Here is a 288,358-nt window from a genome sequence, read left to right as displayed (position 1 = left end):
AAAACTAAACTGTTCCTAGGCTAGAAATGGTTGTGTTATCTGATCTGGGCAGAGGAAGATAACACAGCGCCTGGTGCGCTGCGCGTGTTCTTGGCCTTATGGGCTTGACGTGTAATTAATTCGAATTATGTAATCATCATTAAAATGCAATAATGCAAGCATAATGACAATAGCTTCCTTTCAGATTATGACATTGTGTGTTGGAATTACAAGGCGACCATGAAGAGAAGCAATAACCCATTTTGTAGAGTGTGACAGTGTAACATTCTTGACGGGAGCGGTTCTGAAGGGAGATTCTACTGCTGCAGTCTTATCAGTCTGCTCACAATTATAATCACACTTACCCTCTGTGTTCGAGATGTTTTTCTTGCCATATTCTGAGGCAGCTTTGACAAGTTGAAAAAGAAGGGAAATAGCATAGCCAGTGTAGTTTTCTTATTATCTCTGGAACCTAAATCCCTACAGGTCAGAAGCAAAACTGCTGGATCTTCAGTTTTACAAGGACGTTCCAAATCAAGCTCAGTAGGTCAGTGGGGGTGTTCAGCATTGATTTAATATGCAAATCAGCAGGGGTACCTACAAACCCAACCAAAAATATTCACTTCCATTTTTGGGCAGCAGTTACGCAAGGTCACGTGGGCAGCCAGGTCTCCGAATGGCCCAGATTTAATTACTTTATGCAAAGGGAAGAACATAGCGCAAACAAATCTTCAAAGGAACAGCTTTCAAAGGACAGCCTGAATGGGCCTGCAGATGATTCAAGTGACATCAGAGAGCTTCTGTTAGGAAGGGCATGATATTCTTGAAACACCATATCTAAGCAGGTACACGCCGGCCTGTGTCACTGGCAGGGCACAACACCTGCCGGATTTAAACAGTTGGAACAGGTTGCCATGTCCAGCACAGGAACTGAGTTAGTGGAACTGTAATACAGATAAAACCCGCTATCAGATATTTCTATCAGATCCCCATTAGGACACTAATTTATCACAACACCCTTTCTAATGAAAAACTACTGATTGCAGAATGTGCACTAGAAGTGCTCTAAGCCCTCTAATTGCAGGCTTAAAATGCATCTTGTTGCTAAAAGGCTGAAGAGTCCATTAGTGAGTACTTTGCTAAAAGAAAACCAAGCAGAGCAGCACACGCAAACAACACATCAGATATGTTTCTGCTTGGTTCACTGTTAAACAGCCACAGTGAAGAGATAGCCCCTCTGCATAGTCTAATTAACCTTTTCTGCCCCTCTTGCAGAATAAAATCCACACCGACAAGCCGTTAACCAAATTAACAGTTTCAAGGCTAGAGACTGTTATCAGCTATATAGACATTAGGGGGAATTTTTTTTGTAACCGCTGTCAATACATCTGACCTGTCCGAGGCTGTTAATTGCTATCCGCAGTCTCCGGTCAGTGCAGCCTGCCCTAGGCAGTCAGGTAGAAATGAGGGCAATGCCAGAAGTGGAATGAAGCTAGGCCTGAGGGCCAGCTCCAGAGCATGTGTTATTAGGAATCGGAGCTTAAGGGCTTACTCGTATGTTCAGCTCACCTAACTCAGCCATGATGCAACAGGAGAGTCTCCATGACTACAACATACCTTTTTGTTTTGTTTTTTTTGTTTGTTTCTTTCTGTTTTTGTCCTCAAGCAATCATGATGGCACTTTTTGTGTCTCAATAGAGAATAATGATCCTCCTCCTGATTCAAGAACATATTCAGGACAGTAATCAAAACACCAGAAGGTCAAATATAGAGCTAAACACAAGTGAGGGGAAGCAGAAGCTTAGCGGTGGTCCACTTGGTGTGACATTCTATGCAGTCTGTATGTGGTGTCTGCTGAGCAGATATGGACAGTGAACAATGAAATAAATGTGTGTGATATGGAGCGTTCTACCAAATTAGTTCATACTGCTGTCTCAAGGAAAAAAAAAAAAAATAACATTTTTAAAAAGTGTTTAGACCTTAGATATTTATAAGGATTCTGTTATGATCTATTTATACCGATAGGATTAATTGAGATAGTAATAACATAAACATATACAAAATCATCATTTATAGGATACTTTCTATTGGAAGGTGGCTGTCCCAAAGCCTAACACCTCAATTTCAAAATAATGTTTACATTGAAAATAATATACACAATTTGTTTTGAGTATTTCTTAATGTTGTTTTTTGAAAAAAAAATCTTTTTAAGTGAAGTTTTATCATGAGTAATTTTTAGTCTTGATTTCTATGCTTGCTTTGGAGCCTTGTTTTAACGACTACAGGCCAGTCGCACTGACTCCAATTGTGAGAAAATTGCTTTAAAAGACTCATCTTGGCTTGTGTACAGAACATTATAGCAGACACTCTGGACCCCCTCCAGTTTGCATATCAACTAAACAGATCCACAGAAGACGCCATCTGCACTGCCTTCCACACAGCTCTAGAACACCTAGAGAGCTAAAACTGAGAATCCTGTTCACTGACTGCAGCTCAGCTTTCAACATAATTATCCCATCCAAGCTCACTGAAAAGCTCCACACCCCCTGGGTGACACATTTCCTGAGCCCATGTTTGGACATCAGAGTGAGGAGCCACAGGGCCAAAGTGCAGGAGTGGTAAGTTAGTGTACAAGTTGAATGAACTGGCTAAGTCTACAAATGGCCAGCTTAATGTTAATGTACTATCACACACTGACTAATTAACTAGCTAGCTAACCAGCATTCACTCCATTTCTCAGCAAAGCTACAGCATCTTTGATGTGTTTACACTCATGTATTTTGAAGAGATAAACTGTGTTTACTGTTGTTCCAAAATATGCGCTCACTGTATCTATGACAGCAGACTTTGTCTGGATGAGTGTGTGTGTGTGTTGGGGAGGGGTCATGGTGGGTGGAGGTCACTTGTGTTGTGGTTCTAGTGACAAACGATTGAAATAAATGCTCTTTTGACTGAATGGACACAAATTTCCACAGATTAACTCTAAAGTCTTGAAGAAAGCCTTCTCAGAAGAGTGGAGCCATTACAGCCACAAAGATGAGCCCAACTCCATATTAATGCCTATGGTTTTGAAATGGAATGTCCAACAAGCTCACATAGGTGTGGTAGTCAAGTGTACTTATACTTATATGGGGAATATACACCTCATAGTATACTTTGTAGTAGTTTCATTAACTGTTGCATTTTGTTTACAATGAGAGCTAGATACAGTTATAAATTGATGAGCATGTTCCAGCTGTGCCTGGTTTTACAAACTGGGGATACACAGTGATATTGCATTCATATCAGTAATGGCAGATTATTTAAATTTAAATTTGACCAATATTTCAAGCCGATATTTGATGATATATTTATTGTATTCCGCAAGAGCAGAATGTTTAGGTGACACTGGGCTATTGTGGCAAAATGTTGCATTTATTTATTTTTATTGCATTTGTAACCCTACAAAAAAATTAAATTCAGTAGGGTTGCATTCAATCACTTCTTAGGTGTCATAGTGCTTCTGGTGGGATAACTAAAGACAAAGCTGTAAAATCTAAGAGTTGTGTAATGAAAACTTCCTGGTTCAAAGTCAGAGTTAAAAACACATTTCAGACTTTTATCTGACTTGGAACTTAGACTAAAATCCATTTGCTTTGAGTGACATCACTATGTCTATTTTATTAAATAATTTAACATTACCATTTTGTAACTATTAAAACAATAACAATGCCTTTACCAACTGTGTCAGCAGTTTCAGTAGTGATAATTTTAGCTAATTTTGAGCTTAACTCAAAAACACTAGCTGGTACATGACTAGTTAACATAGCTTTGAACAGTTGTACACATAAAACCATATCATTTTTTTAAACACCAAACAGTTTACTTAACTGCAGAAAAAAAGTGTTTCAGTTTTGACAATTCATAATGTTACACACTGATTTTCAGACTTTGAGATTTACCTTCTCATCACGTGGCCATGAGGGACAGGGATACAGCCTCACTTTCTGCCCTAAAATGCAGGGGTGTGGCTAAAAAAGGCTCCACCTATGGATTAAAAATTTTACTGTGTTTTAGTAGTGACATGAAAAAAAAGGTAAGAATTATTTTCACAAGAAATTTAGAGGTTATGGTTTGAGACAGCCACCACCAGAATTGTACCCTATAAAAGATGTTTAAATTTAAAATTAAAGTTTTTTTACTGAATTTTATGGATGCTTAATCTGTGTACTAGCAGAGGAATTTATTAAACTCTCCCAAAGTCCCTGCACCACATGACCACCGCTAGGCCAGCTACAGACTACCTGGGGGACATTCATCCAAACTGCCTACATGGTTAATAATCACATACTGAATTATGGATTTAGTGCACAATTGTCCTTCAAGCTCAGTCCTGTGTGAAAAAAGCTCATGGTAGTGGATCTCTGTCGACTTATTTTGGTCCAAAACAAGGCTTCTGTGTCCAGCAATCCAGTCTATTATTACAATTTAACATCCTTAGTCCAAAGCTTGCTTTAATCTGTTTTCACACTGTGATTCTTTCATGGGGAGCTTTTTTCCAAGTGTAATGATTTTGCTCCCAGAAAGCAGTTTTATATTACCGCACAAAGGACTCAGATAATGTTTCTTTGATTTGCACTGTTATGTCTCATAAACAAGAACCCTTTTAATGTGCTTGCAAACCCAGCCTCTATTACAGAGCAGTCATTCATTATTTGTTAATATTCTTCTTTTAAATTATTATTGTCTCTATTTATTGTCTCTCATTCTTTTTGCACAACAGATTTGTTTGGATTACCAACATACTGCCATATAATAAAGTTTAGTATGAAGTGTATTTCTGTAAAACCATATGTTGTCCAAGATTGATGATAACCACAAAGATCAAATTACAAAACAAACATTTTAGAAAACAAAATTCAGCATCTGCTGCAGGCTGCATTTAAAGCTACAGGTTTAACACATAACCAAGAGGTCTGGAGAGTAATGAGGAAAGATAGTGCTAAACAGTTTCAGAGCAAGAGCTGCTTTGCAGCTGAACTCATGCAGTATTTATTAGAAGCTTGAAAGAGCATGCAGGAAGAATCTAGTTAACAGAAGGTCTATACTCTGTGGAATTTTCTGTCAAGGCTCCTGAATGAATATAAAGTTTATACATGCTTAGAAACATGGGACCAATACCCTCACAACTGACCTTTCACTTGGCCATTTTACACTCAGACCAAGGAGGAGTGAGACAGAACAGATTGTGACTGAATAACCTTATAAAACATAAAATATTCATGAATGCATTCCATGTCACATTATTAAAGCAATACGGGATGAGAGGCTGCGAGTGATTTTATCATTGGTAAGGGTAATTAGGCACAACACAAAACAGGGTAAAACCTCCTTACCAATTTACCATCACGACTACAATGCTAATTTCTTTTAGCACCTTTATGTGATTTCCAGTCCTATATTAGCACCAAGCTAACAGTGTTGTAGGTCTTTTTCTCACATTGGATTTGAATCTCACATGGCTCCTTACTCCCTATACAGTGCTCTACACAGGAATTACAATACTGGCATTTCGAAGTATCTTAAGAGCATGTTTTGCCTATATCTTGATTTGACAGTTTTCTTTTCCAAACAATAAAAATGTTAATTGTTGAATTTCTCACTTAAATAAAATAAGCAATAATAAATAAAATAAATATTGTCTTATCACTAGTAATACTTCATTTCTAAACTAGTCATTATTTTGAGGCCAAAAATCCTGAAGTTTTTTTTTTTTCGACAGAAATGAGCTTTCATACAAAAAGCACATGAGTAAAAGAAGAGTTTATATTGTGATGCACATTTGCATGGACATTCTTAGTCAGTGGCACAAAATAGGGTAAGAATGACGTAGATATTCGCCAACATGAATTTTGTGGTTGGGTAGACATATGGCTGCACTTAGAAAGTTGTTGTTCACCATCTGTTGTTTTAATGATACCATCGCTGGCCCCCCAGCAGCCCTGCCAGTGAGTTACATATGCATAATATGCTTCCATCTGATTTATTACATTAGGTACTAGGGCTGTCAACAAATAATCTATATTTGATTATATAATGTAAAAAACAAACAGACATTCGGATTGCACTCAGAGAAATCTTAAAAGCCCTGTTTGGAAACACATACAGCAGTACTCAAAGGTCAGTAGATGGCAAAATTGTGGAACCTCAAGATAAAGTTGCATATGAGCCATGTAAGCTACAGTTTCCCTACCATTCTAATACAAGCAACCTGAGGGTACATCTCGAAAACATGCACCAAAAATGATCTGATTCATTTCCTCCTCAAATTCACTTCCCTGCTGATAAATCATGGGCACGCGCATTCACACAGCACTGAAACAATGGAGATCCAAATGGGTGAAAAGGTTTTATTCCTCAATTTAATAATACCACCTGTGGCAAAACAAAGATTCATACATTTCTTGAACCTTTTCTACTTCCTGTAGTTGCAGTGTTGTGTGGTGCTGATTTCTGCTCAGTGACTGCACGTTCCTGGGGACCTGATTTGTGAAGGGGATCGTGAATTTGAGGGGGCTCTGAATCCGATGCAACACTCTTGTTGTATTGGTTTATATTGGTTTATGGACATAATGCACAAAATAGATATTTGAATGGTTTTAGAAGGAAACATCATTTTTGCCCAATTTTGACAGCCCTATTGCACATCAGATAATTAGTAACATTAGCTGTAAAATAAGAAACCAAAGTATATCAGTATGCAATTCCTTAACTCTCATATTGACATAGTTTTTAGCTAGTTTATATATTACAACAGCATAATGGAATTCCTGAAATGTAGTTATGGCTTTTGGCTTTTTCAGTGGCCCCATCTGGTCACCCTATGAACATTTTCTGGGGGTGCCACTCCTGCATAGCATGGACAACATGAGTCTGACTGGCTGATGTTTTCACATGCATTTAATGCAACTAATTTGTAGGAAGTTGTAAAAATACGTCCAGAATGATGAACAGTATGACTGAGAAAGCTGTAAAACATTGAGAATGATATTTATAATATATTTAACATTCCAAATCATTCACATTTGAAAAGTGGTGATCAAATTATGAGGCAAATAACTTATCAAGAAATTAGATAATTACAGTATACTTTGGTAAGAATAGTTGGAACGTTTGCGGTATCAGCACACACAAAAATGAATCTTACTAAATTAAAAGCAGATATCTGTTTAATACAAGAGACTCATCTTTCCAAATTCATCCATCCCAAAATAAAGTCACTACAGTTCAGTTACATGTTCTCTTCATTCCACAACACCACAGAGGCATGTCTATTCTGCTAAATAAAAATCTCATTTACACACAACACCACTATAATGGATCCAGAAGGACAACTTATCATAACACATTTTAACATTAACATCAACAACACTCCTATAACCATTGCAAATATTTACACACCTCTCCAGCCTTTCTGACTCAACAACCATTATATAGCAACAAAACGTCACCCATAATGCACCACTATACCATCATGAATACTGGCTTTTGAACTGTGCACGGATAATAAGCTGAGTTGTATTTAGCTCAGAGGACACAGTGTCCATTATTTCCAAAAACAATTTCAAATGTTGATTTGTCAGACCACAGGACACTATTCCACTTCACATCAGTCTATTTTAAATGAGCTCGGGTCCAGAGAAGGTGGCAGCGTTTCTGGATCCTGTTTATATGTGGTTTCTTCTTTGCGTTTTAGAGTTTTAACTTAGTTAAAACTTAGTGGTTTTCAGAAGTGTTCCTGAGCCCATGCAGTGATTTCCTCTACAGAATCATGTCTCTTTTTAATGCAGTGCTGCCTGAGGGCCCAAAGATCATGGCCAGCAAATACTGGTTTTTGGCCTTGTCCCTTGCATAAAGAGATTTCTCTAAATCTTTTAATGATATCATGTACTGCAGACGATGAAAAGAAAAAGTTCTTTGCTGTTTTATGTTGAGAAATGTTACTCTTGAATTATTGCACTTTACTTCTGAAAGACTCAGCCTCTCTGGGATGCTTTTTTATACCCAGTCATGTTACTGACCTGTTGCTAATCAACTACCAGGTGTTTTTTTAGCATTGCACAACTTTACCAGCCTTTTATTGCCCCGTCCAAACCTTTTTGGATTGTGTTTTCGGCATCAAATTCAAAATGGGCATATATTTTTCAAACAACAATAAAATTTCTCAATTTTAACATTTGATATCTTGTCTTTGTACTATTTTAAATATAGGGTTTCAATGATTTACACATCATTGCATTTTGTTTTTATTTATATTTTGCACAGCGTCCCAACTTTTTTTGGAAATGGGGTTGTAAAACAAAATATGTAATTATCCACTGAAATGAATACTGCGACTATTTCACTCCATCCAATTCCAGATTAAGGACTCTACCTTCCAGTTATTGACCATTATCACTCATCCGCACATAAAAAGCTTCAGCAATACATGAGCCATTAGATAAGAATCCTTTATTCCATGACTAACATACCCTGATCAAACCGGTTTCATCAAAGAAAGACATCCAACCACTAACATGCATAGACCACTTAAACTGATACAAAACACTTCACTTTATAAGCAGAGAAGGCCTTCGACAAAGTACTCTGAAAGTTTCTATTCACCAAATTGGGTTTGGTTGAGTTTGGTTTTTTGAGAATCATTTATAAAACGGATTAAAATCCTATATACCACGGTCAAGGCCACGGTCAGTATTAATGAAATAATATCACAAAATTTCACACTGCACAGAGGTACTCACTCTCTCTTGTTCTCAATTTTTATGGAACTGTTAGCTGCCACTATCCACCAAAATGCTAAAATCAAAGGTATTTGGACACCAAATCTAGAACACAAAATCTGTCTATATGCAGATGATATTTTACTCTTTCTTCAAAACCCCACCACTTTAGTTCATGAAACTATCCTAACATCTATTTGGAGCATCGAGAAATACTTCTCAATTATTCTCAATTAACTGGGCCAAATTAACCATACTATCAGTCAATATACAGATATCAAACACAGCAGGTCAGACTTTACCTATCTAAAATCTGTAAGTTCTCAGCATATAACATATTTAATCATTAAAGTTTCCACCCAGCTGTCAGAGCTGCATAAATGTAATTTTAAGCCACTACTTAAAATTATAACTGATGTCCTTCAATATTGGATGAACCTATCATTATCCCTTATCTGCAGAATTTCCACTATCAAAATGACTATATTAAAAAAAATAAATTACCTATTTTCAATGATTCCCATTCAACCCCCCGCCTTAGCCTGGTTTAAATCTTTAGACTCCATTTTCTCCTAATTTTACTGGTAAAACAAACCACCAAGACTCAACATTACATATACCATTAAAGATCTTTCAATTACTCTCAAAGCTGACTTCTGGTCACATATCCTTAAAAACATATTTAACATGACTAATAGTACTAGTTTAGACCTCATTGAGTATAACATTATTCACAACACACTACACTGGACAAAAATGATTTAAAATGATATTCATAGACTCAGTGTGAGCAGACGAAATCTGCTCACACTGCTCACTAAACACCCCCGATAACTACACTCATGTCTTATAGTACAGCATACCCATTAAACACTTTTGACAACAAATTATTGTTCAATTAACCACACTATAGAATCAGCCCCTCCCACTATCCCCATCACTCTGTCTATTAGGAGACATATTAAGATAGATTAACAAAATAAAACAGTAGGATTCTTCTCATAGTGCTAAATATTGCCAAAAAAAACAATCCTGCTGAATCGGAAATCAAGGAGGACTACCAACATCGCTCACTGGAAAAACTTACTCATAGATTATATATCAATGGAACATCTTTCAAACTCGACCAAAAACAAATCCACTGAATTCAGCTAGACCTGGTCAACATTCATTAACTTCATACAACAGTGACCTCCCAAACCCAATTATTTCAACTTGTCCCATTCAAGAACAATAAACCCCCCCAACAGGTACTGATACTCAATAATAATCCAACCACTCTTAGTTATTCAAACATACGAAACCACTCCACATAATTGCTAGACCGCCCACGAACGTCCCCCAACACACGTGCACACACAGACCTACACACATATCAAAGAATGGCATTGTAAATGGTTATCTTCTATAAAATTTTTTTATTTAGTATTGTTTTATGTATGAATGTTAAATGTTGAATATGTATACACACCTTTTTTAATGTTTGTGCATTTGTTGGGTCTCAATTTTTTTATTCTATTTTCGTAGCTGTTGTTGTCATTGTTGTTGTTGCTATTATTGTTATTTTTTTTTCTATGTCCTCCTTCTTGTAAGAAAACCTCATAGATTCATAAAATATATATTATTTATAACAAAGTACTATAAGTCCTCCAAAGATGGGTGGTGGGTTTTAAAAAATTGACAGGGTATAAACATCTGCAAATACCTTCTAGTGTTTAGTTTACTATATTTCGAACTACACTGTAAAAATTGTAATTAAGCCTTTAAAAGAAAGCAGACTTTCGTTCTGAGATGGAGTCCAGCACGACGCTACTCGAATAGCAGTGGCAGTGTCTCACCTCATAATATAAAACTAATTAAGCCCTTCCTTAACCAAGACAATCTAAGCAGTGCTGAAATGTGCGGAGGGGCAGGTAATGGTAATGTCTGCTGATGTTCCCATGGGATTCTAGTACTATGTTAGCTAATGGTAATTCACAAACATTTTCTGGCCCTTTTAGATGTAACATGAACATTTAAAGCTTGCAAGAGACATCCCATGTTTTATTTGAAGACTGTAAAATACATATTATCATGTATTTTAGGTTTTATTACTCAAAAATAGCCAAGGGACATTGATTTTGTGTTGGATGAGTAACTGAGGCTGCCACTTCAGATGAGCTAATGAGCTAATACAGTTAACTAATGTCACACAGAATGCTGATGAGGATGTTTTCTACACGAGTCATTTTCTCCTCAGTGGAGGACGTGCCAACATGTTCTTTGTATACTTTTCCACTGCAGGGCAGCACGGTTCTGAGCACAGAGGCTAACGTTCCAGCGGCATTTCCACAAAGATACAGTTCGACACGGAATGCTTAAAAAACCAGGTTTAACCTGTTTTTTTCGTCACAGTTAGCTAACAGGGCTCAGGGCCACAGAACCGTTTTGTGAAATGATGTAACGACATGGCTATTCGCTGATTGGTTCTATGTTTATATTGGTATTGTGCCACAGCATCCTGCCGTGCTATTTCAATCCCGGAGTTTGAAACCCGAAGTTTCAAGTTCAGTTTGCTCAAATAAATGAAAACAGTGCACAATTTTAAATCCACCATTCAATTAACATCAAAGCTTCGACCTAACACCAATTTCTAAGTGTTAAACAGCACTGAAAACCAGAACAGATGTTTATATATATATATGTGTGTGTTTTATTTGAAGACTGTAAAAACCATGATGCATTATGATAATATTAAATAACAATGAACTACAAGCAACAGATATGTATGTTTTTATTTCACTGAAATAAAAACATACTGAGCAACCCCCCACATAGGAACACTGGTGACTTCTTAAGTACTTTTAAGTACATAAGGACTTTTAAGAAATTGAAAGTTACACCACAAATGCAAAGGACAATTTCATAAAGATTATGGTCTGTGTGAGTTTACAGCTTTACATTTGACAAAAGCCGCAAATGAGATTTGTGTCAGAGACTATTGAAAGAAACGGCTGACTTGTATATTTGTAAAAGCTATAGCCGAGGAAAGCTTTGCAACAGCATATTCATAGAAATGCATTTAACAGACTTGACAAAAGGCACTGTCTTATGATGGAGGAGATAAGAGGCTTTTTTTGAACTTTTCTGCAAACCTATTATATTTCACTGAGCTAAGAGACTAAAGCAGGCTGCTATTTCCTTGTGAGGAATGGCTGTGAAAGATTACAGTAAGGGCAGGCTAATGTGAACATTAGTATTAAGGATTTCTTTGTCGTTGGGCAAGAGAGCAGATGAAAAGAAAACCAAGTGTAACAATATAGTTTCATTGAAGCTTGAGTGGACAGTCAATAAAAATGAGCAATTTGTCCCATTCAGTCAAAACACTTTCTATTGATGCCTCAACCCCTGACATTCTACACATAATCAGTGAAGCCCGATTCATGACAGGTTGAAACCTTTGGGATAAACCATAGTTTTCCTATCTGTGGATGCTTGTGCTACATATCAATATTGACAAATAATCAGATGGTATCAGAGGAATCAGAGGAATGGGCTGAACAGGATCACTCTCTCTGTACAGCCGTGAGAGTGCATTATGAATTCAGCCAGGTCCAGCGCCTGTCCATGAACCCACTGTTTCTGTTGTTAGCAGCTGAGCTTATATTATGCATGCCTGCCTCCTGTCCTGTGCTATTTTGACTCCAGCGTTTTGCCTCCAGAATACAAGCCGTATAATTTTGAGATAGCTAGGGCTGCACACATCATGCTGAGTTGCGGTTCACTGAGACGATAACCAGTAATGATGAGCAAAACTTTACCTTGAAAGTCTGTCCAATTCAGAAGGAACCTGGAGAGCTATATTTGAATTTAGGCTGGTTCATAGAGGACCACCAGCAGTTCCAAACAGCCCTCAGCCTCTTAGTATAGCAGGGCAATTTTTGAAGTGTAATTAAATAATTAATTAATAATTAAAAATTATGGGTTTTTTTTATCTGCTATTTTTTTCATTTAAATGTGAAAGTAAACAACAGAATGTTTTCAAATCCTGGAAAAAATAAAATAAGGAAAAGTTATTACAATGAAAAAGAAGAAAAAGTACTCACTGCACTATTGCTAGTCCACTGTTCAAATAGGTAAATTTATGAAATTGACCATGTTAAGGCCTTTGAGTCTTATCCCTTCCACTGAAATGTGTTGAGACGACTCTCAGGAGCATTTGATTTACTGATTAGAATCTTTTTCATAAACCTATGTTCGAGTCCATGCAAGTTGGAGTGCACACTGTCATTAAAGCAAAAGCGGGGCATACCAAACAGAAATTCAGAAATTCATGTTAAAAATCAAAGATTCTACTGTTTATTCCCCTGCTTTGGTGATAATCTTATTTATAATAGAAAATATTGCATTAAATTGGAAAGGAATGCAAAATAGAAGCATTTTCACCAGTGGTTTCAGATTTTTGACCCTACTGTATGTGCAGCAGGTAGACAAACCAGTCAACTGATCCTTCACTAAGTCCTGTTACCAATTACTGTTGTTACATCTGAGTAGTTATTGAAGGCACCCTTTATTGTTCCCACAAATGCATGGAACCACTATTTATAGTGTACTCAACAGAAGAGTGCAGTCAGAAGGTTATTAGTATACTTAAGCAGTTTAGCTTTAAGGTAAAGAAAAAATAAATTATTCTGAGGTATTTACAACCCCATTTGCAAAAGGTTGGGATGCTCTGGGCCCTTAATCAGCACTGCATTTAAAATAGACACAATTCTGTTGTGGACACTGCATGGGCACAGGAACACTTCCAAAAAACAATTGTCTGTGAACACAGTTTGTAGCTGCATCCGCAATTGCAAATTAAAATGCTAGAATGCAAAGAAAAAAACCTTTATAAACAGGATTCAGAAATGCCTCCACCCTCTTTGGGCCTGAGCTCATTTAAGATGGACTGAGGTGAAGTGGAAAAGTGTGCTGTGGGCCAATTAATCTAAATTTTAAATTCTTTTTGGAAATCATGGACACTGCATCCCACAGGCTATAGAGGATTGGGACCATCCAGCTTGTTATTAGTGCACAGTTCAAAAGCCAGCATCCATGATGGTATAGGGGTGCATTTGTGCACATGGCATGGGTGACCTGCACATCTGCGAAGGCACCATTAATGCTGAACGATATGTACACAGGTTTTGGAGCAACACATGCTGCCATTTTTTTTTCAGGGAAGACCTTTCATTCTGCACATATTACTACATATAATGAAAGAGTCTGGAGTATTGAAACAAAAATACAACAAAGTTGAACAGCTGAAATCTTATATCAAACAAGAATGGGAAAACATTTCACTTTCAAAGCTACAGCAATTGGTCTCCTCAATTCCCAATCGTTTACAGAGTGTTGTTAAAAGCAGAGGTGATGCAACACAGTAGTAAACATGCCCTTGTCCCAACTTTTTTGAAACATGTTGCTAGCATCAAATTCAAAATGGGCATATATTTCTGAAAAAACAATAAATTTTCACATCATTGCATTCTGTTTTTATTTACAGTTTGCACAGTGCCTATTTTTTATGGAGACAGGGTTGCATGTTGGTACATTTATCATTTTAGCTCAGTATCAATCTTTCTTCCTTTGCCCCAAAGCTCAATGAGCATAAATACTGCTTCCAGGTGTGTTATATCGGTCAGGTGTACCTTCTTGCACCCACTGTACCTTGATAGAAGACCTGTGAATGTACATTAGACTTTGTTGCCTGCAACAATGCTACGTCAGCAAAAACACTTGTGGTGGTCTGAGTTATGAGTCCACAATTTTTATTTATTTGGAGAGTGCTTTTTTACAATAGACAATGGACCTTATTTATCATTATTTTCTAAATTTTTTCCTTAAATGTGTTCGTGAGAAAGGCTCAAGATAAAGTCTACGTCACATTCATGACGTGTTCTTAAACCGCAGAACTGTTTGCTCCTTTGTGCTCTGGAGTGTGTGTAGATTCTGTTCTTACCTAAGAACAAATCCCAAAAAGAAAACATTGGTGAATGTCAGAATCTTCATGAACACTGCCTAAGTGGGTTTTAAGAAGAAATTTCTACTCAAGAATGGTTGGTGAATGAGGCTGATTGTCACAAAGCAATTTTACAGAAATCTGGGTCTACGTAGAACCTAGAGTCGTGAGTTATCTGAAGGAAAAAAAGGAAGAAAAGCATGATAAAGAAATCTTGAGAGGAACCATGATTCAAAAGTGCAGCCCAACCTCAAGTGCAGCTAAAATCAACATCAGCCACAGTGCAGATATTATTCATAGGAAATGTATTGTGTCTTTCATGTGAAGCACCACTCTTCTATAGTAGACCCGAGGCTTTCTTAGTCATCTCCACAACCTACCAGTGCAACCTGTACTAGCATAAAACATGGAAAAAAATCCAGTAGCTTTTTTAATTTCCATGTGCTTTTTTAAAATCTGCCATATGTCTTTAAACAGCAGTATTTCATGTAGATTTTTCTTTCTACTCACATTTATGCTAATGCTAATATTTTTCTATGCTGTGTTAGCACCAAGCTAATGGTAATGTAACCACATTAGGTTCAATAATACTTACTACAGTTTTAATACTTATAGTTTGTAAGTTCTACATATAACATACACTTTACTTCATATGTTGCAGTTTAACATCATCTTAAAGCCTAAATCTGAATACTAGGGGGGAGCCTTTTAGCCTGTTAGATATCTGCTGATATTAGAGTTCTCCTTTACTGTATATGTAAAATATATGAATGTATGTATGTATGTATGTATGTATGTATGAATAACAATTCATGAGGAAAACACCTTCACAGCAAATGTTAATGGCCTCTTGCATACTTTCGATGCTGAAGAATTACACTCATATTATACTCCACAGTGGTCACTGTTGTGGCCGTATACATTCCTCCACAGTGCAATGCTAAGCTAGAACTCACAACATTAGCCACTACATTCAGCGTTTACCTTTCCAATTGATTTCAATCAGACAGATCTTAGAGCAGTCTACTCCAGACTCAACCAGCATGTGTTCTGTCTGACCAAAGAGAGAAACACACTAGATCATGTTTATATGAACATACAGAATGCTTACAGTGCCTCTCCACTCCCCTGCTTTGGAAAAAGTGACTATATCGCACTACTCTAGAAACCAATGTTGCACCAGCTCCTGAAATGGGTTAAACGTACAGTATGAACAGTGTGTGTGTGGCGAGAGGGAGCAGAATCAACACTGTAAGACTGCAATGAATGCACAGACTGGGACATGTTTGGAACATCAGCCACCACAGGCTCTCAGGTTGATGTGAATGAATATGCAACATTTGTCTCTGGATTCATCTGGAAATGTGTGGATGATGTAGTCCAACCAAAGAACATTCACACTCTCCAAAACAAAAACCCTGAATGAACAATGAAGTCTGCAATTTGCTTAAAGCACATACTGCACCCATCAGATCTGGTAATAAGAAAGATCTGAAAGTAGCCAGACACAATCTGAAGCTGGCGTCAGGGATGCCAAGAATATAGCATGCAAATTCAAGCTCACTTTGTCAACAGCTCAGAACCTTTCGCACATGGCAGGGAATTCACACAGTGGCTCACTTTAAGATCAAAGTCAGCAGCTCATTGGCCACAGATGCCTCCCTTCCGGTGGCATCTCTACATTAGGGGCTGGTGGGATGTCACTGTGGAGCAGTGCACGACATGATCAATAATTCAGTATAACAACTAATATATATATATATTTTTTCAACTAACATTGTTACACGTTTATTACATATGAAAATATCTTTCTTTACCTGATGTGTAAATGCCAGTAGACTACCTATTTCTCCTAGCAGTTTTCGTTTGATGACCGTGGGACCGACCCGCCAGCATTTTTCTAACCAAGTGAGCAGTTAAAAAACAATAACTAATAAATTATTAAACTAATAAATAGCAAATTTGCATATGTCCAGATGTTCAGTAAACGTTGTTTACAGTATGCGTATTGCTACTTGTCTGGATACTCTCAGCTAGCCATTGTTCCTCATCAGTTGTGGTAGCCACTCATAATAAAAGTTAAATTTGGTGCCCTGCCATTAGAGCAGAAATTAGAGATTAAACTTTTGGGATCACATCAGCCAGAGGACTTCAACATCATTCAGTCTTGAAAGGACAAAAACTGCTCCTTCAATCCAGAGAGGTTCAAGAGAAAAAAATGGCTAACTGTGAGAGTAGCTAAAAACACTCTTCTGCTTTCCTTGCCTGCCTTTGCTATGCTATCACTTGAATTCATTCATGTATTGGTGGATTTTGAGAGAAAAGTTTTTGACGAGTTTGCCCAGATGAAAGATCGTTGTTCATCTTTTCTTTTCGAGCAGTGAACATCACTGGTGAGTCATTTTGCATTATTAGAAGGCGTGTTATTGCTAATGCCTGGAAAGAAATCTGTTCCCTGCTCTGATATTTTGCTTTGGATATTGCAGACCTTAATCATCGTATAATGCTAGATAACTTTGGATGCAGAGAGAGCACACACATTAAGCCGCAGAGCCCAATGGCATCTTATTATGGATGTCAGGAATCAGTCATACAGTCTGCAGCTCGATTCTGGATTTCCTCAACAGCAGGCGTCAGTCTGTTAGGATGGGCGACCACACTCCGCCCCCTTTACTTTCAGCCCAGGCTGTCCACAAGGCTGTCTTATCACTCATGTTCTATACCCTGTACACTCTGAAATAACCAAAAAACCTTGAAGATACTAGTAGGATATAAAGCTGTCATAACACAAGAGCAAATTTTTACTCCTATAAGACTGCATAACAAATGCTTTCTTTTTTGAAAAAAAGCCAGCATGCCATCTAACAACAGCTACCCTGAGGATGCATCAACGCTTGAAAACATACTGTGCTGCTGTCAGTGGTGATTGGCATCTCTGACATCATTCGCTATTCAGCTGTCCTCACAGCATTTCCCTGCTGATATCATTAAAGGACACTCATGCGAATCCTGCCAGCACATTCAGTCCTACATTTAAAGACTGCCACTGTTATGTTATGCAGAACAGGCCGACTCGCAATTTTATTAATTAATGCTTCCTTTGTGGCTTGGACAAATGTTAATTGGTGCTGCATATAATTATTTTTCTTTCCTTTTTATTAGTTTCTCAGTTGCGCTGAAAATTAAATGAAAAACTACATAGGGGGGGACAAGTTTTAAAAACGGCCCCTAACAGGCCCCCCTGAAGCACAGCACTACATTAGTGATGCTCCTCACACAGTCACATCACCTACTCTCTCACACACATGCAAGCAAAGGTAGGTCCACACTGAAACATACACTCGCACACTTTTAATTAAGTTCCTCTTTGATGTAGGCTTAGTCCTCAACTTCTAGTTAAACCAAGAAATCCATTCGATGTGCTTGTGGATGCACCTGTAAGCATACACGCAGAAGAATAGTGCGGAGAGGATTAGAAATACCAGCTATGGCTGCTTGAGGCAGATTTTCACACTTGCACAAAAAAAAGATTAGCCTGAACGAAAACCTTCGGAACATAATCACTTCTTCATTATTCTTAAAAACTACACTGAACAAAAATATAAACACAACATGTTTTTAGCAGCAGAATTCCCAAATTAAGATCAGCATAACACATTTCTAGGAAAAGGTCTTTAGTTCTTACTTAAGCCCCATATACTGTAAATAAGTGGCAAGCCTTGATTTTAGAGCTAAGGCCTTCAGTTTGTTAATATATTTGGTCAAAAACAACTCTTCAATAATACTAGCATGCCTATGTGATTCTAGTAGGATGTTAGCCCTGAGCTAAAACTGATTCACAGGAACATTTATGGCTGTTCTACATTAAACATGGACATTTGAAGCTTGTAAAAAACATTCAAGATTTTATTTAAAGCTTGTGACAGACATCAACATATATTTTACTTTGTATCAGCTTTATATTGACTTTCAAAAAAAGAACACTGGCATAAAGCCTGTGCTATTTTCCTTTTCTAACAACTGACTAGGGTTGCCAACTTCCTGATAAGGATATAAGGAATGCCAGGGGGTTGTTATAATGGGTCTTACACCTGCACCATCCTTCAGTAGTAGACTTACTGTATCTAAACATATAAATATATGACACAAAAAGCCCACACACACGGTTGTGCAAAGTCCTTTCCTTACCATACATTATCACATCAAGGAAACTGCAGTGGCTTCAACTACCTACCAGACATTTATCTATGGGCCCATGTATTAAGACATGCAAACACACAAACTTGAATTTGATCAGTTTTGTATTTTGCATGATAGGAATATGTGTGTAACAGATTATCATTTAAATATTTTATTTGGGTTCTGCAAAACAAAAGTTTAACATATATTATTTTCTCATTCTTTAGAATAAACCAGAAATGTATTTTAAGAAATACAATAGATATAAAAACATCATGTAACAATTTTGTCAGTAGTGCACCTCCACAAAATCAGCCTCCTCCTCAACTCCAGCAGTGTGCCCTTTCAACCTCAGCAGCGCTTGCATGTGGACAGTCATCACCAACGCTGATAAAATATGACTTCAGAGAAGCCCAGTTCTGCAACAGGCAGGTGATTGCAGGGTTGAGTGACAGCCATCTGGTCACCACGTGGTGCAGGATTTCATGGAACTCAATATCACAGTAGGCACAAAAATCCTTTAGGGACTCTCTTCTTTTGGCAGAGCTGGAAAAGAAACTGTAGCCCTGAATTACAATATTTTCCACATCAACTGAGAGCTGATCCAGGGCATGTTTAATTGTGTTATGGACAATATGTGCAAGGCAGTTGCCTTAGAGGAGGTCACTGTTGGACTATTATCAATTTTGTAAAGACTGACTTGTGTACGCCATAATTGACAACTGTATTGTCTGCACTGATTGCAGACACATCATCTACAGTCAGGCTCAGGTTTTCAAGAGAGCTCAGGATGGTATTGTCTATTCCTTGAGCTGACTCCTTTGGATTTTCAACCAAATCAATCAACTTCTTGATAACTCCACTCTCTGGAGTGAAAAACTGTATGGCCAAGGGAAACATCTTACGACTGACCATGCTTGAGCTGTCTGTTTGTATAGAGAATGGGAGCAGAATCTCAGTTCTTTTTCATTTGTTGATCACCTCCTCCACTGCCTTTGGAGCAAGGACATCTGTGACCACTGCCTCAGCTTTTGTCCTCCCACAGGACATCATCTTGGCAAAGCTGGAGTCACTCAGTGTTCAGTGAGTCAGCTTAAGCGCAGTCAGAACCGTTGCAGCTCAAGTTGTGGATCACAGTATGACAGTTATGTGCTATGTCAGCAGCATTTACCTGTAAAGACAAAAGGATGCAATTCACTGTATATACAGTATGTATAGTTGTATAATATATGAACTACCTGTATAGTACATGTATATGAGCTGTTTGGAATTGTAAGATGTGTATAAAAGGTTATATATGTATGTATATAGTATATTTTTATTATTGTTATTAATACATATTAGATATTATTTAACTACTCAGTTGTTAGTATTTATATTATATGAACCCTAAATATGATGCACTTTCACTTTTATAAAAAATAATCAGTGTATCTATTAGCGCAGGGAAACTACATGTACTAGTAGTTTAATTACATTTTGCAGTAGCTTGCTGGTAGTTCAACTACTTTCATATTTGCATAGTGATTCAAGTAGTTAAACCTTTTTTGTGTAGTTAATTACTGAAACTACAAAGCAGGTAATTGAAAGCTGACTTTCCATGCACTTTCTTATGAATAGTGGGATATTTTATTTTTTTGGTTTATGTATGACCTGTGAACAAGTGGGCACTTGAAATAAACTCAATTGTGTGTCATTCTTTGCTGGCATGTGACTTTTTGTATTATATTTTGTTATGATTTCATATCACATGTACACTGTCAATTTGATATTTTTTCACAAAGTAGTTTGAACTACTTTAGCATTAAGTAGCTTTAGATACCAAACTAGATTTCTCCCTAGCGTAGCTTTGCTGTAGTGTCACTTCTTTGAGTGTGAAGAAACATTAATTGGTAGTTTGCAAAGTAGTTTCCCCAACACTGGTATCTAACAACCAGATTTGGGTTTTAAAAATCAATATGATTATTATACATACCTTACCAGCCTCTGGAGACGCGTGGCGGACAGGGAACTTTGAAAGTACTCCCTCTCCATGTGTTCTCCGCAGCCTCTTGCTCCTCCGATGATTTTCTCCCGATGCGTCCTGTTTGATGTCACAAATTTGCTGTGACTAATAGAAAAAACCTGGTGGCAGTCGGTGCAGTTGGCCTTCTACACATTCTCTCTCACGCATTCCAGCCATTCATACTCATTTTTCCATTCCCTCCTGTACCTTTAACATCTTTTCTTTTTTTTTTGCTGGTGTACTATGCTCAGAGTTTGCTTTTTTAAAATCTTGCGTAGCTACGCTGACAGCGCTTCTCATTGGTATTGATGTTTAGGTCATGTAAGTTAACATGACAGACAGACTGAGAGAGCAGCAGGGTTTCCTTCTATTTTATACAAATTACCCTGTCTTAATAATCTAACCTGTAATATTTCTCTCCCATAGATTTGCACTGAATTGAATTGAGTCTCAAAAATACAGAACAAAGCGGGTCCTATATCATTTCAATATGGAACACATCTTTTAGTTTTCAAATATAGAATGATTCCTCATTTTACGGGACAGTTGGCAACCCTACAGCTAACTGAAACGCACTGATAAGGCTACCACACGTACTTGCATTTAGTGACGTATCTAGGACTTCCTGAAGGTCAAGCTTGATGATTTATCTCACAAAATTGTTCCCATCTTTTGGAAATCAAAATAGGATTTGTTCAATTCTGCTATCTGTTCCTAAATATGTTAGTGGTTAATCTGACAGGTGAGGCCTTCAGTTCAGCTCCTGTTCAAGTCCTAACCAATGAGGGTGCTGTCTTGATTGTATCTACTAAATTACAGACATGATTTCACAGAAATCATTAGATCATCCCTGAAGACCTACAAGGCCCTAAGGGTTCTCCACTGCTGTAGTCCATTTTGTATACAGTGAGAAAGTGAACAGACAGGGGCAGTAATCAGTTACACTTTGTTCCTGTTAGAAGAAAACATTGTATCTCCCTTTTTGGATTTTTTTTAAGAGTTGCCAGCTGCCCTTGACAATGTGTTAAAGTTGGTGAATAGACAAGTAGAAATTGTCTAAAACTACTTGGAAAAAAATCTTGTTCCACTAATGTCTATTCAAAGTTAAGAATGTTTTGTCCTTCTCCTGTAAAGTTACCATTTTGGAGATACAGGATAGAGGTCTGCACTCATATCCTGCCACAATATCTTGCATCGCAGGACTAGTTTTCAGTGTTGTGCACACAAGCGGACCTAAATCATATATGTAAACCATATAAAATGATAACAATAAAACAATTAAAGTGAATGAAGTCATTCTAAAGAGTTGCGAAGCAATTGATCCCCTGAACAACATGCAAATTCTCATTGCTTACAGTGACGGCAGAGCCTTTAGTCCAACGGCCACAGCTGTCAAGCCCAGCAAAACACCAGAAATAACTGATCTGCAGTTTAATTGCTGCTGGAGAGCCTGATGGCCATGACTGACATGTTATTTCAGCAGAGGACAATGTTTTTGTAAAAAGACTATGTCAGATATTGAATGTCAGTTCAACTTGACAAAACTGTGTGAGCAGGGGTGGGACAAAACATTTCTGTTGCGGGCGGGCGCGGGACAAATGATTCCGATTTTCTGCAGAAGCTGGATGAAATCTTGCAGGAGTGGGGCTGAAAAAACAGTCCGGCACAGACCTCTAATATGAGGTTTTGGTCACACCTCTGAACACTTATCTTTTTATTTCAGCTAAAAAGGATTCCAAAAAGAGAAGAATACCAGCTAGCACACTTCAGTTTCTATGCTGATAGATACTGGATGTTTTAAGATGCTCCACTGCAGTTCTACTCAGTTTTCAGATTTGCTATGTTTCACTTCTACTAAGGCTAAAAAAAGTACTCCTTACATCTTCATTTAGACCTTCAAACTACAAAGACCAGGAGATTTTCCTCTTCTCATACTTGGCTCTTACCAATTAGTCATGCATGTGCATTTATGTTTTATGTTTAAAAAATATGATCAAATTCATATTCATGCCCAACAAAACTGCCCAACACTTATGTTAATTCATCTTGGTGCCATGGATTAGTTACTGCAAACACTTGCTAGCAGAATATCAACTATCTGGTCAGGAGTGCAAAATCGTATTGCAGTATGGAGAAGAGAGGCATAGTGCTGTTTATTTCAATGGGTGTAACAAGTACACTGTGAATACATATAAAGTTTATGTAAGTAATATTAAGGATACTCATGCAGACCTTTTAGAGTTTGTTTAAAATGGTTAAGATGAGGCAGATTCACTAATCTGGGTGACATAGAGCATGATTAGCTCATGCCCAGCATTACAAAAAAACAGCATCAGGATTAATTTTGCCTGTTTAAACATTTCATTTTCACTTTTATAATTTTATACAGTGCTGTGAAAAAGTATTTGCCCAGATTTTCTCATTTCCTGCATATCTGTCACAGTGGCTGCTTTTAGAGATTTATACAAAATGTCATATTAGACAAAGACAAATACAAAACAAATTTTTGTTTGAAATTAATATTTCATTTATTTAAGGAGCAAAAATATCCAACCCATGAATCACCTATGTGAAAAAGAAATTACCCCCTCAAAATGAATAACTTGTTTGATGACCTTTAGTAGTAATAACTGCACAACATTTCTTTGCAGAACTGCTTTAATTCAGATATATTGGTAGGTTTTTAAGCACAAACTGCTCGTTTAAAGCCCTGCCACAGCATCTCTATTAGGTTCAAGTCATGACTTTGACAAGGTCAATCCAAAACATTCATTTTGTCTGTTTTCAGCCATTCAGATGTTAAATTTGCTTTTCTGTTGTGGATCACCATCTTGATGCATAACCTGATTATGGTTGGGCTTCAGCTAATGGACAGATGGATGGAATAAGAATCCTCTGCCATAGAATTCACTGGTCCTTCAGTGATAGCAAGTTGTCCAGGTCCCAAGAGTCCAAAAAGTTACACTCTGACTGCTCTGTCCATGAAATTTTATCCCAAAATGTTTAAGGATTGCCCAGGTGCTTTTTTACAAATGTGAAACGAGCATTGATGTTTCTTTTGGTTAGCAGTGATTTCTGCCTTGCTGCTTTTCCATGAATGCCATTCTAGCCCAGTTCCTTTCTTACCATGGAGTCATGGACACTGACCGTAGCTGAGGCTAGAGAAACCTGCAGTTTCTTGCATGTTCCAGGAAAACCTTCGGTGACTTTCTGGATGGTTTGCCTGTTTGACTGTGCTTTTACTTTCCACTGACACAGTACCTATACATTTTCACTTAACCAGAATTTTTTTGTACTTTTTCTGCCTGTGCTCATGAGTCTCTATGAAGAAAAAGTGGCTTTTGCCACACTGGTTCACCACGACTGCATGACTAAGAGTTATGTTTAAAAATGTTAAGTGGTTTGCAGTGAAAACGTTGTAATCCTCAGGTGCTGTCAAGATAAGCAGAATAAACATCATGAAAGAACACCACAAGAGACTGTCTGAGAAAGAATTGAGCAAAAATTATCCCACTTCCACAGGAGCAAACCCTTCAACTGTCTTTGTGACAGGATCTACTTTTGTCTGCAGTTTTTTTACACAAGGGGGATTAATATGAAGAAAAGAGGGTACTTGGATACGTCGTGGAATTTTGCATGGCTGCTCTCTTCATACGAATGAAACGCCAAGACATCCCGCTGTGCCCTACATGCTGCAACAATTAGCCAACTTCACACAATAAGAACATTCTTTACAGAAGGAATATTCAGTTCATGAGGCCTACTTTTAAGTATTTTTGCCTTTGTGAGTTTTATATTAATGGCTGGATTTGGATCTTCACTTTGGTATTGAGGAAAGCCAGATTTATGGGCTTTAGGTCAGGGCTAGCTCTAGCCTTTTCGGGCTTAAAGTTACGATTAAAATGACAGATTGGATTAACAGAGTAAGTTGTTAACTGCCATTGTAAAACAAGTTACCCATGGCTGTATTTGTTAGGTTTTGTAAAGCTGAAACTCAGAAAGCCTGTCTAAATTGAACCTGCTTCATTGGCATAAAGTTAAAGCTCTAAGCTTTTTCTCCTCAACATCTTTTCCTTTTTTGTTTTTTTGCCTCCAGAACACGTTTCTTTTTGAGACATGATTAACCAGTTGTTTTTTCCCCTCACTCAAGCATCTTAGACAACATAATAGTACAGTAATAACACAGAAGATGTTAGGGAGCCTCTTGTGGATGTGGGTCCCTAATCCCAAATCAGCTGCTTATGTCACTTAGTAGGTGGAGCAGGTACTGCTTTAAAAGTTGCAGATTAGGGTTCTGGCTACCAGGGGGCTCTGTGAACATGATTGTGAATGGGAAAAATAGTAAAAGCAACTGGAAAATTTGCTTACATTGATAGAGATTTTTTTTTTAGATATTTCCTTTTAGATTATCTGTAGTTTTGTCTACAGCTTTTCATTTACCACCATCACCTTTAAGACTTGTGTACAATTACAGCCATAACTAGCTACCTTAAACTTTAGCATTTACTTTTTTCTTAGCCTAACCTTCCCTCTGGGTGATGTCAAATACAGAATCAGGTTTCATGAAACTTAAGTTCACAAAGCAAACAAGCACAGAACTTGTTAAAAATAAAGCTGGCCAGCATTTACGCTGAACATGTTGGTGTTGACAGAGGTGTGGAAGTTGCACAAGAGAAAAATAACTAGGTTGTATTTGAACAAAATACAAAATGCAGCACTTTTTGCTGAAAAGATTGTTAGGAAAAAATACTTGAAGTTCTAATCAAACTACTGGAAAATGGGAGCAAAACTAAAAGTCCTCAAATGTGAAAGCCAGTTCCATAGTGATTTTCTTACCCATTACATAGAAGTCACATATGAGAACAATCAGTTGCATAAATTGCTCAAGTTAATTAGTTAATTAGTGGGTCTGGATTTGAATTCTATATACACATAAGATGTATCTGAGTACCATGTGCAGTAGAAACATTTTCAGCTGAAGCTCAGAATCAATAATACATACACTCTTTTAGCCAACAAGATCAAAGGAATTATTCTGAAAATAGGACGTTACATCTTTTCATTTCTCTGCTACATGATACTAACCTGAGTGGCCATAATGAGCCCACACCAATATGCATGAGGCATTTACCTTTGCCCAACCCCACTGTTCCTATGTGCTTATTCAAGAGACATATGTTTTTGAAGTTCACCTTAATAAACTCTTCCACTCCATGCATGTTTCATATTATCTTGGCTTTTTTTGATGTACTGTTTCCAGGGCTTTACTCCACTGGTGCTAAGGTTTACCTGCAGGTCAAGACAAGACACGCAAGATTAAAGAAGCAACAGAGTGCCTTTGTATCAGCTACAGTGCTTTTGAACTGGGCCCAGGTCTGTGTTGGTTAATGCATAAAAAATAACATATACTCGTGTTTGTTTTATCTCTCTCTCTCTCTCTCTCTCTCTCTCTCTCTCTCTCACACACACACACACACACACACACACACACACAAACACACACAAAAGTGTGTGGATGCCCCCTCCTAATTACTGAGTTCAGGTGTTTTAGCCACACCCATTGCTAACAGTTGTACAAATGTTGGCAGTCGCGCTGAAGAGCTCAGTGACTTTTAAAATGGCTCTGTCATAGGATGTCACCTCTGCCACAAGTCAGTTCATGCAATTTCTGCCTTGCTAGATCTGCCCCTGTCAGCTGTAAGTGCTATTATTGTGAAATGGAAGCATTTAGGAGCAAGAACAGCTTAGCCAAGAAGAAGTAGACCATAAATCTGCCCCTGGAAACAACATCAGCATAATAACTGAGGTGGGAGCTTTATGAAATGGATTTCCATGGCCAAGCAGCTGCCCATAAGCCGCACGTAAGATCACTAGGTGCAATGTTGGCTGGAGTGGCGTAAAGCACGTCGCCACTGGACCCTGTTCTAAAGAGCGATGAATCAAGCTTTACTATCTGGCAGTCTGATGGATGCATCTGGGTTTAGCTGATGCCAAGAGAATGCTACCTAACAGAATGCATGTTGTCAACGGTAAAGCTTGGTGGAGGAGGGATAATGGTCTGGGGCTGTTTCAGGGTTTAGATTGGCTAACTCCAGGGGTGGCCAACTTCATATAAAGAAGAGAAAAGTCTACCAACCAAAGAGCATGACCAACACAAAGTGTGCAGCAACACATGAGCTATTATCTCTGACTTCACAGCTACTTTTGAGGCACTCATACCAGCGCGCCACACTAACACACCACCACATCATTGTCACTGCTGTGCTGAGAATGATCCACTATATGTGAAAATTTTAGGGTTAAAAGTGAAACTGCATCCCTGTCCCTCATGGCCACATGGTGAGCAGGTAGATTCCATTGATTTGAAGTAAATGTGCACTGAAATTTTAAAATCAGTGTTTAATATTAAAAATGTTTTCTGAAATTTATTACGTTTTTTATGGTTTGACTAAATCTTATGGTTTTATGTGTGTACAGCTGTTCAAAGTTGTGTTTGCTAGTCATGTACAGTCTAGTGTTTTTGAGCTCAAAATGAGCTAATTTTGTACTACTGAAACAGTCACTGCAAAAATATAAAAATATCTGTTAAAGTTTCAGTAGCGTCATGATTGTTTTCTGACAAAATGGAATGTTAAATCATTTAAAAAAATAAGGCAACATGTTCTGAATTCTTATTGTCAAAGAATACATTTTTGGTTTATTTAAAGTATCAATTATACACTTAATCCATACCCAAAAACCTGTTACCAAAACATATTTATTCTGTGAGGAATTTACTTTTCTCTTGGCCATTCTGGTAGAAAAGGGTCTTAATGAGTATGAAGGATACAATGATAAAGAGGTCAAAGTGCGCTGTTAACTTTATATTACAGCGCTAGGCACCAAACTATGGCTGTCTGCCTTGGTGAGCTGGTTATGAAATAAAAACCTGTTCTTACATACAGCATGTTTACTTTTACTTACTTTACTTACTGGAACTTGTGATGGAAAATGTACAGGCATTAGTCTGTAATTCATTCTGAGCACTTAAATATGCAGTGCAGGGCTAAACAGACACTTTCTCAGAACTGTGGTTGTGGTTACAAACAGCTAGCTCTTATAGCATGACAATAACAGCACATGGCATGTTCACATTTAATTGATCATTATATTTTAGCTGCTTTTGTGAAATTGAAGGCTATGCTCAAGATGTATTTGGAAGCTTGAAATGGATTTGAACAAAAGCAGTCATCCACAAACCCACTGTATTCCTTAGATATTGAACAAAAACTTAAAATATTCACTACTTTTACAAAAACATAAACATCAAATCTCCATCAGTCATTTTGTGGTTAATGAATGTGATTAAAGGCCTTCTTCAAAGTGTGGTTTAAGACTGCCTGCAAAGGTCACTTGTCACATCACGCCTGAAAATAATGCATGAGGAGCAGCAAGTTATTACTAAAGCTTTGACTCTCTGTGACAAAATGCATGAAAATGTAAATGTCATGCTATGAGGCAGAGTGGACTATGGTGTGGAACCCCACCATCACTCTGATGACTCTACCAAGAACAATGAGTGTATAAATAGGTTAATAACAGAAGAGAATTTGATCACATGAATAATGTATCGATCAGATCCTAAGATACAAGGAAATCAGTTAGAAAGTATTTCCACGAAATCTACATGCAGTTAGCAGAAGACAAAGGTAATTAAACAGTGGGTCAGCAATGGGGTTCACAGTGGCAACACTGCATTATGTAAGCTATATGATTTTACATTTGTTTAATACAAGATGTTTACAGTTGCACTCAAAATTATTCAACCCCTCAAAGTGCAATGCAGTTTGGTAATATAAATAAAATTTGATGAGAATCTATCAACCAAGGCTTTAGTACCAGTCAAAGAAGGTTTATTACTACGCGATGAAGTGATTTTAAGAACATGAATTTGAGTTTACTGTGAACAGTTCAAATGAAAAATCATTCTCTCCACAAATGTCCATGTGCAATATTATTTAACCCTAAAGTCACTATTTTGTGGCGCATGATTTACACTTTGTTAACTCCAATAAACACTTCTGGTAGGTGCTTACAAGCTTCTGACATCTCTCTATTGGAATCTTTGCCCATTCCACATACGCAATACCTTCCAGCTCATGAATGTTCCTTGGTTTCCACGCAAACACAGCTTTCTTTATATCCCACCAAAGATTTTCAATGGGATTTAAATCCAGGGACTGAGATGGCCACTCAAGGACATCCCAAGACTGATCCTGAACCAAGCTTTGGTTGACTTGGATGTATGCTTGGGATCATTTTCTTGCTGGAAAGTCCAATGGTCACCTTCGATTTACGCACTGAAGACAACATATTCTTCTCCACAATGGCCTGGTATTTCAACCAATTCATGATGTGAGTCAAACAGGCAAGATGGTCAGTTCCTGTAGCAGCTTGACCATGGAGATGGTGTTCTTTTAGTCATATGCTTTGCTTTTCTTATACCAGATACGCCACTGATCCATGGGTCTATACAGTTTTAATTTAGTTGTATCACTCCATAATGCCACAGGCCTGTCCAAATTCCTTCTTGCATATTCAAGTCGACTTTTATGTGCTTTCTGGTCAAGAGTGTTGTGCGGCGAGGTGTCCAGGCATGAATTCCTTGCTTGTGTAGTGTTCTTCTTATCCTATTCACAATACTTTTGTTCCTATCTTCATCAGGTCATATTGCTAGGCTTTGGCAGAGTTTTTCTTAGATGTTTTGTTCAAATGTCCGATTCCTTTTGATGAAATTTTTCTCTTTCTTCCACGTCCAGGTAGGTTTTACTGCTGTACCATGAGTTTTAAACTTGCGTATGATACCTCCAACTGTGTCTTTTGGAATTTTAAGTGTCTGGCATATTTTCCTGTAGCTGTTGCCTTTTTGGTGCAATGAAATAATTTCTTCTCTTAGCTTTTATGAGCGCTCCTTTTCCTTTGCCATGTTTGCTGCTGAGCTTGAACACATGCATGGGTGGGATTTATATATGTATCATAGCTGAAGTTCCCAAAGGTTTAATTGTGTTGTAGCACAATTTTGTAGCTCATAGACTAGCAGTGATTTTAAAACCAGCAATATTAAATTCTAAATTAGTTCTTCACCACCAAGAACTGAAAAATTAAAGTACATTTTACTGAATACTTCTCAATTACACATAAAAGAATCATTAATGGAATCTTGTGCCCAAAGGTTCAATTGGGATTTCAGAGGTGGTAGAGCCATATTTGTGGGAACAAATTTGTTCAATTTCTGTGGCATATATGCAGTTATAACACTGATATCATTCTGTGTTAATGGCTTCATTTCTGACAAAAATGAAAGCCTTTAAACTAGCAGCATGAACTGATCTAGACAATGATCTAACATCAAGAACCCTTCCTGTCCTTTTTATCTGTTTGCTCAGAGCAGCTCTTTCTGTTCTTAAGATAGAGAACTAATTTTAAGACATAGTTATTTACCCTCTTGATTACCCATAAAGCTTCTTCATTTTCACCAGCAGGCTTTTAGCTTGGAAGCTGTTCTACACGCATGGAATAATGAAGACATTCTTATCAAAGAAAATTCATTATTTCTGTCACACTGGCATGACAAGGGTCATATAATGGATTTGTTTAATAATGATGACAGCTTATTCTTCTGTGAACAATTTATTGAACAAATATAGTTTTCCCATCATTTTAAGGATATTAACTCTGTCTGCAAAGCAATCCCAATCGGCTTGTTAATATTGATGAAAAGTGATCTTTGCTTTGCAGACAAGTGTATAAAAGACACTGTCTTGTTCTTTAATAGACTCTCCAGCTTTGACAAAAAGTGTAATAATACATGTATTTGGATCAGTCTAGACATAAAATTAACCAAAGCGGGAAATTCCCCTGGAATTGATCAGACAAGATCTTGGCTACTTACTTACAAGTTTTGTATTCCCAACATAACCAGAGAGATACATTTCAAAATTCTCCATAAATTATATCCCTGTAAATCTCTCTTTTTAACATTTACAGACACAGATGACTTGTGTGCTTTGTAAGGAGGAAAGTCAATCAGTGGTTTACTTGTTTACTCATGATTGTATCTTTATGTGTCTTTTCTGCCCTCATTTAAGTATGTTTCTCTTTTCTCCTGTAAATCAGAGTAACAGCTTTACTATGAAATATATCTTTTGGTACCACATAAATTCTAATACTGCTCTTGGATATGTTGTTATTCCTTTTACCTGCAAAACATTTTATTCAGAAAAAATGTCCAATTCAATTCCAAAAATGTCAGTGTTTAAAACAGAAATGGAGCACTGCATCCTTTAAATGATAAGAAGTGCAATGTTTTCCACAAAAATCTGGAGCTGTGCTTTTCAGTGTTAAATCACCATGTGACACGCCATATATCAACAATCTGCTTAGTTGCTGTTCAGTTTATCTGCATAAAGTTCATCCAGAATGAGAGCAAAGAGAGGATGTGCATCAGCGGTCTGATGTGTCAGTTATATGTGTATAATGTCGTCTCTCACCTCATGTAATCACATACGCAATTTATCATTTGCCCCAGAAGCAGTCGATCAGCCAAGACATGTATGATATCTGCTGTGTACTTCTTCAGATCACAGTGGGAGATGCTAGGCTAACACTGCTAACAAATACAGGACCTAGACTGTGACCAATCTTCTCTCTGTAAATACATGCCCAAGAACATCTCAACCTGCTCAAAACATGCAGATCTTCATTTGATTAGTGCAGACACAACACATCAATGTGGTTTAGAACATAGTATGACCTACTTTAGTCTAAAAAATAAAAAGAAACCTCTCCGCATTGGAGAACAGTGGGGCAGCCATTGTAACTAGAACCACTTTTACCTCAGCAGTATGTGGTATCATTCCCCACAAGATGACTAAAGGTAAATTCCTAACAAACAGATGGTGTTATCAAACACTACGGGATACCTGCATAGTGACGTTTTGATGTATTACACATTCTTTGCAGTCAGTTTAAAAGTGGAGTAGTACTACAAAAAGGAAAAGTTATGCGGATGATAATGTAGTTCCAGTTTCAGCGTAAATGTTTAAATGAGGTTTATTTATGCCATTTTACTAAATTGTCTTTTTCATGAATTAACATAGCTTTTCGATACAAATTCAAACAAATTCAGATTTTGGCATGTGTTTACCCAGATTAGAATAAGTGTTTGTAGGTAATGTTAGCCTAGCATCTCCCTGTGTAAACTAAAGAGGCACACGTCAGATATCAAATCTTGGCTGATATTAGTTATCAGCCTTGGCTGATCAACTGCATCTGGGGTAAGTGAAAAATAACTTTAGTTAAATATTTGTTGAACGAAATTTTATGTCGAATAATTTTACGACTGTACCTGTTTCCTAATATAAACATACATAAACAAAACTAACCCTAATCCTAACATTTAATGAATGGACTATCCTATGTTTTAATTTACCTTCTGTTACATCCATGCTATCTCATTAGCAGTTGCACTTATTCTTTCATCTGATCTGAAATACAAAAAGGCTCATGTGTGCTGTAACAAGTTCTCTCCTGCTGTTCTAGAGCAACAGAATCAAGTGGGGAAAGTCTTGCACACTGTGACTGTCGCTGTCTTCATCTCTGCATGTGGTAGCAATTGCGCTCTATGTTTTAGGAAACCATCCACGTCATGAGATATGAATATTTCATATTACCCATCATGTCAAGCTGTGCTGTACAAAGGCTGCCCCCCCGACATATGTTAAAAATTCTAATTATGTCATGCATCACTCAAGTATTTGCCAGCAGAGTGCATTTTTAAGAGAGCAGAAGTCGGGACAATACAGTTTATCGATAAAAATCTGTGAAATGGTTCACCTCTGAGCAACAGTTTACTACTGAGTGCTCAATACCATTCAGTAAGATTTGGAAACACGTATTTCAAACTACTGAAACCTACTGCTTTTGAACATTGGCCGACAAGACCCTATTCAAAGCCATAGATATACATAACTAGATGCCGCGTTGTGACCAGCCAGACACGTCAACAGCTCCACCATTTTGGGACGCTCAACATTGCTGCTGAACTGCATTCAGTACCATTACAGAGTGGCAGCTTAGGAATGATAAGGTCCAAAATTCTACTATTTCAAGAATATTGCTCTCAGAAAGTTGGATATGATTATGTAATGGAGGTAACGCAGCGATCCACGCTCATGTTTGTGTGATGCATATTGTTTGTGCAATGTTTATGGCCGTGTGGTTGGTGAGGCACACAGAACCTGTTGATGTGATTATTTTTCCTCTGGTTTTATGTTAAGCTTATTTAATGTAATAGTCTATCCAGGAGATCTTAACTTTATATAGTAGTTATTTATTTACAATGATGGTTAATGCCTTGTAGCTCGGTAAGTTACAGCATTCCTTAATCCATTTACATATTCATAATAGATTAACGTTAGCACCTTCTTACACAAACCTGAGACCAGCTTTTTATTTGCCAGCTTCTTGTTCGAATTTTCCCATTCCACTTTAAATGGTGCATCAGCCAACTTCCAACACATTGATGGATTTGCTGATTGTGAGATTATGTTTCTACCGGAGCTCGCACTAAACGTCAGGTGCAGACTGAATACTTTCCTGCTCGTCCAGATGGCTAATTAGCATGATCACTTATTAAAGAAATAAAGCTAGAGAGCAGTCCATGCAACCTAGGTTAATCTATGTCTGAGGATTATAACAAAACAAATTTGGTGAAAATCGGTTGAGTATTAAGGCAGTCGAGGTTGATTTATTCCTGAGACTCATCATTTCTCAATGCAAGTGAATTTGTTCACAAGCGGATCATGACCGTTCCAATGTTGGAGGACGCACAGACCTATTACCTCAGATAGGGAACAACAGACAACGCAGCATCTAGGTATGTATATCTATGGTACAAAGCAAACACTTTGCAAACTCATAAATACATATAAATACATATGTGCTACAAACACAGAAAAAACGTTCATCAAAATGACTACACCTGAACTATATTTCACAAATGCACTGCAAATAAAGAAAACACATGCAACTTCAGAAACGCTGCAAAGCCAGTCACAACAAAATGGAGATGTTTCTGGAAGACTCAAAGTGGATGGAATCTCTATAATGAAAAATCACTGAAAGAAGTAGATAAGACTGCGGACACTCGCATCTCAAGTTCATGGTTAACCTGGCCGGTTAGTTTGCTATCTGACATGTCATAGCTGTGCTGTGGTAGTTCTCTGGTATAACTAGTTAAACTTTTACAGTTACACTCTACAGCTAATGCCCATTACTATACAGTCAAATTAATGTTAAAGAATTTAAAAGTCTGAATGGCTCTGTCTTCTTTGAGTGTCCTCCGGAAACATCTCCGCTGTGTTGTGACTGGATTATCAGCGTTTCTGAAGTTGCATGTGTTTTCTGAGTTTACAGAGTATCTACAAATTTGCAGCGTGTTTGTAAAATGCAAATGATAAAAGTGTTTTCTGCTAAAGCAGCTTGTTTTTTATTTGCAGTTTGTTGGGTCTTCTCGGCTACCGTACTTTCCCGCTTAACGTTACTTAACAATTTAACTTGTGGTTGCTAATAACAGATGGTGCTGGTTAGCAACATTAATCCAGGGACACTATTTGCTATCTAGCTGGTTGCAAATATGTGTCTTTGAGTAAATTTAGCAACAGTCAGTTGGTAAACATTATGCTAAACATCATGCAAGCCTATTATATTTAGTAAAAACCCATTTACATGAAACTACTCGAAACCTAATCGCCTACACTTAGAGTAAGAAGAAAATAGTTCAATTCTGTTTTTTGCTTAACTATTGCTTTAAATAAAAGTTCTTCTACAACCCAAAAGGAGTTCTTGAGTGGCAATAATACGAAAAAACTGCTTAAAGCTGGACTATGTAATATTTTTTGTTATTGTAAGCAGCCCGACTGAGTATGGAGGAAAAAAAAGAACACACTAAAATATGGTGTGCATGTGCCGCAGCAAGTCACCCTGTAAATCCTGAAATCATCTTTTAAAAGTCAGAGGTACCAAGACGGATTTGGCGGGAGACGTAATACATCTTTACGTTTTAATTTCACACACACAGTCTGGAAAAGAAGGTCTGACTCGAAGTTTAGGTCTCAAATGCAAAATCAACATTGCACTGATGAAGATAGGATGACAATAGTAGATCATTCACAACATCCTCAGAAGACACATCCCTCACCAAGTTTTGACTGAGTTCTCCTCAAATACTCTTTCAACGCACTTGCAAAAGACAAATTCATCTGCTTGTGGGGGAATGTTGTATGTTGCGTGAAATTACATATTTCCACCAGAGAGGTCCTACATAGTGTTGCTTTAAATTCCATCATTTGATAAGGACAGTAATATAACCTGTCTGTTCCAACATCTCTAAAGATTCCTTTCACCAAGGATGAACACATGGATCAAGGAGTATCATTTATGAAAGAAAAGGTGGATTTCACATCTCATTATGAACTTCTCCTGTTTATGGGTCAGCAATCTGCTTCAAATCATGTCCATCATGTCATAATCATCACACAGATAAAAAGTACTCATAAAATGTAGTAGATCAACTGAAACTGTATAAAGTACAGCAAAAAGTTTTATTCACTTTTCTATTTTCAAATATTTGGCCTTTTTATATCCAGGTTTTCATTACTGCAGTGCACCCCCATATCTGTTTCTTATTACAATGTTTATCTTTTTTTTTGCTTTTTTGAACAAAAATATATATTATTTTTAACTTCTGAATCTCTTTATTTTTTTTCTAAAATGAAAGGGATAATATATATATATATATATATATATATATATATATATATATATATATATATAGATAGATAGATAGATAGATAGATATGCATGAATTTTTAATTATTAATATTAGTATTAGTCATGTTTGTGAGCTTTGCCAAATGACAGAGAAAGGTATCCTACTCATATTGAACTAGGAGTGGTTCAACATGACATTTTATCATTATTGTGATAAATTATGCTACAATATGCTTTTCTTAGCATTTTGTGGATTACATCAGTATTTAAAGAACACGAAACAACTGCTTACTTTTTTGGTTTCGACTTATCAAGCCTCAGAAAAAAGAAATCTTGTAATATGTGTCATGTATTGTATCATAAAAGTGTTTTCAAGTATCATAATATTATATTTTTGCCATATCGCCCACCCCTAACTTGAACCTACTTTAGTTGTGAGTAAAGTCAACTTATAAAGGAAAAAGGAGACAAAAAGTAGAAAGTACACATTTTAAAAAGCTGATATAACCAAAGCCTGTTTTGTGTGTTTTTACTGATAAAGTGATATCTATGATTTAACTCTTTGAGTAGAATAGGCCAGATTTGCTTTGGTTTTCATTCCCAGGATTTGTAGATGCTGTTTGTTGACTGCTCACATCTAACCCAAAATAAAAAAAGCACAAATCTAAGAAATGAATTATATCTGGATGTTTTGTTAAAATGCCATTCCTATTATTTTTAAATCACTATGCACATGCATAAAGCATATAATTATCATGCGTTTTAATGGATCCAAATCCCAAAGCGTCGGAAATCAGCCATGCCTGTGTTCTCAAAAAATGCATACTCCCATACTGTTTAAACAGGCACAGAAATGATTAACTTGGAATGACCCTGATCACGTACCTGATGGATGTAGGCAGTAAACACCTGTGACAGTCAATCTAACGTTCATTTTGTTAGTTCTCTCAAAGTAGATCATGAAGCGGGAGGCTGTTTTTAGACTGGGATGAGCAAAAGTATTTACCATTATAGCTAAAGTGCTGGATGCAGCATAAAACATAAGTATGTCCAAACCAAAAATTTTCTAAATCCTAAAGTTTGTTTCTACATTTATACATACTTTACATTGCACTGCCACTTTGTTTATACGTTCATAAATATTTCATATTGCACAACCATTAACATAGGTTATCTTTTACAGTACGCAGTCACTCGGTACGTTCACTGGAGGGGACATGCACCACTACATTGGCAACTCTATTTTACTACTTATTTTTGTACTGTACATTATATTTTTTATCGTTGTTTTATATTTTATTATTTATCTTTACTTTTTCTATTTATGCATCTGTAAATAGCATAATGCAATACTTTTGCTCCTGTGCTCCTTTTGGGATTAATAAAGTGATCTATCTATCTATCCATCTATCTATCTATCTATCTAAGAAGATTAAAAGTAGGTGGCGTTTTGATTCACTCTGTAGGCACACACTGAATCTCAGGCACTGACTAGGTTCCTGGAACCAGGAACACTGAGACACTGATGATTCAATTACGTGCGACACAAATGCTGAGGCGGCATTCAAGGACATACAATGACCAACATCAACTGGACATCTATACAACTATAATGTTGGACTGAGCCATATCTCAAATTTGGGATGGAATATTACTGTCATTTCATGAACATCATCATTTTCTTTATACTAAGACCCACATACAGCTGTAAACCACACGTTTAATTACGTAATAACGTTAAATGCATTATTACATAAAATTACGTAATAATGTTTAACTGTCTGTTGACAGTCAATTAGATATTGTACTGAATGCATCATGTAGCCTTTTAAAATGTGTATTGCTATTGTTTTCGGATCTAAAATTCACACTTACGTATTTCAGCACCTCAGCAAATTTATACAAAATTTATACAAAAATGTACAAATACAAAGCAATGTGTAGATAAAAATAAATATCCAACAGAAATAGAAAAACAAACAGATGAATATACTATCTAACTCATATGCATTTCTAATAATATAATTCATAGTGAGGTTAACAGAGGATAGACACATATGTCTCAATTTTTTATGTAAAGAGTATGTAGAATATCTCTCCATACCATGGTAAGGACTGCCCTCTTCAGATTCTAAAGTGTAACTGCATGGTGAAGAATCAGGATGAATGCACAGTCTGTTCCAAACACAAATGAATAAGTGACCGTAAAAATCACAGATTATGTAAACTTAAACCTTTTCGCCAAGTGACCCTGACCACACATGCTTTTCATCCAGCTTTAATCTAATCCGTACCGAACACGGCCACTCAAGGCTCCAATCAAAGAGACTTTATCATCAAGCCTTAATGTCTTGGTAGGGCTCATTTGAAGTATTCTCTTTAAAGCAGCGTTAGAGATCAAACTAATCTGTTGCCTAATAGAGACATTTGGCCAGAAACTGGAAAATATTCATAAACCAGGCCTACAGAGAAACCATAGTAATATAGCCTCAATAATATTATTTTATACCCATCATCTGCCCTTCTCTGACCAGCACACCAATTTTCATCTACTTTGGGAAAAATCTGCTTTAGTAATACAGTAGGTAATATAGCTTCTGTGATGCCATTATAATGCAATGTGATGTCATGTAAAATTTCACCTCTAGTATTTTCTTTGGACTAGCAGATCATAGAACTGTGTATATATCTGCTATGTTTTACATATAAAAAATGCAAACCACAGATAAAATGTCAGGTCTTCTTTCCTAAGGAACAGTCTCAAACTCCAGCAAACCGACTCCAGTCATTTCTATGTTTAAGAATTAGGCTCTGGCAGGTCATGTCAGGAAAATATTCAACATTCAATATTCAAGCAAAAACTTTTATTTAATTCATGCAAGCATGTAAACTTTTAAAGCTGCGCTACACAATTAATGGTGAAATATCTGCCCAAGCAGTTTCAACATCACCTCTTAAATGCTTAGGTGCTGTAATGTGAATTATTGTCATGTACTGTAACAGACTGCAGATTAATCAAGAAGTGCTGACATTAATAACACGCTCATAGAATGCAATTCAGACAATCACCCTAGACTCTAGATTTTGAAACAAGCATGCATATCTGCTCACAGATGCTGACAGGACTAACTATTTAAGTATTGAATAAGGGCAGTGGATCCCTCATTGGTGATTTTTAACATGAGGTATTTGGGCAATATACACAATATAAAGAAACTGCAAAACCACGAGGATTATGTAAAGCTACACCTTTTCGCCAAGTGACCCTGACCTGACACACATGCTTTCCTCCAGCTTTAATCTAACCAGTACTGAACACGGCCACTCAAGGCTCCAATCAAAGAGACTTCATCATCAAACCTTGACATCTTGGTAGGGCTCATTTAGAATATTCTCTTTAAAGCAGGGTTAGTGATTAAACTAACCTGTTGGTTGAGAGAGACATTTGAGCAGAAGCTGGAAAATATCCATGAGCCAGACTTACAGAGAAGCAATAGTAATATAGCCTTCCCAAATTATTTTCAAATTCTAACACAGGAAGTCCTTTTATAGGGATAATATTCAAATAAGTATCCTGTTTTGCTTACTATCAGAATAAATTAGCTGAGCCATAAGAATCCAAACAATTCAGGAACCAAAGGCATCAACATGATCATCTGACATTTCCAGAATGAGTCTTAGACCCTTGTTCTCATCATACTGACAGGTACCGTGCTTCCTTGGCTTCACTGCCTCAAGCCGACTTCACTTAAATTCAGTTTCTGCTGCTGGAGTCACTGACGTTTTCAAAACCTAGGCCTAAAATGTGTGTGTTTTCAGAGTATCAGACAACTTGTCACAAAGTCTTCAAGGTCTTGCTTTCAGCAGGAATATAGGAAAATAATTTTAATGGTCAGCAATACAGGATAACTGCAGTGTGCATGTGCAGTCAAAATATTACAAAGATGCATTTACTTGTAGACCGTTAAAGATTTTTTTCTCCTCTGGAACAACTTTAGGTTACATCTAAAGCTAACTTATGTGTACAACAAGGCCAATTATGTCAGTTACGGATTTGAGACATATCTGTCATATTACAGAATTAGCAAAATAACAAACAGATGTCATATTAAATTATGTACAGAAACAGGTTGGACGATTGCAACCCGTGTTTGCGTCACATACGTTTTAAAACATCGTAAAGTCTGGTCTAATCTTTGGAGGACTGAAGTACTGTATGGTGCGAAAGCCCGTTAGCTCGCAGTTAGCCGTAGGGCTAGCGAGTTCTACTTCAGCGACAGTTGCCATAGCAGCAGCTTACAGGAAGTAAACTAGCTAGATCCTGGCCGTCAGCTTAAAACATCCGTACTGAAACCGAAAACGGCACGCAGGGATCTTTGATTAAAACTGTGAGAAGTTTATTGATTTATTTTTTTTAATACAAAACACTTGTTAACGAAAAGCATACTTTTATTTTACATAATTACATGTGCCAATCCAAATACGCATTCAGAGAAGACGAGAGGACGGCTATAAATTTAACCTATAAGTTACTTTTGTGATTTAGAACTTCGATAGTGGTAGTTGTGGGGAAGGTTGTGCGGAAAGCCGTACATGACCTTGGCCGAGCAACAGTTAACTGGTCAACGTTACTGGTTTATCTTTGTGGGGCATCTTTTACTTATCTTTATGGTTGTGAAAAAAAGTGGCGTGGCACAACAGGCGACCTGGAACCTGTGATGTTTGTTCATGTGTTTCTCGGCGTGGTGCATGAACTTTCACCAGATTTCACCAGAGCCGCGGCGGTGAAACTCACTGGCGAGAGGAGGACTGTTTTACTTTTATCATGTAGGCGAACTTCTCACCCAGCGTGCTTTATTAGTTCACATATCCGTGGAAGCAGAACTGAACCGATAGCATGACTCGCCTTAGGTTACTTAACGTTAGTTTGACTTAAGTCAGTCGCGCTGGCACGATTAGTTAGCAGAGCTTTCACTTACACTGTTAACCAAGCGGACTCTCATAACCTCAGCTAGCCTGACAGTTTTGCTAAAATGGAATCCTTCATCAAATTCTCCAACCAGAGCCAAGGAAGGGACCGTATTTTCAGGTGAGTTACCGAGGTGCCCGAACCACTTTTCATATTTTTTTCCAGTGTTTTGAAAGAGCACACGTTACTACTGTAAACCTACCAGATCAAACACGCGAGCTTTTTATACTTTACTATTTACCTAATGTTATGTTTACCTATTACACTATTCAGTTGAACTAACTGGGCTTGGTGTTTAGGGCAACACAGTATGCATGCGCTTTGGCAAAGTATCTGCTTCGCAATGATCCGGCAAGAAAAGCGCTGCTGGTGAAGCTGCGGAGTTTGGAGTCGAACATGAGCTCTGGACGGAAGCGTAAGTGCACTGCGCCTCCTACTGGCTGGTATGAAGTTTCAGTAGACTCATTAGTCCAGTCACAAATGGCGTTTGAACCCTGCGCTCCACTTCCAACAGGCCCCCAGCTTTTGCCTTCCAAAGCGTGTCCCCGGAAGTGAGCTGCTTGGGATCGAGCAGGGATCGAGCATTTATGAGAAACTCTTCATTAACTTCCGTTCATTTCGGGCGGAAAAAAAGGCACACCTGAGCCGTTTTAGATCACCTCATGCCCCTGTCCACTTCTAGATAGGCTGGACTGCCTGTCATTTGATATACAGGCCTGTCAATCAATTTATAGCTGCAAACTAAAAGTTTATCCGCGACAGGACAAAAAATGACTGAAATCACAGAGCAGGTTTAGTGCATAATAATAATAACAGTAATAACTATTATTGTTATTATTCATTTAATTATTTATTTTTATAATGATCAGTACTGTAATACGTGTCTAGTTGAGGATGTTTTTGCTCGCTCACTCAGGAGGGTCATATTTTTCTTGTTCTCTTCTTTAATTCTAAAGTTTATTTTACACAAAGAACTAATGGTGGAGGAAGTAGTAAATTCAATATATGTTGAAAATGTATTGTTCTTCTGAATGGTTGTGGTGATTTATGTTCCCTTTGCACCACACGCTTTAGATTTGCATCATTAAGGCACCTGCTCGGTCTCACGCTTTCCAACTATCCACCAGACGAGAAGCCAATCTGGAAGTGATACAATTTGCCTCATCTAGTCCCCACTGAAATCAGCAGGATGACAGGGTCCAGTACATATATATGCTCTCAATGACTTCCAAGTCACAGTTTGGTAACATTAACAATGTGCAGAACTATGGTGCAAAAGACCTTGAGGGAGCTTTGTTTAAACTTGTGCATTTAGGACAGACTCGTGCGATGTGCAGGCTCGGTATTGGCGTATGGGTTTTTTTTTTTTATATATGAGCTAAACTGCTTAACTAGGGTGGCTTAATTCAGATAACACGCTGAATGCAGCCGAGTATTTTACTCTCTGCCATATTGGTCAGATAGCTGTAAACAAAACTATCCACTCTGACTGGTCTTGACCTGTATTTCATGGAATTTTGGGTAACAGCCCACTGCCGGGCCTGCATTATTGTGGTCGTCACTGAAGGCTGCAGTAAAGGCATAGAGAGGGTGCTTTGAACACCAAAACTGAGGACTGCAGGCCCGTGTGTACGCCATTTGGGACTGGGCATTAGCGTTTTGTTTCTGCAGTTGTCCAACTATAGCTCTCTGCAGGACAGAGTAGTGGGCATGCTGAAAAAGCAAGCAGGGTGATTAGGTACTTACAGAGCTGGTTTAAAGGGGAGCCTGCACTTCCCTTTTCTCCTATTATATGAAAAACATGACTGCAAAACTAAGATGCTAGCATTACTGCTACTGAGTGCTGATTGGTTGGTCATCTCATTGGCTGAGTGAAGCAGTTCGCTCATATTGACGTCATGAACGTACATGAAGTGCTAAAGGTTATAAAGTCCTACAACTGGAATTCAAAAGCACTAAAAAAAATAGTGCTAGTTAAAGGTGTTAGTGTTTTTATGCTGTTCTGCGTTCAGGAAATGAAAGCATTCTTCTGTCATCTACTAAGATGTGATGTTGCTTAAATGCTCTATAACAACTCGTTCAGCTTGGACTCGCTCAGAAGCGCCCTCTAGCATGTGACAAACCTGAAAGACATTCTTGAGTGGTTCTCTTCACACATTATCAGATACTGCTCCTCATGGTAGTATATAACAGTATGTGAAAACTGCCATACTACAGGGTCACATGACCACCAGATGATTGCGTTCACATCCTATATTTCGAAGATGGCTCTGGCTGTATAGTGGAATGTTTGGCTCGAGTAGAATGTCAAAGGTATCGTTGCCGCACTGGAAAGCAGTATGTAGTAAGCTATACTTCAGTGACCGTCTTAGCGCCGCCTCAGGCAGTTATTTCCAGTCATACCTACACTCTTAAAGATGATTCCTCAGGGGTTCTTTAGTAAAGAAGATGGTTCTATACAGATTCTATATAAACTATTCTAAATAAATGGTTCTAAACATTTTTTACATGGATTCTTTTTGAAAACGGTTCTATATAGCACCAAAAAGCATTCTATATTCTAACACGCTTGACCTCATAACGATAGAAGAATCCTTTTTGGTGCCATATAGAACACTTTTCAAAAAGGTTCTAGGTAGAACCATCTACAGCACATTCTCCATCAATCTGAAGAACCCTTTCATGATGCAAAGAACCCTTTAATTACGCAAAGGGTTCTAAAAAACCCTTAAAAAACATCTTTTTTTAAGAGTGTATATTAACCAAATAATGTAGTTTTACTTACAAAAGCTGGACTTTGCTGAAGGGTCTAAACTGCAACAGTCCAATCAGAATTGGAAGACAATTGCTTTAAAAAAGTAAACGGCATTGGACAGGTGTTTAGATGTGATCAGTATTTTAAACTGTTATTTTATGATTGTACTCCAGAAGAGAAGAACATGTAGGTGATGCTGGGGTATTGTGCTAAAACCTGTCCATTTTATTAATTTTAGCACATTTATAACCTTACAGAAATAAATGTTGCATTTCTTTGTAATGCTAATCCAGGTACATGTAGTCCCAGTTTCTACTATTTCTAAAATGTATATTAGAAAAAATGGATATTGGAATCAGCCATTTCCATATCCCCACATATAAGAATCTTTGTGCTGAAAATGGTGGGTAATTCAGTTAAAATAATTTGTAAATGTGAAATGGAATTTTGCAGAGATTAGTTCATTAGACCTTCAGGTAGTATTTCACAGTCTTAGAAGACACCAGTCCAGCCCTTGCAAGTGCCCAGGGTGATTTTTTTTCATGGAGGATAACCAATGGCTCATGAGCCTGCTGAATGCTCTTTTTTTTCCCATTGGCTCACACATGCGTTAATTAGGGTCTTCTCCTAGAAGTTATACATATGTATATATAAATATGGGCGTCATTTGCAAATGATGGAAATAAGGGAGTAGTGCACAAGCGCACAATGTAGAAAGTGATTCATCATTTACACTGATCATCCTTTGTTTCAATAGGGAACAATTTCATGACTCAGATTTCATGACGCAGATAGTCAGCTTTGATTAATAGGGGAGTTTATCGCTTAGCGGCACATTAAATGCAAAAATATGAAGAAAGGTTTATTTGCAACTGTGATAATCCACATTAGGTGCTAGCAGTTAGCTAAGGTAGTTTTTCAGCATGCCCACTTAAGAGACCCATGTTGCATGCTGATCCACTTTTGTTGAGATATTCATTGTTTGAGCAGAAATAATTTTACTTCAATCAATTTACAGAGAATTTCCAAACCAAAATCTAACAGTGTTATTTCCTGTTGATAACTGAGAAAATAATTTTCTGCACATTCATGAAATTCCATCGGCCAAAAGTGAAAAAGCCAACTTTGTTTTTCTGTTCAGTTTTCAGGCTTGGCAATACTGTGAACTCCATCGATGCGGCCAAGAGAACTCTTTACCTGTCTGACCCTGTGCTGCGTCTTTGCCTCACTGTGGCCAACGTCAGCCGTGCCCTTTATTTCATTTGTGACAATGTTCTCTGGGCCAAAAATATTGGCCTCATCAAAGGTATTGATAAGGATCGTTGGAGCTTGAATGCAAGCAGATATTACTTTGTGTCCTTACTGATGAACCTTGCCAGAGATGCTTATGTGATGGCTCAGCTCATGGTGCAAAAATCTCGGGAAAGGCAATTTCAGCAGAAGGTCAACCAGCACCTAAATGACAGTCCAGATGTGGCTTGTGTCATTATTCCCCAGCTTGATGCCTTTCTGTTTCTATTCATCGAGAGTCTCAGAAGTCACCCAGCTGTCGCTCTCGACATGCTCAAGAATGCGTGTGATCTTTTCATTCCACTTGACAAGCTGGGAATTTATCAGACAAATGCAGGGATCGTGGGGATGTGTGGACTTGTCTCTTCCCTTATAGGGATACTGTCAGTCCTGAAGCCCAATCTGAAAATAAAGCCCTAAGGTGAGAAGGGGAAAAAAAGTTTTAAGCTCCAGTCAGGAACGTTTTTTTTTCTCAGATAAATTACATGTGAATTGGTTGTCAAGTTACTTCAGTTAATGCAAATAACGTGGATGGACCATGATAAATCTGGATATTATAATCACAAATAATATTGGGTGAATAATAAACGCTTGCTTGGTTCAGAGAGTCAAATAGCTAGAGGGTATGTCTAATACAGAAAATGATAAATGTGCTCCCTGGCTGTTTAGAATAAACACACAAAGATGATTTGGATTTCATAAGAAGATCCTCTATCAAAAACATAATCTCAGTTCAGAAGTTACCTTATTTCATTCACATTGTTGGAAACTTTTCTCCAAGTCAAACATGGCTGATGCTTCTTCTTCTGGCCCTCAGTTCCCCACCCGAGCTCAAGGGCAGGAAGCCAAGTAGTTAGTAGAGTAATAAATAAATAAATGAAAACACTTTGTGTTAAGATTCCTCTCAATTAGCCAGTATGGCAACAGCATAATAAAAGATCAGACTTTTCCTGACTGGGGCTTTTAAAAGGGTCTGAAATTTTCAGCCATTAGTCATACACTGAGAGAGACTTATAACTGATACTAAACAACAGAATACTGGGTTTCTGGACAGCCTAAGGTCCTAGATTAAAATAGTTTGAAAAGAGTTTTTTTGTTTTTAAGAATGAGAGGCTACATAGATATACACAAGCCTACTCTAAATCCTGAAATGTATGTGTGCTTGGGTTTAAAGTTGTACTAGGGACTTGAATTGAAATGTGAATTTAGTGCATTTTCACAGTGGAATTGTGGAGAGACAGTCAGCTTTGAACTATGAGGGAAGAAAATCACTTTGTAGCATCTAAAAATCAAGGTTAGCATCAGCTTCTGGTGTCATATAGCGAAACTGGATATTGTGAAAGGGAATGGAATCAGTCCAAGTGCATAAACAAACATTTCAGTATATCTGAGATATTGCTAGTTGACCAAGACACTGTATTGTTGATATTCTTTGTATCATTTTCTTTATCTATACTGCCTTTTAAAGAGCACCTTGGGAGAAAAATGCATATTTTAAATGGGATCTTTGTAATTAATCTTTGATACTGTTATGGTACTAATAGATTGCAAATTGTATCCAGTGATTTTGAGACCTGCAATAATAATTATTCCCTCTGATTTGATTCCAGGTAACAGGTGTTCACTCTTTGCTGAAATATTTGATTTGCACAGTCTGCTGACTTTATATGTATCTGATTATTTTAGTTACCTTTTATTGAGGAACATCAGTGGCACCATAATGTCCTACCTCTTCCTAATTCCTGAATCCTGTTTACCAGTTCTTTTTTACAGACGAAATGCTGTTAATACTAAGTCTGTGTTTTAAAGTATTTCTTTTTTCCTCAGATGAATTGAGTGAGATAACCATCTGCTGTGGCCATTTTTATTTCAATTTAATGCAGCTTCATTGGATACATTTCTGTGCAGATTATTCTGAACAGATGAGCCTTATATAGACTGTTATGATGCACAGTTGCAAATAAAGTTCCATATTTTTAATTTTAAAGTGTTTCTTTTTTCAGAATAAGTAATATGCAGATTATTACATGGAAGCTGTGTGATTGGTGGTAGTATGAGGTGGTACTATTTGTGTAATGTTAGTGTGGCTGGTTAACTTCTAGGCAATAGACAATAATTCAGCAATTCTCATTTGTGTTCTAATTGGTTGAAATTTGTCAACTTGAATTCAAAGTCTTAGGGCATAGAACCTGGTAAGGAATGTAAAGCTACAGCTGGCTTGCCTTTTTATAAATGAAGAAAATAAAATGAGTAGTCATGTTTTTCCATTTCCTCTCAGAAATGAGAATGGATGTAAAATGCAGGTTAAAAGTTCCTCTGAAAGAAAAATGGAATTCCCGCTATGGTTGGGAGGGTGCCTCAAAATGAGGGAAAGGCATTTAGTCAGCTTCCACACTTCCTTTGTATGATCTTCATAACTTCCTAAATTATCTGGCTTCAACTTTTTGAACTACCAGTTGAATACCTAAACATGCTCATAGGAGAGCACTGACTGGTATGATGCAACCACTCTACCATCTTGTGACACAGAAGAGCTTTTTTTTTCTCAATTACTGTGTAAGTAGTATTAAAGGCTTTTCAGTATAATTCACTTATATATTAGGTTGGATGCAAAAGTTGCCTTAAAAAGTCTTCTAAAATTTTAAGGTCATAAAATATCTGAAAATGTCTTATTTTGAAAGTAGTTTTTCTTTCTTTTTAATTCAACGATGACAAAAGAACAGGCCAAAAAGAGCAAATCTGTATATTGAACTAATTCAGAATAGATCACCAGCCAAAAATATCCAGCAGACAGAGTTGGTGTGGTCAAAAACTGACTGCTGATTAAGGGCTAGAGGATGCAGAACTGATGTCAAACACCGAGAAGACATACTGTATGTCTGTGCATGCAATAGAGTTCCTTTATAAGACTGTTGTGGATTTGTTGATTTATAGAGGAATAAAAATAATCTACTAAGTTCTTTTTATTCATGTCATTCAACAACTGAGAACTCATCCTAATACATCAACAATATTTCAGCAACCAGAAGACTAGTTACGCTAATCTAGTCACACAAACTAGCTAACAGGCGCGCTAAGTAGCTTTACTGGCCATGACATGTTTATACTGGGATGGACCCCAAAGGATTAAATAAAGCAGAGTTTAATTTGTGATTTCTGGGCCTTTTTTATCTGGGTTTAATTTTAGATCTAGTTGTACTGCACCACATAGTTTTAAAAGTAGGTTAACTTGTGATCTGACCTGTTATTAAGTGTGCCTGATGGATGTGCCAGTTTAAATAAAGAGCAGGTTACTTTTGAGACCAGTTTTTACAGATAGGTTGCTTTTCTTCTTCCGGTTTAAGTGAGAACTAGGCCTGTTCAAAGTCCTTTTTGCTGGCCTAGTTCAGGTCAAAATCTATATCTTGCGTAGCCAACGGATTAAAAAAGTAAAAGGTTGACCAGAATTTAACCAAATAAGCCAAAAATGCATGAGCATGTACAAATGTACAAAAAATACATAAATATATCAATTAACAGATAAACTTGAAAGCCAAAGTATCTATCGCCTCCTACCAAACGAAGGTAAATGTTTGCAAGAGATTTGCCTCATCCACCAGACATGTGCATTGTGCAAACATCAAAGTCACTGAATGCAAAGATAGACTGCTGCATGTGGGATAAAAGGACTATATATATATATATATATGATTAGTCATAATTAGGAACAAGTGACATTCCCGTAATGAAGATGTGTAATATTTATTGTTACAAGTAAAAATATATATGTTGATAATCTGTAATTACATTAAAGAGATCTGTAATTAAATTTTGACTAGTAAAAATATTTACCCTTTACCCTTTAAAATTAAATTATAGATATCTATAATTCTTGTTCTTACTAGTCAGAACAACTTGTATCACTGGTGTCATCTTAGGCTAAAACAGCTTGTCATATCAGACTCCTTACCTGAGTGGGTGGATCTGATGATTGCAAGCGCATTGAAAGGGTCTTCATGGAGAAGTCAGCAAAAACTTGGTGAAGGACACGTCTTCCAAAGATGTAAGTGAATGATCTACTACTATCATCACATCTTCATCAGTATAATGTCGATTCTGCATTTGAGACCTAAACATCGAGCCAGATCTTCTTTTTGAGCCTGTGTGTGTGACAATGGCTGCGGTCAACTTAATGTGGCGCTGACTTAACATGACACTTGCTGGACTGCAATGCACACTGGTGAGATTTTTTAAATTAGTTTTAAATTCAAATATACAAATATGATTTAGCTGACAATCTGGAGTAACACCACAATCAGCATTTCCATCAGATCCCTCTGTAGACTGAATGAGCTCTGTCACTTTATAAGTTGTTCTGTTGTAAGCAGTCACAGAACTCCAGTAACAGCTTGTCTGGAATAGATGGGTTTTACTTTAGAAACTGAATAATGAGGCAAGAACTACAACAAACATTAAGAAACCCATAATCAAAATTAAGCTATTTACAGGCTGAACTAATCTAAAGCACTACTTATAATGAACCCGAAATATCGCCTCAGTTTAACAACCACAACACCCGTTTATAAACTGTTTTCTAGTTCTAACTTTACTGACTTACACAGAAGGGTGATGTGTGTACAGATAAGAGGTCATGCTACTTCTGTCACAAGACAACGTGGGGGAGGTATTTTTTTTATGAGTACTAAGATTAGAAGTGATTCACACATGGATGGATCTGCTGATGTGTGTGAGATTGTATTTCTACGGAACCTCGCGCTAAACTCGGTTTTTAACGTCAGGTGCAGACTGAATACTTCTCTGCTGGTGTGGACGGCTAATTAGCGCGATCGGTTATTAAAAAAATAAAAAGCTACCGAGAGCAGTCCGTGCAACCTAGATTAATCTATGTCCGAGGATTATAATAAAACAAATTTGGTGAAAATCGGTTGAGCAATAAGAAAGTTGTGGCTGGTTTAAACCTGAGACTCATCGTCTCTCAATAAAAGTGAATTTGTTCACAAGCGGATCTTGACCGCTCCAACATGGCGGACGTGCAGACGTATCGCCTCAGATAGAGAACAACGGACAGCGCGACATATAGTTATGTATATCTATGGGCACAGCAGTTGAAAAGCACAGGCTATTCCTTTTAACTGCTCAGCGTAGTTAGCTAACGTTAGCTCGCTGTTAGCTAGCACTTTAGCTCGGGGATAACGCGCTAACTGCGAGCTAACGTTAGCTAACTAACCTGACCATTTAAAAGAATAAGCAAACATTAACCATGACGAATTAGCCATTAAGGGTAACGTAGCTAACTAGCTAAACCTTGAGCTGATAGTCATACATTAACCTAGTTATCCTGTGCTTTTCAAGTATAATGCCATATTGTTAGCTGTAATTAAGATTTTCTTGTTTTCCATAGTGGAACCATAATTTGAAATAGTTCATATCACCGAACTAAACTTACATCAAAAATCATGTTAGCTAATGTATGTAAATATGCTTTTTTTTTTTTAAAGTGGCTATATTACGTACCTTCTTAATACGTTCTTCCATTTGTCTTCTCTTCAAACTGCTGGCTTGCCCATTCAAAAGCAGTGAACTTGGGCGCAAATATTCGTTGAGGGTTTTAACCCTTAAACGGCTGTTTTCTGTAACTTCAATAATGAGTCACTTATGACATGTCAGACTTGGTCCAAAAGCACTCAGATGTAAATAAACCGAGCACAGACCTGCCGCAGCATAAACGTGTGGCCCTCTTCCTTCATCCACACTGTTGGGCCACAACTTTAAACTTTTCAAAATTAAAGAAAGGTCCTAGACCAACGGTTAGAAACTATTTTAACTGTTTGTTTTTAGCCGTTTAGCTCCTTTCACCCCATTCATTTAGGACTTGTTTGTGTTTCCTTTTTTTAATGATGCAGAAAAGCACTAGAGTGCTAAGAGCGCCCCTTGTGGAGAATCTGGATTATTGTGGAGAAAATACATTATCCGTACAATTCATAAATTGATCATTAAATTTCAAAGCTTTTACACACTGCTTCTGTTTTTTTTGTTTGTTTGTTTTTTCTGATGTAAAATAACAAATGATTCAACCTCGATTTAACAATGATTACTTTGTAGAACAGAGGGCTCAGTCCTGGATGAGCTCCAGCGCTAATCTAGCACATCTAATGAAGGGGCATCTGAATATTAGAGCCAGGTGTGTTGTATCTGAACTCAAGATGGTAGATCTCCAGGACCAGGATTGGGCACCGCTGTTCTAGAAGTATAGCTTTAATCTCTGTGCTACTGTATTTTTATTTGTGCTACTGCACTTGTGGAAGAGAGTTCACAACTGAGCTGGCATTTAACTCCTAAAAGTTAAACTTAATTTATATTCTTATTTTTTAATGTTGAATTTAAAATTGCATTTAACCAGTAAAACGTGTTAATGTTGAGCTTTTTAGCATAGAATTATCAAATACACAAAATGTGCAAATGATACGCAATTTTTTTTAAATGAGTAATTTACTTTTAGGTAACAGGGTGGTACTTTCAAAGTGAACTTATCTGTCAATATTACAGCACAAGAGGGTCTTTTTCCTACCATGAGGAAATTCGGATGGTACAAATTCCTGTTGAATAGGTTGAATATATTGTCTGTTAATTGCTGTAGGGAGGTTTTATTATGTTTAAAGTTATCTGAAACATGCTCAAAGGTTGTCGAGGAAGACACTTTACCTGTGCTTAAAATCTCTTTCACCTTTTATTTTTTATACATATTTTGTAAATGTAATATTAGTGAGACACAAATGGCACCCATATTGTGGAAACACCCTTGTAGCTTTTCTAGCACCAGTGCTACCTGCTCAAAAACCTACATACAGCCTTGCCTAAAGACATTTTGAGAAACGCGCGTTAACAAGCATTTTTGGGCTCTTCGTCTCTTCATGAAAAGAGAAAAGCTTCTGTGCTGCACTGCACTCTTCAAATAACAGTGACTGCTAAATGCCACAGACTGAAAATCAGTACATTCGCAATGCATGTCAAGTTAATGCGGTCCAGTTTATTTAAGGCATCTACATCAATACATGAAGTAGCACCTGAAGGAAGAAAACATCAAACTTTTACAATAAAAATAACAACAAACAAGCGAACGAAAATAAAAATCGAACCAAAAAAAAAAGAGAGAGACCTATGCTATTTTGGCAATTCTATCAGCTTCCACGCAGATATCAATTTTGGACTGAGAAGTAGAGAGAACTAACACTGCAGGGACATAAATAACAACTTAGCTGTCTCTGTAAGAGAAATGTCGAAGCACAAAAGTGACACAAAAATACTTCCAAAAATGCACGTGAGGCAACTGGGTAGAGTCAGCAGAACTCTGATCATGAGGACTCGTACAAAAGTGGACATACAGGAACAACCCACCAGTCCACAAGAATAGGACTATCATTTTGTTTGGTTTCAGTGCTGGTACATTATTAAAAGGAACCCAAATTAAGGGGCAAACACAACTTTTGATGGAAAGTTTCTAACAGGCGTCAGACTCTTGAGAATAAAACAAAGTGTTGGATATGAATTGCAACTTGATATCAGGTTTAGAGCAGTCATCTCCAAGCCTGCTCCCAGAGAGCTGCCCTTACTGCACAATTCAGTTCCAAAGGCAACTCAACACAGGTCACATATTTGACATAAGCAAAAATCTTAAGAAGCACCTAAATACTTTGAGGAACGTGTGCTACTTGTGACTGGAAGTAAATTCAGCAGGAGGGCAGTTCTTTAGGGGCAGGTTTGGGGATACTTATTTTGGAGATACCTGTTTTGGAAGATATGAAGCTTTATAACTGTCCGTGAAAGTGATGATCATAAACCCCATTTCTACAACCAACAGAACTGATAACACCATCAAAATAAAGATAGGCAGGATATACCTTTTTTTTTAAAAAACTCTTTTTTTTTTTTTAAATCGTGAAATATCCGGCCTTTAAGAGAATAGATGTGACTCATGAATCGCTACATTTTCACAAAAACTTAAATGGACATTGGCTCAATGAAACAGATGGCCAAAAAAAAAACTTCAGAAAATATAGACAAACAATAATCCAAAATATCAATAACGCCTGAAAATTAATGTGCTTTAAAAACATGATTGTGTATGCTGTGAAGGAGTTTAATAATAATAATAATAATAATAATAATAATATTTTAAGGACACAATGTGCTGTAGTGGTTTGAGACACTGGACCCTGGACACAGAATTCATGGTATTATTACCACTGTGGTACCCTTTTGTTGCAGTCTCCCCAACACAGATTGGGTCTAGTGTTTGGACCAAATAAAACTGAGAAACCTATTAAAATTATTCTCCATTACTTTTTTGGTCCAGTGCTAGGCTTAACCTGAGTCTGGGAATTCGGCCCTAAACATGAGATCGAAGGGCTTTATAATTGCTCCTTGATACTCCAGTTTTATCATACCTTTCTTCTAGTTACATCACATTACTTCTGTCTGAAACGTATGCCAGATCATAATAAGTAGTAGTGAGACCCAGATACAGCCTATAAAGAGCAGGAGACGGCTGAGATTTAAGGCCCTTCACTACATTTCCAATGAACATCGGGAATCAGTTTTCATTTACAAGAACGATCGTCCAAGAAAAAAGTGCACCCTGATGTTCTAAAGAGTTTGGCAGGGTTGCCCCAGATCTTCTAATATTTCACGTTTCCCTTATTCTATCCAGTGATTAAAACCCTCTATAATAGAAGTCATGATCTTACAAGTTTACAAATGTACATTCAGTAAAATAGCAAAATAGAATCTGTGCACAGGGACACAGCTGGCAGGGTAGGGATCATCCTCTCTTACTGTCCAGTATTATGATTGTACCATAGAATGAGCCCATAGCCCTACAAGAGAAGGGGTGAGCCAAGAGTTAATGCATGTTGCATTAAGGGGGGAGTGGGGGGGGGTTTGGTTTAAGTCACGTCTCACCATTTCCACCCTCAAAATCGCACCATTGCAACACTTTTCACACAGACTAACAAAAGAAAACAAAAGCATTAAAGGGTTTTATTCACGTCTTGGAGGTCTCAGCCTGTGTGAGAAGGTTTGGGCTTCGATCCCCAAACGCCAACTTCACCACCGTTTGTGCAGAGGAGGAAGTGGAAATGCTTGGTCAGGTTCTTCCAAAAGGAACCAGATTTACTCCTGCTTCATCTCCAGTGAGGAGTCTTTTGGTCTGCACAGCCAGCCAAGGAGGAAAGAAGAAAGAATACGGAGAGCCAGCACTAGGAGGGGGTGTGAGTGCGGTCATAGTCTAGAATTAAGCCTTTGATGTGGGACAGTTTCTGATGGAGATACTCGCAGCGCTTCTTCTCTTCCCGGTAGCCGGGGAACTTCTGCAGCAAGAAACAAAAAAAGGGGGTCCTCAGAAGAGAGAAACATTCAAGATAGAATTGACATTACATATGGAGTGATGAGTCATGTGTTTCTTGACTCTCAGTTCAAGTATTTATCTCCAAAATGAAAACTTTAAGGGCTGTTTTTGTCTGGATATGGATTTAGCCTATATTTTCTGAACATAATTGCAATGTCAATGGCAAATGAATATTGGAAATGAATTTTAGAAAAGGTTTAGGCTTAATCTGGTTGTGGGAAACTCTCAATCATCAGTTTCGACAAGAACAGTATAATGGCATGACTTCTTACCTTCTTATATTTCCTATACTTCTCTAGTATTTGATCCTCCATTACCTGAAAGGTTAACGAAAACTCTGGTTATTCATACTAGCCACAATCTGTTGCTTAATTCATGTTATATAACAACTATTTGTTAAGGAAGCACACAGAGCATAGATTCAATAATTTAAAGTCAACCCAACCAGTACCTTGTACTCTTGACTACCAGGTGACAGTGTCTTTATCTTGGACCCCAGCTGGACAAATATTTCAGTGACTTTCCCGATCCGCTCATGGAGGTCTCTGTACTCGTCATACTCAGCACAGAAATCCTCCTTGTACTGCTGCCGCTGTTCTGAGTCAGTTATAGTGCTGTATTTTCTGCAGAGACAGAGAGGTGAAAAGATTGAGACACAAACATAACCTGAGAAGGCACTTGTAAAGGCTTCATTCCATCATATCGCCAATAGGTGGCACTGTGTCCAAGGCAAATCTGGACCAGTTCCCAACAACCAAATGAGTTTCATACTGAGAGGATTTTCTGCTGTAGAGTTGGGCTTTTTGTTTATGAGTTCTGCAAGATCAGGTCTCGTGGTGAGGTATAAATAGAAAATTACAGCTTTGGAGTTTTGTGTCATTTTCCCTCCCTTTCACTTCCACAGCTGAATTCGATGGGTACTGAGACTGTAAAAGTGAAGCCTGACTCAGATTCTAAGGGGCTGAACCATCTTTTCCCATATGATTTTCAAACTAATTAAGGCAGTCATTGTCACCTAAGAGTGGGTACTCAGCTAGCACCTGCAAAAACCAAACCGCTCAAGTACACAGATGTTCCTGGAGAACCAAGAAAGCCCCTCTTAGCTGTTCGCTTTGCAACACTACACAATTAGGCTTTGATTCATTCACAAGGCACATCAACACAAGAAGGCAATCTCTGAACTCTCAAATGGTTCCAAGAACAGCATGCAATTAGTTTTGAACTTACAATAAATAGTCTGGCAGTTCCTCCGGTGAGGCACGGGTCACAGGTGTGTTGGGGCCCTCATGGTCTGCACATACACAAACAAAGGGGAAATTTTAAATCTAGCAGTTCAAATGTGATCAGACACGTATGCTGCCACCATGGCAGAGTCCCTTATCAGGGGCTTTTCTGATAAGAGAAGTGCTGCTGACGGACACCCAAGATTGGATGGCTGTACTTTGGCAGGTGGAGGAAGTCGTGCCCTGTTTGTTGGTTCTCTAGGCTGTGGGTCAGCCAGCTGTTACTGAGTCAATCATCAACCCAGCAGAGGCTGGCAGTCACTTTGCACGTACAAACACACTCAGGAATAATTCCATTGGCAGTACCCTAATCAGAGATATGCCCCAACTTGTTCTGTATTTGCCTTTGAATGCGTTCTTCAGAAGAAGAGAAGCTTTTGTCCTATGTGATCATTAATACATTGAGAGTACGCATATTCTCTTTAACTTATGAATGGCGTGGTCAACTAATGTGGGAAAAATTACAATCAAGTAATACATTAATACCAGTGAGACATCCACTGTCAGCTACAAATACAAATTGATTATCGATGTCAATATTATCAATGACGTAAAAGCACAAACATACACAAGTACACAAACATTGTATTTCATCTATTTTCTAAGAAGTAGTGGTGTCAAAGTTAACATGTTAATGTGTAAGTGTAATAATGGCACAATTTTTTTGGACTGGACTACAACAAACCAACCAACATTACAGTACATTACATTACATTACATTACATATAATATATATATATATATATATATATATATATATATATATAAAATGAAAATAGTATTGAATTGTTTAAAGTAATATATACATTCTGATGAAGTTCACATAGCTATAAAAAATGTTTTAAGGTTTTAAATGGCGGAAATCTATTTAGGGTTTAATCTGAGCAAATATGACAAATAAGATTGCGATTAACTACACAAAAAAAATGTGATTCATTGTGATTAATTATTTTAATTGTTTCACAACCCTACTAAGAACACAACCTATTTCTGCAACAAAAAATAAAAAAATGCTAGCACTGGTAATAATTAATGAAAGGCTAGAAAGGCCCAGATAGTATTATGCCAGAGGTGTCCAATCTTATTCACAAGGCAGTCCTGCTTTGTTGTAATTCAAACCTGTAGCCACACCGGGCCTTTGCGGATAAGACTGGACACCCCTGTATTACGCAAATGAATCCTACCAACTTGTCCTCACTAGCCTTTTTTCACTATTAGCCACAGTTTTGGTGACCTCTTCCACCAAGAAAGTGCATCATGTGACCACAAAAGAGACAGCAAACATACCCACAAGATTTTCCTGGTTATGCTTTAGGTCCGGACTAGTCTCCACCCATTCAGGTTTTAAGCGCTCTCGCTCCTTCTCTTTGTGCTTCTTGGACTTCTTCTTTTTGTGCTGGCTGTTGGCTAGCTGCTGGTCAGTGCAGATAGGGGGTTCAGTCCTTGCGGGTTTGGAGCTGGCCAACACTGGTGACTCAGGTTCCAACCGTTCCGATTTATGGATACCATTAGATTCACTAAGCTTGTGCCGCTGGTAGAGGCCATTGGGGCTCCCTTGAACACTGTTGTTGGTTTTCTCGAGCTCTGTTTTGTTCAACACACTGGAGCTTCCAGGGCCTGAAGAATTATGGCCTATGGAGGAGCTGAGATGTCCATTGGAAGGAGTTTGCAAGGGCAAGTTCTGGTCTAACAATTTCTGCTTCTTCGGAGTCTGACTTTCCAGGTGGTCGGAAGGCACTGGGCGTTTCTGGGAACAGGAGTGAACGAGAAAGAAATGATTTTACAAAACACCATGTGCAAACAGATATCAACAACATTTGAACTACAGTGCAAGTCAGAAGTCTACTTGGCTCCTGAGGAGCTAAAGTGCAAGCAACTCCACCAATAAAAAGCAGATGGCGCCACACATAACTCTTCCACAGGAAGAAAAAAAAAAAATCCCTTTTCATTCCTTATACAGATGATCAGAATTTCAGCTACTGAAGTTTTTATGTGTGAGGACTAATACTTTAAGCATTACAGGAAGAAGGATCACACACCTGCTGTGGGCAGCCTCTGCTAAATTACAGTAACACCACTGAGGCATTCTGATCGAAAACTATATGGAGAAAAACGCAGCAGTTATTTTAATGGGTGCATACTCACCACAGAGAGATTCTTGACTGGGCTAAGCTGGGACGGAGAATCCCCTGTGGCTTTGTGGAATGAATGGTTGGACTGGAAGGTCTTCAACTGGCTACTGCTGCTAAGAGGCTGAAGCTTTCTGCAGGATTAGAAAGACAAATGTGTAAGTTGTTATTCTACACAAACTAGCCAAACCCTGTGCATTAGAGGAAACCTCTGCCACTGATCCACCAATGCGTGAATGTAATAAGGAAGCTATAGCTAGCATTTCCAGAAAGTTACAAACAAGGCCAAGCTGTGCTTTCAGGGAACTGAAAAACTAAACAGGAAGACATCTGGGCTTTATAACTATGAGGGAGACCAATGTCAAAGAGGTACTAGCAAAGGGCTTAGGCCATGCCTTTCTCACACGTTCATGGCACACTCTTTCACACTCGCTCATGCCCACACCCTGGTCAGAATGTTGGGCTTGTTAGTTTGCTCCTTCCTTGCTACACTCAGTCCAGCTGCTACTCGCATGTTTCCGGGTAAATGATAAGATCTGCAGTGGAGCAGGCACTGGCTTCACTGATGTCCAGCAGAGAGAACAATAGTGCCAGACGCATTCCCTCTCCCCGAACGCTCTCCTCTGGCAATCTGCTTCCTACAGCTCTTTCCTCAGATAGAGCAGCCTATTATCTAACTGAGAGATCGCTCCTCCCCTGTGGCCTGTTCTGGAACCTCCTAACTGTGTCCTGAGAAACCCACTGACTCAACTGCACTGAGACCAGTGGATAAAGCAAGCAGGACAGCTGCTTTCAACAGCAAATGTTCAGGATGGCCAGTGTATTAGTGGATGAAAGTTCCTTCAAATCCAGCTACATTGGGTAAGCCTGGCTCCAGGGGTTTTAAAAATCCATGTATGTTGCGAGAGCAGTGGCAGGACCTTGTTGCCTCCCTCCTGGCCCTGCTCCTGAAAAATGGAAGATAGAGGTGAAATCGGAGGAGAAAGTCAAGTGCACGACTAGTCAAGAGAAGTGTGGCAAGCTTCCCGAACGGCGCCACTGCCAAAGTTTCTCTTGGCAGAATTGGGAATTTACAGCAGGCGATGCAGTTTCCCCTATTGTTTCTTGGCGGAACGCTGCTGTTTCAGAAGCCCTCAGCATAATTCCATTTGACAACACCATGTGTTGAACTGTGCGGCCGATTGCTCTGACAGGCCTATTAACCGGATCATCTGTGCTGGGTTAGGAATTTAACAGGGCCCCTCAACGTGTCAGCACAGTGGACTTCAGGGGCCAGGCTACAAGGGCCAGTGGTGCAAACGATGGGGCGGTCACAAGCCGTCAGCAGCCTTCAATACTCAACTGAAGCAATCATCCCATTACGGAAGCTTAGGAGGTCAAATCCAGATATGCCTTGAGGGCTCATAGATGTTTCCCTACAAAAGCAGCTGTTATATTTACTTAAGACAGAATTAAAGGACAAAGCTCTAATGCAAACTCAAAGTAAACGTTGTGCAGTAGGATTAGGAAAATAACAACTGCAGGGCTGATAACACTAAGGCTAAAGGGTTGCCCACCTGGCTAGAAGCCTGTGGATAAGCTGCTTCTCCTCCTCCATGTAGCCAGGCCAGTCCCTCTGAACTTGCCTGTAGAAATCGTCTCTCAGAGTGAAGCTGTGGTCTTTGGGGTTTAGTTTTGCCACCTGAAAGAGGACAAAAATGTTCCAGCTTTGATTTATTTGTGATGGCTGCTGGAGCATGTTAAAAATTACACTTGACCCGCTGAGATGTTTCAAGACTGTGTCTGGTTCAGTTAAGAGAGGAAAAGAATTGTGCCAAACAGGTCAAAACCTTCTCTGCACATCGTGACTCCTTCAAAAAACAACAAAAAAGTCTAAAACGTTTTCAATGTCAAACACATGGCACAGTTTTGCAACACAAACATCATAAGGATCTTACACTAGCATACACAGTGTATATGTAGTGATCTTTAGAATTACAGACTAGAAAGCCCAAAAGTGACCCAAAAACAGCAATTCGGTTCTCCCATGCACGTCCAGTGGAGCCACCCCAACCCTCCCCCATCCAAACACGATCCTCTCCTCCAAATATAATTAAAGCAGTGGTCTAATTGCTGCCGCCAGCACCACAGTCTGCCTCTGATGACTGAGCTGGAGCTCCCAAATTTAAACGCTCCAGGAAACGTGCAGCAAATAAACCTAGCAAGGAAATCAGCTGAGCTCCATTACATTCAGCTTGTAAAGACACCCGTTACTGTCGGGAGCAGAACAGAACAGCAGACTAGAGCCCATATCTATTGTCTCAGAGTTTGGGGTGCTAAACTAAGATTACTCCTGGCTATTTTGATATGACCCAAAGTCAGCAGTGGTGTGGGCAGTAAGACTACACGCAATTGTTACTGTGAAAAATCATGTTGTGGCACGCTTTTATGAGTGTATCCTAGGTATCATCTGTACTTTTATAAGCCTGAATAACTGCAATTATCATTGCAAAAAGACAGGTTTAGAGCAATTACAGAGAGCCTGTAAAAAAACTAGTGTACAGCAACTACATAAACTGCTGGTTCAGTTATTTGATAAGAAGGTAATGACTTATCAATGGGACCCAGTTTCTGGGTCTGGCACACAAAAAAAAGTTCCATTCAGCTCCTCACAAGAACAAAACAAGTCCACACATTTAATTTAATCATAATTTAATTTACCCTAACTACCTACCTAGCTGCCTTAAGTGAATGCAGTATGTCATTAGCATTCCAATTAGCATAAGTATTTACAACCAACAGTCAACATCGCTGCATAAAATCAAAATGTTCAGGTTCATACACTTGAAGTAGAACAGCTCGTATTGGCTGAGAATGAAGAGAATACAAGTAAATGCGTTTGAGTGCCTCCATAATTAAGAAAACCAGCAAAACCTGCTCTTCCACAAGATACAAAGGAATATTAACTGATAAGGTAATTTGGATGATATAATCTGGGGTTGTTTCTACCTTATGTTTTAGCCTTAACTGATGCGGATGCACGCAGTCCGTAAAAATGACTGACTAGGATGATGGCTGATTAGGATGTGACTGAAATAGCTGAGAAACGCCAGTAACCCATGAGTATTAGTAAAACTAATCCTGTCTGAACAGTACTTAACAGGAGAGGCACATTTTAGCCCAGACCCTCCAAGGGTGATAGCAACTATGTGTGATGGGGAAAAAAGAAGAAAGGAAGAAAGTGGGTGGGAGCTGCAACGAATAAAATTAGGGAAAATTCAGTAAAATTGGCTCAGTATTGCATCTTGGTCTACATGAGTGAATATAACTACTCTCACCCTTACCTTTCAGAAAGCTTGTATTGCATAAGCCAACAGATATCGCTACAAAATAGGGGCTATAGTTTTGTTTTATATTATATATGATTTTAACTTAATTTTAATGACCATTTAAAGATTTTTTGGGGTTGGAATTGTACGTCTGTGACGATGTACGTTTTGTTTTACCTCTTCCAGCACAGCGCTCAGTTCAGCTTTGTCCTTGGGACTGGCTCTCTCCCTCTCGAGCCACAGCAGCAGCTCTGGTTTCTTGTAGGGCTTTAGGGCCAGCAGGTGAATGACTCGTTCTCTTAAGGGTCTGTGGGCCACCACACTGGGCGCTGAGCTCCTCTTGTTGCTGGGAGAATGTCTGTTAGCGCCATCGAAGCTCCCTGGCAGCCCCTGCTTCCTCTTAATCTGAACACATTTTCCTAAGCACAAAAGGAAACACCACACAAAGAGGACATGAATGACCATTTCCCTTCTAATCTCTCCATCAGCTCATAAGCAAGGCCCAAACGATCAAATTATTCTCTGAAAGAAGTTTTGCCCATAGCAAGGGCATTTCTGAAGTCTTCTGAGGAAGTTTTCTAGTTTTCAGACAACAGAGAGTTAAACATGACACAAAAAGTGACGAGGAGGGATTATTGCTTGACCTAACTACTTCTTCAGGACTGAAAATAAACCGGGTGAACCTCAAATAGCCCGGCGCCTCTGGGAGCACACAAATCCCTCAACTCTCGTTATGCAAAACAAAGGAAAAAAAAAGAAAGAAAGGTTGCAAGGTGAAATTAGAGAAAGGGATCTAGGGAGGGACTGAGAGAGAACGACAAAGAGGGGAAGAGAGAGAGAGAAAGATGTTAGCACAAGGGCCACGACTTATGTCTGTCACACATACAGTACAGCAAACAGTGCATGTCGGCGTGCTTCAGGAAATATGACTTTTGAGTAAACAAAGCCTGGCAGAACTCGTACTCCGGAGGCGCCGTGCACTGAGCAGGCTGGGGAGCGTGAAAGAGCTTTAACTGTAAACGGAGCTTTCTCCTGTGCAAACAACACAGCTATGGAAACTGAAGGAGCTCAAATAGAGGCACCCCCCACCCAACTCACTCTCTCTCTCTCACTCTCTCTTCCCACCACTGCACTAATTCACCTGGAAGCTGGCCAGGAGGCCACGACAGCGCTGACAGATATCAAGCAAGTCTAATCTCATTAAGTAGTTTAAGCCGTGCTCTGAAGGTTGCCGTAAGAGTGGGAGAAGGACAGCCAGTTTGCCGCGTGTCCTGAGCCGGTGTACTTCTTTACGTAATGTTAATTAACATCTTTAAGCTGCAAAAGGGGCTTCTGCTCTGATTGTACTTTTAGCAAGTAGTTGCTTTGCATGTAGTACAACTGTCTAGGAGTTTAAAGAAACATTCTGGCACCTTGAGCATACAGTAGAACTCAAAAACTTTGAAAAAACCTATCATTTGCATGTTGTCTGCAAGATCTTAACAGGAAAATAAGTGTCTGGTAATGCATCAAATTCACCACAAGAATGGAAGCACTCCTACCTTGCTTTTTAAATTAGGGTTTTTATATATCTTTTTATTTCTTTTTTTATTTTATTTTTGGGGTAAAAGTTTCTTTAAATGACATCACCTCCCCCTTAAGCAGTATGAACTACAGACTTGCACAGTAGCCGCAACTCAACTGGTCCAGGACCAATTGCACGTTTGCTAAGAGACAACATAGCAAATGTACATATTATGCCTTTAAGTAGGAGTATTGTGATTTGAAAGCCTGAACTGTTGCTAAATTGTGGACCGTCAGTGCTAGGTGTTCCTGACTAGAGCTTTAAGTCTACACTGCAATACCACTGACTTGCTGAAAGAAAACAATGTCTCCATTTACTAGGAATATTTCTGCATTACAAAGTTCAAGATGTTGGCAAAGAAGCAGGAGAGAAATTCCTTCCGACGCTTAAACAGGTCATGCTAAGCAAAAAAAAAACAAAAAAAACATACTCAGTCCCTTTAAACTGGGGAGGGGGTGGGGGGGTGAAAAGAACACTGTCCAATCATGCTGCCAATATATAAACTAGATTAGTTGTACTGAAACAGCTTGGATGAAACACCATATCATGGAAAACTTAAATTTTACTCACTTTTTTCCCCCAAAAAGAACCGTCTGATGTATGTAAACACTGTTAAATATTTAAAATGAACCCTTCACTCCACAGTCCAAAAGGTTAATACAGAAACTAACCTGTAAAAACATACCATTTTGAATTGTTGTTTTGGTGATGTCATGAACAAACAACACATTTACATATAACCGCCTATTTAGCCTACAATGGGTAAGCTCCAGCCATTCACAATGAAATTATAAAGAGTGTTTCAACCTGCACTGTTTTTTGAATGAGGCAGAGAACAGGGCAGCCAATAAGAACAGAACATCATTTACTTATTTCAGTCTTAAAAGCACAGTAACAAAAACAGCCTGTTTAATTCTAAAGGATAAAGAAAAGTTTGAAAATGGTCATGTAAAAATGGATTACCAGTGATTTTGGTCCATAAAAGCATACAAATGCTATTGTAAATACAATACAAGAATAATGTTGGATAGGGATTCTTTAACTTCCAAGAACGTTTCTGAATTCATACAGGAGCATCTGGTCTCTTTTGACTAGGAAAAGGCAACTTGGTGCATCTTCCACATACATCTGCAAAGCTAGGCACAAACAACAAACAGACTGTAAAATATCTGATGATCTGCTGCGCACCTCCTGGCCTGCGAAGTGTGACTGTGCCGACCTTAAAGACAGCCCAGGCCTCTATAATCAAGTCTGCTCTGGAATACCTGCCATACATTTAGAATCGCCCTGTTTCAAGATCTATGACTGCAAAAGCTGCATTTAAAAACTCCTTGAAGATAAGCATGCCATTACTTCACCACAGAAATACAGCGTTCTGCCGCAAGAGGCTTCTTTGTTTGCGACCCTTTTATTTCTGTACGAGCAGGACTCTGCAAGGGGTTGGCCCCCTGTACACTGCTGGCACTTTCACAGTCAGCAAATCAAGCCTTGCTTTGATTACAAGACCTGCAACACCCATCAAGTAAAAGCCAGAACGTCTCATACTGAACATATTAAGTATTGTGAATTAAGAAATAATACAAAGAAGTAGAACTCATCTCGGGCCCCTCTCTCTCCAGACAGTATGTGTAAAGCCGTTCCAGACACATGAGGCCGGGGACAAATCTTGTCCCTTTCAACCTCCTCAGGGGAAATCGTGGACTTCGCTTCAGAGAGAGCCCCCATGTATAATTCAGCATTTCTGCAGATGAAAACCTAATTGATTCCAAGCCACAGTAATTAAAATCCCAGGCTCAGCTTCATCCGCCCAGCATGAGACTTGTTAGCACATACTTCCGGCAATCTCAATCACGTTAATGGAGCAGGTTCTCTGGCTCCACGCCTGTGTAGTGCGGGGAAGAGGGTCAAGGACAGAAGAGGGAGTGGAAGATCCCACCACAAACAAAGGTTTCTTGATCAGCGGCAAACTAACCTGTGTACTAACACAGGCCTAACAGCCACCATAAGGGTAAAAAGGTTTGGTTGGAGAAAATACACACAGTTCTACAATCTTTCTGGCTGAGCCATGTACGAAGCCTTTGTAAAATACAACACACATACCATATGGTGCAAAGTCACACATCACCTTTGATTCATTTAATTACCAGTCAAAACAGCCATTAAGAGCAAGTTAATCATTTCAAGCTCCAGATATAACAGAAACCACAGGTCTGTCCATCCTTCCATGGTGAGAAGACAACTCAACGCTATGGGACTGAAAGGAAACACTATGAGATGCTGTCAAGTAGCCGTTGAGACTGAGAAAAGGAAAAAGACAAAAAAGAAGAAAATCTGCCATTCAAACAAAGAAGCTGCTGGTGTTCTCAGAACAAAGGACAGACCACCCCAGAGTCAGGACCTCAACATTACGGAATATGTTTGGGATTACTTGTATTGTGAGAAGCAGAAAATGCAACCAACAACCAACGACTGAGCTTTGAAAAAACATCCCTGCAGAAACTGAAAGCAAGTCTGATGAAAAAAAAAGGAAAGCTGTAATGAGGGCAAAGGATAGACACACTGAATACTCAAAAAATACATTTAGTTATTGATCTGTATAATTATCTGTTAAATAAATGCTGCTTTTTCCTGATGCTGACAAATTAATAACTTGTACTTAATAGCTTAATAATAATAATAATAATAATAATAATACTTAATACTCAATTCAAAATACTCAGCATTCACTCTGCTTTGTGTCGTGCCCAACAACTCATTAACCATATTGAAATCACTGTAACCACAGCAAGGGTGTGGTGGTGCTTTGATGCCAGCAGCTGTAGAGAGGATTTCCCCCACCTCAACAGTGTATATGTGTGCAAGTGTGGAAGGGTAGGGCAGGGGTCTCTCCTTACTTGGATGCGTGGCCCCGGGTTTGATCTCGATAGCTGATCGACTCCAGATGTCTTTTTCCACCTGGGACACGCGCTCACGGGTCATCTGGTAGGAGTCATCCGTGGCACACACAGTGATCTTGTCCTGAATACTGCCCTGGCCCTCCAAGTGGTCCCTGCCATCCCTGAGGAGAACAGATATCATGGAAATAAGGAAGTTGTTCACTAAGGCTTGCTGTAGAATTTACAGTAAGGAACAACAAAGCATTTTTACTATCCTGGTCCTGGGGTAACCCTGCTCTGCATACTCTACACACCCATTTCAACACAGGCTTTATAATGAGCTGATTAGCTTATCAGTAATGATCAGGTATGAGAGCAGGAAACACCAAAATAGTTAGGTCCAGCGTTGGGAACCAGTTCATCACACTCTGATGTTAGCTATAACATTGTGAAAGAGTTATTAAAACTTTCAAATTCATTAAAATAGTACTGATTACAAAATGCTGTTTTCATATTCAAGGTAAACGTAGGCCTTTCTGCCAATGTTTCTCATTGCTCCTGAAGTTCAGGTGTTGCGCAATTTCAGCTAGATGCAAGTCAAAAGCATAATGTAATCAAAGTTGCATTTAAGTCTCAAATGTCGGTTGGAATACATCCTGGCTTCATTTTTCGCCATTCTGCTTGTGTTTTCTCATTTTCTCCAAGTGCATCTGTGGCACAGTTGGACCTATTGTGCACAGTTCAACCGGAAAGTCGGTGACTAATTTATGACTAATGCCTTCAACCAGCTTGCTGGAATTGCTTTGCATCCTCTTTTCCCACAAACCTATGTAAAGCTATTCTTTTTAAGACAAGCGAAGTATTGTGGCACCCACAAGCCTCTTTTGAGCTCCAGAACCAACAGATCAGTGCCACTCAGGCTAGGAGAGGAAAGGGAAGGAAAACACAGAACACTGTGATGCAACTCTGGTCCAAAGGTCAGTAAAATATTTGTTCTCACAAACTAAAGCCTCCACAACACAAATTTAGCATATACATGAATGAGCATTTGAGAGAAGGCTTTACTTTCAACATGCATATGATTATTTCAATCTGCCTTGGTAATTACATGCATATTACAGTTCAGTTGAAATTAGACTTAATTAACCGCCCATGAGTCAATGCTAAAAATATGGCAAAAGTAAGTAATCTATGACTAAAAACAACTTTGTATATTTCACAGAGTGACCCACTGCAACTAACCCAGGTCATGCAGGTCATTTTCATTTCAGAACAGTCTCATTTGTGTATATAGTGTGTTTTTAAAGTAATCCTTGTTCCAAAATGTGAATTAAATCAAGCTGAAAACTGAGATTTTATGATTGTTTTTATTTAAAATATAATTATTGTGAGGTCAGATATTTACAACCCTAATCATTAGCATTCAGAGCCTTCACTGATCACAAGTAGACCGAAAAATTTCACTCAGTTTTGAGTGAAATTCATTAGCACTGCTTACCCTGAGACATACTGGTGAATACAGTCGAAGCTGGCTTGAGGTTTGTCCTTGCTGTCACTGGACAGGTAAAAGGAAAAGACACGTAGGGCATCCGGGGAGTCCGCAGTGGGAGCAGGAATCTTGACATACTGTAAAGAGCAAGAATTGCAGTGTTATGTCACCATAAATCAAAAAAAGCTCTAAAATCAAAATGTCTTAAAACATCTCTCACAACATGTGCGCTGTGCTGTGCTGTTGCACACTTAGTTTGCTAAATGCTTGTTTCATACAAGCTTGATGGGGGGGAAATATATATATATAGTTGGTTTCTAATGAAACGTCAATCATCAATTTCATTAGAAAGCAACAGCTGCTCAACTGGAACTGAAATGCAACATTTTATTAGCAGCCCTGGCAGGCACACTTTAAATGTTGTCACGTTATGAGCTCGGCTATTTATCTCGAAAATCCCAAGCTCATAGTTCTCTCCATCATACTGATTCTGACAAATGTCTTCTTTGATATAATGTGAGCCGTAATGGAGGAACTGGGCCCCAACATTTCAGAACCACGTCTCCTCGTGACACAGTGGGCCTCAGTCTCCTGTCTGCAGCACAGAAGGCTATGTCCTCATACTGCAATTACAGCCATTACTCTATCTTAAATGAGAGGAACGTGCCGTTCCAAAAGCCATTTCACTGGAGGGCATTCTGTGCTTGCTATTTCTGACATAAAATGAGTTTAAAAAAAACGTACATAATATACAGTAGGATATTTGTGTGCGAGTGGGACCGTGTGTGTATTGTGGTTGGAGGGAGCACAGAGAGTTGAAGCAAGGATTATTTGCTCGGTATATCACCAGTCAAGCTCTACTGAGATTCAGAAAAATTTAAACAAGGTTTCTAACCTCTACATTTGTAAACAAACGTGTACACAGGCCCAACACACACAGGTTTGTATTAATACAGTGTCAGGATGTGAGGTTCATATTGGGCCCTGGCCAATTTTAAGGCTAAAGATCCTAATAACTGATAATACTGGTGAATGTAATTATATATTTGGATAGTAATTTCATACTTACTACAGTTTTAATAAAAAAAAAAAAACACTTTACTAACTGATATAATTGTCGGACATTGACTGAATTGTGAAACCTGGCTATTTGCTCTCAGTGCTCACATTTCTTAAACTTAGAAAAAAAAAAATAAAAATCACAAAACTCACTGTTCAATAATAGAAATACTGTAGCAGTGGGAGTAGAGCTACCCATGATTTTTGCAGTTTTGGTTCCTGTTAATTAACTCTTATTTTTCATCAGTTCTCTTTACACAATTGTGTTGTGTTATCCTTAGAATTCGATACCTTTTTTTATTTTAACCATGATAGTGTTTTGCATTCATATGCACCTGTTCAACTGTTTTATATATACACACACACACACAGAGTACTGTGCAAATTTAGAGACCACCCTTCATTTATTTAATTTCCAGTCAAAATGGCCATTAAGTAAGCTATTCATTTTTCACTGTCAAGAAAAAAAAAAAAGCAGAAATTTACACACAAGCTTCAACAAATAAATATAATGTCCCTCCCAAACACATTCAGCGGTGCAGAGGTCTGGACTCAGTTCATTGTTCTGAGAAGACCAGAAGCTTCTTTTTATGATTTGCTAATTTTGTTCTTTGTCCCTTTTACTTAGTAACAGCTTCTTTACATTTACACATGCTCTCAGACTTGTAGCATTGAAGGTGAAACACCTGTGGATTGTTTTCAGATCTGAAGCAAGAGTGGAGGTTTATTTTTCTGATCTCTCAATAATGAAAGATTTCAGTTTGTCTGATGATGATAGTTTTGATGGTATACCGGGTCTTTGCTTTTAATAATTTTCTGAATTCCAGTTTTGATTTTTTCCCCCACTTATTTTCCTTTGACTTTCCCCTTCCCTTTGCAAAAATGAATAACTTGTACTTAATGGATTTTTGACTGGAACAAATAAAAGGTGGTCTCTGACTTTTGCATAGTGTTGTATATGTAATGAGAATTTTAAAACTTAACCCTAAAAATATTCCTAACTTTAACATCATCAACCATAATGTTTTTGTCTTTTCAGTTTAAAAAAGAAAAAATTAAACATGCCCCTTTTACAAAGTCAGGACACTCACACATATGTGAGAGATGAAAAAAATCATAGTAAATCATGCTGAACTTTGTTTCAGCCAAGAGTTTTGGGTATAACAGAGCCTGACCAAAGCTCTGCTCCATCCTGGGGCAGCGCTGACATGTGATCACTTTCATTATTACCCAGTAGTGTGGGCTTGACCCTTATTTTGGACAAACTCCTGCTAAATATAAGCACTCAATCATGGTCCGTAATTTGTCACTGCCACGCCAGGCCAAAAGAAGCTGAAATTTCACTGAGCCAAGAAAGCCTTCCTCTTCACTCATTGGTGGAACAAGCACACACCTCTAATTAACTTCACCCTCATGTGGTTTGCCATTTAAAAAGACAAGACAGTATCAAAACAGGGAAGGAAAACTATACTGGTGAATGGGGAAATCTACAAACGTGAGCTCATCATACAGCCGCAGCACAAAGACAGCTTTGTTGTCTATTGTGTTCACTTCCACTATAAAGGCTTAAAAGGTTCAAAGGTAATATGGTATTCTAACTTAATAAAGTACAGCAGGTAATAACTCAGTAGAATGCATGGAGCAGCAGAAACTTAAACGTCTGCTTGTTTAGCCCAATCGGACAGCACACACCTCCTGAACCTGTCTGTCAGCCAATCACTTAGGCTTCATTTATCTTTGAGAAGTTACAGTATCTTCAGAGCTGCAGGGTAACAATGCACTTTTTTATTTCTCACATTCATGCAGCCCCCTAGCTCTCATCGTGAAGAGCAACAGTGAAAACACGGTCGGGCGGAGGCTGCTGACTTGTATGAACTTGAATAAGTTTGAGGTAAGCGCTTGCAGGCAGCAGGAAGGCTATGGCTTGTGGTGTGTTTATGTAACTCACTGTCGTCTTCAGGAGATCAATACAAATGGAACCCAGCAGAAAGCAAGTCCACAGGGAGGCCCTTAGAACCTCCACAAAGTTCTGTAGAGAGCGATCAATGAGACGTCTACCTAAACATGCTATAGAGAACACTCTGGACAACTCCCACTTGACTCCCACGGTACGAATTGTTATGAATCAGAGCATGGGTGTTGCGAGTGGGCACTGCTGGGCAGAAGCTAGGTATGCTGCAGTCCAATTCCAACGTTCAACCTAGAAAACTTTTATTAGTGTGTCGCCACTTTTATTGATGGGGTGGCAGGGCTTCAACAGGGGAAAGACACAAAGAAATATAAGTAGATATTGTCATTTAGCTTGTAACTGTCTCACTCCGTTTCCAAGACACTTGTAGTCAAACTAAGGACGACTTGCACAGGACCACTATTTTACTTGGTGGGGGAAACATCATTCGAATTGGTAGACACCTTTTTTAATACCTTTTTTAGAAGCTTTGCACCAAGCATTTGCATAACCAACCATGCAAATCCAGTTCTACGGGGGGATACAAAGGCACGCACCTTCAGTTTGAATATGTGCATTTTCAGTTGAGGTTTGGGGAAAATGCATTTACACAGCCTAACTCTGCATTTACGCCACTCCGACGGACGTGAACGCACCCCCCCCTTCAGTTGGCCACATGTAGGTAGGTACAAGGGAGTTTCCAGTGAAATCCAATTAAAATGTAGTCTTGCTAGTCAATATTTATGCAAGCAATGCTTCTATTATTTTTGAATAATCGGAAAGTCAACATAGTATGCATTATTAAACTAATTTTCCAAAATGTTAATAAGGTCAAACTTATTAAAATTATGATATGTAGGTCGTTAATTGCCAGTTGCAGTCAACATCAGTCATTTCTTTTTATTGACATCCAATCTATTTTCTCGCTCAGATTTTAAACTCTAGAGGTAAACAGTTGTGCTGAAATGTTTAATCTTTCAATGCTGGTCTTCCATGTCACACAGGAATGTCTGAAAAGCGGAAGAAATGTTTCATACCCGCAGACAAGAATCACGCGAACACCAGCTGCCTCCTAATTGGGCAGATGCATGGACCAGATTCATTTATATAAAAGACCAGCTCCGCTCATGGCCGGATCCAGCATGCACCACGTGGCAGCATCTGACAGAACTGACGCCCCCTATAGAAAATGAATGGAATACATTGTGGTGTGCTGACATGCCGGAACAGTGTAATGCAGCGTAACTCGTAGAGTGCAGATAAATTTTAAGTATATATAATGACTCTGATCGTGTACCATGAAGACTAATTAATCTATGTAGGGCTTATACTTCTGATAAAGAATGAAACGTTTGTTTGAACACTGCAAACAGTGTACTGTGCTGCAGTTATCCTCTGTTGTTAGCACAATGGGTGTTCACTAATGTCAGGAAAATAATCAAACATAGCCAGAAAGTAGGCTTACTATCACACACATGTGGCAATCTTATTAAACGTACAGTATTCAAGTGTTCCAAAGAGAAACACACAATTATAATGTGCTGTTCATATGAAGCGCCACTCTGAATGTTTTTTTGCTTACCACAAATTATCATTTAAAGCATGAGGCGTTCTTTACATTTTTGTATACTCCCTAAGATTTCTGATGCACCCTCAGTGATTTTGTTGTGGAACCAGGCCTGCAGCCATGTAAAAAAAACTAAATCCCAAGTTTAACAACATAACCCTCCTTAAACAAATAAGTAACAAATTTACATAAATAATTTACACAAAACATGACACAGCCTATACTTAAGACAACAACAAAAGCAACAATAAAAAGGTTAATCTTAAATCATAACCATATTTGTAACAAAATGTTCAAAACAATATTTTACTGGAACACTGCAACCTTCTACAGCTAAAAGAAAACGTCAGTTAAATCTAGCTCTTTTTCTTCTGCTTGAACACTCATGGTTGGGGATCCGGGGGAAAGTAATGCCCCTTAATCAGTGTTAAATATCATCCAACCCCATGTCTACCACTGCTGTCCTCTGCAGTCCCCACAGAGCTCCTGAACAATAACATTCTCTTTTAAAAGCCCACTTCCGCGATCAAAGAGCAATTATAGTCTTAAAGGGAAGTCCCAGAAACCTACTTTCACTAATAAGAAAAGAGAAAGTCAATTCCATATACAAACTCATTAGGCAACAGGTATTGGGGCGTTCTTAAAAACAGTGGTCCCTTCAAGCAGCCTCCAGCGGCAATTCAGTCAGGAAACTGACAGGGTGCCTTAGTCAAGGCACTGGCCTAGATTTAAAGAAAAAGATGGCAAGGACCAGGCTCTCTGATTTGTTTGGTGACGCAGCTGGCACTGTGCTGTCATATGTTCTGCGTTGCACCAGTAAAAGCAGGTGATCATAAACACAAAAGAAAAAAGTATGACCAGTCAATGCACCCCACACCTGGGTAAAATTCAGGTGTTCATGTTTCACTGTTACATAAACAAAATGTCAAGCGCTTCTGCAATTCTGCACATATTTCTCCTCATCTTTAAATCCTGCTGTCACTCTGTGCCTGCAAGGCTTTTACTCAGGCTCTGGATGTGGTTTTAAAAAACTGGTTTTACAGAACACAACTACGGTTCAATGAATCTCACTCCTAAGTTCACACTCTTACACAGGCACACACTGACTCACTGGAGTTGTAACTGGAAAAGCTTCACTACTGAAGAAAAGCATATTCCGCTGCTGAAATCACTGAACAGTCCTCAGTAAAAGAAAAAGTCTGCTCCCTGAGCGAATGAGTGGATTTCTAATCTAATGGCTACTGCTTGCTATTAAAGATCTTAGACTCGGTTTCATAGAGCCAGCAGCCTCATCCTGCACCTCGACAATTTTACAACTCTTACTGTAAGACTAAATGCAAAAATCAACTAGAGGTGGAAGATGAGTATCAGTTGATATTGGTATTAAGCTGATATTGGCAGTAAATGCTGGATCGTATATTGGAGGGAAAAAAAGAATTAATCAGACCCAATTCTGTAATACACTTATCTTCAACAGCGTAGTACTGAGTACTTTGAGCATTAGAGGCTGCTTTTAAATGCTCCTCTTAAGTGAAGTACTTCCATTAAAAAATAGCCATTTTAAAATTTCTAGCTTTTAAAGAAGAAGAATCTTGGTATCAGTATCAGCCAGCACTCCAGGTTTCAATAACACGCCATCACTAAAATGAACCTGGCAAATGTAGTGCAAATTTCAACGTTTCTAAAGGAATAACTTAAATCACTGAAACGTAAAAAAAGTCATTCGTTTAACATCAAGCTACTCTGAATGATTCTGTTTACATTTCAATTATCACTTAATTATGTAACTGAGTATGTACTCTATTAGCACTGATAGCTAAACAGTGATTACTTTTTGTCTGAAAATGATACGATAAAAACAAAGAACATTTCTAAAAAGGTTCCAAAAACATCAGACGTTGACCGGGCATCACACCCATGCACTCATAACTGCTGACATAAGAATATTTCAGTGTCCAAAACCTTACACTTATTTAAAAAAGTGATAAAAACTATTGCTCTTCTGCATACTGTATTTTGCTCTGACCACCCACAACTACATACACAAAAAAAAAAATGACAGAATGAAGACCAGCTTTAAAATCTTAAACATGTTGTGTATTTAAAGTGTTCAACACCTCCTTATATATTGACATGAATAAAGATTCGCCTGAACCACTGCAAAGTTCTCTAGCGAGCCATACAACTACCTAATCGTCTAAAGAAAAGACAGAGAATCAGAAGCCTTGCAGAAAAGCTCCAAGTAATATCTCCCTTTTATTATGAGGCAGTAAGAAACAGAGCAGTCAGTGGGCCTTGAAACAGCCTCTTTAGCTATCTACAGTGCAGCACTGATTCCAGGGATTGGCTTCCAGAGAGAGAGCGAGAGAGAGAGAGAGCGAGAGACATACAGAGAGACAGAGAGAAGCAGACGTGGATAGCAGAACCCAGGCCGTCACAAATGCCCAGTCATGCAGCACAGCCTTAAGCAGCCGAGAGGAGTCAATAACGGCACCTCTTCCAACAACTCCCCCACACGCTTACTCTCTTTCTCTCTCACATACACACAGCCCCACAGCTTGTGCACCCAACCCCCAATTCCCCACTAGCACAACACACACAGCCAAAACAGCAGCCAACCCCAGCTACGGCCACTCAAGGCAACTGAAGCGAATGTCTGTAATGACCTATTTCCGTTTGAGTCTCAGCGCGACGCAAAGTGGCACACTCAAACAGATGTGTACTTTGTCTTTTTTACGCTTATTAAGCACGATCATCCAAAAAAAAATGGGATGGCTGGAGCACAAGCAGGTGACTAACATCAGCCTTCCTTTGTGTTTAACACTTGAGTAAAAACTGAATAAAAACTGTATACTATATTTTGGTTTAACCACCCACAGCTAGTGCTTGGCGATATATTGTCTACCAGTATAGACAATACATCGTTATTTGGAAATGACAAATAACAATTATTATATCCATGATGATATTCTATTCCATGAATCAGTGATGTCTACACTGCCAAGCATTTGCATTTGCCACTTTCTGGGTGACTACTGAATAAACAGTAAGCTTTCTTTCCGTCTGATTAAATACTCTGCAATGAAAACAAGCTGTGTCAGTTTTGACATCCTTTAAGCACAAAGTAGCAGTACTTAGTAAGCATGGGCCCATTAACTATATTAAGGCAAACTTAAATATCTTCTGATACTGTGATATATTTGGAAAATACCACAATACTGAATTTATCAATATCAGACAGCACTACCCAGAAATACAGATGAAAAATACCAGGATGAAGTGTTAAAACCTAAAGTACTATTCTGTACAGAAGTCAGACACCATCTTCTTTTATTGAACTTCTGGTCAAGGCGGCTATTAAATACAACTTACTTACTTTTCAAGTAAAGTCAAGGAAAAACAACAGAAAACATATTTACATTACAAAATTACATGGAAGCCTCAACAACTAATTATCATTTTTTCTGTATTTAGTTTGTTCACCCTTTGCCTTAATTATAGCTTCCTTTCTGTACAGAAAGCAGCTTTTCAAGGAAACCTGCAGGGATAGTTTCCATACCTCCAAAGTTTAGTCTAAGAAGTTAGTCCACGTAATCCAAAACATTGAGTGATGTTGAGATCTGGACTCTGGGGTGGTCAGTCCATTGTTCTAAGAAGACCAGTAGCTTTGCTCGATTTGTTAATTTGTTTTCTTTTTTTGTTGTCCACTTCTTTTTCTCAGCAACAGCTTTGACAGCTACACATCCTTTCAGACACATGGTGTGGAATTTCTTAGATCTGAAGCAAGAGTACAGCTTCTTTTTCTCCTATCTCTCAAAGATGAAAGCTACTATTTATCTCAGTGACAGTTTTGATGGTCTACAAGGTCTTGCAAGGTTGTTAGGAGACCCATTTTCTCTAGAGCTTTGAATAATTTGTGAAGTCCAGTTTTTTTAAACAATGCTTTCCTTGCTGCTCAGGTATATGTTTGTCAGATCCACTGTAAAGATCTTTATTGAGCCATACAGCTACCCAAGTGTCTATATAAAAAGACACATGAGGACAAAACTGTCCAAAACAGTAGCTGGTTTCAGCCAAATTACAAGCAACAAGTCACTTAAATAGGAGAATGGGAGGGTCCGTATAAGTAGGTCAGCATGTCGCAGCATCACAACGGAGACTCATTTGAGTATGTAGTGAAATCCTGCCTTAGAGGAGGGCACAAGCATGGATTTATAGTCCTTACCAACCCCCCTGACCTGTCACCCACACTCCAACATCATACCCCCATTTACGCCATATTCTCCTAGAGACAACCTCCCTACCCCCTACACCCATCCCCAGTAAAGTGATGCATTCGTAAGTTAACACTGCCCCCCTCAAACCTCTACCATGCACACTTTGCATTCTAATTCTAATCAATGTCACTCAGGTCACTCCACCCCAGGAGTCGCTCACCCACCCTTTTTCTTTCCATCCGTAGCTTCCTTTGCTATTTTCATAACCATATGTCATTTAACCCATTGGTTCCCAGCTTGTCTCCAGGGAGAAAAAAAAATCTTCTGGATTGCTGGATCATGTGCCAGCTTTTTCGATTCCAAAAAGAATCAGAGATTTAGGGACCATAAAGCATCATGGTTGCTCCTTCCCAAAAATGTGGCCTTCCTGACACTGTGGGAAAAGGGCACATTGTAGTCGTCATATATTTTAGCTGGTCTCGACTCTTTGTTACCAGAATTGAGCCGATAATGAAAAGTAAAAAACTAAGCTCACAATTCAATCTGGGCATCGACTAATACACAAGGAGGAATTTAAGAGAAAATTTGCTGATCGAAACTGAGGTTTCCAATACAACACAAAAGATACACATGACCTAACGGTTGAGATGATCTTAATGCAACAATGCTTGTGGACAAGCGGGGCCAGACTGGCATTCATGGTGACACAGAACTTTACCTAGACAGTAGGTGAGGTTTGAGGAAACTTCAGAGCATGATGTCATGTGGAGAAGGTGCTGACTCACAGTAACTCAGAGGTGACCAATAGGGGCATGTCCCTCATTTAGCTGTATAATGTATGCCTGTATGTGTATAAAAGATAAGCTAGGCAGTGGCTAGAACTGTAGTCAGCCTTTCACAGAAAACATGCTACACGTGGATGTGTCATTCACACAAATATCCAAAGAGAATCAAGAGAGTAATAATAAGATACAGTAGGACTGCAACAAACATTCAATAAATGTGATAATTAAAATATGTGTAAATAGAAAAGCCATTTAAATAACTACCATGTTTGCCACTTTTGAACCCACACACTTTCATGGGAAAGCAAATGTGTATCAAGTCAAATACTAGCTTGTTACCAGTAGAATGCAGTTGCCTGTTCTGACTCACTGGAGACTGTGATTCAGCATAGTTTGCAAGTAGGGCTGCCACCTTTCCAGCATTTCCCTGGATTGTCCAGGTTTGTAGTTGCCAGTTTTGGGTTGAATTCCAAGCATTTGCATAAGTTAGCATTTATAATGAAGATTAAATTGCTTCTTTTTATTCAGCCATTTGTATACAAATGAAGGGTTTGGTTAGTTTAAATTACTCTTAATGTAGGGAGAACAGGTTGGAAAAGGTTGCACTGCTGGTGACATTTAGGCACTTCAAAACAATACCTGAGAAGATCAGGTTGTGTAGCTGAACTGACATCTATCTACCTCGAACTTTATCATGAACACAGCTACTAAATTTAGAAGAAGAAAAAAATAAAAAAAAAAATCAAGTCACTCATCGAGTGTCCAGGAATTTTACAAGGCTGAGCTGGCAACCTTCTTTGTGAGACTCACAATTTGAGACAACAAACAGTTTGAACTCCAGGTGCAGTCCAAATAAATTTCCTACTGTTCCGAACTGCTAGCTAACACATTGTCAGTTGCATTTATTTCCAAGAATGAATAAGAACGTACAGGCTAGCTAGCTGTCCAAAGCCGTAGGAAAATTACTCAGACCATTATTCGCCAAAAATTTTGATTAAAAATTCATCACAATTTTTTTCAAAATGATAATTAAAAAGACTTTCCCACTGCCTTTCAAACAGAGCCTTCAACCTGTGCAGGGGTAATGTAACTTGTTAGGAAAATACTTATTAATCAGTGATGCATTTTCATTACCTTGTAGTATTAAGCTTTATTGAAAAGCAAATGAAATAACCAGATATTTATACAACAGTGCAAATAATAATAAATAAAAAGATTTTGCAGTTCAGTTGTTAAACAAACATGTCTTGAGCTTTTTTTATTCTTACAGATCATTAAAATTTTGGCAGTGATTTTTGATAGAATATTCAAGAAATTAAACCATTAGAGCCCTAGAATACACCTATACATATAAGGTAGTATTCAAAAAGTGTGCAAGACTGTCAACATCTTTGACGCTGAACAAGTTTCACAAGTGGATGTATAGGTCACCTACACACTTGATTATAAAAATGTGCACATGGTGCAATGTGTATGTGGAGTGCCACTACTTTTCAATAACTACATTTGATTACAACAGAGTTAATCATCTTGCTGAATTAAATCACTGTAAACCTGCTACATACAGCAGAGGTGAACTGAAAAAGAGTTGTGCCACCGGGTCTCAACAAAGCCACACACACACACCCCCATGTCATTTCAGCCAAATGGAATCAGATTGACAGTCCTCAGCACCTCGTCAGGCTGACCAGCAGCGCGGTCAGGGAGCTGAGCGCAACACAAAGCCTCCCTCTGTGGTCCGGACCCAGCCACATCTGCCGCCGCTCGGCCCCGAGTGTTTGGAGATGTCAAATACTTTCGGCCTGTTGTAAGGCGTGAACTGGACTGGAACGGAACGACTTTGGCGGGGGGACTTTGGCCGTTGCACAGGAGACAAAGGGCAAGTTTGGCGGCCGCCTGAGAAACCTCGCGTTCCCTGGATTTCATGGCACGCTGAAAATCGCTTATGCAAGCTGCAGAACGTGCGGCACGTTGACTTCAATGCGATTATGCATGGCAGATGACACTTTTGCTCTGCTTATGGGAAGAATAAACTTTTAAAACTTTCTTTTCTCCCTCCTTTAAAAGCGCACATCTGTCTGGGGGAAAAAAAGGGCTGTCGTGTTTTCTCAGGTGCTGTTTTTCTGAACGGCTCCGAATGACCCGCTTATTTCGAGCCAGGGCACTGAAAATAACACGCATCTGCCAAATCCATCCTCATACGCAGGGCCCCAACCGTCTAACCATCTTGTCCAGTATCAAGACATCACATGCACGGACATTCGCTTTCAGTGCCCAAGTCGCTGTGACCAAAATTACATGAGCGAAGGGCAGCACTTTTATCTGGGGCCGTGCAATTACGACGGTGGCTATAATTCTTCGGCCCTGACCGGTCATCGAAATGGGCTCTCTTTACTTCGCTTCTCTCTGGCACGGGTGGAATTAGTTCCAGTGGTTTTGTTTTATGTGGACTAGGCCCGCTCTAGTAGGCCACGCACTATTGTTCTCCTCTAGCACTTCGTCATGGCTTCCCCAGAAGCTGGAGCCCGTCTTTTGTTGGAGGAGTCGAATGCATTGGCACGGAGAGACGCCTGGATTATTCATGACCCACAGGGACGTGTGCCCTGTTGGGGGGCTTGGAGGGGGAGGTAAGGGGGGGGCAGGGCATCACTACCCAGGACCAACAGAGACAGTAGATGATCCCCCTTCAAACCTAAAACCGACAGAAAACCACTCATCCAAAGAAAAGGGAGGACAGGGAGGTGGCAGGGTGTGTTAGAGAGTAAGAGAAAGAGCTGGGGGAGGGAGAGAAAAGGGGAAAAAAACAGGACTGTAGGGACTGTTTTGCCTCTGTTATGCATTCTCTTGCCACTGCTATGTACATTAAAGGAATACTTCATCCAAAAATGCTAACATGGCTAATTATAACAGTCAGCTGTTAGGATTTCAGGTCTGACACCAAACTCCATTTCTTGCCTCAGTCAAACCATCATCACTGGCAGCAGTAATAATAATTTCATTTCAGATCAACAGTAGGCAAAACACTAGGGGTGTGACGATCCACAAACTTCATAATTCAGTTCAATACGATACAATTCAATTTGTCTTTTCCGATACAGTAGCATGCCTGAAAATGTACCTTATGTTACTACTTTAATGTTTCTTTTTTCATTTTATTCAACAATGTAAAAGTATAATATTTTTATAATAAGGCACTAGCCACAAGCTAATGTTAGCCCTGAGCTAATATACACTAACAGAGTGCTTTTTCCTCCCTGCTCGTTTTAATTATTTTATATCAGCAATACAGTCAGTATTAAAATGAGTACTTTATTTGATCCATTGTGTTATATGTACTGTTTGATGCCCATGAATGTTTAATTGAGAGGCTTGTACTGAATGATGCAATGATACTTGTATTGTTGTGCTCCTACAACTTGCATAATACATAAAATAAATAAGAAAGAAACAAAATGAAATATGATGGTGTTAACAAGTGGCATTTAAGGCTGGGGGTGCTATTACACACAGAAGCAGACAGTGCATGCTAACACATGTGCACAACACACAGGGGGAAAATCTTGACACCCTAACACATTTTCACTCGGTGTTCCATTGTTCAGTATATGATCAATGGGGATGCCATGAGTCACGGCCGGTAAAGGCGGCGGTGCACAAGCTTGTCTCTCCTGGCATTAAATCACTCTGAGGCAGTCGCTATGTGCTCAGAGGGGCTCGGATGTCGGTTACATTTAAATGGATGACTGTCTGTTGAGCATGGGGGTTGGTTGGAGGTTGGAGGCAGGGGTTAGTGATGTGTTGGGGGATGGAGCAGGGAGGGGGTTTGTGGTGGTTGCCTGCCTCATCCCCTTAGCTACTGCTTGGGATGCCAAGCAAAATCTGCCTCTGCCTCCTCCACAGCACCTGAGGGCTAAGCTGTCAAGCTCAGTAAGCTCTGGGTGACCCAACTTGATAACCAACCCTCTGTGTGTGTGCGTTTCTGTCTCCATCATGGGGGTGGAGAGCGCCGTGTGTGCTGCTTTCGTATGCAGCCCATTCTGCGGCGCAGCCAGAAGCCAGCCTCCACTCTCCTATTAGTTACTATAGAGACAGTCATGAGGAAATTAAACAGAAGCAGGTCTAAGCATGAGGGAGAACACCTTGCAGCCTCCCACATCTACTACACCAATTCCCTTCTCTGGATTATCATTTCTGATTAAATATATAGTTTTGAAGAAAAAAAAAAAAACTAACATTCTGTAAAAACGTGAGGATACAAATACAGAAAAAAAAACTCTGTAGGTAATTGAACAAAAGAGTTGCAGACATTTTTTTTTCCTCCAATGGCATCAGTTATGGATCTGTCTGTGTGATGAGTAGCACTAAAAGAATTACAATGTCAGCTTGCTGAGTAAGGCCCTGCACCGAAACCCGTCTGTGGCATTGTAAGACTATTCAAAAAACATTTAGCAAGTTATGCTAGTATTGTATGATCTTTGTCTACAGTTTGAAAGAATACGAGTTACATCATGGCCTTAAATCCTGTTATAGACCATAGACCGTCAGAGTAAACACAAAGAGAAACCAGATTTAATCTGACCTCCAAGAAGGGGCATGCAAAAACAAACCATGATAAATTACAAAGGGGAAAATAAGTCCACAGAATAAGTCCAACATAGTAAATGACTCCACAAAAAACTCCCTCTCACACATAAACATATTCAGGCCTCAGCCTGCAGCACCACAGAATCTGTCCTAGGCTTGTGACCCAACAAACAGAGCTAATTGAGAAGCCTCTACCTCAGCGAGGCAGCATTTCCGAGGCAGTTTATTTACAACAGTGCAGCCCATTTCCTGGCCAGCTCCAATTCTCAGAAGCTCAAAGAAAAAAAAAGCAGTAAAACTTTGTAAACCTATGGTAATAACTATCAAACAAGCAAGTACAGGAATAACCCCTGGAAAAGGAGAATTTTTCATTCGGCTCCTTGTGACAGCTAATCCTCAATTTGCTGATTTGTCCACAGGAGATTGAAAAACCTCTGTGGCTAAGAGGTAACTCTAAAGAACAATGCGTCCTGCAGGGCCTAAACCATGACGCCCTGGAGGTGGCAAGGAATCAATGCCTTTATACGTGCGTTGAACATTAGCACCAACAGGCCAATCTTATAGGTCACACTAGGTTTTGCCTGCAAAATGCCAGCAAGATGCAAAGATAAACCATTAATAAAGGGGAGAATAATGACAGGATGTAAGGAAATAACAATGGTTTGAATACCAAGCATGTCACAATGAGGGAATTGTAGAAGCTTATACTTTTATAGGATCTTAAGTCAAGCCAATGGTACAGAAACTCTTTTCCACTACCATGAGTTGTACTATAGCCTATATATATACATTCTGACAGTGAAATTACATTTATTTAAGTGCAAATCCCCATAATCAAGAATTCATTCTGACTTCTTTCTTTGGACATTTGCTGAGTTTTCTCCTCAGTTTAGTCATTGCCAATTCCACCTATTAGTTAGGTCTCAACCTATCATGCAATTCAAGCAGAACCTTATTGAAAATAGTGTCATGGAATCATCCCAAAAAAGCACAATGCAAGGACAGTTGATTAACAATTAAATGTTCACTTCCAAGAAGAAGGAGATCTTTCCTGCTCTTAAAAGGAGACTAGCAAAGACAACTTGGGAAGACCCAACAGCGAAACGCAGTGCCAGTCAAAACACAAGGGCCCCTGACAAGAGGGGCACTGTGGGGCCCCAGTGGCAGGCACGTCACATCTGGATGAATAGTGCGACGTGTGCCCATTCATTCACACGTGGGCCTCCTCTGCTGCTCTGCTTCTGGGGACCACCGCTCTCTGCTACACATTCCTCTCATTGTGATTCTAATTAGTTTTCAGGAGGAAAAGAAAGACACACACACACACACACACAGATACACACACATTTGGACAGATACACTTAAATATACATCCTCAAACTTACACAAGCATGCACTCTCCCTTGCCTACTCAGTCTCACAAGAGAGTGTCATACATACACTTTAACAGATACACATTCATTTACACACACACACACACACACACACACACACACACACACACACACACACACACACACACACACACACACACACACACACACCACTGTGTCTGGGGTTGGGCTGCTGCATGTGAGAAGGAAGCCCTTGTGACTCCCAGGGAGGGATGGGGAGGCTGGGTGAGCTAAGACAATGACGACAAGAGAGATAGATAGGTGGGGGACTTACCATTCTCACTCATACACACACACACAAACCATGAGAACACTTCTATGAGGAATGCTCTCTACCCCACCTCCCACCAGCAGCCAATGACTAGAGCTGTAATCAGGCCTGAAATGTTGGTCCAAACCTAATCCCCTAGCCTGACCCAACTTTTTGAATCTGAATCCGACCCGAGCCCGGCAAAATTCTGGGCAAACCAAACCTGACCCAAACCACATTGTTTTGTTTTTGTCAAAAACTGGTCAGAGTCCAACAAATTTCTGGCCAAACCTGACCCAAACTGGGTCATCACCCCCCAGCGTGTCAAATACAATAACATACTTCTAATGATGGCAGCGGTTAAGTGATAGCGACAATAACAGCCATCATTAGATTAGATTAGAAGAAAAACAAATACACAATAATGTAATGTAATAAAATAATCAGCTGTCCAAAATTAAGTTTAAACTCTGCTTTAACAAATTTAGTCAGCAATGCTACTGAACAACATTCCAAACATTTTTAATCTGGATAAACTTTTCATAACATGCTGTTCTTACACTATGTGGTGCTGATTTAGCAGGGTGTTAGCCTTTATCTGTTTAACTAGAGCTGGGCAATATGATAATATTTAACATTATGATAAATTACATCACAATGTGTCGGCACTTAAAAATCCCTTCACAACTGCCCGTTTCATTAAACAGAGTTATTAGTCCTGTTTAATTGGATTTAGAGCACCACAGTGTGCTAGATCTTTTTAAACATTTTAACAATTAAGCTAATGAAAGGAGAAAAAATAAAGTAAAGGGAAAAGCTAAAGCAGGCTGAAATGCAGGGTAAATTTTGCTGAAAGTGAGTCATGGACTGTGAGAACCCAAACATGAAATTTGAACTCCAAACCCAAAACATATTTGTGAAATAATGTCCAAACCTGATGTGAGCAGTCAAGCCCCATCCATCAAATATAACTCTACTAATGACCAACAAAAATCCTCAACAATTCAGAACAAAACAGACCTAGTATTAAGGTTGCGCAATCAGTATTGGCCAAGACTGGAACCAGACAAAATTCGCTCCCAACTTGTAGCTGGCAATCAGTCAGTCCGTTTTGATTTTTGCTTATCTGGGATGCAATTTTATGATGAAATGTGACCCTGATAAGTACACATGTTTCATTTGAGCGCTGTTGCAATACCTTGCCAAAAATGTCAGCTGTTTTGAAATATTTCAAAACGTCTGAGGAGGACATCAAGCTGCAGTCTGCGCTTCTTCTAAAGGGTGCACATCGGTGCACGTGTTAGGGCAGCCTACGTGTTTCATTTCAGTATATTCAAAGTGTGAACTTCAGATAAAGAGCAACATTCAGCCCCACCAGGATCTAGCGACCTTATTTTATGATTGTTGTAGGCTAAAACGCTTGGTAGAACATCCAGAAGAACTGGGTGACTATGAACTAGGCCTGGGCCATATCTAAAATCAATTAGCATGATATTTTTTGTATTGGGATTATAGATTATATTTGTCCTCTCTAGTTTGCTATCAATTCTCCTACCCAACAAAGTAATTGCCGCCTTTCAACCTTCGGCATCAAATTACTCGTCAATCACCCCTGATATCCAATTACATCACCCACAGGTCTACTCCAACTCAACTAGTTTCTTAATCAACACAACAACAAACAGTGCATAAGTCCATAAAGATGCATAAAAAATTGAGTTAGGTTATGTTATGGGATAAGTGACAACTGCTGACTTTCGTTTGGTCCACACCAGTGATATATGATGTACAAAACAGTTCATAAATTTATTTGAGATGTCTTTAGCTAAAATATGCATTGCCAAATCTCTGCATTGTCCATGGCTTCCCAGCATTTAGTACAAAAGATGCACGCTTACAATTATTATAGCAAGCTCTTACAAATATTGTGGGGGTTGGTTGAATTTGCCTGAATTTGTTATCGCAAAATCATAGAGAAACTGAATATCTGTCTTTGGTGCAATAAAAAAAAAATCCAGAAAGAAATCAGAATTGGCCACGAAAGTTCATGACTGGCATACTTCTATGCTGTACCCAGAAAAAAAAATGCCAAGGCACACATTGTTACCTAGAGTTAACTGGCTCTCGCATTCCTTCTACGCGCCCTACTGCAGAAGCAGCACACCACATCATGCTTTTGATCATCTTCAAATGATTCTGGGCTCCAAAACTGGGAATCCAAACAGGAATCCCTTCAAACAGAGGAAAGTAGGAGGGTTGGCTAATGCTACAAGTCTAGTAACCAATGATATACTGTAAGCTGCCTTTATCAACTCTGTATTTGTTCAATGACACATTTGAATGAACAGCGACTCAAAAACAATGTTAATACATCCAATGTGAACTAACCAAAGCAAAGTAACACTGCAAAGCTGCCTTGTGCAGTGCTGGTCGTCCTTCTTCCATTCTGAAATCTCACCCTACTAGTGTATATTTTCTATACTGTCTGTAGGTCACATTTACACTAAATTCTAGACCATATTTAGGCCAGCAATTAGTGAAGAACTGTAGACTATACAAAGCAGATGTAGTGGAAAGAATTCCTTTCAATTATCTGCTAACTAGGCCTGAAAGGGGTGAAAAATGCTCTTATTAAGCAAGCGAAACAGAAGACTATATCAGAAGCCCTTGCAATGATTACACAGAGTAAGGCAGTGCTTCCTGTAAAAGAGACTGCTTTCCTGGGGCCAAAAGAAAACGGGCACCACTCTGTGAAATTCCAGTCTAGGAGCTCCCAGACCTAACCTGAGCGCATTCCCATAATCTCCCTCATGAGCCTTTCAAAGTCATTTAAATTCCATGAACTGCAGGACTGGGAACTGCTCTCATCAAAATGAAAAGAACTTTACATATCTCTACCACTCTTCTTCTTCAGTATTTTGTTTCTTGGCTGTTGCATCATCCCTTTTAGTGTCTACATGTAATTAAGAGTGCTGCAAATTACTCCAACTGATAGTGATCCACCATGGGCCATTTTTATCTCGCTAATTGATGCCATAAGCAAGCTATATCAAAATGGATCTGCTTCATGTAAGTATCATCAGTCTCCTCTTGGTGTCTGGCAATGGCCTGTGTCTTTTGCGACACATTGTGCAGACGTTATCGAGGAGACACTATGGTAGCGGCGTGACCCACAGAAAGCCACTTTCCGTTGAAGGGATTTCCACCCCACCCCTTCCCACAGTGCTTCTTGGAGGCCTGGAGGCAAGCCAGGACACTGTTTATGGGAATTCCCTGGCAAGCGAGCATAACCTGCAGCCAACCTAACAGACAACCTGAACCAAAAATGCAAGCGTTGCTAATAACAAAGGCCAGGTGGGTGGTAGAGGGCAGTTAGAATTGTGTGAGCAAGAGCCGCTAACTAATCTTTGCTAGCCTCTGTTACTTGTTAGCAACATTAGCACAGTTGCATTAGGATTGCAAGTTCTGCTTTAATCTGGCATTCATGATGTTCTATAGTAATGTTTACCATGCTACAGGTTTTTGAAGCCAAACAGATAACTTCCAAAACAATGTGACAGTCCCTCCATACTACAAACTTTGGAAAATATAAATGCAGAGGGATTTATAAACATGCACTGGGAAGGAGTGTGGTCAACTACTTTCAATGGAAAGTAACTAAAACCTGCTTGAAAAGTCACTAAATGTCACTAGATGACATCACACACGGTGATTAGCATATTTATGATGTCATCACGTTGTACCTGCATTCTGCCTAGTGTCATGTGGTGTCATCCCTTTACATCTGGTTGCTTCACTCCCACTCTCTGTGCTCATATATACTGTTGTTCAACAGCCTACAGCCAAATTCCCAATAAAGCTGTTCTCATTTACATATTTTTCTGTTTCTGTTTTCGGACAATGGGACGTGTATGGAAGAGTGATCGAAACACAGGTCACTAAGACATATTAACCAGCAGTCACGTCCAAGCCATTTCCAGGCTGCGGACTGAATGTACCGGTCTGCCTCTCTGCCGCTTACTAAACAGGGCAGACGCAGAGAGAAGTGTGCCTCGCGAGGCACTACTGGCGACTCTGTTCTACGGAAAGTAACTAATGTTTATCCAAAAAGTTACTAGATTTGTCGCTAGGTGCTTTTTTGAAAAAAAAAAGTCACTAAAGAGGTCTGAAAAGTGGCAAAATCTAGTGACAAAATCATTCAGTTGCCAACACTGCCAGGAAGTTTCTAACTTCCAAGTAGGAAAAATACTTTTGAATATCCTTCCAAGTCGTAATTCCCACACGGAAAGTCAGAGTTTCTCAAGAGCTCATACTTCTCCAAGCTGCAATTTAATTATGTTATTTCAGCACAGCAGCGTTCACAGAATAAGAATTAACAGCGTGTTTTAAGCTTTTTAAAACAGACTTTTGAGTTTTATTTGCATATCATATCTTCACTGTCAGAACAAAACCTTGTATTGCTGTTTTTGTCTTAGCAGTCAAACAAGCACTACCTCACTGTGAGCATCAATTTTTTACTGACTTCAACCAGCTGAAGTTGTATGAACACTTTAAGGTGGGAAGCAGGAGATCTAAGTTGGAAAATTCCAAGCTCCCATCTATCATGAAGGCAGTATATGATACAATATAAATATATAAGCTCAATTCACTAGGATATTACACAGCTTACTGTGTCAGATTTGTCACAAGATACCCAATTTACCCAACTCACCAGAGGGTATTTGATTCCAAATAGCTGTCTGATTCGTGCTTGCCTACTCAGCCATGAATTAAAAGGTCAAAGCAACGGCCCCTGTATTATACTCCCTGTGATCTATGTTCAAATTCCAAGACATCATATGTAAATTGGCGGCTGAGGCACAGCATTGCCTCTAGCAGTACTGCCTCTAGACTACCCTTAACAAGGTTATGGCTGATATTTTTGATACCTCTGACAGCAGCTCAGCTTGTCAAAGATGACCATTGCTTTGTAAAAACATTGAGGACTCTAATGTAATTGCCCCCCACAAGTAACAGCTTAATCCCCCCACCCCATCTCGCACGCACACAAATTCTCTAACGGCTCACATACCTCATTAATGCCCAGCAGTCCATTGTCAGAAGAGGAGGAGGGACCCTACACTCCAATTCGCCACAGCCAATTTGAATATGTAACGCTCCAAACACAGATATCATCGCTACATTTAATTTTGCAATTAAAACCCATTTTAATTGCAAACACTCGGATGTGACCATTTCTCTAAATTAATTCGCTGCATGTTTCAATGCAAATTGCACACATTAGATTCCACTTTAACATAAATGGCTGCTTGTCAGTGTGTTTAGCATATGAGAACTGTGTATTTAGGAGTTTTTCTGCACTGCTGCCTTTAGAAACGAGGCGGCCATAGGCCTCCCCCCCTTCTCGTCGGAGGCTTTCATGTCTGCACAGAGACAACAGGCACAGAGACACAGGGGGTTCTCTGGGGTTCAGCACCCCCCTCTTCTTTCCCCACAGCCACCGCCCCGCGCTCCCTAACAAAGCCCTCCCCAGTTTCCAGCCTGACCCAGTAACCTGGCGAGCAGCCCTGGGGGGTGTAGGATACCATCTCGTGGGGCTTCCCTGGCACCCCCGACGCACGCCACGGCTGCACAGTCCACCGTTTGTGCGCCGAGCTACTCACTTTCCTTCCCTGTGCAATCGGCTCTCGGCCGGCGGGATTAAGCAGGCTCCTTTTAGACAGGAGCGATTGTGCTTAAATGTATGTGAGGCTAGCAGGCAGCAACGGGGAGGTGCTGCAGCTGAATGTGCTAATCCACATCTTTCTTTATAGCCATTTCATTGGAATTCTCTCTCTCTCTGTAGGTCATGCAGGCTGACCACAGACTGCACAGCTTGGTATATCTGGCTATACCAGTGCAGACATGGAGCCACAGTCCATACAAAACTAGCAATTCAGAGAGAGCGCGAGAGAGAGAGTCTGCCCTAACTTCCGCAGTAACCCCTATTCATATCTACACTTACAAATACGTACAGCACTAAAATTCTATAAACGTTTTCAATCTAGTTGAGCAGGCCCTAGGGGTGGTAGCAGTCTCCCTCTCAACGTTGGGGGAGGCGGTGGTTGAAAAGCTCATGAAATATTGAGATAGTGAAGAGAGCTGCCGTGAGGGCTTTTTTCCTCCTTTTTCTTGCTACACGGCTCAACAATCAAGACTAATTAAAGCATTCTATTTCTGAGACGTTTGGGAGGGGTGAGCAAAAACACATTCATCTTACCCCCTGGTTCCCCTTGAAGCAAATTGCCGGCTGATTTGGTAAGGATCCCTGGGGACAGAGAAGAGAGGTAAAAGACATTGGTTAGCATTTAATATTATCGGCTAAAGTGGCACATGACAAAAGAGAACTTCATTGATCGGGATTCATCAGGCCTCGATTCCAGGGCAAGTCAGAATTCTCATAATAGAACACAGAACAAAAGTGCCATGTATTCCTTACAAAGGCAGCGTCATCATAACAACAACGCAGCCACAGACTAAAACCCCCTCTTAAACTCCTAGTCATCCTTCATAATGACAGCTTCAGGTTTGTTTTTGGCTCATGCGAGAGAGGAGATTTCCACGAGTAGGCTGGTATATATTTACATCGGCCATATAGTGAAATCACTGCCTACCTATTAGCCTGCCTGGGCAGCAATTACAGTTTCACGTTTCTGGCCTGGACCCCTTGACAGAGATGCAGGGCTGCAGAAGCACTAGTGCGCACGGGACCTGGAATAAAAGCTGCCTGTCACTGGCCTCTCAGTGTCATGGTTCTGCATGCGTAAGCCTAAAGATCAAGGCTAGGCTCAGCTAATCTGTACTGGAATGTGTTCCCATTAATAAATATGGACTTAACAGAGCATATATGAGTCCATCAAATGTTATTGTGAGAGTTGAAGCATGTGTGTGTGTGTGTGTGTGTGCATGGGGCTGGGGAAATGCCTCGTTGGAAGGGAGAAGATTTTGACTTCTGAATGTAATGTAATATAGGCTATTAGTGATGGGACAGTTACCGGTTAATGCTAATGCTAATTCTAGCATTTCTAAATGTAATTATCATGTTTTTAAACAGTCACAGTGGCAGTAAATAGCTTTCAGCAGTTTTGCCGTGACGCTACTATATTACTAAACACCACAATAATTTTCGTTAGAGACATCATGATAGGAAATTTTCATACTATTTCATCTCTATAACACACGTATATACATACATAAATGAACATACACACAATTTTTTTTTGTTTAGATGTTGTCCTAACACTATTTTTCCTTTCAGCTAAACTGTCATCATCAGTGCCTCATCGCTCTCTTCCAGCGAAGCTGATGTGACTCCACACCGACCTGCGCATAATCAATTCTGGGTCCAGTGAAAAGTGTCCTTCTAAATAGGTGTTTACATAACCATGCCCTAGAACGCACTGTGCCTAGCGTTTAACACTTCGCCACATTCAGAAACACTCATTAAAAGGAATGGGGGGGTTGACGATGGAGAAATCAGTGTCATAGTGTCATTCTCATTTCCAACATATATTATTAAGGGGGGGCTGATTCTGTCTGCTCTCAGCATAATTCAAAGCCATAATGCAGGGTCAGAGATAAGCCTCATTATCTTAAAGGTACAGCTGGAGCCGTGGTCAACAAGCATGTTTATCTGTTATGGATGTTAAGGGGAGAGGCTGTCCTGCTCCGCTCAGCGTCATTCGTCCAGTGTTGCCCAAGTTAGAGCTCATAGACCCAGCATTTGCAGGATTAGGTGATAAACACTATTAGGCTCACTTGAGCTTTGTTTCTATGCTTTTAAGGTGAAAGCCTTTAAGTCCACAGGGAGTGAGAGACACAAGCTGACCCCACTTGACCGCATTTAAGAAGACAGTTAGAGCAGACAGTGAAATAACATGAATACACAAAAAGAATCAAGAAAAACAGGACGCTATGTGAACTTTTCAGAAAAGTGAACACCTGATGATAAGTTTAATAACCGTAAATACTCTTTTACTGGGTTATGTTTGACAGCTAGTGACTTCTTTAAGTCAGGTCTCAAATGTGAAGTTAGCTCAGGCCGTATCAAAGCAGCGATATGTGACACCGCCTCTGAAATCTGGAGCGCGTCCAGTGTTTAAAGGGCAGAGGAGGCTATATAAATATAAAAAGAAAAAAGCACCAGAGAGAAAAACACACATCCAGCCTCAATCTGGCATTAAAGGGCCAATATTCTACATTTTTCATGTATTTTCTTTTTTTTCTCTCTTTCAACTTACCAAGTTTATTTCACAGTACAATTTTCCAGCTAAAAATGGTTCTAAAATGTCTGTTTGGAATTAAACAGGGTGCTTTTGTTACTGCCCCTTTAAGACATTTTACAAGATATGTAAATTAACTCCTTTCTGACTGGCTGGCTGGCATGTAATGGGCCTTCTTCAAAAAGCAGTCGAGGCTGAAGCATTTCCAAAAGCTTAGCGTGAAGAGGCGGATATATGTGTTGTTTCCGTGACATCACAAAAACTATTCATTACAAAAGTGCTGCTTTGTTCCCATATATCCTACGGACTGTATAGACTGAGGAGTGAACGATATGTCCTCAAACTTTAATAGTGTTTACATTCTTCATCAAAATACTTTATTTCAAAAACAGCGAGGAGCTTTGAGTTTTCCATGATATGGGCCCTTTAACAACTGACCAGACAGGACAGCAGTGGAATCTGCGTTACCCCCCTCAGACACACAGCCAGCAAGTGAATAAATGCTCAACGTTGTTAGTTTGGACTGAAATGTCGCTGACACGCCAAAGCTAAACGACATCGCTTAAAATACATTTATCGCTTTAGCTACACACACGCTTTGCTTATAACTGCCTCGTAAAAAGACGGCCATGGACTGGGCAGTTTAAAGTTGTTTATAAGCGAAGTTGTGGTTTCAGCCTGTCTACGAGAAGCGACTAGACTCTGCTGGGAAAACAGGAAAAAAAGACCTGGCGGTGACTCAAGGGGGCAGGGGGTCGCTCGGTAAAGGATTTAGCAGCTAATTCACAACAAGCGACAGGCGAAATAAACTGTGGAAAAAAACACTAAATAATCTTTTATTGACCGAGGAGAAAAACGAAGTCGTAGATGTCATTAAACGCGCCCAGTAAATGAGAAGAATGAGGAGTAGAGCCGAGGTTTAGCCGACTTCAGTCGCGATCAATTCTGGCTTGCCTTGAGCCCCTTTCAGACCATATGATCCCTATAAGCAGCTACATTTGAGAGAACTTCTGAGCAAACTGTTTCAGAACCTTATATTCGACTGAGAAACAGCGCAGTAGACTTCTACAGTTTTATTTAAAATTATCTACAGTTCACACACTAAGTGACCAACGAAGTGGTCAGCAGGGAGGTTTCGAGGGTTTGTTTTTTGTGAGACTATTACCAAATAAGCTTGTCTCGAGGGAAGCTAACAGGCTACTAGACATTTCTACAAACTATACATTAAACTTAACTGAAACAGTAGCCAACAGCCCAAAGCCAGAGCCAGCCGTCTACAGCGCCGATTACTCACGCGCTGGCAACTGTAGCCCTCCATGACAGGTTACGGTTACAAACCAATTAAAATATCACTTTAACAGCCAACGACTCTAGGATAAAACAGGACAAAACAGACACAACTGTGTCTCCGAGGTCAGTCTAACTTCTGCCAACTTACGTTTCAAGCTTAGTCCCTACTGACCGCGACTTAACACTGGAAACGAGCAGTCTGTGTAAAGGAGAATAAAGTCCTAACGGGTTACCTTCAGGTTCTGATAGGCTTCCAGTGTCCGAATGGCTGTGTCGGTCAGCTTGACGTGATAGATAGTTCTGTTGGGAGTGTTTTTGTGGGTCTTTGCACAGGAGAGTCCATACCGATGCTCCTGTTTCAGCGCTGCCATGTCTGGAACTGACTGAGAGGTGAACTGGCGACATTCTCTCTGAAACGTCACTCGAGTGGAGGAGGAGCCGGCGCGAGCGCTGGGAGCACGTCACACACACAAGCACGTACACAAACACACACGCAGGCACACAGGACACACGCAGGCGCGCGCACGCACGTACTGTCTCTCTCTCTCTCGCGCGCGCGCGCGCGCGCACACACACACACACACACACACACACACACACACACACACACACACACACACAGAGCTCACCGTTAACTTAATATCTCAACAAAACAGAGGGTAGCATTATAGATATGATGCAACAGAAACACAATTTTTAGAAGTGAAACTGTATTTATGGCCAAGAAACAAACAAGCCTAATGGTAATCCGTGACGGATCATGCTTTTGCGAAGCCCCCGGAGTGCAAGCATCTTTGGACGCCCCCCAAACTCTAACAATATCACATAAGTAATATATAAATACAGTACTGTGCAAAGGTCAGAGATCACGATTTAATTTATTTCATTGCCAATCAAAATACTACGTTTTAAGTAGGTTTTTCAGCATAATTTAAAAATACCTGTTCCTCTTCACATTGTGTTTTTCTTCCGACAGCAGCAATATAAGACAACAATTTATACATATACATACATACATATGTATGTATGTGTGTGTGTATATATAATATATATATATATATATATATATATATATATATATATATATATATATACACACACCATTTTTTTCTTTCTTTTCTTTTTCTCAGTAACAGCTTCTTGATAGCTAATCATTCTTTCACACCCACAGTGTTGTGTTGTCTTCTCACGGTGGAAGGATGGACAGAAACACCTGTGGATGTTTTCAGATCTGAAGCAAGAGTGGAGCTTGATTTTCTCTCAAAGATGAAAGCTTTAAGTGCTGTTTATCTGATGGTGACAGGTTTGCTGATTGCTGGTAGTCCCATCTTCTCAGTATCTTGTAATCATTTTTTGAACACCAGTTTTGGAAATTCCTGTTTTTATATATCATATCTAATCCCTCAGAAATATCTCCTGAGAAAGCCATTTTAACTGGAAATTAAACAAATGAATTTATGTTTATGTGCACTTTTTGCTTTGAAAACAAACTAAATCAGCCTTATCGATGTGCACTTCTACTGTGTCTACTGTAGAACATTTTGGGGTTTTTTTTCCCCTCTCTTTCAAGCTACAATGCAAAAAGAGAAGTCATCCTTCATGCACTGAAGTGTAAACGCTAACATCACTATCACACACTGAAAACATCCCACTGAACGGCTCATCTAAACCAATAATAATAATAATAATAATAATAATATACAACTTAAGAGTTAATAAAGTATATATATTAATAAAATATATATAATTCTTCATTTATTTCATTCATTCAGCCATTTACACATATTTAAGAGTTATTCATGCATCTAATGTTTATATATATATGTCCCAAGTATTTGAGCCCCTTGGGCTGAGTGGTCTGAGGCCCTCTAAGGCCCCAAGAACTGGCCTAACTGGCCAACAATCCTAGTAGTAATTTGATCATGCTGAAATGTTCCTGCTTAGTAGCCTATTTCTAATATTATTTGAAACAGAACATTTATAAAATGCCTTAAGGCTTTGGAAAGTGAGCACATACCCTGATCAAGCATGGGTCTTGCTTTGGTCTAAAAGACTAGCCCACATTAGTGAGAGTCAACCTCCAACTGATTTATATTCACAAAATTTCATAGTGGAATGATAAGGTAAACATAACATGTTGACTCACACAAAAAAACACTGCTGACCAGAATGTTTGGGCTAAATCAAATCCGAACATCCGCTTAAAGACAGACTCCTGAAAAACACACACCATTGGCAGGGTACAAAAATAAACAAATATGGTCATCTTAGAGTCAAATTCATTGCAGCAGCAACGACGCAATAAATTTTGAGATTACAAAAGCATTAAAGAAATCAGTCCTTTGTGTGGGGGGTGATGGGGGGTGATGGGTGATGGGGGGTGATGGGGGGGGGGTGATGGGGGGGGGTGATGGGGGGGGAGGGTGGGCAAATACTGTAAACTAGATTAAATCACACAGAGAAAAAATAATTCATTTAATCTGACCCAGCCAAACCTCTCCACCTTGTTAAGCTCACAAACCCATGAGGTGAAACAGACAGTGGTTTCGATTAAATAACCTAGGGAATTTGGGTTAATTAGAGACGCTTAATCCTGAGCAGAGAAGGTGCTTGGCTCGGGATTAAGGAACGTTCTTGTAGTATCTAATGGAGATTTTGTATGCCATATGGCTGTCTGAGATAAAGGAGTATTTCGATGCAACTTGACAAACAAGACACGTCACTCGATGTGGGTTGCACAGATATGTGTCATTCAGGCTCCAGTCTGTTTCTAATAGAAACATAAGTGATTTGTTCCAATATGTTTGTGCCTGGGTATTGCACTACGTCCAATTATGAAGACATTGAGTTGGATTAGACACACCCCAACACTGACTTGTTCTGAAGTGCTAAGCTTAAGCACCCAATGCATCAGGGCTTAGTTAATTCATATAAGAAGTTTTCTTTAATATAAAACAAGCAGCATTAATGGTGAAGTACATGTATGCTAACAAGTGTCTCTAATCTGATTACATAAGGAGGGATTTCTGTTTTCAGCCTTATCCACCACCTAGACTTTGTTGAACTGAAAGCTATTCACTGTTTAATCCACTCACCTGTTGAAAGGGGAATTCCACCGTTTTTTCCAAAATTTCAGAATAATTCAAATCAGTAAGACATAAATAAAGTCCAGAGTGTTTTATGTGAAATGGATAATTATAGAGAAACCTACCTTTGGGAAACAATATATATATATATATAAAATTGTGGTGGTAGGAATCAATTCTGACTCGATAAATGTCACTAGAATGCATCACTTCATGTCAAACCACTTGGAATGACTTTGTTTACATCTTAACCACTTAATTATCCAGACATTTTGAGAAATTAAGGAATTGCCCATTAAGTGCCATTTTGTTAAGGAAGCGCATCAGTGAAAATCTAGACCCAATGAGCTTAGTTCATATAAGAAAGCTACATTAATATAAATTGAGTGACCTCAAACGTAGTGTTTGTATAGCAGTTAGTAAGTTAGTAGGCACTGATAGTGAAGTACATGTATGTTAACTAGTGTCTTTAGTGTGACTTTCTAGCTCATATAGACTTTGTTTAAGTGAAAGCCATTCACTGTCTAATCCACTCACCCCTTTTCCACTGATCAGCATCTGCTACACTTGATTGCCAGGGTTCAATCCCCAGAAAAAAGTGCAAGGATCTGTGCTAACAACACCAGAAACACTGCCAGGGGCCTCTGGGGAGAAAAGAACGTACCCAAACGTCTTTTATGAATTTTGCTTATAGAGACAAGATGAATAACAACATTTCCATATTTGAACTTGAGTGAATTTGAGTCATGCTTTGACTAAGGAAATTTTTCACGCTGAAAATGAAACACAACAGTTAATTTAGTGAGTAAAAACTATGTCACGTAATTCATATTAAATAACACTGGCACTGCTGACAATACTGAACATGTTATGTCAGCCCAGGTGGTGCTATAATAGAGATAAACACTGAAAAAAAGATTTTAAAAGCTTTAAAGCTTTCAGAGTTGTATGTACAGTATAGCCAAATGCAGTGATTGACAGCTTATTGACCCAGTTATTACTGACTCTACATTTAGATTGTGTGTTTTTTGTGTGTGTGCTAAAGAGTCGCGCAGATACATGAGGCCTGTCTTGTCTTGAAATCCTCTGTTGCTCATTGACTCTTCTGCAGAAGGCATGTTGCAAACCTGGAAAAACCTGTTCACATTCAGAGTGTTACCCTAGGTCAAGTAAAGATCAAGTGAATAAGATACTTTGTGCCTTGTTTAACATCCCGATTACACTGTAGCTTCAGTACATTAAGTACATATAGACTCTCTGAAGCAGAATTATTCAAGATAAACAAGTCAAATGAAACCCAGCAAGGTTAGTATGCTGGCGTGCCACTTCCAAACATGTAGGCCTTCAATTGTCAGCTAAAATGAAATTAAGTCCTGCAAGAACAGTGCTGTTAGAAAAAGCTTGACAAAGCTGGAATAGGGAACGGTACTTCCTTAAATCTTATTGGTGGACATGTTCATGGAAACTGCATTGTGGGACAGCGTGATGAAGTCATTAAGGAGCTTACAGACGTTGGGGCAGATTAGATTTTGCTCTTCTAATCCAGCAGATTACCATCGCACAACCCTACTGACCGACAGGGCTTCGCTGTGCAGTATAGTTTCCACACGCTGATCATTTCTGATTTTCTTTACCAATCTGGCATATGTGGGCTTTAAAAGACAGTGAAATGACGGCATCCTGAGTCCGTTTTATCAACGAGGAGCTATCCGTCAGACCTTCAGTCTGGAAACGTCTGAGTGCCAGCAGGACGGTAATGAATTCTCAGTCTAATTCAATTAGAGTGTATGTGGACGTTGTGCTTTAGGAAATACTACAGGCTGTCACTCATGGATACAGGTGCTCCTTGGCCTTAGTCGAGCCACCGGACAGCAGCTACGCTTCTGTCCCAGGTCCCAAAGCTGCTCAGGCAAGGAGTGGCTGGGAAGGAAGCTGTTTGGTTTGGGAAAGCTCCATAGATGGTATCCCTTGCTCCCTGTGCAGAGATGGAAACAGAACCAGGAGAGGCAGAAAACAAAGCTTTGGATCCAGGAAAACCTGCAGTGATATGGACCAGTGCAGTCCCTGAGGGCAGCCAGGGTTTGCAAGCAAAAATATTTAGCCACCAGCACCAACAAGAAACCAGTGCGGATCTGGAGAAGCTGCAGGTGAACACAGTGATGGACGAGGAGAAAGACACAGCGGGAGAGAAGGAAGCCAAAGAGGGAATGGAGAAAGAAGACAAACTAGAAAAAGATGTAGCGGTGGACGAAGAGGAGGAGCAAGATACGGACAGTCACCATGTAGCAGGTGGCATGGGCGATGAGTATAATGAACCCCATAATGATGGTACCACTTCACAAACCCATATCTCCACATCCGAGAACCCTGAGTCAGGCCACAAGCGACGGCAAAATCTGACAAAGACACCCAGTTTTGGGAAAACAGTGCGGTTTTCAGAGACAGAGGACGTGGAGGAAAGAGACAGCTCAGAGGAAAGCCTTTTCCCAGACTATGAGCTTGAAGAGTGGACTGTTACTTGCTTTGAGGAGTTGTTCATGGCTGAGGACTGGATCGATATCACTGGTAAGCTGTCTGGCATAAGGGCTCTAAGTGATCCTCGTGTTCTGTGATGATAATTACAAGTAGGGCTGGAATATATGCCAAAAATACCATATTGCTATTGCAATGCACCTTACAATGACTTAAAAACATTAAAACATTTGCAAACTCTTGACATGACATGATTAAAGATTGGCCTGCATTATTCTGACCAAAGTTATTTGCATTTGTTGGATTACGTGTATGCTGTGCTTCAATAAACCAGCCCCAGAACAGTTATCTGGAACATCTGGGATTGTTTACAAAGCACAGAAACAGGATGCACACAGCGCAGAAAAACATTTGTGATTTGTTAGAATGCTCATTTGCATATGCTTCTGCGTTATCAGTATCAATTAATAAACAATATATTCTGCAGCTCTAATTATGACCACAATGATTCGATTTGTTCCCAATATTGTTTAATTTAGGGTCAGTTTCTGCTGTCCCTGTTATCCCTGTCCAGCGAACTGACCCTTAGTGTTTATGCAATATAAATTTTATATATATATATATATATATATACACACACACATAAAAAACAAATCCTTAACTTTCAACCTGAACGTCTTCCTTTCATTTAGCATAATTGATTTGGTAATTAACAAACACACACTTTGTTAAACACAAGGGAACTGTTTCACTTAACTGTCAATAACCCAAGACCTAGGCACTTGGCAGTTCTATAAAGTAAGTAAGGAATAAGGGAAGGCCGATAATTATTTTATCACATCTCAGTGCAGCATGTCAGCATGAAAAGGCCTTATCTAGAACATAACCCAGCCTTTTATTCAGGTTTTAATGTTCTTTTGTTGTTAGCAGCTGCAGCAGTGAATAGCAGAAGAACCTGTAATTCCACAATATACCCCTGCCCAAGTTTGCAACTGCTTGCTGAAACACTCAAAGGCAGGGTCATCCAATCTTATCCCCAAGGGGCTGGAGTGGCTCCGGGTTTTCATTCCAACAAAGCAGGAGCTCACTTGATCAATCATTTGAAGACTGAGACAAACTGATTAAACAAGTGCAATCAAGTGTGCACCTGCTTATTTGAAATGAAAACCCGCAGCTACGCCGACCCTCTGCAGATAAGATTGGACACCCTTGCTCAAAGGTCTGTTAAGCAACAAGTAGATTAACCCAGCTGCAATCTCCTCTCATCTCCCACACGGCCCTTGCTGCCTGCAGATGATCGTCTGCTCAGAAAGAAAGTTCTGGAACCAGGACCTGAGCAAGCCCCATGTCCTGTCTGGGGTCAAGAAGTCACGCTGAAAATGCAGGGCGTGCTGGAGGATAGGACCATGGTGGAAAAAGACTCCAAGCTGGTCTTTGTCATCGGGGAGGGAGATGTCAACCAGGTGAGAGGCTGAGAGACTGAACAAACACACCCACAGGTTCCTCCAGAGCACCTGCCAGCACGCAGGCTGTCACCTTGCACCTGCTGCAGGCAGAGTTCTCTGCTGGGAATAGCCCGTGTTTTCACGTCAGCTACTGTATATGTTTACTCTGCACTGGAAAGACGTTTCACTGCTTGCATATCTCAGATCTGGCTTTTTTTGTTTTCCTTTGGAGGAGAGAAACAATGCACATCAGGGTTTTTGCTGGAATTGTTTGAAATTGTTGCCTGTGCTTGTTTGAACAGAACCACGCAAGCTTGAATGAGTAAATCATGCCTTGGAAGAAAGCCATGTTGCGATCCGGGAACAATTTTAAGCAAGCAGAGTGAATGCAAGCAAAGATTGAGCAATCACAACTTCAGAACATTTCACATTCTAATATTTCATTGGACCTGTTCTCAAGTCTCATCATTTAAAACAAAAACATTCAGCATTCCTAAGCCAAAAAGCCTGAAACAAGTATAGAGGACAGAGTACATGTAATCCAAAACTTCTTAAAAAAAAAAACAAAAAAAAAAACAACTTAAATACTGTTTTTTTTGGGAGCAGACTGAGCAAATATCCCCAGGTGGTTTTGCAATTGTGTTATCTTTTTTTTTAAACAAAGTACTGTATTCATGTTTTCCAAAGAGAAAGGTCTATATAAGCAGCTTTGTTTTTCTCTGGGTTTACAAAGTTACCCATTTCTTAAGCGCTAGCTTTGAATGTAGATTAGTGCAAGAAACACGTCTGATTGTAATATTCATATATGTGATAAGTAAAAGATAACAGTACTTTTGCCAGCACAGACTTACATGGACTTGGTTATTCAACACCACACCCTGAGTACCCAAATTAAATATGTATTTGCAGTCTGCAAAAGGTCTATATTTAGTTTGCATTTGATGATTACAGATCTAACAGTGTAGAAACTAACAATGTTAGCCAACAAAGTGTAATGCTTAAGTAGATTTCCTTGGGCATGAACTGCATACGCTTAACAAGATTATACATTAGTTTGATGCTCTGTAAAGGAAGCAAAAAAACCTTCTACTTAAAGAGTTTGCCCATAACACTTTTTTTCCGCTAAGGTGTATGCAAAATTACACTAAAACTCTGCATCTGTCAACTGTGCTTATGTGCAGGCTTTAGAGGAGTGTGCCATCTCAATGAGGAAGGGAGAGATCGCGTTACTGTTGGCAGACTCACAGTACACCTATGGACTTTTGGGAAGGTAGGAGGGGAAAACAAGAAGCCATGTTATACCTTGCACAGCAGCACAGCTTTGCTCCAATGGGTTTTATCCAACTCAAATCCAAGACCAGTTAACATGTCATCGCTGTCAGAACAGAACCTTGTATAGGTTTTCATATTTTAACAAAATATGAAAAAACTAGCTGCTTTTGACATCATGTAAATATTTCATGATGAATGGACCAAAGAAATGATCCAAAATCACTTTTAATAAAATCTTGAACATGAACCCACATTAGAATTTAAAAACGTTTTGGTCTTCTCCTGTTAAGTTACCATTTTGGAGATGCATGGTTTTGTTCCGACAGCAACAATATGATTTTTGAGCATCTGTAAGATCTGCATTGTTTTGCTGGAACACAATTTGCCATCCTGCTACATATTCAAGATCTTTCTGATGACACTGGTTTGAGTAATGTGACATCTATCTTCACACAATGGGACAAAGTCCTTTTGTACCTGTTGCTGTCAGGGCGAATGGCCTATCCCCACTAGCTTGCTAAATGAACCGTGAATAGGAGCAGATGGCCTCCCACCCAACACCATTCAGGCACTGGCCAGAGGTTTCTGCCCCTCCCTCCCAAACCTGGGGGACCAGTGCTCCAATTTCAGCCAACGGCTGTTTTACCACTCTCAATTAAAAGAGCATCAAAAAATTCAATACATGTCAACAGAGTAGGTTTTTTTTGTATTTGAGTGGAACACTATTGAGATAAATGTACAAACTAGGTAGACTGATAGCACACACTAAACATGCTCATATGTAAAATAAGTGATGAACAAATTTGCTTCTTATCTACCAACATGCACACAAATACACAGCAGACGGTACATGAGCTTCAGCTGCATTGTGTTAGGGCTTGTGCAGTGGATACTTTCAGTGTGAGTGGTTTGGAGCCTGATGACTCTTCAAAAAGCAGATTTGTCTGTTTGTCTATGGTGACAGGATTGGCTACACCCTTAAACATAAAGTTTCTAAATGGTACATGGCTTTGGACATACAGTCGCACGCAAAAAGTTAAACACATCTGGTCAAAATCAATTTTCACATTTTTTTTAGGTGAAAACAAGTTAACATGTCCTCTGCAGGTAACTTAAATATGGCATTTTTCTGCTAATTTTACTGCACAATTTCTATTTATTTGCTAAGAAAAAATAAAACAAAGTGTGTCATAACTTTTGCACAGACCCCATTTTATGTTACATTTTTTTCCAGTATGTTAATTTCGGCAAACAATCAGTAATTGTGCATCAAAATGTGCAGAAGTATGTTCTCTGTAGAGATGTGTAACTTTTTTATTTAGAAAATCAACAAAAACATAAAGGTAATTGGACCAGGGCGCACAAACTTTTGCTAGGACTACATTTAATTGGTATAGCCCACCAATTATGAGTTTTTTAAACAGCGATAAAACTGTAACTGTTAATCTAGTTAGAGAAAACGGAATTGCAAATGTCACACAAATTTTACCACCTGAAGCTGCAGAGTCTGTAGCCGCTTAGCTTATCCTGATCTGCCAGCCGCAATGGCACACAGAAGCCATCCAATCCTCCTCCGAGCCTTCCTCTCAGCACATTCAGCCAGCGCAGCTCAACAGTCATGTTTTTATTACAATCTCATCTATATTAGGTACAATAAATGTGCTATTAATATCACTCCCATTTTTAAATAAAAGAGATTAATGTAGTATGTAAACATTGTTAAAGCTCTCTTTCACATTCCCGCATTCACTCCCCAGTCCTTTCAGTCCATTCAGTCCATATTTTGGAAATAAGCTTCAAAAACAGCCTGTTTTGAATCCAGTGTTTTTGGACTGTCACAAAAACCAACACATTTACATACATCCTTTCTGGGCTAGCTAAGTGACTCTATTTCATGGTCTGGGGAATTCCCCAGTCAGCTGTGGGAACTCTGTGTCTGTGTGTTTTTTATTTTTGATTATGTACTTTGTTACTTTAGTAAAGCATCTGATTGTTAAACGTCCTTGCGGAAAGGCTCCCAATAAATAAAAGTGATGATGATGATGATGATGATGATGACGATATCCACCTCTTCAGCCTACAACAATTTAGCTCCGCCCATTCACACTGACATTATAAAGTGTATTTCAGCCTAGACTGCTTTTTGAATGACACACAATACAGGGGAAACGATCACAGCATTTACATATCTTACAGACATCTTACAGGCACAGTAACAAAATCTGTTTGTTTAATTCTTATGGATAAAGAGCGGTTGGAAATTGCTCATGTAAAAAGAAATTACTTCTGTATTTGGTACATAAACCTAGACAAACATTATAAGTGGACCTCAGGGAGAAAGGCAGAAAGGTAGAAATAATGCAGGATATGGGCATTTTAGGAGTTTAACTGTGTTCACATGTTTCAGCACTACTGATGTGGGTTGCATTAAAGAAATCAATACATTTAACAACGGCGGTAAATTAGTTCATACTGTACCTGCTTTAAATGGAGCTGTTACCACAATAACTGTCATCAGGCATAGGCCTAACGCTAAGCCATTTCGTTTAAAAACGGTTCGTACCGAACTATCCATCGGAAGGTTCTTTGGGGGACGTCAAGGGAGCCCTAGCAGCTCTCTGATGGTTCATATTTTTGCTCTGCTCCTACGTGGGCCATCTATGAGTCCCTGAGGGCCAATTTGAGAACCACTGTTCTATGGGGTGGGAATCTCTAGGCACCTCACGATTCGATTCGATTACGATTCAGAGGGCTGCGATGCGATTATAAAACGATTCTCGAGGCATCTTTTTTTTTCTATACATCATTTCTATTTTCTCACTGTGTGAGGACTTGGTAGTTTTAAAGCAAAGTATTTGTAAAGATCCATAATGAATTTACTTCCAATATCTTTTATTAATAAATCAAATGGAAGTGATGAGGCAATTGAACTGGAAGGCTTATTCACTGCCTTTAAAGCACATGAGACGCTGCTGCGTTACAGCCGTCCTACCCATTTTTAGTAACTTTATAACTTCGGTTTTGGTCTCGTAGAAAAAGGGGTCGCTGTGTCAGTAAAATATCTTTGAGACGGGACGTGTGCAACATAGCGCGAAAGCCACGTCACATAGCAACGATGCGTTATTCGCATTTATAAGCAGCGCAGTTGGTTTCCTGGTACGTTAAATCTGCAACGAGAGACTGTCAAACAGTAAAAAGTCACAAAGATGAAGTCGCTTCTCTTCTGAATTTTCTCGTTCCACCTTAAATGGTGCCGTATTTACATTCGGTGCCTCAGTCAGAATTTAAGGTGGAACGGGAAAATTCGAACAAGAAGCTGGAGAATGAGAAGCGACTTCAGCCTCGTAAGACAGCCGAATGTTGAGAGACATTTTACAAGAAACTGCTCTAGTTTTGAGGAAAAGTTTTCTGGCGGAGATGGGAGGAAAGCGGCTATAGTTAAAGCTTAAAGCAGAGCAAAGTAAGTCTGCGCTCTCATTTATATTGTTTAGCCTATACTAGGACATTATCACACACTGAGACATACTGGACATTAAATGTTGCGGCTCCCAAGGTGATTTTTGTTGAAAGGACAAAATGGCTCTTCTTAACATTCGGGTTGTGACTCCTGATCTAACCTGGCTTTTAATGCAGAGGGTCCCGGTCGGATTTCTCACTCATCCAGTAGTGTTTTTGTTATGTGCCGCCACAGACTGTCCAGGCGTTGCACTTACCCACTTCCAAGTTCCGCCTTTTGCGTTCCGTCAACATTACGTTATAAATTGAATATTTAGAAAATTGATTTTTGACTTTTGTGAATTGATTCAGAATCGTTCATGTCCGCATCGAGATGCATCTAAGAATCGATTTTTTTCCCGCACCCCTAATGACAAGTGTGTCCAGTCCTGGTCCTAGAGATCTACCACCCTGCAGATTTTAGATCCAACACACCTAGCTCAAATTTTAAGATGCCCTAAGAAGACTTTATTACCTGGATCAGGTGTGTTAGATTAGGGTTGGAGTTAAACTCTGCAGGGTGGTAGATCTCCAGGACCAGGATTGGGCACCCCTGTTCTATGGCATAGCTCTAAAGAGGCCCATTTTGTCACCTTCAATTTAAAAAAACGTATGACCAGTCCATTTCTCTGCTGTAAAGCTTCTCTGCCAACAGACCAGAATCATTCTATTGGCATTACCTTTCATAGGAACAAAAAGCTCTTCCTGTTTTCTAGTTTTGCTTTCGTTCCGAATATAGTTACACCACTATCTCTGCGTTTGGCAACAAGAAACCTGATCTTCCAGCAGTGCTGCTGTTGAACAATTTATGAATACAAGCCCAGACCAAGCTGTTCCCTCATCGAGAACATACAGTGTGTGGTCTCGTGCCGCGGCAGGCCTTGTTTTCGTGTTGTGTGTGTGTGTGTGTGTGTGTGTGTGTGTGTGTGTGTGTGTGTTTGTGTGGCAGGGAATCAGAGAGGGCTCCAGAGTGATTGTTAGGCTTGGTTGAAGCAGAACAGAGCCAGGCACTGATGGGACATGTTCCCGTGCGGCTCTCTCTCTAGCCCTGTTATGAGCGGCCTCCTGAGGGAGCGGGCCAGTCGGGCAGAGGCAGCCAGATCCCAAGCTAATGGTTGTTTTTGATGCCTCTGATTAGGGCTCTATGCAGGAGAGTCAAATTTAGCCCAGCCTCTAAGGTAGACCTCACAGGCTTCTCACCAGCAGTTTAAAGGGTGAGAGCAAAGCCACTGTGACAACATCTCCTCCCATGGCACACAAGTGGGTACAATAAAAGAAAACATACACACTGCTCCGCTCGAAAAGCTCCCACACACTTTGTAGCAGTGCCCCCATACCAAGCCAGTTTCAGCTTGTTTTTGCCCGGGCACACACACACACAAATAAAGAACACATATCCGATCATCAACATGCAACAAATGTAGGAGATTCAGTGACAGCCCCTATCCGAGTGAGGAGGGGAAAAAAAAACACAGGGATACTGCAGAACATTCCATGGCTAGGCTTGATTAGGCCCGTTTGCGATGGAAAGTGGCACTCAAAGATAAATGTAATCACCAGTAACTTGTTTTCCTTGCTTGGCTGTGACACTTTTGTCAGAATGGCACTGTGGAAGCGGAAAGGTTTTTAGGGGAGCAGGGAGAGAAGACAGAGAGAGAGAGATATAGAGAAAGAGCGAGAGAGAGAAAATCTCATTTAGTCACACTCCAGGAGCGGTGGCACGCATTGATTGAGCCCTGTCGGTAGCCTGTTACAGACAGGCCTGTCTCCTCTGAGGGCACTTCACAGCTTTTAGCGTTCGCCGGCTGCAGACAAGCTGTACCAACCGACTAGGAGAGAAAAGGAGGCTCATAGAATAGGCAGCAGTTCTCTCCCTCTCTCTTTCTTACCCACCCCCGCCAAGACAGCCTCTTAAAAGGTGCTCCAGAGCAGTCGTATTAACCTACGGAAGGCAGAGGAAACTCTTTTGCCACTAACAATTTAGCCATCTGAATGTGACAGGCAGTGCGGCAGTAAAGGACACATGGTAAATTGAGTTTAAAAGAGCGCTAACCATGGGCCGCAAGCCATGGCGCAAACCAGCCAAAGATCAGTGCAATAAAAAGGTGATTCCACAACCTCGAAAATATCTCAGCAAAACAGCATCCAAGCATTTCCGAGAAGGCATCAGCCGCACCCCGGGCAGCCGCCAGGGTGGCAAACATAAATAAGTGATCAGTGGAGTCCACAGAGCTCTGCTCTGTCCCAAAACCAACAAAGGGAACACTGGGGACCAGGGCATGGGAAGGAGGTCCACACTGTGTCAACATTTATTCCTCAGGCCCAAGAGCGGCAATGACCTGTATTACACATGTCTATAACAGCATCAATATTCAGTAGAGTGTGACTATATTTTGGAAGAAATGAGTGATGCCATCTCTGAGAACCCGTGCTAATAATGCTATTTTGATTTGCCAATGAGTTGAAAGGAATAGTTAAATACTTTTCCACTTACCTCAAATGTAGTCAGTTAGCCAAGATATGTTAGATGTTTCGCACTGGAGATAAGACGCTACCCAGTCCCTGAATCTATGTTACAGTGGTACATAAAAGCGTCAACGTTAATTTGAATCAACAGTCTAATGAAATCAATTATCACTGGCACATGTTCATTTAGTAAAATTTGTCCCAGCCTTTATTTGTGTAGGAAATAATGGGGGAATGGGGGATACATTTCCAGCATAGCCCTGATACAAAATAACATACAAGGTGAAACTGGGAATAAAAAAAGACAACACAGCACTCAGATTATGTATTCGTGGAGGGGTTTTTAGACTTACATTGAGGCTCGCAAACATCATGATGCTATGGAAATCCCATGACGCTTTTAAAAAGGTACCTAAAGTGAATGACTCACTAATTTCCTGGGAAACGCGATAGTAGCCACTCAGCCACTCAGCCACCCAGCTACCCACTACACACACACACACACACACACTCTCTCTCTGGTCTTTATCCGTGTATGTGTAAAAGTCTCGAGTCACCCCCACATATATAAACAGCTGAGCATGGATGGCTAACAAATTTCGGCTTCAACTAACTACAAAGGAAATCTTTTTCTCTCAGACCAATGAGTGTGTGTTATGGCTAGAAAACGAGGCTGTCATTACCAGCATGGGCAGAGAGCACATCCTCCCTGTTATTCTTGGCAGAGGATGCAGTCAGCTCAATGAACCCTGCCGGGGAGGCGAATGTATATTTACTCGGACACAGACACATGTCATATAATGTCCTGAGCAAACCCCAGATGGCCTGAGAGGACTGAACTGGAGTGAACTTGCTCTATATCAATACACGCCGCTTAGGACGGAGCTGCCCCCGGGGGAACAGACCAAAAACAAAAACAAGGGGAACTGAAGTGAATGATCTAATACTTTGGCAGTGTAGTCTTCTGCAAACACAGCGAGCAGTTTGTGGGGTTTCGTGGCAGCGTTCAGTGTGGGCAACATATCACTAAAGTCCAGGCCTCTGCCCTAATAGTGACCCCTGGTCGTTACTCCAGTCAGGTGCTGAAAGCGTGACACACAAGAAAGCTTTGTGGAGGGCCGAGCAGAGGACCGAAACAAAGGTCAAAGTTCACAAGGGTATTACTGAAATTCTGTCTCTTGTTGGCCAGCACTGTTTTTCTTGTGAAAGCTGTTTCATCACAGCAGTTAGAAGCAGCTCAGGATGCAGAGTTTAGGGATAGATTTGGCATGTTAGGATTCCAACGAATCAGTATTTCGTTACTACATTTTGCTGTCACCTTTTAAACTTCAAACTCCTGTCGTCTGACCTGATAACCCAAACATTTGTCATATTAAAGCTAATGGATATGGAGTTAAATGTGTGCTTCTAAAGTAAGCCATATTTCTTATGATAAACCTGATAAGGAACAGAATGCACGTTTTCTAATTCACCTGGGACTATTTAACTGCTCTGCTGCTCATTTGAATGTTGGGAAAAGTGGCAATGGCATGGAAATTTCAACATCCTCCTTTTCAGATGGAAGAACACAAGTAACCAAAGCTAATAAAGCCAGAATACTAGCCATCGCACTAAAATGTAAATAATAATTTTATGACAATGACTATTTTTAATAGGCTGGCAACTACACTGTAAATAATAAAACTATGTTAATGGCCCTAAAGATTTGTGACTTGATCATTAACTAAAGTGAGATTTTAAAAAACTAATTCTAAACAATATTTCAAATGGAGTTAAAAGCTAGAAAAACTTAATTTCTCTGTGTGGGCATGGAAGACCAGACAGTTATTGGCAGTGGTGCAGCCATGGCAATGTTAACAACCCCATGGCAGCAGGCTTTTCTTGCTAAAAAAGTTTTGCTAAAGCTTTTATTTTCAGGCAGAGGTCAGACTTTAAATCTGTGTGACTAGGATAACTATAGTCTACTTGTGCAAGGAGAAATGTTGTCAGCCAAATACAGTGAGAATATGCTGTGGCTGTGGTCGCTATGGCAGGTTGCTATGATCATTCCAGCAGCAAATCAAAGAATGAGCAACATCACTAAGCCTGTAGAAAAAAAAAATGCAAATTGTATGCAAAAGTTTGGGCACCCCGTCAACAACAGTAACATGTTTTCTAAGTAAAAATGAGTTAACACATCCTCTGCAGAGAATATACTTTTGCACATTTTAATGCACTATTATTGTTTATTTGCTGATTTTAACATACTGGGAGGAAACAGACATAAAACATGGCCGGTGCAAAAGTTATGGAACACTTCATATATTTTTTTTATTTCAATTTTTATTTCCAACATGTTCAACTCATCAAACAAATAGAAACTGTGCACTAAAACACTCAGAAGTGTGTTCTCTGTTGGGGATGTGTTAACTTATTTTAGAAACTCAACAAAACATGCAATCTAACCAGGGCTGTTCAAACTTTTGCATACGACTATAGATTTGTCAGAAAAACACTGAATTTCCAAATGGCCCCTGCCATGTGTCTTTGGTGATTTATGCTAACTACTTCTGTGTACAGCACAAGTTACCAAAGTACCACAACCAAATAGCTCAGTTACTCCTTCAGTGCACAATGTGCTACCTGCCCAATTTTTCCAGAGCTAGCAACCACTAGTCAGTATATTCTTATGAGCCATTACACACCCCTTCATAGCAGGGAAAGGCTGCTTCAGTGCAGCAATAGAAACATTTCTAAAGAACTGTGATAAGTAATGCAAACAGATTGTGCCTTTGAGCAAACAGCAGTATGTGTGTGCGTGAGAGAGAGAGAGAATGAGAGAGAGAGCAAGAGACAGAGCGATAGAGAGACAGAGAGAGAGAATGAGAGAGAGAAGAGACAAAATCGTCTCTCATCTGAATGTCAAAGAGTGCGATGAGGGTGTTGGTGCCACTGATGACAATCTCTCATCTACAGTGACAAACGACACATCCACGCACAGCAAACACACAGAGAAAAGCTAGTGTGCTCTGTGACATCCACATCCACAAATACATACACACACACTCAGGCACACGCTGTTACGCAGCCAAGTGATGTGTCTGTTCACAGCAGACTTTTAAATCAACACACACTCAGAGTTCTGGTGACTCCTCTTCTTTGCCAAGTCTTGAGAAAGAGCAGATTGACACCAGAGAAAGAACTGGCAGTGGCCCCTGTTCATTTGTCTTAAGAAAAATGGCTCTGCACTCCCAAAGGTACACCAAAAATGCTGGTGTAATCATACAGCTTACTTTACACTACCGCATGCTTATGGATTGTAGTTATTTTAATTGAAGGCACTATTACTCTGATTTTTCATTATGAACCTTTGACAGATGGCAATATGACCATTCACTGGTCAGGTTCAGTGAGAATCTTTACAGCTATGAAATTTCAACATGATCTTTAGACTTAAACGCACAGGTCAAACTGAAATAACTACTTTCTAATGTCATTGCAAAGCACATAATGCTGCTCATTTAAGGCATAATAATAAATAATAATAAAAAATATAATAAAAAATAAAAATAATCTAATAATTCAAACAAAATGCAAAAATGCCACTTTACAGACGTAAAATCACACAAAGTACATATTACAAGCAGTCAAAAGTGACGTTTGCGGGTTGAACATTCATGCCATTAAAGTGTGATACAATCACAAAATCTAGCCGTTCACTGTACCAAATGTTCCAGGTTGTGTCTAATTATAGTTTAGACTAAGGACAAGAAACTCCAGTCCTGGCAGGCCACAGCACAGTACGGTGAAGTGTTTCCGTGCTCTAAGACACCTGACTCAACTCATCAGCTCATTATGAATTCTCTGATGAGCTGAAGGTGTGTTAGAGCAGACTGTTCAGTGTCATGGCTCTGAATTCAAGTGTGCAAATGCAGAGATATTTTCCAAAGAAATCTGCACTGAATTTTTCCACATCTCCAAAGTTCAGTTATAGAAGTTAGCATTTTCTGCTACGTACAATCCAAGTAATCTCCAACACATTCAGTGATGTTGAGGTCTGGGCTCTGGGGTGGCCAGTCCACTGTTCTAGAAAGTAATCTGACGCAAGAGTAGAGTTTGACTTTCTCTCAAAGATGAAAGCTTTAAGTGCTGTTTATCTAACGGTGAGAGTTAAGGTGGTCTATCAGGTCTTGCACAGCTGTTAGGAGTACCATTATCTTTATAACGTTTAATCATTTTTAACTCTAGTTTAGGTAACTTAGGTTAACTTAATGGTCATTTTAGCAGGAAATTAAATGAATGAAGGGTGGTCTCTGACTTTTGCACATTACTATATTTATCTACAGTGGAAAAGTAATGCATTGAATTTACTTAATTGTAATGTATACATCATTTCTGCACTGACCAAATACATTACTCAATTTCAGTTTACTTACTGGCGACAATGTTTTGATGTGATATATCTTATTTGCATGAATATTATATACACATAACTTTTTCAGTGATCTATCTATGGAAGTGTTACCATTAAGCGAAAGAAGCCAGTTCTAATGTGCGTTTGTGTGTGTGAATGTAATATTGGCTCAGTGCAGCTGATTTATGAGCATGTGCGACACAGTAAGCTGCAGAGTGGTGACGCACAGATGCGTCATTCTGTGCGCATGTTGCGTCTGTTGCGAGTGTAGTGAGACACAGATGTGTGTCTGGGTGTGTAAATGTATCTGTGGAGGCAAGGGATCTTAGAGGCATGTGTGACTCAGAGCAGATGACCAACGTCGGCCAACGTTTAACACCCTTTAGACTTAGTGTCTAGTCATTAAGGGCTGCGCAGATGCGCAGCTACATGTTTTAGCCCACACCTCTTGCACATGGACATCTGTGTAATGCCAAAGGCCTAATACACTAAAGCATGGGAAAAAACGTTGCGGATGTGTCCGGGCACGAGAGGTTTGCCAAGCATGGGCCACTCTGCCTGAGCCCTGATTGACTACCCTGCTGCAGATAAAGACAGAGAATTTCAGCAGAAATGTTGTTGCGCTGCTGCTGGATGCTTGAGGTTTCTGTTAAGAGCAGGGTAAGTCACGTGATTTTGGGAGCATGAGGTACCTGCAGACTGACGTTTTTTTGGGATTCCAGCTGAAAGTGAGACAGAAACGGTCCGAGTTGTCATGCAGCAGGTACACACACACACACACACATAATGTGTGTGTGTGTACATATATAGTGTTTGCCCCCTTCCTGATTTCTTATTCTTTTGCATGTTTGTCACACTTAAATGTTTCAGATCACCAAACAAATTTAAATATTAGACAAAGATAACACAAGTAAACACAAAATGCAGTTTATAAACAAAGATCTTTATTATTAAGGGAAAAAGAAATCCAAACCTACAGGGCCCTGTGTGAAAAAGTGATTGCCCCCTAAACGTAATAACTGGTTGGGCCACCCTTAGCAGCAACAACTGCAATCAAGCATTTGTGATAACTGGCAATGAGTCTTTTACAGCGCTGTGCAGGAATTTTGGCCCCCTCATCTTTGCAGAATTGTTGTAATTCAGCCACATTGGAGGGTTTCCGAGCCTGAACCGCCTTTTTAAGGTCGTGCCACAGCATCTTAATCAGATTCAGGTCAGGACTTTGACTAGGCCGCTCCAAAGTCTTCATTTTGTTTTTCTTAAGCCATTCAGAGGTGGACTTGCTGGTGTGTTTTGGGTCATTGTCCTGCTGCAGATCCCAAGTGCGTTTCAGCTTGAGGTCACGAACAGATGGCCGGACATTCTCCTTCAGGATTCTTTGGTAGACAGGTAGAATTCATGGTTCCATTTACCACAGCAAGTCTTCCAGGTCCTAAAGCAGCAAAACAGCCCCAGACCATCACACTACCACCACCATATTTTACTGTTGATATAATGTTCCTTTTCTGAAATGCTGTGATACCTCTACGCCATATGTAATGGGACATACACCTTCCAAAAAGTTCAACTTTTGTCTCGTCAGTCCACAGAGTATTCTCCCAAAAGTCTTGGGGATCTTCAAGATGTTTTCTGGCAAAACTGAGACGAGCCTTTATGTTCTTTTTGCTCAGCAGTGGTTTTCGTCTTGGAACTCTGCCATGCAGGCCATTTTTGCCCAGTCTCTTTCTTATGGTGGAGTCATGAACACTGACCTTAACTGAGGCAAGTGAGGCTTGCAGTTCTTTGGATGTTGTTGTGTGTTGTGGGGTCTTTTGTGACCTCTTGAATGAGTCGTCGCTGCGCTCTTGGGGTAATTTTGGTCGGCTGGCCACTCCTGGGAAGATTCACCACTGTTCCATGTTTTCACCATTTGTGGATAATGGCTCTCACTATGTGTCGCTGGAGTCCCAAAGCTTTAGAAATGGCTTTATAACCTTTTCCAGGCTGACAGATCTTAAACACTTTGTTTCTCATTTGTTCCTGAATTTCTCTGGATCGCAGCATGATGTCTAGCTTTTGAGGATCTTTTAGTCTACTTCACTCTGTCAGGCAGGTCCTATTTAAGTGATTTCATGATGGAGAAATCGTGGCAGTAATCAGGCCTGGGTGAAATTGAACTCAGCTTTCCAAAGATGTGATAAACCACAGTTAATTTATGTTTTAATGGAGGGGGCAATCACTTTTTCACACAGGACCCTGTAGGTTTGGATTTCTTTTTCCCTTAATAATAAAGACCTTCATTTATAAACTGCATTTTGTGTTTACTTGTGTTATCTTTGTCTAATATTTAAATTTGTTTGGTGATCTGAAATATTTAAGTGACAAACATGCAAAAGAATACAAAATCAGGAAGTGGGCAAGGGCAAACACTTTTTCACACCACTGTATGTATATACAGACACACACGTGCATGAAGGTATGCAGACAGATAACAATAGCTACTGACAAAGACGCATCGGGTGGAGTACAGTACTGTGTAAGTCTTAGCCCATATTTATAAAAAAAATTTTATCTGCACTGTAAAATCATTTTTGTTTGAAAAACACTATATAACATTTAAATAAATACAAATTAATATACAAACAGTAAACAGTTCAGTAAAGTTATTACTATGATGCAAGCTGGTGAGTTAGAGAAACATAAGTTCAGCTCCTCTTCTCCTTGATATAGCCACTGCATGGATTTGTGCAATTTCATCACCAGCATACCTGATTTAATTTATTCAAGTATTGGTTAGCTGAGGCAGGTACTGAATGGTAACTCCGTTCTGGGGTTCCTTGAAGAAAGGTTTGAAAATGCTTTAGCTATCACATTGCCAGACATAAAATCATCATTTGTTGAATCTGTATTTGCATTCATTCAAACTAGCAAGAAACTAGTAAGAAATGCTTACTGATATACAGATAAAAAGCTTTAAATATCATTTTCAGAGGTGGTCTAAGACTTTTGCACAGTAGTGTGCTCACACTCTCACCATCTTAAACCTATAACTCAAAACTTGTTTAACTTTGGCACAGCCATAACAGTGAATGTTCCCCATTAGGTTTGTTTCCATTGGCGTAAGACTAAATATTTTTGGTTTGACCTGCACATGTGGCTCTCCCATTCTACAATCACCTCTGATGTTTACTGCTTTCTTCTGCTCGTCACTGCCAAGCTTCTCGCTTATCTCTTGCATCGACACACATGCCACTGAACCATGACAGTTGTCCCATCTCCACTTCTGCTTTTTATTTTCAGAAACTCTCAAGAGTTCTATGACAAGCAGGAAAGATAATTCTCTAGTACTGTTGTGTCATTTTTCCATGTCAAAGAGCTGGTCTAAGGTCAATATGGCACAGAGGAGTGGTAGTGAGGAGCAAGCTTTAACGACTGATATGTGTTCACACAGTGCAACTCTGAACTCTGAAAACTCTGAAAATAACACTCAAAAGTTCAACTCAAGAGCAAGCTATTCAAGGCTTTTGTTCTAAGTTTGCTTAATGCTCCAGTCAGAAAATGTTCAAAGAATATCACAGCCACCACAGAACTCTAGTCTCAGCCTCAAATGCTCCAAAAAAGTACACAGATCTTCTGCTGTATATTGTACAGCTTGTACATGTGTAAAAACCTTCTGGCTCATGTTTCCGTTTACATTTCCCTTTTTGTTTTTTTTGTTTTTTGTTTTTTTAAGTACACCTAGGTGTTCAGGACCTCTTAAATGGTGATTCCTGCTTAACTGTGGTGTACATATAAGGTGGTGTAATATAAGGTGACACAGAGGCCAAATTAATTTATCAACATGCCTAAAAAGGCCCATATCCACTTTAAGGCCTATAAAAAAAGAAGTTTAAAACAACTGGAGTGGTAGTGTACCTGCCTGGAAAAGGATGCAAGTTTATTATGCCACCATGCACAGTGAGTAGCATGGTTAGAGAGGAAAAAAATTAATGGTTGGAGATTTGCAGAAAAATGTATTATTTTGGGGTCACCAATTCTAAAAAACTACAATTAGATGCTGATTATTTCTAAAGCCTTTTCTTAACTGCTAGGTGGTTATGGCAGCGCCTGAAGTTCGCTAGGCGCTACTGGAACGGGGTTTTATGGTTATATGAGGTCACATCAGCTTTCTGGCAACAAACACTCAAGGTGAGTTCACCAATAAAAAGAAGGATGGTCTTAAAGAACACCCTCATCCCCACTGTTAAGTATTGTGGAGGATCTGTGATGTTTTGGGACAGTTTTTTCTTTAAAGGGCTAAAGAAACTTGTTAGGATACATGACATCATGGACTCCATGAAGTACATGCATATATTAAATGAAAATTTTTCTGCTCGTGCCAGAATGCTAAAAGTCGCAGTTGGATCTTTCAGCAGGAGAATGATCCAAAACACATGTCCAAATCTACACAAAAATGATTCAGTGACCACAGAATCAAGCCACTGACAAGGCTTTCCCACTTCCCCTCACACAAACCCACTGTCCAAAAGACAGGACCTAGGACCCTGGAGGATCTGGAGATATTCTATATTGAAGAGTGATCTCAGATTCCTTGCTTTGTATGGGGGGAAAAGACTCATTACTGTTATGTTGGCAAAAGGGAGGTTGCACAAAATACTAAATGCAGGGGTGCCAAAAATTATGACATTGTTTTTTTAAAAATAAATATTTTGTTTTTTCTTAGACTAAACTTTTCTCATATTTTCAGTGGTGCTTGAGCTAATTAAACATTACGGCATTTTATGACCATTTTTAACCATCATTACAAAGGGTGCCACTAAGTATGGAGCTATAGGTACCAATACTTACTAGTAAACATTGTACACTAAGATGGGCACGTTTTGCTAGTTTCACTATGATTGCCTATCCACACATACGTGTCTATGTATATTATCAGTCTGAAGGGGTACAACCTTTTGTAAGCTGTAGTCTTCTTTGTACACAGTGACCATAATGAGCCTTTCGTAACAAGATATAAATGCTGGATGGAAAAATGCTTGTGATTTTCAAAGCATCTTGTCTTTACAAGTTATGCAAAAGGTTTCTTTGAAGCATTTAGTTGCAAGTAACTGAGATATCCTTGACTGTTTGGCAGTGGGTATTCCACTTTGTCTCACATGGGTCTGTTTTTTTTACTGCAGTTACCTACCTCTACATACACAGGAAAACAATGATCTGTTTGGTTGTTTTCAGCTGGTTGCGTGTCAATCAATTTCCCCTTCATATAAAAGTAGGCGGATCTTTGTCACATTGAGCAACAAAACACACCTGACAATTTATTGTATTTAATTACATCATTAGGAATGCCACCATTCTGGTAGGCAAGCTGCAACTTGGACATAGCTTGTGTCACCATTGCCACAGCTACAGGTGGATGCAGGTGGATGAAGACTAAGCAAAATAGCCAGAATGACTGCAAAAAAGATGAAAAGATACGTGGCCCTTTAGATGCAGTCTCCAGAACATGTTACGAGGAGAACATTGGCTTCATTAGTGAAGTGGATACATAAAGCCTGCATACCTTTCAAGTTCAGTAAATTGGTTAATACAACTCCCAAAGCTCTTCAGTAATAAACACATACATCTACATGAAGCTGAAGAGCAGCTCAAGCCTTCTTAACCACCAGCTTCTTAATCAAATTTTCTGTTCCACCTTAAATGATGCACCAGTTCCATTTTTTATTCACAAGAGGCTTGTGAAAAAGAAGCCAACATCAGCCACGTTACATACATGCACAGCTAAGAGATCTTTTGCAAATATCACAGAAAAATGATAAGCCTGAAAAATGTACATTATAACAGCATCTCTGCTCTAGCAGTGAGTGAGGGTATCTACAGCATGTAAACAAAGAAGAAACCCTAATAACATGGCAGAACGATCCCATAACGCAATGGGACATGACATCCATTCCCAAGCCCTATTGCTTAGGTGAACCACTGTTAGACTGGCACTAGCAATGCTAACAGAAATTAGCATTTATGCTAGAGATGTGAATTGCATGAAGGCTTAATTGCATTAAACATGTGACTGACGCATGAAAATACATGAAATGACTGGAATATTCCATCCTAAAACAGACAACATGGCTTAGCACAGCACAGTGGATGGGCTGCCCAGTTGATGCTGCTGGTACTTGCTTAGTCTCCGCATCTGTGTCACACATAATTGACTTGTGAATGTCCCAGTGTTCCCACCTCCAGGAACCTAGATTTACTACATATGGAACTGCTGAGTGAATCAAGACAAGCTATGAATAGCAGGCCTCAAGCCTGCAAGACCACCAGAACTCAGATATTTGTAAAAGGGCATTTTAATGTCGATGGTGTTTAGATGTGTCTCAGGCTGCAGTACTGAAACTCTCCTATGCAGTACTGCTTTCCTATGCGAATTGCTGGTTATGGTTTTAAGAACCGAAAGCAATAGTGAATATCATGTGTTTACAAGCAATCCCAACCTCCTCCATTTCATTTTAATACATTCATTTGGAGCCATTTACTTACTTTTGGCTTCCATTTCTTATGTCGACTAGGAAACTAGCGTGTAGTGCTATTTCATATGCACTGGCAACAGTACCAGCAACTGCATTTAACAACTTGTTTTTTAAAAACTGAAGCACTTCACTGACAGAGATATCATCCATGGTTAGTTGTTTTATTTATAACATTAGACACATACTATGTCCCATAAAAGATGATTAAAGACAGCTATGTTTCAAACATTAATGTAATCCATCTAGCCCCAGTAAATGTTACTGCTTTCAAATGTCAGACTTGGCAACCCACTGATGAGTCCAAGTGAACTGTTCTTGAGCATAATGTTTTGATAATAGTTATATTTATTGTTATTATGTAATATTTCTATAATGGTTGTAATAGCTGCTTAATTCTGTCATAAATGCAAATGCAGTACTACATGTAGTAAAGCATAGACCATCTACTTAAAGACAGAAATGAAGCAGAATTGCCTAATTACTTCCAACCACTGAGTTCACTGTCATAGTTGAAGTCTGAGTCACTGCCAGCAGATTTAATGTAAGAGCTCCCAGAGGCCCAGCGTATAACAGGAAGAAGGAAGAGACAGGCTCCGATAAAAGGAGTTGCCATTTCTCAGTAATCAACTGCTCTGGCGTGACACACTTTCACAGCTCTTCTTGCTCTTCTAAAGAGTCATGTATGTAAGCTATTGTACAGGCAGTCAGTGAAGATGTGGTTTTAGGAGCTGGAGCGGTTCCACCCAGAGTGTGAACAGGTGCCAAATTTCTTCACAGACTCACAACTTAGCACAGACTAACCTCCTCCAAATCAAGTTGAGACTTTTCACCAGTGCACGTGGGAAGAAGGTCAGATTTGTTTCTGATGTGTGAACGTGAATGAGGAGTCATGCTCTGTGTGTGAGATAGCACCTCCTTCTAAATCAAACATGCGAATGCGGCGCATGTGAGGAAGCGTCGCGTCCATATTTACTCGTACTTGACACTTTCTGTCTCTCTTTCTCTGTTTGGCTTTATCTTTTTGTTCACTTTGTGGTAAAGTTAATGCGCCACACGTAGTGCCTTTTTCACTGGAGTAAAAAGGCATAGTAAAGGTACACAGGATATATAGCTAAATGTGTCATCGTGTACAGTTTACACTCAGTTTAGACTTCTGTTAATGTATAGCTTGCCTCACAGAAACCTGTACGCTTGCAGCCTTTATCAAGTGTTTGCTCAGAGAGCATATCAACTTCCAGTGCCAAAGTCACATATACCATGTAGAACAAAAACACAAATATTTTTTCCACTAAACCTTCGAGAATGTGTCGTTATTTTGTATTTGACCAACCCTTGTTCTGGGCCTAGGCTGATCTTGTCTGTAAGAATGGATCAAAAAAGTAACTTTATGGTTAACTGACAACTTCCAAAGCCTATATGTGTGGTCATTTAAATAGTTCAATAGCTAAATTGCTGAAATAGAAATATTGCTATACATACGCTAAATGCAGGCGAAAGGCTACTATAAACATAAAATGCAATGCATTTGGACAAGATTTTTTGCATCAAAACTGTGAACACCGGATAAGATGTCTTTTTTTTCTGGAATATTGCAGTGTTGCTAGCACTGCAAAACAGGCAAAATATCTTCAAGTATAAAAAATGTTACATCCTGCTCTGCATTGCCCTTGTCTTTGTTTGTTTTCCCTTCTTGGCCATGTGCTCTTCTTTTTGTTTTTTGTTTTTCCTGCTTGCTCTTTCATCATGTCCCTCACCTGTCTCTTGTCTGTACCTGTTCTCAGGTGTTGCATGTTTATGTTTCCCTGTATATAATGTTTGTAGGTGCTGAAAGTTTATCTTGTTCTTTCCTTGTTTTGCATTTTACCTCTCTCCGTATTTAAATTCTTCAGCTTTGTTTTACCTGTTCTTTCCATCGTTGCCTGCATTTTCTTCTGTTATTTCAGTGGATAGCAATTAAGCCAACTCGCACAAACATCCTGCTTCCTCTCCTGCTTGTCCTACATGACAAAAAGAGCAAATGGTGACACTGGGTAGTCTACTTGGCATTTTCCGTTTCAGAAAAGCATGGAGCATAGACTCTTTAGCCGGATAACAGTGATTTAGTTAGTTAGTTAATACCAAATGGGCCAAAATTCATTAATGACGTACGAGTGGAGTGTAAAAATGAACTTAAGCTTGATGTTTAGCAGAGTTCTCATTGCGACACATTCTATGTGGTATAGCTGCACTTTGTACTGTATTAGCGATGCGATGGCCTTCTTATATGGGCACGTCGCCAACTACAAAATGACAACATCAAGGGCTATACTTGAACACTGCTATGTCCACTGGATACGATAACTTTAGCTGAACCTAATGTGCACATGTGCAAAATAGTTCAAACCGTACTTGAACTTCATTCTACAGCCACACTGCTTTGTAATTCTTTGATTTGTGAGTGTATTAAAGCGGCAGTCAAGACCACACGGAAGAAGCAGCCGCGGGCGCTCACGTCACTGCGTGTTTGGCCTCATGGACATGTCATTTCCGCCATTTTAATGTGGAGCGGAGGCAGCTACAGGAAAAAGCTCATGTGTTCACCCAGTCTGTGTGTTTTCATAGCTGGCCTTGATGCTGGCTGTGATTTTCCGTTCCCAAGACGTGTTTGATTAGGTCTCGCACTCAAACGGCCACCCGGCTCACACTACTTTGTATGCATAAGCACACAGCAGAAGCTTATAATGCACCGCACACACACCAGCTGTGTCCAGCACGCAACAAGGCTGTGGTGAAGGCTGCTGTGCGATTGGTCAGACAGCTCCACCTGCGTGTGTCTGAGTGTGTGTGTGTGCGCGTCACACACCCGTCTCTCTTTGAGAGCAGAGCAGCCTGGTGGAGCCAGTGAGCAAGTGAGAGTAAGTGTGTGCTGCGTTTGAAGCCACTGAGCTGACAGAGCAGACTCGTGGCAGGACAGAGACTGCCACGCAGAGCCAACACAGACACACACACACACACTCGCGCACAGAGGCTGAGAGTCAGAGATACAGTGACGTCAGATCTTCGTCACTGGCCCTCAGCATCAGCATGCGGCTCACTTCCTCATTCACACTCACTCTCTACTGAATTCTTGCAAGCTATTCATCTCCTGCCTGATCAAAAACTAAAACTAAATAGCCACTAGTGAAAATGCTTTGAACAACACACCCACTGCTGAAAAGGGTTTAGCTAATTAAAATTATGAGATGCAAAAAGAGACCCATGTTGAACTACATTCCAAACTGGCATCTTTCAATCCTGCAGTAACTGTAGTTTCTTATTTGTGTCAGGGCCAAAAAAACAGATTTTATTGTTTTTCTTATTTAATATACTTCCAGTGCATATATACACTTTAAATATTCATGCTGCAAATAAATAAATAAATATTTATAGAAATGGCCTCATGCAAATTGTACCCGGTGTCATTATAAAAGCAATCCTGGTGAAGGAGCTTCCTAAAGTTCTCAGGAACAACATTATTAAACCACAAAAAAGCTACAGCGCTATAGCAAAGACCGTAACCATACCTGTCAGTACAACAGTTTTGATAAGATACAATTGCAAAGTTCATGGAAGTTCAAGGACAGGTGTGCTATGCAAAATTTCGTTCAGACTAAAGATAATGTGGGTAAGAGAGAAGCCAGCAGTCACTCGAAAAGAGCTGTAGGACAACCTAATGGCAGGAATAACAGTTACAGGAAGAACATTAAGCAATGAACTGTACCGCAGTCATCTCCATTCTTGCACCACACGCAAAACTTCTCTGCTAAAAAGAAGCACAAGGATGCGCATCTGCAATTTGCACACAAGCATTAAGACGAATCAGAAGTCTTAAAACAATGTACTCTGATCAGATGAAACAAAAATAGAACAATTTGGCAGTATTTCAGCTCATCCTGTTTAGAGAAAGAAGGGTTCCACATATGAAGATAATCTGAGAATACATTAAATAACAAAAACCAGAGCGTCTGAATACTTGTTTGCCCTAACTGTATATGAAAGAGCTTGTTTACACGTTCCATCAATATGCAAGGATCAGATCACATTCAGATACCAGGTGTAAACACACCCAGGATGCACTGTGTTCAGATTGTGATCGGATCACTCAAACCACAATAGGCAGAGGTCAGAGATGGACTGCATTCAAATCAAGTGTAAATGTAACACATTTTCTATGCACTCCTGAAAAACATTTGCCACAAAGCGTTCTTTGGACGATGCCATCTTAGAAAACTAGAAAATTTGTGAGGGTGAAGAACCTTTTAAAAGTTTAAAGAACCTTCAAATGTAAAGGCTCTATAATAATTGAAGGATTCTTCCTAGAACCTTTGCATTATTTGGAAGTTCTTTAAACTTTACAAAAAACTCATTTACTAAAATGGTTATCTATAGAATAATCCACTGAAAGGTTCTTCACTGAACCAAAAGTGGTTCTTCTGTGGCAGTGGTGCGCAATATGGGTCCTGGAGATCTGGAGGCCTTCGTTACCTGGATCAGATGTGTTATATTATGATTGGAGATTAACACTATAGGATGGTAGATCTTCAGGAGCAGGACTGGCCACAAATGCTCTATGGCCTCATACAAATAACCCTCACTTGTCGATTCTCTACAAGTTTATGCAATTTGCTGCAATATCGCACAATATCTTTAAGAAAACGTATTATGACCTAAATGAACATGCCAAAATAATTTTTAAACAGTTAGAGATATATAACCAAAAAGGGAAAAACTGTCACTACAGTACTAAAAACTGGCACTTCACATACTCCTGATTATAAAACAACAACAAAAAAAGCAACAGATATTCCAGTGGACAGCCAGAAAATTTGTACATCATTGCTACCCATGTCAATGCAGAAAGAATGTAAAAGCACTAAATGATTCATGTAGGTGGCAATGCTGGGGAATCAACACTTGTATCTGGACAATTAAGCATCTGTAATGTAATCACAGTGAATACTTCCATCACTAAAATTGCCATTTCCAATCTCCAATTATGGCATCAAGGTAGTACTTCCACTCTCACCCCCTCCCCTTCCAAGGACTGTGGCATTTGGGCAAATCACTGTGACTGTTACTGAAGTCGACCATGACCCCAGCGGCCTGGGGCTGGTCAGGATCTGTCTATGCTGTCTGTGTAAGCTGTGAATGAATCAGATCTCCCAACAGCCAACCCTGTCGGCCCTTATCCATCCGGCAGTGATCTGAAGACAAGCAATGTGAAGGGTCAGGCTAATAGCAGCGCTATAATTAGCTTCCCAGATGTGGAGAGCTCTTCCACGACAACCCCAAATGTCTCTGTCTCATTAGCAGCAGACTGTGCAGGCCAGGGTTCGCAGCCTGCACTGAGACAGGGTCTCAAAGGTGTGAGAGAGAGAGCGAGTGAGCAAGCGAGCAAGTGGGGCAGGCCATTCAAATTGGCATAATCATTCTGTGTAGTTTTTTTATTGCTCAGATTTTTGTAGGGCGGCACAATCGCGCAGTGGCGCCGTCACCTCACCGCATGAAGGGCCTGGGTTTGATTCCCTGGCCGTGCGACAAGGGTCCTTACGGACAGGCCTGTGACAATTACATGATGACCTGATTGCAATTATTTAAGCTGATCACCTTTTTTTCCCCCACAGTTGTTAGCTTTACATAACAATAACAGAATTTGAACACAGTGCATTACAATCAGTCAGGCTGAGGCAAATGCATGTTAAATAAAAGAAAGCAAAAAACACATTTATTGAGACACATTATGAGTCTATGAAAACACCAAAAGTTCTAACTTCTGACTTGTGTTATAACGCCGTGAGTAATGCAGTGAGTAATGTTTGTTTATTTCAGCTAGAGCTGTTTCTGCCATCAGCTGGGAGCTAATAAGTATTGACCGCTAGAAAGCAAGACCGCTAAAGAGCCAATTCAGCCACTTTAGGCTTATACTCCCAAGTGTGATCATTTTTGCGAGCAACTTTTGAGAACTCATCATGACATGAGCTTTATTACTTTGTGTATAACTTTGAAGTGCATATTGATAGTTATGTAGCATAGGTGGTCACATGAATGTTAGTGTTTTATACGCACACGCGCACACGCGCACACACGCACACACGCACACAGGCACACAGGCACGCACACACACACACACACACACACACACACACACACACACACACTACACACAGCATGCAAAAGTATAAACATCCTCAGTCATATGATTTTTTCTAAGTGAAAATAAGTTAATCCATCCTTTACAGGAACTTTTCTTTTCTACAAATGTTAGTGCACATTTTCTGTTTTTTTTATTAGCTTAACATGCTGGAAAAAATTCATGAAATATAAAATGCCATTTTTTTCAATTCAGCAAATAAACAGTAATGCATTGAAATGTGCATAAGTGTGTTCTCTGTAGAGGATGTGTTAACTTCACTTAGAAAATCAACAAAATATGTAATTTGACCAGGGGTGCCCAAATCTTTTCATACGACTGTATACAATAAACTGACTGAACCACGCAGGCCATTCAGAACACATATATATTGTCAGCCCCCTTTTACCCTGTCTCTTCAGTGGTTTAGACCCCCACTGGACCACCACAGAGCAGGTATTATTTGAGAACTGAGAATGATCCACCACCCAAATTACCTACTCTGTGATGGTCCTGTGCTGGCCCTGACCATTGGAGAACAGAGTGAAAGGGGGCTAACAAAGTATGCAGAGAAACAGATGGACTAGTTCTTCCATCTTCAAGAGAACTGTGCTGTAATACAGGGGTACAAAGAGTATTGCAAAAATATACAAACCCTTTGAAATACTATGAGAAGCATCAGTTATCAGGAATGATTAGACATACCTTGAAAATCATAAAGCAAGTCTTGATGCAAATACAATGCAGTGCCTCTTTACATTTACCATAGTGATACTTCACATCTTACTATCCGCTCCTGATCTGACTCTCATAATGCATACCATTATGACTTTGAGAGATATAAGGTTTTATGACATTTATGCTCTTCTAACAGTGTAAGATGTTACCAGGCCAGATTAATTGGATAGAATATGCATTTCTGCCCTTAACTTTCCATGTTCTTTAACAGGAGGGAGAAAACGTCTCCTTTTTCCAGACAGATATAGAAATGAAATGGAAGTGTAATGTTACTTTGAAAAAGACAGTGTGTAACTGTGAAGAACGGATGATTCATTTTACTTAGGAGACGTAATATTCTTGTGATGATTTTCCACTCACCCCCCCCAAACCATCAAACCCTTACCTCTGTCGAATCCACACATTTCTGCAGGGCAGCTCGGAACAAAATTGAGTTCTGCTCGAGGAAGAAGATTACAGTTTATAAACTCAAAACTAGGCCAATGTCTCTTCCCAGAATTCACACGAAGGCCTGCGGACTTCAGAGAACTGCAAATTGTTTCGAAACCGAACCATCTGTATCAGCTAAACTGGCTGACCTCAAACATAAACAGCAGAGCAATGAAGAACACATGGTATTATGTATGAAATATTAATAAACCAAAAAGTTAATGTATATAATATATTGCATGAGTACCTCTAACTGTGAATTATCCTTTTCTAAGTACACTAAGTAATGTGCATAAGTAATTATTTTATTCTTAAATCACCTCCAGAATCCCTTGCCATCTAAAAAGACAACTTCTCAGAAAAAAAGTATTAATTTCTAGCAAATTGTTTAAAAGCATACAATTTCATGGTGTAATGCTTTCAGATTTTCTGCTAAAACGTTTTGGTGCAGGTCACAGTGTCTGGGAATGGTTTATTTCGATGGACAAATTCCTTTCATATATACACAAAAATATAACATGACTTGATAGGCTAGTCCATCATGTATTCTCCAGCAGTCTAAATATAAACTATTTGCTAGTGAAAACATATTTGTTGGCTTATGACTTGGTTACATTTTATTTCTTCTGTATCTTTATGGACGCTGCTGTCTTAAGTCAAGTTTTTCTTTGCAGGTTTACATGCATTCAAGGTTTCCTTCTCCTCTAGTTTTAAACCGGAGAGACGCGGCATGAACAGCAAACCTGAACTCCTTCCAAACAGTGTAGCAGAGGAAAAGAAGAGCATTTCAGGCCATATTTCTGTGTTTTCTCATTTTTGTAGATATCATATGAGTATAGTTATTAACTGTTTAGTTAATGGTGCACAAGTTAACTTTCCCAGGCTATTACTAAAGTCTTGCCTAGTTCTTGGCACATTTAAACCATGACTTTTTTTCACTTGAGAGTTTAGGGATCGTCTACAAATTACATCACAAACAAAAACTCCAAGCACAACACACCAATATGAAGTATAACTACCTAATATAGACCTTTTAGCAGTTAGAACACAAATGATGATCAGTTAAGAGGTTTTATAATGGTCTCTAGAATAGTCTTTATAAAATATTGTTGAGGAGGGGTCTCAAAAGAAGATGTCTACCAGACTGATCTTTTGGTTTGGTAAGCAACAGATTTTGAATCAATAAGTGCCAGGAGAGCAGTGTTTTTAACTAAATTGCTTTTGCATAGTAACTCAAAGAACTGGATAATTCTAGAGCTTTAGCTTCAGCGTACCAGCTGTTTTCATTTTCCTCAGCTTTTTATCAGCTTCTTATGTCCCCACCTTCTCTGTAGTTCTAGAATACCTGATTTTCAAATGGAAGTACAAATGTCAAACATAAAGAGAGGACAATAAATCACCTAAAGTCTATCATTTTGTTTCATAAAACAATATTGAAGAAATTACTTTCTTGATGGAAAAGTCTTGATTTTTTTTGTCTCTAGTTAATTATATCAAAGGAGAAGTAATCCAAAATAATGGAAAGTAATCAGATTACGTTACTTTACAATAGTAATCATTTGAATTAGGTTACACTTACATTTTTCATGAGATAATCAGTAACCTGTCATGGAATACATTTTTAAAGTAACTCTCCCAACCCTGTTTGTACTTTGATAAATATTTTTACTGGACATTTTGTCTGGTGAGATTTTAAATTGCCAGTCTTGAAGAGTTTTCCATTCAAGCATCAGTATTTGCCAGGTAACTGAAACTCTGGATGCTTCATAATTTTAGGAAATCTACCCATTAAAAAGAAGTAATTTGTTTTTTCGTAGAAATGATACGACTGCCCAGGGGTGATTATACAAAAATGTCATCCTTTCCCAAATTATTTAAAGTTATTCCAATATTATGATCTGTTTCTCGTAGCTGTTACTGCAGTGCTGCCGTAAACAACCAGCAAACAATACTTTGAGTTCTTCCCTTCATTCTGAGATTTAGTGGTCTGAACCATGCTGAAGATTCTGGCATGAAGTTTTCCTTCCTTATCCAGCATTAGCGGATAATGACAGGTCAGGTGCAGCGAGGCACTGCAGCCACTGCACATACAGATACACCGTGCACATTGTACATGATAGCATATTGTGCAAACACTGTGCAAAATGTAAATAAAAACAGAATGCAATGATGTGCAAATCATATAATCATCCTATACTTAATAAAAAATAGTGCAAAGACAACATATCAGGTGTTGAAATGGAGAAATGTCATCATTTCTGGAAAAACGTATGCCCATTTTAAAAGGCAATCAGTTTAAGATTTTAAAAGAAACAAGTCGTTTAGTTGTGCAAATCAGCTGTTACATCAGCTCAGACACTCCTACTAGTCAACAGCTGGACAGTACAGTCTCTAGCATTCCTATGCTAATTAACCCTTAACAGCCTTGAAATTTAGGGAAAATTGATTGGTGAATGATTAAAAAAAATCTCTTTGGTAAAATCCTAGAATCACTCCTGCAACAACCATATCAAATTAAATGACAAACATTTACCAAAAAACAGCAGAATGAAGGAACCTCAACAGGCAGCGTTTTATACAAACATTAGAGTCAGATGTGACTAGGTGCCTTCTTGCCTCAGAATACTGTCTGAGTACAAAACGATTATTTTGTTTCAGACACAGCCTAAACAGGCGAAGGTAGTAATGTTGGAGCCTTGCTTGTTGGTATAGCACAGGGATCGAACCCTGCAGTGACGAGGGCAGAGCTGTTACCCACTACACTATACCAACGATACCAATTATGCCAATATGAAATCTCAAAGAAACTTGTCAGGTTCAGCCAAACATCCTTGTCTCTCTGTGATCAGATAGTGAAGTAGGTAGCCCCTCAAAAGGTCCTCTTGAACAGGCAACATGTGCATGCATGTAGCCCTCACACCTTCAACACCTCATTATATATCCTCCAAACCCACTCCCAACCATACAAGAACACACATACAACAGCAGCAGCAGCAGCCCATAAAGCAGCTGGTGGAGCTGGCGCCAGTGGCCGCAGGGCTCAGTTCGGGTTGGTTTTAAAGGGCTGAGGAAGCCTGCTCCACATTATATGAGCCCTTCTGACGAGCTCTCCCAGAGGCGCTGCTCTCATCCCTGCCTTGATCCCTGCCGTTTTTTCCCCGCTGCCCGAGCATGGTGAGCAAATAAAGAACAGACAGTACTGCAAACGGCGACTAGTAAACGTGCCTTCTATGTGTAATTGGCAACGTAAAAGGTTAGGTCAGCCCGTAGAACGCTGTCTGTAACAGTCTGTCCCTCTTTGCAGTAAATGAGGGACGGTAAAAGGAAAAACAGCTGTGGCATTGCACTGAATTGGGGATTAAAGCTAAGCTTCCTTTTGTCTGGCTCTGATGAGGTGGTGCATCTTGACTGAAAGAAAAAGTCTATCCAAACAGAAATAAATGGGAGACCAGTTTGAACAGACTGCCACTTTCCAAAGGAAGCCTTGCTACTCTATTTCTGTTATTGAATTGTTTCATACAATTAGTTGTAGATTTTTCCCCCCCAATTCCAGTGTGTACAGTGGCAGGTTATTGCTATGGCAACTGACCTGAAGAACATACTAGGTATCTCCATCCTTTATGTGTTCATGAGATAAAACCAAGGTTATGACGTTAAAGATGTTATGTCCTTGTTCCTGCACTCCCCGTCCTCCGTTGCTGTCTCGCTCTGTTCGTCTGGACTGGCAAAGTGGACTGGATGACAGACAGAACAGCGAATCAGCAGGTGCTGTGGGCTGTCAACCCAGCAGGGAAAGTACTCTAAGACCATACTACTCCTGAGCCAAGTGAATGAAGTCACCGTTGCAAACAATCAGTCCCTACAGGGATGACACAGGGATTGATTTGTACTCTAACTGATCCCATAGCTATATCTGGCATCAATTACGTAATCACTTCAACAACAGCACAGGAAGACACGTTGTGTCTGGGAGCTCACAATTCTGCTCAGTTAACCATGAAAACACATTTGGCTTGGAACTGAGTCGTGGATTAAACAATAAGTATGACAAAGCTTGCAATATGAACACAAAGAAATGCCCTGATTGGTCCTCTGGCTTGATGAGCGTTCATTTGGAAATTAAATGCATTTCAGCTATGGCTGCATTACAACAGTTGATGGGAGGGGTCTGCTGATTAAGGTTGGCTTTAAGGCCATTAAACACATAACATGATGTGAATAAACACGAAGAAGACACAAAACATTCAGATGTTATTTGCATTAAAAAAAAACACACAACTGTTTTAGAATTATGGTGCTTTTTAGTGCACTGATAAAAAAAAACAAACAAACAAAAGAACAAAATGTCTTGAAGCGACAAAAATCCTTTGCTCCCCTCAAAAACAGGCAAACAGGGACTGTGCAAAAAGAAAACAGAGCTGTAATACTTCATCCAAGACCTTTATGAACGCTTTCATGGATACTGCAGACCTCCGTGGCCCAGTTTGAGCTGCTTTGGAAATGCTAGCTCCACATGAGAAAAGGCTAAACTAACTAAACTAAAAAAGTCTGGGTTGCTGGGACACAACCAGCTAGTCATCTTGGTTGCTGACATGCAAAAACCAAAGGTTGGTGATTGGCAGAGTAATTTCACATTGCCTGCAAAACTTAGCACAAAAAACAAACAAAGGGCAAATCAAATAATGTCACATTTTCAGCATCAGAAAAACACATCATATTTGGTGTGCAAGATAGCATCAGTTATACACATTATGGACGTCCGAATAATCACATTTTTTTGTGTGACAGCCGTTTTATGGCAAAACTTTTGTGCAACTTTAGTTCCTTGAAACTTCCATGAAACTAAATTTCACTTGAGCTGCATAACGTAAAGAATCCTACAACAGTTGCAACCATCTACACTTATTGAAACAAGTTTCATGAAGCAGCCAATCAAAACTCAGATAGCACATCATGTGATCAAGCTAAATGACATTCCAGATGGTTGATTTTATCCAATCAATGGACAAGAAAATAAAACAGATGGGGACAAAGAACTTGTAGTTCTCATGGGACAGAATTAACAAGATATAATCACAATGGCTACCTAAACCTACTTTCAAATAGATAGATAAAAAAAAAAATAAAGTGACAGGCAGAAAAAATGCCACAAACATGCAAAAGTAAAGAAGACATTACAGGTGACTTCATACAGCAAGAACAAAAAATAAAAATAACAAAACAAAAATATGAGCTGCAAATAGCAAATGGTAGTGGACTAATCAAGTGTGTGAAAATTTGATTGTTTCTGAATTGCTTGTCAAGTTGACTATCAATTCTGTTGCATGCAACTCATAACATGCAACCAGTTGCATGAAAGTTCCACTGTGTAAAGCCAGTCTAAGACCCATACTATTACCACACGTAATTAATGCTTGTTCAGCTCAGTTGTCTCATTTCAGAGAACTGAGGCATGACTGCATTTAAAAAGACACCCTATAACAGTTTTACTAGTTTTTAGAGTCTCTAACAGATGGTTACCTCAAAGGGATCTTAACTACAATGAATGACTCCTTAGCACACACTGTGGATTATATGTGTTGCCAACAGCTGGGACTAGGGCAAGGAATCCGTTTCTTGGACATGACCTGAATGCTGCTGCCCCTTTAGTGGCCTTCCTGAGGTGAGCGGACATCACCTGAAACTCTTCCCGTCTCTGACACAGCACACTGTCTCCCAGGCCTCTTGGCCAGAGCTTCAGCAGTTGCTATAGTGATGAGACAGAAAAGGCCTGTTCAAGCTCCTGGCAGACAGTGGAGACTGATTTACTGAAACACTCTGTACATATGCACAGTGGTTTCGCTGGAGCAGAAGAGCAAGAGAATGGACTACAGCGATTAATCATGTCACCTAAATGGTGCTTGAACATGCAGCAAAGTCTTGCCCATAGTGTCTGACCAAAGCTCAGTGAGACAGCTCCACAATGTCTCGTGCACCGGAAAGCCAGCCACCACTATTCCTCGCACACTGACCACAGTGGCTGTATTTAACCAGGCTGGCGTAGGCACTTCCAAAAGGAGGGACCAGTAAATGCTTCATATGGAATTAGAGTAGGCGTGTGCAGCCTCACTGGAGTCGTGTTCTCCACGATGACTAGTGAACTGTTGTGGCTCCAGCCCACAGTCAAAAACAGTCATCAGAACCCTTGTGACCGTTCAAGCACTGGCTGTTTTTGTCCATCATACTTGCATGCTCAAAGTGCACTGAGCCTCCTTTCTGTCAGTAGGACAAACTGCACTCAGAGAGCGCAAGTCCTGAACTTATGTAGCAGTTATGGCCACTGCTACAGCAACGTTAATATGCAAAGCTTGGGTAACTACTCAAGGACACAGGTCAAGCTGGTCCTGATCTTGTCACATAATCGCCAGACAGTCCAGCCTTTTGTAGATGAGGCCGAGTTTGAAAGGACTTTTCATTTTTCAGACGTCTCACAATGTAAGCACGTTTTAAAAGCTCGTACACAATATTTTTTTAACAATAAGGACTACACCCTTGGAAATAAAAGAGGCTCGAGGATGGACTGAGATGAACTTTAAACTGAAGAGCTCCACTCTGATGTTTCATTGGTCTTAGAAGTAACCGCATCAAAGCACAAGCTGAAACTAATATTAAAGAGGCAATCCAGTAAACATGCAAACAGGACTCCTACAGTGGCACCACAATAGTCTGAGTCTGAAATTTTCTGGTTTAAAAACTAGGAAAAGTCCTTTCAGATGATGCATCTTGAAGGTGTTAAGAACTTGTGGAAAGCTATAGATGGCTAAGGTTACTGTTGGAAGCCAAAGATCACATCTGTATTCATTAGCCTTTACATCAGTAGATTTCTTTACCACCAGGGGGTCGTATGATGTATTTTGCGCAATGCACAATGATGCATGATAACACAAAAACAATACAAAATCATAAATTCTGTCAAAGCACTGGGATGCAATGCTGCTCTACAGAATACTACATAACATGACATAACACAACAAATAGCACATTAAATACTACTTTTAGGTTAGAAAGCCTCTTTGAGGAATGTAAAATGGAGGCATGTATGGCACTGCACACTCACAAAGCTTTAATTCTGCAACATTAATGCATTAGCTCACTGTTTCTTCACCCAGTCCTTGGGGTCCACAAAACAATCCCCAATTTTTAAACCAAGCCATTAAGAACAGTGAATACATAGTCCAGGTGTACTGGGAGCCAAACTACTGCAAAAATGTGGACCATCTGTTGGGCCCTGAGGACAGGGTTAACTAACCTTCCTCAACTCTTTGATGAAAGTATTAACGGTGAGTTTTGGTGGCAGGGTTAAAGTTTCATTGGGGGCCTCTGGAACAGAAGAGTAACTGGAATTGTGGAGAACCCCTGGCCTACTGTGCATTGAGGCCCCTTTGGGCTTTAACCAGCCCCTGAAGAGCCATGAGGACTTGAGACTCATACACATAGCTGCTTTATTATGACTGCTCTTCCTTTACTATGTCTGCTAGCAACATTCCTCCTGTTTCGTGTCCCCAGGGCTTTTTAAAATACTCCAAATTCCAGTTAAATGCTGTTTAAGGCCAAGAAAAAAAACACTGTACTTAATCTTATACTCAGGTTGGACCACAAAGGGCTGCAGGTAGGCGTTTGTTTCAACTCCACATACCACCAGGGTTTTGCTCTTGGGCAAAACAACACATTAATGAGGAAGAAAACCTAATTTGTATGGGAGTGGCAGTAAATACTTGGTCTTTTGAGGAACCTAGACGAGGTGCTACTGACTGTGTTAGAATCGACAGCTTGAGCCTCCTTTAATGGTTGTTCTCACATACCTGTAAATATACAAACATCCTCCAGAGTACACCCTCAGACCTAAAGTACTGTCTCAACACAAAGTACATCATTTGTTTGAGGTTACTGGCAGTCTTTAAACCAAGGTAATGAGCTGAATAATGTCTAAAGTATGTGCATAACAGTGAGTTCAGACAGACACATCTCATTTTGTGTGTGAGTGTATGTGTGAGAGCAAACGTGTCGGCACACGTGACAGTAGCTCCCAATCTTTTATAAAAGCCACATCTATCTAAAGCAATGGCAGCAGGCAGCTGCCGCAACCTGCATTGATTAAAGAATGACTCATACCTCCAACAAAGAGGCTTGGTTAGTTACCTCTATGGGGGGGGGCAAATGACACATGGGCTAGTGGGGCCATCGCTCTGGCAAAGATGTTTCCTTGCCACTGATAGCAGGTCAGGCAATTACACTGTAGTACTGAATCACTCCAGGATGCCTCTAAAAACTGATAGAGAATCGGTCTGAGAATCAACAGGATATAGGTGACTTGAGGTGACTTGCTAGTTCTCTGCTGAGCTGGACTGCTGATAGCTCAGTGTTGTGGAATAAAAGACTTTTTAGATCTACATGTCCCTAGATGTGCCTGTACACACAATGTGGGAGCTCTTTTGGAGAAGATTACCCAGCGTGGCAGAAAGTAATCTCTTCTTGATCCTCAATGATACAGAAAGGTCTCAGCCTTAATGACAGCACTATATTTTTTGCCTGGGTATGAAGAGATACGAAAAACCAGACTCTAGCTTTGACACACCTGTTCACACCTAGCATTAACATGCAGCTTAGATGATCTGATCATAAGCGGACAGTGCTATGTATAAGTGTGAGTTCAATGCATTATGCAAGCCATCCCGAGGTGGTCAGGGATGCATATGACCAAATAACATTTGCAGTATGAACGCCTAAGTGTTCCAGTGCGTTTCCGGCAGCAAAGAAGAACCAATTAATCAAGTGAGTCATCCCAGCAGTGGCAGAGCAGCTGTGTCGTTTCTTTTTTTGCCTCCTCTCCCATAACAAGTTGCATCAGCAGACCATTTTAACATTTTTAACAGGGCATACATGTACATGACCAAGAACTCGCAACACCTTTTTTTCCCCAACACCAAATGCAGCAAGACTGACATAAATGTGTACAGTACCCTTTCTTCAGTTACAAAATCCAATCATAAGTGGTCATTTGAGATGCATTCAAGACATGATAATACCAGGTGTAATCGGCTGTATGTCTTGCAGTCCACTTAAGATCAGATCATTCAAGAAGGATAGGCGATACTGCTTATAAGAATGCCTAAAATTGTTTTGATTAACTGAGATACTAGAACAATGACAGATGTTCTAAACCATTCCTCCAGACTCACCTGACAGTGTGTCACCCAGTAGCCTATCCCTGTACCAGGCATTCGCTGTTAAAGGTGGCATCATCCATTTATTTTAAGTCAGAACACTTGGTGTGATAATTGTCTAAGTTCTACTCACATTCTGGCAGCAGTCAATCAAAATATATGCCCTATATGGAAATACATACCATCCCCAGGCACTGTAAATGGGAGAAAACAAATATAAGTAGACTGCCCAACATTCAGCCAATCAGGACAAAGGCATCTCTACTTGCCTGTCAATTATTTTGTGCATCCTTGCAGCCAGCAACCTTCCAGCAAAAGTTCTGATAACAAAAAAAAAAAAAACAATGCTGATTGACACCGAAAATGCCAATTCCACCACTGCCTATAATGGCTTACAGTACCACACAAACCAGAAACTGAAAGGAAATGACCGATTCAAGGCAAAACCAAGAGTGACCATCAGCGTGTCTTTTCAATGCTGGGTAGAGATAAGTTCAAAAGGCAGGAAGAGTGACACTCACCTTGCTCTATTTACTAATTTATATCTAATTATTTTGCATAGCACAATTGATGCAAAGTACAATCAATCAAACCAGTAATTTAGTGCAGGCTTTGGAAGGGAGGAGCTGTATTTGTTCAGCTGTTGAGCAGGCATGTGCACAAATAGAGCCAAGATGGTACAAGTGCTTTCTTGATCAGTGTGCAAGCCTATAATAATTGTACTTTATATGGCCATTCTTCAAGATCTGTTTCAGTGAGGCTCAGCTCAACCTCATCATGGGAACAGAGCCAGTAGGTTGGTTTGGATTCCCCAATCGCCCAAGTGCCCTCTCTGGTGCAGTACTGACCACCTTGGTAACTCTGACCTGTAGCATCACATAAAATATTGTGGTTATATCCAGCAACAACCGAACATAATGTGTTTTTTTTTCAACAACTAAACATAGTGATAGTTACACTGCTATAACCCACTAGCTTGTGTTACAATGATTTTGAGGGTGATTTTGTGGCCATGTTTGCAATCATAAAATCAGTCAAGGGTGATATTTGTTCCTGGGTTTTCTTTTAGATCTATGAAAAAGCACTTAACCTATTAGACCATTTTAAAGAAAAAAAAATCCTTGGTCAAGCCAGATGGACCCACATGAAGAATATCTTAGTCATAGCATAAGATTGGCAATTAAAAGGCCAGGAAAAACATTTTTCCTTCAAGAAAAAGCATTAAGTGTTTGACATCTGTTATGATAAATTTTAGTAAGTGGTCACAGCTTTGCCAGCTCTTCTTCCTGAATACACCAGAGGCTCATTTCAAAGTCACTTCTATGAAAAAGAATAAGAAAGAATCAGTAACTGGGCAACAGAAAAAAAGGATCTGATGCATCATGTCAAAACAGCCGAGTGTCATGCACAAGCTGGCCTTTTCACTGCATGGCTCGCATTTCTCATTGCATAATACGTATGGTGATAAAGCGATCAAACCAGATAAAGGCCTGTTTGCAAGCACAGAAGTATCAAGGTCAGAGGAACCAACAAGGCTATGTAAACAGGCCCCTATTCCTTCAAAACATGACCAGCTGAGAGGGACTGACTCAAATTAGGGCCACTGTAATAGACACTTTCCGGACCATAAGATGTTATCTGTCGCATTACCCTACTTTATGAATACCCAAAAGCATAATAATGTGTTTTGTCTAGTGATCATCCATTCTCCCTCCCTTTCTACTTTTCATGCTGTTTCTCCAATTCAGTGCCATGTTACATAACAGGTAGACTTTGGCTTCTTGTGAAATCCAGGCAGGAGATACAAGTAGAGGTAGCTCTGGCTGGTCCAGAAGTGCCAGAAGCTAAGGTCAGTGCAAAAATAAACATGTTGCTCTGCTCTAGTTAATCTCTGTTTACTAGCTGGAGTTGGGGATCTATTTACAGTGAATTGACTAAAGGCTGTAATACATTAGACAACCATGCTTCGGTTATGGAAGAGTGATTCAATAAAGACAGTGTTATTTCCTGGTTTGGCACTGTGGAGACAGAGTTCAAGTAAGTGGTATTTATAGCCTCCAGTGTTGAACCAGCTCAGAAAATTATCCACCACATACAGTACTGTGCAAAAGTCAGAGGTCCTTCATTAATAGTCAAATACACAAGTGTGGATGCCTCTGGTCAAATGACATATTAATGCACAATTACTGTTTATTTGCTGAATTTCACATATTGGGGGAAAATCACATACAATGCAACCTGTGCAAAAGTTATGGCACGTTTTATAATTTATGTTGTTTCATTTCATTCCAATATATTAAACACTATATTAAAAGCAAATAATCAGTAAGTGTGCAAGTTTGTTCCCTGTAGATGATACTTTCACTTATTTAGTAGTATTTAGTATTTAGAATTTAGTGTGTCCACCCTTTGCCTTCATTACAGCTTCTATTCTATTCAGGACACCTGCTTTCATCTTTTCAAAGAAATCTGCAGGGATATTTTGCCTCTTACAATCCAAGTAATCCCAAACACATTTAACCTTCTGTCAGTCTTTCTGGAGTAAAACATACAGTGTTTCCACCCTATCAATAAACATAAAAGCGCCTTGTGAACAAAACAAATCTGCACATCAGCCAGCAGCAGATTTATGATGCAAAGTTACGATGTTGTTCCTCTTTTCTTATCACATTTAACAAATCATGATGCTGGCAAACAACAATAAATCTAACCAAATAAGTCTTGTTCAGATTTGTCATGGGTCTTGATACTTTCAAGTCTCATGGTCTTTTTGCTGAGCTGAGCATGTCTGTGCTTGTGTGACTGTGTGTGTTGGTGTGTCGGAACTCTGTCCAGCTACCATCTGTTTACATGGTCACTTTGCCCCAATTCCACTGTGAGAGGATTAACTGTAACAAATCTTGTGAAAATAGGCTTTAACTACGGGGTTACAGGTGCCATGTTCTCCTCACTTACAATATGTTTGAAGACGGAGCTCAATACGACTGTGCCCGTCTCATTAAAAAAAAAACGTTTTCACATTAATTTGTAATCTCTATTAACAAACTGACAAATCACAACAATGAAAACAAGACAAAATTGTTAAAAAATTATTGTTATATTGGGTTTATTCCATTATGTGCAAGTAATGCTACATATGTAGGAGAAGACAAAGCTCACAGCAATGCATGAGCTGGTAAAATGTTATTTCCTATTCTAATGTTAGGACAAGTTCTGTGGTAGTCATGTGCAAAGCAGCAAGTCAGCAATACAGGGCTCACAAGAAGTGCATTAAAAGAAAGAGGATTAAAACCATTAGACCTAATTAGACGTATTGTTACTTCCAGAGGATGTACTTCAGTAATGGTATTCATCCAAAAATCACTCCAAACAGAAAAGGGATCATTCTGTAATACTCAAGTAAAAGAAGCTCTGCATTACATTGCTCTGGTTATTTTTGTCATTTTCTCAGTGGTCTAATTCTGACTTATTACAGGGGTAGTGTGGAGATGACCAATATGAAATGATCAGCAAGTGCAGGATTGATTTCACAGTGTGGGAATGAAATGTAATTGTGACAGGATTGTAATGAGAAGAGGTGGATAGTGGGTAGTACAATTTTATTTAAATTGCCAAGTGAAACCACTAAACTGTCAAGTGAAACTACTTTTTAAAAATGTAATAACTTGGATGTACAGCAAAGCAACTAAAACAGTTCTTCCTTACTTTATAAGCCGAAACGTAGTGTACCTTAAAGTAAAGAGGGTGAAAGGCCAGTCACTGAAAGTGCCCTAACTCTGTTAAGCTCATACAGTATAAATGGGTCATTTACAGTCCCAGCATGCATTATGCATGAGCTAACACAACAGGCTGATCACCTTCCGTGGAAACGAATAGGCCGCACAGTGGCAACGGAGGAACACCGAACGCATCATATTTCACAGTGCAGGGGAGGAAGCTGCTTCAGAAAATGGTGCTGAGTCCTTTTATTCTGCTTAAATATTGTACCAAAGTTTATAATAGACCAAGCTTACTTACAAAGCATGAAAAGGCACGACACAAAGCAGTGAAAGGTCTACATTCAAATCCTAACAAAAACGATAAAAATAAAAAATTCACGCTGTCTCTGCTGGTAACTCAGCCATTCTTCAATGTTTTCAATGTTTATTTTTTTCCCTCAAACTAAGTTGTAAGTTGTTCCTATGAGCATCACCAGATCTTTTCAAACTTCTGCAGACACAACTACAATCAACAGCTCAACATGCTTGGAGGAGAACGCTAATGCTGCATTTGTATGTTAATGGATGACAGCAAAGCAGATATTGTTTTTAATAAAGCCACGATGGAAAATTCTGCCACAACCAACAGCAACATACCCCTGACCACAGTGAAATTTCCCAACTTTCGTGGTTACCAAATAATAAACCTTAGGATGTGATAAGACCTGGTTTTAAGAGGTTAATCATCTTGCTTCCCAGCTATATCTACTAGATAGCTAAAACTGGTAGTACTGTCAAACTGATACGCCACACTGTTGCATATGCGCACACACTCTCACACAAATGTTTCAGTTAGACAGAATCATGTGAAGTCAAGCAGACCTTACATTTTATTCCTAGGAAGTTAACATACAAAAAAAAAAAACCCTCATTCTGCAAGTACGCATGGTGAAAACATTAAAATTTGCTACATAACTAGAAATAAACACTACTGCTCTCTAAATATGTTAGAGCACCAAGTCAGAAGCTGAAAATGGTCGTAGTTGAAGTCCAGGCGTATCCATTTATATACAAATATATACATTTATATATCAACTCCTGAACTTCAGCAAAAAGAAAATATTAGGAACATTTGTGTGTTGAAACATACCTGGAATAAAATAGTGGCTAACACCATTATCCCCCACATGGGCAGAAACACCAGTAATGCTAGCACTATGGCAACGTCTACATGGCTTCATGCCACTGTTGGCTGTGTACCGTTGTCAATTCCGCAGAACAATGATTTCTCAATGCCAACAAGCAAAGTCAGCATAACTGACAATTCTTCTCTGTCAGCTAACAGACATCTGCGCTAGCATCACGCTGAGTGCTCGAGAGTGAGAGTCAACCTACCCACCAAGAGAGATCAAGAACACCTGTGTGGTCTTCTGGCATCACCAGGGATCAAACTTTCAAAAAGTTTTCAGGAAAATGTCCTCCAATTAGCTTCCAAGAACATATAATGAATTAATAAAACTGCTTTTAAAAGCTCAAGTACAACAAGAATACTAGCTAGCATTGCTAACAAATGGATCACAATTTAATGGCAAAAAAAATTTCAGTAAATACATTAACATACAAGAGAAACAATAGGTCGCTGTTTTCGGAAGAAAACCTTGTATCTCCAAAATGATACTTTTACAGGAGAAGGAAAAAAACCTCCTTTACTTTTAATGTAAGTCAATGAAACCAGACTTTATTCTTCATGAAACCTACAAACAATGTAAAGGGCAACAGGCATTTTCAAATTATGTCAAAAATTATGTGAAAAATGACAAAAATGGAGATACGAGGTTTTCTTCTGACAGCAGCGAGATGTGAGGCTTGTACAAGACCTTTTTGAACCCCAAAATGAATGGTAGGTAATGATAGAGGTAATAATTACTTTTTATTTAGAAGTACACACAAAAACAAACCAAAAATAATTTTGAAATTATGACAAGTGAAAATAAATTATGAAATGTGACAATATATGAAAGACAACTGACTATGCTTTTAATATCATTATAAAGCCACAGATCACGAGAGGGAGTGTGTTCTCAGATATTAAAGCTGTGATTCAGTCGCAGGCACGAGCCAAAGGCGGGTACCATAAATCATCAAAGCAGCAATGTTATGTGCAATAACACAAAACCTAGAGTGTTCTATTGCTTTTGTACAATAATTCTGCAAAATAAAGACAAAGGTAAAGCAAAGAAGCCCTAAACATTGCATCAAAAGTGCTTTGTTATTGGCAATTCATTCTGTCAGCAAAACGGTATCTTCTGTGTTACAAGCTTTAAAACTATGCCAGGGTCAATTCAGCCTTTTCAATATCTGCCAGGATAACCTGAAGGTCTTTTTATTCCAGTGGGTCTGTAAAGCATTTCACAGTCCATCTTGCTTGCTTAATTTTGTTCTGTTTGTTTCTGGCTAATTCCAGTTTGATGTTCCGCAGTCACAGCTGCCAACTTACAGGCTTAGGGGCAATGTCACGTTATGAATTTGAGGTAGGCCTGCTGTTACACTGTTCTTCAGAATCTGACCAAGCGAGCTGCAGGTGAAATATTATAGAAATGATCAAATGTACCCAGTTTCTGTTTTTGTATAAGCTAAAGTAGAAAGTTAGTAACAGCTTGCCGCAGCATAAAGCAAGCTCAGCAACCAATGCTCAGCAAAATGATATTTATTGTTTAAAAAAATACAGTTTTTTGCATAACGCTTCTCAATCAGATTATGCAGCTGGAACTGTTGTGTAACAGTTAGTAAGCCAGAAATATAGGGCATACAATCATGTAATATGCACAAACATATGCTCTCTTTCTCTGTGTGCATCCTCAGCTGTCCAGATGTTAGAATGGCCAGAGTTCACCAAAACAGATGTCAGGTTCCAGCCATAGCAGGCCAGGATCATGTCAAATTCATCTGATATTTATCCAACTGCCCCCCTCTCCCTCTCTCTCTCTCTCTCTCTCTCTCACACACACACACACACACTCTAACTTGATCAAGTTAAGTGAGGGCTAAAAGGTGTCCTGGCAACCACACACACTCAGACACACGCACAGCTGCTGTCGGAGGGACACATTACCGATAACGATTCTATTATGCCTCATGGGTTCAAGGAGGTCAGCAGATCATGAACCAATGAACTGTCCTTTCAGATATCCCAATGCAGCCACTGCTAAAGCACAGCTGTACCATATCCAGTTTCATTTAGAACGGCTTGGGATAGCCCTCAGACCTCCCCAGCTGACTTTGATATTAAGACTCCGATTTACAGCAGCAGCACCACGGGCTGCACTAAGATGGGTGCAGCTGTACAAACAAGTGTGCTTGACCTCCATAGCAGAAACTCCAGAACAGACAGACTGAGTTTGATCTTGTATCAATGCACCCCAATTATTTCGATCACATACGCATCCCAAGTGGCCATATAACACTTGCAGCAATTAACATGGAGAGGTGGGTGGAGGAGTCAAAACCCATACTCAAGTAAAAGTATTGTTATTTCAGTGATTCAGATAGAAGTAAAAGTACCCAAACAGCTCGAGTATCATGTCAAAACAAACTACAGCCTATATGTTCCTTATAGAAGTGCAGCATAACTATGCAGCGTATCAAGTACCTATCAGGTTGGTAGGAGCTACTGTTCTCTTTGGTGTAAAGTGAAATATTTAAGCAACAGAAAAGTGGCCCGGTGCTGAAACTACAGGTCAGAATAAAATTAAACACAGTAAAAAGAAATTATCTCAATATGAATGATTTGTTGGAACTGAGTAAAAAGTGGAGCCCTTTCTTTAAATATACTCGAGTACAATGTGTTATCATTAGAAAACACTGATAAAATAGCATGATCAGAATTGGCCAAGATCAGATTTAGATTTTTGCTCCAAACATGCAATTGGCAAATGGATAATATAATTCTTGAAAATCTTTATTGCAGTTTATGACAAAGTGAGTCAAGTAAGAGCTGTATTTGAACGCTGCTGCTACTACACCTGTACCAAAATGTCGAAGCATATTTATACATGATTGTGCTAAACTACTAATTACCTCTTACTATTGATCACTTCATCTATTTATGTTATTTAAATAGGCAACAAATTTAACCTTTTAACTGCTGCTTCACTTTTGCCTCAAAAGGCATACCCAAAGTGTAAATTGTATAAATTACTGACACAGAGTAACAGAAGATAGAATGTACATCCCCCCAACTCATAGATCTCTAAACTGATCTCTGACTCTTGCTGTGTTATCAAGACCACATGTTGTGGATTATGTCTCTGTGGATAGCAGCAAGGCTCTGAAGATAAGGACCCACAGATTTGCTACTGTTTGCTTATTTGGTGCTTGTGTTGCAAATGAGATGATATTTATGCTGTGAATAACAGATCATAAATGATTTGCGAGAATCCTGAGATTTCAAACTTTGTAATGGTACACTGCATCACATATTGCTGGACAGCTGATACATAAAATTGAACACTTTGATGGAAGTGGTATGGTACCTGTACAGTGATCTAGATTTTTTTTTAATTAAAATGCCAGTTTTGCCAATTGAAAGGCAAATAAAGTTATTTATACTGCAGCTAAAAGAAAAGCACTGGAAATGTGCTAGCACAGTGGTCCCCAACCCTTCTCCAAAGTTTAATCATTGCCTTCAAGAATCTTTAATTTACTGAATAAGGTGTATTACAGTTGGAATGGAGGTAAAGGTACATCTCCAGCAGGAGGGTCTGTGAGCACTGTGCTAGTGGTCGCATTTAGCCCACATAGTGTTAGCTTATAGTTTAAAAAAGGGCTACTAAAAATCAGACAATTCGGCTATCAAGAAATCAGAATTGGCCATAGGAATTCACAATGAGTGCATCTCTAGTACAAATTCATCAATATTTTAAGCAGCTTGGATAATGTGTGGTGGAATCCACTCAGATCCCATAAAGCTGCTTTGTTTTGTTAATTATGCCTTGATGGGAGGTCATACGAGTTAGCACTGCCAGTGACAGGATCCAATTTTGTTGCAAAGTAAAGGTGGTATATGTGTCGGGAATCAATTGGAACTTTCCATTCAAAGTAATCTGGCCTGCTGTGTTTCCCACGCACTGTTTCAAAACCATCCCGGCAACTAGCCTTTCACAAAAGCACTTTATTCACACAAAAGCTTACGACAATGCCAGTCCAGGCCTCGCCGGTCTAACTCGAGCACCATTCCAGCAGTTACAAGCAGGGAACTAGATCAATGGTTGCTGTGCAGCCTCGTCGACGCCTGTAAGTGCTCTGGAAATGAGCTGTGCAGATCATCAGTCACAAAACACTGGGCTGGTCACAGAGAGAGCTGTTTTGTCTTCGTTGCTGTGGCTGAGTAATATTGGCAGATGTATTAATGCTCCAAGAGGTGTAAGAGAGGCCTGGAGAAATTATGTATTGAACAGACAATCAAAGTCTAAAGAATTAAAATCATAATACTGCACTGCTATTTGTAACATGCCTGCCTGTCAGTGGCGCTTTTGGAGCATTTTTACCTCTTGGACAGTAGGGAGCACAAAAAAAAACAAAAAAGATAAATGGCTTTTCAACCATTTCAAAAAACACCCTCTGCCTCAAAGAGCTCTAGGTATTTGCCTGCACATTTGTATTAGCTACCATGCTGTGGAACAGAGTTGGGCATGTAATTTTGAACCATTATCACCTCAAATACCCTGCCTCATTTTAAAGGTTTTCCTCCAGAAAAGCAGGCAAAGACATTACATTTCCTCTTCTCTCCACCTTCAAGGAAAACTCCAGCAGTCACGTGTCATACAGCTGATTAACACAATAATTTCAGTGCTTGGCCATCTACAGTACTGTGGACAAGTCAGAAACACAGTTTATTCATTTAAAATGGTTATTAAGTACAAGTTATTAGCCTCTTTTCCACTGCAGGACTGAACGGTTCTGAGCATGGAGGCTAACAGTTCCAGTGGCTTTTCCACACAGACACGGTTCGACGTGGAAAGCTTAAAAACCGGGCTTAGCATGTTTTTTTGGCACGGTTAGCTAACTACACTCTGGGCCACAGAACCATTCAGTGGGATGAAGGAATGACGAAGCTATTCACCAATGGTTCTATGTTCATGTCGCTATTCTGCCACAGCATCCTGCTGCGTTATTTCAAACCCAGAAACATTTAAATAATTTCAGTTCACTCACATGGACGCCGAAGCAGTGCACAATTTTAAATACACCACTCAATAAACATCAAAGCTTCAACCTCATATCAACTTCTAATTGTTAAACGATGTTGATAACCAGGAGAGAGTATGCTTAAGAGTAATGCTAGCTAGCATTAGCTTATTGTTCTGCTCACCACAGAACAGGTTCGATTCTGACTAACAGAAGATTTACTGGTGCAAGTTTAGATGATAGTGACTAAAATCTGAGGAAACAAAGTCAAGTGGCTGGTGTTTAGGGACAAAAAACTGAAATTAAACCTGTTCTGTGGTGTTTCAAGTTGTACTATCCTTGCTAAGCTAATGCTAGCCAGCTCTTCTCTCCTAGCTAACTTACCTTAGCTAAAGAGATCCCAACAGCCCAGTACTGGATCGATTCAACTAGCCGGTGCTCTGCTATCTCACGTATAGATGATAAAAGCTTATATCAGTGAGAGCAAAGCGGAGTGACATATGTATTGGAGTGACAGAAAACCAAAATCGAACCTGTTCTGTAATGCTTTAAGCTGCTAGACTAAGCTTGCCAGGCTAAGGTAATGCGGATATATGGTGCATTCCACCGCAGTACACACTCAGCCCCAGCAAACCGAAGCTTAAAAACACCCATTGAGGATAAAGACTCATATATGAGAGCACAAGTTCAAAGTGACAAATAGAAAAAAAAAATACTGTTCTGTGGTGCTTTGAGCTGCATGGCGATGCTAATGCTAGTGTAATTAGCCGGCTGCAGGTGAAACCCACCTCAATACAGGCTTACCGAGTGACAGGCGGAATCAAACATGTTTTGTGGTGGGTGGTGTGTGTGTGTGTGTGTGTGTGTGTGTGTGGCTATTAGCCTGTTAGCAGTTAGCCACTCGTTTATGTAGTTTCCTTCAGTATTTCCTAACTCTGATTTAGCGGCACAACAGATGGAAAGAAAATTATAACCAGACTTATGAGCACCAGCACGGAAAGGCCCAGTATGGCCCTGAGAACCATTTGGCTCGACAGTGGAAAAGTTGCCAGTCATTGTTCTGCATCAGAAAAAGCAGAAAACATACATTTAACTGAAAATTATTCAGAAGTGTCAACAACTAAATATAATATCAAATGTTTCATTATTTAGTGTGTTCACTCTTTATTACAGCTTTCATTCTTTTCAGGAGTCTTGCTTTCAGTTTTTCAATGAAATCTGCAGGGATATTTTTCCACACCTCCGAAGTTCAGTCTTAGAAGTTAGAAATTACTGCTTCTCATGATCCAAGTAAACTCAAACCCATTCAGTGATGTTGAGGTCTGTTGTGGCCAGTCCATCATTCTGAGAACACCAGCACTTTCTTTGTTTGCAATGTTTCTTCTTTTGGCTATTTCCTTTATCTTACTAATGGCTTATTGACAGCTGCACATCCTTTCAGACCCATAGCGTTGTGAAAGGATGGACAGAGACAGAAGGTTTTTTCCCCACTTATTTACCTTCAACATTCCTCTTCCTTATGCAGTGTTCCCCAAGGCAGTGGGTCTTTGATTCAGCTGACCGTATGCTAAAGATGCAGTAGATAGACATTAGGCTGGAAAACCTTGAAGTACTCCTTGAATTCTTTACCCAAAGCCAAACCATGGATAAACGGTGAACTAAAGCTACTGGAGACAAGTTAACATGATCAAAATGTTGAAGTTTATCTGTATGGTGCTAACTGCCACCCAGGCGTTTTAATTTAAATGAGCAGGATTAGCATTTTTGATAAAAGTGTTACTTTAATACCGGTGAGTCCTCAGCTCGCTGGGAGGGTCCTTTCTCTCCCAACACACAAGAAACATCCTGCCAGAGCAGATGGTGTTCTTATGAAGCCTAGGCCAACAACCAAGTTCAGAGCTGGGCGAAGTGAGGACAACATGCGCGCACGCACACACACGCACACACATGCAGTGCACGCAAGCTCATTCCCTCCAAACAAGCAACAGGCTGTCTGCCAGGGTTCACAGTGAGAGTTCAGCCACTGTATCACCGGCAGTGATGGAAAGCGGTGGATTACGTGTGCTTTATTGTACTTAAGTTGTTTTTTCTCGTCCAGATTTTGTACTTTGTGAGGATTTGGAAACGGCAATACTTTCACTTGAGAACACTCTGACCGTTCTGTCTAACTCTACTACTTTTCCTCAGACATACCTCTGTGCTCAAAAACAATCAGGCAAAGTCCATTGTGAAAATGAGCTACCTAAATACCAAAGGAATTTCTACAGGATTCTTACAAAAACCTTTCAGTACATTTGGACAAATACTACAGTTTACTAGAGGACACTACACAAGTATTTTAGATTGCAGCCATTTTTATTTTAGATTACACCTTTCATTTTCCTTGGGGCTACATTAAATCTTTCTGATGTGCAGGTCTGGAATTTAGGTCATGTGTGATGATTATGACCTAGGGGTGGGCAATATGACAATATTTATCGTTATCGTGACAAATTACAGTCGTACAGCCCTGTTCAAATGATATGTTTTGTTGATGTTGAGGTTTGTTTTTAAGTAAAAATAAGTACAGCCTCTACAGAGAACATGCTTCTGAACATTTTTATGCATGATTACTGTTTATTTGCTGAATTTAACACATTGGTGGGAAAAAAACATAAAATGTGGCCTGTGCAAAAATTATGGAACATTTTATATTTTAAGTTTCTTTTTTCCCCAAAATGTTAAAATTAGCAAATAAACAGAAATTATGCCCTAAAATTAGCAAAAAAAAAAAAGAGCCATATTTAGGTTTATTCTCTGCAGAGGATTTGTCGGCTTACTTTTATTAGAAAATCCACAACACATTTAATCTAAAGGGTGTTCAAACCTTTTTTATATGACCCTGCGCTGCATCTCAATGTGCTTATCTGAGGATACAGTGGACATCAGTACTGAACACTGAACATTTGCATGTTTCATTACAAAGACAGCATAATTAGTCCTCTTTAACTGGATGAAGTGCAGTGCGAAACATTGTGAAAGAAACAATAAATCACTATATTCATAGTTTTTAGTATTTTTTAAATGCGGCGCTACAGTTTGTGTCTGTTTTAACTTATCATACCTCAGAAAAACAAAATATCATGGTACTTCTCATGTATTGCAAAAATATCACAACAGTGTGCATGTATGTGGGTGTTTCACTGCACGGATGGGTTAAATGCGGAGGTCTAATTCTTCCGTGTGCAAACACAGTTGGCTAATGGTTCTGAATTCAATTCAAAGCATCTAAGGGGTGCTTAAACTTTTGCACACAACTGTACATATACATACATATATAACAGAATCCCTCTAAAAAAAAAAAAAAAGGGTACTTTTTTGAGTTATACCACTAACCACAACCACATGCACACATAACTTAGAAACTCCCCCTGAGAAATTTAAATACTGCAAAAAAGGAAAACACACATGCACAAACACTAATGGCTGAGTCCACTGCAACTCTCAAACCCATGCTAAAGTAACTACAGTACGGAATAAACACACCAAGAGATTAAAAGAGGGTTTACATTGGCGAATAACAAATAAAGCCCGTGTTGTTTGAAGCGGCACAGATATATTTACTGAGTCTCCAGGGCCGGCGAAGGAGCTAGCGGTGCAGAGACTACATCTGACAACATTTCCCATGAACAGCCAACAGAGACTGTAATGAGGAGATGCAGAGGAGAGATAGCTGTAGACTGAGGCCATGTAAATATCTCCAGTGAGGCTAATGTGTATGTGTGTTTGTGTGCCATCCTGCAGAGAGCCTGATATACCAGCCTGGACTCCTATCCTCTACCAGCAGCAGCTCACAGAAATCAGAGACAAAGCAGACCCCCTGTCTCTGCCCATTTCTGACCGGATCCGCATCGGCAACCAGAAACGAGAGCGAGGGAACTTCTACTTTCAGAGAGAGGACTACAGCATGGCGGCGCAGGCCTACTGCATGGCCCTGGATGTGCTGACCACACGCACACACGGTAACCTAGGAGTGGGCAGTATGGCACAGATACATTGGAACAGATACTGTGTACCAGTAGTACCACATTCAACCCCTAGGCTTACTATTCAGTTATTAAGACCTAGGCTACATTCACAAGACCAGGCTAAAGTGCCACAAATATCACACAATTCTGTTGTTCTGTTGAGCTGTGTGGACACAAATTTAATCTTTTCAAATCAGAACTGAACCACTTTGGCTACGTTCACATTCACACTGTAAGCCTGAGCACTCAATTCCTATTATTTACTCAGATCTGATCTTTCTAATATGATGGTTTGTATTTGTGTAGTTAAGTCTTTGTTCAGACAGGCAGCTCAAATACGATTTTTCAGCATATGAGCAGGACAGATTTTCTGCAGTCTGAACGGCAAAAATCTGTCTTTTTCCAATCGGATTGGAATATGTAGGTGGTTTCAAATCTGATTCAAATTCAGATTCAAATTTGGATTTCTGGATATATGACTCAGTTTGACTGGTCAGATCAGATTTCATGTGTTGTTTTCGTTCAGGCCGTGGCGTTGCATGATGTTAGAATTTGCGACAAGAAAGTCAATGGTGCATATTCACATATTACATCTTAAACCCCATGTGTCAATCACAAGACCCATGGGCCAGATCAGCCCTGCGGCACAATCCAAACCGGCCCTCGAAGTTATTTTGATTTTCTATTAATATTACCAAATTTCACAATCAGCAGCACTACGATCCCCAGCGAGCACTGCAAAGTAATTTGCACTGACGCCACTCCCAGCAACAATCTATGGGACAGCAGTTTTTTTTTTACCCAATTGCACGTCATATCACCAAAAACACCAGCTGTGTTTTAGCTGCAGTTCAACCAAACATAATCACTAAAAACACTCAGCAGCTCAGAAACTGATCCCAGGAATTAATGAACTATATATCAGGTGTCGAGACCCAGCACACAGGTAGGTTTAAAAGACCTACATCCTGAGGACATTTAAAGAGATTTGACAGTTATCTGTAGCTAATGTAGCCTAAATACATTGTGTTCACATGTAATTTTTGACATTTTAGTGTATTAAAATATGATTTGTTGAGATTTTTTAATATGGTTCTTTTAATGGTTGGGTTTGACACCCCTGCCTTAAACACAGACAGTGGAAGCTTTTAACAGACATTTAACAGTTTTTTTTTTTTTTACTTTGTATGTTGTGGTTTACAGTGATTGCTTCATTAAAAGGTCTACACTTACAGCCTGTCTCTGAATATTACTGGGAGCTGATAGTAGTCTGTTGACCAGATCAACCTACAATAATGTCATGTTCTGTTCATCCTGTTGTTAATAAAAAGTGAAATGCTGTTGTGAAATACAGCATGATCGTTCTATTAGCTAGTTATCATTATTAGGCTTGATAAATTTAGACCCTACCTGGTTAGCGTACGCATACATGCGTCACTACTACAGCAACCACTGTGGATCTCAGCAAATGCGACTACAGTCTAACCACACAAATTAGATTTGGTCACTTGTAACTTAAAATCAACAGTTAGTCTAAAAAGTCAAATACAAAAAACCATTTCGATTTGCTCTACAGCACAAATACAGCCTGAGTGACTAAAATCTGTCATCAATGTGAAATAACTTGTGATCTGAATGAATAACATCACGTATATGAACAACAAACTAACCTGCAGAACAAGCCTGAAAAGCTGTCCACTGTCCACTGTTACAGCAAAACTAGCTTCAAGTTAGACAGTGCTAGCACATTAACACTGAATGATGATGCACGCAAAGTGAAAAAATAAATTAATTCCAATGTGATCGTTCTCATTAACAAATCTGATATTTATATGATCTAAGACCACTTACAAAGGACCACATCTCAGGGAAAAATTCAAGCAACCAGCTTAGAAAGTCATCATTTTTTTTCAGTGCTCCTTCAGTAACTCTGCGTGAGGTCAACTCTAAATCCCTCCCACCTTTTTAGAACAACGCAGGCACAGGTCAGTGTGTGACTACAGTAGAATAAACTCTCTCTCTCTCTCACACACACACACACACACACAGAAAATCTCTCATCTGTTTTGCAATCTGGACCCTGGAACTTCTGTCACTGTTGTTTGTTTCCAAATAAACATTTCACCACGATAAAAAAAACAACCTTTTAGATACAGAAGACCTTATTTATTTCACACTCTACTGCTGTCCAAGCCAGGCAGTCTGCTAGGACGTCTGAACAATAATGGTGTCATTTGAGTGCTCCGTCACGTCCACAAGATGTGAGTAATGCTCTTATTAAAGCTTCGGCTAATCAAACGTAAGAAATCTACATGTTATTTCCACCTCCTTAATCATGGTAATTGCCAGGGAAGCTGCTTCGACCTCGAGAGGAACATTTGACAGTAATGAGAGAGTGAAGTGCAGGGCGCCATTTCACAGCAGACACTGAAAATGACCACACACGTGTACAAAAAAAAAGAAAAAAAAATCATCTTCTCTACTGGCCTCACAAGTATCATGAATTTGATATATATATATATATATATATATATATATATATATATATATATATATATATATTCAGATTGATGGAGAATGTGTTAGATATGGTTCTATATAGCACCAAAAAGGGTTCTTCTATTGTTACAAGCTTCACATCGTAACAATAGAAGAACGCTTTTCGGTGCTATATAGAAAACCCTTTTCAAAAAGGTTCTGTATAGGACCATATACAACACATTCTCAATCAGTCTAGGTTCTGTATCAAACTACCCAAGTACAAGCGGAAAGTATGGAACCAAACATATACTTGAGTGAAAGTAAAATCTAAACAAAAAAATTTGAACATACTTAAGCCTATAAATGTAAAAAGTACATGTTTAATTAGAGATGGCACGATTCCACTTTTTCTTTTCTGATATCAATACAGATATTGAAACATTGAGTATTGGCCAAAACTAACACTAATCCAATATTTCTTATTTAAAAACTGCTATTAAGCTTTAAAATGAGCTATTTTTAATTTAATTAATTTAATTAATATGAGCATCTAAAAGTAGGCTCTCATGCTGAAACTACTAAACACTACTACCCCACAGGAAGAAACACACAACTTTTTTTTTCCCCACACAGGTTTAAGCAGATTCATTATTTTTTCCCTTCTGATATCCGATCCAGCTTTTTTTGATGATACTGGAACTATACTATTGCACATCACAACTGATTTGCCCTACTCTAGTTTTAATAATAAATTAGTTTTCATAGTTTAATATTTGGTACTGTGCGATGTAGCGATGAATGGGCAGTACTAGTCCTTATACAAAGATGAATTAGCATAATTATTTTACACTGATATAAACTTGCTTGGAAGTTAAAAAAACTTGACAAGTTTTGAGGCAAGTGTGGTAATTTAGGAAACTGAAGGATAAAAGTTTCTTGTTAGCAACATTTCGTCTCCTATGCATAACTAAAGAAACAAATTTCAGACACTAAACACGTCTAGATAACTACGTTTGGGCTAATGGGAAAATTGTTTAAGTTTGATTTTTTGCAGAATTATTGCTTTGCGGTCCCAGGGAACATTGTGTAAAATGTTAAAAATGTTTGTATCATACTAAAATTTAAACAAAAAAACTAAAACAAAAAAACAAGTGAATCGGGCACTACGTATGCAGGGGGTGTTCGCTGGCTCACCAAAAACATCATCCATCTGTTAAGTGGCAATGTTCTAAAGAAAGTATGGCTCTTGTTCACTTCTATGCATTCAATGAATACACACAAAAATGCTGGCATTACTGGTTGAAAAAATGCACGGACAGATAATGGGCAGTGACAGATTTTGGTTATGCTTGCTAGGTTTACTTTCGCTTGATTGTTAGCATCTCTGCTCAGTAAGGTTCTCTGACCCCAACAGAGTGAGAGAGTAGGTAACGTATAGTTTTGTAAAAGCTGTATGTGCAATGCATGACTGGTGACTCGTGACGGTAATGCTAACAGAGGCTGCCCAGTTTACACCAACAAAGGAAGAAATATGGCAAAATATATCAGCCATATTGGTCATTGGAATGTTATTCAGAGGGCGTAATTTGTCCACATATATTGTTTGCCTAAAGGAGCAAGATTAAACTAATTGGAAAGAAAACACTGATTTAAGAAACTGTGCCTTAAGACGCTGCTGTCACAGCCACCATTCTGTAGTCATAGAACTCCTGATTGTAACTTTGAAAGCATATAAAATATCCAAAATACTACCTATAAGGAGGACCATGGTTACCTGTCCAGTCTTTGTAATGGACTGCAGGTTAATAGATTCAAGAATACCTCTGAAGTACTGGAGGACCTCACATAAAGCTTCTCCTAGCTCTAAGCTTGGGAATTTCACAGAGCTGCTAACGAGAATTTTTTTACTGCACTTTACTACACCAACAAGGCTGAGATCAGGTGAGAGCTACAAAGAAACTGCAAGTGACCCCAGAAAGGTGTCAAGTCCCAGATGTACTATAATGGTTTTACTGCAGGTTCGTATAATGCCACTTTTGTTGTGCATATGGTCAGTCTGGGAGGGTGTTGATTGGACCTGGTGCAGGGACGGCTGGCATCACGCATAACAATAGATGCGAGATGACTGTGTGTGTGTCCGCAGACAGTCAAGACTGCACGCCGGAGGAAGAGGAGGAGGTTAATGACTACCGAGTCAAGTGTCTGAACAACCTGGCGGCGGCGCAGCTAAAGCTGGAGCAGTACAGCGAGGCACTGCACACCAGCCAGGACGTGCTGTTCCTCGATCCCAACAACGTCAAAGCACTCTTCCGGAAAGGGAAGGTGAGGGGCACCGTTTTTTCTGAGGCCACGTTTGCTGAGTCAGTCAGAATAGGAGGGCTGTTTCTGGGTCAGTTTTGGCACATTTCACATTTCACAACAGTTTGAACAGCATCTAGTACATATTCAAGCATCTCAGAGAAAGAATACAGACTCAGATTCACAGTACTGTATTCAGGATATGTATAAAAGACATTAACCAATTCTTGTCAGTTTGTTATGTTGATTTTGGTTAATTTCTGTTGCAATTTTGTGACAGGAAATGTCATATGAATCCCCAAAAATTGCCACAATAATGTGAAGCTGTCAAAACACTTTACTCACAATTGACACACAATAACATATCGCTGCTGCTGGAAGAAAACCTTGTGTCTCTGTTTTTGTCGTTTTTCAGTTTTTGACATAATTTGAAAATGCCTGTTGCCCTTTACATTGTGTGTACATTTCATGGTGAATGGACTAAAAGAAATGACCCAAAAAGACTTGGAAAAATGTCTGGTTCTATTGACTTACATTAAAAGTAAAGTAGGTTTTTTCCTTCTCCTGTAAAGTTACCATTTTGGAGATACGAAGTTTTCTTCTGACAACAGCGATATCTATTTACAGTCATGATAAATTATCTACCTCCAGATTTGATCATAACTTTTCAAATACAAGGCATTCTAAATATTAATTTATTTTAATAATGGAATTTCCATAATTTTCATTATGGAATCATCTGTTGATTTTCCTGGACACATCTAAAATTTGCAGAGTACTAATGTCAATAGCTGTAGAATACCTGCATTGAATAACTTTGTATTCAATATGTAACTTCAACAACCTGGATTTATATGAAAACAGTGATTCCAAACTTTTGAATGGTAGTGTTTTTTCATGTTTTGTTTGTCACTTATCTGAGAAAGATGAACAGGGGGGCAGGGGATGAGGTCATGGGTTGCTAGCGTCCTGGGGTATGCAAAGGTTAATAAATGTGGTGACTCAGCGCAGTGTGGAGGAGGCCCAGGGATGGATGCATCATCCTCCTTGAGAGCCAAGCAAGAATTGGTTATCATCTTTTATACCTGCCCTGGACACAATACTGTGAATCTGAGCCTAAATTCTTACACCAAGATGCTTGATACCTAAGAGCACATTAAATCAAACCTCATCAAACTCATTTTACGAGCTTCTGCGATGCCATCTTATGTCAGTCAATAAAACTAATCTAGTAGTCTATTATTCTTAGTAACTTTTCATGCTGTCCTGGGTAGAGGACTGAAAGCAGGTTTCAGGCCAGTCCAATAAACATTAAAAGGACCAATTCTGAAATTATTCTACTGTATTTGCAGCTTCTATCAGACAAGGGTGATTACGAGGAAGCCATGGAGACCCTGAAGAAGGCTTTAAAACTGGAGCCGTCTACCAAGGTGAGAACTCATCTCCTGTCCTCGCCTTATGTAAACCACCCCATGAGCTGTTTCTCTGTCAGGCAAGGACTGATTGGTATACAAATACCTGGCCTAATGAGCAGGCCTCTAAGCTGCTGTCTAAACTCAATGTTAGATACGTATCACGCAATAAGTGCTCTTTAATTAATGCTGTGAGCTCATGTGGTGAAATATTCATGATTCTGTTTACATAAAACTTTCATTAGCAGGATCTATTTTCAACATGCTGTTAAAAGGGGTCTCGAAATAAAGAGCGACTCACAGCTCATTCAGTGTTGGTGGACCCATTCAGCCTTTGCAAGACAAGGTCCCAGGGGCTGGCAGAACTCAAACTCTCAAACAACCAATTCATATGACTTGAATGCTTGTGCACTGGCTATGAGAAAATTTCCTCCAAAAATGCTCATATGGCTAATCGATGCCTATGAGTGTTCATTTGTCAACAGGAACTTTCCGATTTTGAGCTGAAGTATTCCTTTAAAACCATTCAGGTTTGCCAGACTAGGACTTCTGAGGTTTGATAAGTTTGAATAGATTTAAAAAGACCGAGTTCTTAAGAACGGTTGGTGAATGAAGCCCATTCATTTTTTAAGCGTTTTTCTTTAGTCGTTCATTTTCCATTTTAAATGCTTTAGCACACGCTGGCTAGGGCAGGTGTGCATCTTGCATACACACCATAATGCACACCTATTTTTTTCACATGCACAAGGGTGAATTGTAAACTCCATAGAAATGCTGCGATGATCATCCTGGTGTCTTTGTTGCAGAGCAGCTCCTGTGCTGTACTAATGGTGTGTGGGAGCAACACTTTGCTAGTGTTAAAAATTTGTGATTGTGTCAAAATAAAGAAATCCGCTGCTCACGCTGTCAAGTTTTAAACCTGTTGTAAAACTGTTTCATTATAAAAAACAACTAGAAAAAAAAAAATCACCTGAACCAGTTACATGACCGAGTCGGAGGCTACATTACTTGGCCTTATACTCACATATTCAAGAGCATTCATCAAACTTGTCATGCTTCCATGGTATACCAGCCTCTTATCACAAAGCACTGAGCAGTTTTCTCATCATCCCATAATTTAGAGCGCTCACACACACCCACAATTTCTTTCTGAGGGATCTCTGATATTTTAACTTCAGTGGCCACGTGGACAACAGTGCAGTTTGCTGCAGACGAGATTGGAATAAATGTATGATTCAGTCTGATTAATTAACCAAACCAGTTACACTTTCTTAATTTTTAATGTTTTCCACATGAAGCGTCCACAAAGCATTACCACTTTTCTTTTCCTTGATATACACTGGGTAACACTTTACTGTAGGGTACTGTTCATAAGGCTACATGACACCTATATAAGCTTGTAACTGACATAAACCTACATAAATCTTTATACAAGCTTTTTCCAATGGGTGTCATTCGCTATAAAGGTTACGTTTACCAGTTTTAATCTAAGTTAGCTAAAGTAGCCTTAATGAAAGATGACACCTATTGGTGCATTTATAAACATTTATGTAGGGTTATGTCAGTTGTCATGACAAGCTTGTGTAAATGACACGTAGCCTTATGAACAGTACCCTACAATAAAGTGTTACTATACACTGTTTACACATACAAGAAATCAGTGCTGTGTTATGATTAATACATAAAAAGTTCCATTAAATATCAGCTGTTATTTTTTCCCAAAAATTCATTACAACCAAATTGCTAAAAATGTAGAAAAAATATTTTGGAATTAAACTCTTCATATATTAAAAATAACTGTTCTATTGAAATGCCATTGTTGATGGAATTTATTTTAGGCAACAATATTTGTGGCTTAAAGGCAAAGCGTACCCTAAATAGATAAATGGTAACAAACAGACACTCAAGTATTCAAATCTAACTAAGTACTGAGGATATCTATGATATGCTCAGAAAAGCATCTGGTGATGTAATTTATCTAAAACCTAAAATATGGGTTTGATAATGATAAATATTGTCATACTCCCCACCCCTAGTCACAAGACTTGTTTACAAACCAGTTAAACTCTGCAGAGATCTCTCAAACATTGAAAGTTCCCTGGGACTTCACACAGTGGGATGTGCAGCCCAAACATAAATACATGATTTTCCCCATGTGGATTCGGAAAATCCGAAAAAGAGTACACATAAGTATTATTTGCATATCGTTACAATACGATGATGGGGAATAACACAGGCTTGTGTTCATTTACCTCTACAGTTGCTACTGACAGGGCTGAAACCTGTCCTGTCATGCCTCTGTGGATAGAACAGCCTGCCAAATCCTCAGAGCAGCCTCAGAGATTAGAGCTGTCTGGAGCCACTACACATACACATTGCTGTGGTGCTGCCAAAGTGGGGGGGATCAATACTGTACCTCTTCACTGAATTGACCACAGCAGACAATACAGTGCAGAATGTACAGGATGATGCAGGGCGCTGACACTGCACGATAGGTCGAGCTTCTATTCTGGTCTAAGCCTTTAGTGAAGTAGAATTACATGAAATAATGCCCTTGGCAATGCTACTCAACACACCATTTAGAGTCCTTTAGTGCAGACACTTTCAAATTATCTTGAAGCACTTAATATGCCTGTGAAATCTTCTCCTCTCAACATCTTTCTTGTGCCAAATTCTTTATTAAAAGTGCCAACAAACAGCTCATTTAAACAAATGAACTTTAAAAGGCCCTCAGTGTTGGGCAGCCTCAGATCCCCTGCCACCTCACACTGACCCACTCCATACGGTCACCGTGGCAGTGACTGAACCATGTCTAGACAAAACTGAAAATATCTGCTGTTGCTCTAATGGCAGCCTTGTCTGGATGGCATGAAAAAAAAGAAACTTTCCCTCTAGAGTGAGAGAGAGTGTCTGGATTTGAGAAAACAAACGATGCAGTTCTGTTGCCGCATACTGCCCTTGCAGACTGTTTTGAAGTAGCCCATATGTTTACAGTGTGTTCCTCATTAAACTGGCTTTACTGATGTCTATGAGACGTGTGCATGCAACGCTGACTCTGAATCCAAGCCCGTGAAATTATTTTATTGAACATGGATTCTGAATCCCGCCCATGCCCACTTCAATGCTGTTTTGCGGCTTATGAGCAAGCAAAGCTCCATCTGGCAGCGAGGGGGAAAAAAAGATATCAACAACAGCCATCAAGACAGAATCCAACATCAAAGTCAACAGGTGAAGACGATACAGTCTGGAGACAGAGTAATTGCACCATAAGAAGAATTATTGCAAGCATTAGCTGCAATAGTACACTATCAGCTCAAACGAGCTTGCTCTTTGGCAGCGTATTAGAAAACTTCTTATTCGCAGAACTATAAAACTGCTCAGCACTAAACAACAGCGGACTGACCCTGGCATTTACAGCTTTAACTGTTATCATTATTCACCTTTAATAATATACAATGAGTGCCCTCAAATCACAGCTGTTGCATGGTCTTTGGACCTGGTTTATTAAAGGGAAATTCCACTGATTTTTTTCAAATAATTCAGTTAAGATGTAAACAAGGTCATTCAGAGTGGTTTGATGTGAAATAACTAACTGTAAAGAAACTTACTGGCTCAGGTTTCTTTACAGTGGTGGTGACAGGAACCAGGGGTTACAATGTTTACAGCACAAATATAACCATTTTATTTGCTTTGAGGTTTTATATGTAACGTTGATCATGTTAAAATAGCAGTAAACCTGAAAATGTGTTTTTATGCGGGCTATTTTTCTTTACAATGCCCTTCATGTACCCCTCTGTCATTAATATATTTTTAAAAATCTGTCCAAAGCCTATCTGAAAACATCGTAAAACAATGCCTCAGGTATAAGGTAACACTTTTGTGTTTCATGCGATCACTTTCTGTGAGGGAGCTTTTAGAGGCATTAAATGCTTTGGATGCCTGGTTCCTATCACCACCACTGTGAACAACTCTGAAGTTTCTCAGGACTGACTTTATTTACATCTTAATGATTATTTATGTAGAAATGTAAAAAGAAAATGGTGCGATTCCCCTTTAAAGCTTATAGCACATTCAGTCTTTTAGAAAGCTAGTGAAAAATGGCTATATGAGTCAGTATCTGGCTATAGATTTTTATTAGTACAATGTGCCAAATGTTTTGATCATCCTGTAAGAGATTGAAGTGAAAAGGAAAACAAGAAATGTGTAAGCCAAGCATGCTTCTGATGGGAATATATAAGGGAAAAGAGAAAATTTAACACGTAGTGATGCAAACTCCTCACCTTTCATCGAAATCCACTATTGCAGTGGCTAACTTTGTCATCTACGTGAGCAACAGAGCATCATATTTCCCAATCGATGGGCATTCCCTTGCTTGACAACTGTTTTTGATGGATGAGAGGTGAGACGTAAGCATTTAAACAAACATTTTTCATGTGGGACAAAGAAAGGTTATGAAATAGGAATGTTATGAAACTGGATGGGAATTTTTGATTTTATGAATCTCAGATGAGTTAGATAACCAATATTACATAATTCAGGTAATGTAATATTACTAAAATGCATGGCAACATGACTGTACCTAGTACAAAAAAGGCTGAGTACCAACAGAGATCCAGTGGTGTTATCGTAGGTATCACTCTATAGGCACAGCGGCGAGTGACTGACAGTATCTTAGGTTAGTTGTGATATAATCTAGGGATCAAAACTGGCCAGGATTGGAACCAGATGATTATCACCACTCGAGGTCAGAGTACACCAACAGGACAAACATGAACAAACACAAACAAACGAACAAACGCATACATTTGGCTGGTGTGAGATACCTGTGTTTGACTGTTGAAGGATGTTCTTTCTTCATTCACTGTAGTTTATTTGGTTTGACAGTTTCTTTTTCTGGACATTCTGCTCAGCTGCAAATTAGAACGTTCATGTTTGTCCGATTGATGTACTCTGACCTTTCAAGATCAGCTGATTTATTTTTATTTTGGCTGATTTACATGACTTTATGGCATGAATTAGGTGAGGAAGCAAGATACACGTGCTGTATTTGAACGCTGTACATGCACATTCGTCCATGTGTGGCTACTCACCAGCCAACTGTTTCATATCAGTGCATTCATTTAGCCTGCAAAGTACAAGCTTCTAGAGTAAATAATATTATGGTCTTTGTCGCCAGGGGGATTTCTCAGTTAGCCAGAAAACCTAAACCCAAAGATGGTGACTGTCCAATAAGAATGTCCCTCAGCTCTCTTCCTACTGGACAGACTTGACTTTGGGCTTATCTGGCTACACTGAGAAATCCTGCTTTTGTTTCTATGTTTTTATTTTTTGGGCTAACAGAAGCCTAAAACAATAGAATCAGCACTGCATGATCAGTGCACTCCTAATACATAAGATAAAAACTACTCTGAACACACGGAAAAGTGATCTGTTCCTGCAAGCCAAGAATTAGGAATGTAGCTAAGCTAGCTATGTGAGCAACAATGCTCTGTTATTCCAGTCAGTATCATGTTGATACCACTATAAATCCCATGAGGGTGTGAATTAGTCATGCCTTCTGAATATTTGTGTTCTTTATGTAAAGTGGCAGGACGCTCACATACAAGCTTCCAGAGAATAATATATTTATTGCTGCTGTCAGAACAAAACCTCTTATCAGGATAAGGATAAGGAAAAACGTTCTTGACTTTTCATGGAAGTTAATGGAGAATTTTTTTCCCCCAAGTAATTTTGGACCATTTGTGTTGGTCCAATCATTACAAAATGTTGAGACCACATGAAGAGCAACTGGCTTTTTTGCACAGCTATTTAAGGATGCCTATCATCACTATGAATGTCAGCACTTTTTCAACCCTCATGAGTTTAATTCAAAGGAAGTTTCATAATCAGTCTAAATGCTCAGCCAAGCAGTGTCTTTTAGGAACAATGCCAACTACTGTGCAGCTCATGTGTAACTGATGACCAGTGAAAACCCTTCCTGAAGTGCAACTTGCAACCTGTGCTATGCTGCCATCTGCAGGGTGTTATAACAAAAAGAGTACTGACATACATTCCACAGTTCTGCCCGTGTTCAGGGAAATATGTGTAGCGATACATACTGTTGCTGACAGGAAGAAACGGTAACTTTACAAGAGAGGGAAAAACATTATTAACTAGTAATGGAAGTTAATGTAACAACATTTTGAGCCCTTTCTATTGGTCCATTCATCATGAACTCAATGTAATGCACAGGGTAACTGGAGTATTCAAATTATACAAAACAAAAATGGAGATACAAGTTTTTGTGTGACAGTTTTTTTTTTTGCACTACAGGCCATACATGCTGAACTATCAAAGCTGGTCAAAAGACAAGCAGGAGTCACTGAGATGCAGAAGTGGAATCCAAAATCTGCTCAGCTGCTCGGAGAGAACATAGCACCGTTCCTCAAACCCCCCAAAAAGAAGCCCCCCGTAAGTGAATGACTGCCACTTTCACTGGCATGAAAAAAAATCAATAAAAAATATGCATCTATCTTTTCTTTCTTTTCTTCTATTGTTTCAGGGCATGTCCTGGAAGCTTCTGCTTGGTGCTCTGGTGGTGGCCTTGGGCAGTTTAGTCACCTCAGTGGTCCTGACTGCAAGAAACTAACTTTCTCTCAAGCACTCAGAAGCTAACCTGTAAACAGGTTTCCTCAAGCACTTGGATGCAAGTCCTGTAAACAACCATTCCACAGCACTGCAGTGAGAACAAAGAGGAAGGACAGTGAACTGTTTACTATCCTAGCTCAGCTTCAGCATTGACACCCATGGGCTTACGCATAGCATAATGTATGTGCAGAAATAGGGTCAGACTGATGCCTAAACATTATAATAAAGATCAGTATTACGTGCTTATTTACCCAGTTATGAAATATCTCAATAACTGTGCTCTCACTTGTCACTGAGGCAATAACTGTTAGAGCTGTTCTAATAGGCTTTTTCAGAAGAGATCCCCATAACTAGATGAAGGTTTATTGCAAGAATTCTTTTTAATCTACTGCTGATCTGAATAATGCATGCGGGCAGCTACTTTTAGGCTAATAAAACCAGACCCCACTCTTTTTCAACCCTACTCAACTCTCAGCTCTGTTACCATTTACTTGGTATTACAAGATTTCTTTCAGGAATCAGTAAGATGATGTTTAGTGATTAGTCCAATTCTCATGTTTAAACATGACACCAACAGAGACTTAGTAATCATCACTGAGAGAGGATACTTTTAGATTTTAATATGTTCCACTCAACTCTACAGCAGTGAGACATCACTAAACGTCTTCCCCCTTAATTGCATCAAACGAAGATTTTATAAATGTGACACACAGTCTCTATCAAACACAGTTGTCATTAACGTGGCATGCCGTCCCCATCAAGCAAGATTTTTATAAACGTTTTTTATAAATATACAAATTCATTAAACCGTCTCTCAGTGGACACACAGTGTGTTTTAAAGAAAAAATATATATATCATGCCTAAACTGTCTGAGAGCTTCTGTATTTATTCTGGTTTAAAAGGTGGATTATGGAATCTTCATGGTAGGAATTAGGCAAAGATTTTTATTGTAAAGACAAATTAAACAGTATCTTTTGAAATAAAGGAATATACTGGAGAGTTTTCATTATTTCATGTCTCATGTTGAGTTTTCATGCTTCAAGATTTTAGCAGACTTGGTCAATTTACTAATAAACTGCATAATAAACTTTTAAATACTTCCATTACATATACAAGCTAAAGAATAGCAATACAGTATTGGAGAGAGCACAGAATAATATACAGTCTCATAATCCAATTTTAACAAGAAGGCAAATTAATGTTTTATTATTCCTGAAATTGAGACATTATCTCTTTTTTTAATGAAAGACAAATTTATGTTTAAATTTTAGGAATAATAAAATCTGTGACTGTGAAAATTGAAGCAGTGTAAAGACTAATGCGACTTCCTTCGCTTTGGGACTAGACTGGAGAATGCTGTTTTACTAGCTAATCAAAAAAGCCTTTGCCTACTCTACACTCTGATCACTTCATAACTGAAGAAACAAATAAAGGCAATCATTGTACATAATAAAGGGATGCCCAACCCTGCTTCTACAGATCTAAGCTGCATACTTCTGCTCTGAACCGCATGCCGAATAGTAAAGGTGTAACACTGTCCTGTGATCATAATTTGCCAGTGTTTTTGCTTACTGTTTGGAGCAGAATACACCATACCGCTTAGATCCGTAGGAGCAAGCTCAGACATTACAAATGCAAAAATGTTAGTGTCCATTATACTCCTTATGGCATCTAATGCCATGCTAATAATCAAGAACTTACCATCAAATCACCAACCCAGTATTGAAAATTTAACCATGGGCTGTGCGTATTGTTACATTCCTACTAAAACAGCAGTCTGAAAAAACATTTTAATGAATCCTGTGATTTTAAGACATAGAAACAGTACAAGAAATGTTTTGTGTGTCTGTAATCCATCCAGCCAAAATCCAAACTGTGTGAACCCAAGACTCTATTTAAACCCGTAATTCAAACGTACGAAGGGATGTGGGTTTTGAGACAGGCAGTCAGCTTTTACACTACAGCAGGGGAAGGAACTTAACAGCACACACATGGTCATTATATTTCACATAAAAGGTAGATGCTGGTTCTTTGGTTAGAAAATGGTTCAATAAAACCATGAACGCTTTGCATGCTTAAAGCGTTCTTTAGACTGATGGAGAATGTATTGTAGATGGTTCTGTATGGAACCTTTTTGAAAATGGTTCTATACAGCACCCAAAAGGGTTCTTCTGTTGTGTCAGCTTGTAACAACAGAAGAACCCCTTTGGGTGATTTATAGAACCCTTTTCAAAAAAGGCTCTATTACAGAACTGTCTATAGCACATTCATTCATTTTCCACCAATCTGAAGAACCTTGCAAAGTTCTTTGAGTGTCTGTGGTTCTATATAGAACCATTTTCTTTTACTAAAGAACCCCTGAAGCACCATCTTTTTTAAGCATGTATAACAAGCTCAGAGTATGTTCATTATCAAAAAGCTCAAAGTTTAGAACTCACAGGGGTGACAAGCTGGGAGACTGTAGTCATATTCCAAAAGGAAAATATGTTCTACCATTGAAAATATAAGTGTAATATGTAAATGAACATAATAAAACTTGGTTTGCAGAGCTCAGTCCCAACCTCGCCTCAAATTTTAGGCGATACAATGACCTTGCAGCATATGCTTCCATGAGTAGTCCTCACCTAATCTAACATACTTAGATCCACCTAATTGCAGAGTTCAGGAGCTTGTGAACATTAAAGCGTGTGTTAGGTCAGGGTGGCAGCCCTGCCTTAATAGCAACAGCTTTCAACAATTGAGACTCCTGCACTAAATGTTTTTGTGTTTGCTCTGATCTAACACACCTGATTCAACGCATGAAGAGCTTGCAAATTAGCTTTGAAGTGAGCTAGAAGACCTGAATCAGGTGTGTTTGAGCAGGGATAATCCTGAAGTGTGGCCTTCCTACTCACCTACTCTCTATTTCAAGGCTGCCCCATCTCAAAGCCTGGAAGACTGTTTCAAGTTTCATTCAAGAGGACATGGTGTATTTAAATCAATCAAATTTAATCAAATCACTTTTTCAGCACAGAACATTAAAAAAATGTGGTTATAATAAGAAAGCTAGCCAGACAGCACTGTATAAGGTAACCTTCAACACAGGCATACTCCAATGTAATTTGAATTTCATTTTCACTGTCAAGGAGCACTCCTGTCAATCAAGCACTGTGGATGGGACGTTGACATGGACTTTTTAGAGCAGGGCATGTTTTAAGAAAAAGTGAGGAAAATATAAAATTCGGTGGTAGGCTAATAGAATTTAGCTAGATGCTTGTTTACAATGCAGAGCTAGCAACAGCAATACTGCCCGACACATTTTCACACTTGCCAGCCAAGACAAAGATAGTCCTGTCGAGAGTGATTTCCTCTGAATTTGAATTATGTCTTAAATAATGCACTCACAGAAGATATGAAATTGTAAATACACAGTTTAATCAGCATTTTCAAATCTGTATTTGAATTTGAAAAAAGTCTGGAATATGCTGTTATAGTCCTGATGCTTTGCTGTTGCTCTTGCCACAAGTTTTACTGTTTGATTCCAGACCAAATGAATCCCAAAAAGAAAAGAGTAAGAGCTAACAAACTTTAATCCCCATGCTGATAGAAGCTGGATTTATAGAAAAATCCAGTACTTGAGTTTTTGGACCTAATATGGTTTTTTACAAAGTTACTTAAGCTGTTTCTGGTGGCTACATTTACTCCTACTTAAGTCATTATTTCTCATAACAACCTGACTTGGTTTAAACTACTCTAACCAATCAATTTAGCTATCCTAAAACCCTTCAGGGATAATGGTAGTTAGCTTAGCTAGCCAGATTAAATAACATCCAAACAAATTTAGTTAACTAAACATATGCTGCTTTCAATTGGCCTCGGTTTTATCAGAAAACATCAATAAAAGTGTAACGGGATGCGAGCAGGGGGCCCAGAGGCTCTGAGTCAGTCAATCAGAGTAAACAGAGGAAATACTAGAGTACCTGAACAAGCTGCTGTTTTGTGGACGCAGATCATAACATAACAAACTGACTGTCCTGTGGTTCATCCTCAACATGTTTTCTATCACATGACCATTTTTAATGTGTCACAGCAAGATGTTGTTGTGAGAGTTAGGGTTCATTTACAGCACTCTGCTAACGACTTAGGAAACTTGTATCAGAAAAGAGATGATGTGCCCAACAAAAGATTAAATACTGCGGAAAAGTATTTGATAAGTGGCTAATGCATACCTGTACACTCGTCTTTCAAACAGTAAAATAACTGAAATGGTATGCTATGTTGTTTCTCAGACATTAGCCCATCAGAAATACTTTAATGATAAACAAATCATTAAACTCCAAGATTTAACGTAGCTAGCAAAGTGTGCTTATTCATGTCAAATCCGCTTTACTGACAGCAGCTCCACCTTTTTATGCCAGTAGAATAAGCTAAAGCAGGAGAAAGCAGCACACATATTTAACTAACTGTGCTCTTTTATAATTTATTTCACAATCTTTAGACACTAAAACGTATGTTCACTTTACACAACAGCTTGTAGCAGACAGTATCAGAGGCAGTACTCGGAAAACTGTCTGAAACAGCGGCTATAATGCTGTTAATTTCAGATACAGTAGCAGTATAAACGGTTCATGGCAGTGCAAGTATACGCACAAATAAAACGGCTGTAGCGTTTAACCATCAGTACTTCAGCGTATTATTATAGCAGTGATCAGTAATTATTTTGGACATTCTTTTGTAAAGTATCAACGTTAAAAATTCACTGCTCATGACCTGTTTTGCCGTTTCTAAGGAAAACTCGTAACATTCATAAGGCTTGACTGACGTCAAGGTCTGATGCGATTGACTTACAACTTCTGAGGTCCGATTTGATTGGTCAAGCCGGCTTAACGCTTTTCCTTAATGCCAAACCGAAGACTCCTTTATCTAGTCTCTGTGCCAAACAGCAGAGGATTTGCCATCTCCACATACTTTAGAGAATCTCTGCGAACAGTCAAACAACGGAAAGCAATCAGATAAACTGTACAAATACAGTAAATGGTTAAGTACGTTTTATACGTGCACAGTTACCCCGTTATAATTCTGCTTCGTTTGAGTTCAAAACACCAGTAAAATAGGCCAACACCGATAGAGCCCAGCTAGTTAATAAACTACAACTGCCATTTCACATCCTCAGTATTCCGTTTATCTCTCATAAAAAACACATGAACGCGCATGATGGGTGAACGAGCTGCTCCACTGAGAAGGTCGGGATGGTGTTCTCAATTTCGAGCTCAGCGTATAATTTAAAACCAACATTACTCCGTACACTGTAGCTAATACAGATCCCCTTCACTGCTTTACATTAGATTTGCTTTTGATCCGTGAACATACAGACACCGTGGTTTGTTAGAACTCTGGCCATAAAGCTCCCAGTTTTTAGAAGGTAAATGCGTCATGAACGTTTAACTGATCTCTCTCATTAGCGTTAGCTGGCTAGCTTGATACTAGCAACGCTCTCTTTCGTGGAGGCGTCCGTGTTTTCCTTACTTTCTAACTCGAGCGCGCGGAAACTTAAAACGGCGCAATTCTGAGCTTCGACTTCCCACGTCCGAGCAAAGGCGAACGCAGCATTAGCCAGCAATCTTTTCTACCTCGTCCTGAATTGTGTTTCATAGAGCTCGTTACCTTACCAGCTCACCAGGCTTCCGCCGATAATCGCCACATAGGCTCCGGCAGCTGCGGACGGCACGAACCGCTGGGGGCGCGCTGACCTGAGCTCCACCGTCCGAGAGGAATGGGTTCCATTTCAGTGACGTCACAATGGGGTTTAAAATTTTAAACGCTCAGTATTGCGTTGGTCTCCACGGCAACATTAAATCTAACGCTACTACGTCACAAATGTTGGCCTAATAGGACAAATCAGCGTTACGTCACAGCAGCAAAGAACTGATTTCCTTTGTTGCACTGCTTGCTCTTTGTTAACATTACCAAGATAGCAAGACTTATATCCACAGGCTGACTTGATAAGGTCAGCACCCACTGACTGTATGCCACTACTGGTCCACCCTTGGACCACTCAGATTATTGTCCTGCATAAGGTCTAACTATTTTTAATCTCCTCAAACAGATTTTAAATAGCCTTTTATTTTTGAAAATAAACTAAGACAAATATTCCAAACAGTTGAGAGAAAAAAATTAATGCGTAAATCAAATATAAAATGATTTTGTTAAAAATGCTCTTGCTGACACAGTGCTAGATTAGTTACAGCTGTATAATTGGCTTTATTACAGTTAAAAGTATTTACTTTAAGCTATTTTACAAAGAATAACAAAAGAAGGAAATTAAGAAAAATAAGTAAATTGGACTCTAAGTGGAAAATAAGCAATGAAAAGTTACATGTTGTCCTACACTCCTTACTGCCTAAACACCAGTGGGCCACCCAGAAAATGCTGAGCAAAAAGCCAGTGAGCCGGCAGCTATGCCATCAGTGGGCCAACAATGGCTCGGCCCACTATTGTCCTGCTGTCGGGGTATATATTGTGCTCAGTCACCCCAAACAGAACTAACTGTGTGTGTGTTTCTTTGCCAAGCTGAACTACTGCCCATCTTGTCCAGTCTGATGCTTTTGCTTCATCTGCCATAATCTGGTGTCCCTGCTCGCCAGCCCCCTGGACCAGCTTGACCACTATTGAGCTTCCTGCTGTCCAGTGCTGTGCAGAAAGCCTCACCTGCATGCCACTCAACCTCCTTATGATACTGGTGCCTACACAGACTCAGCCTATTTAATTATAGCCACTGTTTCACCTGCCTCACAATACAATTTGCATTTCTCATATTCATAGTAACCTACTATGGTCACTGGTGTTCATGGATTTAACTCTCATTTTCACAGTGATACCCTCCTAACAGTAGTCATTGTTTTTTACTGGTAATAGTGACTGATTTTATAGATCTATAAGATTGTATTTACTGTAATGGTGCCTTAAATTGAGCTGCTTTCACGCTTACTGGATGTGAGTTATCCACCCAGAAGCAGAGCAAAACCTTGTTTCCAAACATGGTGATTAGGTCTATAGCAGTCCATAGTGTGAGAAAGCAATAGAAAATGCTGGCAAACGCTGTGCAGTTCAGTACCTGAAATGTAATTTTATCAGTTTCAGTGTGTTTCTGTTGCACTTGTTTTGTTTTTTCATTATGCAACAGTGAAGTTCATCTCAGTCAAGGCAGTGTTTTCCAACTCCAGTTCTGTAGTCGACCTCTGCTGTGCAGTTTCTTGTTTTCCTTGCTGAGGCTGAGCACATCATTAGCTAATGATTAAGTGCTTCTGGAGCTGAATCAGGAGTGTAAAAAGCAGGACAACACTGTGCAGTGCAAGTGGACAACAGGACCAGTAGTGGGAAACAATGTCATAAAGCCTGAGTGCCTGCTCCCTCCACAAAATCTCCACATACAAAATCTCTTCCAAATGTGCCTCCAGTGCCACCAAAAGGAAATTCATGTTTGTATTTATATTCACTTCAGATGTTCTCATTTGTCATCATGTACATGTGTTTAGAATAAAGTTGTTGGAGGACTGCATCTGCTGAGAAGGAGCAGGAGCAGCTGGGCAGAGGCAAGCTGGATTAGCAAGTTTGTCGATAAACGGGGCAACTAGCCCTCATGGAGAACACCCAGCTTGACATATAGAACCATCTACAGCACATTCTCCATCAATCTGAAGAACGTTGTCACGATGCAAAGAACCCTTTCACCATGCAAAGGTTTCTTTGAGTGTTCATGGTTCTATACAGGGCCATTTTCTTTACTAAAGAACCTTTGAAGAACCATCTTTTTTAGGAGTGTGCTCTTCAACTCAGTGTGGGTTAATTGAACTGATTAGTTGAATCGGGTGTGTTGGGAGCAAGGAAACACTACATGTGCAGGGCATGAATACTCCAAGACCCGCGTTAACTCATTCATAGACCAATGAGGACAACAACACAGCGCATTCTTTTTAAAAAAGCTGGCATTTTAATTTCTTTTTGACTTTGGAAATGGATACAGGTGCAGTTTATACCCGTCCATCCCGCCCCCCTGTGTTTTGACGAATTGTGCTGCACTTCTAAAACGTTCTACCGTGCCGCATATTTATATAGGTAGCTCCCTACAACTGTAAGTAGGATATCAAAAAATAAAAAAATTCTACCACTATTAAAATGTTTGTCCAAGAGAACATTGCTTACGTCAGCTTTTTTTAAAAAAAAACAAAAAAAAACGGTTGCATAATTTCTGCGCGTTTGGTGGCGCAGCATTTTAGTTCAGTGCTACCCCTGACATTGGTAAGCCGACATGCAAAGCCTTATACTGTAGAGCGTCTCCATAAAACAAACAAAAACGTACCAAACTAAAGCATGGTCCCTCCGGCTGTACACGGTCAATCGGTGGCGAGCTAGTGGCGAAGTCTGGCTCGTGAACGAATCGTTCTTTTGAACAGGTTCTTTTCAATAAATTTGTCAAAACGATTCACAACTCAAACTGAATTTTACGTCTGTGTTTTCGGCTAAGGACTTCTATAAAACATGAATAAAACTATACTTCGCATTTTAACCTCATAATCTCTCACTCACCTAGTTGAACCGAATTCCGTCGTACGTGGAGGAGGGATATGAGAATAATGTTTACATGTTTTAAGGAATCGAGGAATCGGGATTGTCGATTCATTCAAACGGACAGTTCAAAAGAATCGGTCTGGTGAACTGAATCGAACTAGTCGCTGGCTCACGCCCTACTGAAGAGAAACCGACCAATAGGATTCGCAAGACACATACAGTTCCCAATAAGAGCACGCAGTGTTCATGACGTCGATGCGTTTGATCCAATCACATTTCGCATTTCTTGCATATTTCTCGCTGTGGTGTGCTTCGTTGTCAGTCTGTAGAAGAGACGACGGACTGCCGGGCGAACGGTTTCTTGGTGGGGAAAAAAAGAAAGCGGCCCTTTGGGTGAGCTTGTTTGGAAACGAGACGAAGCTGCTTAAAAATGACGAGTGAGTATGTGTGTAATCGACCTATGAATGCAGTTTGTGTCCTCTCGGTTTGTTGGAGCGCTTACGCGGAGAGCGTGTATGGCGGTGATGTGTCTGCGGCCTGTTGTTGATGGTTTGCAGTCTACGTGTTCAGGACTGCTTTAGCTTTAGCTTTTCCGTCTGGTTAGCATAATCCGGTGATTCTTACGCATCAGTTCGAGAAAATGGCCGTTTGCGTGCAGTAACGAGCTACTGTAAAAGTTATTATGCATGTTGTTTTGTAATTATTCTAAATTTGAAGAAATGCCACCAACGTTACAAAGTAATGCTGTGTTAAGGCGCTAGCCTTACTAGCTAGGTAGCTATCGTAGCTAACTAGCTCCAGAATGCGGAGACGCCCAGTGTTCATTGTGTATTAGCCAGATGCGGCCCTGTGTCGTGTCAACGTTAATTCTTGGATTTGGCAGGTAAATGTCATGCGATCTGCTTTGTGAGTCGTTTGGCAGTCCGTAAAAAATACTGGGTCCTGCAGCGAGCCCTTAGCCGTTTTAGTCTTGTCGACAGTCGCATTGTGTCTGTCTTGTTATTGGAAGCAGAACCTACTTAACCCAGCCAGCGTAGGACTTTCATCTCATAGACACACCGCCAGAGCGTACGCTATTCCCATTTCTCATCCACTTTTCCTTTTTAGGGGGAAATCAGCGCGAACTGGCCCGTCAGAGAAATGCCAAGAAGCAAGGCGACATGAGCAAGGGCAAAAGAAACGAAGATGGTCTTTCTGCTGCTGCCAGGAAGCAGAGGTACAGTAGACCGCTGAATTTGACACTTGTTTTGTTCAGTATTTTAAAGTTATGAAAGACTAGGGGAAAAGTGCCGCTTTCTGTTTTCAAAGTCTCGAAGAAGGTTCTGGAAATTGTAGGTTGTAAGCAGAGGAACTGGCCCCGCCCACTGGCTCCAAGTTCTGTAGATAGTAGTTTTTTTTTTCCCTATGGAATATTTTTTTTTTTAATGTGTTTTGTTTAAAAAGAAAATATATTTTTATTAAAAGTAAAACTTTTAACCATAACATTTATTTAAGGATACTTAAAACTATGAATGTTTTATGGGTTTGTAATTCTAAATCTGTCCTGAAACATACATACATACATACATACATACATACATACATACATACATCATCTAAACCGCTTATCCTTCTGGGTCGCGGTGGGGTGCTGGAGCCTATCCCAGCTGTCATTGACCGGAAGGCAGGATCTGTCCTGAAACAGTCATATTGTATTACTTTTTCTGTTTGTATTCATTGCTGTTATACATCTTGATGGTAAAATGATTAGGAAAGTGGCAGCAGTAGTGGTTGGATTGACTCTTGACAGTGTTCAGTCAGTCTTTGAGCAGACTTTTGTAGAGATGTGTGAGAGAACATGCATGTAAAAATGCTTTGCTGCCATTTAAGGTGATTAGTATAAGTTAGTCAGTGTCAGTGTTTGTGATTTGAATGGGTTTTAATTTGGTGTTTCAGTCCAGATGCTGATAGTTGTGTGAATACATTACATTAATGTGGCGTAATTACTTGCTGTAAAACATGACAACCAAAATGCCAGTTTTTTTTTTTCTAATGAGCAGAAGGTTGTGGGTTAAGCAAGCATGTGACAAAGTGGCCCTTTGTAGGAAAATACAGTTTTGCATTTTGCATCTGTATACTGCTCAGCAGAGAAGTCAGCTTTATTTGGCCAGACTGGTGTGCTGCTATCTCTTTAATTAATTTTTATTTTTGCTTCATATTGCTGACTTTTCTCTTTCCCTCTTTCTAGGGATGCGGAGATAATGCAACAGAAACAGAAAAAGGCCAATGAAAAAGCAGATACAAAATCAAAGTAGCTTCATGGCTGGAAGGAATCCCCTTCACACTAAGATGATCCTCAGTAAATGTTATCATTGGTGTTACTAGTCTCCATTGGGATTTTCTTTGTGTTCTAATCTCCAGTGTACAAGACGTTCTTGTACTCTTTCTGTCAGGACATTTTATATTGTGTAGCTTCAGGAAGATGAATCATTTCCAATCAGAATTCGGTTCTTTGCTTCACCGCAGTGTGCAGGTCTCACTTCTCTTGATCAGTATTTACAATGTAAAAAGCAAGAATTACAGACCGCTCAGCTTGGAACCACAATCTTGTATTTTTATACCCCCTCCTCCTTTAAACTTGCGGAATAAATTGTAGCTCCTAAACACAGATTGGTTTGGGTGTTTTTGTGCTTGTAAGTACCATAGACCTTTGAGAGACCAATTTGGTCAGTGCCTATGATATTCAACTGACTGTTAAGCTGACTTGGAGATTTTGACAAACAAGCCTTGTAACTTACTCTGCAATGAGAGAACCTTGAAGTTACTAACATTATGTGCTGCCATTCTCAGTATACACCTATGACATGTCTCCAGATGGAGTTTTGTTTACCATCTAAAACGAAAATTAGGGGGTTCAACGGATCATGCCGTGGAAAAATTGTTTAAAAATTGCGTAGGGCTGGGTATCGTTAAATTTTTCAATATCAGTACCAGTATCTCTTACAGTGCTTATTTCAAAAAAGTTTTGAAGACACAAAAGTGGATGTTAGACTTGATTCAGATACTTAAAGTAGGTATATTTACTGACTGCACTGAATTTCAGACTGTGTTAAACATGCATATGTAATGTAATCAGTGTATGTTGAAACAAGCATGCCTATTGGTTCATGGATGCTGAGACCTACAAGAAATTTGGTACTGAATGAATTTTTTGACTCTTCCCGCCCCCCCCAAACTCATTCCTTGTATGAAACAGAAATAATGCAAAGCAGAATAGGTTTGATCAGTGTTTACATCCGGCTCCACTTTACAGTGCAGACTTGGCCAATTACCTTTTCGCATACCTTTTTAAGTTCTGTTTTAACACAGGTTTGAGAAATTCATAGAACAATTGACATTCTGTATTTTTGTAAGACATTGGTCCTGAAACATGATCTGTCTTAAAGTTCTCATCCCAACTTAATGTAGGAAAACTTACTCAAGCCCATTGTATCTGCCAATCGTTTGCATTTAAGGTGGTTTCAGCAGTTGATAGTTGTAACGTGAACATGTGTGTGTGCTTGGATGGACAGAGGCCAGCTTGCTTCCACCATGTCACTGTAGTCCCATCAATGTCCTGGCTAATATGTCTGCTTATAAACTGGGTAACATGAAATTTACCTGAAATTACCCCTTATAACGGCTGTTGGAGGAAACTTTTTCATGTGGTAAAGTTCATAAGGACCATCTGAGTGCACTACAAATTAGTCTTTTTAAAAGGCACACTTTAAATTATACAACATTCCATATTCTCTCCTTATGTCAGTCATATGTATGTGGTTCTATTTTTAAATTGGTACTTTTTATTCACAACCATTATAAATAAAACAATTTAAAAATTATGTTCCAGGATTGTCAATGTGAAACATGCTTCAAAAAGGCTACCACCTGTGTGCAGCATTTGAAGAAAGTATATAATAAAAAAAACTAACCTTAAATATCATGAGTCCTATGTTAGTTTTACAGTTTGTAATGCAGTTTCACAGACTCTCACTTTTTGAACTCTGGGAATGATTATATTGCAGTGTTCTCTCTGGGTCACCTTCTTCAGACACTGAGGAGGTGGGTACAAGACAGTTATTTACTGAAAACAAACATTTCCGTGTAAGGAATGCATTAACAGAGAAGCACCAACTCAGTATCAGTGAGATCTAAATCTCCAGGTTGCTGCTAAGGCCAAGAGAAATTCTGAAAAACTAAAAGTTTATTTTTGGACATTCATAAACACTGGCCTCATGTATCCCAAAAGAGCACTGCTTTGTTTACATTACCACAAAACATAACATGGATGCAGTTGTAGTTTGTTTACCATTCAGAAGAGGGCACATTTTTGCCTCTATGCGCCAAGGCATTCTGAACAGCTTCAGTGTTTAATTATGGATCATTTTATAATCCTGCATAATCACAACAAATATGATCAAAATACCTTTTATTTTTCATAATAGCCAAATCAATATTTATACAAAACTTAATACATTTAAAATTACAATATAAAAAAAACAAACAAACAAAAAAATAAATACTGACCCCATCTCTAAAGTGAAGGTGGAATTTGATCTTTTCAACACATGCATGATCAGTGACAAAAGCCCTTGTGAACTACACCATCAACGTGCTCAGCATCTGTTTAAAACTTTAAAAAAAATCATGTAAAGCACCACTTAAGGGGTGATCATCAAATCGCGCTTAAAATATAGCTTTGCATCTTCAACTATTACAACAGCAGCTTATACATATAAAACTGACTTTAATCAACTTGTGACTTAAGTAAACGTTCCTTCATGTGCATGGCTGTGTGATGAGCAGTCATAGTCAGACTCCACAGCAGTTACTCAGTGCCTTTTTTCCTCCATTTAGACTCAGCTTCACCTGGGACTCCGACTTCCGTCTCAGTCTGGCATTTTTCTTAACCTCTCTGTGAGAAAGAAGTCAAGCCTTAGAACTAAACTTCTGATTGCTCAATTTTTGAAAAAGAATTAAAACCTTTTGGAATTAAAAGGGAATAATCAACTTAATCACCAAGAATCTAGAGAAATGTACAGAGTCAGAACTGTTCACAGCAGTGGTGATAGGAACCAAATGTCTTACGAGTTTAATGCCTCTAAAAGCTCCCTCACAGAAAGTCATTACATGAAATTGTTACGAATACACTGCCTGGTATCTGAGACATTGTTTTACAATAGGTTTGAAATCAGCTTTTGGCCTTAAACCTGTTTTTAAAATACATCCATGGCAGAGAGGTACATGCAGGATATTATAAGCCAACATAGTACGTAAAGAAGGCTTCTGTTTTGTATTCATTTCTGGGTGGTGTCAGTATTATAACAAAAGCATAGTGTAGTATAGTAGGTCTTCAGATGGAACATAGAATGGTTGCAGTGTTTGTTTATACAAACATGCATGTAAAACAAGTACATCCCTTTTTCTACTGGATATCCATGTACACAATTAGTATTACTGTCATTTTCTAGTTTTATTATCTGTATTATAGGTTATATAATAGTTTGGGTTAGTTAACAGCAAATCATTGTTTTTTGATGTACAGGTACAGATACACCAAAGTTGAAGTAATGAATAACAAAACGGTAAAATTCGCATGCGCTCATTTATGAATAAGGGCCACTGTCATCACTGGTTCCACCGCCATAAAGTTTTACATCAGACCACTCTGAATGCCTTTCTTTACAACACAATCAATTAAGCACAAAAAAGTGTGTGTGTAAATATATATAAATGCACAAACATCTACAACATCTTACCTTGCTAAATGCAGAACAGCCTCCACTACATTGGTACCTTCTTTGGCACTTGTCTCACAGAACAAAGCGTTGTAAGTCTGCAGTTACAGAGACTGATCATCATTAAAGAGAAAAAAAAAAATAAAAAAGGTAGAATAAGAACAACTTCTGTTTCTTTTCAAATATGAAGAAACCGCCTCACCATAGCAAGTTTCTCCCCCTGGGCAGAACTCACACAGCTTCCCTCTGGCCTCTCCGCTCTCATGTCCACTTTGTTCCCAATCACACACAGTGGGATACTCCCATCCGTGGACTCCTGAGAGATGCAGAGAACCATTTTACTGCACTAATTGAATAAAGCACTGACACAGGCACAAAACATTTACAGTTTGAAAGGAGAAAGTGTACATGCCTAGGAAATACCTGAATCTGCTCCATCCACTCTCGGACATTTAAGAAGCTGCTCTCTGAAGTGACATCGTAAAGAAGTAGCACCCCGTGGGCTTTGCGGAAGTAAGATCTGGCAATGCTGCGAAACCTGTTCGAAGGTAAAAAGAAAATTGACATTTCAGAGACATAAATGTACATCCAGAGGGACATTTTGCCCAAAATGTCACATTTTTACTTAGCATAATAGGCTGAAATGTGCCTTCAAATAGGGTCCATGAAGTTACAGTACTGCTACTGTTGTGCACTGGTGCTCAGAAGGAAACCGTGTCGCTCCACACATCAAATACTCATGTCTGAACTTTAACAAGTTTGTGATGTGATCTTGTCGCAGGACCAATAATGAATCAGTGTTTGCACTGCTCAGGCAGACTGCATCAGTACCTGCAACACTGAACATGTGATACTACTTCCACAAGTTTAATAACTCAACAAACAGCTATTTATTTATAGATAAACAGATGTATGCATACCTCTCCTGCCCAGCAGTGTCCCATATCTGAAGGTTTGTCTTTTCTCCATCTACAAGCATCTTCTTCATTTGAAAATCAACCCCTAGGATCAGCAATCACTCCTCTTTTATTCAACTGGCATAGTAGACTGTCAATTATGCAAATTAACAATGTAAACTATATGTAACACTTATTAGCATACTTAAAAAGCTTACCAAGAGTAGTCTGCATGTCTCCTCTGAACTCATTTAGACTCAGACGCAGCAAAAAGCTAGATTTGCCTGACCCTGCATCCCCCGCCAGCACCAAGCGGTACATTGGAACAGACCCAACAGAATCAAACAAGTCTGCTTCAGTTTGCTGCAAATCAGAGAAATTCAATTTAATAGCAGAAAAGCGTTCATGGGATCGTCTTAATGTCTTTTTTTTTTTTTATACAAAACAAACCCTAAACGACTGCTTTCTTTATATTATTCTTGCTGATGTGGTGCAACAGTTAATCACTCCAGAACAATGTTTAGCTACTCTAGAAGCAATGTAATCTTAGGCCCAATTCCATTTCACCCCTTGCCCCTACCACTTAGCCCTTAGCCCGTCTGTTTTGCGTGTTCATGTCTAGGGGTAGGGTGTCCCAATTTTTGTTGAGATAGAGGGGTAGGGTGAAGTGTTAGGGCTACATGGCCCTCCAAACGGAGGTTTTTCAGAGGCTCACTCCAAATGGAGTGTTATCAGAAAAAAAAAGAAAAACCGGCAAGATGGCTGCACGAGCAACCAAAGAAACCCACAAATTTGAGTATTTTCTCCAGTAAAAATTAAGCTAACAATTGTATTAGTTTAATGTCGTTTCTATGTATTATGGTCGTTTTCTTCATAACAAGCATAAAAGTAATAGCATGCTAATGTTTCGGTAGCTAGCTAGCTAACTTTCCCGTTCCACCTTAAATAGTCAGCAGTTCTGACAAGTGAAGCGCCAGAATGTAACTGCTGCACGATTTAAGGTGGAACGGAAAAATTCAAAAAAGAACCTGGTGAATAGCTGACTTCAGCTTCGTATCACCAAAGAATTAGGGGTGGGCGATAATAAATAATTGTCTTATACCCCATCTTTGCAAGCATATGATGCCCTAAATGTAACTAAAAACCAGCAGTGAGGTTGCTGAACTTTACCCTCCTCTGCTATCACTGAAGACAGGCCGGGTCGCCTACAGAGCAGCGCTAGTAGGCTGTTAATGAAGCAATGTTTTTTTTTTTTTTGTTTGTTTGTTTTACTTTGAGGGTTGTCCGATTTCGTAGGGCAAGATTTCAACCACGACCCCTTGCAACTCAGTTCCAAGGGGTTAGGGTGACACTCGAAAACAAGGGGTAGGGGTAAAAAGAAGAAATGGGATCGGGCCTTAGTCTTAAAAGCACAAAGTTGCACAAAATTGACCTTTCATATTTAGGATATCCTTCCTTCTCTCATAAAAATTATCTTGATTACTTCATTGCTGTCAAAAGAAAACTGAGTGACTACATTTTGACCGTTTTTTAAATTTATTTAAATGTAAAAAAGGTTTTCCCTTGTCCTATAAAGTTATTGTTTGAGTAGACATGTGCCAGCATTCAGTATGCCACGATATTAAATGCACACTGTAACGGCATCATGCCGTGACTACTATTTAGTTAAACAAGCTGCAGTTTCACCTGAGATTTAACTCGCAGAGCAGCTCTGCTTTCACAAACTCCTACTGCGCTCTCATGCTCTGATCACGTGTCACAGTTGCTTCTTCTACACAATCACAACAGCCTCAGAAGGACGAGCAGACATAATTTTTTTCCATTAGAAAACTCACCTCTCACCCAGCTTAGATAAGGAAAAATGCTCAGTCTCACGAATATGCTAAATGTCTGCAGTCACAAACTTTGTGTATCAAGTTTGTGACTGTGACTTCAAGTAAAAGACACAAAACCATCTCAAACCTAACCTAAGCAGCAGAACAGACTGCTTTGTTAATGAGTTAATCCAGTAGTGATTAGCAACATGTGCTAATCTTAGACATCTCCTACATATCAGTTTTGTATCACTAGTCTGATTAAGGTCAGAAAACTTCTGAAGAGATGAAATGTCACCCATGTAGCTAGCTGGCCAAGTCATTGCATTATTTTTCAAGAGATGGAGGCGCTACTTTGCTGTGACATAAAAATGAGAAGGAAATCCCATAAGCCCACTGAATCGCACACCTTTTTTGAAAGGAAAATACACCAAAACAGTGGAGACTTCACAATTTCTCAAAAGGAATATACAGTGACAAGTAATGCAAATGTGAACTGGTAAGGAAAATGCAGATTTGGTCTCCTTTAACCTTTAAAAAAAAAGATTCTTCTTTTTTAATGATATGGTAAAATGTGAGATACATATTGTGATACTTTAATACCAACACATGCCTGCGTTTGAGATAGGTTTTCTTATAACAGCAATCACCAGAATGCAATACTAAAGCAGATATATCCAACTGTATCTTAGGACTACACCCTGAAGACCAAATGTCACTTGTAATACCTTTACAGGAAAAGCTGAGAGTCGTCGTCGCAGAGAGGAGGCTAACGTACTGACTCTGCTGGGAGCAACCGACATGTTCATCTCAGACTTCAAATCCGACATCTGAAACAGGACAGAGGCATTCAGCCACATGATATTCAACACATTTAACAATGTAGGTAATGCCTTAAAGCAGACTTCACCTCCATTTCAGAGTGAACGTAGGAGTAGCTTTGATGCTCCACAGTCTCCACAGAGTCCTGACTCTCATCGCTATCGTAATTGCTGCCCGACATCCGGTCTGTGTCCGTCTGTAAGGAAACACCGCTGTCCAGATACTTATCCGCCCAGCGGGCTACAAGTGAGAACTTGTCTTTGGTGGGATCTACAGCCATGTCATCTTCCTCATGAGCAAAGCTTAAAGAAAATTCCATGTCAGTTAAGATAATCATGGCAAATCAAGTTCTGATATGAAATCTGAAAACATAACAGTAAGTACCTGCTCTGATTTATTGTACTCTGCCGAAGTGGTTTCAGTTTTCTAGGAGGCTTTTCATTTCTGGGGGAAAGCTGTGGTAAACAGAGAATAAGCTGAATGTTGAACTTGACTGGAAACCAAATATAAGAAATTAACAGTATTTTCCAAATGGAACTCTGCAGGTGACACTTACCCGCCTCTTAGAAGAAGAACTGTCCTTGTCCTTGGCCAGAGCAGAACGTAACCCATCATTGCTGTCATACAATTTTTTATTCATTTCCCTGAAGCCAGAGAAACAAGTGAAGGGAGATGCAATTAGTCAAAATCCATTTTTTGAGATTTTTCTACATCACTACAGCACAGCAGCTGCCTTTTACATTGTGTGAAAATGTAATCAGGAATGGACCAGTAGACATACTCCAAAATTGCCTGGAATACAATTGCTTTACCTTAAATTACAAAAGTGAAGAATGTTTTTGTCCTGTCCTGTAAAGTTACCATTTTGATGATACATGCTTTTCTTTTGACAGTGACAATAACCAAATTTGTTTAATGGCATGAACCAAAACATCAAAAACATAAAAGTAGATTACTTACTGGAGGAGTTCAATATGACCAGCGTAGGACTGGTATTCAACTACCATATTTTTAAGGTCACTGCTTTCTCTGTGGGGAGGAAGAGAGAATCATTTCCTCCAAAAAGTGAAATATGTACTGTGCAAATCTGCCAAATGACCAAATAAATCTCTAATCTATATAGTCACTGTGCAATTCCAAACCAGTTAAGAGCATTCAGACAGTTCAGAGGATTTCCCTGATACTCAACTAAATAAAGCAAGCTATGCATGCATTAGTGGTCACAAAAGTTCCAGCACAGATGACTTGGGGACTTCAAGAACAGGAAGGGAATAAATTTCTTTTTTGCCAAAGCAAAAGGGTCAATTCAGTACTAGTAAATCTTCAACTAAGTAATTACAATAGATAAAGAGAAGCAAACCAAACAAATAAACCATTTATATAGTTGTTCACTCTTGTATTGAACAAAGCGGTCCACTGCTGGCAAAAGTAACTGATCCTCAGGTTTCAGTAACTGGTGTGACCCCTCAGTGACCACTGTTCTAGAAGTTCACATGTTTATGTCAACAAAGACATTTAAATGTTGGCTCACTTTGTTCAATAAATGAACGAAAAACTGTTTAACTGCTTGCGTTATTTATTTTATTGGGTTCTCTTAATGTGATGTCCCAGATGAAGATTAGCTAATATTTTGTGTCAGATTTATGTATAAATTCACAAACTTTCTAGCACTACTGCAGTTTCAAATCAAGGAATTGTGCTAAATTCTGCATTTTGCCTCGACTGCTCCTGTACCAAGCAAGATGATCTTAGGACTATTCAACAATTTGGATAAATAAGCCTAGAGCACTAGACCAGTTAAGAAAACGGACACAAATTGGTCCAATTTGAATTAAAAGGGAAACTCAAACATTAAATTAAAATTGATTGCCCACTCAATACATTTTAATCTACTCTCACCTTTCATGCTGAAGTTTCTCATCAGCATACGCATTCTTCAGCTTGTCCAACTCTACCTGCAGAACAGAGATGTTCATTTGAGCCTTCAAAAGAGAACTTCTCAGCTCTTCATTCTCCTAGAAAGAAAAAAATAAATAGGGAGAGCGATTTTATATTCAATCACATTTCTTTTCAAGGGTTTCAGAACATTGATGGTAGCAAAATATAAAATATGGAAACAATGGTTCCATATTCACCTAAATTCACATTTATCCTACAAGTGATCAGCCATGATATGGAACAAAATTCCAAGAAACCTCTTTTCTTATTATACCATGCATCACGTGTTCATTCTTACAGGTAATAGCATGTCATACAGTGTCAGAAACCACATGAGCAAGTCTAGTTGAGATTCCTTAACAAATCAAAGTGGTTTGAGACAATTATGTGAGGTTTAGGAATGCAGCTTAAATGACCATCATTTGTAAGTTAGCTGCTCTATCCTGGTAGCTCCAGTGTATAATTAAAAAAAAATAAAATGAAATAAAAAAAAACTTCAAACAGGCCCAACTGACTGATTTGAGTTGAAAAGAACTTTTTCATTCACTTCTCAAAATTAAAGCACCATCACTGGATAGCATCCTAACAGAGGAGTTTCTTACAAGCAGAAAAACAAAAATAAACATGTGTTCAGAGTGTTAGTCACATTACAGTGCTAGGCTACATTTTACCCTCTTCATGGACTATGAAATGGAAAATTAAGAGAAGACTGGTGGAACAAGACTAGAGAATACAGTAACAGGAATAACGGTCCTGGAACATCTGAGTAAGGTCATTGTCCAGTCATTTCCAATGTTACTCTAAGCCAAAAAAAAAGTTCTTGCTACTGTGTTTAGGACAAAAAAATGTCTCCTAAAGCTCGTTTATAAAGTCAGACTTGTATGCTGTCAGTGGATGTTTCTACTTTGTTTTTGTAAGTGGTTTACAACGTTATAGTGAGGCACTACAATCAAACAGCAATGAAAATGCCAAGCTAAAATCAGCTGAGGAGACCAAAACTATCCAATCAAAATGATCCAGGTCAATCTAATGCACTGCTGGGATGTGTACAGTAAATATCAATTTGGTAGAGCACCACTCTTCCACACCTGCGTCATCTCCCGCATTTGTTTTCTTAATCTGATGACATCTTCTTTGGGGCTGTTCAGCTCTGCCTCCTCTTGATACTGAATGAAAAATGTGGAATTCTTTCAGTTCAGTAGCTACACAGTAAAATATGAATACTTCATGATTCATTAACTTAGCATACTTCATAGGCCTGGGCAGTTGAAGGATAAAAAAAAGGCATACTATATAAAGGAAACTGTGCATTTCATTATCATACACAGAAGCTGTTCCTCTTACCTGTGTAAGCCTCTCTACTGCGGCTTGTAGGTCTGCCAGTTCATTCTGATGTTTGATCTGGAGCATGGCAATGGCCCCCTCAGTTTTCTTCTGCTCCTGTATAAGTGAAACCAGAGAAGACCAGCTTTCTCATATACACAAGGTCTAATAAAGAGGCCTTTACAACACACCATAGAGGAGCCTTTGTGAGCAAAGAGCCTAACTAGCTGGCGTTACTGCTAAAACTAACCCCTGAGCTTCAGGAATGCAGGTAAACAATTGAATGAAAAAAGAATGCAGGCTGCAAGAGCTTCATTAGATGTCTATACACCCACATTTACATATATGTTCTTCTACCTTGAAAACAAATGTAATACATTCAAAAGCTTAATCATGCTAAAATATACAGTACTGACATTTCAACTGGAATTCAGAGATGCCCCAGTAGCATTTAAGCTGAAAATATACAGTCTTATGTAGTGTCTCGTGAATTGAAGTTGGGCTAAAACATTATTTCGTCTTTTCCTAATCAGAATTTTACTTTCTTTTTTTCCCTTTGAGAAACTTCAGTCTGTTCTTGCAACTATTCTAACAGAAGCATTTTAACATAACATTACTGATCATTCAATGAGACAGTATTTTGCGCTCACCTCCTCACGGACCCTCTGCTCCAAACGGGTCAGCTGTTGCTGCAAATCCTCTTCAAACTCAGCTATCTGAGTGCTTGCCATCTCCTCCGTCCTGTTAGTGTTAGCAAGAAGAGATCACTGCCCATCAAATACCTCACACACTGCATTTCAAGAGACTACCCACATCTTTGTTTACCAAATAAGAGGTTATGGGGTAAAGCGCTGCCTGTAATCAATCTGTTTCCATATACGTCCACTGCTGTATCCCCTTGAGGTCTAAATAGTGAGTGGAATTTCTCTCTTTCAGGTTAAACATTCATCTCAGGTTCTGAATCACCAGCTGACTCGGGGGGGAGCCAGAAGACTTTCAAATCAGTGCCAAGAATTCATTCTTAAAGTTATAAAGGGGAATTACAATGACATTTCAAATTTGCTTTATAATTCAATTGTTATCCAGAGTGGTTTTGAAACGTATGGACTCCTTATGGATTTCTCTGACATCTTTGTGGTGGTAATACGAACCAGGGATAAACAATGCAAATAAAATAAAACTATTTACTATCCAAAATGGCCAGTGAACCTGCACATCTGTGTTTTACATGCAATGGTAAGTGATAATGGAAAAATGATGGACTACTTTTGTACTTTTATACAAAAGATGTTTGACAGATTTAACTAGTACAGCCTCTGTGTTTTTCTCCCATACAGGGGACTGGTTTTCTTCATTTTAATGTTAAATATGCTCCTATTTTATTAATTTATTGTAAATTCAGATTTAAAAAGGTAGACAATATGTTTGCCTAAATATACTGCAATCACTGTTTCATCTGATCAGCTGTATACAGCAGAAATATGCTTGTTTTATGAGGGAAAAGGTGGCCATGCCAGATACTGCCTGTTTGTTTTCAAGACCCTCCCATTTTTAAGGCATCTCTGGCAGTAACATATATTCTCAGCCACATAACCATAATAAAATGAAAGATAAATATTTTATGAATTTGTAGCTACATGTATTCTCTTCAGTCCAAAGTCAGTACAAATAACAAAAAAACTCTTCAGATGTTTTAGAACTTTATGGCATCTTTAACATCACCTGACTGATCTCTCAAAACAGATCAGCTAAATATGCAAATATGTACAATATTTGCAATATGCTTGCATAAAAAAATAAAAACACAAAATGGGTCTCATAGTAGCTTAAAAAAAATCTCCATGAAAAGGATAATATTCAGACTACAGTAAAATAAAAGGGGACACAGGCTTAGCAACTTGACACCAGCTTTAAACTTCCTTCTTCCTTATGTCCTCTGTCTATTAGAATGCAAGCTCTGGAGCATGAAAGTAGTAGGCTACTTACCAGAAAAGAAAGAAGAGAGTTCTCTCCTCCTTTTGTGTATTTCCAGTCCATCACATCAGACAGCCATTTCTATTACTGTAGGTGTAAAATTTTTCCAGTCTGCATATAGACTGCCCTCTGCTAACCACTAGGGTATACTGACTATGCACCTATAAATAAACGCTACAGTACATAAAGCTAAACATCAACATCAAATATGTCATCATTAGGTCATATTTAAAATAATTCCAGTCTGTCAGATTCTTAACTTGGGGGGGGGGGTAAGAACACAAGGCTGCAAGTGCAAGAAACCAGTGATCTGCCTTATGTCAAAAACATCATATGAAGTTTCTAAACTTCATATTTAAAACTTAAGACAGGATCTCTATGGTCAACATACTGAGAATACAGAAGTGTCGACTGGATTCCCTTATCTCCATCTGCTGGACAATACATTGAACTACATACATATATTTACATGAGGCAGTATGGATATACAGTGAATCACCTTTCAGCCAACTCCTTTAAACGCACTTTTCGTAACCAGAGAACCCTTACTCTTTGTTCACTTCTGTGAAATTTACAGTCTCCGTTATTTAAAAATGAATAATGAGCCAAAGAAAAGACAAGCAGGTCAAACACAAGGAGCAAACAAATTAGCAGAAGTTATGGAGGCCCAACCAGTGTAACAATCACAGAAACTCTGAAAGTATTACTATATTATGCAGCCAAAAGTACTTAATGGAAGCTCAAACAAAAATAATACATAAACCGCTGATGATTAGTCTTTCTTCCTTTTCCCTACATCAAAATGTGTTTATATTTGGAACAAGTTAAGTGACAAAATATGCCAATGTATCTATGATGATATGAGCAGACATTTTGGGGGAGTCTTTAGGAAACTGTTCTCTCATTAAATTCACCATACATTCGGTCTCCCCGGAATAGTGCAAAATACCACTATACAAAGTTCAGAGTCTTACATTTCAAGGAGTATTTATTATGTACTTGTTAAGTGTTTTTTTCCACGCCATACATCTATACTACAATAAAAAACGATTTAATTTTCATGTTAACTAGGATCAGAATTATGCACCATGTCCAAAAGACTGTAGACTCATCCAACAATTCTTCCGAAATCAAAGATATAAAAGGGGCATTTGTGCTAATTTTGATACAGTAACAGCCTCTACACTTCTGGAAAGGCTTTACTTTAGATGTTTACTGATGCTGGACGATTAGTTCTGGATCTCAAACACCACTCCAACTCACCCCATAGATATTGGATGGAGCCCCATCACTCCAGAGAATGTAGTTCCACTGCTCCACAGACCAGTGTTAGGAGGTTTTAGACCCCTCTAGCCAACGTTTGGCACTGGGGAATGGTGACCTTAGCCTCATATGTGGCAATGTTTTTCTAAAGAGAATATACAGGCTGTGTGGGCACAACAAAACTCCAGTGTCAGTAATGTGTGCATGGGTGTCTTAAAGTAGTGGAACTCACTGATTAGTAGGGGTGTCTGGATACTTCTGGACATATGATGTGTTTGTCTCAGGATTTGTTCTATCCCAACTCTTTTTAAATGATTTTTAACATTAAGTCCTCTTTTAAAACAGGACCAGATCATGTTGTGCAACCTGGGTGCACCAACCTCTCTGAGTAGTTTAAAACACAGTATTTCAGGATCTAAATCAGTTAATTAAAACTACAAAGTGCATTTGGACGCAGCTCTCACCGTCTCAGACTGGTCTCCAACTGGTCGTTCTCCATCCGATGCTCTCTGATCTCCAACACGAGAGCTTTGATCAGATCCTCATACTGCTGCAGTAACAGCATGTCCGATGTGGAGTGGATCTGCTGATACAGCTCGCTCAGAGGATCCCCGAGCCTAGCAACATGAGAGAGATAAGGAAGAACCAAAAAGTCACTTAACGCAAACCTCACAAAGTATACTATCAGGAAAAAAAATGGTAGTGTTCAGGCAAATTTTAGTCACCAAAAAAAATAAAAAAATGTAAATTTACTATCAAAAACAAGGCCATTAAGGTCCAACTGTGTACCTTGAGTGGTTTTTAAAAGGTACACTACATTCACTTTGCTAGGAGAAAGGGGCATATCTGTACTTAACTTTCAATAGAAAAATAGAAACCTGGAGTCAAGACAGTGTGTATGGAGTCAATGCAACTTAAAAAACAGAACCACAACAGAACATGGTACAACTGTACTGAAAACATACACTGGAAGGTACCATTGCAGTTACAGAGTTTGTACTCTGAAATTCAGTTTCTTCTGAGAGCACAGTGGGACAGTGAATAGTAAAACTGAATTATAAAAGCTGTCATTTTATGTAGGTTCAACTCATTTTTTATAATAAAAAAATGTAAGAGCACACAGTATGACGTCACTGCCCCAATACTAATATATGCTGCAGTACTGAGTGACTGCACATTAACTTTGTTTTGGCTCTGACTACATTTAAATCCAAGCTAAAACTTCAGGTGGCAGGGTTTGACCTGCCAGCTTTTAGGAGAGCTAAAGCCCCCCATGGTAAAGAGTTCAGATTATGAGCTGAGAAGTGTCTCCAAGGTTAGAAGGTTGTTTGAAATGTTACTCATATGACGCACATACGTGTAAAATAAGGTAACCGGTGACCTAAAGGCTACAATGTGGGCTAAAACAAACGGGTAATTGTTGAAGCAGCCCAGGTCACATCGCTGTGCTCAAAGTCTTACTTAAATAAAGTTTGAAAAATTGAGGGACGTTATCATATCCTGAAAAAGAAACTCTGTTGAGTTGATGAGTCAGATGAAATGGCATTTTTCCTGTCTTTAGTAACAGTGGAGCCTGTGTTTGGTGACATACCTTCCCAAATAGTAGGCCACATCTCCGTCCAAAGTGTTTTCAAACTCGTCCCAGGCGCTCGCCTGACTCTGCCCGCTGCTCCCCAGCGAGGCCAGGTTCAGAGTTTCAGACACCTCACTGAAGCTCAAACAGAAATCGCTGTAATTAATACATCCATCTCCGTCCACGTCGAATTTGTTAAACAGAGTTCGTACGTCGGCGGCTTGAACGTTAAGCTCTCGGCAAACACTGATAAAGTCCTCATACTCGATTCTGCCCGACTTATTTCCATCACAAGCCGAAAACAACCTGCGAAGGTCCGGCGCGTCCATCTTTTTAGCCTGTTTAGCTTTCAGAAACCAGTTAGCTAGTTAACAAGCAACATCCAAGAACAGGGATCAACTCCTCAATGGAAAGAGAGAGAAAGAGAGAGAGAGAGAGGTACGGTGGTATTCTCTTCTCTTTAAGGACTCACCACGCTGCTTTTCACGTCTAGAACAACGCGGACAGGAATAAAACTTTAACTGTTTTTTGTTTGCTTTTTTGGTTTGTTTGTTTTTTTATCTAGTAGCCATTATCAACAAGTAAAAGCGCACAGAAGACCAAACCCTCAGATCCTGTGAGCGAAACAAAGTGAGAACAGATAGATATGAGAGAGTCACCGGTAACTATTACCTCACAGAGAACTGCTCCTCTCTCACTCTGATTGGCGGGCGGTTGAAGCAGTCGTGAAAAGGGGCGTGGTCACCACCAGGTAGAGCCGTTAATGTGCGCTCCAAACAGCGGCTGCGCCCGATTAACGCAGTCCTACCGCGTCCTGCGATTTCCTAATCAAGCGCAGACGATTTTGTCATTAGGATGGTTTAGCTATCTGCTAACTGCGCTACTGGAACGCACCAACTGTCCACCACATTAAAGGGGAATTACACTGTTTTTTTTTAAAAACGTCTGCATAGGTCAGTCGTTCAGACATAAATAATGTTCAGAGTAGTTTGGTGTGAAATGCTCTGTTGGTGAAAGTTGCCGAGTCAGAATTATTCACAGCAGTTCTGATAGGAACCAGATGTTTGAAGAGTTTAAGAGTTACTACATGCAATGATTATTTATACACTGCCTGATATCTCAGACACTGTTTTATGATAGTTTATGATAGACAATTTTTTTTTGCCTTAAAACATGTATTTTTAAAATACACTCATGGCAGAGAGATACATGCAGGATGTTGTGAGGCAAAAGAGTCCCCAAGAAAACTATTTTTTTTTTTTATAGATTTACCTCTATTCTACCATCAGCAGTGTTACATGTAAATACTCAGAAGACTTGTGTAGGTTCTAGTAATTTATTTATTATAATTTATATATTTAAACTAGTTGTTTTGGATAGTAAATAAAATGATTATATTTGCGCTTTAAATATCACATTTTACTTGCCATCCAAAATGATCAGGGAACCTACTGTGTCTTCTGAGTTTATATATATAATGATGATGATGTTAAAACAGTGGTACATCCAATAAAAAGTTTTTGGGGACACTATTTTGCCTTAAAATGCCCTGCATGTACTTCTCCACTCTTAAAAAAATACATTTTAGGCCAAAAATCACAAATCATAACAATGCCTCAGGCATCAGACAGCATATTCATAACTATTTTGTGTTTAACTTTCTGTGAGGGAGTTTTTAGAGATACTAATGTTTCAGACATCTGGTTCCTATCACCACCAAGGTAAGCATTTTTGACTTGGTCAAAGTCGAAATGCCTGTGTCAAAAGTATTTGAAACAGGAATAGAATAAAAAGAATTACAACAACAGTAGACCCACAAGATCTCTCAAGTTCAGTGCAATCCATTGCAGTTCCTTTATTTCCCTTTCAGGCGTGGGCTGCTCCTTATCTAGAAGTACCTCTCCTTTGTTGGGGAGTTATTTGTGCAGCTCCACCTATCAAGTTACAGAAGAAGTTCTATTCCTGCTCCATGCCTTGTTGCTCGACAATTAATCCCAAAATTTTAATCACCATGTTGCTTTCAAGAGGCGAAAACAAGGAGGCTCTGTAGGCCTGTACAATGACATCATTCTCTACTCTCAGTACAGCCTACCAAACGCCTGTGCTGGAGGCTAGTTTAGAGTTTTTCCTCTAACACACCTGATGCAGCTCACAGAGGACTTGATCATTAGCTAATGATGTGACTTAGGTACAAGAAAAACATGAAACTGTGAATCGCAGGTTGGCTGGCATGCCTGGAGCTGGGAAACGCTGCCTCAAGACATTATACAGCTGAAGCTTATAGAATTTTTTCTTCTCTGTCTGACTTAGCTTTCCAGTCATTGTGCAAATAGTGTGCTCCACCCAAGCCATCATGGAATCCATGTGTTTACAAAAGATGCAGTCATAGTTAACTTTTTACCTCTCTGAGATAACCTCACACAGGTAAAAGGTGATTAGGCCAAGGAAGCTTGATTGAAGAATGATCAGCTGTCCATTTTTGGTTGGACGCATTAGCGTAAGGGGTTATAGCTCTGATGTAACTCAGTCTTTGAATTTGTTCTGGCACATACTCAAACAAACACATAAAGTGTAATAAACAATATTTGGCAATAATAGTTGTTAAATAGCTAATAGCTGATAGCTATATGTAATCTTGAAAATTCTTAAAGGGGCCACATGCAAAACAAAATTTCCTGACTTTTTTTAAGTGAAAAGAGTTTGACGTAGTATTTAAAGTTTCAAGATGTATCATTCACTCCTTAATCCAGCTGGTCCACATGTGGAAACTAAGCTGCAAAAACAGACATAATTTGAATCCATTATTTCTGTGATGTCACAAAGGACAATCCATTTACATATAACCCCTATTTTGCCTATGGAAGCAAATCATTATCAAAATTTAAATGTAAATGTTAAATGACAATATACTGTATAACTGTATTTTCATGTCACACTCATATAGATAATGTTGAGCTCAAAATGAAATTCAAATTTAATACTGCGATTTTCATTTGCCATTTGGTATACCAGTATTGACATTTCATTCACACAGATTTAGATGCTTTATGAGTAGCCTTATTTAAATTAAAATGTATTTTCACAACTGTATATTCATGCTTAATGTTTATGATTATGCAATGTGTCAAAATTATAATTAAAATGTAATTTATCTTATATGCATTTTCACTCTCTAATAATGCGCTTAAATTCTATTATCAAAGAGAACATCAAGCTGGAAAGAGGGCAAAATTCAAATGTAGAATGGGAAACAGCTTATTCTGTGGCAAAATGCCTTTGACCAGACTGCATTTTCGTTTTGTCTTCTCAACCTGTCAATCACCCTGTCAGGGCGGGGCCAAGAGCACGCGCAGCGGAAAAGGCTTCATCTGAAAACATGGCGGCCTGTCTTTGTTTACAAGATTGAGAAACAGTGCTATATATATTTGGGGTGATTACTTTGTCTTTAAACACGACACAAGAAAAATATTTCATCAACCATGTGGCAGACGTTTCTGCTTTAATCAGTTGGTCGAAATTATTGTCTGTGCTACAGATGCGCCAGATTATGGATTAATCCAGCATCGAGGGCTGTTTTCTGACGTACACAGTGAGCATCAGATGTGGATATATTGCTGTGTATCACTTTATCTGTTACCAAAATGTACTCATAAAATTATTTAGTTGTAACTGTACTATAACACACAGGGCAAATCGCACAACCACCTTGTAGTGCCCGAGTTGGCAACAGCCGCTGTATTGCGTCGATACCGTGTTATATTTTGGAGAATTCAGCTAGGGGGTCTCTCATGTTCTACTTTTCATTTTAAAAACTAGTATTACAAAACTCGCTGATATATGTGTGTGACACAGAGAGCTGGGTCATGTTAGCCAGCTGGTAAAATCAGCGGATGGAGGCTTTGTTTGGAAACGTAGTGTTAGCTAGTATTAATCATGGCTTTTAGCTAGTTAGCTATCTTAATTCTGCTGCCCTCCACAGTTCACGTAGCGTATTAGCAGGTGAGCCGATGGCAGAGCAATATCTCCACCTCTGATGCTCACTTTGTAAAAGATGTACCCGCGTGGCATCAACTGAATCTCTGTGTCCGGCCTCACTCTCAGCCTCCGTTCTCAGTTTAAGAAACAAAGCTGAAGATAGCCTTAAACCTTAAACAGTGCAGCAGCTCGTGCACTCGAGTGATACAGCAGCACCGTTTAAGGTGGAAAGGAAAATTCGAAAAAGAAGCTGGCCAGAAGGAAGCCAAGTTCAGCCTCGTTTTTATCAGTCAGTTTGATAAACCAGAAGACGTGGCCACATGTTTGATTAAACACTTTCTCATGGGGTCAGGAATAAAGACATTAAGCATCACAAGTGGCTCTTCTTTACCTTATCTGCTAATGTAAGAGTAGCTATAAGACTTTCAGCTGCTGCGTTTTTAGATGAAGTCTTTTCCGCTGAGTGTGCGGTTGGCCCTGTCCTGATGGGAGGATTGACAGGTTAGGAAGTCCATGAACTTGAAAATGCGATCTGGTTGAATCAGAGCTGGTTTATAATAAGTCTGGCCTTTTCCTATTTCCCCGGTTATATCAAAAACGGGACTGCAAAACGCCAGAGGGCGCCTGCGAGCGAGCCCTCAGTGAATGTGGGTGAATGGAGCTAAACGGTGAAAGATGAAAAGTTAAAATAGTTTCTAATAACTATTAAGGAATTTATTTCACTAAAAAAAAACAAAGAAAACTTACCTGTATGCTCCCTTTTTTCTACAGCAAACAGGTTTTGTGCAGCAGGATGCTAGCATTACTGCTACTGAGTGCTGATTGGTTGGCAAGCGGAGCAGCTCATTGGCTGTTCATACTGACTGACGTCATGAACGTACATGAGGTGCCCTTTTAAATTTCTATAACTCGAGTTAAAAAGCACTCATAAATATAACAGTGGGGTTAAAATATGTAATGCTGTTCTGTGTACTGTTCCCCCGCGACCCAGAAGGATAAACGGCTTAGAAAATGTGTGTGTGTTCTGTGTTTGGGTAATGAATGTATTCCTTTATATGGAAAATGATTATATAAACTTTGATTTTGCTCAAATGCTTTATCTTAACCCATTCCTTTTTGGAATCGCTTTGGAGCGCCCTCTAGCGTTAACAGAGTGGTATTTCTCCTCTCTACAAGTTCTCTGGTTAAATGCATTTTCAAAGGTATTTCGACGCAGAATGAGCGCAGTAGGTGAGAATATTATTGCAAAGAGGAGAGGCGCTGTTTCCCATCTACATTTGAATTTTCACTTCTTTCTAGCTTGGCTTGCAGTTTAATGCATTATTAGAGAGTGAAAATGCATGTAAGATAAATTACTTTTTAATAATTATTATGATACAATTATTGCATAATCACATTTAGCCTTAATGCGCAGTTGTGGAAATACATTTTAATTTAAATAAAGCTTCTCATAAAGCATCTAAATCCTTGTGTAAATGAAATGTCAATACTAGCATACCAAATTAAAATCACAGTATTGAATTTTCATTTTGACCTCAACATTACATATCTGAGTGGGGAAATTGAAAAGTAAACATGTAAATATATTGCCATTTTACATATTACATTTTCATTTTAATTTTGATACTGATGCTTCCATATTTTGCCTACAGCAGTTTGGCACCACCAAGTAATGCTGAGGTCATAAGAAGTAATTTTCAATAAGGTACAGTGCAGTAAAATATGCAAAGATGCCTTTTCCTTTGAGTTTTGGACAATTTGGACTGAAATAAATGTTTCAGATGGGCTACCAGGTTGGTAAACAGCAATTGCTATTTATGTTCTTGTTTATCTTTACCAAGAGACACAGTTGTTTGGAAAGGGAAGACAAACCAAATCAGGACTGAAAAAGGAGGAAGTTCAGTAAGCTAAAAACAACAATAAAAACTCTGACCATATCTCTTTCACTAGAACCAACTGCAGACTTCTCTTTTCGCTAAAAGTGAATCTGAAAGAAAAAAAACATGTAGTCAAACAGTAAAAAGCAAGAACAAGGTCAAAAGGTCAGTGTCAGGATTAGGGACTATAAAGGCTGCGACTTACTACGTCTTTATCTTTTAAGGTTTTAGGATATGTGTAATGTATCCTTGTTGCCTGCATTTTGAAAGTGTATAAAAACATGAACCGAACTAAACTATTTATCAGTACTGATGGGCAGGCAGCACTCATGCTTAAGGAGGAATTCCAAAAAACCCCAAAATTTCCATAAAATGAATGTGCTTAATGTGAAATGGTTCTTTATGAAGAAAGTTACCCAATAGTGATGAAAACCAGATTTCTGAAGTGTTTAATCACTCTAAAAGCTCCCTCACAGAAAGCTGTTACATGAAATGGTTATGAATATGCCACCTGATGCTTGAGACATTGTTTTGTGATAGTTCTGAGATGAAAACATATTTTTAAAGCACATTCATGGTGGAGAGGTCCCCAAAGAAAGCTTTTTTCAGGTTTAATACTATTTTACTATCATGACATGTAGGTTCACCGGTGGTTTTGGATAGTAAATAAAATGGCTATTATGTGTTGAAGACATTGTGACTCCTGGTTCTTATCACCACCACTGTAAAGAAATCTGAGTCACAGTTTCTCTGCACTAAACCATTTCACATCAAAACACTCTGAATTACCTTGTTTACATCGGAGTTGCACTTTAAGGTAGTTGGTGAGAGGGTATTCATAGAGGGTGTTCAATGTACACGATTGCCACAAGATGGCAGCCTTGCTTAAACGAAATGAAGTAAAAGCAGCCAGAGGGCTGGCTGGGTCACTGTGGTAGAAAAGAGACGAAATCTAAGCCCAGGCAGCAGGCCTACCTGAACGTGAGTATCACACAGTGAGCAGATGGGCTGTTTGACTCAGGCCTCAGGCGTGCTTTGAATAATAATTCTTCAAGAACACAGACTCATTATTATGCTGAAGACTCTGGAGCAGCCTGAGATGTGAAAGCTTCCATTGACTTGCTCCGGAGAAAGACAGACATAGAGAGTCAGTCTCTAAGATCTTTTTGAGCTTCTATTAGTGGGTTTTGGCTGAATAATATTAGTGTATATCTGCAGATACAGAGCTGTGCTGAGACTTGTTTTTTCAACAGAGATGGCAAGTAACTAGTCACTTGTACTCAAGCACATGCTGGATTCTTGATGGATTTTTAAATGATAACACTTATACATGAGGATATATGTGAGGAAAAGAATCTAGTTTTTACTCAGTTACATTTTAGCCATTAATATGTAGTTCCAAAGTCTTTTTTATTTCATTCTGTTACACTGATTCTGCATCTGTACTGCTTTAGTGTTGCTCTCATCTCTCACTTTGAAGATTTATCTTTTCCTTTTTAGACTGAAAGGATCCAAAAATAGATGAGTATCAATTAATAATAGTCAGTTCTACAATGATGAAGAACATCAGCTGCAGCTCTAATAGTTACTCAGAACGTGAGTGTTTTTTTTGGCCGGCTACTTTTGTACATATACTAAAGTATGTTTTGCTGGATTACTTTAACCTCTACTTTATGATAAAGTTTCTTTGTGAAAGTGAATCGGTTTAAGTCGATACGTTTTAGCCTAGCAGTATGGGACATAGACAAAACTTGGTTTTGGACTAAAGTGCAGTGCCATTGGTGACACACCATTGAAAATTCCTTTTAGTCTAGGCTTATTCTGGGTTTGGAAAACAGGCCCTATGTAGGTAAATCCTAGTAGTCTGGGATTATATATTCATTTACTTATTTATTTTTACTTATTTGGCCTATAAATCTTTACTTTTGACCCTCAGAATGTCTGAATGATATAAAGACAAGCAGTTCTACATTTCAGATCTTGATTTTCCTTTAGTGCACTGCAACTTGTACAGCTAAATTTTTAAAATTTTGGTACAGAATGCCACTGGTGAAAGACTGCATGCGACTGCTGAAAATCCAATTTTGAATCTGAATAACAGTATGAACAATACATAAACAATAAATGAGTAAATAAAAAATATACTACTGTTTGATGTTTATCTAAAATATAGCTAAACACTGCCTCTCTTCACATCTTTTAGCACCCTGGTCTAAATAGTAATATATACTATTAACATGTAAGTGTATACAGCAATGCATGCTAGACGTCCTGGTCTAAACAGAAACATATGCTGTTTGCACCTTTCTGTAAGTATGGTTGGCATTGTGGTGACATGCCTTTATACCATATACTAATTTATTCTTATTTCAGAATTGTGTACATTTCATGACCACTGTAGAAAATACAGAGTTTCTTCATTATTACATAAAAATCTTAAATGTACTTGTTGAGTAGCCTAATTCATAAATGCATTTTATTTTTTATTTAACTCCTATATCTCTTCAATAAGATCACCAAAACTCTTGCATTAGCAGTCAACTGGTACAATACGATACTGTCCAGTAAAGCTGTACTATTCATACTGCATCCAACCGCACATTCATCTGTATCCAAGTGTAATAACTGATTTATTACATTTCCTACCTATTTCTCAGCCCAGATGTCATATAAATATACAGTGCCCCATAATAATTTAATTTAATTACATGTGGTTATTGTATCATTTTAAAATACAAAATGTCTAGAAAAAAGAGGCTAGCTATGTGTGTAGCAGTCTGAGCTAATTCACACTTGCATCACTATTTACTTAATTACAAAAAAGCACAAGAGATATCCATTTTAAAATATGTTCATTCCCACTTATTATTAGTAGAAATGACTTCTTTCCAGGTCTCAGACAAAGAGTGTTGTTTCAAAGGCCTAATAAAGCCTTAGCTGTTTTGCAAGGTATCAACGCATTATCCAAGTTAGTTAGCGATTAACTAACGCTAACTTTCACGCAAGTTCTGTTTGCCAGAACCACCACTGTAAAGACATAACTTGCAAGCGATCAAGGTAGCTAAGTTTCACGTAATGAGCTCACTTTGCCACAACACCATTCTCCCCCATTTCCCCACAACCACCTTCTTTTCCTTTATCATACTAAGTTTAGTTGTTGGACATGAATGAGTTAATAATTTGTCAGTCTGCATCTTTTTTATCTTGAAAAAAAATGTGGTGGCTCGAGAGAAACTTCAATTCAAATGCAAATGTTCATGCATGCAAATTTAAAGCAGTATAGCGAATGTGATACTACATTTTAAAATGCTCTGCCTGTTGAGACATACACCTCTTATGCTACGTTGGCATTTACATATGACATTTCACTCCAAAAGGTCTAATATCGTTTTTAGAAATACAAAGAAACTTCTTCTTATTTCATAATGTTTAGCACAGGGTCAATGAAAGATCAGTGATTAATGGCTTATCACTTTAAAGCTTACTATCCTTGAAAGATAATGTGGTGGTCTAAGATGAACTTGGATTAAAAACTTCAAAAAACATTGAGTGATTTATTTCTTTTATTTAAAAAATTAAAATAAAGTGCGCTTTTATGTACAGTATAATAAAAACAGAAACAGTAGTTGATGTATAATACAAAAAGTACATTTCACAACAGTTGTTCTTTTCTTACATTGGCAGCGAAATTTACAAATACACCTTTACAACAAAGTTTACAAGACGTTAACTTACAAGAAGTCAGTGTGACTCGGTGCACTGTTATAAAGAATGAATTTGGATCGAGCGTTTAAAGACTGAAGTGGACTGTAGCTCTTGGACTCCAGCACTGAGACAAAATAAAACCATCGTTTCACATTAGTCTACTCAGAAAGAACTGAAGAGAGTGAGTTTGTTCGTAATGACCATTATTCTCCCGTGTATATCTGAAGATGATTTCTAGAAGAAAATCTGAGTTTTATGTAAAATAGAGATATCTTAAATATCTTAAATATAAATACATTAAAACTGTTTTGTGCTTACAACATTACATTGATGTGTGAGTAAGAGAGAGAGATTATTGGCCGTCTATTATGGACTTGTGTAGATACGCTATCCACAATAGAGACATAGTCCAGTAGTGGACTGTTGTACAGATGATCATTCATAATACAGTGGTTTTCGACATATCTGGGTACTGCATACAACAAAATGACGTAACGTGCCATTTCGAACTAAGACAGTTTGCAATTACTGGCCACAATCATAAGGCATTTGCTCCAATGAATTCTGAGTTATTATTTTTTAATTTTCTTTACACGAGCATGCCAGTGTGAACTCTACGGTGTCCTCAGAGGAGGCATGCGTGTGAGATCTGCAGTCTATTCGCGTGATTGCGTGTTGACACCAGAAGGCTACAATGATGTGTTCGATCGTTGGAGAAACACCACCTTTGATTCACAAAATGTAGCTTAAAGGCATTTTTAAAAAACTCTCTACAACAGAATTGTCAACAGAATCATTGTAGCCCTGTTTAGCTTGAACTAAGGCCTTTTAAACATTCTGTGAAAGAAAAGCAGCAGTTGTGCCGTTTGGTTTTTTCCCCTCGAACACAAAACCCGTCAACCAGCCCCACACAAACATCATAGAAATATACATATGTACACGTGACTACAGTGGCAGTCCGTCAGTAGCACAGTAGCATACTTGCATGGCTACTTTGTCAAAACATGTCAAATTAGAGCTCTCATATAGAAACATCTAGGCTAAAACTTAAATAAGACACTTTTTTTTTTTACTTAAAGAATAGTTTTGGAATACTTTCAATGAATTTGTCACTACATTCCACAAAACGAATGTTTGAGTTCGTACATTAATACCCTCAAAGTGGTGCAATATGACATCCATCTTTGGAAAATTATTAGGTCACAATATTCAAGAATAATCACTGAAATGGCAAAAAAATGTAACCTTGAAGACATTTTGTATTATTAACTATACAAGTATTTTTGCACATGACGTATGCTGTTAATATTTTATTATTACAATATGCTGTTATTAGGCAGTTCGCTTGCTCATTATTCTCTAGCAGCCAAGCTCTGGTCCATATTTTGAAACAAACTGCTCTAACCACCCGAGCGACTGAGTTAGGATCCGTGCACCCATCCAAAGTGACTGTGTTAGACTATCCTTGGCTCCTGGATGGTAAACGTGGCACTTTGTAATGAAGGAGAAAAAAATGTAAAGCACAAACTACACACGTTCATTTGAAAAGTGAGTACAGGATGATTCTAACGTAGCCCAAACGCAAAGAAATTTCCAGCAAATATAGCTGAGTGGACAAGAATAGAATGAAAGTTATTCCTTTTAGAATATAAGAAGTACACCTCACAATTTTGAAAAATTTTAGACCCCTTGTGCAATATAGTAAGCCAATGAGAGATTTATCCATTTATTGTCTAAATATTTGGCACAATGGTCGATTGATTTGGTTCTGTAAACAAGTATAAGATTATTATTGGTATTGGTCACTTTCATCGTCTGCTTCTCTTGAATCTTCTCTGTTTCTTCCCTAACACAGGCTCATTAGCCATGGACTGGACCTGGACTATGCAGGCTAAAGACTATTTCTTTTGTCCTTTTCTCCTTTCCTGCCTTCATTTCTCATCACGCTCTCCTCGTATCGTTTGCCCTCTTGGGCCCTGTCTGCTTGGGTCCTGGCTTTGGACTCATCACATCTCACTGCGCAACAGCACCTCAATCTCACTTGCATACTTGATTGTATGTGTGTATCTCTGAGAAGCAATACTGAAGACGTGGCTTCTTGCTGAATGCGACAAAACTGCTGTGTGCCCTACGCTAGCTTTACTAGATGGAATTCCTCTTCTTGCTAAAATCCCAGTGCTTTGCATAGTATGCCTGCCTTGTGCTGAGGTCATGATGATTTACAACTACAGGCCTTGCATATATGTGGTGAGGCTTTTTATTTTTAGCAAAGGTTGTTCACATTAGACGACTTATGCTATCTATTCTGATTTACTACTAACCAAAGGCTCACCCTCTGATCCTAGGCACCTTACTTGGCAGATTGCTCCACTATTTTGTCGTCCACACTTCAACCTGCCGTCACTCCACCAGGGAGAGGTGGTCAGTGTAAGGGAGAAGTTAATGATCTCCAATGGCACAACCAATGAAGTATATGTGAGGGTGTCAGGTGACCCCTAAGCCCACTGTATGACATGCCAATGGATGATTAGGACGGAATGGGCAGGACATGGCTTACATGGCTTACTATTGGCCATACCGTAAATGTTCTCAAAAAAGCTCGCCATATTGCCTACATTCATTCTGGGTTCATCTAGGCACAGCTTTAACAGTCTGAAGATTGCTGCGCCTTTGATGCACTCCAGAACTACCAGTGACTGAGAGGAAAATGTGGGCAGACCACCAAGACAAAACGAGAGGACAAAAAGTGCAAAAAGTAAACCAAAGATGGTATGAAATGGTCCAATGGTGATGAGTTTGGAGTCTTTTCAGTGTGTCCCTCTCACGGTGCTGTCTATTCCCCAGCAGCCCTTCCGTACCACATCAAATGTCGTCGTTATCTGAAAATAGAGTCTCAGACGATAGAGTCTTTGATCTCGGAGCCCAAGCGGACTCGAGGTCGTGGGCAGGTGGGCGATATCTCCACGTGACTCTCCTTTAGGTTCAGCGGCCGCTTCTCTGATTCAGAGAAGCTCTTGCTGTTCTCGGGTGAGGAGCACTCTTGTATGGGCGTGCTGCAGAAGTAGTTGTCATGGAGTGTCTGGTAGCCCTTGTGATCCGAGACAGAAGGCGGGATGTTGTTGCCGTTCAGCGGTAAGCTCTCCGTGGGCTTCCCATGTGCCATGCGTGCCTTCTTCTGCTGCATGTTGGGGCACTCGCCCTCCTTCAGCATGGACTTCATCCGGTCCCGGTTCCGGTACACCACGAACAAGGAGAAGACCACCAAAGAGAAGCCCAGCAGAGCACAAACCACGATCAGCTCGTTCCAGTAGGTTTTGGTTTCGGTCTGTGGTGAGCGAGCCTCGCCCGGAAGGATCATGGGCTCCTCTTTGGGCACCATTGGCGTGCGGGAGCGGCCAATCAGGGTGGTGCTCTCGTGCCGGGGCTCTGCCTTCACACAGTAATTGGCCAAGAGTTGCCGGAAGCCCTTCTCCACCGACCAGCATTCGTACGACTCCTCTCTGTCCGCCTGGGCCACCACCACTAGCCCCCCATCAGAGCTGGGGTAGAGAAAATGGCCGGCGCTATCGCTGTACTCCCATCGCCTCTCCGCCAGATTAGAGCGCAGCTTACAGGGCAACACTCGAAACGTGTTCGCTGGAATTATGATCACTTGACAGGATGGGGTACCTGTGGGTGAATATAAGTGAGTAATTATTATTAATTCAAATTTTATTTTATAGTTATGTCATAATTTTAAACAGCTGCTTATACTTGGTCAATGTGCCCTGCTGAAATAACTGAACGCGCAATTATGTCTGTTTAAATTATAAACCTATACTATATCTATAACAAACATATCTGGTATGGCAGTTGTCTTTGCTCTTTTGTGCTCCACTTTGTTCCTGCTATAGCACTTTCAAAGCACCCTGAATTAAGAAGGCCTAAATACAGAAAAATCTCAGCAGCAGTTACTTTATCACAAAGACATTAAGGGTGATTTCCTGGACATGTATTAAGCCCCGTCCTGAGCTATAAATAAATTTCAGTGGAGAATCACTAAATGTACTTTGATAAAAGGGCTATGATGACAAAGGCTTGACTTAATCTGTCTTTGTTGTGAAGTAGGTCTGGCACTCACGTGTGGAAGAAACTCGTGTGAGACCGTGGCTGGGCAAGGCTTTATCACACAACGATGCAGTGTTGGCATCTTCCACATCTTGCAGCAGTTTACTGTGAGAATAAGAACAAATGGGCCATTACAGCTAAATGACTACCAGAGTTACCTTACTTACACAAAATCTTGTTATTGAAAGAATAAAATATTCCGAAGGGTCTCCAAGACATTTTTACAGTCCTAAATCTAATCAGCTGACCTACGTTCAAAGCAATTGTAAAGTACTGAATATACACACGGCTATGACTGCCTCACAACAACTGAATTCTGTATTACTATGCCAAATCACAAAAAACCTTTGTGCTGATAATGGAATAATCTTTGAGTGTAATGGTGCTTGCATGGACCACTGAGTGAACTGATAGGTAAAGTAAGAACCTGTTTTATTTAAACGGAGGGGTTAACATCTTACTTTCTTAACTAGAACTCAAAAAGAATCAGTAGTGCTACATTTTAAAAAAATAATATCAGAAACTGTGAGAACATTGATTTTTATTCAATATTTAGAACTCTGCATTGCACTAAATCCAGTAAAAACGTTTACACTGTTTTTTAAAAGCAATAAGCCACATGTTGTTTTTTCAGTATTAATGGTTAAGGTTACTCTAACCTATGTTAGCTAACTAGACTACTTTAGCGACATGGCACATAAACAGGCGTCTTATCGTGTCAAAGCATATCCTATTTTGGGTTCCATTCATTTATTTTTATTTAAAATACTGACTGAATATATATATATATATATATATATATATATATATATATATATATATATATGTAAGTAATACATTTTGACCAAATTCCACAAACATGATAAGCATACATCACCAAAATTCCTGCATGCATGTTCTTGCAGACCACTGTTATAGTCCAAGTATACAGCTCATGAACAGTCATACTTCAACTACCAAAGGGTACAGAATGCCCAATCCAATAAAAAAAACTTTGCTAACCTTTTAGCAGGAACATGCCTGACATCTACACACTGCCTCCCTGTCCAGCCGCAGTAAGGGTCTCTGGAGAGGATACACTCTCCACAGCTCTGGTAGTTGGAGCAGTTAGCCACAGGGATCTCCACCAGTCCAGAGTATGAAGACACGAACAACAGACCCTGAGCCAGAAGAGATAAGACATGAGGAGTCAATGAAAATGTTTAAAGTTGCACATAAGTGAGATGTACACATAAATGAGTACATAGATTGATGTGGCTATTTATGTAGGTTTAGAAAAGGTTACGCTGGCACATAACATCACAATGTATTGTGTTTAAGGGGGATTCTGGCCTAAAAGTAGTGTTACATTTTTTTGTTTTTTTATGCAGCTTTCTGTAGCGTCATATTCCTGAGCGTTGTCGGTTTGACAGAATTCACAATTTTATATGCTTTTTGTATTTTTCTTTATCACTGAATACCTCATACAACTACTAGGGATTTCTGTAGTGTCAGCCAATCTAAATGCAACCAAGCCAGCATTAGCATAACTCTTGCCTGCTGATTCCATCTTTTCGTAGCACAAAATGGATATCAGAGAGTTTGTTGCCCTTTCAACCAGAGAACAGAATCCAATCTAGATAGCCAGATAGCCAAGCAGATAACTAACTAGCTGGTTTCATTTCTGTCATTTGAGTAATTCATTCTCTCCATTTTAATAATGATTTGAAGACAGTTCCCACAATTTCACAGTTGCACTAAGACAACTGGCTTTCCAGTGGTAGCATTAGCTGTTTGGCTTCATTCTGCAATTACCAGATTGAAAAAAATTAACAGCCCACCCCAAAAGTCCACTCCAAAGTTCCTTCCCACCTTCAAGATGTATCACCAGAAGGGGGTTTTCCTAGTCTTTAAACTCTAGAGACTACTGCGACACCGCTGTAGAGTGCGAGCATGCATGTTTACAACAGATGTAGCAATGGTTGTATTTTTCATTTTGCCTGGAGTATCCCTTTAAATGTTTGTTTTAATTCTAATGTCTTTTACAAGCAATTAAACACAGTGTCCTGATAATTTACTTAAAATTTCCCAGGTGGCCTAAACCTTTTGCATAGCACTTTACATTAAGTAAAATTGTTCCTGCAGTGCAGAAAGAGAGATACACAGTGCACTGTTTATTTCCCTTTTGTCCCATCACTTCCCAGAGAGAATGAAGAGATGTAATTATAACAGAAAAAGTTAAATTCCCCTCCAGCTCTTCACAGCAGAAGGGAATTCTAAGCCTTCACTTCACCAATCCCTTCACTACTTCTGCTTCATGAAGGTTACCTTACCTTTTCAGCGTCCAGCTCGATGTGCTGCACAGGCTGGGGTTCAGGGAACAGCACCAATTCCTCGATGATGTGCATCTTGCCCTTGGCGTTGATGGCTTTATGAAGCCTGCCGTCATCTGGAAAACAGGACACATCAGGGGATTGACACATCAGCTTGAGATCCAAAAGACTTTAAAGGAGGGGTTCCCAAACTTTTTATCTTTGGGGGGCAAAGGGGAATGTTTGTGGTGGGCCAAGGGCCAAAAAGATAAAATGCTATACAAATAAAGAATGTAAATAGGTTTCAAATAAAACTTTTTACAGTGCATTTTGTTACTAACATACTTCAAAATAAAACATTTTAAAGGAAAATAAAAATTTACAAAGTTATATGTAGTACAAAATTACGTATGTTCTCTCATTGGGTGAGGGGGTGGGTATAGGGTAACTTTCTGGCGGGCCAATCCAAACATGTGGCAGCCCTGTTCTACTGGGAAGGATGCTGATCTAGAGTGAGGTTAGGTTGTAGGCTATACTGGTGCCTTCAGGCGATGCAGCCGCTGTGCATATTTTGTATTCTACATGTCATTTACACCACCCACCAAAAGTTTGCAAACACCTTGCCAGTTACTTTTTATAAAACATACTTGCAAAGGTCCTGTTAACATAAATTAGCTATTTCCCAATGCTTTGGGTACATTTTGGGTTTATATTAAATCATAATTTAATAGTTTTCTTTTCCAAACTGTTGTCAAAAGAACACAGTAAAAATCTAAGAGATCAAACTCCCGTCTGCAGCATGGAGGACAGAGCTGTTACCCTCTACACTATACTAACCACTTTTGGGCTGTAAATGGATTACTTCATAGATAGTGTCACTAATATTAGCACCCTTTTTTGGCATTATGCACAGTCCCATTTGAAAATCACTGATGTCCACTGAGCGTGCCCATTCCTTTATGGTTAGCCTCACCTGTCCCAACAAAAAGCACGCTGTAGGCCTTGTGCACGGCCTGGACCTGGTGCACGGCGATCTGTGTGTAGCGCACGCTGCGTTTGAGCAGCAGAGGCTGGCTGCGGATCACGCTGTCCATCAGGAAATGATCCTTCACAAAGTTCAGCACTTTATCGGGCATGTGCAGAGAGGAGGAGATGCCCTGTGCTCGCGCCGCATTGGTAATGCACTGCAGGGGAGAAAGAGAGGGGAGAGGTCAACATGGGTGGAGATTTCATTCCTACACATGTACATAAACACATATACATTAGGGGTGTAACACAATGCTGCTATCTGTAAGTGAATGTGTGAATGTGTGCAGTGCTCAGTTATCTGTTTTCAGATTTGAACCGCATGACCAATGTGGCCGCTAACAGCAATGGATTTACTGGATGCTTAACTTTATTAATGCCAACCTAAATCTTACATGGTTATACCAAAAAATGAAAAATATCATGATATAAAATTTTAGAAATATCACCAAGCCCTACTTGACACTATGTTTCTTTCAGTGAGTAGTGCTTTGAGTAATGTTTTGAGCCAGTATAAATTTATTTGGTAAAACAAATGCTAGGGTTGCCACTCATCTAGGATTTTGGTTGGCTGGATACAAAATATCCAGGAATCCAAGCATTTTCATATGTTAGCAGTTATGATTTTCCCACTGCTTCTTTTTATCCAACCAAACAATCTGTACACAAAGACAAAAAACTAAAGTGTTTCAGAAATATGCAACGTTTAGGCACTAGGCAGCACTGCAAAGCCATAACTAAAGAAAATTTGGTTCTGTAAATGCATGCAAGGCTGCTGTTTCCAACTAAATCAATGTCTAATCAAGTGTACTTTGCATGTGAATTTTGGTCTAGTTTGTGTAAAATGTATTTACAGTGCTTTATGTTTATTCAGAATAAGGTATTTTTATTCATCTACATCCCATGTGAGTATGTTGTAATTATAGTCTGCATCAGTGTAGACATTTGCTGCTTTTCAGCACATATAAGAACGCTGAATATCCACAATCACTCTATCTCACACACTGACCCCAGCGTTCTTGCTTTCTGGTTTTTAAGCAATGTGTTTATCATGAGTATCAACACACACACATACGAGTGCTATTAGTCTTCATTTTGAACCGTGACACAGATGCTCCTCATCAGAGTGTGATAGAAAGGCAGGAAATGAGTGTGGAGAAGAACAGCGATAAGAATCGGAGCCGGTGGGCAGTGGGTTGACCGTGCTGGTACTGAGACAGATATCAGCCTGCGCAGTGATGTCCTGAACAGACTGAAGCTCAGACTGAAGAGCTGCCTGGTGTTCTGATGAGCTGGACATATGCTCTGTCTAGACAGTGTCTGAGGGTCAAGTTTCATTTGCACTCAGTCTCCTCTAAGACATCTGTGTTCCGAGATCTATATGACTATCACCTGATTGAGTACTACAACAAACTTTTCTGTAACTTATCTTTTCTATTGTAATTGTAAACGTGGCTGTGTTATATCAGCCCAGTCATAATAAAGTAATTCATGGCCTCAGTTCAACCACAGTAGCACAACTGGCTGTTGTGTGAGCTGGATGTCTTAGTTCTCTCTTTCTAATAATACTTTTGTGTGATACTAGCCAAGATGCAGGGACTGGGCTATATGCATCTCAGAGCTAGAGGATGCTTCTGTTTACCCCCACCCTCCCATACTGGTAGTTATGGTGCAGTAGGCCAACACTGATTATGAAAATATGCTAATGTGTCATTTACTTAAAAACAAAAAATGCTCCCTGTAATGCTCTTTTTTATACAGGGCATTCTTTTCTGCTTTTATTTTATTGTGAATACCACAGTTCATTTTAATCTGTTGATTTTTGGATCTGTTGTATCTGTTTCTATTTTAATTGTTTTAACTTGTGACATTTTTGTCAGAAAGTAAAAAACTTTACATTACTTTTTCTTACATTACTCATACTACCCGTATATCAGTCTGTTCAATAATTACAATGTAAATACAATAGAACTAAAAACTATATAAATAAAGATTTGATCTGATATATAGTTATTCTCTCAGACTGCAATACTCTACAGGAGGCGCTGGGGGCAGTATAGCTTTGACTGTTTTGCTGCACCATGAAAGAAGAAATCACTGAAACTCGACCTGCAAAGGAAAGAAACTAAGAAGGCATATTAGTTAGATTAGCTGGTTCATAATAGTCAGTAGGTTAACTGATCATAGAACACTAGGTGCAGCCCCCTGTCAATAACAAGCTACAGGATGCTAGCTAATGATGTTCTACAGTGTTTTATATGTTCTATATCAGCTCTAACTGTTATAGTAATCATGTTAAAATGGCATTTTGACTCAAAACTAGCATTAGTAATTATGTTCAATGTTCTGCAGCCCTCAACCTCACTGTTTTGATTGAATTTGAAACTTTGTATCGTTTTTGTGTTTCCGGCTATCGACGTTCTCTCACTGCTACTGCAGCATGCAATACACAAATACATCACACCGCCACTGGGATTCCTAAAGGTGCTTAAGAAATCCTGACTGCTAGCTTTGCCATCTATCTAGAGGCTAAGAAATACTGTGGTTCTACCTAGCAATACTGATATAGTACTAATCTCAATTGGTGATTAAACTTATTTCTTTGTCAAAGGAAAAAAATTCAAACAGTTTGCATTAAGTATCCAAAGCCCTTGTAATCTTTCTCGTTCAAGACACATCATCAGCAGGCGAGTTTCCTAGACTTTAAACCAGGAAATCGCACTTTAGAGTCTACTGTGGCACTACTGTAGAAAGAGAGTAGACATGTTTACAAAGATATAGTGATGGTTCAGTGTTTTATTTTGGCAAAACTGTCCCTTTAAAAACAGGTGTATGACTTTGTAGGTAGTCCACAGATGTGAGTTGGCACAGGTGGACTGAATGTTCTTTCTGACAGAATGTGGTAATTGGCACTAGAACATACCGCTCCAGGTCTAGGCTCTGGGACAGGGTGGTTGTAAGTGTACCACTGCTGAGTCTCTCTGTTAACCTCTCGATAACGGCCATTAAAGGCTTCCTCCACCTGGTCCATGTTGAAAGAGCACACCGCCGAGCTACCAGACGCACCTTTGTACCTGTGAACACACAAACACATGCAAATACACACATTATTATTTGTGACTGATGTGACACCCACTTCTCCGGCATCTGACCACTCCTAGTAAACACACAGCTGAACCACTTCACGCCTTGGAAAACATGACAACACACTCCCCCCAGTCTCACTGGACATTAAACATGGAGTCCTCTTACAAATCATTAGACTTAACAGCCCTTGCATAACAGAATGGACTCTGAGTTTCTGTTTTCTTTCTCTGCAGGTTTGCTTTCATTTTGAGACAGCTCTGCTTTCTCAGACTGTTCAGTGACCCTTTCTGACCTGTGCTTCACCCTACATTACCACACTCAATCAATAACCAAACCACCCACACCAAACACAGGCAAGTGGCTGTAGGTCAATAACAATGCAATATGAACTGGGAGTAAACTGAAGGCTTTGTTTTGAAAAGCTTTCTGTTTGCATAGGCCTCCCTTCTGTCTTGCAATATTAACAAATATGCCGGAACAAATCTGATGAGAAATACAAAACATATTAAAGATGTTTTAATACCTTATATAACTGTATAAGCCTGTACACACCTGGAAAAAATGTGTAAAATATATCAAATTATACAGTGCATACTGACATAGGACATTTTTCCACACATCAATACAAGTACACAACGCTCATATGCCATAAAACAGTCTCTTACCATTGAGAAGTGAAGACTCCATAGAACACAGTGCTCTTCCAGTCCTCTTTGCTGGGGGTTAGGACAAACATGTCCTGAATGATATTGAAAGGGAAGCCGTCGTCAGGCAGAGAGCACAGCAGCTGGGCTTTCAGGAACGTGGTCCACTTCTTCTGCAGGACCCTCTCTCCACCTTTATCACCCTGCAGTTACACACAAACATATAAGTACAGAAGCCTTACATTAGAGTAAAACCTAAACAAAAAAAAGACTTACCGGCTGCTTTACTAGATGCTAGTAGAAGACAGGTATTCAGTAACTATAGCTCAACATTTCCATGCACAATTTTTTAATCATTTTCTATATCAGTGGCCAGTCTCTGACCACAGGTCCTCTGTTGACTGGATATTTTTGGTTGGCACACTACACACTACACACCTGACACGCTTGTGCCAACTCAACACACACTAAAATTATACTACCATGTTGGTGTCACTGCTGTGTTGAGAATGGTCCACCATCCAAATACTACCTGGTTAGTGGTGGTCCCTTTACATTGGCGGACAAGGTAGAGGAGGGCTGATAAATTGTGAAGATGGGCTACAGACAGTAAATGTAAACCTACAAAGTGCACCTGTATCTGATCAAACAGTCTGCAAGTGCAAATACAAGACATTAGAGAGGCAGAGGTAGAAGATGTTATTAAAAAAAGAGAATAGACAACAAAGAAGCTGCCAGTGTTCTCGGAACAATGGACTGGCCAACCTAGAGTCCAGACCTCAACATCAATGAATGTGTTTGGGATACTAGCAGCAGAAAATGCAACCAAGACTGAACTGTTGTCTGTTTTCTTCTTGATGTTGAAAAATTAGTAACTTAATAGCCGTTAATAACTGTTTTGACTGGAAATTTAATAAATGAAAGTTGGTCACTGATTTTGCACAGTACTGTAAGGCCTGCTGTGCACCTTCTGATTCACTAGAGGGAGGCAAGTTCACTAACTGAGGCATCGGTGGTACAAATGGAAATTCCCAGACACAAACTGTTCCGAAAACCACATTCAAAGAAAAGTCTTTTGCTTTAGTGACATGAAATAAAGGAATGGAGTAATTAGAGGATAATGAGAACCATGCTGATCCATGCAGCCAGTGCAGAGCCATTTCACGCTGATCTGAAATCAGTTCTGCACGTTTCCCAACAGAGATCTTGGTTAGTTGGCTGACAGCGGCAGCTGAGGAGCTGCTGTTGCGTGCCGTGCATTAGGATTGAGCACACTGGTAAGTGTTTGAGAGTGGGGTTTATCTTCGGGCTATGGGGGCTTTGAAATGGGTGCTTCTGGGTCATGAAAACAAGTGTAGCCAGCCGAGAGAAGAAAAACACTACAGGTTATTCAAAGGGCCAAGTGCTTTTCAGTCTGAGGAGAAAAGGGCTCTGCACATGGAGAATAAGGCTACATTAACTCCAGCACTTCAAATGCGTGCCCATGGCTGACCATTTACCAGCAGTCTGAGCCTGGGTGCTTACTGCCGTGACTAATTTTCACAGGGATGGAGTACATGGAAATAAACCCATTCTACAGCAGAAGAGCAGCTTGTGCTCATTTGGAGATCAGGTCAAGTACATACCCTGGAATTTAGGTGTGGAGTTCACTCAAAAGTACATAGAAGAGGAGATAGAATAAGAGAAAATAGGAAGAATAATTAGAATGGAATAAGATTATACACTAGAATAAGGTCATAGTTTCACAGTTTATCTTTGTAGTGCAAACTGACAAAGTTTCAGATGCACAGATTGATTCGAGCATATTATCCAAGAACATGAAAAGCCTGCTCTCACAAGAAGGTCTATAATCTACATAAAAGATGAAGAACTACTCCAGACCTCAAGATGACCCCTTTTTTTCTTGTTGTTAACCAAATTGCAGTCTGGACGTGGGTCTTTCTCTCTCAAGTCCACCTTGGCCCTGTTTTCGTTTGAGAGAATGATGTCGCTGAACTTTGCGCCAAATGACACGTGACTAATGCTCAAGTTTCTGAAGCAATTACTTGCTTTGCTAACCCGAGCAGCGTCCCCCCGCCCCTCCTCTCTCCCCCAGCTACAGCTTGTTATCGTTGAATACCTGAGCGTGGAGAACTCTCTAACTCTTCCCCTCTGAATGCCCCGTTGAAGTTAACCCTCCAAAACATGCTTTTACTTTAAAAGACATTGCCAAAAGAGCTAGCCACGTCTTTAGTGACAAGGTTCAGGTTATGTAGAGGAGCAGAGGCAGAAAAGTGGCAGAGGGTACCTCTGTGACAATGAAATATACGGTTACACACTGTCAGTATATTCCAAATTCGAATTAGAATATATTGTAATGTATTTTCAATGTATTGTTTTTTGGTACGAGTGAAAAAGAAAAAGACAGAAAGCAAAAGAGAGAGAGTGGAACAAAAAATAATAGCTGATATAATGAAACTGGGGACGCAGGTAACAGAACCATGCCATGAATTACACAAACATATTCTAGGTTTTCCGGAGCAGCTGCGTATTATTCCAGAGCGCGCCTTATTCCAACTTTTACGCCAAACACCTGAATAAACAACAGAACAAGGAGTAGGATAGAGCAGCTGATTAAGAAAAGAGAGAGAAAAGGAAAGGAAAGAGAGGTGAGGGTAAAAGGAAAGACATACGAGTGAAAGAGCGTTATATCAAAGACAGAAACATGGGGGTGGTGGGATAGTATTTATCCAACTCTCTTAGGCCTCCACCAAAATAAATGAGCTTCACTCTCATTATAATATTTTTGTAATACAGTACTCTGGCCAACGCTCTGGCTTTACAGAAGGAGAACAACAAAACATTCCACTTGGAACGGAAAGGGTTTTTTTGTCTGTATTTTTTTTTTATAGAGAACAGCACTAAGGGGCTCAACTGAGTTGGACAGCTCAGGCTTCATAAATGCAGGAACTATTTGCATTTGTGGTCTACTATCTTTAGAAAACATCTCTGGATATGAATAGTCTTGGTGTCACCCACTGCTACCCAGCCATGCACTAATATTTCAACAAGATATAGAAAAGTGCTCCATTTGCTAATCTCATTCATATTGAACACAATCCAAGGATGTTAGTAACCTGAACCTGAAGATCCAAACTGCATTCAATGTAAATTTAGCAGTGGAAACTAAATCAGGACCAGTTTAAGGTCATTCTCTAACTGTCCAGCCAGGCAATGGCCAGTATTGTGTGATCTAACCACCACTTGGATTTCTGACAGCTTTACACATGAGCGTGACTGATTTGGCCAATTCAGCCGTCTGTTGCTGTTCTCCTTGCGGACTGCACAGGATAAATGGTCTGTGAAACAACCCTTAGGGTGGGATTGACTGTTGGCCTCCTTCTTGTGAAAAAGGACAGGTACCGTATGGTACAGTGCCAAACCAGAGTGCAGAGAATCCGCAGTCGAGAGTCCTTGTCTGATTGTAGCCAGAAACTGTATCTGCAAATAAAGTTGGCATACTGCAAAAATTAGCATCAGCAAGGCATATTAATAGCCTGACTAAAAACACAGCTGTTTTCCTTGTAAGAAGTAGCTTATCAGTCTCAGCTGCCATTGCCATCGATCAAGAACATTGACCTCTCGGCCAAGCAAAGGATCTACTGCCTTTCTGCCTCGTTCATTACTGACAGCTTAGCTTCCCACCTCTGTCTTTCACAGCAGAAATGGAGAGTGTGACAAAAAGTAAAGCTAACAGAGGCCAGTTAGCATTAACTAGCCCACTAGCCTTCATTATCGACTTTAGCATTTTGGAGTTGAGTATTCTGGTGTTTCCAGCATTTTCCAATCCTGGCCTTGGAATGTCACTGTACATACTCTGCACTCAGCATTTTCCTGAGGCTACGTTCAAATCACCAGGTTGAAGTGGCACAGATGCCACAAATGTTTTGCCTTAATGTGACATTTTTTCAGTGCTTCATTCTTGTGAATACAAAAATCTGTTCAAAGCAGGCCTGATGTGGTCCTAGATATCTGATTTGAGTCAACCTAACCCTAATTCATGTGATTTTATCCACTGTTCTTGCACATATTACCTCATCCAGTGTTGGCAGCATGGCAGCAGCAGCTAACTTGCAGTTAGTGCAAGTAATTTTTGCTAAAACAATGCATTTGGCCTACTTCACCTTCTCATCCTCATCACAAACAGATAAGAGCTGTTATGAGTCAAAGCCTTGTGCTGCTAGTTTGCTCACTTATTTGTTATTCTTCATGACACACATGGATCATTCATGTGCAGTTACTGATTTGAATTTGTGCATGCGGGTTGTTTCAGGTTCACACCAAAGACATGGGAAAGATATGGGACATTTACCATAAACCATTGAGGCAGAAAGATTTGATCAAAAATTGTAATTGAGCAATAAGCCCTGTAATGTCAACACAGTCTAACACACCCATCCCAAAGGAGGGAGGGTTAGCTGATTAGTTGGATCAGGCGTGTTATGGTGTTTTTCCACCAGGCAGTGCAGTACAGTACGGTATGTTTACAAATCCACGATCACACATTTTGTTGCAATTTCCACTGCCAAGTAAGCTTGACTGAATTTGACTATAGTAGTGGGTAGTTTAGCCAAAAATGTTTATTGAAGTATAAGTATATATATATATATATATATACATACATATATATATATATATATATATATATATATATATATATATATATATATATATACACATACACATACACATATACACTATATGGACAAAAGTATTGGGACACCTACACGTTACATCCACAGGTGGGTTTCATGACATCCCATTCTAAATCCATAGGCGTTAATATGGAGTTGGTCCCCCCCTTAGCTATAACTGCTTCCACTCTTCTGGGAGGCTTTCTACAAGATTTTGGTGTGTGTCTGTGGGAATTTCTGCTCATTCATCCAGAAGAGCATTTGTGAGGTCAGACACTGATGTTGAACGAAAGGGCCTTGCAATCTCCCTTCTAGTTCATCCCAAAGGTGTTCGATGGGGCTAAAGTCAGGTCTCAGATAGAGAAGCGTGATTCGTCACCCCACAAATACGTTTCCACTGCTTCGGAGTCCAGTGGCGGCATGCTTTACACTACTCCATCTGATGCTTGGCATTGTGCTTAGTGATGTAAGGTGTGCATGCAGCTGCTTGGCCATGGAAATGTGGGAAAACGTGGGAATCAGTATGTTGTCCATGTTAGGCTAACACTAAACCCAAAAGACTGGCTATTCCTTTATGTCTATTGATTTGAGACTAGTGGACCACAGCGGGAATACTGTGCCAGCACTGCCCAGTGGAAAATTGCGCAGGACAACAGTACATTAAAACCTGGATTCAGAACCACTGGCCTAATCTCAGTAAACTTGCCTGCTCTGGGAGGTCCTTGCTGCTACAAGAGCCAAGGACTTAGCCGGTGGCATGCCTGGGGTACCCATAAGTGATTCTGTAGAAATTCTAGAATTTCAATCAGCTCGCACACCATCACCTCTTAAGATCCAAAGCAGATCTTGTATGTACAAATCATGCCGTTTCAAATGAGTCTGGACCAAAAGAAAATTCAGCCACTGATGTTACTGAAAGACACTCAAGGGGTGGCTCTTTATTTCAAATCTCACTGTGGCTAATAAACTATAATTAGCCTGATAATAGGCTTGTGTGGATTCAGTGCGCTTGCTGTTTTCATCAATACAAACGGAGAGGGTGAATGCAGGGACCTCTGAGGCATCACCTCTTCTGTATGCCTAGATCAACAGAGCCATAAAGCTCATTCAAACTTCTAAAAGAGGAAGCTGAGAATATTTATATTACTGGATGCAAAAAAATAGACAACTTCCGCAGGATACCGGCTGCTAAGAATACTGAGCTTGAGAGGTAGAGTAGGTGACGGCCATTAAACTGTCAGGCAGCATTTCACGGAGCCGGTGAGATAATCCATATTACACCCTGAGCCAAAAAGAGAGGCTGCCCCGTCCATCAGCCACGGAGGAAGACCTCTTTATGAGATTGCTTTGATGAAAAAAGGCTGCCGCTAATTACCTGCCGTAACATTATGCCAGCATCTATGGTTATTATAGGCAGAGAGAGTTGAGTTAAGGTGAGGTGGTTGAGCTATAGCAAATTTGGGGCATGTTCCAATCCTAATCTTGAATTCTCCAAACTAAATTGAAAGTGCTGCAGGGAGTGTGTGTGGTGTGTGTGTATGTGTGTGAGGGAGGCACTTTTGGACTGGACTCAGAAGTTGCATGCTAATATTTGCAAAGGAGTGATAAGAGTGGGGGGAGTACGAGGGGGTGGGATGAGGCACAGGGAGAAAAGAGGGAGAGTGAACATTAGAGGAATGTGTTTGTGTAATAGGAGTCACTGAAGCCTGTGCAAACTCTGCAGTCCTCTACTACTACAGCAATGCATGAAACCATCACACACCCATGCAAGCACACACACTTATAGACGTGTCAAAAGGAAGAAGTAGTAACTAAAAGGAAATCTTTTGCCCCTTATTGTTGTTCAAAAAAAGCTTTTTTGAAGGTTTTCTTGTGAAATCCAGCCAAAGTACTCACTGCTACAAAATTAAAATTTTTGTTTTTCTGTCATCATGACGACTTGCTTAGCCAGCTAACCTTTAGCTTAGTTCAGTCTTACACTGGATTTTCTGTTTCACAATGGTGAATCGCTTTTTGAATCACCCTGGTAAAAAGTGAGTCACTTTTGTGAGACAGAAAATCTTACATCTATGGCATCATGTGCTGCACTCCTAACCTGATCCAGGGCAGGTTAAGCTTGATTTTGGATCATGAGCAGCTCTTGGACCCATCAGGGCCAAGCTTATTACCAGTTGGGGACTGATAGAGGTGGATCCCACCAGTCATTTCTAGGTATTTTTTTTTATTTTCCATTGTGCCATTTGTGGCAAGACTATAAAGCACTTATCACTTATCACAGCATTGCTTTTGGCCAATATAAGTGCTTTACTTTCTACACATTTATGTAGTATGACTACTTTTTCCTTCTTTGAAAAATAACCTTCTTGACCCCCCATGTTTCATGCAACTGTATGTTCGTCACAAAGGTCACACTTTTATGTGATGTGCATGCACACCACAATTAATCTAGGCTAAAAGAGAAAGCTGTTAACTGCCTTCGCAAAACAAGTTAAACACAGTTGCTTCTGTTTTGCTTTGCTTTACTTTTTTATGTAGCTGAAACATAGTCAGAAACCCTGTCTAAGCTGAACATGCTTTGTGAAACAGTTCTTCGCAAGGGGCTAAATACAAACACATATGCACACTTGTCTCCCTGTGTTACCTGGAAATGCATGCAGTTTTATGAGCACACAAACAGGCACTGCAAACATGATATCTTGGCAAGTGAAATCCTCTTAGTTATTTTGAGGTTGGTGTAAGAATATTATAAGATTATTAAACCTATTTCTAGACATTTTTACTTATTTTCAGTCATTTTATCTGGTGAAACTGTCTTATTCTACTGGCAGATACTTTTGCTTGTTGAATTGTTTCTTAAAACCAGCAAAATTATCTGCAAATAGAAAATAATTTCTCTAGAGCTGTGAGCCCAGAGCCAACCCCATCCCTGAAGTTCCCCCAGACAGTCCACGCTTTTGCTCCAACTGGCAATTAAGGATGAAGGAAAAAAGTAGATCATCTGGATGGCCCTAAGGATCAAGTGAGGAACCACTGCTCTAGATGAAATCACTTAAAACTAGTGAAAATCTCTAGAAATAAGTGGCATATTCATATAATGAATCTCATAATGAGAAACATTTTATACACTGATGTTTGCACTTGCCAAGATAGATTTTTTTTGCAATGTGCCTTCACACACAGACATATTTACGATTTAATACCACTCTGATAGATTCCAGTACTGGGGGCTGGGGGTGTAGTCTGCAAGACTACGTGTGAGAGTGTGAGTGTGCATGTGTACAGTCCATTGCTGGAGGGGAAAACACAGCCCCTCCACACACACTGTCTCCACTGAAGCATCACTCACCTTACACACGCGAGCAATGCGTGACACAATGGTATTGTCGAAGAAATCAAACTCCTTCCCCGCTTCGCTGAAGAAGAAGTAAATCTTATCATCGTCGCCCACCGCATTGCCTTTAGGTAGGCTCTCCTGGATGTAGGCAGAGCCCACAAATGCCGGGTCTGGAGGAAGAACAAAGTCAAGCATTACTACAACCTATTAACTGAGGTTCACTGATTTTATTGTCTGGTTTTTATTAGCCAAAGGTATTTGTTTAATTTAGATTTTTTTTAAATCAACAGGCAACATTTGAAACACATATGAAACACATTGGCTGGTGGGTGGACCTAGTTTGCACAGACGTTTTCAATGCAGACCTTACAGATTGCAGATTTGACGTTCTCACCCCATACTCTGAAATGTTTCCAAACAGCTGACATTTTTGGAAAGCTTTAGCAACAGCACTCAGTTTACTTGGCAACCTTACTTTATTTACATTGTAAAATCGCAACACAGTTTGCAAATAAACATAAATCGTCTGAGTGCTAATTGCATGTGAGGTGCAGATATTAGCTGATTCTGATAGGGCTTCTCTACTATCAATCAATAATTTGGTTCATGTAGTAACAAATCATTACAGTTTCTAGCTGGTATTATGTTTTTAGAAAGCACGAACAGAGTTTTGCTCAATGTGCTGGGTACTTGCTCATTCATTTTACTACCCCCACCTACTGCCATCTAGTAGCCCTACAGCAGCGATCATAACATGTGGCCAACATTCCAAGGCAACACACTGTAGATAGGCAAACTTTACAGTGCACTGCCAGAAGAACGCTTCTTTTTTTTCCATCTTCTGCTCCCTATCACATGATGTTGCCAAGCTGGGAGGGTGAAAGCTAGGAATGTCAAGATAATTCCCACATAACATGCTACTGTTATTGTGAATACAAAATACTAACTAATGAAAACAACATAATCCATAATTCTATTCTATGATTCTCAAGCCTCTGTTGTGTGTATATTAACTGACTGTGTGCTATGCACTTGAGATATCACTTCATGCCTTCATTCTAATCTACAGTTTGAGGCTTTGACTGGAAAGCATATCTTGCTTACAGAGTTGTACGCTTCTGAAGAAGGGAATGGAGGGGGATAAGGGGACATTGAGCAGAAGCAGAGGGCCTTGACCCGTACCTTGAAGCCAGTTCAATGAGTTCTCAGTCTTTAAGGCAGTACCCTGGCCAAGGCTCTTGTAAATGATGGGTTCGTTCCCTTGGAAGTTACTAACCGTGCCAGCATACAGCTCCCCATCTGCAGACAAATTAGAGGTTCAGACAGACACACATACAATGAAGACAAATTCTGGCATCGATCAGTGTGGGCCAGTTTCAGCACAGATCATATGACTTCACAAAAACACTGATTCTACAGTAGCTGTCTGTATATTGTTTGGAACAATGAATAATTAGATGAAATCACAGGTAAAAAACTACAAACATGTATTTTCAATGATCTAAAACATGACAACCAGTAATCAGTTGATAACAGGTTATCAACCTGTAGTCAAATCATAACATACTTGCCTCGAACTGCGTCAAAATGTGAAATAATCTCAAATAGATTGGCTTATGTGTTTTCTGATGCACATGTATGGTGTCCAAAGTTTGCTAAGTTTTGTACTGGAGTTAAGAAGTAATGGTTATAGCAACCAATTAGCATTCTGCTAACTGCATGCCTAAATCGGGCTTACCCTGATATTCCCAAGGTTCTATGTTCCCAGTGTTCTTTGTTCTCCAGGCCCTTAATTTTTCTGTCCTTTTTCTAAGAAACCACCCTATGTTTCCAGAGCTTTATTTATTCAATTTTAATACTGTTTTTAACATGCCCTCAACAATTCCCCTATCATGTCAAGTTTACGATTGTGCTGACTTGCTATTTAGTAAGCCAATGGCTACACAGCTTGCAGCAACAAAATAACAGGGACATTGCACCACACTTAAAACAATGACTGGATTAACAGTTGATAAGATGATAACCATTGTTGTAAACTGAGTTAACTGTGTTTGTTGTGTTTGTAAAGCTGAAAGCTTGTCTACCTTTAACCCGTTTCATTAGACAGACCCCAGATCCACTACTTCTTATTGTCCAACTTCAAGCCAAAAATAAACGGCGTTAACGTTAACATGACAAAAAACCCAAACATACCTCTACCTTTAAGCTATTTCTCCTCATCCTCTTGGGCCCTAAGCAGCTGCTTATGTTGTCTATTAGGTAGAGCTGGCACTGGCTAAAAAATATGCTAAAATAAGCTTCCATTACTTAGCTTCCATTAGTTAGCTACATTGGCATTCAGTGTTAAACTAAGCAAAATTTAGACATCAAAGATGTCCCGGCCAACACTCATAGTAAGGGATAAAAAAGAGTGCATTTCATTTTTTGCCTAATTTTTGATTTAACTAACCAAATATTCAGCAATTATCAAGCTAGAATGAGGTTAGTTGAGTTTTCTGCATTTTCTGATGTTGCACCTACCAGCCATGATGGCAGTGGACTTGTATTCAGGGTTAAAAGGGCAGCGGCTTCGCCCGTCCTCTGTCACAATCTCCCCTGTCCCGCTCCGTACAAGAGAGAAGTCCACTGTGTTCTGGGAACAGACACACAAACATCACTTTGACAAAAACGTCATGCACTGTCTTCTGTACAGTGACCACTTAGACCTAAACACACAGTCCACAACTGATGCACTTGAAGGGGATGTGATGTTACAGAGATCAGTTTGCAGAATCAGGAGGAAAGAGAGGATAACAGGCTCAAGGCTATACAGCAGTTCTGTGTATGTTCCGCCATGTGTGGGCCGAGAGTTCTGATAAGGGGTTTGGAGGAGGGATGGAGGATCCTGGTTTGGAATGCAAAGCTGCGCCAGGACATCCTGATGCTCTGCAGTCACGCTGGCTTTCTCTGGCTTTGGTGTGTTGAGGCAGCACAGAAGCTGATGTCTTTATAGGGGCATGCAGAGAGTGTCCTGAAGACACAAAGCATCTCCAAGCAGGAGTGCCGTTTCAGTTGTTTTGTAGCATGTGGTGACTGCAATAGTGACAGTGAAGAAAAGCAATCTGATCACAGCAGTATTTCTATTTTCTGAGTATTTCTACTCTGAAATAAGTTGAATCTTTAGTATGTAATATATTTAGTGTATTTCACAATATTTCATCTACACCAAATGTAGTCAAGAGACATTTGTGTGTGATGTTTGCTTCTTTAGTCTTGTACTGGAGCTACGAAGCTGATGTGTATACTCCACCAGTTAGCACTGTGCAAACTGCATCTGAAACACATGGAATAATGCAGTCTTTTTTTTTTCTTAGTGGTACACACTGTTTTTTTTTTTGAACACTGCTTCATGCTGTCCGCCTCCATTTTTGCTAAACAAGAAAGTTGCAACTGTAAATTAGCTGAACTAGCTAGCTATTATTTTGATATGTACAGGCAGAGAATTATACTGCTTCCATGAACTAGCAAACATGGTGCTGCTAGCAAAAACAAGCTTAACTGCTTTTTGTTTCATATCATGACTAAAAGCACTAGTTGAAAAAGCAGAAAAAAAACACTAGGTTAAAAAGATATAGGTTTAATGACTACTTTGAGTTCTTTTGTGTGCCCTTAGGGCAGATATGCAAGGCGTCCAATGTGCAAAAACACATCTCCCACTGAAAAGTAGAAATAAGTCACCTTTATTCTTAAAAAACTTGTTCAACGTGATTCCCCTCTTAAATAATCAAACCGTAATGAATTCTTGAGTAATCTCAATCATGACTTGCTTATGTGGTTTTTGACACCGTAGAACATCCTGTTATTTATGAAAATAGACAAAATTACATTGCATGGCTGAAAAACATAATAGTCATGTTGAAACCCGAATTTTGTCCAAACCCAAACTTTGTCCATTTTTATAGATTACAGTATGTCATGCAGTGTCAGAAACAACATAAGCAAGTTTATTGAAGATTACTTAACAATTCATACCTCGTAGTTGCAGTGCATAACTACTGAAGCAAACTTCAGACACAACAGACTTTTTTCTATTGTTTTCAATGGGAAACCCCAGCCTCAACAAGTGTGCACCACAGTTCTTGAGTAGTTCTTCAGACTTGCTTATGTGGTTTCTGACACTGTATGACATACTGTTACCTATAAAAATGGTCAACATTACACTGCATAGCTAACAACAGTAGTAGCCATGTTGAAACCTGAATTTGGTCCAGATCTTTGTCTATTTTTATAAATGACAGCATGTCATACAGTGTCAGAAACCACATAAGCAAGTTTATATGAGATTATTTAACAACTCAAACCTTATAGTTCTAGCGCACAGCGTAAAAGAAGGAGACTTTAGATATCAAACATATCTGATTGACAAATCATAGTTGATTGACTACATTTGTGCTAAGGGAAAACTAGTAACTTTTATTTTCCTTATGACAGTTTTGGTGCTTGACACGTTTGACTTTTTCTACTTTTACATTCAGTCTGACAAATTACATTGAAAAGTGAAGTACTGACAATTGCCAGGGATAGAGCGCAAACATTGCTCTGATAATGAGTACAGTTTTCCCTGTACTCCCTGTTTATGGTAGCCATAAGCTGTTAAACCCTACCAAAACTGTGCACCCTTGCTTTTTACATTTCATTAGAGAAAACATTTCTTTGCAGGTCGCATAATAAAAGCCATTCTCAAAGAAGTGAGCTGTGCTCAGCCCTGCAGGTGCAGCGCTACAGTAGATCGTTTCTCATTCCGACATCATTCGCCCTGCGAAGGTGGGGAGATTTTGATTGACTGAGTAAATTACATGAATAATTCATCACTCCCCTGCTGCCGGTTAAAAGCACAGAGGAGCAGAGAGGAAGGCCTGCAGCAGGGTACAGTGGAAAAAAAAAATTAAATGCACACTTACAATGTATGCGCAGATCGGGCTGAAGGCATACGTCCCACATACGTACAGATGAGTGGCGTTCACACGCAGCAAGATCTTGATGTAATTGAAACAGTCAGTCTGGTGGAGTGACGACAAGAGTGTGTGAGTGAGAAATACAGAGAGAGAGAGAGAGAGAGAGAGAGAGAGAGAGAGAGTCATTATTTACTTTCAGCAGTCCAGTTCCCATACTCATAAATAAACCGTACAGAAAAAAAACAAAGCTACTCATCGGTTACTAGAACTGTCCTTTGCAATTCGCTATATCTGCTCTAATACCTCTAATTAAAAAGAAATAGAATAGCCTGGAAGAGCCTTTTGGCAGCAGTGTGTCATCTGTCTGAAGACACAGCGCCTATTACACTGTCTCATCAAGACCCGAGCCTCCATCCAAGCCTTGCTCTCCAGGCAAATCAATCAGGCACCAAATTAAGCATGGCGATTATTAATCTAATAACAGCCTTCTCACAATGTCAAGCTTCTGGGGAAATTACAGCAGCGAGGTGGCAGAGCAGTAAGACCCTGCAAATGAAATAGAATGACCTCACCCACTAGCCAGAGCAATTCTAATTCTAGCAGTTATGTGGCAATTTGGCCACTTAGGAGGCTTTTTCTTCACATGTGATCAGAAGATACAGTATGTACTTATAAGAATAACCTGAGTGACAGTGTTGGGATGTTCTTCTGAGATTCACTGGGTGTTTGGCAATTTACTCACTTGTAAGTTTTTGCCTTTGAAGCTGCACTTTTCTCGTTTCTCTTCTGGCGTGCTCCATGTGAACTGCAAAATCATTAAAGGAGATACGATGCAGGTTACATTGATTTAACCTTTAAATGCATGAGTGTTTTACAGACTGTTCATACGCACAGACGCAGCACTTACATTGTCAGAGACCATCCTTAATTTATCATTTTCAGTACAAGTTATTCATTTTTCAGGAGATAATTTTGAGGAGATAAAACACATGCATAAGAAAGGAGAGCGTCAAAGCAAAATAAGTGAAAAAACAAAACTGGATTTCACAAAATGATTAAGAGATACAGGGAAAACTGGACTCCTAACAACCATACAAGACCTGGTAGACCACCAAACCATTTGTGAAAACATAACTTATCTCTTATAAACAAGCATTTCTAGATTTTTTCCAAATGAACTTTGCCACTCCCTGCATTAGTCTGGCAGGGTCTAGGCTCATATACTCCTCTCTTGCTGTAGCAACTTCTAAAACATGGTGCACTCAGTGCACTCAAAGAAGAAGTGAATAAGCAGGCAGAAAGAGCTTAATGAGATGACGGATAGCACACACATTTCCAGACTTCCTGTGATGGGAATAACAGACTGTTCCACGGCACACTAGCACATCGCCTATACACTGGTGACACAGCTTTGGTGATACTGGCCAGCTGTGTCATTATGTGAGCGTTTATGCCCACTTTCAGTGATAGTGATCCAACACAGAGATTTTAAACGATAGCACTACCAAATTAGGCTTTAAAGTGGAAGGTTGGTGGACTGTTCTCAGTCTAGCAGTGACACTGAGGTGTTTAAAAACTCCAGCAGCACTGCTGTGTCTAGTCCACTCATACCAGCACAACACACACTAACACATCACCACCATGTCAGTGTCACTGCAGTGCTGTAATTATAGAACTACAACGTTCAACTATATGGTAAGTGGACAATGGGTGTAGATATATAGAGGTATACTTAATAAAGTGGCAAGTCAGTATATATATATATATATATATATATATATATATATATATATATATATATATATATATATATATACACACTATAAGGGCATTTATCAGTCATCCTTGTTTTTATTGGACCTTCTGATACCTACCATATCTCCACTGAGTCAGGTCACGCTCCTATACAAACACATATCTTATGATGGGTACTTTTCTTGTGGCATGTCAACTAAGAGGCAGCTGTTGAGGGACAGCCAAAGCAAACACTAAGCACGTATATATGTATATACATGTCTGTGCACGCGCTCATACAAAAAATACCACAAAGCAAACACGCATGAACACATGCACGCACACACATGTACTCACATTGCGTTGCAGTTGTGGTCTGCTGATATCACTGAGGTTGAGGGCGAAGAGAGTCTCTCGAGCGCCTACATACAGCATATTGTCTTCCGGGCTGAGGAGCAGAGAGGTGTAATTGAAGACTCTTTCGGCCGAAAACCTCTTGGCTGACCTTTCCTTTGCATCTTGAAACACAGATAGGGAGAGAGAGCGAGGAGGTAACAGAAGTTTGGAGGGGAGAAGAAAAAAGATGAGATGAGGTTGTGCCAGAACATCCTCAATTATGGGGAACTAGAAGCATAGAAACACATGTTGAACACATACAGTAGTTAAAAGGGGGCTGTATCCTACATTTTTCTTTTTTTTCCCCCTTGAGGTTCGCATATAATATTTGCATGTTTTTATGTATCAAAACTGTCACAAGACATTGTTGTCATTGTATTTTTCTACATCATTTGAGTGGAGCCACTGCCCATTACAATGGTGAAAGGACCAATAGAAATGCTCTAAAATTGCTTAGAATAAATTCTCTTTCCATTAACTTACACAAAAGTAAAGAACATTTTTCCTTCTCCTGTAAAGCTGCCAGTTTGAAGCTACTTGTTTTTTTTGGACAGCAACAATATTGACTTTTCTTTATCCCTTAGAATTAAACAGTCCGTTTATGTTTCTGTGCCTTTCAGACTAATATATATAAACATCCTCTTTTCTGATTGGCTGCCCTGTATTTTGCCTCAATTAAAAAGCAGACTAGATTGAAACATTTCTCATCACTAGGGCTGCCCAATTCTAAAAATGTTTTGAGTCAACTCTGACTTGATAGTATGATTGATAGTGTAAATGAAAAAGGGATCTATATATTTCATTCAGGTGCTATACCTGTTGTTCAGGGGCACAAGATGTCAGTTTAACTATATGACCTGTTTGACCTTACCAAAGCAGTGTGGTGAGCTATCTCTAGCTAAGTTAACTAAGCCAAATTAACAGGGCCAAGCTTAACTGTGCATGTTTTTTTTTTTACAAACTGTACATTTAACCTTTTTTCCACTTTGTCTAAATTAAAATAGCTGTTTTTAGATCGACTGAGTACAGAGTAACAGCAGAATACTCCATGAAGTTGTCTCTCGATTCCCAAATGTCTGGTTAATTTGGGATCGACTCCCAGCCAAATGTGAATAAGGTGGCTAAACTGTTGCAGGCTGTGAATGCATAGCTTTTCATGACACTACAAAAATGGGCTGTTTCCATATATGGACTGTATGGACTAAGAAGTGAAGTGAAGCATTAACAGTGTTTACATAGTATATCAAACTCTTATTTTGAAGAAGCAGAAGATTTTCCATGTTACGGGCCCTTTAAATAATGAGACAGATGTAGCTGAGTAATAAAAGCGGATGTAGCTCTCATGCCTTGTGAAGAGTGGAGCTACCTTTAAAGAGTCATGCAAACCGCCAAAGAAAATATGAACAAGCTCCACCTTGAATGAGCAACAAATAAAACCAGTTGTGAACTGTCTACGTCTGTTAAAACGAACAAGCATGTGTGTGGTCGCACGGATCTCAGGGACAGATGTTCATCTCTTAATCAAAGCCGCCGCTGCACTGTATCATTACACGGACACTGCGGGCTGTTTCTCTGTTTCCATGGCAACCATCTCCCCATGCAAGAAGCCGAGTTTATTTACTGCCACTAGGGGAGCTCTGTCACCTAAAAAGCTGAAATAAGACTTGTGGGTGAATTTCTTTCTTCACAAACATTTTCTGGGTGCCACAGGACATGCTTTCGTAAAACCTCAGAAGCAGCTGCTTGACAATTTGGTGGTATTTTAGTCAGCATACAGGGCTGGATACGTCTGCCTCTTTGCACGCTGACACCCACTCTCTGTAACCTCTCATCGTCCTCCGAGCTGCCAAAGCCAACCAGCAAAATTCTTAGTCTTTTAGTGTTCTGTCCTAAAAGAATGCCTCACTCACAATGCTAACAGTGTTAATAATGAATGAAATGTGGTAGAGGTCTGCTAGCATCATACTGTGGCAACCTGTGTCATGTCACTTCATGACAGAGCAGGGGTGCTATAATATGATCATTAGAGCTGGTGGGGAAACATCGTCAGTGATATCATTCTAACGTGCCCAGTGCTAACTTTCATTCACTGTAAGTCATGTTAGCATTTTAGGCCCAACTAAAAGCTGAGGAACACATGGACTTATCAATTGAATTATCTGTAATCCATCACACAAAAAGAATTTAGCCTAATGTAAAGTCTGTAATGCTTTACTTCAACTCTGCTACATAACATTGACAATCATGCCATGGCAGATGTCACACACTGTCATGAGCTCTCTCGGAAAATTCGTAAAAATGTGCAGAAGTGTGTTCTCTGTGTATGAGAAAGTAGATCTCTAAGAGGAGGGCTGGTGACCACTGATGCAGACGATATGTTAACTTGTTTTCACTTAGAAAATAAAAAAAAAAAACATATAATTTGACCAGGGTGTTCAAACTTCTGCGTGCAACTGTATGTCATAATGAATAAGTAGGGTACACTTAGCAAAAATGAGCTGTCATGACATCAAATGTTATGACGTACATAATGACATTTGTAATGATGCTGTTGTATTACTGAACATTACTGGTCATGACAACTCAAGACAGCATGTAAAGTTTGCCAGGACGTGTTTATAGTACGGTTATGTCAATGTTATTTATAAGGGTTCAAGCACGGTGTTAAAGTCTTCATCCAACATATATTGAGCTAGCAATGGCTGTCTGTTGGAGCTACTTCTTTCTCTCTGCTTGGAAGAACTATCTTCTGGACAAACTATGAATAGAGTTTACAGCTGAGAGTCACAAATAAGTATATGGACTCTGTAGTGTTTGCGGTCACATTCTCTGTATTTAATATCCCTGATCAATCAAGTCCACTTTTTCTGAAGTACACTGACCATGAGCAGTGCTCCTTTGACTCATCAGACACAGTGAGCTCAGTGTAATCTTGCTCTTCCAGCTCTGACATGAGTGTGCATAGACGTAAGCCTTTTTCTGGTAAGCAGCTGAACTCTATGATGATTATTCCTGTGGGTTTGACTTGGACCTGGGGAAGGAAGGTGACGTGCTTGGTGAAAACAGCTGTGCCCCTGCTTTGCTTTTCCTCAGAGCAGGGATCGGCGAGGTGGGGGATGGGGTGTGGGAGCAGAAGATCTGTGTGTGCTGACTTCGGAATACCCGGGGGAGGCAGCAGTACAGTAATAATAGGGCATCGTCCTTCTACCAGGAGGCCTTATTATTGCTAAATCCAGTCTGCTAAACCACAGGAGGGTCTAGGCTACTGGGTTATCTCTCTCTCTCTCTCTCTCTAGAAGGAAATGGGCCGCCGCTCAGCGCTGGCAGCGCTCACCACTCCGAGCTTCAGGGAAATTTAACGGTGATTTAGCGAGGCAAAGACAAACAGCATGGCAGAAAGCAAAACAGGGGCTTTGGAAGGATTTGCACTGAAAGGAGCGGCGCGGCCAATTATTCTCCAGAGTCGCGTCACCGCGCCTCTCCTCTCCCCCTGCAGCTCATACAATGAGGCGAGTAATTGGGCTCTATTAAGGGAAACTCACACAGGCCCACGCAAGTGCGAATATTTTCCTTTTTTTTATTCTTTCTCGCGTGCCTTCCTTACACTGCATGCACTACAATTGCTTCTTCACTGTCAAGTTGGCACCAAGGTCAAAAGACTGTCAGCAGCATACTAACAGGACATGGAAAACAGTGAGGACATGGAAAGCCTAATTTGCTAATGCAGAATATCACATAACAGTGCTCATGTAAACATATCATCGCTGGATAAAAACACCTTACTTTGTATCTCTGAAATGGTAACTTTGCAGGAGAAGAAAACAAATTCTTACTTTTAATGTAAGTTAATGTGGCTAGATTTTTTTTGAAGTAAGTCTGAACCATTTCTATTAGTGGTGTAATGGTAGAAAAAAATCAGATATGACTCAGTGATGTCGATTTGGCAATAAGAAGAAAATGTGTCTTGTGTTATTAATGTCATTTTCAGTCACAAAAGGGATCACATTAGGGGGTGATATGGCAAAAATATCATATGGAGATACGTCAAGATATTTTCACAATACACAATACGTGTTACGATCTTTTGACACAGACAAAATGCACTAGCAGAGCCACATTTAAAAACTGTAATTAAAAACTATGAATGCAATGATTTTTGTATAATGTTTCAATTATTGGACTGCACTAAATCCAGTAAAACAGGACTACTTATGCTCTCTTTGTCAAAAAAAAGAGTATGGGCAACATCCACAATATAGTCAAAAAAGTGTATTATTATTATTGACCAAGATACCAAAATTTATCACAAAAACTATAAAATATCATCATGTGGTCCACCTATAGTAACAGTCTAATGTTCTAGCCACAAGTTAATATGTTAGCCCCAAGCTGACACACTATCCACGAGCTAACATGCTGGTCACGACACATCAATATGATGCGATACAATACACTACAATAAAATTCAATACAATGCAATTACATCATTATTTTTTATTGGTCCAGTCATTACAGAATGTTTGTAAAGGGCCGTTGCTGTCTTTGAGTGGTTTAAAGGAAGAAAAAATGAGAAAAAAGAATGATATGATCCAGCATAGATTAGTTTAGTTACTTTTTTAGTTGCTATGCCTCTTATCCGCTGTGCATTTTTGAATCCCAAATACGTATAAAATGTGTGTTCCACTTACTCAGATCAGTTAAAGTCAGCTACATGTATAAACTTATATAAAGCTATAACAAAAATAAATCAATCATATTTATTAGCCAGGACTTTCTGATACAATCTAACCTATCCATCACTTGCCAACACTACTGCTATAAGTTAAGCTTCAGGGAATTTGGCAGATGGATCAAAAGGTACAGCTGCAGCTCTGCATCTGAACGCCTGCTCCCGAACATCTGTCCAACTGGAGCAAAGACCAACCATTGCCTATGGAGTTAAATTTATGTTAAAAAATTCAAATAAAATAATAAAATCCACAAGCAAAATATTATGTATCAAAATGTCTAAAATATACCGCAATTACAAATAATGAAAGTTGAATCAAACAACACTTCAAAAAGATTCCTACTCATTTTCACTCATTTTCACTCATTCTGATATAAATGTATTACTCATTTTGACAGTTTTTGCTTTAATATGATTCTATTTGCCAATTTTGTATTTGTAACATATTTTGGATATTTTGATACTTTATATTTTGCTTGTGGATTTTATTTTATTTGAAACCTTTGGCACAAAATCAACTCCATACACTTCACACCAACCTGCTGAATACCTGAAATTCAATGATTTACTACTTTAAATTATGCTTTGTGGAGTATTTATGCAAAGTTTATGTAAAAAAAATCTGAGATTTAAGGAAATTAACTGGAAGTCTAGTTTTCTGGCACTGTGAGGATAGAGGAATTTAAACTGTACCCAAAGAAACAAGACCGCAACCACTGAAAATGTGCAATTTATTTGTTTGCTGTGCTGTGTTAGTAAACTCTGCAGCCTTGCTGCATTTTCAGCTACTCCTGGTTGAGGGCTTTAAATGGTCTGCGCACTCCATTTGTGCAGCTTCTACGCCAAGTCTAGTAAAAACCATTAGGTGAAATTTCATAGCAGATGTTGTGGAATGGATGCTAAAACTCCAGCAACCTAAACCAGTTCTGCAGAAACATAAGAGTTTAAAAGCCGTCTGTGGTGGGGCTGGAGAGGCTGGAGTAGTATCACACTCAGGCACACTCCACCTCCAGCCTTTTCCTTACAGTTCACAACATATCATACACTCCCTTTACACACACTTTTCATGGGTATCAAGAGTTTTGAAAATTTCAATGTCATTTAATACCAAAATTTTAATACCTGAGAACTCAGTCTCATCAGCATCATTTCTGGTTTAAGCCACACCCACTTTAGGTTGGAATTTAAAAGAAGGTATCAAAAAAGTGACATTTAGGAATTGGCATCAAATTAAATGTATCAGTATTGATATTGAAAAAAATGAAAAATGCCCAGTCCTAGTCAGGATGTGGGGGCATACATATGTGGCATATGTATTAAATATATCTTTACGGTCAGAGCCGAACACTATCTCCAAGTATCTTTTCAAGTTTTTGACATAACTGCCAGCTGCTGTTTGTACTGTCTCAAAATTGCAAGACAATCAAAATGATAGAAATGGTACAAAATTACTTAGAATACAATCTTGTAGCGTTAACCTACTTTGGAAGTTAAGAACATCTTTTCCTTTTCCTGTAAAGTTACTTTTTTGGGCGGTTTTGTTCCGACGTCGACAACATAACATACCTAATTATGCAATTAATGTAATTATTTTCCACATTGTTACCTTCCATGATGCCATGTATTTGACACAACAAACGCAGTGTAAATTGGGAGAGTTTTCATCAGAATGCATAGAATAAAAGAATAAAAAAACTATTTGAGACAGACCATGTGTCCATGTGTCTTACAAAAAACAAGAAAAATTAAATTGTGACTAGTGCTATGACATCTTTAGAGGGCAGCGGTGAGTAATGTCTATTTATTCAAGTTTGAGCTGTATCTGTTTTTATTAGAGAGCTTCTAAGTATTGACAGACTGTCAGTCAGCCAATTTGCCCAACTTTAGGCTTGTACTTTAATAGTTGCCTGAAATGAGCAAAAAAAGGACAATCAAATTGTTTATCACAATTATTTAAATGGCATTAATTGTCAGTCAAAGTTTCATGATCATGACAGACCTAAAAACTGTCTGTAGTAAGAATTACAAAGCCTAAGTATGCATGTAATCCTAACATTACCTCTTTTTGTAAAGGAGAACAAATGTTAGGAAAGATTTTGTAAATAGTCAAGATCATTTTGACCATCCTAATATTACAGATTAGCCCTGTTTATCTCAGCTTTTCCTTTTTAACATCTCAAAATTGTATAAAAAATTGTAAAAACAGAGATGCAGACACACACCACCCCCACCTCCCTCTCTCTCTCTCTCTCTTTCTGCACTGTGTTATTATTGTTCGAATGACTGAGGTCGGCTCCCTGAGGGTGATTCCATGACGACGGCAGCTGCCTCTCGTGGCCCCCAAAAGTGTCCTGATGCACTCTGGGAAAAAAAACCTTCACTGCTGGTAAGCGAGAAGATACTGAGTGGATACTGGATGCTGGGGGGAGGGGGTGCTGATTAGGAGGCAAGTGGGTACTGTCTCTATGTGGTGAAGTGGTACAACATATCATCATTGGTTTGCTCGTGCCTTGTCAAGCACCATTCACCCCTCCCCCCTTTTTTCTCATCTCTCTCTCTTTCATTCTCTCTCTCTCCTGCTTCCAACACTTCAAAGCCCCTCGTCAAGGCCATCACATGTATCTCTATGTAATTAACAAGTCTTTGGCAAATGAAGGCGGCCTATGCAATGCAGGCATTCGATTTAGAATTTTAGCAGTCAAATACAATTCCTACCACTCTGTAGTGAAGCAGTATAGCAAGTTCCTGAATGGTGTTATATTCTGTTATTTGCAGGACAAGTGTTGAGAAAGAGTTGCTTCAGCTCTTGACAAATGAAGACTCATACGTGTACTAAGCTACATTCTAGCATTTTGTATTACTAGATGCAGAATTCACTAGAATACACTGTGCAGTGTTTCTGTACTGGAATACAGGGTGGAAAGAAACTCAAGTCTGCATGCAGGGCCTAGTTTATTTGAAGACAACCGAAGCTGCCAAGATGACAAACAATTTGCATGGGCAAGCTTTCAAAACACCATGTATCCTAGTCTGTATGTGTCCTGTCTTACAATAATGCTTCACTCACAGTGCTAACATTGCTAATGCTGAATGCATTTTAAGATGTTCTGTTGAAATTCCTAAAGTTCTTGTCCCTAATCCAACACAAACAAAACGATTAATTCAGCGTAGTGTCTTTGTACCAGGCTAGTAATGGCTGTCACCTTTATTGGAACTATAGCCTGAAGCACAGTAGAAATGGTACAAAATTACTTAGAACATTGTCTTGTAGCATTAACTCACTTTGGAAGTTAAGAAAAAATTTTCCTTCTCCTGCAAAGTTACGTTTTTGGACAAGGTTTTGTTCCGACATTGACAATATAAAGTGTCTAATTATGCAATTACTACAAGTGCTACTGATAACATGACAACTATGATAAAGGGACATTCCAGCCTACAAACTAAACTAGCTTTTTTATATACTGTTTTCATGTTTTTGTTCGTCCATATTCTCTCACTTGCCAATACATACAACCACGGAAAATTCCTATGGTGTCGAGCAATCCTGACTCCTAGCCTAGCTACTGATTTATGAGCTAACAAATACAACCAAGCTAGCATCTATCTCTCATCTGTCTGTCATGTTTTTGCCTTATCAAAGACACAATTTAAATGTAGAATGCCTGCGTAGTGCAGTATACCTGCTTGTGGAAAATATGAAGAGGTGAATGCTAAAGCCAGGGCAACTTACTGGAGTACTGGATCACATTTTTGCGTAACCCACTCTCCTGTAAAATGCTGATTTAAAGATTTACCACAGTTGTACAGCTGCAATAAGATATTAAGCTTTCAAGCAGTAACATTATCTAAAGTAAGCATGTTTACAACAGATGGAGTGATGGTTAAGTTTTTCATTTCACAGATAAAGCTGAGTTCTGTTTCTACAACACCATATTTCCAAACCTCAAGATTTCTCAATGACAGACATTCTTTGAGACAGCAGCAGCACAGAAAGCACCAGGTGTTCTTCTTCATTTCCTCCAGTCGTTCCTCTGAAGCTGTTGACTAGCCAAGTCCAGGCTGACAGTGTGTGTTTCACAGTTAGGCTAAAAGCGACATTCATCAGGCCAATGTCAGGCCCCCTGGACATAAACTGGACATCCTGACCGTCAACTCACACACAGTCCTGACCGTTGAGTTCTCACTTCGGTGATATCCTCAGATCCATTGACAAACAGAGGAGGATGGAGGTGGAAAAAAGAGACAAGCTCTTTTACAAACAGAGCATTTCCTTTACTACACAACCCCATCACATACACTCAGAAAGTGACACTACACTACAACCTTAAGGCAGCTGGAAGCTATACGAGATCATTGCCGCCATTATGCAATTACGAGTCCTCATCATTTTTTTTTCCCAGTGAGTGCCACTGCAAAAATGGATTGCCATATCCTCCCGGCTCTCCTCACAAATCCATTTAGGAGGAAATTAATTATGTAGGCTTTTAGGGAACCTTCATAGTACGGCTTTTGCTGAGTGGAATTCCCGACGGCTTCTCTGCCAGTGCATGGCCAAAGTTAATTAGAGGCAAAAAAAGAGCAGTGCACCATTGGAAAATAGAGCTAGCATGAAGCGTCTGGCCAAGATCAAAGTGTTTTATTTAGGCATCTGAATGGTCAGCTCATTTAAGTAAATGCCTACTGCTTTTGATGATATCAGCTTAGAATGGCAAGACTTTGAGAAGATAGGCCTGTTTCTCCTATCTGACACGCACTGCATGTGTACATACATACACATTCACTTGCCTCCATTGTTCCTCACAGCATAAAGAGAAAATAGTGACGAATGACTGTTAAGCTGGCAGTATATTTCAAACAATGAGAAAACCAAACAAAATCTAAATGAACATGATGTTCTAAGCATACATAAAAAGAACCTGGTTATGTATCAGTGCATCTAGAAGTCCACTTGATGCAGAGGTCCATGTGCAGCCAGGGAGAGACCTCAAGACATACGAAGCAGTGATTAAGACCAATTGCAGTCAGGCAGAGGTCTCAGAACTAGCAATGCATTGATTACAAGTTCTGTTTAGCAAATGGTGCACACTGCACAGCACGGAATCAACCCCCCCCATGTCATTTTTGCTTCAAAACATCATTTTCGTTTGCAGTATACTGTCGGCTTTAGTTTACAGAGTTAGTACCAGAGGCTAGAGACAACGACTTGGACTTGAGTCGCAAGTTGCATGTGACTCATGACTCAGACTCAAGACCTGAGACTCAAGAAAATTCAGCCTGAGAAAAGAACATGAACAAAGCATGTTAATGTGGTAAATGAACAAAACCTTTCGTTTCCAACCTTGTGTGTGTGACAGTTTTATTACAGTCACGTTCTCCCACAGTCCGCAATGGTGGCAGCTTCAAATAATGAGCCCTTGATTATAGAAAATCCTGTCTGAAGGAAGGAAAACACTGAAGCACTACATGCATCAACTTGAAACAGTTGGCTATCATGTGTACACTAGCTAGCGTAACAGCTATTATAGCTGGAGTTAACAAGTGCTTTAGCTGAAATGTGAATAATTTACAGATCACATTCCTTGAAAAAACTTAAATTAAAACTAAAATTTCATTTGGATTAGCTATTGTGCTAGCTAGCAAGCATATGTGTGATATCAGCCCCTAAAGAAAAGTCACATTTATTTCACATGTAAAGTGTGCAAAAACCATGTTCACAAGTAATCACATTTGAACTAGTTTTCACATACGATCATTATATATTTTTTCAGGCGATAACACATTTTAACATGTGAAGTGTGCACAAACCACATGTGTTTTATTCACATGTAAAATTAATGTAACTTGCAAGGGAATGGTTCCCAACCCAATCCCTCCAGACAGTTCACATTTTTCTTTCATCCGTATATGTTGGGGCCCTGATAACCAGGTTGAGAACACACTGATATGGCACATATGTTGGGTACCTAGTGCAATAGCTAAACCATGTAAAACCTGGCAGGTGGTTTTTAATAGGGGTTGACTTTTGTACAGTGCAATGTCTGCAACTAATAACAAGACTAAACTAAAATTCTCTTGTAAAGACTCAAGACTCCAGCTGCACCCTAAAGACTAGAGACTTAACTCACACTTGCAAACCGAAGACTCTAGACTCAGGATGGTGAGGAGACACCATCATTATGGAGCTAATGAGCTCTGGTGTAAAATCTACAGCATATTCTGTTTTGTAGAAAACACAAACACTGAACTAGATGTCTCTGGAAAAACAAAAGCAATCCCCATCGGCTGTGTTTACTTCATCTCTCACATCCAGACAGCTCCCAAAAGTGAAGAACCAATGATGTCATCAGCAGATGTCTCAACAAAGGCAGCTCCCTGTAGACTTAACAGAAAAAAAACTGCTGCCTGCTTGAATACCTTCTTATAAAGTGTTAGTGCAGCAGCCAGTCTGAGGGAAAAACAAAGCTAATTTCACACCCCTTCTCCAAACGGTATTAGGAATTCTGATGTCACTTTTAAAAGGAAGGTTTCAAGGCCCAGTCTCTGTTCCAGAGTAAATAAAGCCTTTATTTACAGACTTGTAGTTTAAGGTAAGGACAGAGCCGGGAAGGGCTCAGGAGACGTATAAAAGCTTCAGTGACCTTCAGTTACATTTACAGTGCACAGTGCTATTTAGAATTTAGAGTTTTCTGAGTCGAAGCCATAAACACTGAACCATATTTCAATGCTGCGGTCCTATCATACCAATGCTTTAACCTCTTAAAGGGTCAGGACTGCCAGAAGAACCAAACTTCTATCACAAAATTCTATAATTTAACAACAGCTTAGCTATACTGCATTGTAGCAATATGTGCATTGCATTTTATACTAAGCCTTAGGATGTAATGAGAATGGTATTTTTAAGGTCAACAGCAGTGAAATGTACTAAAGAAACTCTCTGATTTAAATTCACTGTGCTCCAGGAATTGCAATGGTAGCTCAAGCAGACAGATTTTGGTCAAATGTTTACATCCTGTGATCCAGTGAAATCAGAGATTTCTGGCATATTTAATCCATATCTGCTTAAAAATCTAATGAACGATGATCAAAATCTTCCCAAACTAGGAAACAGCTAGTGACTGTCCTACACATTCTGAAGTCTGTGGTATTTGCTATTCTGAACCATATAGCAAATACAATAAAGAGCAATGGGATAAGAAAACCCTGTGATAATGGCTTCCAGAGCAGGGGAGGATCATCTGTAGACAGTTATGTTGATGCAATAGAGCTTTGGCCTGAAGATGCTCAAAGACATTGTGACAAAAATCAGTGTAGATAGAGAGTAATCTGACCGTAGATCAGCACTTTTACTCGATGATTGTCAGTACATGCCTAGAGCACATCTTGACCTTGTACAGAAGATATCTATCTAAGATGGCACTGTTCCTATCTTCAGTAAAAGGCTTTTGCCACTTTATATGAGGTCTGAGGGAATTTATTTAGGCTGATGCATTCTCCATCTGAGTAAGCCAACAGAGCTCAGAGCAGACTCCAGAACCTCTGGGTTGTATTAAGTCCATCCACAACAGAACGATCATCTAACTGCATCCAGATGGCCAAAGAGGCAGTTTTATCCATGTCTCAAAAGCTCTTGGAAAAAAACAACTTTATCGTCTCTTGCTTTTGTTTCCACTCTCGCACCTTTTCGTTCAAGCTGCAGAACTATGCATTCCAATCATGCATATGTAAGAACTTTATGGTGTTAGTGGTATGTAAACTCACTTAATTAACTAAAATGTATATACTCTGGAGGCCCAGAGAATCGAAGAGCACTTGAGTATAGCAAAAACAACATTATGTGTAATTTCATACAAACCGTGCCCTTGAGATGCATCTTTTACAGGCATAAACATTGTTCCAGGCATCTCTCCCCACAACTTTTTCATGCACGTTCTCTTTCCTCTGGTAAAGGTTCTATCAATGTGATGCTCTAAATGTGCCTGATGCACTACAAACGTGCTTCTCCTGATGATTAAACATCCTCTCACAATGACTTTGTCTGCTCTAAAACTCTCTTCAAGGACTTCAGGCCAAAAGCAACAAAGTAAAGCCACATTGTGTGCTGTTTGTGGTTCCTCCTTGCCTTCAGCATTCTTCTGTAGCACATCCAGAGGAAGTGGTCAGCACAGCGCTCTAGGGAAGCTGTAACCTCTGATACAGAGGGGCAAGTGCCTCTCCCATTTGAAGAAAAACCTCCTTTCTCTTTAAGGACAGAAGCTTGAGAAAGCCCTTCCCTCATCACTATCATTTGGGATGTTCTAGTTTGTTTTTTTTTCCCCCAGTCCAAATTCAAACATTGAGCAAGAATACAATCCATTACTGGATTTTCATAGATAATCCTGCCAGTGCACACTTCAATAGAATATGCTAGGCTGTCTATTACTTTATTTTAAATGCAAAAGTAACCCACAGCACGTTGTAACACTTTTTGGAATATGTTCAATATTGATTTATTATAAAATTATACAAAATAATACATTTACAGCTTTTACCATATTTTGACGAAAGGTGGCTAGCTTTGCAGATCTGTATAGCAGATGCAGATTTTCACTTTGCAGATATTTAAACTAGTGATGGGAAGTTAGATTTATTTTACTAATCCACTTACTACATCTCCGTAACTAGACTATAATGTGCCTTTATTAAAGTAGGCCGACCAGGGCAACAGAAAGCTAACACGCTGACTTGCTAACAGGCCAATAATGTTCCCAAAAATATTTGTTCAAAGCTTAAAATGCGTATAAGCTGGAGCTTGAATGTTACTGCTAATGTGTTATCCCACCCCTATGCCACTCATTATAAATAAAACAGAAAATAAACGAAATGCCTGGAATACCTCATGAGAAAAACATACACAAATCCTAATAAGAAGTTCCTAATATAAAATGTTTTGCATTCTGATCATATGATTTTAAAAAGATGCCACAGAAAAGATGAGATTCAGCTAGACTTTTTAAATGAACTGGCTCAAAAGAACGATTTGGTTACAAATCAGACATCACTGATTGAAACTGCTTGTAAACTTCTGAAGACATGCCTCCCTGGTGTAGGGTATGGATAAAGTTTAAGGGATTAAATAGGACTTAAACAATACCAAACCATTAAATTATATGTATGAATTGGCCTTAGTATTGATTGGATTGGGACATCTCTACTCTCACTGCCATAGCCACACTCCACCCCATGTTATCACTAGGTGTCAAAACCTTCAACACACTGAAGAACCAAGAGATAAAGCAAGGCCAAGTTTGAGCTAGCAATAGTGTAAAAAACGTTTTTCATCCACCTGCCTGCCGCAGCAGTGCTTCCACTCGTCTTGGGACAGGGTGAAAAGAGTGATATGAAATATAAATGTGAGAATGGAAGAGCAGCATGAGTTGTGGAGGGGGCAGAAACATCTGGAAAGCATTACGGCATCAGGCGCGGAGGGGTGAGCTCCGTCAGGAGGCTGCTTAGATGAGCTGCAAGGGTCTTGTGTTTGTTCAGGGAGCCACTCAGGGGGCCTGTTGTATTAATAGGACATAGAACACGAGAGAACAGCATGAGAGAACCAAAATCTCGGTCACACATAGAAATCAAGATAGGTCAGATACAAGCTTGATGGGAAAGACTTTTATGAATTGTCCGAGGCTCTCACAAAGTAAGGCATGAGAAAAACACACAGAGCCTTATCACTGCGAGTGTGACCATTGCTAACCAGTGCAGTCCAGAGGTCATGCAAAAAACAGAGTTCTATGAATTCAGTGGAATTTCTATGGGAGGAAGGTGCAATTACAGGTTTAATGGGCAGCATGCTGACATTTATTAGACCAAAAAAGCCTTTAAACAGCAAAGCTGATTCAGCACTGCAAGTGTGCTGTATGTGTACTAGAACTATGCTCAGCCACTGGGATGCTACTAGTGATCTGTAGTAATTTAGCCAAGCTTTGTTTAGTTGCACTGAACTTTCCATAATCACAGATATGAGCACTGTGCTACAGATCCACAACTATGTTTTGACCAGACATGATGCCATGGAACAAACTAAGAAATGACCATACAAACAAACTTGTTCAGTTACATGCTTGATCAGTTAAAAGTTACATTTTTTCATTCAATTTGATGACCGTTGATAGCTTGTTCTGGTAGGGCTACTTGGAATTGGACTCCTCGATTCCACTTAATTTTAACCAATAGTGCCAGAGCCATTTATAAAGGGATATAACAGAGATTAAATGTAGTGTTTTTTGCACTAGCACAACTACGGTATTCAGCCACATGACACAGTGCTAAGATATGCTACAATTGACTTTTATTTAACGTCATGTTGCTTCTGTTGAGCATAGCCTTAAGCTATGGCCTGCAAATATGTTTGTTAGCTAGCAGTTATCCTATGCAGTCAGTTCCATGATAAAAAAAGCTTACAAGCTTGCAAGCTACCAACTTAATGTTAGTTGTTGTTTAAAGTATGCATACGAAGTTCAAGCTAGGCCCAGTCAGGCTACATATGTTCATTATTTTGGGCTAAGAATATGTATAAATAAGTAGACTATATTATGTTACCGTCATATCTGTCATATTAGGCCTTGATCTTTCATTCATTAAAGCCTAAAGCCTTGTTCATATAAAACACAGTGCTGTGCTCGATGAATTCATGGGTTGTGTCCATGATTTTAGTTCATTCACTGACTAATAACAGGCAGCTATCAGTCAAAAGAATTTGCTGAAATTCACATCCTTAAAACAAACAAACAACTCTTACAGGAAGTGCAAATGCAATCTGGGGTCAGAAATGGGTCAGAAACTAATGTGCATTTTACTAAGCAGAGAATTGTAAGCAGCACAAAGGACTGCCTGCTAACTTCATGCTTGTGGAGCACAGCGTTCAAAAAGTGCAGTGAAATAATGGAGCTGTCAACAAGCTCAGTAGATAATGAAAGTTTAGTGATGAAGAGATAGCAGTGTTAACAAATAAAGTTTTTATCCCACCAGAACATTCTGCAATGGTGATGTCACTGCGACTGGGCCTAGATTCAACTACACTTAAAGCTGGATAAGCAACAAATACTGCGTTGTGTGACAGACCCCATGATTGAGAATGCTGAAAAGGTTAGCTGCAATTTGAAATTTAACTTATTAGAACCCCAAATGAGCACCCAGTCATCAGCGATGCAGTTATAAATGTATATAATTGAGAAAGCTTGCAGTCATTGTTTTTAGTTGGAACATAATTTTACAGTACATCAGCTAGCAAGATGGATGGTCCTCCAAAAAAATTTACTTAGGGCCCCCAGAATACTACAACTGGCCCTGCTTCTTCCTCAGTCTAGCCCCAAGTCTATGAACAGCCACTTATAACCACGTAACAGTCTACTTAATCCTTAAACCTATGTAAATCTGGTCCTGGAGGGAAACAGCATTGGGCAATGCACTGCTTTCTCTGCCCTCATATGCTTAACGCAGTTCATCTAAATCATCAGTTAATCATCAGGCTCTCCATGAGTTGAAGTGGACTGTATAACACTGGCTTAAATCATGATGAGGATTAGATAAGGCTGTTCTGGGATGAAGTCATAAATTGCCATGTATGTCTATGGGCACATCCTTAGGCAAAGAGAGAGAAGTGCTGGCTTGATATTATGGGAAAGCGTCCAAGGAAGCACTAAAACACACACACACACATGGCCCTGGAGCGATTGGGAAATTAGTATTAGAGCTATACAGGTGTTTTTTTTTTGGCAAAAGTGCCAGGTATGATTTATGAACAACACTCTGCTGCATTTCATTGACCCCGTCATACACTCTGCTCAAGTCAGGATCAATGCGAACATTATAGCAAAATAAACTGGTTTGATTTTGCAGTGGCGAACAAAGCTGATGGCTTTTTTAGTGCTGCAACAGCAAAACCCACCCCCTCCTCAAAGTTATGACCTTTAGCTCCAATCGTCTAGAATATCAAATCTATCGCTTAACATTTACAAAACAGTGCTTAACACAGTATTCCATATATGTAGCAAGCTATGATTTGCGACCTCTGCTGTAAGGTTACGTAAACAGTGATACTGAATAGGTAAACAAGAGAGATTCCATTCTCCTCCTGTTGCAGTGTGCTACGTGATGCGGCCAGCTGAGTTCTAACACATCGTTCTTTCCAGGAATGTACTGCTTTCAGCTGACGCTTTACACTGCTGGGTGCTTTCCAGAGTCTGCACGTATGTCTGTAGGCTGCTGTGGGCCTTGTCAGAGCATGCCTGCACACCTCCAGCTAAATCCCCCCAAATAAACACCCACTTCACAGACAACATGTCACGCAGTGCATGCTCAGTTCACTTTAATTCAAGTTTATTGTCATTATTAGGGAGGTAAAATGCACTGTGAGGCATCTAGGTGAAGGTGCTGAATCAACTGCAACTGAATTTGCAATGTTAGGATCAATTCTAATAATATTCTACAAAGTATTTGCTTATGGGTGTTGTTTTTGTCTTTATTCCTCTACTGTATAAACAGCCTCTCCAGTCACCGTGATGCACACAATAATCCAAAAGTGTAAGACACAGCAAATACTAAAGTATGTGACCTTGTTAAACAATTAAAGTGACATTCCAACGTAACATTAGAATTGAATATGCTATTTGTCTTGTTATGTAGTATTCTGTGGTGCAAAATTGTATCCCTCAGTCTTTTCAGTTTGACACAATTTTTCATCCTGTTCTTGTTTTCATCCATCAGTGTTCTCTCACTACAGTACCCAGCATGCATTACGCAAATACGTCATACAACTATTGGGAATTCCTCCCACTGTGATAAATTCTGACTGTTAGCACAGCTTCTGATGCAGATGTGATTTTAGGCTTCCTGGCTGTAATGTTAGCTATCTGGCTTTCTTCTGCATCCACCCCAAAGCGCTCGTAGTTTTTTTTAAGTTCCCGTCAAGACATACCAGAAGAGGGTTTTCCTAGTTTTTTATGTGATAAACACTTTTAGGGAATTAATGCAGTTATTTTAGTTAGTAGGTGATTTTATTTTCTTGCGGCATGTAAATATGTTCATTTTGAAGAGTTGTTACTTGCCAAAATGTAAAGGTCTTATTTGTTTCTTTGAAAATCTAGAGGCTATTAAGGCTCTGCTGTATGAGGCGAATGTTGTTTTCAACAGATGCAGCAATGGTTACATGTTTCATTTTGGCCAGAAATGTTCCTTTAAGGCAGTACACATAGTGTACTACCGGACAGACAGTAGTACAAGCAGTAGAGCAGCTGTACAAAGAGTATTAAATCACCTAAACAAGTATTAAAATTACAGTGCATGCAAAAAAAAACAAAAAAACAGGCAGAGTACATCTGACACTGCTGTCACTTTGATTCATTTCCACCACGCTAAATCAAGAGGCACTAAACCGGTCAAGGACAGAGAACAAAGCATGAGCAGGTTGTGTGCAGGCATCTCTATAAAAATAGAAGAAGGTTCTTTGAATGCATGTGAGGCATGTCGTCTGCTGTGGTCTCAGTTATACTGAAGCTGTGCAGGCCACAAGCTGGCATGTAACTTGTCTCATATGTGTCTTTTTGAACAGGCTCCTAGTGAGCCAAGCTGTGTGCCACTGCTGGTGTGCATCAGAGGAAGGAACAAAAGCGAAGAGGCGGAGCAGATGTAGTTTCTCCTCACTGAATTCCTGATCCCTCGTGATAGGCACATAATGAGAAACAGACCAGTGTTAACTCCGTCACACTCCCCATTCATTATTCACGCCAGATTAGTCTCTTCGTTAAGGGGTTGGCGGGGGTCGCAGGGGGTGCTGAGAGGGGGAGAGTACCCAAAGAGGTTTGAGACATTGGGTTAGAGGAAGACCATGGCCATAGCATACACAGCAGTGTATGCTATGCCCCCCCCCAAATAAAACAAATAAAAAAGGTGAATAAAATGCACTTCATATTCAAAAAGGCGCATACGTACATTTACCATCCACTACATCCCTAGTCCGAGTATGAGCATACTGCATTGGGTGAGTGTTGAAACTGCAGTAAAGCAGACAGAGCTTGACACAGGGATCATGCAGAGGGCAGAGAAATGTCAACGGCGGTGACGTTGCACGGCAGAGCCACTGCCAGTGCCCTTGTCAAAGCCCTTCTGAGTGTTTGTTCTCCTGGAGTGGATCAGGGCCACTCCAGAACCAGTCACCACACGCATAAACAAACAGAGACTCCAGTATTGCCAGCTCCTGGGAAAACTCCCCTTCACAACTCTGTTTGACATCACTGTCCCCGATCTATGGTCTTTCTTTTGCCCCTTTAGGCCAAGCAATGGAGTCCGTGTGACCTGAAAAGTTTCCTAAACTTGAGTAGCTCAGCCACAGAACACTTATCAAAGCCTATTATGTAGCAAAAGAAACTAGCCATTATAGTGATGCCTTTAAAACCTCAACAGTTGTAAGCAAGCCCTACCCTCCACGCACCGGCTGACGTGCTTGTAGTGCCTGTTCTTAAGCATGACTAAGGTCTGCAAGTTCATCATTGTCTACAACATCTCTTATGGTAAGCTTATCTACGTAACATTTTGTGCAAATGGCATTTGAAACGATACGTGTACATGAACAGATGTGGATTTCCACATACAAGTCCTCACAAAGGTCAGGTTAGATTCTACACGAGCCAAACAATCTGGGCAAACACCCAAACACCCCACTGACAAAGAGCAATGAATGGGCAGGATTGCTCATTCTTACATTGAGACAATGGAAAAAGCCCAGTGAAAAGGACTCTAACATTTGTTTTTTACATTGCAATACGCAACTCTGGAGGACAGAAGTATCCATTCAGGGGCAAGTCTTCTCCCTGTTTTAGTCCTGGATAAAAAGAAAGTATGCATTTCTAGAAGAGTAGACACTAGAAAAGACTACAAGAGAAGCTAAGAGAAGTGAAGAGAGAAGCACAGACGAAGTGAGAAGAGATTTATGATGCATGTGGTTGTGAAATGCTCCATCAGCACTGCATGGCCTGTTCTTTGTGTGGAAATGGCAGGTGAGAGAGATTACCTCCACAGCTCCTCAAACAGACAGGAGGCTTGTGTGAACCTGCCTTTGGTGACCCATTTTAATCCATGATTGGGAGCAAATGTGGAAAAAAGGTGGGGGTGGATGCTGATATTTTGACAGCACAATCTAGGCTTTATCATCTGACCTGTCCAACTGATGATGTACAACAGGAATGCAGTTCAGCAGTTGTCTGTAAAAGGACATTAATCACTTAAAAGGACATCAACCTCCGAACTTACAGAATAAAGCTGCTCTCTGGCTAAACAAAAAGACTCCTTAGTGTAATTCTAGAGAAACAGGACTCTCTTTAGGGAGAGGAATTTCACTCCTGAAAGCTTTTGCCTTCCGTCTGTGTAATGAACTTGTAATTACACATGTAATTACACAAATTCACCAATGAAAAACAAACCGTAGCTTCTTAGGCCAAGTTGCACCTAACTCTGGTATTTGCCCAACAGATACCCTTTTTTTAGTCCTAGGCTAGGCTTAGTCTGTCTTCCGAAAACCAACCCTACAGCTCTAATTCAGTCTCATCAACAAAGACAGATGCTTTCCATAAAGAGCACGAGTAACCTCACCCACAAATGTTGTTTATGCTGCTTTCTTAATGAAAACCATTAGCACACTGCGAACATAGCATGCACAAAAGTTGCTATAGCTGCTGGTGTTTACAAGCACCATCTCACATTGTTCTGAATGAGTCAGGTTACAATACGCTAGCTCCGTTAACAATTGACTCTGACCAGCCGGGACCTGAGCAGACCCACCCTTAAGAACCCGCCATCAATAGTGAGGAATTAGACAGGATTTACTGTGACTATGGCCTGGAAGTGGTGTAACACAGGGCTCAGAATAAATGGATCAGAATACGTGAATGGGGCGGGGGCCTAAGTACTGTATACAATTGGGGAATTCTTCGGCAGTCTCGACACGACTCTTCATTTCACCACCCAAAAAAGAACCCCCCCAGGCCTTCTAGGCATTTAGAGAAAGCCTAATGATTTCTGAGAATAAAAATATGTGTCTGTATTCTTTAGTAAATTTTATTTATTGTAATCATGCGTGTTGTACTTAAACTCTGCAAGTATTATAGTACAACTCTTATTTTATTGTTCAGCTGTGGCTGGAAACAAAAGGGTTACATTTGTAAGATTCTTGAGAAATCTAAGTAGATACAGTTAAAGTGAAGTTTCTCACTGGTAGGCCAATCATGTTTATATTTCCAAAGGGTGGGTCTAATTTTTTGAGGAAAAAGCCTCACACTAGGCCTCCTGGAAGTCCTAGATATGTCACTGAGTTTGAATGTGAGTGGTAGCTGCCCAGTTTTCAGCCAATTGCTAGAAATGGAAAACAGCAGTGGCAGTACAATGCTATGTCTCTTTACCAAATGTGTTAATGCAAAACTGCTACATACAGGGTAAAATATATGTTAATGTTAAATAAATCTTCAAATAAAACATGAAGAATATTACAAGCTTCAAATGTCTGTATGTAATTTAGAATAGCAATTTGAATAGCCATTAGCTTAGTGCTAATATATCAGAATCCTGAAGGGCCATTAGCAGAAATTAACCTTGATCTAACAGTCGTGGTTCACCACTGCCACCACAAAGACAGGAACTTTTCCAAAACTCTTAAGAAAGATTGTTTGTGGTTATAAAAGGAGAGGAACAGAAAATACAGTAGCATCGCAGGAGCTTGGCAGTTATGTAAAGATAGCGCTCCACCTCCACACTCCAACACATGCACGGCAGAAGACAGCTACTTGGCTTCACAGACAGGCGGACTAGGAAAGGACTCTCCTTTTTTATCATCACCTCAGCAAGTGTCACTGTCTATAAGAGAAGACGGAAGCTTGAAAAAGTCTGGATAAGCATACAGTACACCCCTCTCAACGCTGCCAGTAGCCCAGCTGAGAGAGGTCAGCACCACACAAGACTTTATTTATAGCCCAACAACAGCCGCAGGAACTGGGAGCCAGAGCTTTTACGGGCTTTTCAGTAAATGGATGATCTACGCATGAGGGTGAGCAAGGGGAACGCTGCCAATGAGTAAACATAGCTACCCATCCATCTCTACTGATAGGCTGCCACTGTTGGTAGAAACTCTGTGACAACTTTGGGAACAGTTTAGCTTACTCTGATTCTAATGAGGAAAAGATCCAGGGTTACGATAAGCTGGGGTGTAGCCAGCCTACTAGAAGGGTATCTTACAAAGGTCATGTATGTGGCACTTGGCAGGAGTTCATTTTAGGCCCTGTACTACTATTTTAGTCAGCGTTAGTTCATTTATTTGTTTACTCGTTTATTGCATATGATTGGGGTGATGAGCTGACCATTTTAGATTTTTGTCTTGTTTTTCCGAATGACAACACATTTTCTAAATAATGCTTGTTCTGCCTGATGGCCAGCAGATTAGTAGCATTACTTTGCTAAAAAAAAACAAAACAAAACAAAATCAAACAATCTGACATTATTTTAAATACTGTAATTTAATTATGAGCTATCGATTGTTCTCTAATTTTTAAGGCAGTAAATATGTGACTGTTAAAGGCACAGTATGATTTAATTTAATGGGTATTCTGACATTTTTTGGACCTTTAATTTTTTGGGGTACAGACAGATGTTTCGATAGATACTGAAAGCCATTTGCCTCTAAGCTTTAAAAATCACAGCTTTATATTCCTGAGTTAACTGACCCAGCAGATGTCAATAAATGCACATAACGTTGATATCCTGATTTTATCAGCCAAAAATTTGGCTCTAGTGCGTCTTAGTCATGTAAAAAACATGGCATACATATCGAAAATGCTTTGCCTTACTGCTTTAAAAAATTATAGCCCTGTAATCCTGAATGTTGTTCTCTTTGATAACATTTAAAGAGACTTTATTGTTTATTGCAGGGATTTCCAGCCAGGCCAATGAGTCAATTTTATCAGTCAAACAATATACCAGTTGGTTCTAGTCACTGCAAAAATGGCTTCAGAAGACTTTTTCCCAAGTTATAGCAATTTTAACAATTCCATTGATTTCTGCATACTTCAATTACTGAGATGTAAACAAACAGTCATTCAGAGTGTCCAATGTAAAATGTAAAATGGCTCATTCTAGAGAAACTAACCAATTCAGATTTCTTTACAATTGTGATGACAAGAACGATGTCCACAATGCAAATATAGCCATTTTTTTACATGTAATGTTCATAAATGGTACAATAGTTGAAAGTACTATTTTCCTTTATAACGTCTTACATGTACCTGTTTTCCATGAATGGATTTTAAAAATATATTTTAGGCTAAAATAAAAAAATAAATTAATTAATAAATTAATAAATTTAAAAATAAAATGGTCTTTTAACAATGTCTCAGGTGTCCAATTTCATGTAAATAGTTTTCTGTGAGAGAGCTTTTAGAGGCATAAAATGCTTTGGTTCCTATGACCACTGCTGTGAACAATCCTGACTCGTAAATGTCTTTAGAATTTAGCATTTCTTATCAAACTCACTCTGAGTGAGTTTTATAAGAAATCAGTTGTATCAAATTCAATTCAGTATGCAAATTCAGAAGTGGTCTATAGTGCAGGCAGCGGTCATTCAATATGTGCATGTGTATGTGTAGTGATATGCTTACTATATTCAAAGCTTAGCCGTGGCGTGACATCATCCTCTGCTCGTTGCGCTGATGTGGCCAGGAGGAAGAGGAGGAAGAGGGAACAGGCCAGGAAAGAGGGCCACGCCATGCTAGCTCTCCGCATGCTGCTCTTCGGAGATCACACTACCTTTGAAAACTCTCAGAAGCTTATGGAATGCATGAAGAACCTCTCTTCTCTCCTTTTTTCAGTCCCGTCTGGATCCCTCGGTAGTATCTCACACTCCTAGAGCAGTGTGTGCCGTGATGATGGAACTCTCGAGTCTGAGATTAACTCAACTTCACAACTTCGTCCTTCCACGAACTGATGAGTCTCCCTGGGCAGACGGTCCACTCAGATCAGCCTCCATGTGTTCAGAGCTTCTTAGAAATCCTGCAACGAGGACACAAGTCGAAAGTTAGGTTAGTCATGCCCTCAAGACGGGAAGGGGCTATTTAACACCCTTTAGGCCTGCCCCTAAAATCGAGAGCCCACGGGATATACAAAGGAAACAATCGTTGTGCAACACAACACTGGGCACCGAGCATGTGTGTTCTTGCTGCACTTTGTTTGGCATAAGTGAGACCATGCATATGGTATTAATTTCACAAGCATCTGTTAGTTTCTAAATGGGGCAAACACCCTCTTTATGTGAACCACCAACCACACCTGGAGTTTTATGAACAAACATCTCACACCAAGAGTCCTGGTCCAGAAACAGTTGTCTGTTAATCACATCCTAATGAATATGCTTAAATGAGCACAGGAAGGGAGCCAAGATCAGCCCCTCTGGTCTAAGATGACTGACACATCGTGACTCAGCTTAAATTTCATAAGGTTATATTTACCAGCATAAATTGAAAAGAACTGGAATAAAGTATCTACTACCTGTATGTTTAACTAAATGTTATTAAACTGTATAATACACCCTTATCATGCTGCCATCATGAATGAAGACCGACATATGGGTCTCAAGGGAAAGTGCCTAAGGGCAACAGCTGTGCGTTTTCACTTTCTAGCTATTGAGGTTAGATTGCACGCAAGTGTTTTTGCCTGTTTATTCATGTTTGTATGTGTGGGTGCATTTCCAACAGGAACTACGGTAGGTGGTGAAGCCTGTTTCCTAGAATCGGTGGTTCTTAGTAAGTTTACACCTGAGTTAACAAGAAATATCATGTTGATCATGTTGCAGCATATACTACCACCCACATCCCTTTTATTGCCTAAAAAAGGGATTATTCATTCTAAAATTCCAGAAAATATTGAAAAAAATCCTTTTAAAGTAAATGTCTTGTGAAGAATTGCTCCAGTGCTATACATCCTCATTTACTTCCAGTTGGTTCACTGAGCATATTCAAGTGGCCTGACCACAAGGCAAATGAAATGGATTGTAAATAATTCGAACTGCGTAGCACTGGATACTGGTTATATAGTTACAGGCTGGAACCCGATCCTGTCATCATCTCAATAACGTCAGCAGTGTAATGCTAAAGTAGTTTCCATTACAGCTTCCTCTGAGGCTAGCCTTTTAAGTGCAACCATAAGACTAATCCAATTCCACCCATTTGAGGTTAGAGATTTAATATAAAGTCAAATGTTAATGGAGTGATTGCTTTTACGAACTGCCAACACTAAACTACTAACAAATAGACTGTGGTCTGTAAGTCATCAGGCTGTCATGGCCACACTTGGAGCACATCCATAAAGCATCTGTACTTTCCGAAGACATCTGTAAAATATAAGCACTTTACATAAATAAATAATGGTTGCGTTGCCAGCTTTGATTTTAAATGGACATTTTTTATGTCATTAGATCACATCACAACACTTTCTGGGGTGAAATGACATACACACTATTTACACCTGGTCACTTTGTGTGACTAGTGTCTGGACTGATAAGATTTTAGGCACATGCATTTACACTTGGTAGTCAAATGTGGCTCCAGTTAATTAGACTGAAACCCAATTGCTGTGTGGGACGGAATATTCAAATCTGGCTGTTACATGGCAACAAGTTACCAAGTGTTTGGTTTGACTTTTCCATCTGCAGTTTGTTTTGCCCAGAAATGTTCATATTGCTGTTAAGCACTTCAATTCAAGGAGAGTGCCAAAGATTCATGCTTATGCCTGAGAATCCAATCTGATCACTTGCAAATAACAGTGTGGACAGTCGTCTCAAAAAATCTGATTTAAGAAACAAATCTGATTTGCCTGCAGTCTGAAAATAACCACAGACTTTGAAGCTCAGTGTATGTCACTGTGACAAAGCTGATCATCAGGCTGTTTTAACAAAAGTGAGCATTTTCTGTGGTAAAGTGTGTTTTATTTTGCTATTTTAGGCCTTGTTACATCATCAGTATTATGTCACTGTGACATACACTAAGCTACAGTCAGTTTTTTTTTAACTTACTATGTCATTTCACCCAAAAAAAAGAATTAACGACAACCCAATGTCAGAAAAAAAATAGATGTCACCTGTGTGTTAGGTATTATGTCAACTTCACATCAAAGTTGACAAAAGTACAGGAAACACCTATTGGAATAAACTTTTATAAATGTTTATAAAGGTTTAAGTTAACTTTCGTGAGCTTATGTGTAGGTGTCCTATGTACGTGTTCTGGAGCCTTATGAACACTGCCCTGCAGTAGTGTTACCACAATTTTATGGGATAGAATAACTTAAAACAAGAAAAAATGTCTGGAAGTAAGTTAAATAATCTTGTAGTATTCTTAAAACAATCCAAATAAGAGAAATATTAGATATATCACCTATATTTATGATGATTACACTTCCCAAGACATGTTTAGTGCTTGAATAGTTTAGCCTGATAGCCTACTTTTAGATGCTCATCTTATGTGAAAAACTATTCAATCTGTACTGACAGATACTTGAGGTGTTCAAGAAACAGTGGACTCTACTAATCAGAAACTTGAAATTCTATTAACATGTGGGCTATTAATGAGGGTCAACTTGAATGAGCTGCTTTATTATGATACAGAGACTGCCAGAAAACAGAGAGCTCAATTACAGAATGAACAAAAACAAAGTTGTATTGCCATCAACGTGTGAAGTATGTTATTGGGTTGTCAGTACTGAACAACATCTAGAAGCAGCTCAACTGGCAAAGCAAGAGGAAATAGCACCATTACCTTCTTAGTATAACAGTGTTAAATCTGTTCCGTGTTTTTCTTGGCTTTTTTGCTTTGTTTCCTTTGCCACAGACACCCAGCCTTTGTTTACTAGAGCTGCAGAATTAGAGATGACAGATTTATCAACGTCAGAGAAGCCCTGCAGGTTAAAAACTCACATCTCTACACAAGCCATTGTATACTTATGACAGCCAAAGTTGAACCGACCTAAAGCTGTGTGAAAGTGCGAAAGAGCTCAAAGAGGGGACAATTCTACTGCCAAAGGAAGTGACAGAGCTGGAAAGCGCATCTCCCTAATACAGACCTTTAAAGAACACAATCTGCTCGGTTCAGCTTCAGCATCACCAGAGGAAGAAAGACTCTAAAAGCACTTTAATGAAAAACTGAATGAAAGTTATTTCAACAGGTATTTCAGTGGCTATTTATTGCCCACACGGTACCAAACTAATGCAGTTCCAATCCTCAACACCTTGTAGCATTTCATTGCAAATTATAAGGTCATCCCTCCCTCCCAATGACCATATGCTGAGGTGTGCTCCGGTCAAGGCCGTAGGCTGAGCCATATTGGTGGAGGAGGTTCACTACAAGCATCATTAGCCCACGTACAGAGGGGCATATTGGTGTGACATCCCCATTGACCAGTGCAGATGCATTCTTATTAATCCAGCGAATGGAAGACCATCTAAACACAGGTCTGTGACAAGGCTACTGGAGAGAGTTAACCCATTAATCTCTAGACTTTAGTTATTAATAATCTAAAACCTTTGCCATCAAAAAACTAGAACTATGCGTTTTTCCATTGGTCCAATACTGAAGGCTCCAGTTTCAAGACATCAGTGTCAACAGGACTGATGGTGTTCTCATCTGTCCTCCTCTTCTAACACTTGCAGCTGAAGTCAGCAACAATTTAGCGGATTCTTTACTCTTCTACGGAATATAAAGTCACCTAGGGAATACAAAGCACTATTATATGACCAATAAGTGCACTGAAATGTAAACCAGAATGGTATGTTTACGTGTCTGCTGTCTTTTTAGAACGCTCACTTTGTAAAGAGTTTGCTAAGGGACATAAGCTAGTTAGGAAGCTAACAGCTAGCATTTATGCTAGCCTCCACAGAACTAGTGGTTTTTGCTCATATTTCCACACTTATCAGAGAATAACATAAGCTTTGCTTCTTTTGCCGACATGATTCTCATTTGTGTGAATGTGTGAGCCCAGAAGGCGTATTATAGGCTATCATTTCATGTCAGTGCACTAGTGCTAAGCTAGTTATTAAGCAATGCAGCAAAATAGCCAGATTAGTGGCATAAATTAACCAAAAAAGACATTTAAATCATACATTATACCTATTATGATGGTTCCAGATATCTCAAGCACGTGAAAATGGACTAGAACTAAAACATTAAGTTCTGCTGGTTTGTGCTTGTGTCAGTTCTTTCATTTCAGCACAACTAGTGTTAAGCTAACTTTAAACAGCGTAGCTAATTAGCCAAAGCAGACTCTTTAGAGTGACCAAAAAGATGAGTAAATCATTTATTCAATTAATTAAATAAAATAATCACTAATAACTGTGGTTATTATGATGGTTCCAGGTATCTCAAGCAGGTGGATAATGGACTAGAAGTAGAACCTAAGTTTTGTTGGTTCCTGTTTGAGTCAGTTCAGTTGTTTCTGAATGTGCAGTTCCTAAAGGGTTAAGGAAAGTAGGTAAGCAGGGAACAAGGAACAGTTGAGCTCAATATCCACCCCATTTCCGGTTCTATCCAGCGCTAAACCACACCCCTGCCCACTACAATGTCCCTTTAACATGGACTTAGGCTGAAGCACTTGGAAAGGCCTGTCATCAGAGATTTATATGGAGCCTTACGCATGACACTTCTTTCTCTACAGCTGGATTAATCCTAGAGCAATGAATCATCCAACTGTTTCACTACTATTCCTCTCAAGTCCTTACAGTAATGAATAGCAAAGGACTAGGTACAATCCTGACACTAAAGACTCCAGTGAACAAACATGACCCTGGCACATTAATCATCACTCAACTGTCTAATAAAGTCTGTTTTCCCTTAAATGTAAAGTATAAACTTCATAGTGTGCTTCAGCCTGACTGACATCAACTTTATTGCACAACTTCTCAGGTCGGGTTACGTCTCCTGAGTTTTGTACATTGGAACAACGCTGCCAGTAAGTTGGAGATAACTCGATAAGGAAATTGGATAAAGACTGCAAACATCCAGTGAGACCTCTGGGAGAATGAAGATGGATTGTGGTAAAAAAACTAAAGGTTTGTCCATGGTTCCTTGTGTTTTTATGCCCCCTCTTCCAGTTCATTGAAAGCTTTGGATGTTTATGGAAATACAGCCACTGTGGGACAGTTGAAAGGACAAGTGCTACTTTAAGGAGTCTATATGGAAATTGATGGATTGATGTGAGCCCCTATCAGTTGCAGTCTGAAGGCACCTGCCAGTCATTCGTTTGACACGTGTCATCATTTTCTCAGGATAACCAATCATGACTTCAAATCAGGCTAGAGCAGTCAGACAGTCATAAATCAATCAGGCTTTTGAAAGACATCCTGTGAACTCTTGAAACCATCTTTCAGACAAACAATCCTGAGTTGCATACAGAAACTTGTACTCCTGCCGAGTACACCAGTGAACAGAAGAATGATCCACATCATATGCTCTTACGCAATTGGCAAGTCTCAGCCACAGTTACACATCAACATTAGCAAATGAAAATGCAAATAAAATGTTACCAATCATGGCAGTCAGCGCAGAGATAGCATCTGGGCATGATCCCAGTGTGTGAAGCGAGCGACAGGACCAGATGTACCTTCCTGTCTACTGCAAATATAGCAGCGGCCGTACTCCAGCAACAGGTGTCCTGACTCTTGGATTTGTCATCAGGGATAAGATGATACGGGACGGAGGGAAGGGAGGGAAGAGGGGGCGGCACTTTTCTTTCCTTGAGTCTGACGCAGTCTTAATAACAGCTAAATTACAGCTTCCCAGCAAGCACGTCATCAAGGGCCAGGCAACTGTGAATACAGATAGCGGGACACCTGTGTTTTAACACCTGAGGGGGTTTCTGATGGAGGTTAGGGGGGAGAAGCGTGAGGGAAGCGTACAGCTGTTCTTCATCCTTGTCCTGCTTTCCCTCACTTCAGTAAAGTAGTTTCAGATGTGAGAGAGAGAAAGAGAGAGGGAGAGAAGGAGGCTCATGGGGAATGTGTCATCCATCAGGACTCAGAAGGCTACGAAAGACCGAATCGTATACGTGGGGTGGAAGAATGACTCATCGCATTTTAAAGTGCTGGTGATAAAAGTATCTGCCACAAAAGTGAGCACTCACCAAGATACCTGCGTCAGATCAGATTAAAAGCACTTCCTGCTAAGACTTTCAATAGCTGAACGTTACTCAGCGACTGGGATCAGGTATTTACAGCAGCTCGGTAGCGGCTCCTTTAGCACTCATGAGTGCTCTTTTCGTTGTTGTGCTCTACGGAAACCGTGACCCAGCGAGAGTGGAATCCAACACTGTGTCTTCTCCTGTCCTCTCCTTCTCCTCTCTGTTCCCCAGGCCCAGCTTAGAGTAATTAATGGCCCACTCCTTCCTGGGCGATCCAGCTAGTGCTAATTACATCCATATGCTCCTTCAAAGACCTTTAATTGCCTAATTAAAATCTTATTAAATAGCCAAATCAAAATGGAAAGACTTCTTGAACCAGGGCTCAGTCTGCACTTTGAAAAAAGCAGCTTCACACTTTAGGAAGCTCCTGTATGCGACCAGGCTAATTTCATGAAGGGCACTCTCTGGAAGAGAACCTTTAAATATTAGTTTAATGGAATGAGGATCCTTTATTGACGGATAAGTATAAAATATGCCCATGGAGCCAGAGTCGCTGCAGTCTCTCCAACCCAAAATGGCTTAAACAGGAGGAGCCCTAAGATGTGTAAATGCTTCAAATGGACTTTCCCTTTCTCCCGGTTAAAAAACTTCCATAGTAGATGTGGGAGCCAGCAGATGAAAGGTAGAGCAGCTTTACAGTGTCTAAGGAAAGACTTTCAATTGCCGTCAACTCTTTAGGGATTAAGAAAAAAAAGAGATCCAGTTTCTGGATCAGAGTGGCCTTTTAGCACAAATTTACTAGAGATCAGTGTATGTAGTTAGAAAAAGGATTCTATAATTTAAAAGAATGCCTCTGCAATGCTAATGTGAATGAAAGATGAAAGAAAGATACAGGGTTAGATATAATGAGTTTCACTAATGCTTATTATTAGCAATGTGAGGGGCTCCTAAGTGGCGCAACCATCTAAGCATGGGCCATATTGTCAACAGATTGAGAGTTTGATCCCCGGAGCTGCCACCAACATCCATGGCCAGGAGTCCAAGACAGCATAATTGGCCTTGCTCTCTCTGCTCATCACTTAGCTTGATGCTAGCCAACGGGGTGATCTGCTAACTGATGTAACAGAAGTGGCAGTAAGCGTTTTTCTCCAAGTCCAATAACCTTGTATTAGCAGCAGTTTAAAAAGATATTGGCTGGGAAAGCAGATGAGAATCAAATGAAAAAAATCATTTTAGCAATGTAAGATTTTTGTGTGGGAAGTATTTTTTGCACAGCTTCAGAACTACAACTGCAGCTTTACTAATATCAAAAATTGTGTACAACTGCTACTGTGAAATGGGAGATCCATACAAACTCTGATCCTATGCATGTCTATTTGAGTACAGGCACTAGAGTCTGCACACAGCAGGTCTATTTTATTGACATGGCCTATAAACTCAGAAGGTCAATGTAATTTAGTTCTAAAACATCCTGATAAGGGCTCTAATGTTAATTCTCTCGTTGATCACACTGCTGGTGACACCACTGGTTTCTCATTTACTAAGAAAACAAAGCAAATGATGGTAGAAGTGCCTCACCAGACCAGAACAGTTTTCCTTTCATTTCGCAGTAAACATGACTGTAAGTTCCTTTATGAAATACATGTTTACTGCCTCACTGAAAATGACACGAGGGCCTGTCAAACTCTTCAAACAGCAGGAAATTAATTGTCACTCAGTCAGTGGCAACAGAAACAGACAGTGATCTTACATTTCAGGAAGTGGCTATATCAGAAGTAGTAAACTTTCCACGAAATGTGAGTGAATAATCTCAAACACGTCGCTGTGTAATTCTTGCCTGAGATTTTTGAGTTCTCTAAGGAGTTGCTCAATAAGAGTCAACCAGCTGCAACTATTTCTCTCTCCAGTCTCCTCCTGTCCTTTATCCCGGCACCGGTTCAGAATCCTCCTGTCAAAACATATCAGCCTGGGATTAAAGCCTCGGATTAAAACCTTTCGTGTGTTGTCCTATAGTAAGTTTCAGAACACTAACATACTGAGGAAAATCCTCAACGGATGGATGAGAGACTGTTTTCAACTTTACAACTCCTTATGAATTGCTACTGAAAGCAGATCTTCCTTTGGGGAAGAAGCCCTGGCGATTTTCTGCATGCAGACTGAATCCTTTTTGTGTGTTCCGGCTTTCTTACAGTCCTAATTGCGCAAAGGGAGTATCAAAACTTAGCTTTGGTTCACCTTGGCTATTTGTTCGAAACAATACCCTAAGAGATTTGATGCGCTCTGTACTCTGCCGTAATTTAAGACAAAAGACTTGCTCCGGGTATCGACTTCAGCAAAATTGTCCATCAACCACGCCTACTGATAACATTAATAGGCTTTGGCAGGGTTGTGTAACTTCTAAATGAAAAGGTTTTGGCAAAGCTACAGTGTGTGAACGATGCTGCAACATAATTCTACAAAACAGCAAGCTACATTATACTCGGCTATCAATAAATACACTATGTGTTATAGGCATTGGTTCAACTATACACCTACACAAACCTACACTGAACAAAGGACGTTTCTGAACATTTCTCTGAGAAGAAGGGGTCTAACAGGTCTCAGTGCTACCAGAAGTGTTATTATATGCAACTCTCCACACAAATTCCTGCATCTTGATGCACTGAACTGCATGTTTATTCTGTGAACAATGAGTGTACTTTCTCCCCTGGGATAGCAGCCATAAAAGGATCCTGGGTAAGTAATTGCCTAAGTAAATAATGCAAGCTGATATTTTGCTTTGATATCCACACTGCAAAAGATATAATTATATTGTTTGCAACTGTGCAAACTCTGTGGTGTTTGGACAATTGGATTCAAAAGTATAGGCGGATTTAAGATGCTCTAAAGCATGCATCTTTGCCACCTGTGAAGGCTGATTATTTCTGATTTTGGAATAGGTTTATTCAATGTGTTTTTCAGAGTTGCATTCATGAAAGGAAACTTTCCCCTTCTCAAGGGGAAGTAGCAAAAGCTAGGCTGTTGAAGTCAGTGGCAAAAGGCATTGACAACAGTGGGGTTAAGTCCAAATTTCTGTCATGGTGTCTTACTTAGCTTCAAATTCTCTGTGCTTCAGAAATCTAGCCACCCTGAGTTCCTCAGTCTGGATTTGGCAGTTCCTCTGAGGAACTGAACAGAGCTCCACCACAAGCAAACAAAATCTTACCTCTTCATGTCTGTTATTTGATTCTCCAGAATATGTCTTCTACATGAATCCCAACATCCCTCCCCCTTAACCATGCATTCAATCTGAAGTGTGCCTTCTGTCTTTCCACTCTCCAGTTTCATCTTCAGAGTCACCCGAGCTTCCCACATTAGCTCTCTCCTTGTAATCAACAGCACTTGAAAAGGTCAGCACCTCCCCCACTTCAAGAGACCCCCAAGATTCTCCTCCTATTACTACCATTGCCTGCTATGCAAACTGGCTCAAACCACTCGTGCAATTACCATTTCATCTGGGTTTTAAAAGCAGCGCTAGTACTGGAGATAAGTGCTTGCAGGGCAGAAGCCTTGCCACCACTTTCAGTGCTACAGTATCGATGTGCCCTTGGTACCACGCTTTTTTTCTTTCATCCTAATGGAACGGACTTGGACTCTCTAATTACGTGGGCGTCCACTATTAAAGCTCTGACAGAGGGAGCGTGGAGCCAGCAGTCCACTCCACTCCATTGCCTCGCTCTGATGTAGAGAAGCCATAGCGAGATGACTTATTATAATGGCTACCAGGGGGCCACTTTCTGCTCAACATCCTAAAGGAAACCTGGTGTAATTACAAGGACAAACTCATCTGGAAGGCTGCCAGTAGGCAGAGTCAGCCTAACAGAGGACCTATAAAACAACTAATGAAATGATTTTAAGACAGTTGCTTACAAGAGGAACCAATGGACCTCTTCATTAGTGAGATTCTTGACCTATAGTCACACAAGTCAACAAAAGTTGTCAGCTAATTGTTTGATTTTAGACAGGCTCAAACCCAAATGGTCCACATTTTTTCCAGTTTGTCTCATATGGCAAGGGAAGAGATGCAGACCTGATTTTACAGCTATAGCTTTTCTACAGTCTTACAAAAAGCCACGCCAAGAATGGATCCACTTCAACAAACTTACCTACTTAAAAGTACACAAAAAAGAAAGGTATGCAGCAATGTGAATTCCACAGGTTGGCGTAAGCTCAGACGGCTGTTTAAAGAATTTAGCCATGACTCTGTATGTGAGGAGGAAAACTTGTGTAACTCAGGTGAGGGGAGCTGTAAAAGTTGTCTGGGCTGAAAGTAGGTCAATCTGCTCTGCCACTTCACTCCTGTTTCTAAATGTTTTCAATTGTTCACTGTTATCTCACTAGCGTGGCCTGGATGCATTTGTAGTGCAGGGCAATACTAGGCTGATAGGCCTAATGCTGATAAAGCTTTACAATCAGGCTAGCCCCATGCTGTCTCCGGTTCCTGTTATGCCTGGGCCACTGACAGGATTATAATAAACATGCTCTTTATGGAAAGCACCTTATTCCAGCTCATATTTCCATGACCTTGTCCTGTCCAATATTGAAAATGATATATTTAAACGCTTCCATGGTTCTGCAGCTTTCTCAAGATGTCTTTTACTTCCTAAATGAAAGTAGCAAAAGATTTTGAGCTCTTCAATTACATTCATTTTCTTTTTGGTTTTCACAAATCAGGTTTTGATTTCATCAGTAGATTCCTTGTAGACAATAAGTTCTAGTACCTTACTGAAATGAATTCATGCTCATTTTCTGTTTCTTGATCATTAGCAATGGCCCACATTCCTCGATGCCGTAAACAAAAAGAACACAGGTTTGTGGGCAATTGATGTCCAACAGGGTGAAGAATGCCGGCATTCCTGCTCAGAATGGCAAACGCAGATGCTTAGGGTGCTAGGGAGCACGCTAACGCTATCAATCACAGCAAAAGGCCAGTAAGACAGTGTGTAATGATAGGGGCTTCAAGACGCCTGCCCCAGCTAATGCCCATCAATACCTCCTCCGTCATCCACAATGGCTTGCAGTGGAAGACAGATTCCTGCTAAGTCCACAGATGGACAGCTGCCTGCCTCTGTGCTAAATAGAAACAAGACGCCAAGCATTCTTCTTCTAACAGCCACTGTTCCTTTAGATCTTGTCTGTGGCTGGACGCTTGGCCAACATTCCATGGGCCCCTTATGAAAATGAAATAAACTGAAGATAAATGTGGCATTTATCTGCAAATTTTAATGCACAATTTCTATTTCTTTGCTAAATTTAACATACTTTAAAACTCACTAAAAAAACAGTAACCGTGCATTAAAATGTGCAGAAAGGTGTTCGCTGTAGAGGATGTATACTTATTTTCACTGTAAAAAAATCAACAGCATATTTAATTTGGCCAGGGGCACCCAAAGTTTTGACTGTATTTAAACTGAACATTTTAATATTGCTAGAGAGCAGTAAGTGATTCATAGGTAAACATTAAGAATAGGTAGTTCATGGGTAATGGCGAGTGTTAGTGTTAGCATTCACAGAACTGTTTTTTTTCTAGATCATCATTAAGTCAAAAATTAAATTAACTGTGTGACATATTGTTCCATACTAATGTTCAATCATCATTTTGCTCTCTTTTCCACTCACCCTGGTAAAAAAATAGCTCTCATTGTGCAGCTTGACTCCTCTTCTTTGGCTACGAACACCAGTTATGTGATAATTGTTCCAGGCCTATAAAAGCAATTCTTATGCCCTAAGTCTGAGCATCTCTGCTGTTTCTACCTTATGGCATTTAATTCTTTTAACAATAACATCAAACACTGACACGCATGCAAGTGCTAGCAAAGAGCATTTAATTCAATGAAGGTACCTTAAAACATGAATGCATAACAAAGAAACTTTAAAAAAAAGGCAGCAGCAGCGTTTCTATGGCTGTGAGTTCCAACACTGCAGTCAGTCTGTGCTCAGAATGGTAAGTGCACTCGCTCTTGGCAATGTGCTGTGATGAAATGCAAGCAAAGCTTTCAGACAGGCCAAAATTCAAATGCCTATTATGGTGCAAAAAGATTGCACCTTTGAATCTTTTTCCCCTCCTTTAAATCTTTGGCATGCAGAGTTTTGTCCTTCAAAACTGAGTGGTTAAAATGTATCAGCAGCACTATGCAAATGCATGCACTGAGCGGCAAGTGGCTGTTTTTGTAGTATGGAGTCACCCAGGCAATGGCATCTCAGCCATGCCTGTGATCGTGATAGTCCTTTACTAGCTGGATATTTAGAGTAAAATTGCGTTGTCTAGGCATTCGTATCCTAGACAACGGGCTGTGACCCCAGAGGGCTGTCAGCCCCACAATTAATCAGGCCAACATGGGTCATGCCAATCAATGTGACGGCTCGCCTATCTCACTCTGTACGATTCAAGTCTTGTTGTGCACGGAAGCAAATCTATTAGCTATTACTTTGCCAGGGAGCATTAAGTTGTGCAAGGATATTCAACAAAATGTTATACCATCCATTCAGAACAATTTGAAGGACCTCGGAGGCATTCTCACTCAAATTCCTCTGAGATGTTTGGAAATGTGAAAGGGTCATATTGATCCTCAAGGCGAGATGAATTTGAAGGCTCACTGCTTCTCTATTTCACCAGTCAGTCTTGAAGAAGGGATTTGTAGCATATCAGATGGCAGACCCGGCTGCTTAGGACCGATCTCAAGGCAGCGAACTGTTGCTTTGGCAAAGAGAGACCTGCTCAAGCCGAAACTTGATGAAGTTAAAGGCCATTTGATCCTTTATGGAACAATAAATTCCATGCTAATACCCTGCCACTATGAAAAGCAAAAGGGAACCTTTCATTCAGATCTTCAAACAATTTTTGAGTATTGGTCTTGAGTTGAGACCTTGTCTGCCAGCTGCAGTGGGTTTTAATAGATACACCCACACACCCACCTTGAATTGTGTGGAAGCTAGTACCATGATGGCATGCTTCCTATATAGTGAGATATTCTAGTCTTGTCTACACAGCACCCTTGGACTTGGTCCTTGCAGGTGGGGATTGATGCCATGGAAAGATGAGAGTGAAATGATGTGTTAAAGGAAGGCTAAGCATTTGCCAACACTGTCATTTAGCACCTGGAGCAGACTCGTCCTTGACTTCGAACTGCTTTACCCAATTTTGCCAGAATCAGCAATGAGATCTTTGCAGGTAACAGGATCTAACATGTTAAACCTAGAGGGATTATGCAGAATTTAACGTAAATCAGATAACTTGGCTGGACTTTTTTTGGGAATGTTGCACTTCAGTGACTTCTCAGAAACAAGGTTAAAGAACCCTTATTATAGTAGCTGAAATTATAAACCATGACGATCAAGCAAGATTACTCCAACAGTGCATGTTTTGTAGGTTAATCCACAACGCAGACTAAATTTGATTCATTATCGTCTTGCAAAGAGCTTTTTCGGTTTGGAACCTCAAATTAGGCTGTGTAAAACCTAGCCAATCCTTTCCTCCTTTAGTGAACGCAGGCTAGATCAAAAGCAGAGCGAACATCTCGCAGCAACGTCTTTCGGCAGACAAAAGAGGTGTTTTTCGCCTGCCAAATGCATAACTGCGTGTGTGCGCTTTGATCTGGCGAGCGTTAGACTTCAACATGCAGCACAAGGGGCCCCGTTTCTCTGTGGCCCTTTGAAGCAGTGCACATGTTTTGCGACGGCAGATGATGCGGAGAGGGTGGTTCATGCACAGAGGGAAGTGTTTCAACTTTAAAATTGCTGAGGGAATACCATCAGCCATCACTTTTGCACATTAAGAATGGAAAGAGGAATGATATCCTGTCGTTGGCAGGGAAGAAATCCAAAGAGAAGGAGAAAATGTGAGGTAGGTGAACGCAGACTTACTAACGGCATGCTTGGGGAATGCCCACTGAAGTTTTAAACAGTACCAGTCCAGTCAAATAAATATCTTAGAAGGAACAAGTGCCTGTTTGGCATACTAATGGCAATCAACAAGCTCAGTCTTCTACAATTGTCATTCATCTGAAATTCCTGAAGGTGATGGCAGTCATCTACACAGCTGTGTAATAATCATTTTCAGTAATAAATTACTGATATGGTAATGGCTTCCTAGACTAAAACGGCACATGTACTGAACTGAATCCAACTATAAATTAAACTATCAGCAAAGATTATTTTTATGCCTGTTTGCAGTAACATTTGCTGAACACTGTCATCCTCTCTATAGAGAAGCTGCTGGAAAAAGAACATAGTCAGCATCTAAAACAGGAGCAGAGGCCTTGAGCCTCCTGGTCTAAACACGTCACATCTGTGATACAGGCCAATAAATTATTCAGTCTGTACTTTTACCCTCTATCCATCTCTCTGCACTAGCAGCAACTGCCCAAGTTACTTTTAGCACAGGAAGCTTTTAGGCTGCTGCCAATTTTAGATTCATTGTTTCAGTTGGTTTCACTAGTCCTCTCTGCTGTTCCATGTATACGTTAGATGCTTTGGCATAGTTAAGGCAATAGCGAATTACAGTATTACTCATACTGGGGAAAGTGCAGGTTTACACTGTTAGATTCACTGGGCTGCTACACGCTGAAATGTTGGGCTTGTTAAGGCAGAGACTGACCCAGGGAGCTACCACAGAGTTAGTGTAAGAAAGGCAAGAGTGGGCACTGTCAGAAACTTCACTGTGGACTCTGCGGTTGTAAAATGTTACAGCTCTAGTCTGGGTGATGCTTAGAAGGCTGAGAGGAAGCACGATGAGCTGGTGACGTAATGTGGGACAGCGAGAGAAAGAGAGAAACTGAACATTTTCTACACATTGCAACTTAAAAACCACTCTGCACAAATCTGAATTGACTAAAAATAACAGTTTTACATACATTTACACAGTTTTACATATTTAAAGGACCCTGAATGAGAAATTGTTTCTAAAAAATATCATCTATTACACTTTTTCCCCATCTGCGTGAAATATAAAATTGACATTTGGCTTGCAAGAAAAACAAGCATTTCAAGATTCAAAAGGCTGATACCAATACCAATCCCATAATCTCTAAAAACTATGGAGCTTTAAAATAAGCTATTTTTAATTAAAGTACTTTCAATTTAGATGTGCAGCTACAAGACTAAAGACTAAATCTACCCAGTGGGAAGAAATACACAGCTAGCAACATCACATCACATAATGTGAGTGTATGCTATTTCAGGCTAAATTTGATTAGGGCTGAATTGGATTAATTCTTTTTTCCCCTCCGATATCAAATCCTGCTGATTTCGGCTCAGTACTGATACCTGGTATTGAATAGGTACCATCTGTAATTGTAATAATGTTATTTATACAGTGTCTTTGTCACATCCAGAGCCACGCACTCAAAAAGGTAAGCTAAAAATGGTAAGAAAGAAGAAAGGTGCTAGTGTTGAGAGAAAAGGTATGTCCTCAGTTAGAGAACAAAGCAGAACAGTCAAACTAATGGGTGCAGCCTATACAAACAGTTTTTGAGGTAGCAGACAAGGTCTAGTGCTGATGCAGATTTGAGTGTCTAAGACGTGTAAGCTAAGATCATGTTGCCAAACTATCTGATCAAGGGGGAGAATGTATATAATGAAGTGGAGGGGACCAAGAGGTGATACTTGAGGGACACCTTCAGTGACAGAGACAGCAGAGGAGTTATGTTTACCAATGGATGCCTGAACTTCATCATACAGATACAAGCAAGAAATAACAATAGAAAACAGAAGAGAGAGAAGAATGTCAGGGCTTACTGTATTGAAGGTCTATCAGATAAAATTAAGGGGACCAGAGTCAGCAGAGAAGAACAGAATATTAGTGACATCTATACAAGTTGTTTCTGTGCTGCTTGGACTGAAACCAGACAGGAAAGACTTAAAAGAGATTGTTAATGGAAAGGTAGTTTGTAGCTCAGAGGCAACCACTCTTTCCACCTGTTGGATAGAAGTGGTTGGTTTGAAATGGGTTTAAATTAAAATGTTCAGTAGGGTCAAGGCCAGGTTTCACAGGAAGTAGTGTGGTCACCACAGATTTAAAAGGTAAAACTACACTCAAGGGACTTTTTAATGTGGAAGACAGAGTGAGAGATAGTAGATGAGCAGGCCTTGAGAAGACAGGCTGAGGACAGGGTCAATTTGGCAGGTGGAGAGATTTAGTTTTGAACTAAGTAAAGAGTCACAGAATACATTTAAAAATCAGAGTAATCAGGAGATGAGGGGACAGATTAGGAATATTTGTAGATTTTGCCATTAAAGAAATTCATGTTGGCCTGCAGAGCTAGGGGCAGCAGCTAAAGGAGGCTTAAGAAGTTAAGAAGCCTGAAGTTTTAATAACTCGAAGTTCAGATGTAAACTAGAAAGATGTGGATGGGAGGAGCAAGTTCAGTGAGGACGTTGGATGTAAGATAATTAGACGAAGAGGGTATATCTTTAGGATTGGAGAGATTAATGACATCTACAAAAAGGGAGGAGATTTAGAGTTAAGGAGAGATATGAGTGTCTTAGCATAAGCATAGGAAACAGAGATTAATCCTGTGTTCGGGTGCTCCCCAGAAGGCGGTACATACCAGATGGTTGACTAGTAAATACAACTTCACTCTGTTTGGGTGCTCATTGAAAGATACACCATCCATGCAGAAAAAGAAAGCAAGGTGGTCCAGTTTTTTCCAGGTTCTGACACCATTTGAATGTGGTATTTGCTTAATGAAGAAGTGAACTTGACATCCACAGACAGAGAACAGCATTGGCCAAAAGTGCAAAATTCTAATGAGATGTTTTAGATGGTGGATAGGTATGACGCTTCCACTCAAAAATCTTCAAATCTTACACAAAAAGCACAGTTAAGATGTAGACACAACTGTAAACTGCACAAGGCTGATTTTGTTCATTCTCAGAAAAAAAAACCTAAACAAACAAACAAACAAACAAACAAACAAGAGCACTGCTCAAAGTGCGCTTAAATGTGAAATCACTTCTGACCTGCATCAGTCTCCAGTTTCTTCAGTTCAATCACAGATGAGTCTTACAACTGGATGTGAGAAAAAAATTATACATTTTATCAGTACTACTGCCTGTAGCTCTAATATAAGCACAAATAGGGACGAGAAAGAGAAAGATAGAAAGACAAAATCCACCCTGGATTCTCTCTCTACAAAAATATAATTCCCCAATTCACAAAGTTGCACCTCCCATGTCTTCCTCTCTGGCCTTGTCCTCCTCCCACTGCTATCAGCAGACTTTCCTAACACACAGTCACATGACTGAAGCACGTTTTTCTTCTCACACACTGTTACGGTTTAAACATGCTCTAAATCACCAATCCTCTCCATCAAACTTAACCTGGGCCTGCTGGCTTAGATCAAAGGTAAGGGCAAAATAAAAGGGCCAGCAGCGTGAAGAGAGCAGTTGTGTATGGTGTATCACGGTATGGACAGTGAAGAGGAATGCATGTCAGGGTCAGCGGATCCATGTGAGGAGTAAAGGGCACAACCTGGAATGCTCTGACATATCAGGTGTGTGTGTGTGTGTGTGTGTGTGTGTGTGTGTGTGTGTGTGAGAGAGAGACAGGGCTGCAGCTAAGCCTCAGGACATTAATCAGCCTTGCTGGCTCATCAGCACTAAGTATGCATACTACACATCCAAACACATGCTTACACTACATGAGCCTCCTTCACACATGCGCTACATTGTCAGTGGTATAAGAGTCATGGACACTGGTGTTCCATAGTCTGTTTAAAATAGATCAGGATAAAACATGTTTCAAGGACACGCAAGCAGAACAGGTGTGAAATTGAGCCATGCATGGGTGTGTGTGTTTGTTTTTAGACATTTTCAGAACAAAAATGTTCTAACTTTGTAGGAAAACCAGAAAAAAAACATCAGTAACAAAATGATTCAGGCTTTGTAAAGTGCTGTTTACAAAAGCTACATGTTTCATTTTTCAGAGGCCAAGGATCTCATGGACCTGTCTTGTAGCTAAGCAACTGACTAACTGATGTACTGAACAGACTGAGTAACAGACTGACTGACTGACCTACAGACTTGCTGACTAGCTGACCAACAGACTAAATGACTAACTGACTGACAGACTAACTAACAGACTGACAGACTAACTGACTAAATAAAGAGACTAAGTAACAGACTGACTGACATTATCGGGGCATAGATGGCACAAAGACAGCGCAGTTGGCCAGTGTTTCAATAGGATCAGTGAATAAAATGGTATCTGCATTGAGATCAATAGAAAAACATCAGTAAACAGGACTTAAAATTGTGACAGACACAGAACATGCCAGCAAATGCAATCTGTCATGCTAACATGCTAGCCTAATGCTAACTGGCTATAGACATACAAACACTTGAGAAACTTGTGAACGTGCCATGTATGAGATTTCTTTTTCTTCCACTCATCACTTATAATTGACTTCAGAACCCTTTGTACAAACTTAAGTAAGAAACTGAGTGTATAACGTCAAAGCCTCAGGCCTCTTCTGATGTCAGCACTCTTCAAATACCCCCTCCCCCCTCTCTCACAGGGTCCCACAGGCTCTCACACACAAGCAGGCCAGTCCTGGGCTCCTGGGCTTTGGCTGTATTCCAGCTGCAAAGATCGTTCCCACATCATGCCACTGAAAGAGCAGAGCGGACTGGGAAATACAGTGGAGGCCTCTGACGTCCAGAGAAGACGCATGTTTACCAAATTCCCAGCACTAAGCATACACAGCCTGCCCCTTCCCCACCCCCTCAGGCCTCTGAGGCTGACCCATGCACTCCAAAAGCCAAGGCCAACACTCGGACTCGCCCAAAGTTTCCTTATTAGACTCTTCATTCCCATCATTATTTCTCCTGAGCTATGATCATGAGTTACGGTACTACTAGCGGAAAGCGCCAAGATTGGATGCTACTAGCTTTTTTGTTTTGAAGTCGTTGGGTCATATTTATCAGAGTGAGAATGCAAATGTAACGCCCTTTACATTAATAATACAATATCACTTCAATTCATAAAGTTACTGCTGTGTACTCTGTCTATTAATATAGGCATCCTTCTTTAGGGATACTCAAAACAAAACAACAACAAAAAAAAAAACAAAGTGGGACTTCAAAAGGGGGTTTATGTCCTTTGCAAATTGAAACACTTCAAATTCATTCTTTTTAATATCCATCTTACAAAGCACTATGAGTGTAAGATTACTTTGTTTACTTTAATAACAAATATCCTTATCGGTTTCACTTGTTTCAATGCTATATTAAATCAGGGCTTTTTCACTTGTTTGGAGAAGCATTTGTAGTACTGAATTTACAGGGTTCACTGAATTTTCACGGGTCATTAACTGTTTTTGCCAGAATGCTTAGGAGCTGCTCGAAATGGTGAATTGTGATGTAAAGTTAATAAAAGATGAAAGCAAAATTCTGATTTTCTGTTGCCTCATTCCGTAAGCAGACTTTGTTCATGATGGCTTAATCACACTTAATCACATTAGCAGCAAGACATCTGAATGAGAGAAACAGACTTAAATTAGTATTTCCCTGCTTTATACAACTTTCCCTATACAGGTGCATATGAATGTTCTAATCCCTACAGTCAAATTGCATGTTTTGTTGGTTTTCATACGGCTGTATCTTATTACTGTGTGTAGAAACAAAGTGTTTGATTTGTATATGATATTTAGGGTGGTGAGAAGAACTAGATATTACTTTTTTTCAAGAAATCTAATTAAGTAAATTTTGAATTTTCAATATATCTTTGTAGTTTGTGTAAATGGCTTTTTAGCAGTGTTCAAGTTCAAATTTCTTGTCTACAGACATCCTTGCAGAACTCAAGACATGTGATCCCTCTAAGACTACTTTTACACAGCACTGAACAGATTTCATTATTTGACAAGAGCCGATCTTATATCAGTGTTTTATTCTGAGATGCTTGATAAATACAGGCCCTTGTCAATAACACTATGCTTTATCTAGCCTAGAGCACCGATCAGTGCAATGTCAGTATGTGCAGCAAACTTACAAAGCAAACATGACTTGGGAGGTTGTGGTCACGGCAGCCTCACGTACTGGAGACAGATAGTAATCACAGCTGTCAGCAGTTAACAACTTCAGCGCCACAGAGTGTGTTGATCCTATGAGAGGGTGTTGCAATACAGAGCAAAGTCAGAGCTCTTGCCTGAGGGAGCAAAGGAGCAGGAAGACCGAGGCTTATTTACATTCTTGGATCTTCACGACCAGCCCTGATAAAGTGACCTAATTTTCTGATCTGATTTTAATATCTGTCATAGCCAATGCAAGGAAAGGCAGGTAAATAGAAGGCACACTAAAAGACGTGAAGCTGGAAAAACATCCTGGGGGAGATGGAGGTCGGGAGGGGAAACAGTGGGTAGAGAGGCCAGGAACCAGGGAGATTCACGCAGCGTAAAGATGCTAACCAGAGATAAAGCTAAGCCCACTGTGTACCACAGCCACTGATGTGCAAAGGCTGGTAATGCAAACATATATAGGAGTCCATGCTTCAAAATGTCTATCCTGCCTTCCATATTTACTATGTTACTCTCTTTCTTTAGACCTGGACTCTTTTAAATAAACTTTCAAAGGTGGATGAGTGCTGTTGTGCCAATATATCCACTATTTAGCTTTGTATTTTTCAATTTTTTCAAACATTTTTCCATTTATATTCAATTATTAAAATCAGTTGTGCTTAAAAAGATGGATTACGGCTAGTTTTTTATTAAAAAGCCTATATTATACAAAGGTCCTCTTTTTTAAATACATTGATGTAGTATATAAACATTTGGTTTATAGAGTTTCCCCAGTCCATATATACAACAACGCTGCAAAAACAGCTCATTCTGAATCTATTGTTTTTGTGATGTCAAGAAAACAAACACAATTTCATATATCCAGCGTTTCAGCAGCAGTTTAGCCCCGCCTACTCATGTTGAAGTTATAAGGAATGTTCTAGACCAGACTACACTTTGAACGAGGCACAACAGAGATAATTAACATACAGTCAAATTACATGTTTTGTTGGTTTTCTAAGTGACAATATGTGAACATATCTTCTACAGGGAGCACACTTAAATGTATTATTTCTCTGCAAATTTTAGTGCGCAATGTCTCTTTATTTGTTGAGTTTTACATATCGGAAAAAAAAACAAAACACGCCACAACTTTCACCTTTAAATACTTTCCCAACATGTTAAATTTTGCAGATAAACAGCAACTGTGAATTAAAATGTGCAGACGTGTGTTCTCTGCAGAGGACATGAACTTATTTTCACTTAGAAAAATCAACACAACATCTAATTTACGGGGCGCCTGGACCGTATATTGCGTAAGACTGTATATTTGTCCTAAAAGTGCAGTTAGAAAAACAGTCTGTGGAATTCCAGGGGATAGAGAGATGTTGGACAGTGGTCAAAATGAATTATGACTATTGTTGGTACATAAAACTACACAAACATCATAAGTGGACCTCAGAAGAAAAAAAATTTAAGACAAATATGCACCCAAATTTTGTAGGGGTACCAATATGTTTCTAAGATATATTTGTGAATGTGGATTTGTTTCATTTCTCTTTACTTGAGTAATGTGACCTCACTGAAAGGTCTGCTTCGGTTGCAGCTCTGATGCGGGCAGCTTATTAAGCGTTAGCCGGTTTTACATTAGCGTCACTCTTTTATCTGTTGCACAAGTTTGTTCTTGACTCTACAGATTCTCTCATGTGGCAGTGGTGGGAGCATATTGTGCATGATGGGGATCAGCTGCAGCCGCAGCCGTATGCTATTGACAGAACAGGCACCATCTTTTACCAACCAGCCAAACCCTTTCTGACAGCCTCACACAGGCCAGAGCATTGTGGGGGCTCCTGTACCCACAATGCTATTGCCAGCTGTTGTTTTTACGGATCAAGCTCAAGGAAAACACACGGATGAGGCTGTCAGCACGCTCTCTTTCTCTGTCCCGCTCCCTCTGGTCTTGTTTCCGCTTACCTTCCTATGCTCACCCCTGCTGTGTTAACCTCTCCTCTTTTTCTCTCTGTCTTCTCACCTTCTTTTCAAATGAAGATGCTTGGCCCCCCCTTTCAGCACCGTTCCTCTGATCCTTGTGAAAGTTTTCCTCATCTTGTGATGAGAATAGCATCCACTTTAGCATGTGGTACAGACTACTACTGACTGGAACAGTCATCACTGAACAGCTGTCTAAATAGAAACTACCAGGAAAAGGTACCAGGAGAAACCCACAGGTCCAAGCTAATGTGCAAACTGAAACTCATGAATGTCATGAGTTGTGAGTAAAGTTCTGAGAGGGGAAAAAACAACAAAAAAATATTGTCCAAAGAAATCCATTCCAGCGATCTTCAAATGTCCTGTTTACTGGAAAGACAAACCCACAAACTTAGGGAAAACTTGGTGACCTTGCAGTAAAAGAACTCTTTTTCTGCTGATGAATCACAAACAAACCTGTTCACAAGCCTGATAATACATGCACTTCTGTTCAAGTATACTTCTGAGGAAATATCTAATATTTACTCAACTCTATTTTAGCCTTTCACATTGAGTTACTGCCTCTCTCTGTGTGTATGATTTCATTCTGTTAAAACTAGGGCTCAATGATGACACTGGGATAATATCAGTATCGGTAGATAACTGCCTAAGAAATGTAATCAGTATCAGACAGATGTTTCAATTTAATTGTTTAATGACGTATGACTTGTTTTATGATGCATTTTTGCCGGACTGTTTCACAAAAATGTCTTCATTTCATTCACTTTACTACTTTTGGAAGCCTACAGAATAAATATTTCCCCGTAATGCTAATAAAGGTTGAGGTAGTCTGTATGTTTATGTATCTGCATCGGAACAGACATATTCATGACCTTATCAGTGCATACCTAGTTAAAACCTTTAGGATTTTATTTTAGACCCAAATGATCCCTAAATGAGAAAAACAGCACCTTACAAATTTCAGTTTCTAAGCTGACAGATGCTTAAATTAGGAAGTTCTACTGCAGTTCTATATACAACTCCAGCATTTTTGACCTGATACTTTTTTATTACTAGTTGGTCTTTGCTAGGCTACTTTTAGTTCAATATTTCACTGAAGTGACAGTATTTTTATTTCAGTATGGGTTTAGTCTACTCTCCCCACCTCAGTCTACATATCCCACCAACACACAGACATAGAGACATCCTGTGGTGGCTTAACCCTCTGCACTCTGACAACAGTCAGACTGCAGACTTCATGACTGCGTGAAGAAAAGCAAGATCACAGCAGTTTAAAGACAAAAACCTCTCTCAGCTCCTGGTTCTTTCCCCTCGTTTGGAAAGCCACACTGGCCTCACGAGTTCATGGAAAGTTCCTCAGCGTTTAGAGTGAAGTGGAGTGCACTGGCTGCCACATTCGCTCCTGTCTGCTGGCTCAGGACCCAGTCAGAGAGGGAGCCGTGTGTGTGTGTGTGTGTGTGTGTGTGAGATAGTTCAGTAAGCAAAAGACAGCTCCATCTCTGGCAGTAAAACCACTTCTTTACCATCGACGAGCCAGTGTAAACTCCAACACACCCTGCTAAATTGCTACTTTCTCACATCAGATATTGAGCTACTACGCTACTACAGACACCCAACCCCCACCCACCCCCACCTTTCCCTACACAGGTTTATTTTTCTACAATTTCAGGGCTCTATTTACCATTCTTTTCTTATTTAATACAATTTTTTAAATTACAAAGTACAAATTAAAAATAACCACATTACAATGTGGGTGAAAAGTGAAATCTTTGAAATTTTAACGAATTTCAGAATTTCTTGGTATTTGATTTTGCTTTTTTTGGTGTGCACTCAAGCTGCCATGGACTCCATAAGTTGGTGCAAAACCCTCTGAAAAGCAGAACAAATCTACCTGAGAGTCATCTGAACACTCTTCAGTTGAGAGGATAAGACTAAAAACAAAATCTGACCTTTTTGTTAAGGCTTTAACATGGTCAGTCTCACAAATTTTCTTAAATTACAGCTGTGACCTAGAAATAGTGAAGAATTCTAAACAATTTCTTCTTCATTTAACTTTTCTCATGTTAAAATGTTTCAAAATTGTAAACTTTTTGTTGCTTCTTTGCAGGTTTAAATGGAAAAAAAAAAGATTCCCACATTTTCTCAGACTTTTGCACCCCACTCTATAAACACCTCTAAAGTACTGAAGCAAATGCCCATAGACTTCTATTATAAATGTGTTTTGAGTCAGCGTATTTTCTGTTTTTCTACTAAGCACAGGAACTACTGAGTTTGTATTAAAGTTACTGTCTGTGGAAATTAACTGTATACTAAAGATGCAGCACACAGAGATTAGGTTGAAAAACCCTGAAGTATTTTTAACCTTAGTAAGAAATAATACCCCTAGTTTTCTTCCTACTACAGTCTGTCCTGAAAATGTATGGAAAACAAACACAATTTGCTCACTCAAACAGAAGCTACTCAACCTCACTGCCCTGTGATCCTATCACCTTGCAGATAAGGTTTTGCTGTGGAGGGGCTGTCTCATGTCAGAGCTGCCCCCTCCCCCTGTCCACTTCACTCCCTCCCCCAGGCTTAAAGGGGGATGTAATAACAAACTCTGCACAGCCGGAGCTATGCCACTTCCACTGCACGTCGTAACAGGAGAGGGACAGCATTGTAAACCCCCCCGCCTCACCTTTTTTTAAACATTAAGCAAACACCCTGCAGCCCAGGATCAATCATTAACAGCTGTCAGTTAATGAAGCACTAGAGCACTAGATGTGCAGCAGCTCTGAGTACTCACTCTCTTCCAGGCAGCGTTCCACAGTGTTCCGGCACAACCTTCACAGCAGAAGAGGGACAGAAGGAGAAAACAAACAAAAAAATCCTTTTTTGCTGAAGAAACCAGAGTAATGAATTCCTTTAAGGTCACAATGAGTTGCCAGTGTATTATCCAGCATTTACAAAGCTGTGTTCCGTGGTGAACGCAGAGTTCCCGCTCCCGCTCCTCGATCGCTGTGTGTGTGAGAGGGAGAGTAGAGTGTGTATCTGACACGCTGGTGTATTACTGCCTCTGCCGTAATCTGCATCAGCCCCCGCCCACCCCTTGCTGACAGCAGGCGGGGGGAGAGAAGGAGGGAGAGAAGGAGGGAGAGAAGGGGTGCGTGTTATTACTCTTGGTGGTTTAGGTACACAGAACGGAAGAACAAATTAGATTTCGCAACTTGCTTTTGGTTTTTGTCTTAGCAATTGGTGACTCAAGACCAGCTCAGCTGACTCAACCTGTATTTCAACACTTATCATTAGGAATCTTTATATTTTGAACAATAAACTCTAGAGTTTAGTCTAGAGTAACTCTAGAGTTAGTCTAGAGTTACTAGTGTAAATTCGATACTATATTCAAATGTAGTTAGCTAAAGAGGAATTCACATTTTTGCATAATTAAATTGTTAAGATTTAAACAAATTTATTCAGAGTGGTTTGACAGTCTTGAAAATCTTACCAAGTCAGAATCGTTCACAGTGGTTGTGATAGGAACCAGACGTCTGAAGTGTTTAATCCCTCTAAAAGGTACCTTGCAGAAAGCTGTTACATTATACGGGTATAAATATGCCACCTGTCGTATTTTACCATTATTTACATTACATGTAAAAACTCAGAAGACACGTTTAGGTTCACTGGTGGTTTTGGACAGTAAATATAATGACTATTTTTGCAGTGTAGATACCGTAACCCCTGGTCTCTACCACTGTAAAGAAATCTGAGTCTATAAGTTTCTCTACAAAGACCTATTTCACATCAAAACACACAGTGATTTATCAACAATTTAATTAGGCAGAACCTTTGAACAATCTGCTGAATTCTAATTTAAGTAATGAATTACATTGAGAAGTTCCACTTCTGACTTTTTCTATTCATTTCAATGTCAGGAAATGACAAAAATGTACACATTTTTCTTAATGCAAAAGTCATTATATCATTATATCATTTCAAGTCATTATAAAAATCCACTTATGAATACAATTACGCTATTCACTGAAAGTTCAGAATCTGCATTTTTGAGAATTTCTGGCTTGTGAGAAAAATTACTACAAAGAGATAAATAATTAGCAATAACTTCCACATGCTTTTGTTATCATGGTCAATGTCTGTAAATTATAAGGCTAAATATCAGGTCAGAAAGGGACATTCAGTTACCTCGACTTGAGAACTTTCCTGAAATTGAGTTCCAGGAAAGAAAAAGCAGTGAAGGAACAAAAGGAAAAAAAATGAGCCATCTAAATGTCCACTTGATAAGGCGACACCACTCATAGTTCCAGAGCCATAGCTCTCGTATAAAAACCCAAAAAGCTGCCAAGAACAAGAGTTGGGTCCTTGACACTGAGGTTCTTGCTGCTTTGTGAAAGCCAACTAGCCTTCATAGGCCCTCCTATTAGGCCTAAGACAGCCTTTCACGTGCTGAAAGGGCCTCTCTGTATCCAGCTGAAATCACATAGTCCCAACGCTCTGTGCTCACAGCTTGAACTTGGCTCATAATGCAACGCCATTAACGAATGCTAGCCCTGGGTGAGTGACAAGCACCTTCCAGCAAATCGGAAACGCAATTCAGGGCTGACGTATCGCTTTCTGAGCTGCAGGACCACTTTCCGTCAGAACCTGAAGTGGACTTGAATGCCTGAAACCCCGCTTGCCTGCTGGCAGCGCTCACCCAGATTTTTGTATGGGCTAACGAAAAACGAGAAAAGCGTCCAGGATGTCACATTTGAATTGAATGGAGTCTGCTTCAATGGAGTGCAAGGAGATCGGAAAGTTCTGGGCAACAAATCGCCCGGACAAAAGGAACTGTCATGGCAAATGAGAGAGGAAGAAGGCGTCAGTGGAAGAGAGAAGCACTTGCAGTTGGGAATCCCTTCACTGAAAATAGTGTGGCTAATTATGTACTGAGGAGCAATGCTAAGCAGGCAGAAGGAATGGGGGTATTAGGGGGTGTCAGGCTTTGGAATTCCGCTCCGGCCATAGCTGAAAAATCAGGGCGAGTCTGAGATGCTGCCTGATCATGTGACTCAGGCAGCAGTGTCGGGTCACTTAGCAAATGTCTCGCTTGCACACCACCAGATGCTGGAACCTGTTCTATGGAACCAGCCATTCAGGCATACATGGCTTTGAATTTGATGGACCTTTTAGATGAACACTGGGGGCAGACACGCACTGAAGAGCCAATTTAACAACAAACGGGTGGATCTTATGATGCTGTAGCTTGACCCCCTTTTGGATCACCTTGGAACATTTGTCCCCTTATTATTCCCAAACCTGTTGCTTATTGTGCTAGTTTTTCTCTATTGTTGTTCTCAACAGTTTTCACATCACTCTTAACCAATGTTTTTAAGTGTGATTTGTTAGTTCTTTTTTTAGATTTTTCACAGATTTTTGCCCATCTACCTATCTTGATCTCTGCCTCTCAGAATTAATCTTGTGACAACTTCTTATCTGACTTAATATTTTTAAATAACAAAGATAATGCAATTTTTGTTGATCATCTAGAAAGTAGACTAAGTTATTGTTGCAAAATAAAAGACAGACAAAATTGCTAACTTAGCTAATTTTGGGAACAAGAAACTGACAATGCAACTGAATCAAGAGTCGTCTGACAGATGAAAGGGTTGGCTCTTATTGGTGAGCTAAACTCATTGATCTGACTTGGATCAAAGTAACTTACATCAAATATCTGGCACACAAAATACTATTTTTTTTAAAAGAAAAACAGACAGAAGTATTTAGAGGGAATGTGAAATTTAAAGAGAATGTGCAATCATGGTGGTAAACTGAGGTTTCAGATGTTGAGAAATAAACAGTTAGTAACAATGATTTAAATGACAGTAGTTATGCAACTCTAATCTACGTAATAGCTCCAGTCACCACAGAGCTGGATCCCGTTCTTTGTGCACAAAAGTTCAGCATGATCATCTTGAAATGTGCTTCCAAGAGTAATCTTGATGATCCACTCATTTTTCACCTCACTATAGGCAATAAGCTCATGCTAAGCAAAGCCAAATAAAAAGCTCAATTGCGTAATTGGGCATTTGAATTTGAGTCAAATGCTATTTTACTGGAAATGCCACAGGTCAAAGTGTCAACTTTGTTATTTTTCAAATAGCAAATGCAGTAGATTCCAAGTGGAATAGTGTCCTCTTGTGATAAGTGCAGGGTTCAGTTAACACACCCCTGACGATAAGCTTCTGCATTTCCTCTTCCCAGCAGTTCATTAAATAAAAGCCATAAAACTTAACTACCTGTTATAACACTGAGGTCAACTAGCTGGACTTTACTGAAGGGCCCATATCATATAAAACTGAATTTTCCTAACATTTTTAAAGAAAATAGTTTGACGTAGTATCCAAACAGTGCTAAAGTTTAAAAGGTTTTAAAACACCATTCACTCCCCAGTCCATACAGTCCATTTGGTAATTAGGCTGAAAAAAGAGCCTGTTTTGAATTGTTTTTGTGATGTTGTGAAAAATAATTTTGCATTTTATTCTTTTAATCTAGAATGTTTAAATCTAAAAGATAGAGGTTGGAAAATGGTAATGTAAAAATGAATTATGATTCATTTTCATATGATATGTTTTAGGTACATAAAAGCACACAAAATTTATTAAAAATTAAATACCAAAAAATTGTAGAATATGGGACCTTCAAGCTACAAATATCAGCAACTGGCTTACTCAAAATAGTTGTACTGATGCTCACCAGTGCACTGGTTTGAACATCTGCCATCTGTCAAGAGTTCTTCTCTATTTCAATCCAACTTACAGTCAGTACCTCCCAAAGAGAGAAAGAAAATTCTGCATTTAGAGAAAAAAAATCCCCCTTTACTAAAAACAGCTACACAAATGAAGCTATATTGAAATCTAGTTTCCTTTCTGGGAGCATAATGAATCCAAGACATTCTCTATTTGTCTAAACGCTGCAGGAGCAGCTGATGGGTCAATTTCTACAAATTAATTATCAGCACTGCTAAAAAATGACAGCATGGAGGGATAAGACTGTTTATATCACACATGAGCCAAGCAAGCAAACAGCAGACAGCAGTTCTCTGGTGCGTGTCTCATGCTGTTACGCGGCACAATGGGCAAACAGGGTAGCTGGCTTGTCTCATTACAAATCTCAGCACTCTGCTGGCCAGATTCTGCAGAGCAACACCCCCCTCAGGACACACTGGGCTCTGACCTCTGAAAGATTCCTCTCAATTAGAACACAATGGAACACAATCCTCGCTGTTCACTCAAACCAACTAGTGACTTTTTTTGAAAAATCCTGGAACTCTTTTTTCTTTTTTTTGAAACTCTTGGACTGATTTGGCATGAACATTTTATAGACAGCTTTTAGCGGTGGCACCACCACCCCCCCCTGGTCAATCTGTCATCTGAATGGGGATAAACTCCTAGGGGCCCCACAAGTACACGGCCAACGGAAGCACTGGCTCAAAAGTTTCTCGCTCTCTAAATTGCACTATAGGGGGCGTGTAATCCCTTAAATTGAAACGTGGATTAGAGCTGCTCAGATTATTGTCAATTGCTTTTTTGGAGGTTCTAATTGACTAAGGAGGGGCTTTTCTGAAAAAAAAAAGCGATGCATGAACACAATGGTTTGAATAGGAAAAATACACAATGGTAAACTGAACTCTCAATGGAAATCAGTCTGGCAGTCAATAAGTAGAATATTATGATTCAATAGTAATACATTAGGCAAAATGCCAATACTGACCCCTATAGATTAGAACAAGCATTGCAATCAGGCCATAGTTAAAATGTTCTACTCTTTATTAACAGAAAGATAAACCAAACACTTTACTGATCACTCACACGGTTTATGATACTGGTGCCTGCACAGACTCTAAAACTAGAACTATTCAGTCTTAGACATTGTTCATCTGCCTCACACTATACTGAGCTTTTCACATGTTCTTACTAACATCTCGCCATGATGGGCTGCTAACAGCAGTCATTGGTTTTTGTGCATCTAATTCTCAGTTTTACTATGATATGCTTCTAACAGCAATCACTGTTTTTTATAGATCTAAATTCTCATTTGTTACTCTGACAGGCTTCTAACAGTATTTACTTTTTCTTTCGAGTCTTGGTTTCTCTCAAGCTTCCTCCTGCTCTAAGTGAGTTTTTCCTTGCCACTGTTGCCCTCGGCTTGCTTATTTGGGGGTTTGGACCTGGATTCTCTTTAAAGCAGCTGACAATGGCTGTTGTAAAAATCTCTCTATCCCTCTCTCTCTTTCTCTCTCTCTCAAATTTCTCATATATATGTATATAAAAATCATGACTTGAAATTAATTCTATTAAAGTGAATTGAATTGAAAAGATTTCCCTCCTGCTAGCTGACTAATGCAGAAGCCAGATTGCTAACATTACTGCTTGGAAGCTGAATATCACATCTGTAATTATTAACCTGTGCATGAGTGCATTTGTTTATCACCATTGGGATCCCAGTGGTTATTTGATGTATTTGTGTGATGCGTGCTGGCTACTGTAGCGAGAGAACACTGATGGACGAAAAACAGACACAATTCTGCACAATACAATACAACATAATGTGACCAATAACATATTATTTTCATATTATATATAATATGCCACTTTATATGCTGGTCTGCATTATTTTTGCCATATTAATTTACATTTCTTGGATGACCTGAATTTTTTATTTCATTAAAACACCCACAGAAACTCATCTGGGACACACGAGAGCTGGGCAGAATGCTCACAGCCTATAATTATGTGATTTTTTGAGGGGTTTTTTTTTACAAATTGTAAGGCTTGGTGGTGTTACTATTGCAAAAGTAATAACATTTAACAATCTATATACTGTGAAGCCCTACTAGCGAACATACAGAATGAAAACCAAGCAGTCATGGGGTATCTGAGTGAAGACTTCATTGACTATGCCATATCAGCTGTAGACAAGCATAGTCTCACATTCTTTGTGAAGCTGCAACTTTTAATTTCTCTTAATAATGGTTACAGTTAAGATTTGTGTGTGGAAAAACTAGATCAGTGCAAAAACTTGATTCTGAGTATCCTGTCCTGGTGCTTTGTGCTCAGCATTGTAGAATACCAAACTGTAACAAGTACTGTTTGTGGGGTGACATTGCTCATGTTCTTTCCAATGGAGGTGAGCTTTCATGTGCTATATGTAAACAGACTGAGTCGGTTCCATAAATAGTGGCATTAATCTGCTTCTGTGGCACTTTGATGAGCACATATCCAGGGGAGCAGATTATATTCTGTCTGATTGGAGAGTGGAAAGTCATCTTCTTAGGTTTGCTTTAATCTAAGTGACTCATCTCCAGGCTCTCACTAAGTCTTGCCATCAGCCTGCATCTACCTGGCACAAATCACAGCATTAGCAACTTCTGAGACTTCGCCTTCATATTTATGCAGATGAAGTTCTCCACATCATCTGCATAAATATTCTCCCAATTAATAAACTAGATAAGGGCACCTCCCTCTTCTGTCCTTGAAAAATAACATCTCTACACTCCTGTGTCAACATGACTAAAACAAAAAGTCCCAGTGTGTCAGTAGAAACATACATTACAACACTCAAAACAAGACAGTAAAGGCTAACAATAACAGTAAATAGTAAAGGCTCGCCCAAAGTATTGATAGAAAAAAAACTGTTGTAAAAAGCACTACATTAATAAACAACTGAATTAAACGGAACTGTAAGATCTATGTATAAGCAAGATTACAGGAGGCTGTACTTTTCTGTGAATCAAATTCTTTCTGAGTCAAAAGGACATTGCTTATAGATATAAGCAAGTGTGTTATTTTCTTTGCCTTGACATATACTGATACGGCATTCTGGCTAAAACTATGGCTTAATATGTTATTGTTTGTCATGTAGAGCAGTAGTCTGTTGCGCAGCATTATACTCCTCAGCCTCATTGGTTTGACAGAATTCATGATGTGTATCGTTTTCATGTTTTGGTTCATCAATGTTCTTTCACTACAGCAGCCAGCATGTGTTACACATATACATCATTATAAATCCCTGTGGTGTCAACCAGTTCTGATTGTTAGCCTAGCCACTGAGCTATAGACTTATACAACCAAGCCAGCATTAGTATACCTTTTAAAATGTTGAAGAAAACCATGATTCTACTCAGCACCAAATGAACACCATTTTTTTTTACCATTTCAGCTGGAGCCACACAAGTTTTTCACCCTTTCGGCCAGGGTAGCTGAACCAAGAGCCAAACTGAGGTAAGGTATTTAGATAGCCCAGAAGCTACCATGCTAATTTCAGCTTTTAGCTTGTCCTCCTCATCTGACAAGGCATGTCTGTCTTTTAAGTAATTCATGCTCTCAATTGTAATAATAAGTTGAACAGTTACCGTAGTTATGCAGTTGTGAAGAAATTTGGCTTCTTAGCAGTATGGCTCTAAAAGGTCCAGCATCTTCAGGAAAGGGGTTGTCCTAGTCTTTAAATTGAAAAATCTTGCTCTGCAGACTAATGCGCCACTGCGGTAGGAGGAAAGTAGGCTTGTTCGCAGCAGACGTAACGATGGTTTATTTTTTTCCTATTTTGGCTGGAGAGTCTCTTAAAGGTAAAGATCTTAGCATTCTTGATGAATTTGTACTAAGTACTAAGTACAAGTTCATTCTTATTAATTTCACCTTGTCCATTCCACTTCTTAGAAATGCTCTTAAGAATATATATTAATGTACCCTAGAATCTCTTTATACCTGTCATAAGGCTGTGATTTATCAAGAACGTTATCCACCCGCTACACTACAAGGACAAAAGTTTTGGGACACCTACACATTACGTCTACAGAAACTTTTCTGACATCCCATTCTAAATCCATAAGTATTAATATGGAGTTGTTCCCCCATTTGCAGCTATAACAACTTCCACTCTTCTGGGAAGCTTTCTACAGATTTTGGAGTGTGCCTGTGGGAATTTTTGCCCATTTATCCAGAAGAGAGGTCAGACACTGATGTTTGACAAGAGGGCCTGGCTCGCAATCTCCGTTCTAGTTCATCCCAAAGTTGTTCGACAGGGTTGAGGTCAGGGCTCTGTGCGGATCAGTCAAGTTCATCCACACCAAACTCACCCAGCCATGCCTTAATGCTTTGTACACTGGGGCACGGTCATGCTGGAACAGAAAAGGGTCTTCACCAAACTGCTCCCACAAAGTTGGAAGCATACCATTGTCCGAAATGTCTTGGTATGCTCAAACATTAAGGTTTCCCTTTACTGAAACTAAGGGTCCTAGGCCAACCCCTGAAAAACTACCCCATAACATTATCCTTCCTCCACCAAAACCAGTGCAGTTAGGCAGGTAACGTTCTCTTGGCATTCGCTAAACCCAGACACGTGCATCAGACTGCCAGATAGAAAAGCGTGATTCTTCACACCACAGAATACGTTTTCACCACTCCAGAGTCCAGTGGCAGTGTGCTTTACACCACTCCATCCGACGCTTGCCATTGTGGTTGGTGTTGTAAGGCTTGCATGAAGCTGTTCAGCCATGGAAACCCATTCCATGAAGCTCCTGGCACACAGTTATTGTGCTGATGTTAAAGCCAAGTTATTTCTGTAGTCCAGCCACAAGTTGTTCTTTGGTCTCCCAAACACAGAATTAAATGTTTCTGTCACTGCAATTCGTTCTTCTTTGCTAGAGAACGGGTATTTGCTTTTCAAGTAGGGAGCTTTTTTTTTTTGGAGAGCAAACATTGTTGAAATTCAGCTCAGGTCTGCAAAAACTTGTCAAGTCTCAAGCTCAGGAAGGGCAATTAGTTGTGGAAAGACTCAGCATTTGCTATTGCAATTCATTAGCAAGTCCTGTTTGTCTGCAGCACAAATATGCAGATTCATTCACAATTCAAAGTCAACCCAATCAGATGAGTGCAAAGACTTTCCTCAAATACACTGGACTGTTTTATTTCACTTCTTCAGGAAGGAATGGAGCACATATGACATTAAGGGTATAGTGTGTAATGTCTTGAGTGTCTTTCTAAGTATAATGATCACTGAGAGTCATCAAAAACTTTGTCCATGCCCAAAGCCAAAGCCATACTCAACCGTTTAAGGTTGTTTGGCTCTGTACTCTGGCTCTGAGGTTACGGGGTATTTCCATCTGCACTACCATATAAAAAACACTGTTCTACAAATACGTTCAGGGGACTAACCATTATGAGACATTAGAGTACACAGCTGTTTCTTGGCCAGCTGTGTCCTGTTGCATCATTAGCTTATGCAGAAGTGAGCTAACAAAAGGGCTAGAGTCGATTTCACGTGATATACGCATCTAGAGTCCATTGCTCAGCATGAGAAAGTGTCAATGTCACTAACGCAGGCCATCATGAAGCTGAAAAATCAGAATAAGTCAATCAAGAGACATGGATTAAGCCTAGTCTTGAACTAAATTGCAGTGCCAACGGTGAATCAGCATTGGAAACTCTTTGTTGTTAAGGCTTAGCCTTAATCTGGGTCTGTATCAAAAATAACTGTTCAGTAAACTGTTAAGAACCAAGTATGTTCGCGTGAGCTTAGCAGCCACAAACAATATAAGACCACAGCAGTGTTTAAAGTCAACATGAATCAGAAATCATAACGCGTATTCCTTCTGTACCATGATGCACTTCTGACTGAAACATGCTATAAGGGAAGGTCTATGACTAGTTTTTGCTCAATATAAGGGGGATTTGTGGGAGGTGAAACATGATATTCCCCGTTAATATATATCCTTTTTCCCCTGTGGTCAGGTGGACAGTGAAATGAAATGAATTCTGAAGTGCACTGCTAAAGCATCTATGGGGTTTTTCAGGGTCAAAAAGTGTCCTTGACTGACCAAGATCAGTTGTCCTACCTGAACCCCACTGCATTTCACTTGCTGAAGGCAAAATTTCCCTGAAACAAACAGGAACTGAAAATGGCAGGAAATGATAATCCATTACAGATCTGGTTTAGGTCCACCGGGGAACGACCCTAGCATCTGAAGATGTCTATGGGTCACAGGCTTCATGCAGTCATTAACTGAAAATGGTTCTAATCTGTTAACCCTGTTGTACTGTAATTCCTTTATGGTTCATTCAATATACATGTAAATACCCTTAAATTAAAGCAGACATTCTGCATGTTAAACTCATAGTCATTCCTTCATTTCTAATCAGTGTGCTGGAGTACAGAGCCAAAACATTTGGCACAATCCACTGTACTTGCAAACTGCTTTGTAGTTTTAGGTACAGAATGAATGTGCTGTGTTTAGCATGCAGTTGGCGCCCAGAGTGCAGACGAGAGCATGACTTGCTCCTCAGGTGGCTTCCCATGTCCATATCAAAGAGACTGCAGCTTCCTTTCATGTCTGCGCTATGGCAATCCCCCTGACGGCATGTGCCGGATCATTTGTCGTCTGCCCACCTCCCACACCCCTCTGCTGACACAGAGGGTAAAAATAATTAAGCAGACAATACCGGTGTCGGGTTCAGTCTTCCTTGTTTCTTGATCATCTACATGATACTACAGATTTTTGCTGATAGCCACCCCTCCTTGTAGCTATAAAGAGTTCAAATGAACAAAATGACTTGTACAGTACTGTGCAAAAGTCAGAGACCACCTTTCATTATTTAATTTCCAGATAAAATGGCCATTAAATGCATGTACTAAAATTTTAATAAGGAAGGAGAAAGTCAAAGTGAAGAAAACAGAAGTTTCCAAAACCAAATAAAATACACAGAGAAAATGGGACTCCTAACAACCTTGCAAAACCAGGTAAACCACCAAAAGTGTTACGATCAGATAAACAGCAATTAAAGCTTTCATCTTTGAGAGAGAGGTGAAAATCAAGCTCCACTCTTGCTTCAGATGTGAAAAAAAGGTTCATCCTTCTGCTGCGAGAACTCAATGCTATGGATCTGAAATAATGTATAGCTATCAAAGCCATTACTGAGAAAAGGAAATAGACAAGAAAAGAAGAAAATGTGCAAATCAAACAAAGAAGCTACTATTTTCAAAACAATGGACTGACCACCCCAGAGTCCAAACTCAACTGAATGTGTTTGGGATTATTTGGATTGTGAGAAGCAGAAAATGCAACCAACTTCTAAGATTGAACTTTTAAGATGTGGGAAAAATATCCCTGCAGATTTCTTTGAAGAACTAAAGGAAAGTTTCTCAAAAAGAATGAAAACTGTAACAAAGGAAAAGGGTGAACATATTAAATATTGAAAAAAAATTTCTAAAGTCAAAATATGTTTTCTGCTTTTTTTCCTGACAAATAAATAAAAATAAATAACTTGTACTAACTAAATGAAGAGTGGTCTCTGACTTTTGCACAGTACTGCACAAAATGTTTATTCAGAAAAATAAATCTCCTGATCATTTGTGATTAAATCAAAGTTACTTTGCCACACATGAGAAGTTTTGTTGTTTCCTGCTAGTGTTCATTGAGCAATAAATCCAAAAGTCCTGCTGCAGGGAACCCAGTTTTTCCCAAACAAGTGAAAAAATAAAAAATAAAAAAAAAATTAGTCAGTCAGTAGCATGCAGTCAGTAGCTACCAGAGCAAACGGAAGTCCCTCATTCGCTCATTCAAGACAGGCCTCTGGGGGCCATCCAATAAAACACTAATTAACTCTGACTAATGAAACTAAAATGACTAACTGCTTCCTTTCTTCTTTGTCGTCTCAGCTCCTCTGACGCTAGTCCGTGACAAAAAAAAAATCCCTCCCCCACCGAAAAGGAGGCTTCAATTACTGGGACATCTCTTGGAAAAAAAGCGTAGCCGGGCATTTTTTTTCTTCCAGTGCTGCTGAGCTTGTAAAAGGAGCATCTGTTTTATTTCAACCCGGCTGGGAATAGACCTGGACAGGCCATAACCCATGGCTAAAAAAATTATGCACTAAGTCAATACCTGTTCTTAATACTACCTGCAAAACCCAAATACAAATAAGAAAAGGACTTTGATGCATTTCAGTATCTTACCATACTGTTCCTTTCACAACTCTGACACAATAACTGAATCACAAGAGATGCGATGCCAGAAACAAGGATCAGTGCCTGGGAAAATCTGAGGTTTTGAAGTGCTTCTCTCATTCTCTTCATTATACTGCATATCTGAGTAGAACACATTTGCAACAGGGGAAATTCCTCCATCCCTTTATTCTTGACACTTGATATTTTTTCAGAACAAACAAATAGTAAAAAAAAAAAAGAAAAGAAAAAAGAAGGGAACATCCTCTATCCTGTTTCAACATAACGCAAATCAGAAATCCTCTCTCCTGCAGAGTTACACACTCTTCTGCTATTCCTGAAGACCTTGGTTAGCTAGAGCAGATAGGTCAGGTTAGAACTTTAGAACTGCAACTAACTTCTAAGACTGTATGGAGTGAGGACTTTCTGGCCTATTTTATTTTATTTTTGGACTTTTTTTCCTATTTTCTAGTGTATGTGTGAGTATATGCTTGCTTTCATACATTTTGAGGGCAAAAATATCCTCACTTTGAGCTCCCAATTAGCCCCATGGTCAGCAGATTGCAAGTTTGTTCCCTAGCAAAACACAAAAACATGGCCAAAACTAATTGTCTTCTACATGAGTAATTTTGTGTGGATTATGTGCCAACATATTAGCTTGTCAGCGAAATATATTTCTAATGTTTCCGGACGTAATTTCCTTCAGCTAGAATAGTTAACCTTGTTAGCTATAAAATCCGCCTTCTCAATCTCATCCTTATCAATGCGCCCTTGGCAACACGTTCAGGCACTCATGTTTCTGAGTAGCAAAGTGTAATATACATACTTACTCGCAAATACAAGCTATATCGTAACATTTTACAGACCCGTTAAAACATAAAAGTGGTGTTTCACTTGTTAGTCTATACACTTTCGCCTTCCTGTGCTGAAATGGAACAAGTGCCTGAATACTGATTTCAGTATATGAATACTAACCCTGAATGGTTAACTAAGTGCTGGAAGAGTACATCCCTAGCTTGGTTTAAAGGATGTGGCGGCTGGCTTCATGTGCCTCAGAGGAAGCACATGCTAGCCTTCACCTTCCTGGGTTGGTAGTAGGGGGAGACGTAACTAGCAGGTCTAATTGGCCGTGATTAAACTGGGGAGAAAACTAGGTAAAAAATAAAATAAGACCAAAATAAAAATGAAAAAAGTCTATGCTTCATTATTTAAAACTGAAAGAAAAAAAAAAAACCTTGTTGGTTGCTAAGTTTAAGCTTAGGGTTGTGTTTGTATGTGTGTGTGTTTGTGATGGGGGCTTGTTTACAACAATCACAATCAGGGACACGAGACAGATGTTATAAAGCTAGCCTTGTCAGCAGTAGCTCCATGCAGACGAGACTCTGCATACTGTCTTCTCCTGACCTTGCTCTGTGTTGGGGGACACAGGATCCTACTGTAGCGTTCCCCGGGGACAGTTCTGCCTGCCTTCCTGCACTCTAATTGGAAGGCTCTCCCTTGAATGCCCCTATTTTAAGTCCTTCAAGAACACCACCACAGGTCGAAAAACACCTGCTGTCACACAGATTTACTGGGGAGGTGTAACAGGCGATTTCTAACGTGCAGCTCAAGTTTCAAATACTGGGAATGCTGGGAAATGTAGTTTTAGTCTGCAGCAGCATTATTGGGGGAGGTGGAACTGTTGGCTGGACATACATGAACACAGAAATGAGACAGATTTGACAAGCTCTATTCAGTCTTTATCCCTGTCTTACCTAATGTTTCACTGGTAGTACATTTGGAGGCCTTGGCTTTGCTCCTTTAGCCCCTTAAATGCTCAGAAGCACACAGGTCCAGGCTTCTATTCCAAACTCTAAAGCCTTGGAATTTAAGGGGAATTTCAGCTAACTCATTAAAATCAGCATGTCCAAGTTTGCCATAGTAAAACGGATCAGCATGTGAAATTGAACCCCTCTGTGGGCCACTGTGTTTTCTATCACTATATAAAAGTAGCATAATGCTGTGCAGTAGTTTCTAAGCATGTGCACACATCTTCAGAATGGAATTTGAATTGCTATGAGTAAATTATTGATTTGTTTTATCAGAGTAACAATAAGAGAAGACTGTGTGAATATTCAGCACTTGCAAATACCTAGCACTTAAACAGATATTAAATAAGCATCGTTTAAACACTGCAATAGGGAAAAAAACTGCAGTAGGTGACACCAGCACTAATCAACCCAAAACACAAAAAAAAACCCTAAAAACTTGTATCTCTTGCTTTGCACACTGGACGAACATGAATATTTACATGATTGTGTCACATTAGATAGCCATTTGTAGTTACTGTATTCACTGGGTGTCAGATTGTTTTGGTGGCTCAGGAGAGAGTAATACTTAGCAAACACCTTACAGTTATAGTAACTGGTTAAACTGAGATTTTGACTTTAAAACTGGAATTTTGGCATATGAAATGGAATGTCATACATCTGGCATTCAATTTGTGTTTTTGGTTTATTTATTTAATAATAAATTTGAGCATAATTTTGGGTGGGCCAATGATAAAAGTGGGGTGACCCAAAAATGCTACGCCTAATCGTACCATCACCACTGGTGACCATAACAGAACTATTAAACATGTATGGTGATGTGATATCATGTGGCCGTTGAGCTGCGCTTGTTGAACATGCTGGGGGGCACTGTGTACTGTTGCGGCATCATGACTGTACAAAAAGCCATCCTATGTTCCTATGCACATTTTAGGAACACACACACACACACACACACAAATATATATATATATGATTATATAAATGATAATATAATAATATACTCACAATGGTAGTTTGTAACATAAAACGTCTACAAAATTAATGTAACAGCACTAAGAAATAATGTTATTAAAAGAAAAGAGATGATTAAATGGAAGAAATACATTATTTTGCCTTGGCATAAAATAGGGTTAATTATTCCAACTCAAAGACCGACAGAGAGGGAATCGATGCAGAAAACCTGAAAAAACTGCCTTTATGGCACTGTGCAGGAAAATGTTTTGGGGCCCTGGGGTCCACAACCATTTCATATCTCGCCCATTGGGTTATGTTTCTGAAGGTCACAGTGACAAGAGCTCTCTCTTTATCTTATATAGACAGACTGTGATTTGTTTGCCTCCTTTAGACTCCCTTAGAGTCAATCTATTGGCGTTTAAGATAATAGAACAGAGTAGCAGCGGTACCTACATACATAGAGCATAGCGACTGCAGGAGCCAGCCACAGACATCCAAGCAGAGTAAACATAACCTCCGCCCCACTGGGATGCTATAAATTGACCTCTGACAAGTCCACACGGTTTCACTCCACCAATCACAGCAAGACACTCCTCTAAGGTCCGCAGCTTTCAAAGATCCTCACAAATGTATCCTCCACAACACGAGCCTGAAAGCTCTAGCAGTTTCCTTTTCCACTGTGAATCGTCTAGGCTAATTTACAGGCATGAGCCATTAGTTAGGAAATTTGCATTTATCAAGAGAGTTTTCTAAAATGACAAAAGAACAAGTCAGAAATAAGCTTGCCTGAGAGACTGCACAAACTACAGGGGTCCATGCTTACATGAACCACGTCTAATAATTACTTTTATTTAATGTGAGGTGATTAACTTTGAAAAATTGCTGCACTGGGTACAGGCATTCTCCTCCCCTGCTAGAAGAGGGAATCCTCTAGATAAATTAGTCATGACCACATCCACACATTCAGCAGGCCAGACGTATAAAATATTAACACTGCAACAGACAAATTATGACAGACTTTACAGAACACTACTGCTGACAAATATAGACCAATGCCTCCTGTCTAAGGAACTGGAATTAAATTAGAGAATATGATGGCGACTGCAGAGGTGGGAGCAATTACGAACTGCAAATTAAAACTGTGCATGTAGCTGTTAAAGCTGGACCAAAGGTTTGAAGCTCAAATACTGACCAACGCAAAGATGGAAGGGGAAAAAACAGAAAACGCATGCATGAAGGGGTAGCCTGTCCTTACTGAGGAGCATTGTCCATGCATCCACACCAGCTGCCAACCCCCAAACCCATCAAGCAGGAAAATCAATCTACACATCTACACATTCAGCAACCAGCCTAAATCACATCACAGGCAATAAAAGAAAGAGTAAATAAGGATATAAGTCATAGACACACAAAACCTTTGCTACAAGTTTATCTGTTCAACAATCCAGCAAAGGAAAGGGAAGTTCTTAGTGGCAAGCAAATCATCTCAAACAGGGAATCACCTTTTTTTGAAGCATGGTCTTTTCAGGAGACTTGCTGAACCAGCTATGAGCCAGCATAGGAATCCATCCCTTGCTAACCATGGTAACCAACACCTTGCTATAGACAGCGCACCAGAGAGGCAGAGGGGGGGGAGAGAGTGAGTGAAAGCAAGCGAGAGAGAGAGAGAGAGAGCAAGAGAGCGAGAGCAAAGAGAGAGAGAGAGAGAGAGAAAGAGGAATAGCGGCAGCCACAGGGAACCTGAATTCAATCAATTGCCATGGCACCTGCCACTATGGTGACAGCAGTGCCTTGTGCTTTTCCCAGGCAGCCCTATTCTTTTCAGCCTTGCACCGGGACCCCCAGACCCTAACTCCTGCCCTGTCCCTTTTCCTCCACGCCTCCCCAAAACAGTCCATTCAGTCCATTCCTGCCTCTCTCTGGCGATCCGCAACACATGTCTTTTGTCTCGTGCAAGAGCAATTACCTTAGCGGATGACGGACAGCGGGGTCCCTCCTGCTCCGTCACGAAAGAGAGGAAGGAGAACAGCAAGCTCTGCAGGGATCCCCCAGAGACGCCCAGGGCTGCGGCTAACACGGCACAGCCCAGCGCTCGCACAGACGCCAGCCACTATGAGCAGCAGCAGCAGCAGCAGTAGCATGGGATGGGAGGGGTAGGGACAGAAAGAGAGAGAGAGAGCGCAAGAGAGAGAGGAAGGTAGCAAAAGCAGAATGAGGGGGGGTTGCTCATTCTGAGGCAGCCAGGAACATTACATCATTGCTCTGCGCTCCTAAGAAGGTTGGGCTGGGGAGAGGGAGCAGGAGGCACTCCCCTTTTACACCTTCCATCTGAGAAGCGCAGGGCTGATGCTGCTGCTGCTGCAGCTCCAGCTGACCGAAAAGCACATCGAAAAGCACCTTGGATGTCAATCAAGCGATTTTGTGATGCACAGTAATGCAATGCAAAATTACTGCAGATGGGAGTCTGCTGGATGTGTTGTCCCATTGAACTATGCAGGTTCATATCTGTG

General features: G+C 39.6%; 6 protein-coding genes and 1 long non-coding RNA gene across 9 annotated transcripts; 3 read left to right on the top strand and 4 right to left on the bottom strand.

Moving 5' to 3' along the window:
* The first annotated feature begins 40,069 nt into the window (after window positions 1–40,069).
* Window positions 40,070–46,717, top strand: pex11a (peroxisomal biogenesis factor 11 alpha). Its single transcript, XM_036561714.1, has 3 exons — window positions 40,070–40,805; window positions 40,985–41,100; window positions 44,582–46,717. The coding sequence occupies exons 1-3, from the start codon at window positions 40,750–40,752 to the stop codon at window positions 45,148–45,150; spliced, it is 741 nt and encodes a 246-aa protein (XP_036417607.1). The 5' UTR covers window positions 40,070–40,749; the 3' UTR covers window positions 45,151–46,717.
* A 5,020-nt stretch (window positions 46,718–51,737) lies between these two features.
* Window positions 51,738–92,621, bottom strand: LOC118801423 (RNA polymerase II elongation factor ELL2). The gene is made up of 12 exons (XM_036561753.1): window positions 92,371–92,621; window positions 88,846–88,893; window positions 66,792–66,919; window positions 65,312–65,475; window positions 61,031–61,272; window positions 59,102–59,226; window positions 57,562–57,679; window positions 56,704–57,163; window positions 55,361–55,424; window positions 54,585–54,756; window positions 54,406–54,450; window positions 51,738–54,095 (listed from the first exon to the last, which is right to left on the bottom strand). Exons 1-12 carry the CDS (start codon window positions 92,506–92,508, stop codon window positions 53,985–53,987), a joined length of 1,815 nt encoding a protein of 604 aa, XP_036417646.1. The 5' UTR covers window positions 92,509–92,621; the 3' UTR covers window positions 51,738–53,984.
* A 1,634-nt stretch (window positions 92,622–94,255) lies between these two features.
* LOC118801401 lies at window positions 94,256–107,675 on the bottom strand. Its single transcript, XR_005006496.1, has 4 exons — window positions 106,727–107,675; window positions 106,402–106,475; window positions 95,761–95,867; window positions 94,256–94,352 (listed from the first exon to the last, which is right to left on the bottom strand). It is a non-coding gene; the product is annotated as an uncharacterized LOC118801401 (long non-coding RNA).
* Window positions 97,182–161,502, top strand: fkbp16 (FKBP prolyl isomerase 16). Its single transcript, XM_036561721.1, has 8 exons — window positions 97,182–97,788; window positions 98,989–99,158; window positions 100,322–100,410; window positions 147,461–147,678; window positions 152,309–152,487; window positions 153,816–153,893; window positions 160,188–160,325; window positions 160,417–161,502. Exons 1-8 carry the CDS (start codon window positions 97,182–97,184, stop codon window positions 160,501–160,503), a joined length of 1,566 nt encoding a protein of 521 aa, XP_036417614.1. The 3' UTR covers window positions 160,504–161,502.
* A 7,842-nt stretch (window positions 161,503–169,344) lies between these two features.
* si:ch211-39k3.2 (uncharacterized protein LOC100149345 homolog) lies at window positions 169,345–171,697 on the top strand. Its single transcript, XM_036561625.1, has 3 exons — window positions 169,345–169,487; window positions 170,158–170,266; window positions 171,278–171,697. Exons 1-3 carry the CDS (start codon window positions 169,481–169,483, stop codon window positions 171,342–171,344), a joined length of 183 nt encoding a protein of 60 aa, XP_036417518.1. The 5' UTR covers window positions 169,345–169,480; the 3' UTR covers window positions 171,345–171,697.
* Window positions 171,698–173,095: 1,398 nt separating this feature from the next.
* zgc:162879 (ras and EF-hand domain-containing protein) lies at window positions 173,096–186,797 on the bottom strand. The gene is made up of 17 exons (XM_036561627.1): window positions 186,428–186,797; window positions 185,301–185,453; window positions 182,250–182,340; window positions 181,621–181,716; window positions 181,365–181,442; window positions 180,238–180,353; window positions 179,299–179,367; window positions 178,895–178,982; window positions 178,723–178,793; window positions 178,427–178,640; window positions 178,245–178,346; window positions 175,921–176,065; window positions 175,727–175,808; window positions 175,230–175,344; window positions 175,009–175,122; window positions 174,828–174,904; window positions 173,096–173,983 (listed from the first exon to the last, which is right to left on the bottom strand). The coding sequence occupies exons 1-17, from the start codon at window positions 186,736–186,738 to the stop codon at window positions 173,881–173,883; spliced, it is 2,025 nt and encodes a 674-aa protein (XP_036417520.1). The 5' UTR covers window positions 186,739–186,797; the 3' UTR covers window positions 173,096–173,880.
* Window positions 186,798–195,806: 9,009 nt separating this feature from the next.
* On the bottom strand, window positions 195,807–287,938 carry sema4ba (sema domain, immunoglobulin domain (Ig), transmembrane domain (TM) and short cytoplasmic domain, (semaphorin) 4Ba). Of its 3 annotated transcripts, none has more exons than XM_036561760.1 (15): window positions 287,815–287,938; window positions 245,596–245,986; window positions 222,154–222,314; window positions 220,805–220,867; window positions 220,069–220,167; window positions 217,649–217,760; window positions 216,311–216,427; window positions 215,141–215,298; window positions 207,143–207,324; window positions 206,314–206,464; window positions 203,338–203,548; window positions 202,386–202,501; window positions 201,076–201,233; window positions 200,087–200,178; window positions 195,807–199,635 (listed from the first exon to the last, which is right to left on the bottom strand). In XM_036561760.1, exons 2-15 carry the CDS (start codon window positions 245,717–245,719, stop codon window positions 198,860–198,862), a joined length of 2,520 nt encoding a protein of 839 aa, XP_036417653.1. In that variant the 5' UTR covers window positions 245,720–245,986; window positions 287,815–287,938; the 3' UTR covers window positions 195,807–198,859. The 3 variants fall into 3 exon arrangements, with proteins under 3 accessions (XP_036417653.1, XP_036417651.1, XP_036417652.1); XM_036561758.1 differs by lacking the exon at window positions 287,815–287,938 and adding an exon at window positions 270,899–271,159; XM_036561759.1 differs by lacking the exon at window positions 287,815–287,938 and adding an exon at window positions 251,502–251,638.
* Between the last annotated feature and the right edge of the window lie 420 nt (window positions 287,939–288,358).

The sequence above is a fragment of the Colossoma macropomum genome, unplaced genomic scaffold (assembly GCF_904425465.1).
Source record: "Colossoma macropomum unplaced genomic scaffold, Colossoma_macropomum, whole genome shotgun sequence".
NCBI classification, from domain to species: Eukaryota; Metazoa; Chordata; class Actinopteri; order Characiformes; family Serrasalmidae; genus Colossoma; species Colossoma macropomum.
Note: the sequence above shows the minus strand (reverse complement) of the source record. Positions and strands in the feature narration are given on the sequence as shown.

Coding starts and splice junctions, on each gene's coding strand:
- si:ch211-39k3.2 (XM_036561625.1), top strand. Junction 170,267..171,277: donor GCTGCTGCCAGGAAGCAGAG/GTACAGTAGACC, acceptor CCCTCTTTCTAG/GGATGCGGAGATAATGCAAC.
- zgc:162879 (XM_036561627.1), bottom strand. CDS start 186,738: ATGGACGCGCCGGACCTTCGCAGGTTGTTTTCGGCTTGTGATGGAAAT. Junction 181,717..182,249: donor AGCAGAGGGTCCGTGAGGAG/GTGAGCGCAAAA, acceptor TCACTTATACAG/GAGCAGAAGAAAACTGAGGG. Junction 175,123..175,229: donor AGTGGATGGAGCAGATTCAG/GTATTTCCTAGG, acceptor TGCATCTCTCAG/GAGTCCACGGATGGGAGTAT.
- sema4ba (XM_036561760.1), bottom strand. CDS start 245,719: ATGCGGAGAGCTAGCATGGCGTGGCCCTCTTTCCTGGCCTGTTCCCTC. Junction 222,315..245,595: donor ACGGCTAAGCTTTGAATATA/GTAAGCATATCA, acceptor CTGTGTTTCAAG/ATGCAAAGGAAAGGTCAGCC. Junction 206,465..207,142: donor GGAGTCTTCACTTCTCAATG/GTAAGAGACTGT, acceptor GTGTGTTCACAG/GTACAAAGGTGCGTCTGGTA.
- LOC118801423 (XM_036561753.1), bottom strand. CDS start 92,508: ATGGCAGCGCTGAAACAGGAGCATCGGTATGGACTCTCCTGTGCAAAG. Junction 88,894..92,370: donor AAGCCTATCAGAACCTGAAG/GTAACCCGTTAG, acceptor CTCTGTCCCCAG/GGATCCTTACCAAATCAGCC. Junction 66,920..88,845: donor GCTTCAAGGGGAACCAGGGG/GTAAGATGAATG, acceptor TGCTCTTTACAG/TATGTCAAGATTCCTGCTCC.
- fkbp16 (XM_036561721.1), top strand. CDS start 97,182: ATGGTATCCCTTGCTCCCTGTGCAGAGATGGAAACAGAACCAGGAGAG. Junction 97,789..98,988: donor GGACTGGATCGATATCACTG/GTAAGCTGTCTG, acceptor TGCTGCCTGCAG/ATGATCGTCTGCTCAGAAAG. Junction 99,159..100,321: donor GGGAGGGAGATGTCAACCAG/GTGAGAGGCTGA, acceptor GCTTATGTGCAG/GCTTTAGAGGAGTGTGCCAT.
- pex11a (XM_036561714.1), top strand. CDS start 40,750: ATGGAATCCTTCATCAAATTCTCCAACCAGAGCCAAGGAAGGGACCGT. Junction 40,806..40,984: donor GGAAGGGACCGTATTTTCAG/GTGAGTTACCGA, acceptor CTTGGTGTTTAG/GGCAACACAGTATGCATGCG. Junction 41,101..44,581: donor CATGAGCTCTGGACGGAAGC/GTAAGTGCACTG, acceptor TTTTCTGTTCAG/TTTTCAGGCTTGGCAATACT.